This window comes from Excalfactoria chinensis, chromosome 2 (genome assembly GCF_039878825.1).
Source record: "Excalfactoria chinensis isolate bCotChi1 chromosome 2, bCotChi1.hap2, whole genome shotgun sequence".
Lineage (NCBI taxonomy): Eukaryota > Metazoa > Chordata > Aves > Galliformes > Phasianidae > Excalfactoria > Excalfactoria chinensis.
In genome coordinates, this window is record NC_092826.1 from 31,337,892 (window position 1) to 31,626,249 (window position 288,358).

At 39.6% G+C, this 288,358-nt stretch overlaps 2 protein-coding genes across 13 annotated transcripts; one reads left to right on the forward strand and one right to left on the reverse strand.

Annotated features, from left to right (window-relative positions):
* Nucleotides 1-29,427: 29,427 nt before the first annotated feature.
* On the forward strand, nucleotides 29,428-97,423 carry SLCO5A1 (solute carrier organic anion transporter family member 5A1). Of its 2 annotated transcripts, XM_072328661.1 has the most exons (10): nucleotides 29,428-29,540; nucleotides 29,863-31,152; nucleotides 57,736-57,868; nucleotides 62,085-62,311; nucleotides 70,930-71,094; nucleotides 75,374-75,572; nucleotides 86,690-86,849; nucleotides 90,511-90,752; nucleotides 91,669-91,733; nucleotides 93,006-97,423. In XM_072328661.1, exons 2-10 carry the CDS (start codon nucleotides 30,228-30,230, stop codon nucleotides 93,449-93,451), a joined length of 2,562 nt encoding a protein of 853 aa, XP_072184762.1. In that variant the 5' UTR covers nucleotides 29,428-29,540; nucleotides 29,863-30,227; the 3' UTR covers nucleotides 93,452-97,423. The 2 variants fall into 2 exon arrangements, with proteins under 2 accessions (XP_072184762.1, XP_072184761.1); XM_072328660.1 differs by lacking the exon at nucleotides 29,428-29,540 and having other exon boundaries at nucleotides 29,818-31,152.
* A 6,631-nt stretch (nucleotides 97,424-104,054) lies between these two features.
* On the reverse strand, nucleotides 104,055-230,381 carry SULF1 (sulfatase 1). 11 transcript variants are annotated; one of them, XM_072330090.1, is made up of 24 exons: nucleotides 230,284-230,381; nucleotides 227,976-228,103; nucleotides 208,586-208,653; nucleotides 206,409-206,506; nucleotides 170,723-170,782; nucleotides 170,153-170,400; nucleotides 164,300-164,539; nucleotides 152,683-152,834; nucleotides 150,487-150,656; nucleotides 139,582-139,732; nucleotides 138,074-138,249; nucleotides 136,758-136,886; nucleotides 136,445-136,501; nucleotides 135,367-135,496; nucleotides 121,175-121,391; nucleotides 118,404-118,650; nucleotides 116,569-116,665; nucleotides 116,389-116,483; nucleotides 115,616-115,681; nucleotides 114,967-115,139; nucleotides 111,771-111,913; nucleotides 111,515-111,638; nucleotides 110,620-110,653; nucleotides 104,055-106,692 (listed from the first exon to the last, which is right to left on the reverse strand). In XM_072330090.1, exons 6-24 carry the CDS (start codon nucleotides 170,322-170,324, stop codon nucleotides 106,662-106,664), a joined length of 2,604 nt encoding a protein of 867 aa, XP_072186191.1. In that variant the 5' UTR covers nucleotides 170,325-170,400; nucleotides 170,723-170,782; nucleotides 206,409-206,506; nucleotides 208,586-208,653; nucleotides 227,976-228,103; nucleotides 230,284-230,381; the 3' UTR covers nucleotides 104,055-106,661. The 11 variants fall into 11 exon arrangements, with proteins under 11 accessions (XP_072186191.1, XP_072186189.1, XP_072186188.1 ...); XM_072330088.1 differs by lacking the exon at nucleotides 230,284-230,381 and adding an exon at nucleotides 230,035-230,099; XM_072330087.1 differs by lacking the exon at nucleotides 230,284-230,381 and adding an exon at nucleotides 229,171-229,512.
* Between the last annotated feature and the right edge of the window lie 57,977 nt (nucleotides 230,382-288,358).

Genomic DNA, 288,358 nt, shown 5'->3' on the forward strand with positions numbered 1-288,358 from the left:
GGCTGCCCAGGGAGGTTGTGGATGCCCCATCCCTGGAGGTGTTCAAGGCCAGGTTGGACGGGGCCCTGGGCAACCTGGTCTAGTAAATGTGGAAGTTTGGTGGCCCTGCCAGGCAGGGGGGTTGGAGCTTCATGATCCTTGAGGTCCCTTCCAACCTGGGTCATTCTGTTATTCTGTGATACACTCAGATTTCTTCATCTGTGGCTGTTCTGTGCTACCGAGCAGTACTGGCTTGTTTCACACACTGACAGATTCTTTGGATGAGGTATTAAGATCTCAGAAACTTCTCCGATTAATGAATAAATAAATGAATGAAACGAGCTGATCTCTGAGTAACCACAACAAGTTGGAGTAGCCTTATTAGTGAGCTTTAATTGTATGAAAGTGCTTTTGAAACAGAAAATTCATCTGATGCCGTTTCTTGAAGCAGTCTGTCAATAAAATATTGCATTTGATTTTTCAGAAGCAAAGTGAACAATCCAATATGCTGCTTAGAAGAGGGAAATGAGCATCAGGAAAAACATTGTTAACAATAATTTTAAGAGGAAACTTGGCTCAAAAATGGCAGAAGTCCTACAGGAAGTCTTCTAAAGACAGCAGGAGGCCTCTGGTCACTCCTCTGTGGTGTAGTAGCTCCATGTAACTCTCCTGCTCCTCTGCAGTCTCACCTGGCAGAGGGAGCCTGGGGGACTGCCCTGAGCACAGAGCTGTGGGCCTTCTGAGGCACCTCCTGAAAAGAACTTCATTCTAAGGAAGCTGTTGTGAGCCATGCATATATTGTGTCCATGTCTGTATGGAAATAGATAGGGAGATTTGACCCTGAAGTTAGAAAAGTAAGGAGAAAAAGAGGAGATTTTGAAATTTTGTTGTTGTTTCTTATCTTGTAATTTTCTTCATCTTATTCTTTCACTCTTAAATAACTCTAGAACACTGCAGACATTTAATGTACAGTCAGGAGCTGGAGCCAGACATACACTGCATTTGTTCAGAGCTTGAGCCAAACATGCATTGTGACTATTCAGGAGCTCTGTCATACTGGGCAGAACATTCTTCCAAAGCCTCTGGAACTATGATCTACTTGTTCAAAGAAGCTCATTTTGTTAATTATAGTGGAGCTTTATTTATTCTCTAGCAGAAAATGCAGTGTTCTTGTCATTGGAGTTGAATATAGCATCCAAATGTGGAACTGGTAAATTACTCGGTGATTTAAATCTACTTCTGAGCCCTTGTGTCTACTCCTGTTACTGAGCTGGAAAAGACTTGATCATCTCTCCTCCCAAATCCTTATTTCTAGAGCCAGAACTCACCCTGTCAGTTGCCCTCAAATGGAGGAAGTTACACAGACATTGGTCACCTTTTTTTGCTTATACTTATTCATATGAAACCTGTCCTTCAAGTTGTCAGCATGTGGAATTCCCACTGATGTTCATAGGCTTTTGGGACCAATGAAGTCCCTCAGCAGTGAATATCAAAGGCCTCTGCCTGGAAAGATCTTTGCAGTGAGCCTTTTCACTGAGGCTTTGTGGGTTCATATGAACGCAGATGTTCTACCACATGCTTGAGTGTATAAGTTAAAGAGATGTCTGCTTATGACAAAGGTGATGTTCCCCACTGTAATCGGGTTATCTAGATTTATCCGTGATAGAGGCTGCTGCCCCTAGAAGGGGGGAAATGAACAAAAACAACGGCAGCAATCTAAGGAAAGAACTTATTTTACTAAATACGAGACACAATATGATACAATATAACTACAACTACTATATCAAACAAGGCAGAGAAAAAGAAAGAGAGAAAAAGAGTCCCGGAGAACCGGGGACCTACTGCAATCTCTAGGCGACAGGCTGGAACGTTGCTGATAGAGCGAGACAGCAGGGATGGAGCGCTCCAAAGCGATAGACAGGGTGAAAAGAGGGACGTTCCAGCCTGGGAGCGAGACTATATGTGTGTCCTCCTCCTCTGGTGATCCGTCTCTGGCCGCGTTGTCCCCCGGGATATGTAGTTTCCTCCAAGAGCTGAGTACTCGGGATGCTGCCATTCCACAGATCTGGAGCATGAACCTTCCACACTTCCGCATACCCTCTGTTACACTTCCACATACCCTCTATTACACTTCCACATACCCTTTGTTACACTTCCACATACCCTCTGTTACACTTCCACATACCCTCTGTTACACTTTCTTATACCACCAAAACAGTTCATACCGCACATGATGTCATGATGTAGAATATTGACAGCACAAAACCATGACACCCACCTTTATTCTGCACATGGGTAGGAATAACTCCACTTGCCAGCACATTCTGAGGGTTGGCCAGCTGGAAAACCACTTTGCAGAAAAGGACCTGGCAGTCTTTATTGACACCAAGTTGTAAATGAGTCAGCAGCTTGTCCTTTTTGCTAAGAAGGCTAATTGTATATGGGTGTGCATTATGCAACGTATTAGCTCAAGAGAAGTAATCCTTCCTCTCTACTTGGCATTGGTGAGGCCACACCTGGAGTGCTGGGACCATTTCAAGTCTTCCAAGCACTAGAGATATATGGGCACCCTGATCTAGGTGGACCTTCTCTGGTCAGAGCCATAAGAACTAGGATATGTAATACCCTATGTAATTCTTCAGAAACCATGATTCAGCCTGGTTACCACACCCAGGAATAACCATATTATTTTGCAGGTAGTTGTGAGTATGGCAGCACTGCTTATTTGAGAGATTGTTGTTAAGGGCCTACAGTCTCCAAGACAAAACTTAATAAATCACACTTCTATAGAGTATTCACCATATATATATATATATGTATAGTCTGTCAGTTATAAAGTAAAATGTTTTATTGTTTGCAGGACTTTTCCCATTAAGCTCTTGAAAACTTCTGAGTCTCAGAGTAAATGCTTCTGACTTCAGCATTCAATAATCATAGATGGTCTCCTTCTTACACAGGTGAAGCAGAGTCACTGAACATCCACATAAATCCATTTTTTTTTTTTTTTTTGCTGAAGATTAAGGGTCTATTTCTGTCTCTCCCCAGAACAAGCTGAAGACTTTTCACTTCCAGCTGATCAATGTGGTGTGACTTCAAGGACAACTTCGGTACATGCCTTAAGCTGAAACCTAAATTCATTGGCTGACTAGAATGGATACCAGATATAGCTAAGATAGAAAGTGTTTGTGTTCTTCAAGCATCAGATCAATAAGTAGCTACTACAGTTCTGAGTAACTACTGCAAAATCTTCCTTCATGAGATATTTCCAGTGTGTCTTCTAACCAAGAGATTTCTTCTTTGACTCTATTTATCTATTTATTCATTTATTTATTAATTTGTCTGTTTGCTTATTTATTTTTAATTCAGAGAGATTAACTTGCAAGTAGTTTCTCCAGGAATTCTTTCTATTTGTTATTGTTGTCCCTATGACACCCTGCCTGTAAATTCAGTCTTTTGAGATTGTTACTTACGGGTGACTTTTATGTGTCAAATCTACCTATTTCAGGTAACAGCAGCAACTTGCTGTCCAAGTGTGTGGCTGAGAGCTTTGTTAACGCTGCATCACAGGCTGTGAAGATGATGTTCTCACCTACATATTTCAGAACAGAGAAGATTTCTGGACCAGATTCTCAACTCTCTTAATTGAATAAATGGCAAAATAAAACAGCAAATAGAATTGCATCTGGTACATGTTCTGGAACGATGTTTGTATTAGTGAAAATGCCAGGGTTTACACATCTTTCAGGAGCAATCAGGGACTGCAAACAAATGGCCCCAGATGAAACCAGCTGCTGTTTGTGTCAACGTGTCTTTTCATGTCTTCTTAGTGTAGCACAGATGGTTCAAGTATTCGGTTGCAGCTGGGGTTGGAAGGGTTTATTTATTGTGACACAATCACTTTCCAATCTATTTAAAGATCATTATTTCTTACCAGTCAGTGGAAAAAGGGAAAGGACACCAACACTTTCTGAAATAGAGCAGAAAATTGAGGTCATTTTCTTCTTCCTGTCCTGTCCTCCTCAAAACTGCTCACTCAAGTGAGCAGAAGTGTTCACATTTCTGGAATCTGGTCAGGTAAGAGTTGGAGTAAATGAACTAATAACACAGTAATGTAATACATGGATGGAAAAGTAATTAAGTCTTGAATACAGATTGCAGTAATGAATGCTACCTGCAGTCTAAGTACAAAGAGAGGAAAGATTTATTAGGAGAAAACATTTTCATGGCTTTGAGAAATTTGCCTGTTCATATGTAATGTATGTGTAATGAAAGCACTGATGCAGGCACTACTTCCATGAACAGTGGATGACAGTTGTGATACAGATATATACACTTAGAACTAGGATCACATAGACTGTATTTGAGGTATATATATACAGACTGAAAATTCTATGATTCCAAAACTCTGTGTGCAAACAGTGTGAGGTGAAGAGATAAGACTCCTTGTGATATCTTCAGGATCTTTTTTCTGACTTGCTGTCTTTGCTCATGAATGTGATTCTGCTCTGCTGTAAACCTGGACATCGTGTCCTAGGAGAAATTCATTTCTGTATTTCTGCTGTGTAAGTTGGCATTTGACTTAGAACAGCCATAAAATAATTGTGTAGATGATTGGGTGGGACATGGCCTTCTTGTTTGGGATGGTTGGTTGTCTTGTGCAGGGACAGAGAAGTATTAGGAAAAATTTCTTCCAAGAAAGTGCAGTGATGCAGTAGCACAGGCTGCCCAGGGAGGTGGTGGAGTCACTGTCCCTGGAGGTGTTCAAGAACTGTGTAGATGTGGCACTGAGGGGCATGGTTAGTGGGCATGGTGGGGATGGGTTGACGTTTGGACTAGGTGGTCTTAGTGGTCTTTTCCAATCTTAATCGTTCTATGATTCTGTGATTCTATGATTCTAAGCATACAGTATTTATTCTGAAAAAGAAAGTAAGACAAAAGAACAGGATAGGAGCTTGAACTGGAAGAAGTCTTCTCAAATCCTTCTCTTTCTGTCCAAGAAATGCAAACTCAAAAGTGTCAGATTATTTTCATTTTTGAAAACAAAGGAAGGCAACCAGTAAGGCATTCAGCTGCCCAGTTCCCATTGTAGAATGCAGTATACTTCACTGTCAGAACAGGAGGCCAGAGACTAGCCAAGAAAAGGGAAACTACAGGAAAAAACCTATGTAGGCACCATGGTGACTCCATTTCTGGATTTAGCCTGGTGCTGACAGGAGCAATCAGAGCAAGACAGAAGGCACTGAAATATGACATGTCCAACTGGGCACAACTGCTGTCTTTTTGGGCCTGCGATTCCTTCAGTTTTGCAAGATTATCAAGTCAAGAGTCTTGCCTCACTTAATCTTCTCTTTCTCTAAAAGTCAGGCAGAGCATCTAGGCCCTACAATCAAAAGGAAGTGTCCCCATAGGGTATACTACCCTATCTTAACTTGGCTGCCTAAAGTAAGCTGTATTGCCTTCCCCAGGTGCCCATTTCTTTCCACTGACTGAAAAAGCATTTCACAAAACCAGCTCAGGTTGCATCCCTAACTCACAGGTGCACAAAATCAGATGAGTTAGATCCTACTGAGGTTGTCCAACAAAGCTAGAAAGAGACTGGGGTGCACAGAAGCGTAGTGCAGCAATTACAAAACCTGCAGAATGTACTGGCACACATTTGGTTAACTTCTGTGCCAGGAGAACCAGGTCTCTTATTACAGTCCAGCAGACAGTTAACTGCACTTTAAGTTCCTTCCTCGTTAATATTTCCAGAAGTAGGAGGTGTCACTACAATGTTATTTTTTAATGTTCATTTAACTGATTCATAGTATTTACTGAGACATTTTTGTTGTTGCTGTTACTGACTGGTGTTACATCTACTGCACTATCACGGCCCTTTAAAAGATCACAAAGGTTTTTATTGTTAATGAAAACAAGCTGTAAAAAGATTCTTGGAGAACATTTCACTTTCCTTGATGCAGCCAGCTGAAAATACCCAGACTTCTCAGATGTGCTCATTTCTGATTTCCCCATTCTCCCCTCCCTTGCTGGGTCAGGGTAAGACTTGAGGCGAGTGCGTGTGCTGTGCAGGGTGGTCAGGGCTGTCAGCCCCACTGTGTGACATGGTGAGAGGCCTTGCAGCAGTCAGATGTCAAGTGACAGCTGAGACATTTTGCTGGAAACCCTTTCCAAGAGGCTTTTGTGCATCTGATACACAATGAAACACAGGCTGCTGAGATTGAAATGCACGGTGTCGCCAGGTTTCCCCATTTTTCCTTTCTCAGGCAGAAGCACATAAAGAAGGACAGGCAAATACATGTACGTGTTTGTTCATGCTCTGTGCTTCCCAGGTAATGATCCAGTCCAGAGGCTATAATTAAGAGTGTGCACTACCTGCTTCCATCCTTAGAGACCATAAGAGAGGCTCATTATCTCTTTTTCCACCTGACAGATGAACACATCTCCTTTTTGCCTGTCAGTCATCAGGCAGACCAGGGCCTGCCTCACTGCAGCCTGCCTGTGATCAGGCTAGTGTGCACTCACTGAACCACATCAAAAATCATAGTTTCTCATATCGCTGCAAACACAGGATGAGACCCTTCAGGTGCTCCATGTCCATGTACCTCCAAGGGTTGCAGTAGGGATTTAGGAAAAGGTCCTTGATGACCTTGCAAGGGACAGATATTTTCTTTCCCTGTGCTGAACTTCACTTAACAGCTTGGAGGAGTCTCCCCAGCCCTCACTAGCATGACTTGGTACTCCTGTGAGGCAGATGGATTCCAGATGGTGGAGGTATCAGTCTCATATCTGCCAGTCAGAGCAGCCAGCGAACCTGTGTGTAGGCAGCAGCTGCACCAAGGCAGGTCAGTAGGGGGCTGCTTTCTGGAGGATGAGCTGGCACTTTGGACTTGCTTACAGGAACTGTATTGTCTGACCTTGAAAACACAGTTGGAAGTGGACATGAGATCTATCTGTATCCACAGGTAGAGCTGTTCAGATGCAGCATCACACAACCATGGCTGTTCTACTTCTGTTTGTGTAGGCTGCCCAGTGATAAACCAGCCCTTGTGTCTCTGCATCACTCCTGCATCTGGAGCCAGGAGCCTTCTGGATTAACCTGCCCTCGCTGATGTGGGACAGGCTGCGTGGTTCAGGATGTAGGGTGCTCTTGGCTCACACCTTCTCCAGGGTCTCTGTAGAAGGCCAGGAGCCAATCCCAGGTGGCTCCAGCTATGTTGGGTAGAATTTGCAGGATTGCACACCCTCTGAAAAAGATGTGAAGCCTGGTGACTATGTGGGACTGGCCTGTTCAGGATGAATGAAGGGAGCACATTTTGTTTTACCTTCTACCTGTACATTGGCTTGCTGAGAGAATTGACTAGGACTATAATTTTGTTTTGCTCACATTGTTTTGCCTTTTGACGTGGGAAGCAGGCACAAAATCCAGCTGAACTGGCACTGCAGGGTGTGTGTTTTATATTTAAAAGCACTTGTTCATCACAGGACTCGATGTCAGTAAGCATAATGAACCAAAACTTGTTCCAAAGAAGGGCACTTCAGAGCAGAATCCAACCCTGTTTGTTTTCTTTGCCTTTTGCCTTTCAGGTACATAGTACAATGTAGTTACAAGTATGACTGCAATGTTGTGATGACACATTGCTACCATTTGATTTATAATTAAGATGCTGTGACAGATTCCTTTCTTTTATAGTATTACTTGAAGAAAACTATGTCTATTTCTGTTGGTGTACTGCTCCTCAGCTTGATTCATTCCTTCTAGCCACAATTTCCAGAGCATCAGTTCTTGCTCTGACTGTCCCTCAGCAGAACTAGAAATCAGGACAGGCAGCTGTTACCAAATAATAGTCTTTTTAACACTGCAACTGCTGCTCTTGATTTAGTAAAGCATTGCAGGCCAATGTATTGCAGTCTAAACTACCTTTCTTTGGAATATGGAGTTTTTCTGTAGGCCATCTCAAGGTGGAGTTCACAGTCATTCTTGTGACATTCATTCCAAAGGTTTCTATTGTCAGTGAGTCAGCTTCAGAAAGAGATCAGAGACACTCAACTGCCTACAATAAGAACAAGTATTTGTGTATTTTTTGCTTTTGTATAATGTCTTGGACTATATCGATCTATGTGTGAAATCTTTAATTATAAAACCTTGATACTGGGGGTACAAAGACAAGAACAGTAAAAAATCAATGGCTTTTGTAACTAAAAATTGTGTAAATCTTTTGGATAAATACAGATTTCAATTCCTAAATCTTCCTTGCTATTTTTCTTGCATCAGGTAGGTTAGGACCAGAAACAATTAAGTACTCATTGTTATTCTCATCCGGAGCCTGAGAAATAATGAACTGGCTGGCATTTCTGAACAGAAAGGCATAGCATATCACAGAAGGCTTTAATAATCATTAAATAATTAACAATGATTTGGCTTGTTTGCCCATTGTTTTGAAGAGGTGCTATGAAACCGTGCTATTGTTGATGATAATTTTGAAGTGGGTTGTTATCCAGCAGTTCTCTTGTGGCAATACCTCCAAGGCGACACTGGAAATAGCTTGACTGGATTTGGACAAACTGACTGCTAAAATCACAGCAGTACCCTGAGCTGCCTGTTACAACCTGCCCTTGCTGTGCTGAGTTCCTTGCAGCCAATCTCTTTTCCAAGTGCTTTTCCCTTCTGTTTCACGGCCAGGCTTGCAGCCAGAAGTCCCCAGTGCTGTGCCTATACAAGCCCAGGAGGAGATGGTTGTCCTCAGGTGCCTGCCCTGGCCCTGCCCTATGCTGTCCCCAGGAGACCAGGTACATTGGCAGGGCAGCTCAGCCCTGAATAACCCATTAAGGCTGTTTATTGCAGCAGAGAGAGAGGCAGCCCAGTGCCTACCTAACCGCAACAGGAGTACCCAGCAAAGCCCCCTGCTGCACTGAGTTACTGGCTTATTGGAAACAGACTCCTGCAGTTCTGCAGTACAGTTTTTGTTTATATCCTCCCTCAGCTCCCCAGGAGCAGCCAGGTTTATGGATACCCAAACTGATAGATGTCTGATACACATTTTTAATAACTCTATCATAAAATATTCACTAACCCCTACAACCACAGCGCCTCATCTCTAGCTGTTACCCAGCATAATTCCCTGAGCAGCTGCCTCTCAGTGCCTGAGGGCTTCATTTAGAGTTCACTGAGGTGAGCGGGAACTTTCTCTTGGCTCTTGTGGGGCTGGATCTGGCCTGCAGGCCCAGATCCTTCAACATCATGTTCCTACACGTGATCATTAAGGACTCTATGCATTACACATACAGAGGCATTAATTCTTACCACTATAACCCATGGCCTTCCAAAATTTGAGAAAAAATATCTTCAGATTCTATTTCCTCATCTATTACCTCAGTGCGAATTTGGTTGTTATTTTTTTCTCTGAGGACTGGGATAGTTAATCAGAGATAGAATCCTTGCTGTGGGTATGGATAACATTTGATCTCAGATCCCAGTGTGGTATCATATCATACAGTGTAGACCTATGAACTCTTCAGAGGTGTAGCACATCTGTTGACACATCACATTTCAGACTGCTTTGTCTGTTACGGTCAGACAGCCCCGTGTTATGTAGTTGGTGAAACATGCCAGAGCACTTCAAAAGGCTGCTGCATAATATGGAATTGATACCAGGACTAACTCGGCTCAGAAGGCTGAGGAATGACTTTCATCGGTACGGAGGAAATTCCCAATTTGAAACTTGCTGGTTGAATCTGTCTGTGTTATTTTCAGCTGCAAATTCTCCTTCTGCTTGGCTGCTCAATGTCTTTAGAGCAGGTTCAGGGTAATGCAGTCACTGGCTTATTTGTGTCTTCCTTGATTATCACAGCCAAAATGAATGCCTTCTGGAAGGCGTTATTCTGGAGGATACCACCACTCATCTAATCAGTCTTGCAAGCTCTTGTAGTGTACCTGCAGCCAGGCACAGAAAGGATCTGCAGCTACTAAATGTTCTCTGCCCACTGCAGGAACAGTTCATCTCAAATGCTCTTCCTGGAAACCAGAGCAGCTCATAGCACCAGCCCAATTGCTCTTTGAGCAGCATCTCTGTGAAAGTGGCAAAATGCACTGTTATTCAAGAGTACCATTAACACCCTTATTGACTACATTACAGTGTATCACAGAGTTATTTTTCATTGGTTCTCCTGAGTAAAGGTGTATGACTTAACAGTGCATTGAGAGCCAAGGGCACAGGGTCAGAGCTGCATTGTGGAGCAGGTTAGAAAGGCTGCAGAGTGGAGACAACTGGCTGCAGCTGTGCTCAGCCAGGTCTTGCTCTGCATTCCTGAATGTTACCTCCCAGCATTAATATAGCTTCTGTGTTTACCCAATATTGGGGCTACTTACAGTCAAAGATTTACAACTGAATTTGTACAGATTCTATAAACTCAGTTAAATTTGTACCGCCTGACTGTCAAGCACTAAGAAGTATTTTTGAAGTATAACTTTGATCATTACCTGCAGTCGGTACAAAAGCTATTTTTAACCACCAGATCATGCATTGAGAGCAAACTGGTCACCCAACCTTGGTCATAGGAACTCAAAGGGCAGCACAGACTCAGCCCTTTTTCTTGCTTTCCTTGCCCAATCCTTGTACTACTATATGTGCAGGAGAGGAGCCATCCTAGGCTATCTTTCACTGTGGCTGTAGCCATGAGGAGTGTTCAGTGTCAAAGCCTGATACTCTCTGGAATTCCTGCCTGCAATATTCATCAAGCCATCTCCTCTGGGAGGTTAAACTGGTAGGAAAATGTTGCTGGTTGTTTTCCAAAATATCAGTACCATTCCTTGAATCAAATGGAATCCATGTCTGAACCCATCAGTCCTAATCCATTTCTTAATATCTTGTCTTAATTTTATACTTTTGGTTGCTATTTAAATGATTTCCTGTGTTGGAATGTTTTATTGCCAATGACACCAATCTTTAAATGCCTTTAATTTTTGTTTTGAATGGAAAGGAAATCTATGCAGATATGCCTTATACACACATTTTAAGATCTCTAAGAACTTGCATATGGAGCTTGTAATAGAAAGAGTTCGTCAGCCTTAGTTGTGAGTGTTGTTAATAACACAGTGAAGATGAGTGTGGAACACACACATCAATAAGAGAGAATTCAGTCACTGCACTGACTGTAGAGATGCTCAGATGCAGTAACCTGCCCAGAAAATGTGCATAGATCATGCTATGTTATATTAACAGGAGAGGTTAAGACATTACCTTCTCTACAGCGTAATTCCTCATATGGATTTCTTCATTGGAACAAAAAGATTCCAACTGTATAATACAGTACTTGACAAGCCATGTTTAATATTATTTTTGAGGAAATTGTTCATATATTATACCATATACACAGTTCCTTATCTGTCTCCAGACCTACTATTTTTCCTTTTTGTATAATTGCTTTCAGAATGAACATCATTCACACTGATCATTATGCTGAGATCTGAAATGGAGTGCGTTTGTGATGGGGAAGCACAGTAGGTGAAACTCATTTCAGATGTTCTCTAACACAGTAAAGATCTCTGATTAATGAAATAGTGTCAATCATCCTTCCCCTGCATTTTATTAGAGACTAAACGTTACTCAGATTGCCTGATTAGGAGGAAGACAACACTCCATTTGAATTCCAGTTAATACATACAACAAAATCCCTGAGCAGAAGAGCAGGGAAGGAAGATGACACACATGAAGTTAGACTGCAGTGCTCTCCTCAAAGGACCAGAAGGAGTTCAAAAATTATTTTCTTGCTTTGTTTATATTCACTGGCTTCCTGAGATAAGAGAAATACAAAATAAGGAATGAAAATTGCTGACCAGGGGTCTGTTTGCTATGGCTATGACTTTCCAATGGACAGAGATGAAGCCAATACACCAGCTAGAGATTTATAACCCATTTGCTTACTTGACCTCTTTCCAACTCAGCGTTCAGCTTTGCAGACCAGTGCTTAACCATTCACTTTGATTGATTTAATTTAGTCTGTTCCTTAAAAAAACATCTAGCAATAAGTCCATTCTCAAAGTAATATAATAATAATGATAAGAGCAGCCAGTTTACAGCCAAACTGTCCTATCCTGAACTTCCTACCATCTAGTCTAAGACAAAGACACCAGGGACTCTATAAAAATGATTTTTATCAGGCTGCTAGTGTGTGGTGGGGACTGGTCAAACCAGGGATCCCCTATACAGAGGGAAGCCTATATGGGCTCATGCGAGGAGACACTGAGGGAACAGGGGCTGTTTAGTCTGTAACAAAAGAGGAGACTTAGTCTGAATGGAATTTGCAGTGAGGAGGGTGTTGGTCATTTTCTCATGTGACAAGTGATAGTATGAAAGGAAACAGTCTCAAGTTGTATGGGGTGGTTTAGAGTGATGATTAGGAAGAATTCATTCAGGGAATGGGTAAGTGGGCATTGGAACAGGCTGCCCAGGGAGGCAAAGAAGTCCCCATCCCTGGGGATACTTAAAAGACATGTGGTGGGGATGTGGTGGACCTGTTACTGATAGGTTGATGGTTAGGTATGAAGATCTTAAGGTTCTCTTCAAACCTAAATGATTCTGATTCTTCAGTAAAGAGCAAGCACTTGGGAGGTCGATGATAGCACTGAAAATGTTCATTATTGTGACAACATTTTTTCGCTGTGACCTTTAAAATGTCCTGGGTGAAGACAACAGGGAGCAAAGCATATTGAATATGCAGTTATTAAATCCTGACAACTATATGGCCACAGACAAACCACAGTGGATGAGTTTCAGTTTTTGTCCCCACTGTTTTAGTTTTGCCATCAACTGTATGCTGAACACAGTGCACGGCTCTTGGGGCACAGTTGAGGAGTAGCCTCTTCCAGTGATACTAAAGAAAGTGATACTTCAGGCTGAGATTTTCTTCATTTGTTCCAATCTAGCCGTACATTTTCTAGATATAAAATGCTAATTTTAAACGTTAATCAACCCTGGTTTGGGGATTCCTAACCAGTGGTAGCAGTGGACAAACCAGAAAGCCATCAGTTATTTCTACCTTTTTTTTTAACCTGTTTGGATTTGCTTGAGGTATTAAGACCATCTGACTTGCTTGAGCCATCAGCACCACTACTAAGAAAATGAGTGAAAAGTGGAATCACAATTCTTCCCATGCTGAGTTTGCCAGAGGCATCCTGTGTCATTTTGAACATTCTGGGCACATGCAAAATGGATGACTAATGCTCACAGTACAGGTTTTATTCCATTAGATTATGTCATCTCTTGTTTCAGCAGTTTCCCTAGAGGACCTCTTCACTTCTTTATATTTAAAGGGCATTTTTGCCTAAATGAACATTGTTACTTTACAGGTCTAGTCATAACCAGGAAAGACAAAGCATTAACAAGAATGGCAAATGGGGGCATTTATTTCCTTTAAATAATGAATCCTTTTTGCTGATGTCTCTGGCAGCAACCTCCTAAAAGCAGCCTACTGAAAAGCTATTGTACTGAGTTCGGGCATGGCCATATGTTAGGCAGGGCTCCTGAGATCCCTTGCAGATTGTTTCCTGTGATTTTACGCACAGATCAGTTTCTTCTGGGCTGCTTTCAAGCACACAAGATGTACTGTGCTGAGCTGCATGCGGAAGGGAGACACAGCTGTCAGGGGCCAGGGGTTGCCTTTTAATTTAATCTTTCTTGCTCTAATTCACTGAAGTATGTTGTTTATGTTTGCATGGATGGGGGAATAACCTCATTTGTGTTCTGACTGTCACTGTGCAGCTTTTCTGCAGGGAGCGATTGCCTCTTGGTGGAGAGGCACCAGGGTCAGCAAATAGTAGTTCTTTTCTACATTTAAACTAACATATATGTAGACAAAGAAGAGTCAGACAACCTTAACTCAGCTTTTTGACAATACGATAACCACTGAATTGTTATGATTGCATGGCTGGATTTCTTGTATCAGTTCCTTGACTTTCAGTATCCCAGTTTATGTAGCCTGAGCTTTGGATAATTACAGTTGCCCCTTAATATATTTTACCTGTGAATTATTGACTAGTGCTTTCAACCTTAAATCCACTTAAGGGTAGAATAGATTTCTGAAGTGACCATTATACTATTTCTTGTGTCTCTTTTATTACCCTACAGACACCATATTACATTTGTATATTTACATTTAAGTACAAAGGAAGTGTTTGAAAAAAACACTGGCTCTGGCCCGGTGACTAAGCACCTTCATAAGATTGTTATCCTTTCTCCTCATCCATTTCTTCTTGCCTTTTCATTTTACCAAACCTAAGCCTAATTTGCTTTCTTTCCCTCCTTCTTTTTTGTTGATGTTCTTCTTAAGAAATAACTCTGTACATATTTAGTGCTGTGCACCAGACATGAGATAGTAGCAGGTACAAAAATAAACCTGACACTTTTTATTCTGAGACAGCTTTGGTAGCAACAGAGTTGTCACTTTTTTCTGGCTCACAGGGGCAAGGTAATTCCTCCTCCCACAGTATCAGGCTGGATTATTTGGTTGTTTTTTATAAAAGACTTGGTCACTCTCAGTATTTCCTAACCCCATATTAACTTGAATATAGTTCTGACGTGGGGGAAGGGGTGGGTGGTGGGTGGGGTAGAGATTCATGATCCTTGAGGTCCTTTCCAAACTGGGCCATTCTATGATTCTGTGCGATTCTGTGTTCTCTGTGGTTTGGCTTGACAGTTTAGCCTTGTCTCCATGTTGCTGTCCACAAGTGGTGCTTGCAAAGGAACATGGTCTCACTGCAACATAACACCTGGCCTAGTGGTTGGCTATCCTGCCCGTGGCAGGGGGTTGAAACTGGATGATATTTGTGGTCCTTTTCAACCCAGGGCATTCTGTGGTAAGCATATGAGCTTACCAATGCGTTAACCACTGTGCCAGCAGAGCTCTTTGCTGAGAATCCACCGACAGAAGCCTGAGGGCTACCATGCCTCATGTTTATGCTTCTCCATAAATTGTTTTCCACACTGTAAATGTGAGATTATGTAAACCTCTGCCACTGATGACTGACTGTGCCTACTTTGGGAATGCTTTTAAGGGTACCGGGGGGTTTCCAAAGCTACCTCAAAGGAATGAAATTCAGAAAGGAAAATAATATTTTCTTACATCATTTGCAACCACTACAAATGATTGCTTGGAGGTTTGTATCCAAATTCACTCTTCTCCCTCCCTCACAAAAGACCCCCAAATCATTTAAATTGCTGTGCTGGCAACTGAGCCATTTGGATGACAATTTGATCTGTTTCTTTCTTCCCCTCCCCTGGCATTGTTAGGATCTGGATTTAGGCCTATGTTCCTTAAATGGATAAAAATCTACACACTCAGCAACAGGCAAAAATGCATTTATAAATGGGTTAATCTCTTTGCCAGCTGAGTTTATTTTCAGGAAATCTCAGCTCTTTCCACTCTCCTGGATTTCAACATAGACAGCCCGTGTAAATCTAGCAATATAAATCAGGTCAGCTCTGAGATTAGAGGTGTGGAAGCGAGACAAAGAGAATGTAATCAGCTCCTGCACACTACTGCCATGCTAATGACACAGTTACAAGGAGTCACTTTAATCCCAAGTGTCCTTGGTGTTCTGCAAAAATGTGTTGAGTTGACCTGCCAGGATTTAAGATAAATCCACTGAAATGAAGTGAACCACGACCATTTGTTTCTTTATTTTTAAGTGGCAGATGTGAGAGCTTTTTTTTTTTTTTTTTTTTTTTTTTCTTTTTTAAAGCCCAAACTTATTTAAGTGCAGAGAGTTAAAATAGAAGCTAAAACTATTCCAACTTCTTGGCTAGATAGCAGAGTATCTGGCCACACAAAATAGTATAAAACTATGGCCAGAATATCTTTTTGAAACTAGATAAATTTTAATGATAGCAGTGAAGAATGGAAGATAAACTAAACCTATAATATTTCTGCAATGTGATCAGAGTCACATAAGTTCTGTTCTGTAATAATTACAAACACGCATAATTAATATCTGGAGGAGAGTGAGTATTCTTGGTTAAAAGGCTTATTATTAATTCTTTCCCGAGATCTTTTATTATGTAAGTACAGGAATCCCGGATTGTTACTTCTAATTAAATCAGAGGTTTCTTCTGAGGTGTGCCTGTTAAATAACAGGACCAGAAAGCAGAGTGACCAAGGGCAAATTGTTGAGCTTATTTTTAACCTCTTCATCACAGTTGGTCCATCTTTCTTCAAATAGATCAGCCACTAATAGCAACAGCAACAAATTCCAAGTAACTCCTACTGCTTTGGAGAGTTGCTAATGTTCTTGTAGGTTCACTTTGGGTCAGACTGTCTTTGAGTTTATAGGGAGGGCCCAGCTTCTTAACACTGATGGGGGATTTGTCCTGAAAATAATGAAGGCACAGAGACCAGGACCGGGATTTAAGCAAATACAACAGCACAGCACAAGTGACAACTTGTGACAACTCTCCATAGGTATTTGAACCATACTGGGTGCTATCAGTGCTGGTTCTATGTTTCATCAGGTGCATCTGTACTTCAATTGAAAATGTATTTCTGTGATTTATTAATAGTGTTCAACTGATTTAATGTAGCAATGTAATGTAACAGATCAGAGAAAGAGCACGATGTTTGGCTGAAACAGGTAAATTAAATACGTCATTTCTTAATGGAAAAAATAGGTGTGTGTGTGTGTGTGTGTGGGAGGATGGAAAAGGATGATGACCAAATAATGACCAAATGAAGGTAGATTACATGGCAAGAGAATATTTAAATAATTAACTCCCTTTAATTAATAGCTTCCTGCCTCAAGATCTGGTTCTCTACAGAATGGGCACAGAATGGCTTAAGGGAGCCATGGGGTCACTTTGCTACAAGGCAAGAGATATGCTTTGGGGTAAAGCCCTGCTGTGATCACTGTGGTCCCAGCAAGGGAGAAGGGCAAGAGGGAGTGCGGCTAGGACATGGGGCTGGGGAGATCAGGGCCTACAGGGGGAAGGTGAGCTGTGGTCAGATTCCTGTTGTGCAGAGGGAGAGAACTGGGTTGGGCAAGTGGTAGAAGGAGGGATGGTGGCTTTGAGAAGGGACTGAGAGGGACAAAAGGGCAGGGGAAGATATCAAAACTTGACCCCATAACCAGGAGGTCAGCAGAGGAGGGGGGAGCTGTTGTGTAGGTCAAACAAGCAAGGCGATGAAAATTCTCCTCAGGTTGCATGTGATTTTAGTATAGGTGTAAAAGTCAAGATATTCAAATAGGAAGACTGGCATCTTCTAATCATTGTACAGAGTAAAGACAAAGTCTAAGGAGTGGGAATACAGTTGCCTATATCATTCTGTAAAATAGTCAAGTGTGAAACACAGGCTTCTTATTGCAAATAAGGGCTGGAACTAGATATTCTTTAAGGCCCCTCCCAACCTAGGTCATTCTATGTAATAAAGACACACTGAACAATTCTAACTTTCATCTCTTCTCTTTTTACACTTGGTGAGGATGGAACACTGCTCCTGGGACTAATCCACAGTGGTTGTGTATGACTGAAGGAAAGGGACAGGGATGTGAAATCTCTTGCAGACATACACCACACATTTATTTTACAGAACTTTGTCTCTTACTAGACAGGAACAGGAGGCTCTGGGCGAAAATAATATGGGAAACACATCATCAACAATGTTCACAGATCAACATCCTCTATCTATTCCAGCAGAAAGACCAGCAAAACTTCTGGACATAGAATTCATTAATTGAAAGTGCATTTGAAAATAATGAGTATCACACACACACTGTTCAGCTGAATGTAAAAAACAATTATGGCTGGAGACGGGATAAGAAATTAAGCTGAACTTACATTTAATTTTAAAAGCAGCAGATATAGACACAGTTTTTGTTTGGGAAAGCTTACATTTTCACTAAGTTGTTTTGCTAAGGAACAGAAATCTTTTCTGTTTTCCGTGAAATCAAATGGCTCTATGTGTACTTGTCTTTCTTCCTTTTTCCTCCTACCACACACACACACGCACCCAAGTTCAAAGGTAATTGCATAGATTCTCAAGGAATTAATCAGACCTAGGACCTCAGGTCTACAGACTCTGTTCAAGATTACTACAGCATTACACCATAGTTTTGCTGCTCTTGAGAACTAAAGCATGAAGGAGATGTCCTTAACTTCTCTGATTGCTGCCTATTGTCACATCCCAATGGGCACCTGGATTAGGACAGTTTATTATTTTTTTAAAGATCAACCAAAAAGTATTTTGGAAATCTTTTTCTGCAGACTGGTTCTGGCTTGTCCTTTTACAATGTTCTTTCACCGTCCATGCAAGTACCACATATAATGACCACTCTTGTTTCTGGAGCTCAGAACTAACACAGGTATTTCTCAGCATAGCGCTCTTCACACAGTGCTGATTTGCTCTGAAAACCAGATTCAAGCCAGCTGGTTTGGCTGAACAAGATGGGGGGAGCACAGAGCTGTGTTGTTGTACCAAAGCTCGCAGGAACAGTTTGTTGGGCCATGGTCCACTCGCAGTTCAAAGACCACGTGCTGTGGGAGACAGATGTCCTTCTGCACACCTGCTAGGTGATTTCTGGTATCACCTACAGGACAATGGGACCAACCTCTTGGGAAGGCTGAGTGAGGAAAGGGACAGAGAAGGATAGCAGTGATTGAGAATGGTGGGTGAGCACTGGTGAGCAAGGCCAGCAGTAATCATTGCACTTTTTCAGTGTTTTCCTTTAAGATGTCTGACTAAATCAGAGTTGGAAAATATACCAAGTGTACAAGTTTCTACCTCTCACAACTAATAACCTTAATACTCTAAAATCTCTTATACGAGGGATGAATTGACGAGTACTAATACTGGAGGATGAGATGTAGATGTAACATCTAGATACTATGAAACAAGTGACCAATGTATACATTCTCATCCATTTCATTTATGCATAAAACCCCACCAGCAATGATCTGGTAATTAATAATTAAAGTGTAGCAATTCTTCCTTGCTCTATAGTGCCTGCCCCAGTCTTACCCAGTCAGTGGAGCTACATCTCTGTGACCTCATTTCTGGGGACAAAGCATGGTATTTATGGCAGTAATATTGCAAAGAACATTGGTATTGAAACTGGCAACTCAATGAAGTGCTAAAGGCCTTAATATGGAAATCTTCTGTCTTTTGGTACTCACACAGTTTTGTTCTGCATTTTGTGGTTTTAGGATTCATTAAGCTACTCCTTGCCTTATTCATCTGAGTCATTCTTCAGTCTCGTTCCAGCATTCTGGTTTTGGTTAATAGTTATTAAGCATTATTAAGTTAGAACAGCTCTAATGGGAAAAATGACTATTTTGCCCTGGAAAATTGGAGAAGTTCTAACAGCTGTGAGTTTTCCCATGTTGAGTGTGAGGATGGATGGTGCAATCTGAAACAACGTTACCACCTTTAAAATCTGTCTCTCAGGAACATTGTTTCTTTTTCATTTTCATTATGGTTGCAAGCTACTATGTTTCCTAGATAGTTCATTTTAATAAGATGATACTTCTTTATGTCCCGTGAACAATAAACCCGGTCTTTACGCTGTATCATCAGTCTGTGCTGGAGAAATAATTAAAGCTACAATGCCAGAAAGAAGGGTAAACGGGATAATCCAAACATCTGCTTTTGCTCACAAATGCAATGCAGAGATCCATAAACACATCCAGGGAGACTACAGGTTGCTTCATATTTAAATTCAAATTAACTACCTGCAGAAGAGGACGTCTAACTGTTTCTCATTGGAATGGTGGAGTTTCAAGGTTCTGAACAACCAGGCTCAGTACATGTTTCAGGTGAAACCATGGAAACAGCAGGAGCCTTTTTACTCAAAATAGAAACATCACAAATGACCTTTACATTTAAAAGCTGATACTGCACGTTGTCATTGAGATGTGAACGATGGCTATAATATCAAGTCCTCCCTTCTGAAACTGTTCCTGATCTTCCAAGGAGGAATATTTGAAACCTGAGGAATTTTTTAGTCTTCCTTTTTAATGATTGCAAGGTAAGGAAATCAGAAATATGTGGGAGGACCTGACAAACTGTAAATTACAGCACTGGAACTTGAGATGCACTCAGAGGGAGTAATTTGCACTTGAAGACAGAAGCTTGAATTTTGTGTGAAGATCCAGCGTAACCAAACTTCTCCCCTCAAGTAGCCACTTGTGAATGGCTTTTTGCTGTCCTTGTGCAGAAAGGCATCTGTTTTCTATCAATTTTGCTGTCTTTTTTAAAAGGTGCTTTCATTTATGACAGAAGAAAAGTAAAAAAGTAAATTCATTCTTTATTTTGTATCAGAACGCAGAAGAAAACTCTGGGGAGCCCAGCTATGTACTGCTCATGTTTGTAAGTTGACTTGCAGAGAAGCTTGCCTCCAGTAGAGACAAACAAGCCAACAGGGCTTGGGGTGCCATGATGAGCCCTCAGCCCCTGCTTCCTCCCTTCCACATGGGTAGGGGTTTGACAGACCAGACTGTATGTCTTCAGGTATTCAGATAGAGCTGAAGACACTCCCAAGGCGGTTTCGGGTGCATGTAGAGTCTTTGCTACTCAGAAGACGAAAATGGGTTGAAGGAAAAAACAAACTGGAAAACAACTGATAAAGGAAATGTTACTATTTGCTTCTGTTGGACTGGGATTTTACTTTTTGCTTTTGGACAGCATTTCATCTCCTGGGTGTAGCTAACACTTACAAAACCCTCTCTAAAGTCACTTATTTACATATAAATTCACAGAACACAACCCTGCATGTGTCAGTGGCATTTCTGCTTAGTGCTGAGCAGTGACTTCACTAGCTCTGGACACCATATAAGGCCAGAGCTGAAATGCCTCCTGAAGCTTGGTTTGCTTTCTCCAGTGGTTTTATACAGTTCCATTGAATTCACACTTTTTCAACCTTCTTTTTCATATCTTTCCCTTTATTTATATGAAGTTTGACTGTAGTCTCTATGTGTACATATATGCCTAAGAGCATGCTTGTGTGCACATTGGTAATAACAGTTTTTACCACACTTCTCTTTTGCTTTGTTGAGTAACACTTGTACTTCTAGTAGAAATCTTAATACTTACAGAAGCCTGCTGTTACTGCCCTTGAAGCTTTGCCTGCTTTGCCTTGCCCTTGTTCTGGGAGCAGCTCTTCCTTTAGGTGACAGATAGGAAGCCCATTTTTGACATTTCACATCCAGTGGTGTCATGGCACGAACAGCAAAACAATAGCTTCAGGGACAACAAGGACAGACTAATGAAGTCTAAGTCAAAATCTGTATTATGAGCACCATTCTAGGCAGAATTTTCATTTAAAAACTATTAAAGCTTTCTTTAATATAAGCTTTTATTTTTTCCCCTCTTTTTTTCTTTTCTTTCTTCTTTTTTTTTTCTTTTTCTTTTTTTCCCTAATGTAAACTCATTTAATTGCGTTCATCACAAGTCAATAATATATGTTAAAAGTAGATGCGTAGCAACATTTCTTGTACAAACACAACCTCTGTCCCTGTTGACCAGAGGGGTTTCTGAGTAGTAACAAAGACAATCAGAAGTTCAAGTTTTTCACCTGCTCACAAGGACAGCAGCAGTCCCAGCAATGTTGTGCCTTACTACAAGTGTATGAGGTCACATTTCAGTGTGCCCCTTAGCGTTGTGTGGCAGGAAAACCGTGACACAGTCACCATCATTGAAACGTGGTGGAACCACTCTCATGACTGCAGGGCTGCAATCAGGGACTCAGGGCCAGCCAGCATGTGTTCATGAAAGGCAGGTCCTTCCTGATCAACCTGATCTCCTTCTGTAAACATGTGACCCACCTGGATGAGGGAAAGGCTGTGGATGTAGTCTGCCTAGACTTTAAGTAAGGCCTCTGACTCCATCTCCCACTGTATTCTGCTGGAGAACCTGGCAGCCTGTAGCTTTGGCATCTGGCTGGGTGGCCAGACCCAGAGAGTGGTAGTTAAACCCATCTGGTGACCAGTTGTGAATGGTGTTCCCAGGGGTTGGTATTGGGGCCCGTCCTGTTTAATATCTTCATTGATGATCTGGATGAGAGAACTAAGTAAGCACCCTCAGTAAGTTTGCAGATGACACCAAGTGAGGAAGGCTCAACAGAGGGATCTGGGTAGTCTTCTCAATGGACTGAGGCCAAATGTACGAGAGTTAATAAGACCAAGTACCTAGCCCTGCATTTTGGTTACAAAAACAAACAAACAAACAAAAAACCCCACCACCATCAATTAAAAAAGTGTCACTATTGCCTTGGGATGGAGTCACTGGAAAGCTGTGTGGAGAAAAAGGATCTCGGGTTATTAGCTGACAGGCAGCTAATATGAGCCAGCATTGTGCCCAGATGGCCAAGAAGCCTAATGGAATCCTGGATTGCATCAGAAATGGTGTAGTAAGCAGGAGCAGGTAAGTAATTTTCCCTCTGTACTCAGCACTGGTTAGGCTGCATCTCAAGTGCTCTGTTCAGTTTTGGGCCTCACTACAAGACACTGAGGATGTTGAGCATGTCCAGAGAAGGGCAATGAAGCTGTGAGGGGTCTGGAACACAAACCTCAGGGGAACAGCTGAGGGAACTGGGATTGTTTAGTCTGAAGAATAGGAGGCTCAGGAAAGATGTTACTGCTTTCTACAATTACCTGAAAGGAGGCCGTGGCAAGGTGGGGGCTGATTTCTCATCTCCCAGATAGCAGTGATAGGGCAAGAGGTAATGGCTTCAAGTTCCACCAATTGGATTTTAGGAAAAAAATATTCTCAGAAAGAGTACTGAGGCATTGGAACAGGTTGCCCAGGGAGGTGGTGGAGTCACTGTCCCTGGAGGCGTTCAAGAAATGCGTAAATGTGTCACTGATAGATGTGGTTTAGAGGGCATGATGATGATGGTTTTGTGGTTGGACTAGATGATCTTACCGGTCTTTTCCAGCCTTAATGATTCTGTGATTCTATGATTACACAGCACCTTGGTCTTAATGATCCCTACTGACATCTAGGACTAAGTCAACAATTAATAGAAAGCATTAAAACAAATTAAAAGAAAAAAGAAAAAAAAAAAAGAGGAGGGGAGGGGAGCGAAGGGGGAAGGGGGTGGGAGAGAGGAGAGGAGAGGAGAGGAGAGGAGAGGAGAGGAGAGGAGAGGAGAGGAGAGGAGAGGAGAGGAGAGGAGAGGAGAGGAGAGGAGAGGAGAGGAGAGGAGAGGAGAGGAGAGGAGAGGAGAGAAGAGGAGAGGAGAGGGAAAAGATTATCATCTGGGTAAAGGAGGGGTTTTGGCTGAGATGAATTTTGTCCTGGGCCACCTTTGAGTCAACACCCTTCACACTGAGACCCTAAGATTTTTGCAGGTTGCATTACTGTTCAGAATGACATTATGACAGACATAACGAATCAAATTCACTCAGTAATCCAGCCAGGATCCAATTGTCAGTTGATGTGAGTAAAGGAAGGGAACAGCTGGAACTTCTCTCCACAACAGCACGGAAACTGCATTTGCAAATGACTGACTTGTGGTCCCCCAGCCACTCTTGCAACTCCCCTTCTGACAATGTCTGGTCTAGTCAGTATTTCTAATGAGCATCTCCCATCTCCCTGATAAGATTTTACCTGTTGACTAATGCTAACATGAGAACAGACCTTCCCCAGAATGTCATGACAGTATGTTTTTTATAAGTATCTGTGACCTTAGGCAGAAGAGTTGTACAGGGATTTTCTTCCTTATCTGATACAGAATGTTATCACTCCAGGAAGCACTGGCACAGTTACATTCCTCTTCTTGACAGCAGCAAGATCTCTGGATCACACTGGAGGCAGCAGGAGAGACTGCAGTAGGAGATGAGGGCAGAAGAAAAAGTGGGTCCGGATTTTTTCCCCTTTGGGAAGGTGTCCTCTCAGTCTGACCTCTCTCCATCTGGCTTTGCTGACACCAGCCCTGCTGAGGCAGGACCCACCAGATCAATGATCACTCTGCTCTGCTCTCTGTCACTTCAGCTCCAGTGCTGCAAGCTTCCCCAACTCTTAGTGCCAGACTAAAGTTAGTGTTTGCTACAAATGAAGCTGTGTGAAATTGAAAATGAACTCTGAACTGTGTCGCTTTCACCTTTGCCAGTGCATTGCAACATATATCTTGGCCACAAATGACCCGTCTCTTGCTTTTTTTTTCCCTTCTGGCTTGGTGTGAGGACAAGGGGATGATTCTGGCCCTTCTCTCACCCTAGAGGAGAACAGGTACCTCTACCTACTGAGTAACTCAGGGGTTCATTCCCTTGAAGTACTGGTAGAACGCAGAATCTCATGCAATCAGGCTTTTGTTAAGGCAGAGGAGCTGTATAGCTCACGCTGCTTGTGCATAGTTTGTGTTTTATCTCTTTAGAGAGCTATTGCACATCCCCAAATGCTTTATGTCCTCCTGCACAGATGAGTGCCCCACCCTGTGTGTGGTTTAGTCTCCTGTAGTAGAGTGGTCTTCAGCACAGTCTGGAAGGCTGCGGTAGTTTGAATTTCCCATTGGATTTCATGTTAAGCCCCCATGATTGCCTTGCCTGAATGCTTTCTTGGGTCACCAGCTGCAAGAGGCTACTGCTTTCTGAAATAAGCTTCCAGAGTGTCCACATGAAAAACATGTTTTCAAGGATTAGAAGGTGAATAATGTTTCAGCATATGGTTCCTCTTAGAGCATTTCCTTTGGCTCTTTTTTCAGACTTATAATAATAAATACATAACTTCGGGATAATTTTGCATGCATTCTTCTAAGAGGCCCGTGAGTTTTATTTGTATAGAGACCCTTAGGCTGTAAAATATGCCCTGCTGGGCAGAACATCCTTTCTATAAAAACAACAAAAACCTGCTCTTGTATCTGGCCTAAATCTGTTTTGAACATTGGTACATATTCACCAGACGATTTCCTGGCTTCTTTTTCTGTCTCAGCTTTTTATACTCTGTCACTGCAGACTCCATATTTGCCAATAGCCCATTGCTCTCTTTTCTGGTTTTCATATTCTGGGTAGAGAATTTGGTTTAAGCACAGGAGCTGTACAGTAGTCCCAGGGTTTTAAATGGGTTTTGCGATTCCAGATGTAGGGAGTAGAATTCTTATGGATTTGTTTAGGAGGAAGTTTTTCACACAGAGTGTGGTGACGCACTGGAACAGGTTGCCCAAGAAGGTTGTGGATGCCCCATCCCTGGAGGCATCCAAGGCCAGGCTGGATGTGGCTCTTGGCAACCTGGACTAGTGGCTGGTGACCCTGCACATAGCAGGGGGGTTGAAACTGGGTGATCATTGCGGTCCTTTTCAACCCAGGCCATTCTATGATTCTGCGATTCTGTGATTATCTCAGAATACGGATTTCCTTGTTTTAGTAGCTTTCTCCCTTTTCAGATCTGCTAAAAGAGGAGGAAGTTAACTTCTGTACTGGCAATTGAAGGACACTTTTAATATTCTCAGATGTACTAAGTCAGTGATATTAAATCCCAGTTTGGACAGCATTGTGTTTCTTGTGTGTATGCTCATCACTCCTTCTCCTAGTAAATCCTGCATTATGCCTATTTTTGCTACCTTTTACTATATCCATCTGCTTTCAGTTCCTTTATTGCTACTCAGAAATCAAACTAGTCCATGATTTTTAAAGGCATTGCTCTGCACAAATGCTCTTTGCCTTTGTGTCAAGGCATAATTCCAGGCAGCACATTCAGAGACCTGCATGGTCCATAAAGATGGACCTGAAGTGCCTGTGGACACACCGTGGATTAATTTAGATGTTGGCAATGGAATCGATTTCTTTCTTGCTCTCTGTTTAATGGTGCATTATAGATTTGGTTCTAAACTCCCCAATATTCTCACAGGATGAGTTCTGTTGCTGGTGATACCGGTGGTCAAGGAGTGCTGTGGTCACTCCAGACTGAGAAGGATCCTTCTGTGGTATCAAGGAGAAGGAGAGGTGATCCAGGAGCTCCCAGACATGTTTATGTTCCTGCATACTGACTCGGGGAGAGGATATTTTTACTTAGTGGCATTCTTCCATGTTTCTTCTATTGTGGTAGTGATGTTTTGTGATTTTGCCAGTGCAGTTCCCCTGAGAGAAGCTAATGATCATGCGGGAGACAAAAACAATGAGCAAATGTTCTATTTTAATATGGAATTATGAATTTGGATATGGGCAAACAATTCAAACAGATTCAAGCTTCAATTTTTCAGTTACCATCTAAAACCAGCACACATAAAGGCATGTAAGTGTGGATAGGAGAATGATGTTTAAGGATGGCTAAGGTCATAAAGCATACATTAACTGAATATAAATACATCAGGTTATACGTGAACATGGAATTATTGCCAAGAGGCTCTGGAAAGGTGACATTGAAATAAAGCAGCAGACGCTGAGAGGCAAGATCCCTGTGAATGAGTGAGGGGGAAATCGGCTCCAGTCTTTGCTTGTGGCTTTGATTCTGGGTTCAAAGAGTGCTTCCACAGTTTCAGATGTATGTTTGTACCACTTTAATAGCAGGATATAGTAAAGGAACGTTCAGAGAGAAAATGTGAACACAAAGAGTGAAACAGAGTAGAAAGCCTGCATACAGCTCTCTTCTTCCTCTCACATTTATATTGTGTATCCCATGCCTGATACTACTGCAGCAGTAGGACAAAAAGGCTTAAAACTAGGGGTTTTAGGAAACGTGTCTTTACATTCAAGGCATATATCACAGCATATCTTATTGGTGCTGGGCTACCACAGCAGTGTATATTTTTCTATCAAAGTATCCCAGTGTTTAATAACATGGGTCTGAGGGAAGGCCCTCTCCATGACTTAGTGCAGGCTTCAGACCAGGGGCTGCCCCCACAGCCCTTCCCTTACTCTGTGATCTCCCTGCACCCACCCCCAGCTTTTATCCACTGCACACTTCCCAGTACAGTCAGATATGTTGCAGCACTGGGAATTACAGCCTTTCTCTCCCTGTTTGTCACTTATCATTCATGAGGATGATCTCCAGAGATTCACAGCACGATGAAAAATAAAATGCACCTAATTACTCTACAAAACCACGACAACTTTCCCTTCTTGCTTTTTTGAACTATGATTGTTTCATTTTATTATTTAAGCTCCTTATATATAACAAACACCTGAGACTTTTTACATTCAAATTTGTTTTTCTTCTTTGTGTACTCATATAGGACACAGACACAAAGATTTGATACTTTTGGTCCCATTTTCACAATGATTAAGAAAGTCCAAGAAAGACAGTGAACTTCTAGAGAGAGTCCAGTGGAATGCCACAAGGATATTAGGGGTTTTGGAGCATCTCCCATATAGGGAAAGGATGAGAGAGCTGGCACTGCTCAGCCTGGAGAAGACTGAGGGGGAGTCTTATCAATGCTTATAAATATCAAAAGTGCAGGAGTCTAATGGGTAGGGCCAGGCTCTTTTCAGTGGTGTGCAGAGACAGAAGAAGGGGCAATGGGCACAAATTGGAATACAGGAAGCTCGATACAAACGTGAGGAATAACTTCTTACCCTGAGGATGACAGAGCACTGGAACAAGCTGCAGAAAGAGCTATTCAAAACCCATCTGGACACTTTCCTGTGCAATGCGAGTGTGGCTAAGCTCATTTCTCATACTAAACAAGCCCTTTAGTTTGGAGTCTGCTCCTACAAGTGTTCTGTCTGAAGTCTCAAACAAAAACACAGAGCTGCTCTCAGAGCTGTCCTCGGGGGCTTGTTAGGACACAGTCTTGCTGAGGTTCCCTGAGGAGCTGTCACTTGCCCTCTCACTTTATGCTCCCAATGCTTGCTCTCCAGGAGGACTCACAACCCATTAGCCTCCTAATGCACATCCTGTTTTGCTTATTGCTTTATTAATACTGGGCTGGGAATGAAGAGCAGATGTTGCCCAAAAACGGCAGCGGCTTTAGCGAAACAGGGAAGGAAGAAAAGCTGATTTATTGCATTTGTGGTATAATGGCTGGTGTAAAACCTGGTTGTGCACATGCAGTGCCAGAAGAGAAGCAGAGCCATTGGCCCCCAGCACCTTCAGCAGGGCTCTTTACTCACTTCATGGCCTGGGACAGATCAGGGTCCAGTACATCACCAGGCATCACAGTCACCACCATTAGCTGTGCATTTTTGCCTTGTGATGAATAAAAGCCTGCATGCTGTGCTCATAAAAACATGCACCCGTGGAGATGACCCAATGTCACTGTCATCACTGCTGAAATGCACCACCCACCACCTCATTGTGCTGTTTGGTCTCCAGAAATGTGTGTCAATTAAATCAATGGGTGCGATTTTTTTCCGCATGGGATAATTCAGTGACACACCTTTGCTTCACAAACACTTCCATGTCAGATGCCATTCTGTCAGACTGCCTCTCTGCAGCCATCTGGCACACAGCATCAACATGTAATGGCATACTGGCAGGAACGTTCAGCCTCTACTACCATACTACCAGCATCCACCACTGGTATTGTGGGCAACATGATAAAATAGGAGGCATCACTTTTGGAGCAGGCCCTGTATATATATGTCTCAGGGATAGGTCAGGGTCCTTGTGTAGAACAAAGCATTGAGACGTGTGGGATCTTTAAGAAATGCCAGAATAAAAGGGAACACCAACCCTATAGGTCCAACTGGACTCAAGGTTATTAACAGAAGGGGGTGAGAGCCTGGAAGGGAAAAGCACGGCTTGGGCTGTGCTGCATTTGAGGTGGCTGAGTGCTACATGGGCAGAAACAGCTACTGAGCACCAATCTAAAATAGACAATGGGATCTTATGATCCCACTGATTGAAGTTATGTGCAAGTAAATCAATCTAACCACTCAATCTTAAACACTGCTTTTGTTTAGAGGAGAAACAAACCAAACCGAGATCCTGCAGCACATCATCTCGGTTATCTTTTCAGAAACGCATAGGATATGATTTTCCTGCATTCTTTAGGATTATTTTATGGTAACGCTTAGGTCACGAAGAGGAATGCCTCAGTCTGCACCCTCTGTCAGAACACAACACACGTCACAGCGTGCAGGAGCCCTTAAACCAGAGGAGCTGGAGAGGAAACTGAGGACACGGCACACACCGGGAAGAGGGCACGAAGGGGAAGCTCCCTGAGGGGCGCACCCTGAACTGCGTTCCCCAAGCGCGTGTGAATCCCACTTCTGGGCTCACGCTGCCGACAGGACCCTGCACAGCGCGGGCCGTCAGGTTCTTCTCCCTTTTCCCCCTCGGAATCCCTTTGTTCTTTCACTTCGTAGCACAAGCTGTAGTTAAGCATATCGCCCTCCGCAGATTTCACCCCCCCTTACAAAGCACAGCGGAGCGCCTTCAGTGCCGCCCGGCGCTGCCGGAGGTGCCCGTTTGGCGGCGGGCCCGTCTCGCTCTCAGAATGGGACGCGAAGCGGCAGCGGGGCGGAGGTAGCCGGGCACCAGCCGGCTTCGCGGCTCCGGGTCGGGCTGCGCTCGCGCCTGCGCTGCCCGGAGGCGGAGGCGGCCGAGGGGCACCGGGCGTGAGGCGCCGGCGGGCCCGCGTTCCTCCCCGCCTTCCCCGAGCCGGAGACAAAGGGGACAAAGGAGCTCCCGCGCCCCGCGCTCGGGTAGGCAGCGCCAGGCGGGCTCCGGGGGAGCACGGCTCCCGCCCGGCTTTGTTCCCCTTACCCGTGCCTACCCTCTCCCCCCCCAACCCCCCCATCCCGCCGGGTGTTTATTTCTGCGCGGTTATTTTTAGGCTCGAAAATAAAAAGCGTGGCACGGCGACCTTTGGCGTAGGGTCGCGCTCCGCGGACACGCCTGTGCCTTATGTAAACCCGCGGGGGGCGGTGGGTGCTCCCGGTACCCGTGTGGGGGGTGGGGGGGAGGGCGTAGAGAGCGGGGCGGTGCGGTGCGCTGTTGACCGCCTCGTTGCTCTCCGTCCCGCAGCTCGGCGGCCCCCGGAGCTCCGTCACCGGCGGAGCGGAGAGAGAGCTCGAGAGCCAGAGAGAGCGAGGAGGATGCGGGTGGCAGAGCGACGGGCGGATGCGGAGCGCGGCCGCGCGAAGGAGGGAGTCGGGAGCCACCGGCAGCGGGGCCGTCCCGGAGGGCGGGCGGCCCCTTGAGCGCGACCGAGGAAGGATGAAGCCAGAAGCGGCTCGGGCTGACACGTGCGGCCGCGGTTAGGGCCACCCCTGTCCCCTCCCTCCCCTCCTCCCCTCCCCGCGATGCTGCACTCCCGCCGGCTCTTTCAGCGCGTTCGACGCGCGGCGGCGATGGAGCCGAGCGGGCGGCTGTGAGGCGCGGCGCGCAGCATGGCCTCGGCGGACGGCGCGGCGCGGCAGCCTTGCCCCGGGGCGGAGCGGGCGGCGGCGGCGCGGTGCCGCAGCCTGCCGGCAATCGGCGGGGCGGTGCCCCGGGGCCGCGGGGCCGCGCTCGGCTCCCCCCTGGCGGTCGGGGACTGTGGCGGCGCTACGCCGAACGCCGGAGCCCCAGCGGCTCCCGAAGACGGGCCGGGCTCCGCCGCCGCCGGGACTGCCCGCACCCCGCCCGCCGCCGCCGCCGCCATCGGGAGCTTCCCCCGGAGGACGGAGCCGGCGGCGGCCGGGAGAGGGGTGTCCCCCGGAGCACCCCCGCCGCCTCCGCCGCCGTTGCTGCTGGCGGGGCCGCCGGGTAGAGCGTGCCTCAGGACTGTGCTGGCGGACTCGCGCTTCTTCCTGGTGTGCATGTGTTTCCTGACCTTCATCCAGTCCCTCATGGTCTCCGGCTACCTGAGCAGCGTCATCACCACTATCGAGCGGAGATACAGCCTGAAGAGCTCGGAGTCGGGGCTGCTGGTCAGCTGCTTCGACATCGGGAGCCTGGTGGTGGTGGTGTTCATCAGTTACTTCGGGGGGCGCGGGCGCAGGCCGCTGTGGCTGGCCGTCGGGGGCTTCTTCATCGCTCTGGGGGCCGCTCTCTTCTCCCTACCTCACTTCATCTCCCCGCCGTACCAGATCCAGGAGCTGAACTCCTCCATCAGCAACGAGGGCTTGTGCGTGACTGGCAACGGCACCGCCAAGGAGCAGTGGGACTCTCCGGCCTGCATCAAGGACTCCGGTGGGAATGATCACTCCCTCTATGTAGCTTTATTCATTTGTGCCCAAATTCTCATCGGCATGGGCTCCACACCCATCTATACTTTGGGACCAACCTACCTGGATGACAATGTCAAGAAAGAGAACGCCTCGCTTTACCTAGGTAAGGCATGTCTGTCTGAGCTCTGGGTCTTTGAGGCACCATCTGAAGGCGCTTCAACTCTGTGCCTTCTGAACAACACCAGTTTGCCTTCCAAAGGAAACTTTCTGAATAAAATTGCCGTGCTTTCCTGTGATTAAATGCCCTCCCCCCTCCTTCCCTTTTCTCACGGGATGGTGACCAGCAGTGACAGGTGAAACTCAGGCAGTGTGTAACAGTGTGGAGCAGGACATCAGAGAAGGTCGCCTTCCCCAGCATAAGCAGGTGACTTCTGCAAGCAGTGCTGCAGTTAGCTCAGCCCCTTCAAGAGTGTTCTTTTTGTTAATGCAGAAACAATGTATTTCTTTCATTTGGAAGTATTTATAATGCTGATATTTTATCAATTCTTTGACAGATTTTTACGTGTTTTGTTTTACTTTCCCAGAAGTTATTTAGCAATGAATTTTGGCAGGTGTCAATAAGTCATGTGGAAACTCAGTTGGAAAGAACTTGGATGTAACAGTAAGTGACATCTTCAGGATGAGAGCTTAGTTGTGGGAGCTCAAGGAACACTCCAAAGTTACAGCCCTCTGCACCTGGTGTTGGGCAGATACAGGAGGTCTTCCTGTCATGTCAGAAAGGAGTTTCTTGGGTAACTAAATACTGAACTTCTTTGGAGTTTGGAGGTGATAGGGAACACTGTACACTTTTGATAGTGTGTGTAATGTGAAGGAGGATTGGTTATTCCCTGCACTCTGCTGGTATCTACTGTGATTCTGTGAGAAATGAATCTCGGCCCTTGAAATCATTCTCAGATTAAGGGAGGCGCTGATGGTGCTGGGATAGCTGCTAAATGGATGCTCAGCATTCCCTGTGCCAGTTAATTTGCTGCATCTTTGCAATAACCTTGGAGGTAATCATTCCTGTAAAGTAGACATTTATGACAGGAGCGCACATGGTGTGTGGGTAATTACTTTGTTAAGCGAAAGTAATGATCCGCATCAGTGTTGTTTAAATCCTGTGACCTATTCTTCAGCAAAACAACTGCTCCCTGAACCATTTTAAAGTCATTTCTGTGTGTGGTGTCTTGAGAAAGCCCTGGGTGTTTTTGGGCTTTGTGAGGAAGTGTAGGTATTATCTGTGTTTTCTCTGCTGTTCTCACAGCACTGCTGATCTGCCTGGTGAAACATTCAATACAGCATTTTCCCTCTCTCCCCAACCTCTGAGAAAAGTGTGCTGGGATGGAAATCCAGCTTAGCCTCGAAGAACAAAGTGTCTCAGTGCTGAGGTCCACAGCTGTAGTTTGGGGCAGCAGACATTGGGCTGAAGCTTTTGGTAGCAGATAATTTCATGCTACTGTTTGAAAACAAGGGAAAAAAGAGAGGGAATTGGCTGCAGGTGAGACACGAAGGGCAAAGGGGAGGAGTGGAGAGAGAGGAAGAGAGCCCTCATGAGAGGGAGGCAAAGTTATTGGAAATCCTCACTGTGGGAGAAACTGTTCTGCCATAAATTTCTGCTGGCACAGGAAGTCACGGCAAAATGACTCAGGCAGCTTTTAATTGCTGCAGAGATCAGCCTTGAAGTTAGCAAAGGTAAAAGACACCAGCAACTGCTGGAAGGCTGTGGGTGAGCCTGGAGCCAGGCGCCGAGTGCCGCTTTGATCTATACTGGGAATGCCCTCATAGATGGGATGTTTGCGTGTAGTGATTGAGAAAAGTGAAGGTGAGATACTCAGCTGAAGTGTGAATGTGGGTTTTGTGCCAGCCATCTGATCTGTCCACCGGGAAAAGAGTTAACGTGAACACAAAGCACTTTTAAAAGATTCACTGGGATGTATCATTGCTTCTTGTCAGTTTTTAAGCTACACAGTGATTAAGTGCAGGAGCAGAATCTGAGCTCTGTGGAAAGAAAAAAGAGGTCGTGTTGGCGTGAACAACCTGTGCTTGGTGCTTCTCCGAGGTTCAAAATGTATCAGTTCTTGAAGAGAGGCATGCATAGGCAGAGGGCAGCCTGGGTGGGCGTGAGGGTGGGACACAGACCAAGTGTGCCAGGGCTCCATCTAACCTAGACTTGAATGCTATGGATGTGTGTAGACAAAAGCTAGCCAAAAATCTTGGACTAGGCTGTTTAGAGGTTTGGAAAAGAAGAGAAAGCCTGGTGAAAGCATTCCTTTCACACAAGGATGCTTCTCAGTGAAGATGGCTAAGTTCAAATTAGAGGTATCTTCTAATGCAGAGTGTAAAGTCACCAGTGTGTTTAACTTGGGAGCACTTCAGCCCTTCCAGTTTGCCTGCTGACTGTTGGGTGGTGAAGCCCCCTCAGCATCACTAATCCTGATGCTGCAAAAGCTCACCTTATGTGGATGTGGAGGCTATTTTATTTATTTTTCAAGTTAATCCAGCTCAGGGCTCGAGTGGCAATAGCATATCCTCTTAAGTGTAGGCATGCAAGCTCAATGCAGACAGCTGTTTTAACATTCCTGGCTGGAAGTCCTGCTCTCAAAAACATATTTGGTGCTTATACATAGTCTCTTGGCTGCCTGCACTCCAGTCCATCTGTCGGGGTGGCCAGGTGCCAGCTCACAAGGTGGTATGTTGCTTTTAGTAGGACAAAGGTGCCAAGGGGACGCATGTTTGGGTGCCTGCACGGTGATGTGTGAGCTCACTCTTGCAGGATGTTTCTCCCTTGTGAAGCTTGGGGTCCTCGGCCCCTTGACCTGGCGGGGCTTTGATGCTACAGAGCTGACCTGGAGAAAATGCATGGCATCAGGCTTGGAAGTGAGCCGGAATTATAGCAGGTGCCTGGGAAATGCAAGAACTGACTCCCTTAAACACAGATAATCTGAAATGGAAGGTACACACCTTCTTTAGAAACTGCTCAATTGCTAAGTTATAGAATCATAGGATCACAGAATATCCCAAATTGGAAGGGGCTCATGGTGTTTCTGCTGTCAAATTCTGAAACATAAATACAGTCTTTTTGCCTTTTGGTAGGGATCTGATAGTTTGTCTTGACTGTGAGGTCACTCTGCATTTGTATAATGAACTATAGAAGCTGTTCCTGAAATTAGCTATGGCACTTGGAAGGTTTTGTTTTGGCATTATGGTGCCTGAATGATTTTTAAATGCTTTACTTCTTTTGCAAGTGCCTGTTGTAATAACAAAAGAATTTACTTCAAAAATGCTACATAAAACTTCTACATAAGAAGACAATATACAGAAATATTGCACTGATGAGAATATTTCAGCATTCAGAAATATCTGGCTTTCACTTGTAACTCCCCAAAAGGACTCGTAGATGGATTAGTTGTTGTGCTAAGGATGCTTGTATTGTCTTATTCAGGAATGCTGTTGGCTGGTGATGATGGGTTATTAGCAAATGGCCTACGCAGATTTAACAGAAGGTAGGCTTTCAGTAGTTTAGAGAACAAACAATAATTGCAGAATGCAAAGATAAAGCTTTTATGGGAAAATAGAAGAAAAAATGGATATGTGTGTGTGTGTAACTGAGGTTGGTGTAGATAATGGCATGAGAACTAGCAAAGTCAAATCCTTTCCTGCCCTGGAAGAAGAATAAATATTTAGACTTGTTTCTAAAATACTTGGAGTCTGTCTTTGTTTTCAGGAGGACCATTTGTGGATTGCTATTTCTAACGTTAGCAGAAGAGTATCAAAGCTGAAACTGGTAAAAAATGCTCACCAGCATTTTTTATTGCTCATTGGATTTCCTGTTTAAAAGAGCAGTGCGCTCAGGTTATTCTCAGCTGCGAGATCAGTTTATCTCAGTGAAAGCTACACCTTAGTTCATCTGTGGGCTGATGCTCAGAGCTGCCCATGAGCAGCTGTTTGCTTTCAGGGGGCAAGGCAGGCAGCAGCTGGGCACCGTGCTCCTAGTCCAATGCAGCCTCTCAGGGTACAGCTGAGGGGGCTGCATGTACGCATGGACTGGATCGAGCTCCGTTCCCACACGTGATTTATTGCTTGGAACATTAAGTATTGTGCTTCTCTGGCATTTTTGTAACCTCCTTTATGTCAAAATGCTGATCAGGCAGCAGACACGATTTCTAATAATTACTTAAAGTTGCAGTCCTTTAAAGAAATGTCTGTGTGTAGATAAAGCCTTATTCTACAGCTGAGGAGGGTCCCAGGAGCCTCAGTGGCTGTACTTGCTTAGACCTTCTGAGTCTGGGAGTGCCCCTTCTACCTGCTGGTGCTCAGGAATGCTGCTTGCTCAGAGCACAGCTCCTCTCCTCCCAGGAGAGCACTGCTGCCGACCTGATTCTGGCAGACAAGTGTCTGGGCTTGCAGAGTTCCCCAGAGAAGCCTGGAAACTTAGACATGAAAGCAGCCTTTGAGCACTGGCTTGTCTGTACCTTCTCCCAGGGACTGAAGGGTTGGGATCCAGTGTCTAGTTACCCTGTGGCTGGAAACTTTAGCTCTGTACACTGATTGTTTTGTAGAGTCCCTATAATCACTGTTGCTGCTGCAGCTGCGGGTGGCTTTGATTTGGAGTTGCTGGGGATACTTGGTGTGCTTCCCTTAACTCCCATGCAGTGGCCCATGTACCTTGCCAAGCTTTGTTTATGGCCATGTAAGCTGTATGAGTGCTTATGCAATCAAAAGAGAGGAGAATCTCATGTAGGTGGGCAGATGGGCTTGCTCCTTCCCATCACACAAAGTTAAATAGCTGTCTGATTTGGCTGCATAAGGAGTGCAGGTGGGGTTTTTAACCAGGCTTAAACTGCCAGCATCTCCAAGTTTTGATCGGGGAATTTTTAAAGCAGGTGAGTGAATTTCATCCACAGATTTTTAAGGGGCAGAAAAGTGACTCTGATATGTGAGAATCTTTCTTTGGTTTCACGTTTTGCTTTTAAACCTGTTTTAAGTCTTTCATCCTGATAACAGTTTGAAAACCTTTATTAAACACAGAAGGCACAAACTCCATTTTGATCTTCACTTTTAAATTATTTTTACATTTCTTTTGAAAGCAGTCGAGAAGTAACTATGCAGAACCATCTCCTGCTTCAGTCAGTACCTTTGGCATCTCTGCCTCCGCTGACTAGGGGTGCTCAAGGCAGGTTGGATGGGGCCCTGGACAGCCTGATCTGGCAGATGGCAGCCCTGCCCATGGCAGGGGGTTGGGACTATGTCATCTTTAAGGTCCCTTCCAATCCATCTGATTCTGTGAGTCTATGAATCTGCAGTAGTTGGGGTGAGCTTGGCCTGTGGCTGCTGATGGAAGAAGCCGTCAAGCCATTGGTGCTGTGTGTGCTGAGGGGAGGGCAGGGCAGGCCAATGGCCTTTCTCCCTGTGAATTACCCCTGGAGTTTGTTGGAGTTTCAGCTCCCAGCCCAAGGGTGCCTCTGCAAACCCATCTGCAACTCTCAGAGAGGCCAGAACTGGGTCCTGCAGCCCTTGATGCAGCATGAAGATTGTCAGCCAGCCATACCTATGCCCCATCTCCCCTGAGAGCCCAGGAATGAAAAGGACATAATGGGAAAGAATATGTCAGCATGCTGCAGCACAGAGAGGTATGTGTCTTCTTGCTTTGTTGCTGAGTTTGTGCATCTGTTGTGCTGTCACAGGTCCAGAAATCCATGCACATTGCACGGTACTAGTGAGAGTGCTTGTGGACATGGGTCTTTCCTCTTCCCTTTCCTTCAGCCTCTCCACAAGCTGAGAGGTGTGAGCACAGAGAACTTGGGTGCTCCTATATGCTGCTCCTGCACTTGGCAGTCTGATCCCAAGCACCAGTTCTCACCTCCTGATTGGCACTGAGATGCATAACATGGTGAAAAACATTGCACTCCAGTAGGAATTCCATTGTGACTTGTCTGCTGGGGAATCTGGAGGAGATGCCATCAGAAAAAAAAAAACCCAACCAAAAACAACAACAAAATCCCATGGATACTTTTACCTGTGATTTGAACAAGCTGATATGAAAGTTACTGAAGGAAGATAAACACTCCTGTGCTGTTCCACTATGTTTCTTTTCTGTGTTTTCCTGCTGCTTGCTTTGCTTTTGTCACTTTGCTGGGCCATTTTTTCCTCATGCCTATATTTATCGACTTTAAGGCTTCCTTCACCATACAACATGCACAGAAGGACCTTAGCTGTAGATAGCTCTGCACTTGGGGTCGGCACCCATTGGTGCTTACAGGTCTGGAGTGACAGCTTTTGGAATCTCAGCATTTTATTTTGACATCCAGTGCTGCTCTCCACTTGTTTGAATTTAGTCAGCTCTTGTAGACTAGTGACTACTTTCTGTATTTATGTGTCTGTTTTCAGTTAATTTATTCTGTTAGATAAAAAGTAGATCTTCTATGGATCCTCCTTGATACATCCTTTCCTTTCTGGATTTGTTAAACTGTATTCCCTGGAGTCAGAATATTTCAGATAATCCATATAATAGCTGAGCATATCCTCTGGTGGATATTTGACCTGGGCTTGGTGTTTGCTGTTATAGTTTACCACCATGTTTTTCCCAGATCTACTTGCTATTTTCCTATGGGTTTCATGCAGGCACTTGGAGGTGCCAGAGTGCTCCTGAAGCCAAGGAGCTTGGCGTGGAATAACACTTAGATTCCCATTTCTCCTTTTTCTTTTTATCAGTCCCAAGTTGAAGTTTGAATACTGGACCTCCTCAGTAGTCCTTTAAAGAAATGTCTGTGTGCAGATAAAGCATAGCAGATAGTGAAAGAGTTGTGAGCACTCTCTGGAGGCTACTTGACCTGTGATTACTCACACAGAATGTGCTAAGCAAGCCTCGTTTGTGTCCCAAGCATATTTGTAGAGGAAATACTCTGTAAGATGTTATCTGAGATTGCTATATAGTAAGCTTTCCTTGTCCTTAAAGAGAAATTGCTCTGATCAGCTGAGCTGTTGTCTGAGTAGGTTTTTGCTATATATTGGGCAACTCAGAATGCTGCCTCTTCCACCAAAAGTCCCAAAGGAATGAGCTCAAAGCCTCACAGGTTGAATACAAGTGAAATTCATGAGATTGCTCTTTAGGCTGAAGAGAAACCAGGAAATGTTAAGGAGAAAGGAGGGTTTCATGCTGGTAGCACAGGACTCACCACGCTACAGTGGGAAGAACTGGAGGTGATGCTGCCAGGGGGTCCCAGAACCTGGCTTACTCACCCCTGATATCTCAACATCAAAAGAATAATCAGGAAATAGTTTGCCATTTTCTGATTTTTAATCTAATTTTATGTTTCTGCTCCTTACTTTATTTCAGTGAGGGAAAAAGAAGTTTAGTAGCAATGGTGGTCTTCTTGCAGCTGACTTCAGCAATTCCCATTCTAAGAGGTAAAAAAAAAAATCACCTACTATAGAAGATGGCAGTGTAATTTTGCAGATTCTGAATTTTGTTAAACTGATGGGCAATTTGCATCAACTTGATTTAATGCAGCTGTTGAGTGACAGAAACAGTGAGGGTATCCCTAGGGAAATTGTGTAGTCATGGGGGAATAGAGATAGCACATAAGGTTTTGAGTTTGTGGTATGCTAGTGCTGATGTACATAAGCTGAGACATTTGTCTGGTACATTGTGTAATTGGCCTAAAATAGGAATTTCAGAAAATTAATAAGTTTCTTAACTCATGACTCAAGGCTGAAAGTGAGCTTTTGGAGTTGTCTACACAAATGGGTGTTACTTTGTTACCCACCTGCTTTCTAATGAGAGGAACCTTAGTTCTGTTCTATACAGAACTAGAGTTCCCAAGTAGCAGTTGCAGTATTTTGATACTTGAAAGCTCTGTGTATGTGTTGGTGTTGTGGTACCTCTACACCTGAGCCTGTGCAGAATTTCAAATAAAGACCTTTCTTTGTTAGCATTGTCTTCTTTCTATACTTGATATGTATTAGCAATTGATTTGTGGCACTGAGGGATGTGGTTTAGTAGGCATGGTAGTGATGTGTTGATGGTTGGGCTAGATGATCTTGGTGATCTTTTCCAACCCTACTGATTCTATGATTTGTTGCTTAGATTTGGGTGTTTTTTGTTACTGAGTTTATGGATAATTGCTCCAACTTTGGACATTCGTAAGCAAGCAGGACACAGCAAGCAGGGAGTCATTCCACCTTGAGTGGGGAGGAAAAAAGAAAAAGGCCAAAAAAGACTGGACAAAGGAGTTGCACCTATACTCTTGAGGTCGGCCTTGTGTGAGAAAAGAGGTGAAAGTAATTGACTGGTATTTGCCCAGCCAGCTAACATGAAAGGAGTTGAAAAAAAGCCTTTACACGTGTTGTGTGTGAAGGATTCTGTACATTTATGCCTTTTCAGCCTATGGTAAGGGTAGGAGATTCAGTGTACAAGAGAAAAACAGAAGAATATATGAAGAAAGGTATTTGAAAGAGATTCTCTCCTTATTTAGTTAGAGCAGGTATTATTCCTTTGGATAAATATTACTATTTTCAGTGGAAAATGGTCTATCTGAATAGGGTGAAAATGAACTGTTTATTATCTGTATTTAACTTCCCTTTATCTTTATTCCTCTTTTCATCCTTCTCTGCACCCTTTTCTCCAAACTTAAAACATGCAGAAGAAGAGCATTCTGTGGATTGAAGCAGTGCAGTGCTTTCAAGAAAACCCTGTGTTCTGTCTCTCAGAGTTATACTCTATTTTTATACATCTCTTGAGGAATAGATCAGGAAGAAATGTTGCATTTTCAGGTGACATTCTCTCAGTATGTGAGAAATAACATTTCACTGTTTGCGCAGGTCAGCACACTAAAATATTTTGGTATCTGTGGGGTCAGAGCTGACCGGTTCCCCACAGGAGGAGAAGACATAAGTGGCACAGCTAGTGGGCAGACTGATGGATGGTCGTGGTAGAAGTTTGATAGCCATGAGGTTTGTATTAGCAGATAGATATCCTACACTGTGAGCCAGCTGCTTTTTGTTTGAATTGTGCCTGACAGGAAAAAAAATGTTGTAGTATATTAGGAATGTAGTGAATTTCCCATGTCTACCTTAATAAGATGCTCAGATGGGTTTCTTTGTGGTCTGAATATAAAGGTTTCTCTGAAGTATGACTTTTGGGCTAAGCAACTCTTCTAGAGCTGGATTAATGCCTGCTGCGTTGCCTGTCCAGGGATATTAGAAGAATTAGTAGTGTGGCATTAGAAGAGATGGTAGCATGGCTCTTGCGACTGTCAGAGTCCCTGGCTGCTCTTGAGATTGCTTTCTGCTGCTTTGGTGCTGAATAGGATGTGGACCACGAGGGGCAGAGTAGTTATTTTTATATGCAGAGGACTGCAAAATAATACAACTCTGCTGTTAATTTAGATTATTTTGCATTCCCACTGAATTAAACCCCAAAGGCTTGTTGACATCTTCGCTTCCCCTTCCCCCCATTTCATTGGACCTTGGGGAGTGGACAGCTGGTTGCTTTGTGCTGAGGGAGCTGTGCCTTAGAGACCGTTAGTGTGGGAGTGATGATATAAGGCAGTCTCTTAGCACAACCCCTTGGTTATGTGCTGTATATTCTTGTTATACACAGTGCCAAAATAGACAGTAATCCTCTTACGTGGGATTGTGAAGCAAGTAATAATAGAGCACAAGTCAGTGTCATCAGTTCAGGGCTTGTTTTTTGACAAGCACATTTGTCATTTGTATCTCCCAGATTCCTCGGTACTTCTTTATCGTTATATTAACTAAAGTCCTCGCTCCAACTGAAAATATTCATATTTCACGGTAGTAATGTCAGTTGCAATCAAGACCACTCTATTCATGTTTCTAATTGATGCGCTTGCTTTAAAAAGGCCATGGAGATTTTCATTTTTGTAATTCAGCTCATTTCCTAATAGAAAAAATTCAGCTGAATTAAAACTAGAATATACCTAGGTTGCATAAAACACTTCAGCTGCCTTCTGAGGTGAGGCACCCTGAAAAACCCTGAATGCTTGGGGTTCCTGTCTCCGAGCTGCTCATCTGATTTAGAACACAGGAGGCTGGCTGCTCTGCAGCAGGGCCCAGGAGAAGCGTATACTGGGGGGAGAAGCAATTAGCTGTGCACCAAGGGGATTCAGAGCAGAAAGGAAGGGCTGGAGGCATTTAGTTAATATTAATGCTTTCATGTTTCTGAAGGCCAGAGCCATGGAGAGTTCCTGCTGTCTTGGCCTTGTGGTTCTGAAGATTGGCATCCAATGAACATTAGATTCAGAAAAGCTTTTGAGGAGGGTTAATAAATCACTGCTAACTGTGGACACGTGCATCTTCCTCTGAAGATAACGAGGCGCACCTGATACTGAGTGGGAGCAGGAGCAGATCTGTAAAGCTTTTTCATTCTTAGACAGTAGATCCTCTTGGAATTTTTGTGTAAAATCTAATTAATCTGAAATAATGAAAATGCATGTGGTTTATTAACAATTTCTCAACTCAACAAGCCAGCTAGGGGAAAATAAAATGGGTGTTTTTTTCCATTGTGAAAACAATTTGGGAATTGATGTCAATTTTCTTTGTCTGGATTTGATGGCAGAAATACTTTAGATGGAAAAATATTGAGCTGTCATCTTGAAATGCATTTTTACTTTTCAATTCTTGTTACTCATTTCAAATTTCTTTTGCTCTTGGGTGTAAAATAGTCACGTCCCTGTCTGAGGACCACTTCTTTTTTCCTGTTTTCATCCAGTACCTTGTTCATGACATTGAGACTCTAGTAGGCTAGAGAGAAATTTTCCATTTGCTCTCATTGGGAATGGTTCGTGACTTCAGGCTTCCCTATTTTGGCATTCTGTAATTACTTCCCCGATGGGTTTCAGAAGTGTGTGCTAATAAAGGACAGTCTGTGTTGAGTTGCTATCTGTGCAGTAGCACTGACGTAATCCATTCTCAGTTGTATTCAGTATCACAGAGAATTTGTATGACTATAAGAAGCCATCCACAGGCTTCTCAGGGCTTTTCTGAGAGATTACCTATGTTTAGGTAACCCTGTGTCACCTCTCCTACTGATAAGCACTTATCTGTATGAACAGCTTTCTTGTTCAGTTTTGGGAGCAAACTTTTATATAAAATTGCTGTACTTTGCTAATTGTCTTGCTAAATATGTTCTGATTTTGCATGTGTTGTGATCAAAGTGCTCCTACTGCACTTTACTGAATGGTCAAAGATTAACATGTCAAAACAGTTCATCTATACTTTCTCCAGGGAATAAATCAGAGTTCTGGATTAGAGTCACAATATTTAATGAGAATGTCACAAGAAAAAAAGCTGAACAAAAACATTTGGATTTTCCAATTATGAATGGATTTTTAAGTGCATAGCACTTCATTTCCTTTGTCCTCGGGGACTCTCCATCTGAATGTTGTTAATGCTGTGGTAATGGCTTGCAGGTCTGGCCAATGAACATACATGGTTGAATTCTGAATTATGGGCCCATCAGCTTTGTGCTAAATATGCCAAAGATAGGAGCCTGATGTGGTATCTCTGAACTGTTTCTCCTATGGAGAAGGAAAGGCAAGCTGTTGGAATTTTCTGCACAGTTGAGTGCGTGTGAAACTAAGAAGTAATATTTTTGTTTGGTTATTCAGCTGTATTTGCTGAAAACAAATGTCTGATTCTGCTGTCATCTCCCTGCTAGTTTTTCACTGCAGTGTTTTGATCTTTCAGTTGCTAAGCTTTTCCCAGCAGTTTTAGTGTTTTAAAACCACAGTACTGTGTTACTCTCAGTTTTCTGTTTTGAAAGAAACAGTTGCCTGAGTGGTTTGTTATATGAGTTAGCAGATGGTGATTTAACTACATTTGATCCAAAAGGAGTTTTGGTTCTGTACGTCTGTCTCAGGCTGAGCAAAATCTCAGCAGAGCACTTGCAAAGTGAGCAAAATAGTGCTAGCTGTAGTTGTGCTGCTCAGGGAGCATGAAAAGAGCAGCTGTGATGTGTTTAACAACAAATTCTGCAGATTAGGCGGTTAGAATTGAACCCTAGGTTTGGTGTTCCTCCGGTGTGCCATACATCAGTGCTGCCACGTCAGTGTGTCTGGTGTCAAGAGTTACTCCAGTGATGGAATGGGCCCACTGCATGGTGGAAAAGAGGAAACCCTCTCAAGAGGCATTTCAAAGTGCAGGTGTACACTTTGAACTTACTGTGCCATGTGTGACTGCTGCCTTCGGTGTGAGTGTTGCTGAGATATGCTATATGAAATAGCTGAAGAACTTCACCTGTGTCAGAGGCAGCAGTAGGCTGAAGGTCCTCCATTTCTCAGTTGTGCAGACACCATTTTTTTGGCTTGTGTTGTTTTGTTTGATCTATTAGTGCTCTTTCACTGTTCTGGCAGCAGTGATGGCAAAAGTAGATGTGTGATCCTTGAGTAATTTTTAAAATTTATTATATATATGCAAATTAGATTATAGAAAGGAATGTGTTAAATAGAATCATAATATCATGAATGCTGGAAAAGACCAATAAGATCATCAGTCCAGCCACCAGTTCATCCCCAACATGCCCAATAAACCACATCCCTCAATGCCACATCTCCACATTTCTTGGACACCTCCAGGGACAGTGACTCCACCACCTCTGTGGGCAGTCTGTGCCAATGCTTCAGCACTCTTTGTGAGAAGAAATATATCCTCATATGCAATGCATTCAATGCTATGAAAATGTGAACCTCAGCTTTTTCTATTAGTTTACGAATAATTTGTGTGATATTTTTACTTCACGGTAAAGTTTTAAACAGAGAGGTTTTTGTTCTTAAGGAAAATATTTCCTAGTATGTAGTGTTTTTATTTGTGGTGCTTATTAGAAGTAAATCTTAATTGACAAGTGAGTAAAAACCTAAGAGTGTTTAATTGTCATGCTTTGGTATTTGATTATTTTACTTTTATATTATACCTTTAGAAGCAAAATAAATATGTCTTAGTAAATACTGGTGAGCACAGCGTTGAGTTTATACTGAATCTATACTGTTATAAAATCTGATTACAATACAGTTTGTTAAAATTGGACGGTGGATTACAGTTACAGTTATTGTATAAACATAGAAATATAATACATCTTTTGTATTTGCTCTTTGAAGGAGTACTAGATGCTGATTTTTTTTCATTGTTATTTTTACTCTTTTTTCCCCCATCTGTAAACTGTGTGCTTTCATTTGTTTTGTGGTCAGATTTTCAGTCTGAATCTGAAAGTTTAGTTAGGGATCAACCAGTATGCAAAGTCATCTCTCTTCTGTCACTTGTAAAAGTCTGCCTTACATTGGAAGGATGCAAAGTGGATTGTCACTGTACTTGGTTGTGATCTGCCAGCAGCAGAGACCACCAGTAACATTGTCTTGGTTATTGCAGGTAACTCTCTGTGTCATTCTTTAATGACATCCCCGTCTATCTCTCTGTCTGTCAGAATAATTTAATAACTGAGCTTATTAAGGTGTTCCCAGGAGCCTGAGTATGTCAGGGACCCAACTTTCAATGAATTTCATGGGATTTAGGGCTCACATTTAATCTTCCGTGCAAACTTAAGCCTAACTTGCCTGTGGTAAGCTGATTAAAGGTTGTGATAGTTTGCAGATTGCATGTGCAAGGGTAATCGTCTTCCAGTGGAATCTGGAAGTAAATACCTCATGCAGCCTGAAGAGCCATAGCTGGTCTTGAGCCCACCCGTTGTAAGGCTTCTAATAAAGACTCAGCTGATGGGAAGGAGCACTAGGTGATGAGCATGGGGCCAGCTCTGCTCCTTCTCTTACCTGGGGAAGGGCTTTGGAGATTTCTAGGGGTGGTTCGGTGAGGTAGGTAAAGAAGTTTATTGGCTCTTGGAGTCGTTCTGTCCAAAGGATGATGACTGTGAAGTCCACTGTGATAGAGCTGAAAGGAGAATATATGGGGTAATTTCATGCTTTATTGGGCCAGAAAGGACTATAATGTTCAGTTGCTCTGACATCCGTTGAATTAGATTTCATTACAGTGCTGTCCCTATGCAAAGCTCTATATCCATAAAAGCATTTAACTTAAAGTGAACCTCTCACAGTTACAGACAGCCTAACACCTCCCTAGGAATATTGTTCCTGCAGTTATTTATCCTGCTGAAAAAGTTAGTCCTACATAAGTGTGTCTAAAGTTGGCTAAAATCATTTGTCCGTAGCCTCTGGCCGCTATGATTTTCATGTCTGTTTGCTACGTGTGAGAGTATCTTTTACTAATGGAAAATAACAATATGCTTAATAACCTACTAAGCTAAATAGCTAAGATACAAAACTGCCATAGCTTATCCTACTCACAGAAAGGAGAATTTAGCAGAATATTCAGATTTTATTGAAAAATAACAGCTAAAATAAAAGCACATTGGCCAGTTTGCCTCAAAACATGTCAGCTGAGTAGTTATCTGAACAGTGAAAGTGATTATTGCCGATTATGAATTTTTCAGTTTTCCATCTATGGGCTTTTGAAATATCTTGGAAGGATTCTTATAATATGTCTTTTTTTCTTGGAAATGCTAACATTGCAAGTTAGTAACACTTCTGTCTTTTATTAACATATTAACATATCTTGCTGTGACAGAGAATGAGCTCCAAATGGAGCCCTAAATCACAGTTACAGTTTATATCTTAAAAAGGAAGGCAGATGTAATTATAATAGTATCATTAAGGAGAACCTCTTGTAACAGTAATTACTTCTTCAGTGCTGCACTCAGTGTTTAAACGATGACATTTGGTTGAACCAATTAAAATATTCTGATTTTTTTTTTCCTTGCAGGTTATTACTCAGTTAAATCTGTTTTTTGTGTGTTTGTTTGTTTTTTGTTTTTGTTTGGTAATATATTGATTCAGTCATTTTTTGTCATCTAGATAAAATGATTTATATTTGATAAGGGTGAAATGTTTGACCTCTGTTGTATTAACTTTTGATCCATATGAGGGAATATAAACTAGCATTAAATATATATACTTATATATATATACATATTTATACACACACACACTCACATATATAATATTTATATATATATAAACATATATATACTTATATATATATATATATTATTTTCATTTGACAAACCAATTCAGAGCAAACCAAAATATGTAGAACACATTACCTAGTAATAAAAAAGCCAAATATTTTCATTTTTAAAAAGTTGACTGTTGACTTTACATGTTGCTATCTGCTTTTCCCCATGAGATGAATATTCATTTCTTTCAGGATCCCAACTGAGCTGTGAGCAGTCTCATTTATAGAATCAGTTAGTAACAAATTATGTTGCTGGTGGCCTTCTGTCTAAAGTGAAAAATATGAGTTAATTTTCTTTCAGCTTCTTGTGAAACTGTATTCGTCCTTTTTCTCTGTGGTTCGGTGAGACTCCCATCTCTTTTTCCCTTAATTTCTTTCAGATCTCTGGCTTTTCACGTTCTTTGATCTATCGAAGTTGAGCAGGACCTTGTCAATGGCAATGACTTGTTTCTTTGTCCAGTGTTATGGGACTGTCTCAAGCATGTGAGGGCACTTTAGGAATAACTCATTTCCCTGAGGAGCACCCATTAACTCACTATGGGGCAGTTATTGTAGGCATCTCTCTGTAGGCTGGGATGTCTGCACAAGGATGAAAATAACCCCTTTGTCAACTAAGGATTATTTCCTGAGGCTGTTCACCAAGGAGAGGAATGGCTTTTTCACTCTGGCCAAGGCTAAGGTTAAGGCTCCTGTATGGGTTTTCAGTGTAGATCTTCAGTGTTACCCGTTGAGTGAGACAGAACAGCACACATTTGTGTCACAAGTCCTGTTAAAGTGATTCTTCTTTTAATTAAGGTTATTAGGCCGTGATCTGGATCAACTCATTTCACTGAATCAGTATCAGGGCCTGAGAAACTCACAGCAGTTTCAGTAGTTGATGTTGCTGTGTGGGTTTATGGAAGATTCTTCTGTTTGTCTGTCATAAGGCTGTGTGGTCCACACTCAGGCTTGGCACAGACTGGGTTCCCTGCAAAACCTGTTACTTAGGTCATATTAGACCTGCAAGACCTGTTAGTTGGTTCTACGTTCTAGGCTCTGGATATCTATCTCTGGCGTCCTGGTGGTTGAAGATCTGGCTAAGCAGCATCTCTTTGTCGATGGTTTTAATTCTCTTGCCTGAATTCTATTAGAAATTGTGGTTAGAACCATAAGAAGATTTTACTGTTGCGTAGTAGCCAAAAGCTTTTTGTTATGGGTAGAGGTGGAGAAGACAACCTGACATTGTTGTCATCTATGTGCTGTTGGTGTGGAGATTGCTTAAATGGGGAAGAAATTGGTTTTGTTTCCTGCTTTTCCTAGTGCTGCTGTGAAAAACTCAGCTTAGCTCAAGCAGAACAGAGAGTTGAAAGAAGTCACACTTTTGCCTTGAGATCTGTCTGTGGAGTCACAGAGATGGAGAGGGACATGTATCTGGAAACCAAAACTCAGGTTTTGTTCCAGAAACAAATATTTCAGCATAATGGAAGTTTTGTGACAGTACTCAAACAACGCTTCTTAGGAGAACAAAGGGTAAATTTTGATTCTTTGTAGATTTTCATGAAATGGTGTTGTTGTCCATTAGCCAAAATAAATAGCTTCCAGTATTTATAACATACATATGCATGACAATTATTTTTTTTTTTTCAGAGTCTTCATCCTGCTATAATATTTTCAAGATGGTTTCAAATATGATTATAGGGCTCTGCATTTCACTTTCCCAATTGTTATTTAATACTATTTTGTTCAGGCTATTGCAGATTTCATCCTATTGTGAATGTAGAAAAATAACTTCTTTAGCAACACAATGAACATTAATAAAGCTAACAAGGTCATCTGCAAATTACTGGAATAATATGTTTTTGCTTACAGGCAGATTTTCAGTTAGATATGAGTAATGAACTGTAATTCCTGTTGTTTCAGTTGAAGGATGAAAATGTAAGTACAATTTGCAAGGAAAACAAGAAGAAATGTTATTTGGCTTGCCCTTCTTTGCTTGCTATTAGGTAGAGATAGCAGAGGGAAAAGCAATCACCAGCATTTTCAGTAATTAACCTGTGCCTCCTAGGCATAAACCAATTTTTGAAAGGAAATTAATTGTGATAAAAAATGATTATTTCAATCTCCTTCTTTGTTCCATTGTCTTATTGGTAGGACCAAGGTAAAATAAGTTTATACAGAAATTCTTTGACTATCAACAGATACTCAGATATTCTTTTCAGGGAATATTTAGTTTTTCTCTCTTTCTTTCGTAGTTAAATACCTAGGCACAAGGGTTCTGGTTTTTGCACCAATGTTAAAGAATTTGTGTCCAACTTTGCAAATCTGAAACTTGTGTGTGTCCTTATCTGATTTGTACACAAAAACCAGTAAGGCCCAGATTTGTTGACATTAAGTACTTAAGGTGCGTAGATTTTGCTAAGAAACTGGCAAATATTCCTTGTTCTTCATGGGTGCTTGGTGTAATCTCAAATCTGGTCCTATGCCTGAAAAAATCTCACCAGACTTTTCTTCTCTGTTCCCACTGGGAATGTATGTGATCTCCGTGCCCAAAGCAGGAAGACCAGAATGATATATTTGTGTCTGCTCACTCTTCCTGAACATGATGTAAAACTGTGACAGGTGCAAATATTCTGAAATACTCCTCTGGGGTTCTAATGGTGTGGTGGCTGTGCGCCCAAGTTTTCTCACTGCAATTTGAAGATCACGTAATTTGGAAATACATTTAATTATTGGTGATCTACATGGCAAGGTCTGCTTGCAGAGGCCCAATTTCAGCCCTCACATTTTGATATTTCACAGTTATGATAACCCAAAGAGGAGGTGTGATGCAAATGAACAAGCCAGCCTTTCTCCACTTCAGTTAGAAGTGTTGTTAAAGAAGGAAACTTTGAAGAGATTGGAATCAGCGGGAGTCCACAAGTGTGTGCTTGAAGTTACTCTTGGGGATAGTCCTCAATGAAAATTAAATGTACGCGCATGCGCATTCAGCTGCCAAACAATTAAAAAAAACAAAGCCAAGCAATTAAAAGGCAGGGATGAGATATTCCCATTTGACATGGCTTAACGGAAACAATGACTATTAGTCAAGGGGCAGCTCCAATATCTCTTTAAGGCAGCTGACAGCTTCAGCATCATTCCTGTTATTAGGAATGTAGCTGAGTAATATGGCAGAAGCGCCTGCCTGCCTCATGAGAGGAGCCCACTAGTTTACAGGATCCTGCTTGCGTGAATAATACATTCACTAGCTTTCAGTGTTTGAATGAATGGGAAATAAGGCAAATTATCTAACAAGTCATTGCTTGGACTTTGGAGATCAAAGTTTTAAAATGATTTACAGCAGTAGTTTGGCTAGAATTTAGGCTAGTAATTATATACAGTGGATCATTTACTGTATGGGTATGTATGTTGCTTTTATGACATTTCTTTGAAGGTAATTTTGGGATGCTGAGAGGTCAAGAATTTGGAAGGGACTTAGGAGGCACTCAGTAGGTATTTACAGAGTGGTTGATGTCTTTGCCTGGTTTCACTCGTTAGAGATATTCATAGTAGAAAGCATCTCAAGTAACACGCTTTTTTGAAACATTGGAGTCTGGGAGCTCACAGCGAGTGGCCATCTCAGGAGTTGTTCTCTTATGTTTATGACTCGGCATACTGACAGAGACTTAAAAAACTGGGAGGTGAGATGGGGAGGTTTCTAGTAACTGATTTCCATGAGAAAAACAGCTAGGAGCAAAGTTTTGCCTTTCAGTTCATTCTCATTGCATCCAGCACAAGTAGGGTGTGTATTTGTCTGAGAGCTTGATTTCTATAAGTGTGCATTTTCACATCAAAATTTCCTACACATGGGGAAAAAACTCTGAAGTTGAAGGACGGCAGTTTTGATTTTTCTCTTATTTATGTATTCGAGTAGTTGTTGACACTTCTGTTCTGTAAAAACATTTCTTTAGGGAACCTAAAGCGTCTAATACCTCTTAATCTGTGGAAAGAATGTCAGAGAATCTTTGTTTTCAATCTTAGTTCTGATCATGCAAGCAGAGACAAGCTCATCTTTGGTCACGCAAACCGTGTACATCTGTGGGGCTTTCCATATACTTAGAATCAGAGATAGCAGTGTGCGCATTTGTAGTGCTGTCAACTGAAAATTCTTCCCTTAAAATTTGTTTAAAATCTGATAATGCTTGCTATGGTTAATTATCTGATCCAAGATTTTTCTTGTGCATGATGTCTAAATTTGGTTAACCACATTGATTTTGAAACTGCACATGAAATTTCAGCTGTTTCCACTAAGCTCTTGCAGCAGATTTATCTTTCCCATGTTTACTTAATAACCACAAGTTGTGCTCGGTAATGTTCCAGCAAATGTTTATTTATAGATGAACATAAAGACAGAAAAGCCAGATTTTACAGAAACAGAAAAGGTGTAGTATTTGTGTTTCTAAATGAAGCAGAGTTATCACAAAGAACAGGGCAGTCTGCAGTTGGCTCTTGAATTTGAAAGGGGCAATCTTTTCTCAAGCCAGGCTTCTCTGCTGCTGAAACAACATGGCGCAAATACAAGCCTTTATTCTTCAGTATTTTCAGTGTTTTAAAATTTTGCTTTGGATGCACATAATCAGTAGTGTAATCTAATGAGTGCTGTGCTCTGCAGCACAGTGTGTGACATGGAGCAGCTCTGCAGGGGTGGCATATGTGAGAGGTACACACAGGGGTAGGCAGCTCATTTTTGCGTGTTAAGATTGGGCTTATTTCCCTATGTTTTGTGACGCTGGATTTGGATCCCGAGAAAATGACTGTACTCTTAGAATGCAATGCATAACACAGTTCAGAAATAAGAGCTTTATAAGATTCTTAATGATGTTTTGATACAAGTGATATCTTAGTAACAAATATGTTAGAGAAAACTAAAAGTTTAAAGCTTTTCATTTGACATTGGCAAGTCATTGGGCATATTAGTATTTCATTTAACTTTCAGATTTTTTTTAATGATGTTGTAAGCATCTGTTCATTTAATTTCGTGTGGTAGGTGTGTAAAATGGTGCTCTGGCTATGCTGCTCTAAAAATGGGTTTCTCGGATCTGTTGCATCTGCTTGCAAAAACGTTAGCAAACATATTCTATACAAAGACCAAGTCAAGCTAGTGGAACAGCTTTCTTGCTCTGTTTATTATTTTGTGGAACCCTGGATCTGATAGACTTAAAGTTGTGGTAACGCTAATACGTTTTGAAAGGAAGTGATTTAAAGATTTGAACTTTACTTTGTTAGCTGATACACAACAATGCTTTGAGCGCTGTTTTTTTCCTGAGCAAACAACCACATAAAAGAAAAAATCCTAAAGCATGTATAGGTAGGATTGGCTGTGTGTTCATGAAGAAGGAAGTGAGCTGCATGATTTCCTGACTTCAAGGCTTTTGTGAAGCATTCTTGGATTCTGCTTGTATGTACACTCAGTTTTCTTTCTTCAGGCTCAAAGGAGTGGTTAAAAGTTATGTTTTTGGGGTAGCTTCTCCATGGGTGAGTGTAGAACAGAGAAAATAAATGTGCCTTTTGACTGTGAGCTGTGTTTCCTTGGAAGCTTTCCACTTCTTCCTTGCTACTCCATTGCTGGTCAGGGGATATAAGAGAGATGGAGTAGAGCTGGGCTGAGGTTTGGATGTGTTACCCATCCTGGCCTCTGCCTGCCAGCATTGTGCTGAGGCTGAATTAGGATCTGCTCTATCCCATGAAGGAATGCCCTGCTGTTTATTTCTCCAGTGACAGCACAGCTCTTGTAGGAAACATGCTGTCAGTAGAAATGGAGAGGATGCTATCGTACCATGACAGTGCTTCTTTTGCTTATACAATCACAGAATCCTTAAGGTTGGAAAAGAACACTAAGATCATCTAGTTCAACTCAGCCCGTCCCCACTGTGCCCACTAACCATGATCCTCAGTGCCACATCTACACATTTCTTGGAACACCTCGATGACTTCACCAATGCCTTGGGCAGCTTGTTCCATTGCCTCACCACTTGTTTGGAGGAAATTTTCCTAATATCCTATCCGAACCTCACCTGGCACAACTTATGGCCATTGCCAAAATCCCAGACTGGAAAAGATATCCTCTTGTAGTTCCCAGATATAAAACTACACACACACACACACACACACACACACACACACACACACATATTCACTCCTCTTAATCTCCCAACATATAGAAAATTCAGTCATACAAAGTTTATCTTGTCATTTCTATTAAAGCTCATTCCTCTGCTTGTAAACAGGTAACCTATAAACACAGGCTTTTACTTAGGAATTTATGAGTGTTTTCTTTTTGAGTCATTTTTATTCTCCCCTTGCTGTTCTTTCAGGATGAATGCTGTTCAGCAGGCAGGACACAGTTATTGCTTTGGGGAAGTAAATTGTACTCCTGGCCTTTCCACTCTGCTACATAACTGTAGGTGATTTGTTTTATCCTTTGTATCTCTGTTTTCCAATCTACAGATTCATTTTATGGTGGTAGTTAATCTTTCAGAGTAAAAATTTGAAATCTACAGATAAGATTATATCTGTATCTCACTGAAAAAGTATCCTGCAAAATCTACCAAAATTGCATTACTGTCCTGACAGGGAAAAAAAAAAAGCAAGCTAAAAAGATCCCTCCAGAATGAGCACTGTATATTTTGCAGGATTTTGCAAATTCTAAACTTGAATTGAAAGTAGAATAAAGATCAAATTCTGCTTGTCTTACACATGTATGAAGTGAATGGTTGGTTGTACTGTGGTGATGTGTTGCCAAGACTGTAACAGTGGGGTCTTTCAGAAACGTTCCTCTCCATCCAGTGCTAAACTTTGTGTGGTGATGTGTGTACACAGAGAACAGGCAGGGGACTGAGCAATATATTGCTTTGTTTTTATTTCTTAAACCAAAGTAACTTGTCTAGAACCCAGGAGCCAGATGGCCTGGTGTAGACCACTAACGTGGACTTTTCTGTTCATTTAGGCAGAACAAAATGCTTGCTGCTTTTATTGGTGCTAGCATTACTAACATGGAAAGGCACAGTTGGAGGGGTATGCATTTTTATGGTGCTATAGGGATATGTACCCTCATACTCAAAATGCATAGAGGCTGGTTGTCATTTGGTGTGACTATAGGAGGAAAGGGACTTTCCAAGTATTTTTATGACCTCTGCTTACATATGTTTTTATTGTGTGAGTAGATTGAAAAAGTACCTTTGAAAACCATGTTGTTTTATGCACGTACTGTGAGCACAGGGATTTTTAGACCCACAGAGGATTCAGTCCACCTTACTGTAATCACAGAGGCTTTGATAAAATAGGGTCTATGTAGATTCTTCCTCTCTGGAAGAAGAAAGTCCTATGATCAGAAGCAGTAGACAATATTTTTGTTTTGTCAAAGTATTCATTGAAATATGTCTTGGGACAAACTTTTCAATGGATAAAAATGATATTGCTTAATTCTCTTTTACTTGGTGGTGAACTCCATCTGTAATTCAATTATGGTTGCTTTGACTCCCTTCTTCTCTCATTTAGAGTCTTAGCCATGATAGATGTTTGTGGCTAAGTGTGGCTAGCCATAGCCAGCTGTAAGTGGAAACTGCACACCTAAACTTGGTGGTAACGGTGTTGTACCTGACATAACATGCCATGCCAGTGGTATACTTAGTGAGGCAGAGGGCATTCCCAGGTTAAAAAGAAAAAAAATCAAAGGAATTGAAGTATCTGTGGCTGGGTATCATGGGAGCAAATAAGCATTTAACTAAGTGAATCGAGTTAGAACTACGTTCTGAAATACTAGGTTTGAGAGGGCTGGGAAAATCTGTCCCCAGTCAGACTGAAGAGAAGCCCAGAGAATGAGGTGTAATTGCTGATGTGATGTCCCCAGAAAGTTGAGTTTTTGAGAGAAAAAGGAGACTTAAAAAACAAAACAAAACATGCAAGATCTTTCTAAATACAATGTAATTTCAGTAGGCTAAACAGTGCTTTGGTTTGAAGACAGAAAATCCTACATCACAACAGCAGCAAGCTTAGGCAAGCTTCTGGGAAAAACCTTCTTCAATGTCTAGACTTAGCTGGTTGTGTTGAATGTCACATGTAGTTCTCAAATGGCTATATTTCAGCTAAGGGTGGGTGACCTGCCAGTGCACTGTCATCCACATTCTCTGAGAAGTGTGCTTAGAGACTTGCCAGCACTGAGTGTGGAGATGGCTAATACAGTAACTCTGAAAGGTACAATTCTTCACTTCGGTGAAAATCAACCAGTAGAATCTGGATGGCTGTTGTAGCCCAAATGTCTATATTAACAATAGTGTTCCCATTTTATTTTCTTAAGATTGCTTGCTCTTCAGGACAGAACTGTAGCATATAACATATACACAATTTCTGTTTAATCATGTGAAAATATTACTCCTACTTAATAGTATAGTTCTTTTCTGACTTCAAGAAATTTGAAGATAGCTTGCAAACATAAGAACATGTGATGGTTGTAACTCAGAGGTTAAGAGGCACATCCAGGGTTTTCCTATGTGCAACTAATTTTGTGCAGGCTGGCTCAGCAGCTCATTCTGTTGTTAAGAAGTGTTTTTTTTTTTTTTTTAGCTTCTGTTAAAGTGCTGAGCAGTGTGCTGCAAATAAGGTGTTCCTACATCACTGCGGTGTTTCAGATCCTTTTCATCCAAAGCCTTGAGACCTTCTAGTGGCGCAAATGGAAAAAAAAAATATGGAACAGTTGTCTGTAGAACTTTCTGTTTGTGAAAAGACTTCAGTTTTGATGCTGTGGCTAAATCTATTTCCAGTTCAGTTTCCTCTCTGTATCACCTGGTAATATTGGTGGCCTGCTTAGGAGTCAATATTCTTAGGCTTTGGGGTGGATTGTCATGGAATCTGTGATGAGAATTTCAGGGCCCCAGAGCAGTCTGACAGGCTGACTCCTGGAATCATAGAACCACTAAGGTTGGAAAAGACAACTAAGATCATCTAATCCAACCGCCAACCTTTCCATGCTACCAAACCACATTCCTCAGTGCCATGTCTATCTATTACTTGAATGCCTCCTGGAATTACTACTCCACAGCCTCCCTAGGCAGCCTGTTCCGATGTCTCACCACTCTTTCTGAGGAGAAATTTTTTCTAATATACAACCTGAACCACCCTTGGCTTAACTTAAGGCCGTACCTTGGAGATAGCGTCATTTTCACAGCAAGGTTTAGCAGTTTGGGGCAGATTTTGTCAAGTACCTCATTTTGAAATATCAAAATACTTTACTTGCCATACTCCGCTGGTGTATCAGGATCAACTTATTACACCTGGTATCTGGTCTTTGATTGTAACCATTACTGGGTACTGAAGAAGATGTTGCAGTATGCTGAAATAGAAGTTGTGAACTCAGGAGCTTATGGTTTCTTTTATGCCCTGAACCAGACTGGGATATCCCTGTTTTCTGAAATATTCAGAATGTTGCATGTTATCTGTAAGCTGTATTAAAAATAATAAAAAAAAAGTCTTGAAACCTGATCAGCAAGTAGTAATTAGAAAAGGCTTTTGAAATGGTCAGCAGCATCACCTCCTCTAATGGAATGCAGTGTACACTGTTATTTTTATCTTTAGTGCACAGAATTTCTGCTTATACGAACAGTCTCTGAAGTTATCAGGTGTACATAGCACAAGTGCTGAGTAGTGCAGCTGAGCCCAAGCAGCTGCTGCATTTTCCCTTTTTTAGTGGTGGGCTTGAAGCTGAATAATTGCAGTGTAAGTATTTTTTTTTTTTTCTGAATGCTGAAATGAATGGATTAGGTCACTCTTTTATTCCCTTTGTGTTTTCTCTTTGTAAACTTTTTAGAGACCTGAGTTGACTGTACTTCTTTGAATCAATTTTCTAAGAAAATGTTCATTGGACATAATTTATTACAATGGGTGTGTTTTTTTTTTTTTTTTTTTTCCTCTCCTTATAATATGAATTATACAAGTAACAGTTACTGTGCAGTTTATATAACCACTTACCATTAAGCAGTGGTGTTATAATGTGCGGCAGAACATTTTACACATGCAAAGAATTGTTTGCGATCAAGGCAGAAGGGAACATGGCTGGAATACATTTAAATAGTGAACACAGTTCTGGAAACCATTAGGCAAAAGGGACCTGAGAGAAATCTCATTATTTCAAATTACAGCTTCGTACAAATTGAAAATGTGTTTTAGAAGGAGTAACTTAAAAGTAATAAATTTGTAGTCTGAAAAATACTTTTTATGCAGACAGTTTACTTTTTGTGGTAGTTTTTGTGATTTTTTTTTTTCCTGCAATATAAGACTTTTAAAAACAACTCCTTTTTACTCTTAAGATTATTCTCATTTTCTCTTTTTTTAAAACATGAGATGAAAATGTATGAGGTATTTTCATCTAATCAGGCAGATTTCGTGGTTTCATTTATTTTGTTTGTGAGATATTATTTGTTCTAAGTGCTGCCACAGAAAGACAGGCTCCTACAGCTCCTTTATGCTCCCTCAGTGGCTGCAGCCTCAGGATTGTGCTTGTCTGATTGAAGGTGGGACCTAACAGGACAGGGTCTACCAGGGAGGCTCTCTGCTCCACCAAAATCATGCAGAGATGGAGATTTGAGAGTGAAGATGATGTTTTTTTTTAGATGATTAGATTACCAGGTCTCTTCTGATGTGCTGCATAGTGAGACTGTAGCCCCTGACAAGTGTTACTGTACTGCTGGACCTCAGGGTTTTTGTGGTACCAGACAGGCAAGTGTGCAGCAAAGATCATCCCTTACAACCTCTTCAGTCTTTCATGCTTTCATGCATGGGATGGAAACATCTTAAAATGGGTGGGTGCTGCAGCATGCATTAAGGAAGGATCATAGTATCATAGAATCACAGAATTTTCCAATTTTCTTTGTTATTTCAAGTGTTATTTCAAGACAAAGATTTTGCTGTCATCCAGCAGAGAGATGGTGAAGGTGCTGTAAAATAAGCGTCTGCGTTGTCGCATGTGAGATTTTCATTTAACTAGCTTTTTAAATTAGGAAGTTTCCTTAATAATAGCATTAGAATTTTAAATCTTCTGAACAAGGAAGGAGTCCCGTAGAAATATGTTATATGTGGTTTGTTGCTGTCCGTGTGTACGACAGGGCCAAGTCCGTGGCTGCATGGATAAAAAGGTCATTCTGTCAGTCTCCAAAAATTGGAATATTTGCTGTCTAAACTCTGGTTCTTTTAAATCCGGCATTAGTCTGACAGTAACTATATTGGAATGTTGTACTTTGTGCTTTGTTGCCTTATTTAAGTTTTATTCATTGCTTTTTTGTTTGCTTACTGTTGATTATATTTTATGTTTCAAGCTCTGTTTTTATTCAAAACAAATATAAAAAAAAATTGTATTCAAAGCAAATGTTAAAAACGTTGAAAAATATTGTCAAAATCATATATGCTTCCCATCCAAAACAGTGTACTTTTCCATCTGTAATTTGACTGAAAATGTGCAGAAAACAGTACTTTTCTTATTAATACTTTATTTTATGCAAAGCCTTTGAGGATTTCTTTTTGTTTGTTTCTTTGAAGCAAATTCTGGGTACAGAATTTTCTGCTTGATGAGACATCTTTTACTTTTGGATCCATAATTTACATGCAAATGAGTAACAAAGTATTCTTTTTACTGCTTTACAACTTGGATCTTTTATTTCCTCAGCCATCATGTATGTCATGGGAGCACTTGGTCCTGCAGCTGGCTACTTACTGGGAGGACTTCTCATTGGTTTCTATGTTGATCCTAGGACAACTGTTTATATTGACCAGAATGATCCCCGATTCATTGGAAACTGGTAAGGGTCAAGCGTTTTTCAGAGCTACTCTTACCAATAGGGAATTGAGGCAGGGTGGGCAACTGTATCCCTTGAGGGCTTATTTAGATCTACCGAATGAGATCAAGGAAGAAAAGATTTCAGTGAATTGTTGCATGCTAGCTCCTGACAGGGAGGAAATGCTTGCCACAGAAACATATGGGCACATTTAATGGAAAATCTGTTTTGACTGTGCCAGGAGCTGCTCTGACTGACACAATGGGTTCTGACTTACAGCACTCAGCACAGAAATGGCAGGACAGGATATTGCTATGCTTAGGAGACCATTGATATCGCTGCTGCCCAGGGCTGAGTCTTTCCCAAGAGAAGCTGGATACATCCCTTCTTTTGCTTTCCAGCATATCTTTGATAGAGTTTTTCTGATTCTTGACTCTGGTATGGTATAGAGTACAGTTTCATGTCTGGTGCACTGGATAAGTACTTGTCATGATGACATTTCAGTCAGACTGTACCTGCTTCTGTTTAACCTACAACGATCAGTCTTCACAGTTTGATGTGAAAAAGTCATTCCTTGGAGTGTTCCTAGACCTTTGAAGGTTTATTGCTGCTTTATTTGTCTTACCCAAGAGCACTGATGCATGGGACTGTTTGGATGAATTTTCAGTGAGAGACAAAGAAACCTGAGTGCTCAGTTAACCTGACCCTGGGTTTAGTGGCTCTGTGCTCTCATTTATATCTCACAGAAAAGATCTGCAGTGTGAATGTACTGCAGTGTTAAAGAAACACTCCGGCTAATTTTGAATAAAAGATTTTAAACCAGAGGGGGGAAAAAAAAAGTTTTTGTCTTTGTTTAAATCATATGCTTCACATGTTTGTAAGAATACCAGTTAGGCACTTATCAAGCCATATACACCAATCTCTGTTCTGCATCAGATGGACTGCCATTGTTGCTGCTTTACAGCTGGGTTTGGCGACGTTTGTTAGAGAGAATAGCCAGAAAAATGTCTGCCCTTCCTCATGGATTACAAGTTCAGCTTCCATTACTCAGAAGAGTGACTACAAGGGATGGGTCCTTGATATCCTGCTAGAGTGTCTGTAGCCACTGAGCAGAAGTGGTGAGAGGTCACCTCATACAACTTGGTCTGTGCTCATGCTTTGAGAATATCTACTGTGCCAGATCGTGCAAGAGAGAGTCCTTTTTGTGCATTTGGAAGATGTTCTGTTAAACCACTAAATGGATTTTATGCATCTCCAAGGACAGGTATACTGATGATTTCAGTTTGGCACAGGAGTGCCTGTAGAAATGATACAAATAGGACTGAAGGAAGAGCAGGAAATCAGCTGTCATAGTCGTCATGTTCTGTCCAGCACAGAAGAGTCAATCTACGTTTCCTTTTTTTCTCATGCTCATTATATCTCTAGGTTTGGCTATTAATGAAGTGTTCCAGTATTATTCTTTTGGTTTTGTCTCTATTTTTTCTCTCTTAACTTTCTTAAGAGTGTCACCTGTTATCACATCTCTTGTAATTAAGTTTCATGATCTGTGGTGGCTTCTAATGATAGTTCAGTGGTGTTCAGAGCATCTGTGCTTCATTTTTTTTTTTTTTTTATTCTTTTTTGGAAAACTTTATCTACTCATTAGAACTGTGATTCTAATGGTGTGCTTGCTGGTCCTTTGTCCCTTGCTACTTAGTGATTGCCTGGTTGCAGAGTGCTCTGGAAATGTTGACTTTCATTCCATTGAAATCTATTTTCTGGGACTGTGACATTTTCTCCTTGCAGGGAAGTGCTGTGTAGCCAAGTTTATTTTTATTTATGTAATCTAACAATTTGAAATGTAGGAGTAGTCTAGTGCTGACTTCAGAGAGCTGATGTGCTTTTCAAAAGTAGGGTGCAGTTGAGATAAGGTAATGGGCAGTCATATTTGAGATTTCTCAGCCTTGCCTTCTTTGAAGTGAATTAATGTCTTTGATTTTCATCTTTTCTTTATTATAGCTCTAAGGTTTCTCACTCTACTTATCAGAGGGACCAGTGGAAAAATTCCACTATTAAAGCAGGTTATCATTACAGACAAGATAGTAAGTAAAGCAGCTATGATATATGGCAACAAAAATTGCTCTGAGGTCTATTTTTTACTTAAGCTATCCCTTTCAAAGAAGTATTTTGCATGTATTCTGGATGGGCAACTTTATCTCATGTCTTATCTGATTAAGTAAGCGCTGCTTTTTTTGGGTTATTTCTGATCTGTTTCTTCCTTGTTTTGCACAGTTTGGGTTTGCACACCTGGGTTTTTATAGGTGCTCTGGATTGAATTACAGGCCAGCTGTCTTTGTCATCCCATCAAATCTTGAAAACTGCTTTTTATTCAAGTATGGTAACTGTGGACATCTGTTAGAAATCATCTGTCATGTTGTTGTCTTTAAAAACTGCTAATGTGCTGTATAGGGATCTCGTTAGTTGTGGAGTAGCCCTTGGCAGGCTGTCAAGTGCTTTGAATCAACTTTTCTTTTGCTGACACTTTTCTAAGTGTTTGCCTAGTACTGAATATGTTTAATACTTGGGACTTCCCATATTGTCTTTCATCATCATTCCATGCAAGAAGTTTAAAGGAATTCCTCCAGCATTGTCTTGTCTTCCCCGACTTCTAATTGCTTTTATCTGAGGTCATTGGACTTCTGCAGACGCCTTTGAGGTATTCCACTGCATATTTTCTTTGACTTTAAAACATGGGAAATCAAGGGGTTTTTAATTAATCTATAGATCCTATTCAAACCTCCCATTTTCTGCTATAGCTGTCTTTATTATTTTTGATATACTCTTTTGTCTATTTTCCAGTTCTTTGATACTTCTCCAGGAAGATGTAAAATGTAGACAGTGCATATAATTACATACAGTGCTGCATTTGTGACACGTACAGCACTTGGTATGCTTCCATACAGATCCCTTTGGATTTCATTTTTATCTCATGCTACATCACAAGGCCTTGTCTCCTTTGCTATTTCCCACTGAGTGGGTGGCTTCAGATTTCTGCATGCTATTGCCACAGATCGTTTCTTTGATCAGTGCTTTTCAGCTTCTGCCTTTGAGATCCTGAAAGGGATTTTAACTGCATTTTCACACAGTCTACCAATTTATTCCCCATCTGATAGTGCTGATTGATCCTCCTGAAAGTCTGGTTTCTAGCCTATGGATTCTATTAGCTAAAATGAGTCAGTAGAGGATTTTCTGTTTATGTGATATCAAAACTAGTGAAAACTTTCAGTAACTTAGATTTGCCTCAGAACTGCTCCCTGCACAATCTTTCTAACAAAAATGATGTTAAGCGTGAAAGTTTGTTTGGTGTTTGCCTTTGCATAACCATTATACATGCATATGAATTGACCTTTATTTAATGGTACAGCTTGCACTACAAAAGTGTTGCCAAACATTTTTGTTTATTGTACATGTAATCCTGTCTACCCTGGACTTCTAAATTTTTAAAATTTGCACAAATGTTTAATTATTAGCTTCTTTTTTTAAGAGTGTAAAGGATGTACAAAAACATAAGATTTGTCCTATGTGCTGTAATATGCAAAGAGCTTCAGGCTTTTCTTGTTGAGCTTGGATGTTGTAGTAAGGTGGCTGACTTCAATGAATGTTCTAGGCAGTAGTGCAGATTAGTTCAGTGTTTAATGAGAATCACACCTTCAGTCATTGGAAGAATGCTGGGGGTGACTTCTGAGGAGCTTTTTGTTGGGAAGAGAGAGAGCTGAACAGGCAGTGCATTGAAAAGTAGGCACTGGAAAGCAGAACAGATTTAACTCTGATATGTCAATTTGGACATTATATCATGGTTAACTCCAAAGATAAATTTTCGTGTTCTCTGGAGCAACACTGTATTGCTTTACTGCAAATTATCCAAGAAAGGCAAAGTAAAAGTGAACATCTTAGAATTTAGTACTGAATAATTATCAGAAGTAAAAGTATACAAGAATTCTAAGCTGACCCTATTCCATAAACCATCTGGTGGTTACTAGATAAATACCTTTATCAGTAGAAAAGCCAACAGCAAAGTCTTCTAATTAAGTGTTTTAACACAGTGGAAGATCCTCTTCACTCCATTAATTCACTCTAATTTCAGTGTTGTGTATTTTGCAAAGATGTCCTTCCAGCTAGTACAGTCTGTAATAATCACTTTGGTGTGTTTATTTCATGTAATGTATTGCCTTTCATTTCTGTTCCTATCTTCTGGCATTAGGTGGAGTGGATTTCTTCTTTGTGCCATTGCAATGCTCCTTGTGATATTTCCAATGTTTACCTTTCCAAAAAAGCTTCCTCCTCGACATAAAAAAAAGAAAAAGAAAAAGAAAATGAACTCTGATGATGTTTCAAGTGATGATGAAGTCATGAAAGAGAAAACAAATAGCAAAATACAAGCAGAGAGTGCAGTTCCTGCTTCTATGGGATTTGGAAAGAATGTTAAAGGTGAGGTTTTTAAGTTTTAAATGCTTTACATTTTGTGCACAGGTTCATTTTCTAGGGTTGTATGAAGTGTAATTGGAGGCAGAATTCTTGCCTATTGTATTTAATACCATGTTTTACTATTGATGGTCTTTTAAAAAGTTACAAAGTGCAGTTGTTAGGGAAGGACATCATTACACTTACCTTCTTGAAGTGTTTTATGCACACTAGAGACAAATAGGTAGTCTGTTTGCTATAGTTCTGTAACAAACAGCAAAGTCATATAACTTTGGCCTCCATTACCAGGCATATTTCTACAGTTTGCTATTTGCAATTGTCATACTTGCTTAAACTGTCCTTCATACAGTAGTGACTCTTACGAAAAAGAAGCGAAACAAGAAAAAAGAATCCTACGGAGTTAAATTACCTTCATATATTTAAGCAAGTTAACTGGAACAGGTTATTTTATTTCCTATGCATTTCCTAGCTACTGCTTATTGCAGGCTATTTATTTTCTGATGGCTAGGATGAATTAGATCAGTGCTAATTTTGAAATGATGTGAGTTGAAAAGGTTGACAAGCGATGTGATTTTTACTTTATTAATTGAGTAAAGCCCTAATGTGAAATTTAACAGCCAGTAATAATGATTGATAAAATGTCATATGAATAAATGCAGCGTCTTAAAAATGAATCAATACAAAGTAAATAAATTAGAAACTTAGTGTCATCACATTGAATAGTATGGGACAAGAATAAATAAACCTGAATGTCATGTATTAGCAATGTTGTTTTCCCCACCTTGACTTATATGAATTCTGTCTGTGTCATCTTTATGACATTCCGATGCAAATGGAACTAAGAGAAATTGTGAAATTAATGTATCATTTGACATACAAAATCATGCACATGTATCGTTGTTGCACCTGGGTTGGGGCAATCTCAGATATGTGTACACACTGGGAGAAGAACTCATGAAGAGCAGCCTTGTGGAAAAGGACTGGGGGGGTTCTGGTAGACAAAAAGCTTGATGTGAGCCAGCAGTGTGCACTTGTGTCCTGTAAGGACAACAGTATACTGGGCTGCATCAAAATATGGCCAGCCAGCCTCATGAGACCCCATCTGGCCTTGTACTGCATCTAAGCATGGGATCCCCAGCACAAGAAAGATATGGAGCTGATAGAACAGGTCCATAGGATGCACTGATCAGTGGACTGGAGCATCTTTCCCTTTAAGAAAGGTTGAGGGAACTGGACTTGCTCAGTCTGGAGAAGGAACTGAGGAGACCTCACTGTGGCCTTCCAGTACTTAAGGAAAACTTATAAACAGGAGAAAGACCAACTTTTTACACGGTCTGATAGTGATAGGACAAGGGGGAGAACAACTTTAAATTAAAAGAGGAAAGATTTAAGTTAGATGTTATGAGAAAATTCTTTTCTCAGAGAGTGGTGATGCACTGGAACAGACTAGCCAGAGAAGTTGTGGGTGCCCCACAGATGTGCCCCCAGCCCTGAAGGTGCTCAGGGCCAGGTTGGATGGGGCCCTGAGCAAACTCATCTACTGGCTGGCAACTGCATACAGCAGTGGAGTTGGAACTAGATGATGTTTAAGGTCCCTTCTAACCCAAATCATTTAGTGTTTCTATAACTGACAGATATTTTAATGATAGATAAATTATCACTCCTCATATTCTCCATTTGTTTCTCAGTGTAAGGTAATGGTTCCTGGTCCAATAATCTATGTAGAGTGGCTCTAAAAGTGATAGAAATGTGAGAAAAGCATGTTGTGTACTTTCTTCTTTGAAAATGGTATTCCCACGTTATGTACTATTGCTTGTATGTGATGTTTTCTCCTAAATCCATAAAACTAGTTGTGTGATTTTTTTTTTTTTTTCTTCCACTTCTTTTCTTTCTTTTTTTCCCAGTTCAAACTTAGAGGCTTTTGTCTATCAAAAGCAGTTGTGGCTTGCTGTTATCAAGAGTTTCTCACTAACCTAGGGAAGTGGGAAACACATCAGTCCCTGATAGGCTCCTTCCTAACAATTGCAGGCAATCATAAAGCAGAGGGTCTGCTTTAGCCCATAGATGTGTGTGGAAAAGATACAGGCCATCAGTCAAAACCAGTACCTGGATGAGTTTGCTGATCTTGGTTCTCTATGTCTGAATATAATTTTACCTGCCAGGTCATGCTGTATGTTCCTAAAGTGTGTGTCAGCCTAAATGTATGCCATATCTTCTACTAACAAAATCCTTGATTACTGTATTACTTCTGCCACCAAATTGGAACTCCTTTATACACAAAACATTCCATTTTCTCTAAAGAAACTTCAGTGTGTGGAACACTGAAAAACAGCATTGTATTGCATGTGTCAGAAAGACACCAAGCGAGTCAAGATTACACAGTGAAAAGTGTTTTCCTATAAGCTGATAATAGCTTTTCCATTAGGCATCATTTACCCTAGCAAAGAGAGCCTGTGGCAGGAGCGCACTATCATTTAATTATTTTTCAAGTTTAAGTGGGCTTTATGGAATGACATCATGCCTTGAGCTTGTCAGTTGATGTAGTTTCATTTATAATGGGAAGGAAAAATAGTCACGTGTCTAAGTCATTTAGCATTGCTCTTTCTGAGATGCAGTGTTCAGTTTATACTTCCCACTGAATTTCAGGTCTTTCTCTTTTTTATAGAATATTAGGCAAAAAACTCCACTTAGGCAGTAGCCGTAAGACCAGTGATTTAGTAGGTCACATCTTCCATTCTGTACTAATAAGCATCAGTGATGTCCTAGTCTGTCATGACAAAGGTCAGTGCCATTAACCTGTAAAATCCGTGCACTGTTGCTAGGAAGTCTCTCATAGAAGAAACTGTACTTTGATCTTCTGATCTGACATTGTCTCACCTGGAAAGCTTTGTCCTGCTGTAATTTGTCCTAATGTCATGTAAATTAATTTTTAACATGAATGAAAAGTAAATTAAAAAGTTGCGATAGGAGTGGGCTAGAATTCTTGTTCCCCAGGTGGCTGCCAGGGTAGACTGAAGATGTAGGACGAAATTGGCTTCTGCTGCAATTGTCTTCCAGCTTCAGTGACCTTGGCTTTATTTTGGCCCATAGACCTGGGATCATATGAAAATGCAGGTCCATATTTGTTTTTTCCCACGTTTCAAGATGCAAGAAGCTGGAATTCAGTCTTTCCTATTTATGTTACAAGTAAGCGATGTGAAGGGAAGTGCTTTTGGGGCAGGTATCAAAAGTGTTACAGAGGCCATAAGAGGAAGAAAATGGGATTTTATTTCCTGGGAGAAACTGATGAAGTATAAACAACATGAGATAGAGAATATGCATAATAAAGAAGCCATAATTCAATCCCATGCATGAAAATTAATTGTAAACTTAAGCAAACAGAAACACTTTTCATTTATTTCATTGATACCCTCAGGGTTTTGTACTGTGGCAACTCTCTGCAGTCCCCTTTACTTACCGCTATAAAGAAGCTTACTGTGCAATTGCATAAAGGAGCAGTTTAAAGAAAGAAAGTACATATATTACTCACCTAAAATGTTCTGTTCCAAACTAAGAGGTGTTACTTCCATACATTTCCTAATTTTTAAATTTTATTTTTATTTTTCCCCCCAGTATATGAGTAAGTAAACCTATGTTGTCCATGAGCCCAGCCCACGTGCAATTTTCCTGTCTATCTTTTTGTGTCTTCTAGCCGTCCTATGCCATTCCCAGTCAGTCTCTACTGGGACTTGAGACAGGATAATAATGCTTGCCAGGATATCATCAAAGGTAAAAGAAATTGCTGGGGGGATGTAAAGAACTGAAGTGCTCCCCTGAGGAAACCAGCTGAAGTTTTTGCAGTGCACCAAGAGCAGTCAGAGAGAATCAGCTCAAGAGGAGGGGGTGCTGGGCTGTGTGCCCAGGTGAGCTCTGTAAATGTCAGAAAGATCAGCAGACCAAGAGCTGGGTTTCCTGCCATGCCACTGACCTTAAGCCTGTCACTCCCCCTGCTGCTGGCTTGTGTCATCCTGGAGATCTCAAAATAGAAAATGTTGGTGTGGCCCTCTGCAGTGATAAGCAGTGTTACCTGGAGTTTGAGATGCTGCTTGAAAGCAAGTGAAGCGCGTGTGACTGAAAGTGCTAATTTCCATTCGGATACAAACAAAACCATGGATGCCTGTAGCACCAAGAGGAGGGTGCTATAGAGCTGGACATTTTATTCCCCTGGTTGTATGCACTGTACCACCTTTGGCTGGTAAAGGAATGAGGCTAAAACATAATAAATTATGAAGGAGATGAAATTAGAATTAATGCTTTTCTTTCATTAAAATCCTGTTTAGAGTCTTTCAGATTTTTGCTTAGAGTAACATTTACAAATACTTCCGTTGCTTGCAGTATTTTCATAGGCTTACCATCCATCAAGCAGTGATCCAGCCAGCACAACAATGAAAGAGAATGGAGACTCACTAGAGATAACATATTTTCAAAGAGCAGGAGGGAAAGAAAAGCGTCACTAGACTCTCAAATGAGTCCAGCAAGGCAGGTTCCAATTCATGTTTAGTTACTTACTGTATTATTTAAAAAAAAATAAAAAAAATAAAAAAAAAATTAAGATTTGAATTATTGCACAGTAGTATTGTGTAGTAAGAGTATCTTCAGACATACTAAATGATTGTTTCAATTTCAGGAATGTAATTGGTAGAGACTTATTTGTTCAAATGGCAGAATGAGGCTTGTTTCTGCTACACACTTGCAAAAATGAGAGATGGTTTTCGAAGGCCTCCTAAAAATCAGAACTTGACAGGTTTAATAATGACCTTGAAATGAAAGAGTAGGCCTATAGCTAAATCACGCAAAAATAATTTGACATTAAAATGGTTTAAATGCATGATTGATTGCACAGTACAAAGAACCTTTAAAGATTTTCTTTCTTGCTTCTTTTTGGAATTAATGTGGTTGGAAGATGTGAGACTATTGTGCACTGTTAGCACAAGCTTTTAAACTCAGGAGTGCAATACAGGTTCTGTTGCTTAGGATTTTACTGTAATCAGAGGAGAAAAACAGAAAACTGAATTCTGCAAAAGTATTTTTATTTGCCAGATTTTTCATGTATAGCAACTTTTCCTTATACATTCAGAAATCACGAAGAGCTTCAAGCCTCATTTGCTGCAGCTGGTCTGTGTTAGTGCTGTATACAATAATAATCTCTGTTTTATTTGCTGCCAGAAATTAAAATAATCAGAACTGTTCCCTGGAGAATCTTTCATGTGAGTTGAAGAGAACTTGTGCTTGTTCCAGGGCGCTCTGAGTTTTATCTATTTAGCAGTATAAACCCAGCTTAAATGTTCTAATTAGTTTTCAAATTAGTAATGACCTTTAGGATAGGTGCTTAGTACCCTGAAAATTATGAGTAGGAGTTAAGAGAAAGCACAGTTCTACATCAGAATGCCAGAGCAAAATGTTTGTTAGCTCTGCAATTGTTTACCTAATTAGTTCTTCAGTATCTTTAGACTGAAATTTCTAACCCATACATTTTTTGTGAAGTTCAGTTTTTCCAGGAAGAACTAAACTTCAGTAAGTATTATGATCCTTTAAAATTATGGGTTTAGAAAAAATCTTGGGCCTTAAGTTCTGGGCTAAAGACTTTCAGTTTCTGTAAAGATCACAAAGTTCATCATCGTAATGAAGTGACATTTCTCTCTGTAGTGTCCGATCTTCTGAAATTTGCTATCATCTTTTCTTTTGTGTTTATCCAGCACAAGTGAACAACTCTCTTCTATACGTAGCCTTTTATCAGGCTTACTCAAAGTCACTCTTCCACCAACACTTACATGAGGTCATTATTATGAGGCTGAAACATGAAAGACAATTTTCTTCTTGAATATTTTTGGATTGTTCATAACAATTTTATGTCTCTCTCTCTCTCTCTCTCTCTCTCTCTCTATATATATATATATATATATCTATCACACTCAATCCTAATAGCCACAAACGAAGTCCAGATATTGCAGTAGATGCCACAACTAATGTCATTCACGGTTACTGAATGGGTGCCTTCACTTTTGTAAGAAGTTTTCAATAGTGTATCTTTTTAAATATTTTCTTTGCTACAACTTTGGCAGAAAAGACAGAGCTGAAGAAGCAATGGAGATGTCCCATCTAATTGCTGCATCTTGAAAACAGAGAGAACCATATTCTTGCTCAGCCAGTATTGACACAAAAAAGCTGGTAGTGGCCAACATGGAGTCTTAGAGGATGTTTTTTTTTTTGTTTTTTCTTTTTTTTTTTTTTTTCTCCTAAACAGAATCTTTACTCTTTTTGTTCTTCGTTCCTCTTCCTGGGAGATAAATGAAGATGTGTTTGTTTACAGCTGGGATCCTGCATTTGTTAGCTCTGGCTCTTGGTGCTGTAATGAACTGTCTCAACTTGCTTGTGGTCTCTCTGCCACTGTTTCTGTCGTCTCCTCACATTGAGAGCTGAGTGCTGCTGCCTGTGTTTCAAAACACTCAGTCGCTCAGTTTCCAGCAAAATCAATCCTGGCACTCTCTTTTGTGCTTCCTTTCTCCGAGTGGCAGCAACACGATTATAACTACTTGCTGCCATTTCTTGGGAATGGCAGTCAGTCCCATGCCATGTCCCTAGGGAAATACTGCAGCAGTAGTCCTGTGTCAGACATTTTCTTAAACTCCATCATCTTGCCCCATGAGAGGCTTTGCAAAAGTGTCTTGGATCTTGTTTCTTTGGTTTCTTTTTGTGTCTGTGCCCTCACTAGATAACCCAACGCAATCCAAACCCCAAATAAAAAGCAAAATCTGTTGAGGTCTGATGACTGATGTTTTTTTTTACACTTTTGATGTTTTTTCTCTGTCGTTTCCTTTTGAATTAAGAAATCCATTTTGTTCATCCGTATTTTGTGTGTCATATCTGATAATAAATACTGATAACATTTCATTTTGTACTTGCTACTCTCATGCAGTTTCCGCTTATGGGCAGCTGTATCACAGCTTCCATATATTCACATCGATATTGTATTGCCACACACTTGTGTTTTCTCATTTTCCTTTTCCTGTTTTACCATTGTAATCAGTGCTACAATAATTAAAAAAAACAAAACAAAACAAAAAAACCAAACACAAAAAACAGTAAGTGGTTAAAAATGTTAAGATTCAAATATATGAGTGCTTCTTAGTATGATTTATTCATTACTTATTTCCACCAAATTTAGTATTTAACATTTAGTGCTTTTCTTCATAGAGGCAGCAAGAGAGCATTTGACTTCATTAAAATGATAAACTCTGCTTGCACAATGAAATCAGTATAATTTTTGACATCTGGCATAAGCTAATCCTAGATGCAATCAGACAACCGCAGTGCTAATTTGCAGTCTAACAAGTTTTGACATGACAGGAGCCTAAACTCCGCTTTCTTTTATGCTTATAACCTGCTGAAGTTGGAGTGAGACAGATTTTTGACTTGACAACTTCTAACATCAGTAACGTTCTCACACAGGAGTTCTGCTGTTCTACACTTATTCAGCTGTTTATTTCTAATGAATGCTTGTGTCAATGAATTCAATGGGCTCTGTTTTAGGCAGTGTTCAGTTCTCGTGAAATGCTGATGAAAAAACTCAAAGCTTATTGAGCTGAATATACCTGTCACATTTGGATACAGCATCTGATCTTGGTAGAAATCCCAAGAGAAAAAAAAAAAAAACAGCCACTGTTTAAAATTATGCCATATAATCTGAAAAAAAAAAAAAAAAAAAAAAAAAAAAGACTTAAATAGAGTTATTATCATTTTGTGATGGTAACTTGATATTGCTGTAAGGCTGAATTAAATGTATTTAAGTGCTTCTTTTAATGATGGTTCTGAATTTCATGGGGTTTTGATATTTGATTTGTGGGTAATTATAACAGCTATGAATGCTTTTTAAATTTAAGCTAATGATGTGTACTCATTTCTAATTGATCATTTTATCTCTTCTGGGAACATTAGAGTTGTGTGAGTTGTACATATGTAATGTATGTTGAGATTCATTGATATTGATATTTTCTCAGTATACTTTGTTTGCATGCACTGCAAATGCTTTTTAAGCATGTATAAATTTTTAAAATCTAAAATCTTTTGTTTTCCTTTCGAAATCATAGTAATATTATTCCAGCTTTCCAGTGGAGGTCCTTTAAGCAGAGAGCTACAGAGGTGTATGGGATCTTTTTTCCTCATGTGGAGTACAAAATTCAGTGCTGTTTCAGTAGCAGGTTACATGTGTTATATCCTAGAAAATTTCAAAAGAAGACACGAGAATACTTCTGAATTTTATACATTTTCTTGCTGTTTTTCTCTGCTCTTTACTGTTACTATGTAGATCCTGTTTCTTCAGACAGTGTTGTTAAAACAGACCTCAGTTCTGTTTGTGAAAAATGGGACTGCAGCCCCAGGCAATGCAGTGAGATAGTGTAAGAACAAACAGCAAAGAGTGCAATGCAAAATATGCACTCTCCCTTCCGCTCAGCAAATGGAGCCAGATGCTAGCAAGCCATTATTTACAGTCCATCTCAAAGGAAATCAATTTGTTTTGTTCCAATTTGCTTTTGTTTTTCACTCATTATTTATAACATTCATTTGTCATTTTTGTCATTTTATAGAGCTTCCACGAGCAGCTGTCAGGATCTTAAGCAACATGACATTCCTTTTTGTGAGTTTGTCATACACAGCTGAGAGTGCCATTGTTACAGCTTTTATTACCTTCATTCCCAAGTTCATCGAGTCACAGTTTGGCATCCCAGCTTCCAATGCCAGCATCTACACTGGTAAGGCATTGCCAATGAGTGTAACATTGCAAGGGTTGTTGTTCTTTGGCTGATGAAGTAAATCAATATAGGAATGAACTGAAAACATGGCTTTTAGAACAGGTGATTGGATCCATCTTTGTATGCTGGTTTGGGTTCATTGTCCATTGTTCATTGATGCTTGCTATATTTTTTTAGTAAAATGTGAACCAATTTAAATTGCTTGAAGGCTGTTTTGTGTGTGTGTGTGTGTGTGTGTGCCGACACTAACCTTTCACAATATGTTAATAGCCCGTAGGGGAAAAAAAAGCAAGAAAAGCAACCTAGAAAATCCAGGAGCATTAGTGTGATGTGTGTGGCTTAAAAGATCTTTTAAGTGTTGTTATTTGATGAGAATTTTATTTCCTTTTTGATCTTTAAAATATGCTAGCCTTTTCTTCCCCCTGGGGACTGTCTATCTGTACTGCCCTTCCCTTCCTCATCTCCCCTCCAGGTGCTGGTGGCCTCCTCCCCATGTCCCTGCCACCACGGAGCACCCAATGGCACAGCCTAGGCAGGATGGCTCCTCAGGCCCTGGTGTTGCTGAAGCCCTGCTCTTGCAGCTGTGCCACTTCTGCTGCTGCAGTGTGTAGCTAAATCCAACTTCTCCTGCAGCTTGGGAGTGTTGGTTCTGTAGCGGGGAGGGATGGCCTTCAGCTGCAGCTTCCCTAGAGGAAGGGGCCAAATTCTTGTTCAGAATCATGCCTACGGCAAGCAGATCATCACCCTTCTCTTCTGGCTACATCTGAGACACTTGTCTCCATCTCTTCTTGTCCTTTTCTAAGCATCTTTTTTGCCTTCTCCTTACTGATAGAATAGCTGTACATTGCTAATTCTCTGCTCCTCCGTGCTTCCGGATAATACATCTGACAAGGTGCAGTGGGGTGGAGAGTGAGTTGTTGGAGTGAAGATGAGGTGCAAGGAGAAGAAAAAAGGCAGCAAGAGAAAGGGGGACAAGTCACTAAGACACATGGGAATAATTTGTCACCTACAGTGTGTAGAAGGAATGCAAACAATCTCTCTGGAGTGTGGAGGAGAAGCATCAGAGAAGTACCATGAGTTGACTTCTGTTTATGAGCTTGCTGGAATGAGGGCATGAAATCCCTCTGTTCTGTACATAAGGAGGAGAGTTGATTGATAGAACCATGGTTCTACTTGAAGTTTAGGGTATCTACAAACCCACAGGAGTTTGCTGTTTTCTAGGAAAATATGGAAAAGGAAACTTGGAGATTGTGCATTAAATTCTATTAGTTAATTTAATAAATAACATAACCAGTTCCCAAATTTTTCTGGTTAGCAGAAGGAGGACATGCAAATTATTCATATATGTGCATCTATGCTTCATTATGTTGCTGAATTCCTTTGTGCTAAAAATTTTGTATTGGTTATTTTGCATCTCAATGCATAAGCAGCAGTTTCTTAATTAAGTTTCAATTTATTTACATTTTTAAACAAACACTGCATTGATCAGCAGAAAAAATTCTTCATGCCAAATTTCACAGCTTGAACTTCTGCAGCTTGTGCTGAAATCTTGTCTTGTTTGTAATTGGGTTTTATTTTGACTTTAGGTTGCAGATAGATATTAGGCAAATGCATTTTAAAATTTTACGTGCTTTGATAGAAGATTTACTTGTGAAAAAGAGTTACAGTTCAAATAACTTGTAGTTGGAAGAGCTGCTGTATTACAAAGCCCTGCTCTGGTAACTTCTGCTAAAGTGAATACAAATAGGTTGGATCTGCCTTTAGTTCTAGGAAAGATGTAGGGTGTATCTCAAACAGAATTTGAAAATCTCTATGCTGCTCCCTTTGGAAGTATAGCACTGTTAGCAGATATTGCAGTTTTCTGTTACCAGACTATTAGTAACTGTTAAGATCATCTTTTGCCACTGTGGAAAGCCTCAAGTGCTGCAGCATCCTGACAACAGCAAAAAGGACAAAGCCTGAAAACTGCTGACTGAAAGCTGATACTGCCTTGGAGCACTGTACCCGGAAGATTTTTTGGCACACGCACAATTCCTGTAAGCCAAACTGTCAATATGAAATGAAGGAGAGTGCACTGCAACGGCTTATATCAGATTTTAAGCTTTATTCCTCTAAATGGCTTTGAAAGTGAAGAATGCCTGTCCTGATTAGATGTACATGCTTGGCTTTGCCCTGCAAGCTCTTCTGGAAGTGCACTGTAGTAGCAGCGTTCCTTTGACAGTATATCACTTCTGATTTCATATCCCCTGTGGAGGAGGAGAGGAGAGCAGGGATGAAGAATTTGAGCTTGGGGCAAAAGAGCTTCTTAGGCTTCCTGACACACAGAGAGGAATGAGCGCTTCTGTCTGCTACTAAGTCTGCTCCTGCCCTTCAAGTTTATCCCAGGTTTTTCCATCTCCTGTGCCAGTTTGCATGGAGGAATTTGTCTTTCTGTGTCCTTTCCATAGGTTTTCCTTTTACTTTTTTGCCCTTCTGAATGAGAGGCAGCCCAGATGGGCTGTTTGTTCGTGCTCATCTCCTCTTTCTTATGTTCTGTTCTCTACGGTGTGGCAGAGGATGGCTGCGAGCAGAAGCACGGCATAACCCATGATGGAAGATGAAATACCTACATGCTCAGCTTTGACAAGGTGCTAGATGCATACGGTGTTGGTTTCAGTGAAAGGCTTTTCCCGTACATTCAGGAGGATAAGAAAGAAAATATAAATTCTGGTCCAAAAAATGTTAAAAGCTTAAAGCCATGTAAGGTGGAAGGAAAAGTAAAATAATTCTATTCAATAAGCCTATATCTGACCTTAGCTCGTGTAAGGTGTAGCCAATGACTTGGTGCATGGAATTTGATTCATCTGACACAGGTGTTTTAGAAGACATAGCAAGTGATCCCAGTCTATGTTTGGTGGGTACACGGTCTTCTCTGAAACATGCTTCTTACAGCAGGGCATGCATGGTGGGCTTCCATGGCTAAGTTCATTTTCATCTAAAGAGAAGATCTGCAGAGCAAACAAAAAGATTGGTGTTTCTTTCCCGTGTTCATATTCTGTCATTGAAACTCAAGAGAGGTTACAGCTTTAAACTTTGTGAAAATAATTTAATTTTCCTCGAAGGACTTAGAAATTTAAATTCTGCTCTTTTGAGAAAGACTGTTTTTGATTCTGTGAAGGGTTGTTATTAAGAATCTTCCTCATGAAATGACATTTTACTTTATAATGCCATTGGTGATGGTAGTATAATTAAGTTGGCAACTATTTTTACCTCTTACTTTACTTTCACAGTCTCAACACTTTGATAAATGTAACGTCTCCTTCACCTTTAGACAAATTAGCAGGGAATGACAATGCTTTGCAATATTATTAAAAAATATTTTGAAGTAATAGTTCTACAGGCTTCTTTAGAAACAAGACAAATTCTTTAAGAATTTGTATTTTAAATTTGGTTCTTTCTCCTTAGACAACACTGCTGAAAGTTATTTGAATTCTGTATTTATATGGAATATACCTTTATTAACAAAGGCCTTATTTCTCTCACATTACTGAGAGGAAAAACTGAGGAGGAGCTTGAAAGAAATCTGACTTAACTACGCCTCTGGCCTCTGGAAATAAGGACAGCCCTGTGACATACTGCCAGACCGCCACAATAAAGCAGCAGCAGCAATGTCAGAAATTTAATGGACATGTATTTTGTGACTTAAATTTACAGTGTTTGATTCTAGGATCTTAATTTCTTCATTCATATTTGATGGGTTGACACATCGAGTGGTTGTGCTGAAATGAATGGGGCTTCTGATATAGGAAGGCGCTGCTCCACTCGAGCCAAGCTACCACAGCGCAGAACTCTCAGCCAGCTGCATGTGTGTGCTGCCAGGTGGGCAGGCTTCAGAGGTTCTGTTTTAGGTAAACACCTATGTTTTGCTGGACTTAATCATGAGAGTAGGAGGAGGAAGATGGGAGTCCAAATTAGGATTTCTTCACATTTTTAGTAATTAGGAGCAATGTGTATCCTTTATCTGCATGCTGAAATAAATACAAAGCAATGTTTCTGCTTGTAGATACAATAGTTCTCTTATAGTGCTTTGGCTGCTGGTAATATCATAAGGAAGCTTTTATTAATTCTTGGACAGCACTCCAGAAAAGTCTGACTCAGTTTGCTAGCTAGCAGAGAATCAGACAATGGAGATCTTAGTGCAGCATTTGTAATCATCTAGTTAGGGAATGAAACCAATATTTATGTTACATTCTATTTCTGTAGGTCCTGTTTTAATGTCACTCAAATTTCTTCCTGCCAGGTGTGATAATTGTTCCAAGTGCTGGTGTTGGTATTGTCCTAGGCGGCTACATTATCAAAAAACTGAAACTTGGTGCAAGAGAGTCTGCAAAGCTGGCCATGATCTGCAGTGGTGTGTCTTTGCTGTGCTTTTCAACTCTCTTCATTGTTGGATGTGAAAGCATTAATCTAGGGGGAATAAATATACCTTATACGACTGGGTAAGTACCTTTGAATCACTGGGGTTTTCCAATAAACCTGGTGACAAAATGAAAAAAATGCTGATGACTGATGTTCTGAAGAAGCCATGTAATCAGATTGGAATATGGTATTATATATCATTTACAGTATGAACACATACTATGTGGCCCTTCTTTTTTACATGTGGTTTGTAATGAAACCTATGCAATAACTCACCTTTCTGATGGATGGGAAAATTTGTTTGAATGGACTTGAATTTTTTCAAAGGAAAACACTAGTAAACTGTATAGATGGCTCAGAATGCTTTCTGTTTCTGACAATTGTGAAAATACTAAAGAGATTGTAATATTTATTTCTGAGTAGGTCTGTTTAATATCACTGTAATAGTATCTTAGGTCTTCAGCCTTACTTGGGCATATGCTGTTGATGTTAGTGCTGATGTTTTCTCTGAAAGAGTGGTCAGGCAGTGGAATGGACTGCCCAGGGATGTGGTGGAGTCACTGACCCTGGGGGTGTTCAAGGAATGTTTGGACGTTGCGTTGAGGGACATGGTTTAGTGAGAGCTATTGGTTATCAGTGGATGGGTGGACTGGATGATCTTGTAGGTCTTTTCCAACCTTGGCGATTCTGTGATTCTGTGTACACTGCTTTTGAAACCCTTACATTGATTGTCAGGGACACTGACCAGATTATAACCTTTAGAAAAGGCTGCCAGGAAAAATAAGATACAGATGTGGGAAGACAGCAGGAGTGAGGGATTTAGGCTGCAACATCAAGAAAAGGAAAAGAAAAAAAAGGGATATTTGGAAGCAAGAAAGTACAGTAAAAGTTGCGAGATTATTTCCCTAGAAAGTAGTTCCTAGGAAGCCTGATCATGAACACTTTTTTTTCTTTCTTATTAAGCACATTAACTTGTTGCCAAAATTCCTTTCTTCATGTAGCTTAAAAACAGGAACAAACTAAGCATTTGAAAAATGCAAACCTATCCAAATCAATGTTTTTCACTTCGCCATCTACATCTGAGACAGTTTGCCAGTTAAATATGACCATTTGTTGGGTATCAAAGTCATTTGAATATTTTGCTTTCAAAGCTCACTCAGCTTTGCATGTAATCTTTAGAGGTTTGGAAGAGACTAGGAGAAATGTAGAGCAGGAAAAGTGATGATCAGATGGACAAAAAAGAACTAAATTGGGGCAGTGAGCAAACCAAATGAAAAACAAAGAAGAAGAATGGGAAGCAAGGGAAGGAGAAAATAGGACAGTTTACACAGAGAATATTTTGCATTGCCTGTTGCTGTGTGTTACTAAGTTGCTGTCAAATCATAATTGTAGGGCAAGGAGCAACAGAAAGCCATGTGCTGATGGAAAGCTTGTATGCTCATTTGTTTTCTTAATACCTGGAGTGTAAGCTTGATGCCAAAGGGCTTACTGTGCAGTGGAGTAGCGTGGGTGGTGAATCCTGCTCTGAGCATAGTGGACTGAAGGAGAAAATGGGAATAGAAGGTGGTTAGAATGCCTTGATTGTCCATTTTCTGGTGATGTTTATTGAAAGCCTATGGGAGTAGATGAAGAAAGGAAAACTATTAAGAAATAAAACGTAAATTTTATTGTCCCCCCTGCACTCCTGATGCCCCATTTGGAGTACTCTGTCCAGGTCTGGGGCACCAACACAACAAATATTTAGAGCTAATGGAACAGGTCCAGAGGCAGCAAAGATAAGAGGACTGGAGCACCTCTCCTACAAAAGAAGGCTGAGGAAGCTGGGCTTGTTCAGTCTGGGGAAGAGAATGCTCTAAGGAGACTTCATTGAGGCCTTCTAGTACTTAAAAGGAGCTTATAGACAGGAGAGGGACCAATTTGTTGCACAGGAAGATAGTGACAGAACAAGGGGTAATTATTTTAAACTAAAAGAGAGGAGATTTAGTTTAGATATTAGGAGGAATTTTTCACTCAGAGGGTGGTGAGGCACCGGAACAGTTTGTCCAGAGAAACTGTGGATGCCCCATTCCTGTAGGCATTCAAGGCCAGGTTGGATGGGGCCCTGGGCAGCTCGAGCTGGTAGATGGCAGTCTTGCCTGCAGGAAGGGGATGCTAACTGGATGGTGTTTAAGGTCCCTTTCAACCCAAACCATTCTGTGATTCTTTGAATTTTTTTTATAACTATTAACCTAACTGTGTCACGTGAGAATGTCCCTGTTTGACTGATGAAAAAGCCGCCTGTGAAAAGGTTATTTAATTTAAATCTATTGCTTAATTAAGCTTGGGTAAAACTATTGTTATGTGAACACTCAAGTTAGAATTGTAAGCATATCTAATTCATTTTTGTGATAAATTATATTTACAGTAAATACATGAATTGAAACAGAAGTCTATCCACAGATGTACTACAAGTACAAAGTAGTTCTTGGTCACCTTCATCTAATTCTTCTTACTGGTAGAATAGATGAGACACAGTAATTGCAGATTATTGTAAAGCACTGATGTGTACCAGGTCTTTGAAATCAGTATAAAAATCAGTGTACTTAGACTAATGTCATCAGAAATTGAGAACTGCCAGTATGTGGTAAAGTAGAATTCAGGAGTCAGAAACCTCAGCCCTGTATAAGTTTTTTAGTGCAGAAATAAATAGGGGTTAAAAATGATAATAAACAAACACTATTAATTATAAATATACCTTGTAAATGTGATGGGGTAAACATTCTCTTATTCCTCGTGGTCAATCATTTGATAGCTTCATATCATTTACTTAGTAAGGACGTCTTCTACTCAAACATCAAAGAATGTAATTGTTTATGTAACAAAAAACATGCTTTCATTTTGAAATTTAATAAAACACATACTTTATTCTCTAGTTCCAGTGCTGTTCAGTGTACAGACATCAAAGCCAGTTTAGCATGCCTACATGAGACATGGGAAACACTACAGCTGGCTCAGGATAAATTGTCTTGTATCATGCTCTGCCTTACCATAGCTGTGCCAAGTCTGATGTCTGGACTACCTGCTCTGGCATCAGCCTGAAGATCTCAGCTGCATTGGGCAGTATAGACATACCATGCAGTATAGACATATAATACAGTCTTCTTTGGATAAGTATGTTTAGACCTACTTTTCTCATGTCTTACATTAAAAAGCAGTTCATTTCCTTGGATGAACTGAGACAAGCCAGTATAGAAGAGTTAGACAAGCTGAGTTTTACTTAGCATGGAAATGTGCAGATCAGTGCTCAGAAATGTAGGCAGTGATACGTTGTAATTCAGGATGTTTCATAACTCAGTATTTTTCTGACTGTACCAGCTGAGGAACCCTGGAGGTGCATACAGATTAGAATACGTTTGCAAGAATTCTCTGCTGCTTTATGTTGGACACAAGCAGTTTTTCCACTGTTGGTGTGTCATCAGCAGTTCTCTTATCAGGAAGGTCAAGGACACCTCTACTTTATACATCTCAGCATTTCAGAATCTGTTGTTCAGTTCCTCAGCCTTGTCTCCGAAGGCATGTTTGATATTTGATATAATGAGCCTTGTGCCAAGCTCTGCTGTCTGGCATCCCTTCTCTTGCATAATAATAAGCATTTGAACAGGAAGTCCTAAATGAGTGAATGTGGACTTGCTCAGTACAGAAGTGCTTCCTGATGTTCAAATGGAACCTCCTTTGTTCCAGTTTGTGCCTATGGCCTCTTGTCCTAGCATTGGGCACCACTGAAAGGACTCAGGCTCCACCCTCTTTGCACCCTCCATTTGGATACTTTTATACACTGTTGTGATCCTCACGAAGTCTCTTCTTCTCTGGAGTGAACAGCCCCAGCTCTCTCAGCCTCTCCTCACTGGAGAGGAGCTCCAGTCCCTTCATCACCTTCATGACCATTCACTGGAATCTCTCCAGTACATCCAGGTCTCTGCTGTGCTGTGGAGCCCAAACCTAGACACAGCAATACAGGTGTGGTCTCACCAGTGCTGAATAAAAGGGAAATAGCAGAGGACAACTGCTTTGGTGGTTTGTAGACTTGTTCTTTCCGTGTTTTGTGATAACAAGTAACTGAAATAAGCTCCCAGGGAGCTTACTCATAATGACAGATTCCTGGATTATTTCAGTTTCATCTCTCAAATTTCTGGCAAGTAATGAATCAAAACAGGCCCCTTCTGATTGCTTTCTGTTGTTTTGGTATAATTAAAGTTTAATAAAACCATGTAATTGAGATACTGAGGCAACTCATGTAAGAAAAAAGACAAATTCTTCCTCTTGTACCCTCAGTTTGTGTTTCTATTACCCTTGTATCTCTTTCAGACCTATCAAATCTCTTAATTTAGAGTCAGTGACTAATTGGATCAGAACAATGACAACAAAGAAGGAATCCAGCTAATGCAGTGAGAGGGTCCCTTGTTTGACAGCTACACAAAATTTGTTTCATTGCTGCAATTCCAGCTGCTTGCCAACAAGGAGCTGCAGATCTCTGCCATCCAGAATGTCCTAGGCTGTAAAGCTTCAATACCAAACCAAAAACATTGCCACTGAGTTAACCCTTTTGATCATATAGCTCATTTTTAAGGTTAGATAAATTGTATGGTGAGGGATTTTCTCCTTTTCTTTGTATTTCCTTAGTGTATGGTAATGTTGGTTACTACAGTAGTTCAATTAATACTAATAAAATCACATCCAGAGTAGTTCTCTACTACTCTGATGTTATCAAGCGATACTCAGGCATTGTTTTTGTTTATCTTCATTTCACTTAGACTGTAGCTTCATGGATGAAGGTCCACCTTTTTTCAGTACCTGTGCATAGACTGCCAACATAGTGGGGTCTCAGTACAAATCTGGATGTCTGAAATAACAGGTCACAGCTCTAAAGATTCCAGACAGTATGTCTTGCCTTATTCTTTCCCTTTTTTTTTGCTTAGCTTAGTTAGGTAAAATACGTGCTTCTAGTAGTGGGAGATGCATGATGGAAATGTGGTTACATGCATATTTGTCTGTAGAGATTTCAAGTCCTCAGCATCAGTAGTCCTTCATTAGTTTCCCATCATTAAAAGAGGAATGAACAATGGGTGAAGACTGAAGGTAATAATGATGAAAAGAGGAACTCTTAAAAGTGACTAATGATGAGCTTTTGGATACAACTAATGGCTGTTGTTTTTTTTTTCTTCATTACAAATTCTTGAGAGAAAAAAACGATTCTCTTTTTGTACAAGGCATTTGTTGTAAACAACAACAAAAAATGCAAAAAAATACCCCAAATAAACCATACTGTAATTTATTTGTACAAGAGGTGATGAAAGCTGGGGAGACGCTTGTTATTAACTTGAACATATTTGCTTTGTGTATCTGTAAACTTAAGGCTTCTTTCTGACAAAGTAAATAAGTCCTTAAGATTAAATTTTCATGGAACTCTCAGTTCAGTTTCTGGGTTCATGCTTCTAATTTCTTGCATGCCTGATTTCATTCACCTTTATTTTAAAGCTGATTTCCTAACCGGTGTGTCATACTAATGTTCAGCAATACAGCTCAAGCGAGTAGACTATGTAAGCAGAGCCACTGGGAAGCAGCCCAAAACTCATTTACTGCTGAGACAGCTTTAATGAGGAGGGATAAGAGGTCAGAATAATGCATTTCGCAGGGTGGAAAAGGCTGGGGAGGGGAACCTGAGCTGTGCCTTTCCTGGCAGCATGAGATGCCCTTGGTCCTGTACATGTGCTAGAAGCCAGGGCACCATCTTGAGGGTTTCCTGCACAGATTGGGAAGACCTGCTTACCCCAAATATTTAGGCTTCTGGGACATCCAGCTCAGCAGGGCTGCCAAGGAGCTTGTCAAATTCCAAAAATGCTGCCTCTCCTGTTTCTGTGATAAAATGCTGTCACATCACTGCTGAAGTCTGTATGTTCATGAGAAATATTTTGGTGATTTGGATGTTTTCTACCAGACAAAAATTTCTGCTGGGAAATTACTGGAATAATCTGCCTGGTTGTGTATGGCATGTTGCTGCATATTGCTTTCTGAAATCCAACGTGATATAATGAGACAAGTTTCAGCTGATAGCTGAGAAGGCAACAGAGCCGATATCAGCCTTGGATATTTAATTTCCTGCTCAAGCTGCAATGTGTTTCTAAAACTGTACCTTGTTTGTTTATGGCACGAGGAAGAAAACACTCAGAAAGGCTTTGGTTGACATCCAACTAGACCACAAAGTGCAAAATAGCTCCAAGAGCTAAATCTGTGGACCTGATTTGTGTAATCAGTAGACAGACAATAAATATTTAAAAGCTACTTAGCAACATTAGATCAGCTGCAAAAGTGCACAGCTGGAAAGACAAGCATATTCAGCAAAAGCAAATAGTGTTTAAATACATTAGAAATGAGTTAGGTGGAAGTCACTAAGCAGCTGTCTAGCATTACTGTCTAGCATTACTGATGATGGAAGGTGAGGTGACAAATAACAAGGATAACAAGCATTATGTGTGGAGTTATTCCTGAGCCAAGCCTCCGATCTATTCGGGTATGGGAGATAGGAGCAGAAGAACATCCCTTATTGTCCATGGGGTTGCTGGGAAAAAGGTAGCTGTTTGCCTTTACAGCTGTTGTAACTGAGTATTACAGAACTGAGGTGAGCAAACAGCAGCCACAAAAACAGTTCAGATTCCTGTTCAACTCCTGCATGGCTGAGGAGGTGCTAACATCCTCTGGATACCTACTGATCTGTTTAGAGAAGACACTTGAGCTGGCTTGAAACAGCAGTGGCCTCTCTGTGGCATCACTGAGCAATACCAACAGCAGGGCAAACAGGGCAGCACAGTTAATCCAATATTGCGCTGCAGTGCCTGGTGTGGATGTTGTGCATACCAACATAATTCCCAGGGCAAGAGTTTTGCTTACAGCACATGTGCTAATACCCGTGCCCTAATGGAGCTCAGTACCTAGTTTGTGTTTAAAAGGGCCAAGCTGCCATTTTTGACAGAAGTTCAGGTCTTCTGGGTTGGACTGCACTCAGACCGCAGGAGAGGGTAAGGTGGTGCCTGCAGCTCCCTTTACCACTGATGTAAGAGGGTGAAGGTCACGTTCTTCTCCTGAAGTTGGACATTTTCATTAATATATTCTAATGTCTGGGAAAAACCTTCAGTTTTCACTCCTGCAGCCTCTCTATCATGTTCAACCTTACAGAGATTATCTCACTATTCATTGAAAACCGTCTTTTCATATCTTCTTAATAGACTGTTGAATAAATGCTGTAATGGAGGACTCTTTTATCTTCCATCTTGGGGGAGAGGAAAAAAAGGAAAAAAAAAGATAGGTTGACAACCAGGAAGAGGTGGGAGGGAAGCCTTGTTTTACACGGCTGTGGAGAGCCATCCTCCTGGGAGAGGATCCAGAAGCTATGGGTGAAGGCCAGAGAGACTGAATGCTGGTAGAATGTGGCACATGGAGTGTTCAGAGTAACCTTTCAAACTGACCTAATGACACACCTAAGAGCTCTGGTACAGTTCATTTCTGTAACAATAGCCGTGACAAAACAAAAAAGTTATCCAAAAGTACATTCTGCAAATACCACCTCTCTTCACTGTTCGGATACCATAATCTCTGACAACAAACCAAACCAGTGGCAGTCCTGGTACTCTCTTCTGAGTTAAACCACATCTCCTGCCATTGTGACTTGTAGAAGGCAAAGAAATATTTTCTTAGTGCAGTGACTGAAGGAGATGAGTTGCTTACCTTCTGCAGTTTATATCTGACCAGCAATTTAGTTAGACAATGCCTCACCCGGAATTTCTGATGTCCTCAAGTACACCATAATCATTACATTGGTTCAGTCTTCTGACACAGGGCTGGTCTCCATTCCTTTTGTAAAACTGAAGCTGTTTTGTAACAGTGGCCTTAGGATACAGGGGAAGAGAAAAGAAAAATGAGGAATGGATAGAAGTACAGAAAATGTAAGCTGGAAAAGAATGTAATTTTAAAACCTGCTGAAGGAGAGTTCCTTCAGTAGAAGTGGTTTTGAGTCCTGGCCTCTGCTCCAGGTTTTGCTTACAAATATAGCAGTAAAGAATCACAGATAAGGAGACATGAATAGGATTGGAATCAGGTTCAGTTTCAGCAGGTAGAATGGAAAGAGACTTGATTTTGGAGCTTGCTGATAAAAATGCCATTGAGGAGGTGTAAGTCTGAACCCCTTCAAGTTGAGGAAGACCTTGAACCTCAGTGTTGCCAGGTCAGGCAGTTCCATAGCCAGTAAAGAAAAGTACGCTTCCTCCTCCACTTCGGGAGAGATCTTCCTATGAAGTGTCAGGACCTGGGGCTCTTCTCCATGCTTCTAGGAGCTTGGTCATCCATGTTAAGGAGTTCATGGTCAGCTCTGTCACTGGGAAGAGTTGTTCTGCATAAAACTGGAGGTGAGGGGCTGCCCTGCCTCTCTTGAGGGTTTCTGATCAGGTCTTTCTGTCACTCCCAGTTCAACTTCCCTTGCAGAGCAGTCACGTTCCCTCACTTCTGTCTTTTGAATTGCTGGAGATCTTCAGAAGTTCCAGCTGTCTTTGTTCTATAGAGAAACTGCCCCTTTGGTTTCAGCACCTGGATGGACAAAAACTTTTAGCTTCAGATATTACAAACTACATCCTATAATGTAAGTGGTTTCAAACTGACTTTCTGTCTTTAGAAGTGTTTCAGTTTTGTAGACTTACAAGACTTACACTAATGCAGAGGAAAATGCTATTTAAGCATCACAAAACTATAGACTGCAGTTCTCAAAAACACAATAAAATTGTGGTTTTCCTCAGTAACTGGAGAAACTGTAGTTGAAAACATCAACATCAGCTGCTTTTTAGTTCTTGTTCATTTAGAATAACCTTGTTTGGTGAAGACAGTGTGGGTGCAGAATTCTAGAATCTTGATTTAATTAAGCAGAAAGGTATTTAGGAAATAGGAATTGGAGTTGCCAGGCTCAGCCAAGGTTGTCACTTGCAAATAGACTGGTATGACTAAGATCATTCAGGTAAATTTTCCACTGGCTTAATGCCTTCCTGTTGCTGGCGGTATTTTAAAGGCAGATGAAATTAAACCACACTGCAGACACTTGCTTTTCCACTTACTAAATTAATTTAGCAACCAGAAACAAGACAGAAAGCATGGTAAGTGTAGTAAAAATAGGTATAAATATAATACAGGCTATTTAAAAGTTAATGCCTGTTGTATTTTGAGTGCGTAATGACCTCAAAAAATGACTTACATTTCGAGATGTGTCTGTATTATATATCTTAGCTGATCGTTTCCTTTTTGATCTAGCATATTCAGTAATATAGCATGAATAAAAGGTAACTCTAGAAAATAACTCTGAAGTTTATATTTTCAGTTCACAAGCAAAATAGCAGATGTAGGGGCAAAGCTCAAAGAGTCAGACTCAAAACAAGCAGCAGCTCATGTAGCAGACAGTAGGCTGCAGAACAGTTCCTGCTGTTAGATGTTGTGGATGCAAAAGTTTAGTGTTAATGGGAGAAATTGTGTTTAAGAGCTTAAAGATTCCATCAGAAAAATGTATTTTGATCATCACCTAATAAACAAGGAGGTTCTAAGTAAGGCAAACTGGACACCTTGCATCCAGGATGCTGGAACTTATATATGAGCTCAGTTTACACTGAGTCTGGTTATTCCAGCTGTTTTAATTTATAAAGAAACACATAAGTATCCATTTTATCTCTTTAAAAAAACTCTATTTTTAAAAAAAACTTTATTTTTTTAAATTTTGTTAGTGTATGACCAGAATCTGTATATGAATTTATGTGTTTTATTATTCTCTTTCTGTGAGGTTGATATGTCTGCTAATGTTTTTCCTCACAGAATCACAGAATCCTTAGGATTGGAAGGAAACTTTAAAGGCCATCTAGTCCAAATCCCCTGCAATGAGCAGGGACACCTACATCTAGATCAGGTTGCTCAGAGCCTTGCCCACCCTGACCTTGAATTTCTCCAAGAATGGGGCATCCACCACATCTCTGGGCAACCTGTCTGAGTGCCTCACCATCCTCACTGTACAAGACTTTCTCCTCCTTTGCTTTGCACTCCAAGCCCTCACCATATCCAGAAGCAGAAGTCCCCTGCCACCGTGGTCATTGCTTCAGGGTGGGGAGCAGCTGGATCGTTCTCCCAGTAGTTGTTCACAGATCTGGCAATTTGAGTGTCACTCGGGAGTTGTTTTGGGCAGGGTGGGAATGGTGTGGTGGACCAGGCAGTAGGTAGACATGTTGGTCACCATCCCACTTCATGAACCAGAATCAAAACCTCTGGTGGTGCCATCTGACCATCAGTTGTAAGCAGAGCTGATTTGTTTCTACAAGTAGCAAAAAGCAGTATTTGACCAGTGTGCTTTTTAGCATCTTCTGATGATGATGAATGTATGATCTTACTGATATGGACTTTGCTATTACTGCCTTTGCCACTTCTGGGTTGAGCTGCTCTGGTAGTGCTGGCAAAGCAGGGCTACAATGGGATATATATATATATATATTTTTCACAAACTCTTCATTCTGGGTACAAATTGCACACTGGAACTCTGATTCTGAGCTTACAGCCAAACTCTTTGTGAGAGGACTTACTTATAAATTGGGCTTGGGAAATATCCTGGGGAAGAGTCCAGGAAGATGGCATAGTGGTTATTTTCAATATGTTTAGTAATAGCATGGTGATCTTCCAGATGTAGAATATCAGGGAGATAGTTGTATTTTTCTAGTGTGCATATCAGTAATACAAGCATTACTTTTCTGGAGCAGTCATTGGTATGTGGGAAGAGATGGCTATTAGTTCACATAATGCTCAGATCTCATTACTAGGCTCTTCACTACTAATCAACAGCAAATTGCTGCAGCTTACAGTGGTTGCATAAAATCTCTTAACTCTTAGAAGGAAACATAAGGGGAATACCCACACAAATAATGTATAATGTTTAAACTTTGGTATTACTTTTATATTGTTTTTTCAGTTGTTGGCAGAGATGCCTAGGGCTTTCATCTATGTAGTTCAAATCAAGCGTATGACCTTGGGTTAATGCAATCTTTCTGTAATCAAGTGTAAGTTCCAGTGTCAATGATTAGGATGTTTTCTCTTCTGAACAGCAGGTATATCTGTGCTTGCTCTACTAGTCTGTTCCTTTTCTTTTCTTCAGTCCCACTCTTGCCATGGCCCACAGGAATCTCACTGGGAGCTGTAATGTGAACTGTGGATGTAAAATTCACGAGTATGAGCCTGTCTGTGGATCAGATGGAATAACGTATTTTAATCCTTGCCTAGCTGGCTGCATCAATGGTGGAAACCATAGCACAGGGGTAAGTCCTTCACCCACCCACCTAACAAACATGAGTGGGCCCTCAGGACTGCAACAGATTGAAGACTGCTGTGTTTCAAGATTGAACATCTCTCCTTGAAGCATGCTGTCTTTTCACAAGTTCGTCAATGTTATTTTTAATAGTAGTTGGGGATTTTTTGTTGTTGTTGTTTTTTCCTCTTTGAATGGAAGGAAGAACTTCAGGTAACTGGAAAATGTTTTAAACTCCTTTGTAAGTTTTATGTTGAAAGCCACTGGTGCTTGTGCTGTGCTCCTTGTTTCACATAAGTGGCTGTATCACCTGCACCAGTGCATTGATAGGTGTTTTGTTTGTGTTGGTAAAGAAAGACTGCCCATTTATTCTGCTCTTGTAAAGCAGCTTCACCATCATCACGTCCCTCTCTAGACCTCTTCATGATATATGATTATCTTCAAACTCATGTAACCAGAAACTAAAGAATGTTAATAATCCACTTTCTCTCTTGGATATACATTACCCGTTATAGCCCAGTCTTCCAGTTATGCTGGGCTGGGGAGAAGCATCCTGCTGGTAAAGTTGAACCATGGGAATCTTGCAGTATCCTGGACTGAAAGGTACAATTTAACCCTCCAAGCAAAAAAGTGGTATTTATATACTCATTTAATATGAAAGGGAAACTCCTGAATTTTTCTATTACAGAACTGTTTTTTTTTTTTTTTTTAAATTTTATTTTTTTAAATTTTTTTTATTTTAATTATTATATAAAAAAAGAATATTTAAGAAAGACAGGAAGTACTGTAAACATTGATTTTCTGAGGACTTGATTGTACATTCCAGAAAGCTTATTTATAATGTATCAGTCAGCTGATTTGCAGTTCTGAGCCAGCCTGTTAACAGGAGGGTGGTGGTTCCAGCACTTTCCTATCTGAAGTTTGACTGGATAATGTTCCATAAATGCAGGTTCCTGTGTAGATTCCACTTAGAACAGACTTAGAACAGTGGGTTTTCTGGGGGTGAGGTTATTCTAATTTTAATTTTGTTTTGTTTTTATTTTTACTTTGAATGTCTTCCTAGTTTGTAGTAGAATGTTCCTTTGGCCCAGTTGTACGATCATTGATAATTCATTTAATAAGGAAGTGCGTTGGTAATTTGTACTCTTTAATACAGATTTTGAAACACACTATTTCCTACTATGGTTTAAGAAAAGATCCTTCATGGCCTGAGGGTAGATAATGGAGAATAGAATGAGTAGGAAAATACATGTATTGATAAAATAATGTTTTATGTAGGATACTTTTAGAAACAATGACTACAAGCTTATGCCACTCTATAGCACACAAAATGTTGCTAAGCTATAATACTGGGATTTAAGCTTATAAAATATAATGCTTTCAAAATTTGCCACTTAAAAATTGGAATTAGGCAAAAGGATGCCCATGTGGACTTCAGAACTGGTTTATGTAAACTCCAGAATTTCTCTTGCATAAGAGCTCTGTCTCGGTGCACAAATTTGGTTTCTCTGGTGATGACCCAAGATTGTGTACTAAAGAAGACTGTTTCTTGTAGGAGGCCTATTTGGAAGCAAAAAGGAGATTAAGATGAGGACTGTAGGAAGAAAACAAATACTTGTGATTTTAAACGGTGGAGAGCTGCCTTGAAACTAAGAACCTAAGAAACTGGATTCTGTTACTGCTTTCATTCCTAAGTGATACTGGGCAAGTCACTTAGACCAAAATTATCCCATTAATTTTTTATTCTTTGTATTCTGGATGATCAACATGAGCAATAACCAGAAGTGTCATCTACAGAAGCACTGAGTGCCTAAATCTTTATCTGAAGGCAGAAAAAGTTGTGTTTAGGAAATGCTAAGTAGTGTATAAGGAAAAATATTCTGAAAAAAAAAAAGGCAACTTGGTTGCCTTAAATTTGCCACTCACCTTTCTGAAGCTTTTTGTCTGTTTCAGTTACTTAACTACAAAATAGAGAATAGTGCCTCATCTCAGCTGTTTTGAAGATAAATTACACCGTTTTGAAAATGTTAAGCTATAACGATGAGTTTGATTTAAAAAATTAACAATGAAATATGAGGCACTCTGTAGTAGAGTACCGTCAGCGTGAGGAGAAAAATACTTGGGATCACATTTTGAAAATGTGGAGTAAAATACTGAATAAATTCTCATTAGGAAGTTCAGCTAAATCCCATGTAAAATAAATAAATAAATAAGGCAATGCCATAATACAACTGTGAATAGGAGTATAAATTAAAGTTGACAGGCAACCCTAATTTGGTTATTTCCCAATGTCTGAGTGCTTAAATTTGTAATATTAAGATGGTCTTGTAATGTAGATTTTGTGCATATGTAGTTCTACATTTATGAATGTGACCATAAAAATCAAAGCCTCTAACATTACATGTGCCCCGATCTGCTTTGCTAACACTGGAATATTCTCATTGACCATACAGCCTTTTGCCATTAGAAAACTCTTTGGGCCCCTTACTGCAAGAAAGACATTGAGGCCCTGGAACATGTTCAAAGCAGGGGTCTGGAGCATAAGCCATATGAGGAGAGGCTGAAGGAGCTGGGAATGTTCAGCTTGGAGAAGAGGAGGCTCAGGGGAGACTTTATTACTCTCTATAACTTCCTGAAGGGAGGTTGTAGTGAGCTGGGGGTTGTCCTCTTCTCTCGTGTCATTAGTGATAGGATTAGAGGGAATGGTTTCAAGCTACGGCAGGGGAGATTCAAGCTGGATATTAGGAAATATTACTTCTCAGAAAGGGTGGTGAGGCACTGGAATGGACTGTCCACTGAGGTGGTGGAGTCACCAACCCTGGGATGACTCGTTGTATTGAGGGACATGGTTTAGTGGGAACTATTGGTAATAGGTGAATGGTTGGACTGGATGATCTTTTAGGTCTTTTCCAACCTTGGTGATTCTATGAGTCTAATGGGAGGCTATTTTTGACCTAGCTTTTCCTTGTATGGCTCAGTTCACTGTATTCTTTGCCTCTGAAAAGCCAGTTTACTACACAGTCTCTTCATGCTAGTTTTTGTCCATCCAAGAATCTCTCATGTCTTCCAGTCTCACCGTTTAGTTCTCTGTTCATCTTATTCTCTGTTTTCATTCTTGTCCACATCCCATCCATATCCACACTTCACACTCAGCTGATTGTTTCTGGGTTCCGTGTGTGAAACACAGCTTCCTTCTCTTTAGCCAAGTTTGGATAGGTTACCACAGAGACAACAGAAGATACCTCCTGAAGATGACAACGAACAGCCTGCCAGATTCTATAATATGTTACTGTCAGTACTGCTTAATGGCTGTTTCCTCACAGTTTTGATAATATACTAGAATTAATCTTTTCCTCCAGCATCCTTGTCAGAAGTGATTGAATTGTTTCTGCAAAATTCTCAAAACCTCAAATTTTTATAAATGCTCGCCTAACTGGTGGAAGTCGTGGGCAATGGGAAAGCAGATTAATTATGGGATATTTGGGCCAGCTTTGAAACCACTTGGAATGGTTATCTTGACTGTATCCGGGCTCATGATGCTGGAGGCACAAGAATCCTGATTGGGAAGCAGTATTTGATGCCTGCTGAGAAGGTTACATAGGACACACCACGTCTTTCTCACACGAGTTTTCATGTGGAAATGTTCTGTTTCCTTTTTCCCCTCTCCCCAGGTAAGAAATTACACGGAATGTGCCTGTGTCCAAAGCCGCCAGGTTATCACCCCACCGACAGTGGGCCAGCGCAGTCAGCTCCGGCTGGTCATTGTCAAAACCTACCTGAATGAGAATGGCTATGCTGTTTCTGGGAAGTGTGATCGAACCTGCAACACACTTATCCCATTCCTGATATTTCTCTTCATAGTGACCCTTATAACAGCTTGTGCCCAGCCGTCAGCGATCATAGTGACACTCAGGTAGGAGCTATGATACAGGCTCATGTACGTATTTTTGTTGTGCTGTCACCAGTGTCTGTTTCAGAAGCATTTAGAATATTCACAGGATAGTGCACTTCGGGAAGCAAGAAATGTCCAACAATTTCTAGACCATATAGAGAGAGAACAAATGAAAACATACTACCTTGATATTCCACTATCATTTTGATACCTTGGACTGCATTCCTTCTCTGACTTTTCCACCTGCACAATGAGAACAATAATAAAACGTCACTATACCACAGTTATGGAAAGGTGAAATGCAACCAGTGAACATTAATACTGCAGAGAGCTTCATTCTTGTGAGATACATAAGGGAAATATTCAGCAGAATGTTGTAATGATCATCACAGATGATAATGCCTCCCTCCCCTTAGTCCATGGAACAGTGATGCCAACCATCCCAAACCACGTACTGTGCACAGCACGTTGGTCCAAGATTTGTGGCCCAACTCATTTCTCTGACTTTTCAGTTTCTGGCTGAGTGCTTGGCTTGAAAAGCTTGCCCATCTGACTGCAGTTTTTCTGCTTGTTCTTTATCTCATATTCCAGTGTCACAACAAGCTGCCTATCTGAATTTCAGATATCTTGGTTTAGATTTATGAAATAATTTTTAAAATCAGAACAAAATTTGTAATTTACTGAAGTTGTTTGTTGTGGCATTGTGAAATATCACTAGTCTGCATACAGTCTTTTGAAAGCTTGACTTTTTTTCTTTGAAACTATTGGAAGGAATCTCATATTACTTACGTTGAAATGGAAGAATGTTTAGATAGACTGGATGTTGGCAAAGATTTATTATCACTCAGAAAAAAAAGCCAGGAGGTAGAGTCAGAGCAGTCCACAATGACTATCTGCTGCTGACTATTTTTTAAAGGATTTTTCTTTTGTCTGCTAGGTCTGTGGAAGATGGGGAACGGCCCTTTGCACTAGGAATGCAGTTTGTTCTATTACGAACTCTTGGTAAGTTGTGTAGTTACTAAGCTTTCACAGAAATTATAGGATTTCCAAAAGGTTTGTGATGTTTGCCTTAAATCTAACATCAAAGTACTGAAATTCAATAAATATGCTACCAATGGCCTGACTAATTGCATCAAGAACTCAAAGTTAATAGCTTCTGAAAATGTTGTAACTGAGAATGTATTTAAAATATTTATATTTATTATTGACCTTCTGGAATGTTATTTTTGTCCCAGAAAGAGGTATTAGAACCAGTTTAAGTTTTATTTAAAAGCTGACCAGAAAAACGATTTGTCAAAATACCATCCCATCCTGACAAGATTCAGTTTTTGACAAACTAATATTTTCTTCTGACAACAATTGGTAATTTCCTGATCCAGTTAGATGACACAATAAGAACAACTTCGGTCTTCTAAATATTGTCCATAGCAGGATTGTGTCTGTGTCAGTCCTTCTCCTCTCCCACATATAATATTGCGTATTCAAGGACAGAAACAGGAGTTACTTGGAAAAGATGAAATGCCAGTGCTCATCCTCTTGAACTCCTAAAATACCATCTGGTCCTGGTGTTCAGCTACTACCAAATGTGAATAGAGCAAGCAATGACTATTCTAAGAGAGAACGAGAGGAAAAGCACAAGTGGCTGCATCTGGTCAGTAAGGCAACAGTTTTCTTTGAGGAAGGCTCTTTCTGACTCTTCTTAAAGGTGTCGTATTTCCAGGGAAAACAGAGCATTTAAGGGTCTGGCAGTTTTAGATGTTAAATTCTGTTTCTGAGGAAGATATCTTCAAAAGAGAGATTGAAACTCTAGTGGTCTTATCACTTCCATCCTTCTTTGGTAAGAGATACATTTTGTGATTTTTTGGTGGCTTTTTCTCCTTAATCTAAAGCAGCAATCTCTGCTATTTCCCAGCTTATGGGTAATGGATGTTCGACAAGTAACACTGTGGAGATAACGTATATATATATGTATATATATTTTTCCTGCTGATTTTATTTCCTGTAAGTTTCTCTGGGGGGCATATAGTTCATGAAGAGCTGGCTGAGCTCTACAGAGTGAAGCAGCAGCTACTGTAAGGTGTAGCTGCGCTGTCTTTAATGCTGTCACTTATGTGGTGTTCCTTAAGGGGTATAAGCAGTGGTGGTGGGAAGAATAGAGGAGTGGAAATCTCGGAACTTCTTGATCTACACCTGTTTGGCTTACATACATAGTTTCTTTGGAAGTCTTCCTCTATTTGCTAACACGTATTAATTCTGTTGCTATTTTTATTTCAGCTTACATTCCCACTCCAATTTATTTTGGGGCTGTTATTGATACCACGTGCATGCTTTGGCAACAGGATTGTGGTGTACAAGGATCTTGTTGGGAATACGACGTCACCTCATTTCGTTTTGTCTACTTTGGGTTGGCTGCTGCTCTCAAGTTTGTGGGATTCTTTTTTATTTTTCTGGCCTGGTACTCCATTAAGTGTAAAGAAGAGCAACTACAGAGACAGCGATGGAGGGCTTCGCCGGTGAACACTGTGAGTGAGATGGTTGGCCAAGCTGGACTTCAACAAAACTATGCACGGACTAGATCCTGCCCTACCTTCAGTTCTCGAGGAGACATTGGTATGGCACAGGGCATGAACTGCATAGCACAGACATACCCTGGCCCCTTTTCAGAAGCAATAAATTCCTCAAATGAAAATGCATTGGAAGAAGTCACTGCTGAAATATAGCCCCCTGGCTTGGTATTGTAATGTTTAGTTTTGTTGGTTGACTTAATTATGGCGCCTTGTAAAACACCTGTGCCTTCTATTTTTAATCTAAATGTAACACATGGTAAAACCAACAAAGCTTAATGCAAACAACCATAGTGTGTTCCTGAGGGCTGGATACCTCAAACCAACCCAAGTTCTTAATTCTCCCTTCCTGACAATGGAGTTTTAAAAATTGTGTTTGTAATTATTTCAGATGTGTCCATTAAATGTCCATGCTCTATCTAATATCAGTGTAAGGGTGAGGTACTATGAACAGCAGAAGTCAGTGGAAGAGTGACAAAAACTCACATTGTTACTGTCTAGATGTTACAAAAATGCTTAAATGTATCATCTTTCACATCTGCAAAGCATATTTTTAAGAGATGAGTAATTACTGTGAGTTCTGCTACAAAGCACAACTAAACTTGTTTAAACTATGCAACTTACTCGGATAATTGTATGTGCAACAAATTACGTTTAAAGTTTGCTTTTAAAGATGTTACTGCAACTCAGTTCCAAAGGGGCTATTTTCAGACATACAACGTTAAAATAAAAAAGAACGTAACACTTAAAGTACTGTTAATAACATGTTAAGCCATACGAAAGTTATGTATCAGGTGATGTTTGCAAATGTTGAGACAATATCTTTGTCCTGTCAAAATGTGCATTAACTTTCATTCGATAAGAAGCAGTCATTCTACACAAAGTTCACAGGCTAGGAGCTTATAACGCTTGGAGTAAAAAAAGCACTTAAGTATTAATCTGTGATAACATTAAGGTGTAGAAATCCTTTATGCATACCATGCCAGATGTATTTCTGTAATAATATAGGTCACCTGAGTAGCCCTTATTAGCACCAGATCCATTTATTTTATTTTTATTTTTTTTTTTCCTGAAAAAGAAAATAACCAGCTATGGCTCATAGGAAGTTCTTGGCTGTGCTTCAGAAGTGCGTGCCAGTGTAGTTCAGCTTTGGTGAGGAAACCTCAGGGGAGACCTGATGGCCTTGTTTTGCTTCTTACTGGCTGCTTGGAGCCAGGGTGGCACATCTCTCCACAAGACCTAGCAGAGAAACCTTCAAGTAGACTGTGAGCATGTGGGCTGTCCCCATGCTCAGCATGAGGCCTTCCTTTCAACTGCTGGCACCACTGTGGTGCTTCTCCCTGGTGCTTCTGCCCTGGTTCTGCCACTCCTGTTGCCTGCCTTGGAGCAGGCTGCTGGAACCACCCTGGAAGCTGTAGGTGTATGGTTTATCCCACACCTAAACAGCCTTCCTCAGCTTTGTTTAAAACTTTCTGTGAGAACAAAGGGTGAGTTGGCTCTTCTCAACACACTCAGGTAAGGGCTAAGAATATCAGTTGTCTGCAAGCAGGGACCCATGAGATGTGGTGTGGCCTTTACTTATTCCAAATTACTATGGTTTGTTTTCTCCCCTGCTCTTAGCATCTCATATATTGCTCTGGAGACTTTGTAGTGCCCTTCTTACATTGTACTACTGATGTCTCAAAAGGCAGGGAACAGTTTCAAGTGGACACCGGGAAATCAAAGCTGTATTTTGCCCTGCAGGGAAAGCCTTACTAGTTAAGGAAATAAGAAACATTAGAAGAACTCAGTGATGGGCAGACTTGGACTTTGCTATGTGCGTAGCCTGCATGAAATCAAATAGGAGAAAGCAGAACTTTGGGAATGTAAAAAGGATTTTCTTTCTAGTTTAATTTTTAATTTACAATTTGTAAGACGATTAAACATATATGGAACCAAATCTTCTTTCCCTTGAAATCAAAGGGAATACTCTCCTTGGCATCTGGATTTGCTTCTCCTTTGCCAATTGCCTTCCATCATTTCTTGTCTGTCTTTGATCAGCATGTGGCTTTACCCACTGGCTTGGTTCCTCTGCTAGAAATGTTGACTGCTTATTTCACAATGTCTCAGTCCATTTATGTGACTTGTTATTAATTCCATTTTCTGTGGCTGAAAAATACAGCATAGTGGAGTACTGTTACAATCACCTCCTGCTTTTCTGTATATACTAATAGCTTTTTGGATTCAAGCCTTAGATTTTTTTCTTTTTTTGTCTTATGCAGCTACTGGGCACGGTATATCTGCAGTCAGTTTGTGCCACCTGGGATTTTAGCTTCTATACTTCTCATCCCAAGGAATACATTTCCTTGTCTCAGAGGTACTGGGTACAATTTATTTTTTGACATAGGAGATCAGAATAGATGATAGAAATGCCGCCTCCTCCTACAATCTTGAGTGCTTCTTGCATCAAGAAATTCATGTCATGACAAAATTTGAGGCAGAGTAGTAGGACGAAGTATAATTGCAGCCCATCACCCATCCACTTTAATCACTCACCCATTTTAATCTGCATGGGATGAGGTGAAAAGAGACAATCTTCAAATACCTCAGAAACAGAGCATTTAGGGAATCATAAACGATATGATAAAGAGGTTGGAGATGAATCATCTGTCCTGATCTACTCTATTTCATGCCTTGTGTGCACATCTTTTCCATACAAATATCGAGTGAGAGCAGCTTAGGCTTGTAGGACTGTCAGGAGCTAACACAGATCATAAAGAATGAGGGTGATGTAAATGACACATCTGCAACTGCTGCAGCTTCTGAGCTGAATGCAAGGGAATTCAGAGCTTGTCAGAATTTCTGTTTTTTAGGAAATCCTGACACCTCAGCTTCTAAAACCATTTTTTAATGTCTGGGAAACTGGAACATTGAAGGAAAGACACACATTTCAGAAATACTGAAAAAGCTGTGTTTGCATAGCTTCTTGTAGCTTTTTAATTTTCATTTCAAAACTATATACTTCACTGAAACAAACCTAAATATTCAGTAGTAGTTTTTAATCTAAATGATTTTGTCAGTGTATTTCTACCAAATCATTTAATTAAATCAACATCCTCTGAGGGAAAGAAAACGCAGCCTCTGGCCAACTTATGATTTAGTCCTGAAGGAGGCTTTGTTATGAGCAAGCTGTAACAGTCTAAACTAAGCCAATAAAGGCACCCAGGGTAAAAACAGTAACTCACCAGAGAAGTCAATTTCAGCCTTGTCAACAGCAACAGAAATATGGACTGAAATCTGCTGAGCAAGAACTATTTTCTGAGGCTACCATTGCAGAAGGAAGCAGAGTTGCCAGAGAAGATGTATACAGAGATCTTAGTCACCATCAGTGTGTGGTGTGTGATTAAGAAAGGAAAAGCTTTACTTGTTATCCAGCAAGGGGGATCATGCTGTTTTCCTGTCATGAAACCATCTGACCATAAAATGTAAAATTCCAAAGTCATTTTGGGTTAAGTTGTTGTAAGTTCTACCGTCCTCCACTCTCCCTGCAAACACTTTAGTTTGGTTAACAGCAAACACAAGAACACGTAAAGCAGGAGTCCTGCCTTCCTGCACATTCACACAGTGCTATTGGTAGAATACTGAAGTCTTCTACCTACAGCTAATTAGCCAGGGCAAACAGGGAGCAATGACGCCTAGAGTTCAACTGCAAGTCCCCAGAGAGCCATGATATCATAAGGATAGCCTGGTGTTCTCTTGCTCAAGATATTCCTGGTTCAGAATAAGGGATGTGAGAGAAGTGGTCCCAGTGCAGAGACATGACTGAACAGATCATCATTTCTTATCTAAGGCCTCTCATTTCTCTCTCTTTCCTCAAAAATGAGGAAGATGTTAGAAAAGGAGTAATGATAGCCTCAGGTGTATATGAGTATGGCTTATGAACCACTCTGTTCATAGTGAGTGATTCATACAGATTCCAGCGGATGTAGGCATGGCTGCAATAACTGGAGAGTGATGTTCTGATTTCCAGTGCTAGGCAAAGCCATGCATTCTTTTAGTCCTCTTCTCATAAGCATACTGAATGTAATATGGTATAATTTGGAACCGGTAGCATTTTATATATTTTCAGTACAGTGTAAGCAGCTACAAAAAAAAAATAAGTTAAATATTCTGATGCAATTTAATTGGAAGCTTCTGATTCTCTGTCTGGTCACTGTATCTTAAAAATGCATCTAATAATTTGCTGTTCTTCAGAACATGCAGTTAGGTGAAATAAGGGTACAGATCTCCTCATGGGTGTTAGAAATGCAAGTTTGAAAGCCCTTAAATTAATCAGAAACACTTGACTGTAGTGTTTTCAAAAGTATGTTTGCTCTTTTAAAAAATATAGCTCATAAATTCATAGCATAGCCATTCATTATGGCTCTGCTCCAGCAAAGCACTTAAATACATGCCTAAATTTATATACTTAAGTGATGCACTTAAAAATAATGCATGTACACAGGCACTGGCCTGAATTCCACATGCATTCAGAAAGAAGTTCTCTTACCCAAGGAGTAATTTCCACGCTAAGTTGTTTTTTACCCATGGATTCAGTGATCATCACTGGAAGAGCGCAAAACGGCAGTCAAGTACTTCCCCATGGCATTGTGGATACTTCTATATCTGGCAATGGAGGATTGCCTTTTTTTCTTTCTTTTTTTTCTTTTTTTTCTTTTTTTCTTTTCTTTCTTTTTTTTTAATTTTTTTTTTTAATTTTATTTTTTTTTAAATAAAAGACATGTGTGCCTCCGGTGGCGCAGCGGTAGAATTCCCGTTTGCAACACCAGGGGGCCCGGGTTCGAATCCCCTCCTGTGGAGCAGGGGGTAGAAGTGCCGCTCTGCTACACAGAGGGCTCGAATCCTGGGAGTTGGACTCGATGATCTCTAAGGTCCCTTCCAACTTGCACAATACTATGATACTATGATACTATGATGTGGTTTCCATGTAGCTCCATGTAGCAATGCTTAGCATTACAAACTGTAAAATTTTTACTAGAATTCTTTCCAAGAATTCTTAATTCTGTGTGAAAGTGTGATTGCATAGTGAGGGACATTACTATTCTGCTTAGGGAAGCAGAAGGCACTTCAAGCACGTATGCAAGCAGACAGTAGTTGTCTAGTTCCAGCCGGAGTCATCTCATCACCATGGCTGATGGCATCCAACGTCACCTCATCCAGCCAGAGATAGCGGGTGCCTGATCATCTCAGTTGTTTCCACATTCAAAATATTTCGTGGACTTGCTCAAATATATATGCTATATTTAATTCATAAAGCACACCATTCACGTATTTCATGAATTTTTGGATGAAAATTTGGGTATTTTGTGTGGATACAGAATAAATAAGGGCATAGTTCTGACCTTAAAGCCCATGAAATCATTTGTAATGCTGTAGATTTGGACTGTGCCCTTCCACAGGATTTGAACCTAGAGGTCTGAATAACATTTGGACCTCACTGCTTTATGGAACTCCAGTGAGCATGACTGAGGAGAGAGGTCGGCACCTTCTGTACCATTCTTGCAGGTTCTTCCCAAATCGCCTGAATTTTTGCTGCCTTACTTCTCTTTCTGTGTGTATAATACCACTGCTCTTCATGTTATATTGACAAAAAACTGATGATAAATTGGTCCAAAGTGTCTTATTGCTATTTTGGAGCGAGATTCTTATCCTCAACAGCCTGATAATAAAGCCGAAGAACTGGGCCCGTCCCTTATGTTGGACATTAACAAGCTGATGCTTTAACAACTGTAGGTGAACTAAGTGACATAAAGTGCTTGTTTAGCTTTTATACTCTAGTCACTGGTTAGTACTACTGTTTTTGTAGATCAAAGACAAAATATTCCCTTAAGAAGTTTATCTTTGTCTTTTTTCTCAATAACTTCTCTTTTATAACAGCATAAGAAATGTCATGCTGTACTATCTGTGTTCCCACAGCTGAAGCCATCCAGCTGTGTCTGCTTTCCAGGGGTTTAAAACACCTAGAAACAGAATTGCACCAGTCTGAATTGGCAGAGCTTTGAACAGTGCTTGCTGGTTGTATATTTAACCCGTGGTAATGCATTTCAGATTCTTCACATGCTGGACTTGATTTCTGAGATATTTTCATCCTTTAGAGCATTTAGAAGATGGACAGTTGATGTCACGATGCTAGATTAATTATTTGGTATAGAATTAGGGTTTTTATTTATCTTTTTCTTATGTAACTTTTAAAAAATGTCTAATAATTGAAAAAAGGTTAAATGTAAGCATTTTCATTGAGTTAAAATAGAGAGCCTTCAGTGTGGGGACATGTTATGGCCAGAGTTCATGTGATTCTTCGTCCTTATTTTGTTACACTAATGTGTACACTACATGTTGTTAACACTAATACACGCTATTATGTGGCCAAAGCTTTGAAAGTATACCTAGTCCTCAGGAAGGAGTTTTTCCCTATCCTTTCCACAGAGTGTATAACATAAAGTAAGGATGACAACTAACAAGATCCAAATCCAATATCCATACCCACATGTAGTTAATGTCTGTAGTTTTTAGCACAAGTTCATGAGTGTCCTGTCCTTCAGATAAGCATCTTTAATTTAATCCAGCCATTCAAACACAGATCTAGCTCTGCAGGTACCAAGTACGTAGGCCACTCTAAAAGTCATGCCTCCTATTTGTTTGCATGGAAATTACAGCAGATATAAAATGTCACCACCATTAGCTATGCGATTTCATCAGTGATGAGCAAGAGCCTTCATGCCACGCTCATAATAATCTGCACCAGCAGAGACAACCACCACGGTGGTCAGCAAGGCTGCAGTGTACCACCCACAACTACACTGTGCTCTTATCCACTGATTGGTCTCCATAAATGTTCAGCAAGCATTGATCATTGTCAGTGGGTGCCATTTTTTCCACATGAAGGAATAAAATTTCACACTATTGCTCCATATCCACTTCCATGTCAGACGCCATTTTGTCAGACTGCCCCTCTGCTGCCATCTGTCACATGGCAACCACATGTAATGGAATATCGGTGGCAAGTTTCAGCTTCTGCTACTGTACCAGTCACCATCAGCCCCTGACACCAACATAATAAAATAGGAGGTATTACTTTTGAAGCAACCCTCATAGCTCCAAACTGTGCTTGGTTTTGACTTTTATAAGATAGAATAAATGTTTATTTGTTCATGTTCCATTTCACTCTTTTCCATTTCCATATGTTTTCTATTTCAAGTTAGCTGTCACAACGTTATCCTGTAAAGAATTTTATTCATGATATAGAATAGCTGAAAAGCTGTGGAATTCATGAAGGGCTACAAAAGGCATTCAAGGTATTGTTCAGCTCAAGGAAGAGCAACCTTGATAATCTTTGGACAAAAGGCTGAACAACATTATGGTGCTAACAGCTATGTATTCACTATGACTTCATTAACAGGTTCAAGGCATGCCAATGATACAACAGCATGTGTTTTTGTTATTTAAGTCTGGAGCTTCTCCAGCAAAGTCAGTGTTCATAGTTACTAGTGAGCCAATTCCTGTCTAGCTCTTCTGTCCTTTCAGGAGGGAGTATAGGATTTGGCCCAGCACTAGCAGCTAAAGTAGAACTTATATAGACCATACAAATCTGTAGGATTTATTCATCCTTCTGTAGAATGTTACTTTCTTTGGTGGCTTTGATTAAGCAGAGACTGAAAATAAACTCTATAGGAATGACAGGAAGTGATGGCACCCCTTAACCAAGCAACATTACTAAGAGTTAGAATTAAATCGAGGATTTAGATCTGAGATATTGATGTTCTTTCATGAAATATCAGAAAGAGGGGGGTCAAATAGGAACAAGTTCTAGCTCCAGCAATGGAAAAAGCCAAATCTGGCCAACTTTCAATAAAGCTAGGATGTACAACCCAGATTTTTGGTGTTTGACTTTTTAAGACAACATTTTGCCTTTCCATTGGAACTGAAAGTTAACTCTTTATGTTACCATACCTGGACTGCTCACTAAGAGGAGGCATGTGTATCCTACATGGCATGATGTGGTACTCCTCAGAAATTTTACCTCTTTAACAAAGGTACTTTTGAAAACAGGAAGGGAGATGTCAATGCAAAAAGTTGGACAAAATACTTCAAAACAGTTTCTGTACAAAGAACAACAAAAACAAACGTGGAGCCACTGTGATCCATGTGTCAGTGAAGGCGTTCCTCCTAACAGACCTGCTCTGTTCCCCACTTGAACAAATGGGAGTTTTGCCCTTGGCTGCAGTGCATACCTCTACCAAATGATTTAAGCAGCAAGAAAATAATCTGGGTAGCGTGGTAAGAGCATGGAGTGGGCACATTGCCTGTAACTGTTCTGTTTTTTAATTAAAACAAACCACCTCATTATTAAGCAAATGTGTAGAGTATTAAGGACATTTGTAGAGTATGTCTGACCGTATGAGTGTGTGGGTGCTGTGCTGTGGTAAAAAGAGACTAATTGGTTTATGCATTATTTTGCATACTTTAGGGATTTTTAATTGATATTTATTTCTCAGCAGAGCTTAGAAGAATTTCAAAGCTGTGTAACACATTGTTTCATGAAATCTATTGTCGGCATCTGTTGTAAACATGTGTTTACAAAACAAACTCTTGAATACTTGATATTGGAAAATAAAAAGTAGCATATCAAATGTGTTTTATTTCTGATGAGAAAAAAAAGAACAAAACCAAAAGGGAACCTGGATCGGTGTGCAGTCAGTCTGGATCAGGTGATGACATATTCAGTTTTTTAGTGCTCAGTCAGACCAAAACCAAACCTTCCCACTAAATTCTGTGAGCACCAAATCACAGCAAGGTATCGATTGTGAAGAAATAAACTGTAAAATTTCATCATCATCTCTAGTGGTAAATCTGATTTATACTGGTTACATGCTAAGAAAAACAAATTTGTTTGGAGTTAATATTGGCAGAGTTAGATAAATACATAGGATATAACTCTGTGTGCATCCACGCTGCTCAATAATGGGCTGGGGCATGAACCCAAGGACAGGGTTCTTGATGTCTGTGCTGTGCAGTGCTTATTTCACTCCATGGCTCTGATTTGGTCCACACCAAGCCATTTCCATGTGGTTTGTGATGTAGGGCTATGCCACAGGGAGATAAGTGCTGCACAACATGGATGCGGCCCACCCGGTCTAACAGTGTGCATGTAGCCAGTTCACTCCGTTGAGTCTTGGAGCTTTCTCTTACAGTCTGGGCTCACTTCTTTTATGTAAAAGCAAAGATATATACATATATATATATATACATATGTGTATATATATATATAATATATTCCACAGATGGAAACCCTGTGGTGTGCCCAGCCCCTTGCGAGTTGGAGCCCTCAGGAGGTTCAGTCAGTGCACTACCATTGGGGAGGAACTGCTTCATGAACGGGTTGGCGGACAAGCCAGGGAGCCTTGGCCCTGTCTGACTGCTGAACTCTCACTAAGAATTCTTCATTTTCATTTTCCAAAAGATAAAACCAGATTAAAAAGCATCTTGCAGAATGAACGTCTCCATTGCCCAACACCAGAGCTGTTAAATGAAGGAGTGGGCTGTGGATAAGGCTGCCGATAGTTTTCTGGCACGCAGAGGCTATTGCTGCTGGTTTGAAACCGAACAAATGAGCAACCTGTGAGGGAGGGGCTGCGGGCCCTGCAAGCGGAGCCGGGGCACAGGAAAGGCATGCTGTGCAGCTCTGCACTGACACCTGCTGCCTGAGTGGGGGGGAACCCACAGCAGCTCCACGTGGTTCAGGCTGAAATCAGATTAAGGCATTTGTTTTCTTCCCTAGCCTGCTATTCTCCAGCACCTGTAAGAGGTTCCTGACAGTCACACCATGTGTTGCTCAGTGCTTGACTGTCTCAGCTGTGGGATAAGAAGTACCGTACAGGAAGAAATGTAGACTTCACTGGGACAGCCACAGCCTGTCTAACAAGTTGATTAAGACATCCACTTAGGGATGTGTTACCTTTTGAAACTCTTTGGGCTGGTTTTATAGTTGATACTTGTTTCCAAAGAGCAAGGACCAGAGTGCAGTCCGCTCTATACCTCTAAGCTCCAGGGAGTCTCTTTTTTTTCCCAACACATTACTATAGGAGAGCTGCAAAGAGGCTCCCACATAAACTATCTGATAGTTTGGAAGGCAAGATGCTGTTTTGAAAGAAGGAAGGTCAATCACTTTCACACTGAAGAGGATTCAAAGTCACATATTTCATATCTCTAGAGCTGTCTATCCAGCACTGCCATGATAGATTTTTAAGCACTCAGGTTAACCACTGGTCCTCTCTCATAATTCCCAAATACAACCTCTGTAACTTCAAGTCTGAAGGAACAGAGGTGTCCAATCACTGTGTAAATGAAAGAAGAGGTCAAGAATTGCAGCCTTAGAGACAGATTTAAGCTTAAGCAGCTAATTGTATTCACATGCCACTGAGGACTCACAGGGCACGTGAAAGACAACCTTTACCTTGTAGCCTTCATTATTCTTTGTAGTCTCCTGTGTGAGGAGACGCTCATCCTCACAACAGATCTGTGGTCCATTCTCAGAGGTCCAGTCCCTGTGCTGTGCCCAGCCTGTCACACCTTGCTGCTGCAGGGAGAGCTCCGCAGGGAGGGATCAAGGGATGGCATGATGGGACATTGCTTTACTCCTGTGAACTGCAGTTTTTGCCTTGACTTCAGGGAAGAAAGGATCGGATGAATTGGGTTTTAATACAATGAATCACAGCAGGTCTTAAAGAAAAAAATATATATATTATTCACAATCTCCAGGAATAATTTATAACTAACAGAATATAATGTGTTATTTCATTACCCATTGCTTTCAGTGTGGATGGATTCATAAAGCCCAAAACATTAACATATTTTAAAGTAAATCTGGATTGCTTGGAAAGCTGGATCATCTGGACTTCTCTGAAGCAGGTAAAGTAAAACACTTTTTATTTCAAGAAATATTGCTTCTAGACTTTCCCGAAGCCAGAATTGTTCTATAAAAGTATCACAGAAGTATTATACAAGTTTTAAAAACACAGCTGGTATCCTAGTAACTTGAAACCTATGTACAAATGATAGCATCGTTCATGACCATAAATACGCTTCTTCTATCAATCAGCCCGTGACACATACATCAGACAAAGAGCTAGTTGATTTTAACATATGTACAGAGTCCATCAAAAAGACCGCTTCTTAAAATTATTCAAATCCTACTAAAACAATCTTGTTTTTAAAAAAAAGTTTCAACTGAAAGTACAATGCGATGAACGTAAGTTTAACTTGCAGTGCTTGCAATAGCCCCAAAACACTCACTACACTAAATAAGACGGAACAGATAGGAAACACTCCCAAGAATCGGATGCTGTGGAATTACTTCTGTTTGAGGTAATTCTCGTTTGGCGGTGTTGTGCTAATTACTTAGAATTTATTAAAAAACAAAAAAAGATAGTTTCTAGTAGTACAGATTTTCAAAGTTTTTTGTGTTTTTTTGTGTTTTTGTGTGTTTTTTTGTTATACTTTATAAAATTTAAAGTTTGCTAAAGTTCAAGAAAAAACTTCAGAGCAATACAACAACAAAAACTATCTAAGCTACTACTTTTTACCCCGTGTGCATCTAGAATAATGTAAATCTAACATGATTTTATCATTCCCTTTAATGACTGTTCAAAACAACAACACAAATTTGAGTCTCAAAATGAAAAGAATGCTTTCAAGGTATCATTCAGGCTAATAAAAATCAGATCTTGTGACAGAAGTATATATAAATCAACGTAAGCCTTTCTACCAGTATCAGATAAAAAGAAAAGTAAAAAAAAAAAACAAAACACCTCATGTAATTTTAATACTGACAATGTCATATATAGGGAAACAATCCAATTTAAACAAATCCTCCTCTAGTTAACAAGTATTAGCCATACCTTTCTGAGAGCAAATTTAATTAAATCGAAGTAACAAAAACATGCAATATTTTTGCTAAAATGATATTCAATCTGTTTCCACAATCCATGCTGGTTATCTCTTTCCTGTCAATCTATTTATTGGTTTCACAATTACATTAGTCAACGAACAAACTAAGAACAGGTAAGTTATTAGATTCATAAATGGTATGGCATACAGATTTTAAAAGTGCAATGTCGTTTTACTCGGAAGTGTGGCATTAGGAATTTCCAGTGGTTAAAATAATTTATCACAAACACATTCTGCAGACTGATTGGGTGGACAGAAACATTCATTCATGGTGGGATCATCTGGAAATAGAGAAAGTCACTTGAACATCCTTGTCAAAGAAATTTTAGCTTATAGAGAATGTGCTGCTGCATTAGAAAGTTAACACTTTTTCTTTCCATTAAAAGCTGGGAATCTTGCTTTCCAGTGTAGCGAATCACTGTGAAAGTATGTATGTGTGCGTGTGAATAAAATACACACAGACAAATACTGAACTGGTCTTAATTTAGCTGCAAATTGTATCTACAGTCAACATGGAATGTCAGTTGTCATGATTGCCTTTATTAGTCTGCTAATAAGGAAAAGGAGAATGTATTTAATGATCTGCAACTTGATCTAACCCACAGAGAGTGGAGATGAGGCACTGCCTTCTATGTTTAGGACTTGTGAAGTTTCCCCTCTAAGACTCTGTTCTGTTTTTTCCAAAAATGTCCTTGTTTTCTGGGTACTGATGGATGAATCTCTAATGGATACATTTACAGCCTGATGAACAACAGGTTGATCGGACCTCACAGGAAGATACATTTGATCTCCAAATATGTCTCTCATAGCATCAGTGTCCTGATGAGTGTCTTTTTGAGGAATGCTGATGGGCTGTAGCATGAAACCATGCCGGGATTCCAACTGTATCAAACCATTTCCACTGAAATCCATATCAAAACGTTCTGATTCTTTATCCTCCATCCATTTTTCAGCTTGATTATTTCTCCAGTGTGCATCATTCAAACTACTTTTTTCAGGAATATCATTGTTTAATTCAAGTTTCCTCTCCTGACTTAAATTCATGGTGCTCAAAGCTAGGGCTGCAAAGTCTGTTGGCACAATAAGCTCCAATTCTTCTCCAGTCAGGCCACTTGCCTCTTCTGCAGAAGACATTTCTGCTGAGGTTGATGTAGATGATTCGTCTCCATCCCTGTTGCTTTGAGCAGTGTTAGCCTTGTCTGTTTTATTTTGCTGGTAGTAACTGTTCAGCAGTGCAAACATTCTATCTACATCCTTCAAGTAATTAGTCCAGTCAGCCAGACTAAGTCTATAGTTGTATCTGTGTTCATATACACTTTCATTCACTCTGTACAAGTTCTCCAGTCCTTGCCAGTTGACATCACCAGTGAAACTGGGCAGGTTAGCCTTCCCATCCATCCCATAACTGTCCTCTGTTAAAAGAAAGAATAAAGCCTCATGGTGAACAACAGCTTAAAGGTGTGAGCAAAGCTGTTGTGTACGTTTCTCCTCCCATTTCCTTGAAAGCACCACTATGCATAGCATATGTATCTCAAACTGGAAGATGCTCCACATCTTTAGTCATCTTGCTAATGATTGTGGCCTCAGGTGATTCACAGCTCCCACAGAACACACAGAAGTGAAACCCCTGTATTCTGCTGCATCCTTCGACTAAGTAAAACAGGGCAGAATCTGCCCTAATGGGGTTTTGCGATGGCATTTAAAGATAGACCTTCCCTACAGTATTTCAAGGCAAGTCAGAAAAAAAATCATGATGGGGGTCTGATTCTGCTCCCATCAAAGTCAGACCATTTTCCTTATTTGGGAACACCTGAGCCTTTGCAAATATTATACAATGTAAAATGAAATATATTTTTTAAAGCCAGTACAAAAAATAGTCTTTCCAACAGAATTATGTTCCTGTTTTGTATCTTAGGCTGTCTTGGCAAATTGTTAGTAAATTCCCTACCACAGGAAACAACACAAGCTTTTTTTTGCATCTGGTAGAGCAGCTATGGAAGAGGGCCTCACTTGGCATGGCCATGAGCACCATATACATAAATTAGATTATGAATAATTTGTTTCCCAAAACAACAACAACAAAAAAATACTGCAGAGGTTTCAAGAAATTAATCTTACTGTTCTAGTGTTCAGAAGAATAAAAGGCTCTAGGAATGATCGTAGAAAATGATGTACTTTTGAGGAATTTAATTAACTACACCACAAATACTACAAATCTTCTGTTATTATTTGAATTGATGATAATTTCATACATCTCTCTATCTATCTATCTATCTATCTATCTATCTATCTATCTATCTATCTATCTATCTATCTATCTATCTAATTTGCCAAATATGAGCCTGTATAGGAAAACAAATTTCTACAAGAACAGTCAGTAATTAAAGTGGTTTTGATATATTATGGTAGAAACCGAAACTTAGAGCACTGCCATTTGATCATTAACAAGTTTGCATATGAACCAGGGCAGTGTGGAGAAAATCAGAGGCCAGGATGTTGGCTTTTGGCCTAGGAGAATCTCTGCTGCCAGTCCAAGGGTGGCTGTGTGAACAGGTGGGACATTTGGGGGCTGGTAAGGAGGAGCTGCTGTTCCCCATGAGCCTCAGTAGCAGAGTGTTGGAGCTGTGCTGCAGATAAGTTGGATTGGCAGAGAGCTTGTTGCATTTCTACAAAGTAGCTTAAAGACTGAGGCCATCACACTGATTCTAATCTCTTCCCCCCTAAACACCGCATTTTTTTCTGCAGTCTCAGTTTCACCACTGATGATTGAGGAGTCTCACAGCTGAGAAGGCACTGGAAATTGTTCCATAAACTTCATGTCCATAAGAAAAAAATAACTTGTTTAAACACATGGAAAAGAGGTAACTTGTATTCATAAATGTTAAACAAATAGGAAAGCTAAATCTTAAAGATCCTAGAGCTGACTGTACACTGGTTGACTGTGCAAGTCATCTCACAGTTTAATTCCACAACTTAGCAGTAAGCATGATGTTTCCCACTGAAATCAAAGTATATAGGAGGGAATGGAGAGGAGAGAAAAGGTTTTCTCCTGTAAGAAATCCCATTACAAAAAGGTCTGAAACAGAAAAGTGGAGATGAGTTGCATTTGAATAACAGCATGTCAGTGGTTTCCTACCAATATATGGGAATCACTCACTTATGTCACAGACCCTAATGATATAAAAAGTGTTGCTAACAGCTCATAATAAAATATCTTCAGTTTTTTTTTTGTTTTTTGTTTTTTTTAAATTAAGTGTTATCTAAACTCTAAACTTCACTGACCAATTATTATGCTTCAGAGTCTCACGATGCTATCATCTGTGGCTGTGTCATCTCCAAACCTGTTCAAGATGTGGCTGCATCTCCTCCTAAACTAAAGGCCAGTAGGTACAATCTGTGGTAGCTTTGAAAATCCACAGACAAGGAGAAAAGAGGAGATCGTAATTCCTACATCCTATAATTAACTACATATGCAGAGTCATGTTCTGTCTGTTCAAGGACACAAGTGACACATGTTCTTCCATGCAGAAGCTTTCTCCCTTTGTATTAAACAAATGGTGGTATACTGATTGTTTCCATACAGGTCTGTTGTCCCAGTATTGTACTTGCAAAACTTGTTGTGCTGTACTAACTCAGGGCATTTTAAACAGGAAACAGATCTAAGTGGAGAATGGGGAGACTGATAAACATTTTTTGTTCATTTTAAAAAGATATGTTTTAGAAAAAAAGGAAATAAAAGAATCCCACCAGTACAGAGTTGAACCCAGGCATCCTTGTGTGCTGAGAAGCTGGCTGTCTGGAATGAAGGAATGCTACACAGAACAATATCACTGATGTTTTACTATACTGTTTATCCCAGTAGCATAACCTTAATTGACTTGGTATCAGAAGTTGAAATATTTTCATTAACACACTGTGTAATGATGTATAGCTTAAAGATTAAGCCTGGGCGCTCTATCTCATGTGATCCTACAATTCAAAAATGACAATTCTGTTATATTTGTAGTTAAGATTAGGAATATTTACAAGAAGATCTTCTAATGAAAGACTTAAATCATAATTACAGGGATTACTCTCTACTGTTGCAGTAACCAGCTCCCATCAGGTTGTAATAAGCAATGTAAACCACTGAAATATAACCAAACAAAAGATTATCATTTTCCTACACAAGTCAGAAAATACAAAATTGACTGCATGGAAAAAATAGCTGATTAATTTGAAGGTCAACAAAATATTGAAGTCCATTATCTTAATTGTTCCCTGGCTGCTGGGAACAGTGACAAGGCTCTTCTCAGAAGGCTGAAGAAAAGTTTTCCATAGACTTCTATATTCCTTGGGCTTTATACTTACACCCCGGGCACGCTATGTATATTAGGAACAACTCCACCAAAGCAGAAGGAGATGAAAATGTATAAGACTGATATATAGGGAGGAGATATCAAGTCTAAATATGACAACCCTCTAATCTTTTTCCCCTTAACAAAAACATTGCTTGCTGAACAGTTAAGGTCAGTTAAAGCCTCATGAGTCTTTTGCTTTATGTCTGGTTCCTCACCCAGGAAGAGGAGATAGCTGGGCTCAGCATGATAAACATGTAGGTACTGTAAGAATACTTGTCTTGCATACCTCAGGTTCAAGCATTAGGAATAAGACATCTCCTCCATTGCCCTTCCTGAGTTCAAATATGGCAATCTTTTAAGAATATTTGGTCTCACGTGTCAGATCTGGCCTGAAAGCATTGTTCCCCCTGCCCAAAGGAGCCTCATCTTTATGCCTTGCTCACATTGATCTGGATGCTGCACATGTGTTGATCAAAATGAGCACTCTTTTGCTTAAAGCAACATCTGTTAAAATTTTCTAAAGCCAGTGAGAAGATTTCACTGTAGGTTTTTTTTTTTTTTTTTTTTTGGTAGGTTTGATTAAGCGCCTTGCACACATCATGTATTTCAGGAAGCTTTTTAAGCACAGTTGTTTTTCACTTAAAAAGCAGCTGTAAAGACTTCCTAAATAAAAACAGAAAGAAAAAAAAATGCAGCAACAGGAAAACAACCCAAAAGAGGTTATTCTTTTTGTGTCATTTTTCCTGCTTAAATATCTGAAGGAACACAAGCATGGAATACGAGCCGTATGAAGTCTTGCTGTGACAATGAGCTACGTTAAATGCAGAATGGTAGGTCTAAAAAACAATGGCCAAGTTCAGTGTAAAGTAGTTAAAAAATGCATGCATCAAAAGATATTTTGTGTGCAAGATGGCAGGATACAGACATTAGTTGAAATGGACTGGAATCATGCAATTATTTGGAAAGAAGCTGCTGAGGAGAATAAAAAAGTGTGGATACCTGTGTGGATCATAGCTTCCTCCATCTTTATTTCCTGATATAGGAAAATACAAGAGTAACTTTTGTTAGTGTTTAGAACTTGTAAAACCATTCACAATGTAGTTTTCCATGCACAGCATCTAATTCCTAAAAAGAAACGTTCTGTGTTAAATAAAGACAGAGCTGCAGTCCAACAAAGATTTCCTGGAAGTTTTATATAAAAGGAATGAAAAACCACTGTTTTTCAAAAATAATAAAACCCCCAAATGATTAAAAAAGAGAAACATTCATAGCTGAAGAAAGAGACACAAAGATGCACAACATAAAATACGTAGAAGGGAATACTCCTGTAATAAAAAATTTAAAAAATCACAGTTTTAAACAACCAAACTTAAGTGCAGTGAATTCCAGACTTATGAAGTATAAGCACCACCTATCCTCGTATTCAGAGTCACTTGCAGAGAAATGCTGCTTTGCTCATAAACAAAGGGGAATACGGATGATAAGAAATGTTTATTCTCAGTTGTGGTATAGTGCCTGAGGTTGTTCATACAGGTAGATGGCAATCAGAAATAATACAGGATTTAATACCTCATCTGCTACTGTAAGGTAAAACCTAACCAAGCAATCCCTGCAACAGAGAAAGGATCTATGGCTCTGAAATAAAAAAGATCTGCATATGCTTTTTACTGCTTAACGCAAATAACATGATGGACTTCCCGCAGAATTTCTGTCAACTGCTGTTTGTTGTCATTGTCTGTCCAGAATAACTTGTGCAAACTCGCTAAGAAGCATTTGGATCATTCCACCTTATTAAGAGCAACACTTAAGAAAATCACACCTTAAGGATACAATTAAGGAGATGACAATAGCCTAATAAAATGGAAATAAATACTCTTTTCCATTTTTCTTGTACCTGTTTCAAGTCCCTTAGGCCTCGGATTGCACTGCTTATAACCTTGACAACTTCGCAATTCCATTAACTGTACATGTAATTGATTTAAAATGCCTCTTTCCACTGTATGTACAGTATTCGTCAGCTGAGAAAAAGGGAAACAGAGAGAAAAAATACTTACTAACAGAAATAATAATAATAATAATAATAATACAACAGCAAAAGGCAACTAGAGGAGTTTAGCCTGCAATATTTTGAAGCAGGGGAAGGGATTTACCTGATAGGGGTCAGTGTTCATATCAAAGTATTCCAAGAAGCCAGTTGCAAATTCACAAAAGAGGAAATTGTGGGTGTCATTCACTGTTCGCAAACACCAGTAAGTGTTGTTATTTGAGCTTGTGCAAGCACAGAAAGATCCCACTGTAAGTAATGATAGAAGTTGTTAGTTTAGGTGAAAAATCATAGGCTTGTTTCTTATACTAGTGAAATTTCTGTAGATCTTCATGTTCTTATATTCTAGATCATTTAAAAGAAAAAAAACGTTTCATATTTGAACAACATTAGATTCTCATCTAGAACAGGTCAAATGCTGCTAACTGGCAAATTTATCACACAAATTTCTCAAATATATAGACAAATAGAGCAGAAGATAGTAAGTAACATAGTTACTAGGGCATATTCTGTTCTGACTGATATACAGCTTTTGGGATTGTGCAGAATTCAGACCTTATAAAACAACACCATAAACCCTGATCCTTAAGATCCATATGAAATGAGACTCATTGGAATTGTGTGCTGTTTATAGGGGGACTATTATTGCTATCAGTGGCTAAAACGGTACCATTAGTAGAGCCTTTGAGGTGCAAGTACAACAGATAATTACAAAGGAAGGTCAAATTGTTGGTATAATAAATGACATGCACAGAAATGACACAGCAGTCAAAGGGTGAGGCACTGTATGGGAAGGAGGCAAGTGGGAGATTTGGTAGTTTAGGATTTATGACTTGAAGGAATGGCATGAGGTTGCATCAGGGTGATGGTCCTTCTGAGTTCCTTCCAACTTGGGCTATTCTACTGTTCCATGATTGTTCTATGAAGAGATAGTTTAAAAAACAGGGGGCTTGTCTGGCATTTGAATGCAGGTGGATGGAAGAAGAAAGATGGAAAGGAAGACCTTATTTTAAGTAGTTCTCTCCTACTGGATTCAGTCACTCAAATGTAACTACTTAACCATTATGTATTTTGAACTACAATCCCTCATTTAATTTATTTGGTACATAAATGAGAGAGAAATTGAATCACTCAGTTAAACCTCTGCTCAAAAATAACCCCAGGTAATGTAACTGGATCACGTTATTATTTTTCAACCTGGGGAAGCCTAAAACAGATTTCCACTCCTAGATCCAAGTGACACATATGAGGTAGATGTCATTAGAGAAAGCTAAGAACTTGTCAGTACACTCAAAATGGGGCCTGGACAGCTCTTCCACTGACCAAACATAGACATGCATTTTAGGGTTATATTGCAGAAATACAATCATTCATTCTTCACATTGCATATTTTGTGCAATAGGCAGATTTAAAATATGGTAGCAGATGAACTTCTTTTCAATTAACTGAAGTTTAACCAAAAAACTAGCTGGAGTCAACAGGTAGTTTTAAATGTGACTACTAGAAGATTAGTTTTAGTAGACCATGTTTAACAAGATGACCAGACCTTTTCCCAAGACTTTTCTCAAAGTCTTAAAACAAACTGATAGTAAAGTTTTGTTTTTTTATTTAATTAGTCCTGTGACTTTCTGTAATAGTGTGCATGTGTTAAATACACTTCAGAAATCTAGTAATAGCATTAACCCTTTTTATCCACGTAATCAGAATCAATACTTTGAATTGCTTTTGGTTATGAACTGTGTTACAGGGACATTTTTATACCCCTGTTACTGGAGCATAGCCAGGATGTCCAGAAAGATAAGAACAATTTTCATAGCTGCTTGCTACTCAATAGTTAAAAAGTAAAACCTCATCCTAATAGTTGTTTAAAACAAAAATCATGCATATAACTGCTGTAGGAACATTTTAAAATGCATAAAACATATTAGCAGAAGTTCTAGTGCTATCAAAACAAATTACTAAGTAAGAGAGAGCATCTTTCTTGAAATGAGGATGTCAAATTTCCTGCTTGGAGTCAGTTATGAAGTCTATGCAAAAAGCAATGCCTCCTATGTATTATGTTGGCCCATGATGTCAGAGGTGGATGTTGGTGTTACAGCACTAGTGGCTGAACTTTCCGATCAGTATTCCATTACATGTTGTTGCTGTGTGACAGATGGCAGCAGAGGGGCAGTCCAACAAAATGGCATCTGACATGGAAGTGCGTATGAAGCGAAATTATGTGGTTGAATTCCCTCATGTGGTAAAAATGGCACCCGCTGATACACACTTATGGAGACCAAACAGTGGATGTGAGCACAGTGAGTCAGTGGGTGGTGCGTTTCAGCTGTGGCCACTGCAACAGTGGGTCACCACTGGTTCAAATTTTTACAAGCTTGGCATGGAGGCTCTTGTTCTTTGCTGGTGGAAAAGCACAGCTAATGGTGCTGATTATATTGAAAAACAGTATTTTGTAGCTATGTATTAGGTCTACCAATAGTGCTTTGCCCTTTGTAGCTGTTGTAGTTCCCATGGCAATAAATAAGAGACATTACTTTTGGAGCAGTCTAAGTATGTTGTAGCATAATCAACATTAAATCTTTAAATTTTTGAAAGCAAAGTTTTCCTTTTCATAGGAAATTTGGTTTGCAGAAACTTTAAAATGGTAGTGAAAGTCCCAGTGTTCAAGTAAACTTCTCATCAGTATCACTGACATGGCCTTTGAGCTCCAACGTCAGTGAAACTAGACCATTCACAGAATTAATTCTGAAGGAACTATCTAATACTAACACACTAATTCTATCTCCTGTTGTCACAGCTACTTAATTCTACTGATCTATATGTGGGTGAGAATGTACAGTTTCATTATATAGAGTTACACCAATTTACATGGATACAAATAGGGGAAGGGTTTGCTGTCCTTGTGCTTTTTACAACTTTGCATGACTGTGAATTCACTTTGAATTCCTATGAAGTATTTGGTCATCTGGACTGTCAAGATATGACAAGAAAGAACCTCAGTGTCTAGTTATGAATCTCTACTAGCTACGAATCTCTTCAAGAGAGATTTTATAACAAGTCAACTCTCCTTTTTGCTTCTGCAGTATTTTGCACAGAGCCTTTTGTAATAATTTCATATAAATATGTAACACAGAAATTACAAACATATGCAACGCTCCTCCTGAATACTTCAGAAAAAGTTCAGCAGCAGCAATGCTAAGTGCTGCTCTTCCATGTAATGACCTGATGGACTGCATGAGGTGAGAACTCTTGCACAACAGAGGAGAACCTAGCTCACATCTGAACACTGAAGTAAGACTTACAGTTCCAGAAAGGTGCAGTTTGCCAGTGGTTGTTGTCATGGGTAAAACATGTCAGTCCAGGAAGGCTACACTCATCCCCTTTCTTCTGGCGCTTTTTCCCCTTCCTTTCCTTCTTCCTTCTGCGATTCTCTTTGAACAGCTGCAGTTTGCTGTCTACCTCCTGTGCTGCTTCTCTGTTCAGAAAGAAAGTTGGTCATGGCTGATAGAACAGCTTCTGTTTTGTTAACAACAGCAGTTTTTACCTCTATCTGACTTTTCTAAGGACTAAATGATGAGCTTTCCCTTTGGGAAGCTGATCTTTCTAGCTCAGCTTCCACCTCAGCAATTACGACAAAGTGTTGTCTTCTATGAGAAATGACGCACTTTTGCATTTAGGTTTAACTGTGTCTCTTTAATGATTACCTAGTCAATCAACTTCTGAAATGATTAATTGCTTCTATTTCTAGTCTTTTTCAATATTATTCATAAACTTTCACATAAACAATCAGAAGTGTTGAAGGTTTCTTACTTGAACTTGCTTTACGTGCCCTTTTGTTTCCCTCATGTCTTCCTTTCCCTTTCCCCCAAGAACCCAACCCATTCCTAATATTCCTAATATTTCTCCATCACTAAAATGCTAGCTGAGAGAGTGAGGATGATAAAAACTTACTTGAAGGGATGAAGATGGCTCTTGATTTTCTCTTGGGCCTTTACGCCTTTCTCTTTGTTGTAGTAGCTATAGGGAAAAAGTAATAAAAATTACAGTCAGGAAACAATCCATTTTCAGCACAAAACCAAAACAGTAGCATAGCATCTTTGACATTTTCTTGTAGCTATACAGAATGGCTCATGGTTTTCACTTCATTTGAATAAGTGTGAATGATCTATAGTAAAACTATATCTATATTTAATATGTTAGTAGAATACAAACATGTTTAATCTTAAAATTTGTACATGCATCTTTTGAGAGTAGCTTCTACTCTTAAAAGTGATCTAAGTAAAATTGGTATCTGGTAGTCCTTCATATTCATCATTCCTGAACTAAGATACGTACCCTGACACTTGAATGTGTCTCCAGAAATAGGATAACTTTGATTTCTTTCCAGGTCAATAGAGAAATAAGTTCCATCCAGGAGAGATACAGAGCACAAACATTTACACTTCTATTATGAATCAGCTTCCTTCCTTCCCTGCTTTGGAGATGACATCTCAATAGGCTAACTCTAGTCACGAGTATTTACAGGCGTTATAAATACCAATAGCTTTTATATTCTTTGTTTTCCAACTCAGAAAAAAACAAAACAAAACAAAAAAAACTTACAAAAGAAACAAAAAACAAAAGCAAACAAACAAAAAAAAATCCCAAATAAAAACAGGAAAACTTGAAAAATATACAAACTATCAATCAGTGTAGCTGCAAAAGCTGAATGTCATCTCTCTTACCTCTGTTTAGTACAATCACATTCATCTGGTTTTCTTCTTTTTAGATGTCCTCTAACTTCCCTCAAATTCTTGATTTTGTCCTGGAGAGCTTCAATCTGCAGAGAACATTGTCCAGTCAGATTTGTTATTTGAATAGGTAGCAGTGCAAACAATTCACTCGGGTTTCAAAATAGCTCTTACCTCCTTATCGATGTAAGCCTTGTGGTCCTTCCAGGCTCTGGCAGATTGGTACAGCTCCCTCTCACAGTGAATAGTGTCATTTGGAAGAATAAAACACCTGTAGATACCAATTAAAGAAATGGGAAACAGAAGGTCATTGGTTTCCCAACTGCCTACTCTTTTATCCTCTTTCTTCCATCATTTCTAATAATTTCTTTCTAAATAACCTCTAGAATGTCTTCTCATGCTGACAATAGTATAACTGACTGCTTAAATCTGTTTTCACTTCAAAATCAAATAATAAGTTCCTCATCCATGACACATGGTCAGCGCTTGCTAAACAAAAAAGCTGTGGGATACTTAATCCAACCAGAAATGAGTCTGTAATGGAACTAAAAATCTATTCAGAATTAAAAGTCTTGTTAACAAAATATAATCATTCAACCACCAGCCCTGAGAAATAGATCCCTTTTGTCCCTTGAATGAGACCCATCATCTGAGCATGAAAAATAGTTAAAAATATAATACAAATACAATTAATGAGTATAGAAGATCAATATAATTAATAAAGATAAGGATAATAAGGAGCAAAGTTAGAGCAAAATGTTCAATGTTCAAAGATGTGGTTAAAAAAAAATAAAAAAAGAATGTTCACATAATAAAGCGGTGCAATGAAAAAATATTCATACCAGTGTTTGAAAAAATAGTGCTATCAAGAAACAAGATAACTGGAAGGCCAAGGATGCGAAATGAGAATCCAACAGGCAACAGGCTGGACTTCCAAAGTCTCTAAGCTGACAAACAGAACATCCATAAATATGGAAATATTGCTATCTATCTTATAGACACAACCTTCCTTGGGCCCCACTCCATCATAACCCTTCTTTAAATTTCTGAGAAGAAAAGCAGGAGGATTTAAATGCTTGTCTCTTTCCAGCCTCTCCCATTATGGTTTGTTTGTATGTTTTTTTTTTTTTTTTTTCACTCACAGAACTGGAATTCTGAAAGCAATATTTTGTAGAAGTTGAAACCCTCTATAGGGAAATGATAATTTTTCCAGAAAGCCACTTAAGGGTTTATTAATGTGACAGAAATGATAATATAAAGAAAGGATAATTTTTACTTGTTCAAAATTAACTCTTATGTTACCCTTGATTAAAAAAAAAAGAGAGAGAGAGAAATGCTATTTATATTTCAAACATGATAGGGAGGTTAAAATAAATAATGCCTGTTTGCCTGACTTCAGTTAAATCATATTAGCATCTTTTAAAAGAAAAAGATTCTGAAATTGTTGTCTTTTCATTTAAATTTAGTTAAGATTAAAAATGAAAAATGAATTAAAATTTCCAGGATGGAAAAATGATGGGTCTCTTCAGGGATGTACGAGTCTGAAGAAGCTTAGCTAATGCTAGTTTTTTTTACAGACAACTAAGTCATGAGAAAAATGGTGTAACTGATATAACAAGTTCTCACTTGGACTGGGATTTCAGACATCTAAAATTTAGGCTTCTATGCTAAACTGGGTGCCCAGCCTTTATAATGAACAGCAGGAGTGTCCGCTTCATGGGGTGATTAATCCTTTGTAAGATACATGTTGTGATACGGAGGATGAGTTCTCCCTCTAGAGTTTCCTGCTCCTTAGAGATAAAAACAAAGCTTGACGCTTCTCCCTTCAGTATGCATATTGCAACTGCATGATTCCACCTACAACAAGCTTGACTTGAGCATATCTAAAATTGTCAGCAACAACAAGTTCTTTAATACAGGAACTACAAAACAGTAAAACACAGGAAGACTGAAATTGGAAAATGAAAAAGACTTAATCTTAAGGAAATAAGTAGAAAAAGCAATTGTACTTGTGAGTCACTCTGACAGAACTGGGTTGACCTATAACATCAGTGCCATCAGCGACCATTGTGTCACCAGCAGCGCCATCAGTTTCCTCTGCTTTTTTATCATTTTCAGCACTGTGACGTTTGGTGATACTTCTAGTCTTTAACACCTGCAGTTCTTCCTCTTCCAGGTTTATGTCATATATTTCACCTTCAAATTCCACTGACAAGGACCGGGTTTGGCGAGTGTGAACAAAACGTGGTTTGTATTCTGCAGAAGAAAGAAACAACCACAGCTGCACACACACATGTACTCAACTCCTGCCCTAAACACCCAGCATATTCCAAAGAGCAAGAAGGCTGTTCAGTATGAAAAGCTTATTTTTCTTCTGTGGCTTTGAAGAAACAGATTTCATTATCCTTGGTTAGTTCAGGACCCACACTCTCATGAGTAGCATGAAATTCCGAATGCTCTGAGTTTTGCATTTCATGCCAGATTGATCTTTTGCCACAGTTGGCATCTATATTTACAAACAAAATCACTATTTCAGAAATCAGGTATCTAGAAAGAGATACTCAAAAAACCCAGAAACTAGAGGGTTAGAACTCCATTAATAAATGAAGCCATTCTGTGTTGTGAAACAATGTCATCACCTGTAAATTGGCATGTATCATAAATTTGACTTAAGCTTCCTAATTAAAATTTCTTTTTAAAAGGATCCTTTAAAAAGGCAAAAAATCTGTCATATACTAGTTTATACACTGCTATATATATATATGTATATGTATATAAACTCTGACACACACGCAGATCATTCATATCTATGAATACAAGTTTTAGCCCTCCAAAACCTCGCTGTGTTGTAAAGTTAAAGTGAGCTCTGTTTTCCATTTGTTGCATCCATGCTGAGCACACTTTTTGTCACCTAACTGCATTCCGTGCAGTAGAATAAAGTGAGAGCTCTGGGAGAGTACTGCCTCTGGCATTTAGGATAGATTCTACTGCAGCTTTTTTTCTAGGGCCTTTGAGGGATTCACACTGAGCCAGGAAAGGCAAGAATCTTTTGAAAGTGCAGATAGTGAACCTCATTCAACTTTTTACTCAAACAACCCTTATCCTCCTAAACTGTTTCAGTGGTTGCCTGCTGTCAGGTTAAAAAAAAATAAGGCTTCCCAGTCAGTGAAAAACCATCGTTCCAAAGTATCTTTCTGCTTTTTATAAATCATTAATGAAACAGTGAAGAAAGATTCGCAGGATCAGATGGGAGAAATTCTGGCACTGGAACAGTCTCTGATGATACTGCTTATTAATCAAGTGACAAAAGTGACTTTTGGAGTACAAAAGTATCTTATTCAATTGTCATCTAAAGGCTGAGGCCTGAACTAGTCGCTCCCTTAACAATATCTCATCACCACAATTCTCTGTTTGCCTTAGATGAATGTTAAGGGAATTTGGAGGAGGAGAAGTAGGAGAATTGAAGAGGACTGAAAATGTTGTAAAGGAGAAAAGCATAACAAATGGCTTTTTTTCTGATGTCCCCTTCATATGCTCTCAACAGTTGTTTGCCCCTTCCCCATCTCCCCACAGTCTCTCCCCAAAGCACTGCCCTTAGTTGCAGTCCCCATCCAAGCCTTGATGGTATCCTGGCAACCCTTCTGTATCCAAGGTAATGGTAGGAGTCTCCCCTTCAAATTATCACTTGGGGGAACATTGACCAGTTTGAGGATCACTCTGGTAGTTGGTGACGTGGAGACTTTTTAGAGGTCTGCCTGTGTACACTGTGAATTTCCTTAGATCATACAGAACAGACGGAATAAATTATATCAAAGCAGCATAGTCTGAACAATGAGAACTGAAGACAGACAACATTGTGGTTGAATGTACAAAGAATACCAGTGATTCTTGTTCACTTGCAGAGCAGGGCCAGCTTTAAATCAGGAAATATTTTGAATTACACTGCCTGTCTCTTATTTTATAGACATCTGTGCAGCATCTTCTAACTTTTGCATTTCTTATGACTCAACAACCTTCCTGTTTTAGAGGCTCATCTCTATTTCATTTTCCGCTCCAGTATTCTGAACAGAGGAGAGGAACATACAACTTGTTCTTGAGCAAAGCCCCTGAAATCTAGGTTTACTTTTATTGTTATGGCTACAGAACTTCATGTTCATCATTGGGCAGATAGATTAAAACACCTATTCCATTTAAAATAGAGTCCTCTTAAACAGGCCTTTGAGGTATAAATCCTTAGCAGAGACAAGTCCAAGCACTGCTGTCTTAAAGCCTGCTTGTGCATTCCCTTCAGACCACGCTCCACTAGAGGACACTGCAATCTAACCTGTTTCCTTGCAGCGCTCCTGGTACAGCCTGGAAGCTGCAGCTGTGCAAAAATTAATTCTGCCAGCAGTCATAGCCTTTCAGTGTCTTGTGTAGAAGAGGTCTTTGGGATATCATCTGACTGCATTTGAATTCGGTGTTAACAATGCAAGGAAACACTTGCTTTGGCTGTCTTAGCAAAATAAAGGCACTGGTTCAACTGCAGATGCCACCAGGTATGTGTCTGTCCAGTGCGATAGGTGGCACCAATGCATCACCACCACAGCCAACCTGAGCAGTATTCTTTACTGCTGTGCAGGGATAACTTCGGTTCTCATCGTTTTTGTTATTACAGAGGCATTTATGTAGAACCCGGCTGCCAATTACATTGTATTCATTGTATGCTGAGGATAAAACCAACACTGTGAGCCTTTACCCCTATTCTTTACGCCAGCACACAGGAGGTCAGAACACTTACTTTGCGCACTGGGGTTTCTCAGAAACTGCCTTTGATTTTTTCTTTGGGTCCTGCTGTTTCGGAAATCAGTGTCTCCACAGTTGCAGTCCTTATCTTTACCACTGTATCCCCTGGAGTGGATGCTGCGGGTCCTTTTCCTGATGGCCAGGATGTCACTAGATACCTTGCACTTGTGAATTCGAAGCTTGCCAGAAGCATCTTCTGTGCACTGCCACTTCTGCAAGAGAGAGAGAGAGAGAGATGTGAGGATGATTTCCCAGCAGCCTTCCAAACCCCTGCTGCTCTCAGATGGATTGCAAAAGATGACAAGCAAATTTCTTTCAAAACTAAGTGGTCTCTTAAAGAACAAACTGAGGTGGGAAACATTTCAAGGGACTAAATTCGCTCACATCCTTCTTGACATCTCTCTCAAGCTAGGAAAACATAAGCCTGAATGAAGTTGCTGTGAATCTGCATAAAGAAAATACAACTCAGCCAAAAATGATGTATAAATCAAGAGTATCTAGACTAAACACATCCATGAAAGAAGCAAGTAAAAAGTCTTAATTTACTGAGCCACGGCATACAGCTGTCAGGGCTGTTTTCACCAAGTCTCTTTTTCCCTTTGAAAAAACAAACTTTGCTTCTTTGTTCTGCAACTCAGAATTTCTAACATGATTCACAGGCAAATAAAAAATCTCCACAGATGAAGAACTGGTTCAGTTGTGTTCCTTGGGTTCCTTGGAAAAGAGAAGGACAAATCGTGGATGTGATTTACACAAAAAATACTACAACACTAAGAGCACATAATTTATTTCCATACCAGAGGCCAGAGTTAGGAACTACACCCTAACACATCCCTACAAACCATGCCACTCAGACCTGAAAACACTTCCTACTCTTCACATGAGAAGCCTGAAAGCATAACCTCCCCAGGCCTCCCGTACCCTCCAGCAGGTGAAATCAGTGAAATAAACACTCCCAGAAAAGAGCAAAGGGAGAAACCTCAGGGGCGGCAGATAAATAAATAAGTTTGGATAAACTCCTTTGGATCCATAAGTCTTGAGATTTGTATCAGGTTGGTGAGAAAACAGTTCAGTCTGGAAGGAATACCTGTACAACATCGTACATGTGCTGAATGTAAGAGCAAATGAGGGAGAATGAGAGGAAACAGAGATTTTTCCAGCTTGTCTGCACAATATCTGACTGACTTGATTATCAACATGACTGAATCCAGATGGAAGAACCCAGGTGGATTTTTCCAGTGGATCCCACTGTCTCTGCATTTCAAATAAGAAAGTAACCGAGACTTTAATTTCCTCTCCACAGTGAACTGTCTTAAAAAAGGCTGTTTTTTTTCTTCCACCCCCCCCTCACCCCCCACTTTTTTTTCTTTTTAATGGATTGGTGGTGACAGATTGGTGCTCGTTTGCCCATACCCAAAGCTTGCCATATGTGGCTGCAGGTTTATAGCTGGCATGTATAATACACTGCACGTGCTAGGAAGTCTGTGATTCCAAGTAAGTGTAGCCCAAATAACAGTAGGAGAACTATAAATAGCTTTATTTATTTATAATACAACTTCTACCCAGTGAGCTTTGTTCACATACAAGGCCACAATGACCAGACTGCATACAAAGTCATTAAGTTTGTCTGGATAGGGTTGCAACAGCAACAGGTTCTTGTTCTTTGCTATGGAACTGCATAGGCAGTGGTGGTGATTTTGTTGAAAAATAGTGTTTTATAGCTAAGAATTTGCTCTATCAAACAATGTTACTGTGCTTACCATATCTATTGTAGTTTTCATGGAAATAAATAGAAGATATTGCTTTTAGAGCAGCCTACATATATGAGGCCCAAGGCAATTCCTCTTCATTCAGTGTGGCCCATGCAAGCCAAAAGTTTTCACAACCATCTCTATACGGTGTCCTTTTTTGGTTCTCATGGATGAACAGCCTTAAGTTTTTCTTTCCTCATTAATAATTGCAAGACAGCTAGATGACTGTCTTAATGCAGCTCCCAGCTCAGTTTTTGACATGAACACTAATATCAGAGCAGACACATTTCAGTGAGTCTCTTCCATTAGCTAATGACTGCTCTGGACTGTTTTGGTGGTGCTGTCAAGCTGGCTGAAGAATGAAGAAAGAAAACTAAGCCTCAGGTAGATTTGCTGACCTGATAACCTGAGGAGTGAGTTTATGTGGTTGCACACAATAAAAAACAACTTCTGTCTTCTTAGACACGGCAGTCACTTTAAAGGGTAGAGGGGAGGAGAGGTAAAATACATTATCAAGCATGTACTTACACTACCTCCACTCCAATAACTTTTTTTGGCTTTCTGTGGTGTTTTTAATGGCAGAAGTATTTCTCAATTAAACACTGAAATATTGGCTCTGAACCACAGCCCCATGACAGCGCACTTCGGCCGAATGCAGTCTGAGCTAAAAGATGGATCCCAAACTGAGAGGGCTTGCTTGTGGTTTGGCATGCCTTTGATCGCAGAACACTAAACCATGTTTAAAAGAGCATGGGCCTGAACCCGTCTGACTGCTGTCTGAGGAATTATACTCAGGCCCAGACTTTCAGGATAAATCTACACTTCCAAGTGACAAGGGAACTTTCTACAGGCAAAGGTGTCTGAGAGCTGTAACACTTTTAAAAACTTTATTCTGCAACAGCAAGTGCACTATCCGATCTCAAGAAGATGAACTTGTTACAGGGTAAGAAGTGACTGCACTGCTATGATTCCTGTGTTCTTTGTGTATGCTACATTTACAAACATATGGCACTAGTTCTTAATGAGTCTCAAAAGCACCATTTGAAAGTAAAATAAGTATTTTCTTTGCCTAATATTAATTACAGCAAGAAGTTCCAAGAGTGGCTTCAATAGCCATTTAGATCATTTTTAAGAGTACTGTGACTAACACTGAAACAAGACACTCTGTGTCTAATATGAGCCAATAACAGGTCTCTGTTTTAAAACAGGGATTAAATGTGATTCAGCTCCCTTTTTTAAAAAAACCCAAACTTTTAAATGTGTCATTATAAAGATGCTTCAGAGTTCTGAGATGGAATTTTTAGACTAACTTTCCTGAATCCTAGCCCATGCCAGTGTAATCATGAACTGAGCGTGCATTATGCAGTAAGGCATAATGGTCCTTCTGCTGGTCTTTAGATCTATAAAATGCATTAATGCACATAAAAGAAGATTCTGAAAGATGTGCTGCCCCATTCCAGCCCACAATCCTTCTTATTGTGAGTACCAAACTATTCTTTGAAATCCAGGCGTATAAGGTTTGGTTTCTGAGTCTCTATTTTTCCTTTGTAAAAACTAAACAAAACAAAACAAAACTAAAACATTGCCACATATATAAGATAATTATGTCTCCATTAACTTTTAATTTATATATGCTCACTTATTTTCCCCAAATTTATTTTCCTGCTTGTGTTGGTGTTCCACAAAACACCCAAACTGATCTGGAAATTCACTGTTGCCACAGGAATAAGGGATGGTTGCTGCTTCAGGCTGCATGCTGACTTACTTAGGACTAACTCAGAACTGAGAAACAAAACAAAAAACCCCCACCCTACTGGGAGAGAGAAAGCAAGACCCTGCCATTTGACTGCAAAAAGTTGTCTTTTCAGTCACGTTATGAAACTAAATCTGTGTCAGCCCTTTTTCTTGTCACTGACTCATCTTTTCCTTCTTTCTTCTCATTTCGTCACCAGTCCCCCAGCAACGGTTTTGCTCTCACCTCATCTGTCCACCTCCAGCCTTTCTTCTGCCTCAGTTTAACTTCAGTGCGAATGTAAAGGTGGAGAAGCAAGTTGCAGCAGCATTTTGGAGGATATAAAAGTATAAAAGGACAGAGCATCACTTTGGGAGCTCAAGGTCCTTTTAAATCTGCCCAACCTGAAGTCTGAATGCCTAATTATGGATGTCTGCTGCTCGATGGGAAGGCTCACGTGGACTGCTGTAGGATAGCAGGAGGAGCTTTGCCTTGGGTGATGCCATTAGCACGACACATTTTCATCTGGGGCTAGAAGTTAGCCCATATAAAGTCATTTCAAAGGCAAAGAGGAGTAAATGGACTGATTAAAAGTGTGTTATTTGTACTGGGTCATTTTGTTCTGCACTGCAGCTGGCACAGTTCCACCTGCAACTTAGAGCTACATGAGAAAGTCAACAGCAAATGATTCAATAGCTACCTTGGGTTGCAACTTCCTGATATCAATTTGTGCCACAGCCTTAAAGTTAAGTAAATCTACTTCATTACAGAACATACTTCAGGCATAAAAATATAAATTCAGCATGAGTCATTGTGCTGTACTGTGCTGTGAATATCCACTTAAGCAAGGATTTCAAATCAACATTGTTTAGCTAATAGGCTGCCACAATTTTGAGAGAGTTGCTTCATATAAAGGGGAAATTAATTAGACAATTCATGAAAGGTGTCTTAACAGTAGTAAGCTAAGGATCTTGATAAAATGTAATTACCCCATATTTGCAGCATACTCTACAGTGTAAAATACCTTGTCATACTTATCACAAGGCTATGAAACTGATAAACGTGATCAGAAACGCAACACAGAGAAAATATTTGTACAGATGCTTTTTCATTTCAGTAATGTATGACTGACTTGAGTATTACTCATCCTAGGGAATGAAAAGGAAGTCTTCATGAACTTAAACATGCCACCAAGATCATTTTCTTTTCTTTTGTTTTTTGTCTTTTTTCCCCCCTGATTAGAAATATGATTTAAGTTGGAAAAGGCTTTAGACGAAAACACAGTTCTGGCTGTATGTATGTATCACTTTCCTCTGTTAGCAATAAGAAGACCTGCCTGAGTGTCAGGGAACTTGAATTGAGTGTGGGTTTTGGTGTGATGCTGCAACAAGAACTGAATCCTGTTATTGTTTTCTCTGAGACATACAAAAAGTCCCTCTCATGCAGCATGTTGAGAAGCGCGTTGTAGTTAGTTGGCTATGGTAACTAGTACTGATCAGCAGCAGTTTACATATGAACTGCACCTGAACACTGAGAAACGTTTATGTCGTAAGGTCATGTCCTCTGCACATACTGGCGGTGTAATCATAAACTTTGGTTCTGACCTAGGCTCTGAAGTGATCCTGGAAATATGACCGAGTTGTTGCATTTAGACAGTGTTTGAATATTGCAAGCAAGTGCAGCTGTTTTACCGGGATAGTGTGCCAGGTTCGTTCAGGGCATTTGGAATTGCTGCTTTTTTTGTGGAGTAAAAATCTCATTTTAGAAGTGGACTGATGCTGCCCAATTGGGCAGACCGAACTTTTTTCAGTCCTAATTGGACTGTTTTTTGTTGAATTCCCAGCTCCAGAATACATTCAAACATAATTTTTTATATATGGTCTTACCCTTTGAGAAAGTCTTCCAGAAAAGTGCAATGTTCAACAAAAAGAGAAGTAATTTGTCCTGTAAGAATAGATGTAATACAAGGGGGAGAGTGTAGGATAAACTTAGAAACACATTCAGTTAAACACGCAAGGACAGCACTGGAGGAGACAAGAAGAATGAAGAAATTAATCACTGTATAACAAAAATAATTATGTGAAATTTGCCACTTTCCATCTATTTTGCAGTGTTTAAGAAACAGTAAGAATCAGATAATATTTTAGGAGGTTTCCAGATTATACAACATTGCAATCAGGATGTACAGTTATGATTGATTTTAAACATCATGTCTCTAGCAGTTTTCAATGTTATAAATAATGCATGGAATGCAGTGTCAGTTCTAGAAGTGTGGGCATTTAGGTCAAGATATCAAACACGTCACCTCCACAGCATTCTCTGCGAAATCCATTATCTTGTCTGTGGCAGCAGTTCAACATCAACAGACTTCTGTCATTATTCAATAAATGCCTACTGCCAGGTGCAAGCGTGTCGATGACACTCAAAGATAAATCTAGCCACTCAACTATAAGTAGGAACATCAATAGCAGTGGGTTCTTCTTGGGTCATACACATTTAATTTGCAGAGGACTGAATTTATGCTGTATTTCACTGGGTCCTTCAGTATGGAAATTAAGGAGTACCATATAAAGTGTTAAAAAGGATTTCTGCATCATATGTTTTATTTTGTTTTGTGTTTGTATAAATGCTTTTGGTACATAAAATTGCTTCTTAGGGTGCCATTCTACCAAGAAGTCCTACTGTTAGGGAACACTGATAAGATGGCAGCAAAAACAATGAACACGGTTGTGCCGTGAAAGAGGTGAAGACCGTGAAAGGAAGATCTTCCCAGACTGGGATATCTCTAGATTTTATCTGGATAGGATTGGTGCTTCAGATTCCAAATAGCTTAGATTTGAAACACTGTCAAATCTGGAAAGAATGGTCCTCTGTTTACTAGGAAGCTTAAATATTTAGGCTGAAATATGCAATACCATACTTCGAAGGATTCTCTTTGGAGATAAAGGAACTTATCATCATTTTTGGTTCTAAGTCATAAACAGAATGATATTTTAACAAGGGATACCATAATTTATGCAATTCCTAAGAATTCTTGAGCAACAAAATAGCAGATATATTTCTGTCAACTATGAGAGAGAACTTTGCAGGGTCTAAACTGAGAAATAGTTGCAAGAGCTGTTTGTGAAAAAACTAAAGTATATATTTCAACAAACACTGGTACCAAACACATCTGCTTTCAGCTAAGCCTGCATGTAGATGCTCTTCTGAATGATGTCAAGATCAGTTGGTACCAATGTGCAAAGGGAAAAGAAGACCTGGCCTCGAACTGATGTTCTGGTAAAACAAGTTGATGTGATTAGCTGTTACTGCCTTAAATCCAAACGAACATTGCTTCTATGAGGAAAAAGCTATTTTCTTTCTTTTATTAATATATGCTGTTTTGGATCCTAATATCTTGCTTTAGCAATGCTGTAAGAAGTTCTGTTCGAATAGCTGCAATATGATAGAAAATGGAGAAACAAGCTGAGGCAGGAGGCAGCTTATGGAATAGCAATACGTTAATGCTCTCCTGCACACTCATGACCAGTCCCTTTCTATTCCTGTATTCGTCAGGAGGTTGCTCTGAAAACAGGAGGATCAGTTAGTGATGTTTATGTGCCATATCATAATTTTAGTTGGGTTTTAGTGGGTGCCTGGGGTCTGGCTGTCAGTTTCTGGCCAGTCATCTGACACTTCTGTCCAGCTCTTACCGGCTTATGTGTTTTTATTCATACTCTGCAGCTGGTCATAAAGCTGACCATTACAAATGTATGGTCTGTGATATTTATTTTATGAGAACATAGATACTTGAGCCAAACCAGACTACACCTAATAAGCCACATTCTAATTTCCTTTACAATATTATCTGTAAGCTGACTGATGTATTCCTTCAGTATTACAGATGTGCTCATACCAAACACTGATATGATAAGACGATAAATATAAATATGAATAATCAGATTCAGTACTTATGCTAGACTTTCAAATAGTGAAGGATATGTGAATAATAAGGTCTGTACAGACTACATAATGTTGTTTGGATCACAGCCAGAAGAATCTTGAACATTTACCACAGAGCTGATGCTTAGATTCAGCAGCATGTCTCCAGTGACTACCTGTAAAGCCTTAAATGACTGTAAAATACATTGAGACTTAATCTAACTAAAATTTCATTGTACAGTCTTCAGGCATACTCTCCAGGCAGAACATTATTTGTTTAGGGTAGCACAGGGCTACAGTTCCCTGGGAAGACATCCAATATTCTGCATTTCTAATACCGAGGTGAGTAAAAAGAAGGAAGGTCACAAGGAAGGTCAGTGACTGTGGGATGACATCTATAGCTGCTTTTGGGTTCATGAGCATGTACTTCATACAAACATGTGTAGCACATCACATTTTTCCATTCTGTCCACTGTCACTGCTCATCTGAGCTGTCAATAGATTACAGATCTTTACAAGTTTCAGACTTTTGCTGTTTACAAACTGAAAGGTACTGGAGAGCAGATGGTCGGAGATGTATGGCCATAAAACAAACAGTCCTGAGTCTGAGTTTGGTTGCTGAGTCATGCAATCTAAGCTGAAATTTTAAACACAAAGCTTCGCAATCTTCATTTTGGGAGGTTTATTTTTATTTTTTATTTTTTTACATATATTTTTTCCCTCTTGGGAAAATTTTACAATAAAGTTGTGGTTTGTGTAATTTTTACAAGTGGATAAAAATGTATGTTTGGCTATGGACTTGATACTGATTGTAAATAATGGATTGAGTAGTGCACTGGAGACTGCAGGCCTATCAGCACAAGATCTAAAAAGGTAACTGCTATCCAGGAAACAGTGTTAAGTCCCAAAAGTCAAAATCATACCTGAGGAAAATTCCTATGACTCAGACTGCTGGAGAAAAAGAATAAATACTGATGAATGAATTCTACTTTCTAATTACATGTTTATGTAAGGGAAGAGAGAAAGGAAAAGAACAAATGAAAACACCATTAACATGCTCTTATTTGATATTTGTTAAGTATCCATAAGAATTTGGATCTAAGAGGATGGAGCGAGTTCAACAAAAATAACCTGCCAGAGGATTTAAGAGCAGCTCGCCTCTAACCCTCCTAAACTAACACATTCTCATCTCAGCTTGTTTCAGTGGCAATTTGAGAAGAGATTTGTGTCACGATAAGGCTACATTAATCTAGAGAAACCTTTGTTATGTGTTATTATTTCTGGCCTCTGAAAAACTAATAAAATTTTAGCTAAAAACTTGCACTGATTAATTCCCATTTTAAAACAATAGTGTGGGTAACAATGATGCAGATGAATAGGTATTTCTGCAATGTGTACCTTATTAAAGTAAAACTGAGAAAGGAAATATGTATTAATATAGGAAAAAGAACTTGCATACCATTTAAGCAACAAAAACCATCAATATTCACTACTAAAACAACTGGGCTTAATCAGGTGACCTCAGTAAATTACATCACATAACCTGGTGACAAATCTGGCTTACAAACTAAGAAGGAAACCATGGTTCCCATTATAATTTCTTGAAGAGCTCTCTGGGATGTGAAGCAGAGACTGCAAAGGAAACTCTTACCCCAACCCATGCTCCAGAGCTGAGCAGAACCCATCCTGCTGCTGCTCCCTGTGCAGTGGGAGTGACTCTGGCCTGTGTGGAACAGGACCAGCGGTGATGTCACTGAGCACAGGTCAACAACTGGGTTGAGGCAGAAGCCAAAAGCCAGTTTGTTTCTGAATATGGCAGGTGACCCATATCTCATTGACAAGACAGACAAAATTTACAGCACTCCCCAGGTTATGAAACTGAAGAGGACAAGGATAGCACAAATCCCCAATCTTTCTAAGCAAGAAAAAAGATCTGGAACACGTTCAGTCACTGCACAGAACAGCTGGAGGTCATTTAGTCCAAGCTCCTTCTCAAAGCAGGAATGACATTATTAGGTTTTGAAAATATCGCTGGATGGACCTTCCACAGCCTTTTGGGCAACCTACTCCAGTGCTTAATCACTCATAGTAACATTTTTTTTTTCCCATACACCTACTTAGAATTTCCCTTGCTGCAACTTGACCATTGCTTCCAGGTTACTTATTTATTTATATAAGTAAAGGTTGCCCTTTTGCTATGCACCTCCAAGAAATGTCTGGGTCTGTCTTTTCTCTAACTAGCTATTAGCTAACTGAAAGGCAGCAATTAGATCCCCCTTTGCCTCTTGTTCTTTTGGCTAAACAAACCACCACCCCTCCTCAGTACCTCCTCACAATCTCCAGGGTCCTCTACTGGATGTAATCCAGATTAAAGGAGGTCCCAACCCAAAGGCACACTGAGTAGAGGCAAGTGATCATTTCCCATGACCCGTTAGCTCTATTCTTGCTAATGTAACTCTGTATGCATGGTTCTCCCTTCTGCAAGGAATCACTGTTGGCTCAAGTTAATGACCAGCTGAATATAACTCAAAAGTGAGCATATCTGTACAGTCATGTACATCATATTTCTGTTATGCTCTTGAGGATGCGACTGAACTTTTGGGAACCATCCTTCCATAAAGAGGATTATGAAAAATAGCAAGGTGAGGATGGTGTACAATGAAAATGAGTCAATGTATGAATGATGCTAAACATTCAAATCAGAAAGAAAATCATGGTAAGAACAGTTTAACTGTATTTTGCATGTGCATTTTACAACTATGTTCTCTCAATGAAATTAAAACAATTTCTTTTGTGATAGCAAAATCTTGCTGACTTGCAGCTAACTCTACTCCATAGTCTAAATTTCCTATTTCCTTCTTTTTTGGACATAAGTGTGAAACATTTACAGAAATTGCAAAGATGTTCAGTATTTTCTTTTTTTCCTTTTTCTTTTTCTTTTTCTTTTTTTTTCCTTCTTTTTTTTTTTTTTTTTTTTTTTTTTTTTTTTTTCCTGGTTTAGACACATTTGAAAAAAACATTGGAAATTGAAAAAAATAAATTGAAATGTTGAAATTTTCCATTTAAAAAGTGTTTTAACTATTCCAGGGTACTTATTTAATAGGAAACAAATTAAAACAATTATTTCCCTGAGTATCACATCCCTGAATACGTGATAGTTAGCAGGTCTCAGGATCACACCTCATTTTAAAACAAGAACAACAAATTATCTTCTTTTTCAATTCCCAATTGCATTCTCTATTTCAAATGAGCTGGATATTGACTAAAGTAACTTAACATGAAGAACACGCTCTCAATATACTTGACAGTGCATTAATTCACCAGCTAGTTCTTTTTAGTTCCAGACATTTAGCAGCAACTTCCCAGTGACTAATAAATCAATCACATATTCTGAAGGTGATTTTAATTTAAATGATCTTAAGTGGTGTAAATGTAGGGAGTATTAGCAACCATCATACATTAAAACGAAGTTATTTTTTTACGTATGCACCTACGTAATTAAACTTAAAGATACTAACCTCAAAAGACAAAATTAATTGAAATTAAGTTCCACAAACAAATATTATCTCTTTTTCTTTTCCAAGAGGTGCAAAACAAGCAGATGAAATCAGTATTAAACAATGGAAACCATCTGGGCTAAAGTAAAATCATTTGGCCCATTAACTTTTAATTTTCTTCAAGAATTTTTCTAAGTGGAAAAATCTTGCAGACACTTATTTCACACAGCAATACCTCACTGAAGGTTATGTTATTCCACTGCTGCTCTTTAGATTCACATCCAGTTTATTCTTCACTGACTGGCCCTTGAGTAATGTGCATAACCAGTCCCTGCAGGAGAAGCTGCCCTTGCTTCACAAGGTTGGAATGGGAGTGAATGGGGCGTGAGATTCATGGCTTGTGCACTATGGATTGAATGAGCCCAGAGGACACCAAGAGGATGCACTAATGCATCTCAGGATGCTCTGCATGTAGGTGCACTCAACATTGGTATCCCTGCAGGAAGCCTTCAGAATGTTAGGAGGATATCGGACAACTCTGCTGTCTTTGCTTAAAAACATAATTCACATGCACTAATGGCTAGGTCTGAAAGTTCCTCTTATGAAGATCAGTTTGACCTTGTCTTTTGCTTAGCTGTAAGGGCTGGCTGCTGGGCTCTCAGAAGTCAATGTACCTTCTGTATCTTGAAGTCCTGTAGGTGGGAAAGCTGGTATCAAGCAGCACTGCTCTTGTCAGCTCCTTCTCAGCTCGACACCTTTCCCTTCCTCTGCCTTTGGATCAGAGATGTGTCTCCAACACAGGACTGGGAGCTGGGCTAGGGGCAATTCTCCCCTCTGCTTCAGTTGTGATACCTGGTCAGGACACTTAACCTCATCTATTCGCATGTGGAAAAGTTATTACAAACCTGGATTTTGGCATAAGAGGTAGCAAATATAAGAAATAATTGCAAAGAAAATATTTTAGTATTTTAAAACTAAACATTTTAGCGTCTAAGAGTCTAAATGACTCCATTGATCTACTTTTTTATAAAAAATATTCAGTTTTTCAGATGTAATCTCTGTTTACAATGGCAGTGTTTGAACTTCTGAAAACTTTGCCCTTGGGTGAGATTGCGCTATTGTGCATACTCCTTTAAAAGCGGCTGAGTTTAAGGAACATGTGTGAGGTGGGAACTGTGGCAGAGGAATGGACCATGGATGTGCCAGCCAAAACATATCCCCATCCAATCTGGGATTAACAGAGATTTACCGTAACACTACGCTCTAATGAGTGACAAGAGTGTGGTGAGGAAGGAGCACGTCTGTAAGTGCACAAGCTCTCCAGAGTGCCTTTGGGTTTCTTTTACAGGGCTATACCTGCCCTGGGTGAAGCTCCGTGGGTGGCTGCAGATGCAAGCACAGCACAGTATGGCTTTATACTCCCTTGAAAACAGCAGGTCGGTATTTCAGTGCCAGGCCTACAGCTGTCTGAAATGGCCTGAGAAAACATCTGAGGGGAAAGCGTGAGTGCCTGCCTGAGAGAGACCGCCTTGCAATCCTCAGGAGAGGTGTACAGGGATGGGGACGGGAGGGGAACGGGGGAGGACGTGGCATGGGATGGTGCCCACCAGACCCTGCCTGCACTAGTCAGAGGTGGAGTCAGTGGGAAGGCATCCCATCTGGTTCTTCCCCAGAAAATTCAGCCTCATACATTGCCATGGATACAGTATTAATTGAGAGTTAGCTGAACAGAATTTGGGATGTGACTCACTTTTTCTTAATTTCATAGAACTATTTGGGTTGGAAAAGACCCTTAAGCAGATCATGACCATACACATAGCACCACCAATTCCACCACTAAAACATGTCCCTGAGCACCATGTCTACACATTCAGGTTGGAAATTAGGAAAAATTTCTTCTCAGAAAGAATGCTGAAGCATTGGAACAGGCTGCCCAGGGAAGTGGTGGAGTCACAGTCCTTGGAGGTGTTCAAGAAACACAGGTATGTCACACTGAGGGCCATGGGCACCCTGGTGATGGGCTGACAGTTGGACTAGATGGTCTTTTCCAACCTTACTGATTCTGTGATCTCTTAAAAAACATCAGGGTTGGGGACTCCATCATTTCCCTGGGCAGCCTGTCTTAATCTTTGTTCCAAGAGTTTCATCATTCTTTCCGTGAAGAAATTCTTCCTTATTATCTAGTCTAAACGTCCCCATGTGCAACCTGATGCCATTTCCTCACATCCTATCAATTATCACCTGAGAAAAAACACTGAGTCCCACCCTGCTACAATCTCCTTTCAGGTAGGTGATGCCTCCCTGTCAGCCTCTTCTGGATTAAACAACCTCAGTTCCTTCTGCTGCTCCTCATATTTCTTGTTTTCTAGTCCCTTCACCAGCTCTGTTGCTCTTTTGTGAACATGTTCCATCAACTTAACATCTTGAAGCGAGAGGCCCAAAACTGAGCACAGTACTCAAGATGCAGCCTCACCAGAGCCAAGTACAGGGGCACAACCACTTCCTACTTCTGCTGGCCACAGTCTCTGACACAAGCCAGGATGTCATTGGATTTCTTGGCCACCTGAGCACACTGCTGGCTCACATTCAGATGGCTGTCAACTAACACACTCAGGTTCTTTTCTGCTGGGCAGCTTTCCAGACACTCTTCTCCAATCCTATATCATTGCATTAGGTTGTTATGATTCAAGTGCAAAACTAGGCATTTAGCCTTGTTGAATGTCACACAGTGGTCATACAACCGGACTCAGCCCATAGATCCAACCTATCCAGGTCCCTCTGTAGGGCCTTTCTATTCTTATTCAAATCAGCACTCCTTCCCAACTTGTGTAATCTGCAAACTCACTGAGTTCCCTCAGAAAGATAGTTGACAAAAATATTAAATAAAACCTACTTCAAACAAAAAATATTCCCTCTCTGTCCCATTTAGTTCACTTCCCATATAAGAAGTACAGAGCTGCTGGTATTGGTGTCCTACTTAAGCAAGCAACAACGTTGTTTATTTTGTAAGTAGACATTTATACCTGTATATCAGCTTCAAGCATCATGCTGAAAATATTAAGGCTACAGGAAGAAAAAGTAACATTTGAGTATGGTTATCACCATCTGATTCTTTACAGTAATCTTAAATAGTAAATATTTCTAAGGAAGGGGGCCCTTCCCCTTAAGGATTTTAGATAAATTAGAAAGCATGATGATTGCTATGGATCCAAAAGACATATTCCTGCATTTGTTTTGATATGTGTCTCCTTGTGGCACACGGAGAACTGCAATTGCTGTGGCTTACCTGTCCTGGTTGTTCACAGGCTGTCTGGTATCTTGCTTGTTGGCATAATTCTTTAACCCTCTCATACTTTGGCAGTTGATTAGATTGCTGAGTGTTTTTGTTAGCTTCCTCTTTCTTGCGCAGAAATTTGCTTTAAAAAAAAAAAAAAAAGAAAAAAGAAAAAAAAAAGTTGAATATTCAGTATACTTCCAAACTCTGGAGATGATGAATTTAACTGGAAAAACAAAGCTAACTGAACACTAAATGTCTTCAAAGGAAGAAAATCCCCACATTTCTGCTAGTGACCTTTAATGACAAAAAAAGGCTCACGTGGACATTACCTGAAGAGAAATAAGGGCTGCTGAAATATGCTTAACTGATACAGTTCAGCATAATTCACATGTAAATGGTCTTTCACAAAATACAATACTGTGAAGAAGTATTTTGAAAAGCCCTGCTGAACAGACTACAGGGCTTCCACACTCATTCAGCACAGCATATCTTATACACACTGTTCTGTAGTACTCATGCAAGAATTTCATAATCTGCAGAACCATAAAATACCACAAGGAAATTGCCAAGACTTTTTACATAGAGAAAGTTTTCACAACAGGAATTGTCAAGGTGAGAGAGTAAAGAGTTATTAGAGAAAAGAGTAACTATACTCATAAATCTCATTTACACATAAGTCTTTTCTTAGCTAGAACACAACTGAAGAATGCTTCTAATCTGTGGTGGAAAGTAAAAAAACAGTTGATAAGAGGATATTGCACAGCTGGATATGAAACAGAGAATTGGAAAGAAATGAGTCAGATGATGACATAAGTGGTCACAAGAACAATGTTAGAGAAGGAGGAGGTATAGGCCAGGAGAGCTGCCAGAAAACATGCTTTCAAACTTAGGGGGCAGGGACCTCACAGCACAGCAATATGCACAGCCAGTGGTAGGAAATGAAGAAACAAGTCAGGTCTGTAAGTTTGCTTGCAAAATTTACAACTTCTCTGACCATAAAGGGAAAGAAGAGATGGAAAAAAAGGAAAACAAATGAGTGTTCGCACCAGGCAAGCTCTCCCAAAACTCTCTAACCCCTAAAAATTACCCTCTTTCCACCAAGAATGTGTCACGCCAGATTTTGGTCTTCTTGTTTGTTCGAAACCTGAAAGCAAAATAACAATATTTACTGCTGACACCTATGTACAGCACTGCTAGTGATAACCATTTATTTTTTAAAGCACACCTCTTTGCATATGGTATACCTTCAGTTTTACTATCTAAGAGAATCTTCAAATGAGAAAGATGTTGTTGCAAGCCTGACACAGCTTATTTTCATTGAATCTTTTTCTCCACTCAGTTATTGATTTACTTAGGTGTTTGCTCCTCAACTGGCAAATAAACTCAAGCCTGATACTCACCTATTTCCTGGTCTCTCCAAGTCTAGAAGCTTTAGGACAGATTTGCCATCCATATCTGGAGGTGTGTCAAGTCCTGCAATATCCAGAATTGTTGGTGCAAGATCAATATTCAGAACTATCTGAGGCACTCTGTGAATCAACAGAAAAGGTCATAGTTGTCATATGTTCAATAAGCAAGTCTTCACATTGTCTCAGAATTAGAAAGGTAATTAATGTTTATCAGGGCTTTGAAGATGTAAAGCTCTACACAAGAGCTATGTTTAGAAACCTCTCTTTGAAGGCTACAACTGTGAGAGTAAGAGGTCAATACTGCAGAATATCATTACAAATAAAATGCTAAGCACAATAAAAGGAAGAGGGCAACCGCCATGTGATACTTATCTGCTCAACAAGGAGGGCACACAGCCAGCAAGCTATTCTACTGCAGAAGGTGAACAGTAAAGACAAGCTTCTACTTTTTAAAGGAAAACACCAAACTGTGGAGAATATGCTCCATTAGGAGAGACTGAAGGAACTGGGGAAGAGGAGGCTGAGGGGAGACCTTATTGCTGTCTTCCAATATCTGAAAGGTGATTGCAGTGAGAGTGGGGTTGGTCTCTTCTCACTGGTGACAGGTGACAGGACAAGGAGAAATGGCCTCAAGTTGTGCCAGGGAAGGTTTAGGATGAATATCAGGAAAAACTTATTCACTGAAAGGGTAGTTAAGCACTGGAATAGGTTGAGTCACCATCCCTGGATGTGTTTAAAAATCATTTAGATGTGGTGCTCAGGGACATGATTTAGTGGAGGGTTTTTAGTTAGGGTAGTACGGTTGGGTCATGGTTGGACTTGATGAACTTTAAGGTCTTTTCCAACCTGAGTGATTCTATGATTCTATAAATGTTTATGGTAACCTTCAGGGCAAACCCCTACCTTCTTTATAGTAGGGGTGATGGAGCACTGGAAGAGGTTGCCCAGAGAGATTCTGGAATCTCCTTCTATGGACATCTTCAAGACCCATCTGGATGCTTACCTGTGAGACCTATTGTAGGGTACCTGCTTTAGCAGGGGGTTTGGACTCAAAGATCTCTTGAGGTCCCTTCCCCTGCAGTCTTGTGAAATCTAGCCTTATAGCAGTATAGGTCATACAGTTTTCTCTTCTACATTATAACTTATTAACAATATGCAAAGTGAAAGACATTGCTCTTTTTAGGAGTCATTATTCTGCAGTCATAGTACATCCTTTATGAAATGAAGCTAGACGGAGTGATAATTACAAGTACTTAGAAAAAAATTATATTAGGTAACAGCTGTACTAAAGACATAAGACAACGTACACAGATCCTGGCTCTACACTTGGACCACGAATAAAGAAAGGAACTCGAATATCAAAGTCATATGGCATTGACTTCCCCTTGACCAGTCCAAACTGCCCAATATGGTAACCATGGTCAGCTGTGTAAATAATGTAGGTATTCTCCAGCTCTCCCATTTCTGCAAGCATTTGGTATAACTGAAATAGAGTACAGGGAAAACTTATAATTAAACACAGTAAAATGTGATTTCTGCATAATCATGTAAAACAATTATTTTACTATTTTAGAATCAAAGAATTAAGCATGGCATCAATGAAATTACTGAAACTGACATTTTGGGGATGGGCATTTTTACATCTTGTCTCTACTGTGCTGATAAAATCATTCACCTTAGAAGTTCAACTTTACATTTCACAGAGGGGAGTTTGCTCTGAGGAAAGAGAGGAAACCCAGACAGTTGTAATACCAAAATATGGTACTATTAGTGTGTCCGAAGTGAATGTATACTGAGAAACAGCTTGGGAAAAAAGCTCTGCTACAACTTTAGGGTAAATGTTATTCAGATTTGATTTACTGTGTTAGTCTACAGCTTTCCCATTCCTTACAGTTGTGGGCTTGGGAAAAGGCTGTAAATTTTTATTAAAGTTTAAAGAAATCTCTCTAGGGGAAGAACTTTGGTCATGGTGCTTGAATTTTGAACAAAAAGTCATGCAGACTACGCCGTTCATGTATCATATTACCTATAATTAGCAGTACACTGCATTGCGTAACTTCAGCAAACACGAGCAGACTGACACCTGAGTTGCTGTGATTTGCCAATTCCCAAATTTCAGATGAAGGACTAACTGTGAAGGGAGTGTATGAAATGAAGTTATCATGTGCTAACCTGCATCTATCCATGACACAGGTGATGGATCTCTTGTTAACACCAGTCTTTATATTAGGCCCACTGATTTTTCCATTATATAAAAAAAGTAATTAAAAATAACCAGCTTACTCACTCATCAATTACAAGATGCAAGGAAGGAGTTTGGCACTACACTGAGGAGTATATAACCAAAATTAATTTGGTTTGGGGATATGATGAGTAGTTCTTTGCATCCCAGGGACTTTCCCCTGGCTGTGAATGGTGGAGGTAGGGAAAGAATTTACTTAATTTTGTTAGTGATTAATAAGAATGACTAAGCAGGGCCTAAAAAGAAAGCTGGAGAGGAACTTCTTTTTACAGGACATGTCATGTAGTGATAGGTATAATTTTTTTAAATTGAAAGAGAGTAGATTTAGATTAGATAGATAGAAATTCTTCACTATGAAGGCAGTGAGGGAATGGGACAGGTTGCCCAGGGAAGTTATGGATGCTCATCCCTAAAATCATTCAAGGTCAGGCTGGGTGGGACTTTGGGCAGTATGGTTTAGTAGATGGTCCTCCAGCTCATGGCAGGGGTGTTGAAGCTAGATGATCTTTAGGTTCTTTCTAACCCAAGCCATTCTATGATTTTGAAGTATTCACAGCAGTTTCTTGAACTCACTCTTTCCATAGAGTCATCAACTGACATCAGGGTCTGAAGTCTCTTGCGTTGCAAGACGTTTGTAAACTCCATGTGGATAGGCAGCATGGGCCCCGTGTACTGCATGATCCAGTGCTTATCCATGTTTGGTGCGTAGTTATAGCTGGGGGTTCTGGGAGAAAGAGAAAGGAACTGAGCACTTGTGCAGTATCATAGGCATCAGAGGAAAGTAGGAACTTGTCTAATAACAGCAACAGTCAACAAATGGTTAAATCACGTATTATCTGTGGTAGCTAGTATTCCTTATGGAAAATGTCAAACATCACTTCAGTGGCTTCCAATGTTTTACTTGTCTTCCCGGTTTGTTTTTTTTTTTTTTCCAGGATCTAAGAATGCTAGCAGATCCATGTTATTATCTGGGATATAGAAAGACATATTGGTCAAAAGAATGTGTAATCTTTAAAAATACTTATCTAAATGATGCATCCCATAAAGATGAGCAGAAAAATGAAGAAAGTCAGAGATCCAAGATGATGGCTTCTGCTTCATATGAACGTAAATTGTCTTGATGATGTCAGTGGGAAAACTACCTTCATATAAATTAAAATAAACTCACAAGAAATATAGTTTCCTGTGAGATGAAAAATTTCAGTAGCCAGTGTTAAGATAAGAACTGCAAAACCAGTGTTATCAGTTTTTAAGATGCTGTGAAACCATTTATTTTTTCCCCTCCCATCACCAAAGGCATATACAGGCATGGAAAGGACCCTGAGAATAACCTCACAGAACTGTCTGCCTGTGCACAAGGTCAGGTCTGACATGTGGTAGAGCTGCAGCTGGCCATCATGACTCCAGATCCACGTTCAGCCTCCATCACTCACCCTTGGTTCTCACCTGAGATACATCTCAGCGATGCCCCTTGATATGGCAGGTATGCAAATTCCACCCACAACAAAATGATGTACAAAACAGAGCGCATTGCTAGAGTAACATCAACTAACAAGACCGAACCAATACTGGTGCCAGTACTAGTGCAGAGAAGGAGTATGCCACAGTTTTACTCAATCAAATAATACTGCTTTAAAAGTTTGCACCAAAACTAGAGGGAAGGTCTAAGAGGAGTGTTCTAACCACAAACCTGTGAATTGTTAAAGAAGAGCAAATAAGAGTGAAGAGTATCTTCCTATAAATATCAAGTCTGAAGAAAAGGTACAGCAAAAAGCATGTGAAAAAAACTGCAATGCAGATGTGGATGGTACAGAAGCTTTCCATCAATCCTCTTCTCATATTTAGCATAAAAGACAACTAAAAGGTGAACAGAAACTAAACAGAGGCTATGTCCTGTAATTTTTTTACCTATATATGACTATTTTTCTTCTCTCCCACTTGCAGAATTTAGGCTTTGCTTTTTTTGATGAAGTATCTCAGTTTTCTAATAATACACTGCAGTATGTGATGCATATATTGTAGCATTACCTTTGCAAAATAAATGTACATTGCAAATGAAAAAATGCTGTTGTATTATTAGCTTAAATTGATTCCTATGGTTCTATTTTCATTTTATAGTAGAAATGCTGTTAATAAGTCTTGACATCGTGATAATTTTACAATGTATGTTACATAAATAGTGGATGCAATTATCTTTCAATATATAAAAGTAATAAAACTTTTTATTTATATATACATATATATAATTAAAACATTAAAAAATTAAAAAAGAGAGAGAGCAATAAAGCCATAAATCTAGGGAATTGGACACGAATGGTTTAGTGGGCATGGTAGTGTTGAGTTGACAGTTGGGCTTGATCTTAGAGGTCTTTTCCAACCTTAATGATTCTATGAATCTATGATCTAACTGTTTTTGCTATAGTATATATAACATGCAGCCAGGTATTCTAGGCATAAAAATTGATTGAATGGACAGCATAATGCACTGATAATCAAGTACAGTAAGAAATGGACTCCATGCTTTAAATGGAGACCATTTTGAGAATTTAGGTAGCATCTGAATAGTAAGTACGTCTCTAGCACAACCAGCTGATTTTGACTGACCTACTTAGCCACCATAATCAAGTGAAAATAGGAATGAGGCAATAGTATCATAAGGTTTGTGAAAACTTCCTTGAGACTAAGAAGTATGGAGAGGTTAGCTCCCTACTGAACAAACACAGATGTAAACTGAAATTCCTTTTCTGCTGGAAATTCTTATAATTCAAGGTTGAAAGTCAGAATCTTGGCATTTCTCACAGAAATCTCATTTTTAAAATGAATGTTTATACTACTGCAAAATTAATGAGCTTGAACCCAAGAGTGCAGCCCTCTAGGTTGCCAGCTAGCCCCTAACAGTAGCAGAGGGAGACTTAAACCTTGAAGAAACAAGTCTTAGGAGCTCTGGTCACCTATCTGGTATTAGGTAAGGATACAGAAGACAGAAAGTAAGAGTGTTTCCAGTGCAGTTTCCTCTGTTTCTTTAGAAATTTGTCAAATGAGATATTTTCCCATTAAAGTGCTCAGTCCTGATTAATCAGCATTTTCCAGAAAAATGAGGCTTTTTTTTTTTTTTTCTTCATTTCTTTCTCTCTTTTTTCCTCAGCAGACTCCTGTCCTGAGTGCTCCTGCTGAGGAGGGATGAGGTGGCTGTGAGCTGCGCTCAGTCTGCTGCTGTGCCAGGAAGGAGAGCCAGCTGCTGAAGCAGGCTCAGGTCTCATGTTCCCACCCCACTGTCAGAAGCCTCCTCCACTTAATGGATAGTCTATAAAAGCAGCACTCAGGGGTTTAGCAGGGCAGTTAAAACCTTTCACAGACACTTTCCAAATGCATTCTGAATTTTCTGGGTGAGAAATGCAGTAGGCAGAAGGCTAACTTAATTTTCCTCCCAGACAATTCTTGCAACAGGGCCTTCTGCAGATTATTTAATGATGGGAACCAATGGGGAAAGGTGAGATGAAGGTCCTAAATGGAGTGGAAAGAGTAATAGGGAAAATGTAGAAAGGAACCCAGAAGCCCCCTAACCAGTCTGTGTTCCTTACACATCCTTGGGTTTTGTACTATACAGAAGTGCATCTGAAAGGCACTGCTTGACAGGTGTTGGATCTGACATCACCTTCTGATTTGTCTATCTTTGTTTCTCTCTCTCTTTTTTTTTTTTTTTTTTTTTTTTTTTTTGTATTTCCTAAAACAAACAGAGGTGAATTCTGGGTAGAACACTGCTTGCTTCTGAGAACCTTTCCAAATAAGACAGACCTCTTTTGTGTCAGTGATAACTGTTTATCATAACATTTTTTTCCTGAAGCAGTTGGTGATATCAGCTAGAAGTTCGGCTCTTAGAAGCCTTTGAAAGTGATCATGGGAAAGTCTGTTACTGTTTCTACTCTTCCATTTTTGGGAAAGGCTTTGCTCTGTACTGATAAGTACTGCTGTAAAGTAGCACATACATCTGCATTTATTTGACTCTCTTTGGTACTGAGAATATCAGGTTGAAAGCATCTGCCATGTCTTCTACTGCCTTTTGTTGGTCATGGAGGCTATCTTATCATGAGCCCATTTGTTGATCCATGACCAGAAGACTGTGCTAGGCACCTTCATTATTTTCAGCTTCTCCATGGCCTCCAAGTCTGTAAAGGAGCTGCCTGTCAGTTTTTGGTGCCACACTGCTTTAGCGCAGTGTCTGATTTCAAGGTCACTCTTGCCAGTAGATCAGGAAATAGAACAGCACTTCTTTAACTTTTGAGTGTGTGCCCAAGAAATGAGTGAGAGTTCAATTTACATGTAACAAAAATATATAACATGCAGTGTACCCCTTCATGTAGATCAGTTCAAAATGACCTACAACATGCTACATGAATATTAAATCCAGAGAAAAGGTAAAGATTGAAAAAGCTGATTGCTGAATTAAAAAGGAACAGTATTTGCCCCCCCACACGGGCTATAGTAGCCAGAGCTAATCTAGACAGCTCACTTATGTTCACTCATACTGCATAATTTATTACACAGAGACTTTTTGGTTCTGTATTACAGATCTGTTCTGGCAGTGTACAGAACAGTGGAAGATGTCAGATTCATAAGATGCCAAACTTAAACTGCTAATTTAACCAACAAAACAATCCCCAAACCTTTACAGAAACAAATATGGAAACCAGTCAGGTCCTTTCTCTTAAGGACTTTCTCAAAATGAGAAAAACAATTCACCCTGAGACCTTGTGATCATTTACTCATGTGAATAAATTAACAGAGAAATCATCATACATGTGCAAAAATGCAAAACTGTAAACTAGTATTAGCCTTCTCTAACATTAGATTACCATCTCCTCAGAAAAGGGATGAATTCTGTCATATGAGTTCTGTAAGCACTTCATATATCTGCATCGATGTATATTGCTTTACTAACACCACATCATGTTAATTGCATTCAGTCTCTATCATCTACTATCTGTTAGACAGTGGTAGGATGCAAAGGGTGATAACAATGTGTTCTGCAGGTGATGGAAGGAGTGAATATTTATAAGCACTAGTGTACTTCTTTATTTGAAGAAAGATTCACTATGAAATTTACCATTTGTTTATCTATAAACATCAGTTCTAGTAGATATCTGAAGTTATGTTGAGAGAAAAATAACTGTGTTGACATTCAGCTTTGTGGTCTGAATCCCAGAAGCCTAAATAATGTTCAGTTTCATGAACAATCAGGATTTCCTTTCACGCCTCTTAATTACTCTTAGTGACAACCCACTTACTGTACTTGTATATTTAAATTTGAAGTTCAAAGTAGAAAAAGTGTCTTAGTCATTTCAAGGGTACCTCAATAACTTTAGGTTACTCAAGAAACAAAATAGTGGGTGCTTGCACATGAGGACATACTAAAATGGGGTCCTAACACAAGCAAATCATTCAGAAATGAATCACACTAATGTCTGCTAGTAAAAGAATGGCCTTTTGTGTGATTTTCAACAAAACAAATGCAAAAAAGGCCTTCTGAAAATTAGTAGTACAAAAAAGCTATTTTACATATTTGAAAAGAATGGAAGATTCAGCTTGGCTAATGCTGTTTACACAGTTGCGGTGTCTGTGTGGAAAAGAAACACAGTTCAGTACAACACGTTTTAGGACCTCCCAGAATTGAGTGCAACTACAAATTAAGACTTTTTTTTTTTTTTTTTTCTTAAAAGTTACATCCATCCATCCATTTCTATTACAGGTGGGTTATTATGGGAAGGAGCAGACATATCTGGAAATATTTGTTCAGTTGAACACACTAAAAATCTGTTTGCCTCTATTTACAACCTCCTAATTCCCTCTTGTTTTTATTCAACAAAAGAAAATCATGTCCACAAAACTTCTACCTAAAAATGCTGCTTGAGAATAGAGTTCTCAGGGGTCTGTATCCTGAAAGTGCCTGGCTAATTTTCTGTTTGGATTGGGAACCCTCCAGTCAGAGAAAATAACACAGTACTTATATGCCTTGGGACCATTTTCATTTAATAAAAATAAAAGTAAACATCATTTTAAAATAATACCTACGGTAAAACTGATTGTAAAAAATAAGTAGCTCCTGTACAAAACTAGCACCTATATTTCTCTTTAAAATGTGACTTACAAACATTGCCTAAATAGTCGTGCTCCTTCAGAAAAAAACAGTAAGCAATCGAAGGAAGCAAATGTTTTATTTGCAGTGAATGCAGACTTCCTGAATAAGCCTAAACCTGAAGAACAGGTTCAGACATATTGTGCTTGGAAAGCAGGAAGTCTAGGTTCTGTCAAAGTTAGTCCACAAACTACGAACAATGGCATGGTTGATATTAATATGGAGTTGAATTTCCCCACTCTGAGTACATTTTAAAAGGGGAATCTTTTAAAACTAAGTATGTTTCTATATCTGGGGATGTGAGTTGAGAAAGTTTCACTCCTAAAGTGTAACATGATGCTGTATTTCAGAATAAAGTAGAAAAAAATGTTACTCATTAAACATAACACCTTTTTATTTTAGGAAGCATCACTTAGAGCTACTGTTAATTGTGTATCTAGAATCTTTCTGCATCGCTAAATCACAGTGTTTCTTCTGATAGGAAAAGGTGGAATGGTTTTAAACTAAGACAGGGGACGTTTAGGTTAGATATTAGGAGGAAGTTTTTCACTCAGAGGGTGGTGACGCACTGGAACAGGTTGCCCAAGGAGCCTGTGGATGCTCCATCCCTGGAGGCATTCAAGGCCAGGCTGGATGTGGCTCTGTGCAGCCTGTTCTGGTGGTTGGAGACCCTGCACATAGCAGGGGGGTTGAAACTAGGTGATCATTGTGGTCCTTTTCATCCCAAGCCATTCTATGATTCTATGATGCTAGTCATGTTTAAAGTCACAGTGACGTCTGAGGTAATTCTTGTCACTTATCTCTAAGTCAGCAGTCCAGGCAGGCTTAAGGCTATCACTGACAATAGGAATTAACACATCAAGATTTTTTACTGCTGCAAATGTATAATCCCACTCTGGTGGGTGTCCATATCACAAGAAAAAAAGTCACAGCTGAGTTTGAGACTCAGCCCTGGCAGCAAGAGGGCATCATGAATCTGTGGCCATTTTATACTCCAGATTCACAATTAAGATTGTTTTGGGGATCAGGAAGTTCAACAGTGTTGCTGTTTATGCTTCATTGCTGCAAATGCACTGCTATGACCAGGCCTGTGAGTTCAGCACCTTTCATACTACACATATTCAAACAATGAAAGCTTTTCCATTTGCTTTTTCTCACATCATCCTGGGAAGCCTTCTAGTCTTATCCCAGATAGCATTTCTAGCTGTTTTTTCTAAGATCTCCTGCCTGCCAATAGGATTACTTCCAGGTAGTCATAAAATCTGCTTGTCAGTCCTCCTGCCAGCCTGCAAGCAGTGCTTCAGATTTCTACTTTTTACATTCTTCAGTAAATCTGCCTCCTGCAGACTTTTGCTTCTAATGTTTGTTTACTTCACAGCTTATAAATAGCTTAGGTTGGATTCACAGTTCCCCTAAGACTGGTTCACCCTGGAAGGTAAAGGGAAGTTAAAGTGCCAGAGGCCCTGAGCATAACAGAGAATTCAGGCTTTCATTAGAGCATCCTTTGAGCCAGAGCTTTCCTGCTTCGTTGTGTGATGGAACAAGACTGCCCTGTAATAGCAGTCAGGGACACCTGGAGAGCCATCTCCTGTGTCATAGCGTCACATCTAACAACAGTATTTCCAAGGTCTAGCAACCTCGCTACACAACAGATGATGTTCATTACCACAGAAAAAAATCTATACACTGCTTTAATCTCGCGCACCTTCTCCAGTAGCAGTTATTACCACCTAAATAATTTCTGTGCATAGTTAGAGTATATGTATTAATAGGGTTTGTTTTCAGAAAAAGTACTCATGACAGACAGAAGCCAGCAGCCAAACTTTTGGAAACATTTTTAACTGTCAGAAATAGGAATGTTCTAACGTGAGGACATTTGGGATGTCTGGAGTGAGAAGAGATGCTTAAAAGCAATAGAGAGTTCCTGTTACTTCCAGTATAATAAAGTTTATGTTTCATCTTAAAGTAGAGCTAATGAAAATTAACAGGGATCATTAAAAATTAATGTTTAAACAGTGCACACACCATTACTTTTTTTGTCCTTGTAAGACTTTGTATACTACTCTAGTGAGCAGCTTATACTGAGGAGATAGGACTATAAGGTAATGACGGTATGTAAGTCTTCCTTTCATTTTGGCTTTGATTTTTTTTTTTTTTTTTTCATAACTCTTATTTTTGTTCATGGCATTATTCTCCATTGCATGTATTTGATTTTCTTCTCTCAGTGCTGTTAGTGGGCAAAAGAGATCAACAGATGCCAGCATTAAGGGCAGAACTCTCCCTGAACTGGAATACTTCCTTTCATAGCCACTCCCCTCTGCATATCTGCAAATGGAAAACATTTTCTAACCAAACTTTTTTCTGTTGTTTGTTTGGTTTGGTTTTAATTTATAAAGGCAATAGTTCAATTAAATAATAGGCACTTCACGAGCAAAGAAATGTCAAATAATATAAGGGCCTGTTTCAGTTACTGTTCTTTTAAGAAAAACTTCCTCTCACATGTGGTTGTCAGGCTATCTTAATTCTTGGTTTGTAGGTATAACCTTCCATCTCAGTTTGTAAAGCCAGCAAGCAGCTTTTGACCTGGCTTCCCTTCTTTGTTGGAGGTAGGCGTTACAGTAACATGATATAGCAACTACATTTTTAAAAACAAAATCCAAGGTCAGATGGCTGTCACCCAAGGTCAGAAAAAAAAAAAAGAAAGCAGATGCAAATGGTACTTGACCACCAAGGAAGAAAACGTAAGGGTTAAACGTTCAAATTACACAAACCTTGGCAGGAAGGATTTTATTGTTCTCCTGTTGTTTTCCCAAGGAGTGCTGAGTACGTCTGTGTGAACTTCTTATATCTTTTAGTTAGAGCATATTGCTAATGTTTTTGGCAGAAAAAAATCAATTATTTGGTAGCTTCAGCCACCCAAATTTGCCTTTTATCTTTGAGTTGTCTCATCTCTTGGGCTGCAGACTCTAACACAGGCCGCCAGTCAGTGCGCTAAGAAATGAAAAGCAATCCAGCAAATCTCTCTTGAGGCTGCTAGAAAAGAAATTCTTTGCAAGAAGGCTGCTGAGAAACCAGCAGCAGCAGAAGATAACAAGAAGCACAGCTGATTCGCATATTTTGGGCTGTTTCACAAATAGCCCAGCAGAACAACGTATCTAGCCTCCAGGAGTCCATGCAAATAAAAAGCAATTTACACAGGTACTCAGATGAAACTAAGTCTGAGAAAACATAGCTAGCACCTTCACTTCATCTTTTGAGGTGACGTGTGACTTGTAATAAAGTGGAGATGTTGCTAAACTTTTGGAGACTGGCAGCAGAAACTATAAAAAAGCAGGCTGAAAACACCGAGCAACAGAAAGTTCCAAGAGCATGATAAACTGATGCAAGTTTATACAAGCACTCTTTTATCAGAAGACAGCTACCACAGAGTCTAAAATGAGCTGCATGACCTCAGGAGAGGTAGGGTGAGATACAATGATGTGCTTTTCTTCCAGCCCCAGTCCCCACTGTTAAGTGGAAACAGTTTGAATCCAACTCTTCTTTATGATGGATTGTCTCCCAGCAAAGAGGATGGCTTGCCTGAGGGCAGGCAATCTGTGCCATGAAATGGCCAACAATCTGTTGAACAGAACAAGAACAAATAGATTATAACCCACTTGCTATGAAAAGAGATGACTGAAAGGGGGAGACATGGGAGGCCTCTTTTAAATATGAGGTAGTGAATATTCATTATGCCTCATAGGATGTAGGGAACTCTCAGCAGCATGAACAAGCCCCAAGTTTGAAAGAGCTGAAAAGGCACTGCTTTATCCCTGCAGCATGGGGTGACACTGCGGAACTGGCCACCACATGATGGTGGAGCTGCCACCACAGATCAAAGAGAGATCAGACTGATGCAAAGAGGATGGGAAGCGGTGATCTGGCTGCTTCACCTCACGGATGGTTTTCAGAAGCTGCAAAAATAGGAAGAATCTTGTTTTTCTTTTTTTAACCTAGGCATTCTCTGCTGCCTACAGCTGGAGCACTTAATTCAAGATATTGAAAAAGATCTTTCATACAATGCAATATGACAGTTTTCTAGTTTTTAAGTCCTATTTTATCTTTAGAACATAACAGAGTGATAATAATTCTATGCGTTGATTACTAAAGAACCAGCTCTCTTCTCATGCAAATATTTACATACTAAAGTATACAGGTGTGAATTACCCTGATTACTAAAGTAACTCCAAAACATTACTGGCTGGTTTGCGCTACTTGCAGAATCTAGTCTTGGGAATGTGGTAATACTGAGAATATAGGATCAGGGAAGTAGAACTAAAAAAGGTCAGGGAAAGTGGCATCTCTAGACAGCAGCAGACAGTAAGAGGCCAAAAAATCCCCCAAACTAGCAAATACTTAACCATGTGCCACGAACAGCAAACATCTTTTTGGTCTCAAAAGTGACCAGTTTATGAATGCAGCTAATGCAGTAAATGTTACTCCTTGAAGTTTTAAACTGGCTAATGTAACAACAAATAACATCCCTGCATGTGAGCCGCTTCAGTATCCAAAATGCAATATATAAATCATGGGGCTTTGCCACCATGAGATGAAGCTGATTCCTCCTCATTTTCAGAGACTAAATCAATGCACGGTCTGGCTGAAATATTTATTTTCTTTGGTTTCTGTGTTGAAAAAGCACAAAGACTTTGTTTAATCATTAATAGGAAGATGCTCAAAGTAGACAGAAAAGCTTTTCCAGCATCTCACTGTGAGAAAAAAGACCCAGAATATTGAAGGTATAAAGCAAGACTCAGCTTTTTACCTGGAGTTGACCTTAGTTCTGGAAACAAAGCAAAGAGGGCTTTTTACTATTATTATTATAGTATAATCACCAGGGAAGATTAAACATGTTATTTAAAAATCCAGTCTGATAGGCTGTTTTGGGAACCTGCCAGTAGCTAGTCTATAAACAAATCTGGTGCACTTGAAAACTACAAAAGCATGTTTTTACTCTCAGTGCATTCAGTAAGTTCGAGCCCAGGAAGCTCATATCTTAGAGGAATGCTAAGGAAGTAATATCTTTCCAACAGATCCTGACCTGCGTCTACATATTTTCAGGGTATTGTAAGAAGCTGCCCTTACAAAGCCAAATACTGACCTTTTAATCTCTCACAACTTCCCAGGAGGAAAAGAGCTTCTCTGTTTTAACAATGGTCAGAGCTGTCAGTCTCCTCCCCAGAAGGAGCAGGCATGGCAAAAGCAGCAAGCAAACATCTGTTGCTTACTGCAGGTTTCCTATACTTTCATTTTCTGCTCATGCAATGTCTCCGAACACAAGCAGGCAGCCTGTGACTGTCACTTACATATGCTGTGAAGCATTGGGGTAGAGCTCTGAGAACTGCGGGGCCGAATCCTCAGGGCCATGAGGCGCAGCATGGCTGATGACCATCATTATGGGCCTATGTGGGTATATCCTCTTGGACATTCTGAAGTAATTAATGCTCTCATTAGTGATTAGGTCTGTGAAGTAGTCCTGTAACACACGATTAATATAAAGGAAAAGTTACAAAGTGAATGATTAATTAGATCACATACTGTCATGTTATTATGCTATTTTCAAGTCCTCATTAAAGGGCAGATCAGGAGGTAAAAACATCCCATCAAAGAGATGTGTGACTCTAAGAGCATAGGGGAGACTGAGCAGTAATTACTTTCTTAAGGAGGTAATACCACATAAAATGAGACTGTATTTTGCCAATCAGATACAACAGAATGCATTCAATACATCAGTAATATATATAATTGTAATATAATGCTATGCAACCTTTAAAATGACAGACTAAACAGACAAAGGAATGTTTCTTGACTTTCACAGAGAGAAGACTTCCATGAAGTAGTATCTCCCAGCTGCAAGAAATCATTCCCCCTTTTCATTGGTTTTCTATTTACATCCAAATTTCTCGCATGCTCCTTGTTCAGGGTACACTTTTGTGTATTTACAATCCGGGACAAGCTACAATAAGCAACATATTAGAAAAACCTTTATCAGAGAAAATGCAAACACAAACGCAGGGAGTAGTTGAATTCCTGCAGGCTCTGTTCTTTTAATTATCTAACTTTAAGCAGTGCAGCTGCTGAGATTAAGGTTGTGACTCGCTAATAAACTGGCTTAACCCACAGCCAAGGTGGCAAATGGAGGCATACGAGGGGAAGGGAGGAAATGGAAGTAAGAAAAAAAGATGAAAACTTAAATTAAACCACCTGCCACCTTGGAGCATTCACTGTTGGCCTGGAGGTCTAGTGTGAGCTTCATTGAGAAAGTGCTGAGACAATGTTTGTAATTTCAAGCACTTCCAGGCATGACTAATCATATGTTGTGGATTCAAGGCCTCAAACAGCTGCAAAAGCAGAGCCCGAGGGACAAGGTCTGTGTCGCATGTTGGTGCTCGGACAAGGCAGCCAGCTGTGACCTCCCTGCTCGCCTGCTCCCTGCCCCCTGCTCCTCTCCTGGGGCATGCTTGGAGCAAAGGCGCTGGCCCTGGCTGTTACAATCCCTGCAAGGGCATGGAAGTGGCAGCCAGAAACCCTTTGGTTTGCAAAATGGGTAATGATAGCAGGGCACCGGGGTTCTGATAATTTTGGGTTTTGTGGCCTGCTTGAATGAAATGTCTGTATGACTTCTCTCCCAAAGCATCCTCTCCCCTCCTATTTCCCTGTTTATTCTAGCTACATACTCAGGGTGTGTAAGGAATGCCTAACTAACCAATATTCTTTTTTCCTTTTTTTTTCTTTTAACTCTATATAAATATGTAATCAGTATCATGTAATTTCTACGGGTGGGGAAATCAGAAACAGACATCGCAAGCTTCCAATAAAATCTCATTACATGGGTCAGAAACCACAGCTGCAACATCTGTATCATCTTCCGTGAGCCTACAGTCTAAGGAAATTCCAGATTGCTTTCTGCAGGCTGGAAAGTCTGAGCCCCACGCTCCTCAGCCTTTTCGAGATGCTTCATGGCAGCAGACTGGTCACCTTGGCATACTTTCCAAACTTTGTCAAGAGAACAAGCTCCAAAGTTTTCCAATGGCTGTGCTATCACAATTATCTATTCTCCTAGTCATATCCGGAGTCAGACAGCACAGACATTCAACGTATTTTTTTTTACACCATATAATGGGAAACAGCATTAACTATGGTTTATGTTGTGGGCAATAACTGACAATGCACAGCTAACTTTAAAGTTGAGTAGTGCAAAACACATAGCTATTTTCAAAAAAGTACTTTCTCTACTATTTGCTTCTACCAGAGAATCAATGGATTCTTAGCAGAGAGAGAGGGAGGAAGGAATCAACTGCACTGAAAAGCCCTGGGAAATTTTCTTCCGTCCTGTAGTTAAAATCCTCACACAGAAGTTGATAGAAATGCCCTGGAGAGAAAAATGACTTCTCAATTTCTTGGTTGTAGATGATTAATTAATTAATTATCTGGTTAATTAATTACCTGAAAGTGATTTTTATATGGATTAATGATGTGACATTTATAGGTCTGGAAAATACCTTTGCATAATCAAATCCATGCTTCTCTTTGTTACCATTGCGAGAAATGGTGTAATTATAGAAGCGAGAGTTCTTCACTAATCCAACCCACTCTCTCCACCCAGGAGGGATGTAGCTGCCATTGTATTCGTTGAGGTATTTCCCAAAAAAAGCTGTGAAGGTAAAAAGAAAAGAAGAACACACACAAACACATGAGGCATTGCAATCCGAGTCTTTTAGTCAAAAGTATGCATGAATGAAGACAAAATGTGTTAGAATGAGTCTGAGTCACTCTATTAAAAAAATGTTGTTTTCCTACCTAAGAGGGCTCTGAAATTACAATAAATTATTTCCAGAATTTTTACAATTCTACCATTTATCTGCCACTCTTGGAATCTAGGACTGATGTGAGTTTTTTTCTTTTCTCTTTAGAATGTATATGGGTTCCACTTGAAAATGGAATAAAAATTCAGTCCCTGCAGGAAACATCTGAGAAACACATCTTCTGGTTTTAAGCAAATCCTGTGATGTTTTAACTTTTGAAAGTCTGGGTTTGGCAACCTGGCGGCTGCATGTTCTGGTTTGATGGAAGCTCTGGGAAGTCTGGATCTCCATCCTGCTGGGCTCTGCCTGGGTAGAGCAAGAGGGAATCCCTGCCCTGCTTTGCTGCCAAAACTACCCTAAGGCAAAAATAACAGGCAGAGTCTTAGAGAGGTCAGTTACATCTACTGGGTCTGCAAAGCTTAGGTGTATTTCCACTAGGTAAAGGTGACAAAGCACAACCCTCTCAGATTGAAGCTTTCAGAAACTGTCATCACACCCAGCAAGTGCTCCTGCAAACTCTTCCTGAATGAAGTAAAAAGAAAATCTATTTTCACAGTGCAGTAAACTTCCAACTATTGCTTACGCTAAAGATACACAGGCACCAAGAACTGGCTAACTGGCCTTGGAAGCACGGACTGACCCTGGGACCCTGGCAAAAGGAGTTCTATTGCTGCTTTTTAGTTGCGTATGTACTGTCCTTGCCCAAGATAAACAAGTTAGTTTGTAAGGTTCTTCTCTGTTTTACTTCTGCGTGTGCACTGCAGTGACAAATCATCTGACTGTACCTGCAAATTTGTTTATGGGGACTTTGTTGGCTCGATCTCAGCCACTGCAATGCTGGACACAGTGGGGTGTCTGACTCACCTCTCTGCATGCAACTTTAATTTTCTTAAGCTGTCCAAGCCCTAGGAAGGTCTTACCTGAAGAGGAATGAATGATGGAAACCAATCCCTTTGCAGGGACAGAGCTGTGTGTCAGACAACCATCTCACTGCAGACCCAGCCACCCCAGCCTGCCTGGCCCTGCTGCCAGGCTGCCCACAGACAGCTCCTGCCCAGCGTCACTTCCTTGGCTGGGATCCGAGACACACGTCAGACACCCTTACATGTTTCCTACTTAGGAAATGAAGTCACTTTGGAAAACCTCGTGTTCAACCTAGACGCATTCAATATAACCAAGAAAAGCACATTTGTGGAAGGGCTTCAGTAATTCAGACCTGATTGATGTGGGCATGGTGAACTCCTTCCTGGGAAAACTGGTGGAAAAATGAAAATATTCATAATTAAAAGTTTCTTGAGGCAACATAACTATGGGGCAATTGAATCTTTTAACTGCCAAATGTCACTAAACAGAGGTTATAGTCATATATAATGTTTCTTTCCTATACTATGTGGAATGTGACATATAAACAAGTTCCGCAGATACTAGCCCACTCTTTCAGTTCATCCTCCCACAGCCTCTAAGAAAGCAACCTAGCCTCTATTCTTTTTTTCCTCTGGGGCCAACCAGAAGTCAAGAAGCTTGAGGTGAAGAGGGTAACTGTGGGGAGGGAATATGTGCCCGGTCCATTGCCTCCCAGAACGGAAACCATTCCTTTCCTTTAAGGCAGCCAAACTGTATCAAACTCTTAGGGAGTTGGATGTTCAGGGAATGTGTAAGGGCAAAGGCTGACATACTGTGGGAAAAGAAGCCACAGAAAGAGTAGAAGGGGAAGAGAAGTTAAAGACAGACAACAGTGAAGAGAAGAAGAATAGAGTGAGCATACTGAGTCAAACAAAATCAAGGACAGTCTGTGGTTCAGGGGAGATTTTAGGCCAATCCTCCTGAATACCATTCCAGATCCGCCATCTCCATGATTGTGAGGAAGCTCCATGTGATGTGTACACCTGTAAAGATCTCTGCCAACCCTCCTCCCACAAAGATCAGAGCCTCTCAGGCTGTAAAATGGAAGCTGTGCCAATTTATCACTTAGAATGGTTTGAAAGCCCCACCTATAACTAACACTGAATAATACTGAGACCTGAACACTGTTATTTACAGGTTTGCCAAACTTCAATCATTCATGATGATAGTTTCCGTGCTATCTGAGTCAGACTGGATTTTGCTACATGGAACATTTTAGCCAAACAGTTCAGCAGTTTCCAAGTAAAAGGCTAGAGAAAGATAAATGAGTTTGCCCATTTAAAACTCTTTGGCAAGCATTTTTTCTGAGAAGCTCTAGTGTCTCTAGGTTTTGAGGTAGCGCCTTTGTAAATAACAGAGGTGGCTACGAACATCTGTTCCAAAATGGCCAGGCTCTAAAAAAGCTAAAGCACACAGATGTGATCAAGAAAGACATACACGTTCTCAGTTTAATGTCACTATGGGCTGTTCCTTTATGAACTCGCGAAAGTCCTCAGAGTTTGAATTTTGACCCTAAAACAAAGAACAGTCAGCTTCTTTCTTTCCTGCTCTCTTTTGATATTCAGGCATTACTTGAGAGAAAGCCACCAGCATAAAATGCAGAGATGAAAAGTCCCAGAGCATAGGGATGGGAAATGATAAATTGAATTTAGAAAGGGAAGGGAGGCTTGGAGCTGCTAGGGGGCAATTCATCCTGGAATTTCCTTACTTTAGATTACTTAATTTTGAAACTTTAACAGTGTTTTGTTAGCTCCCCCTTGGCCTCCTGAACCCCATATTTTCAGCATGTTATGAGACTTCAGACTGACAGACTGAACCATTCACCTCTGCGTTGGCAATGATTTAGCATTTAATCATAAAAAATAATCTGAGAAATGTCAAGTTTTAAGCATATCCTTGAGTGACAGTTTGCAGAAATAGATGTTTCACTCTGCTGTGGAATAAAGCATTTCCCATGTCAAACACATAGTAAAGCCCTGAATACTTGTAGAAGCAGCAGAAGCTGTGATAATGGATCACATTTGCCAAATTGCTTTAACCAAGGGAGGTTTGCTGGTCAAAAGCTCAGGAGGATATGAGTAATTGCACATATGATGGGAAAAGCCAGGTTTTTACTAAAACACAAGAATTCAGTTATTTCACCATGGGGTTTTCTAAGTACCACTGAGAACTGGATAGGGCAAGTGAGTCAGAGCTGGAGCTCAGTGCCAGTAGTCAGCGCTTGGGTCTTCACACTCTGAATGAAGACAAGTGCCTGAGTAAAAGGGAAAGCACAGTAACATCCATGAGGCCAAACAGTAATCAGCAAGCAATCACTATGGGTGTCCTACAGGGTTTTTTTTGTTTTGTTTTGTTAGGGTTGTAAACACTTAAAGGGATATAGAATGTGTCATGGGACTACTCAGGAACTGACACTGTGATAAGCAGATGTTCTTTCTGGATCCTGACATGCTTGGTTTATAAAGTCAACCCACAACCTTAAATAAGCTGTAGCCAGGCACTTGCTGAACTGCTGAAGTCTGAGTACAGACTGCAAATATTCTGCTTTAGAAGTCACTTGTTCTCAGCAGTTCTAGAGTTTAGGAAGCCATTCTTGTTTCCAATTAATAAAACAGAGATTATGACTCAATAGGTAAAAGTCTCATTAAAAAGCAACGCTATTTCCAGGGACATCTTTTCATTATTGTTTGTAATGGCCCCCACAGGGATAACAGGAAAGATAAATGCCAATTTTTGCATTTTAATAAGACTGATTTTGTCTGTATTCTGGCAGTTTTGCTAACTGTTCCCAGGACACATTGTTATTTTTTAATCACATGTAAAGTAACTTTGTATATCAAAATAATTGCATTCTGTGTGAGCATGTTCAATTAAGTTTATGCAAATGACACATGGCATGGGGAACAGTTGTACAGGCATCTATATGTCTCAAGAGTGGCTGCAGAATATGTATGTCTGGTTGCTAATTTGAATAGATTTCTTAATACAGTTTTTTGTTTTCCCTTTAGTAATTAGCTAATGAGTCCTGAACTGGACTGAGATCATCAGGGGGTTGCAATTGGCAACAAGAATTTGACCCAGGGGATCCCTAGAGTTTCAAGCCAGGATTTTTACAGCTTAATGTGATGCAAATTCTTACAATTCCCAGCAGTTAATTTCCCAGCACTTAATACAAGCATTTATGACTAATGTTTACAGCATTACACAACAGAAGTAGGCCCCAATCTCCTGTCAGTATTAGTGAATTAGCATACAGGTGAACTGAGCTGTGACTACAGGAGGCACATCCCTGCACTTCCATGGATCAAAGGACATATATTGTGCTCTTACACCCCTGTTATTTGTTTAAATTTATGGGAATGTTTCTGATTTAAAACAAAACCAAGCCTTTAGAAAGTCTTGTAAGGTTTAGTCACCATGACCCAGACAAGAGCTTCAAGCAGACAGCCCACTTCCTTTAACAAAGTCAGGAAACCATTTACAAGAATTACAAAGCACTGTTTACATGACATTTCAATGCTGACACACATTGACTATGTGCTTTTGGGGACAGAGCCCAACAAAACTGCAGCTTCCGGATTATTCCAGTAAATTTCTCCTTGCTTTCTTCCCGCTATGCAAATGATAGCTTCAAAACTGCGAAGTTTGATTTTTCCCATCTGCATGAAGGTATCACGTCATTAAACTGAGGAAAGTCAGTTCAGTATTCCAGCCCTCCTCAGGGAATGAAAAAAGCACACTCTCAACAATTACTTGAGGAAACTGAGGCACCAGGAGGTTAACCTTCAGCTAGGCCTAAGTCATGCAGGCAACCTGTGGCATTGCCAAGAATATTACTCAGATCTCTCAGTTCCCTGTCTTGTAAATTAGCCACAGCAGAAAACCTCAGGTTTTCTACTTGTTCTCGAGCTTTGTGGGTCTTTCCCAGTTGCTGTCAGGTTTACCCTTGTAACCAGAAAGAGCATTAAAGGTTTTATAACTCAACAGTTGCAAAAGGCATTAGGCTATAACTTGATATACCAATCGTTAGCCAGGGTGATGTATTTAACAAAGCTTGTATTATGGGCCAACCTGGTAGCACTTTCCAGTACTGATGTTGTCTGACACTTCTCATTATAAGACCCTGTTTTCAGTTGCTTATAAGTTTCCCCATACTTGGACTGAAATTTTCCACACTGGATGTCTGCCTCAGGCTGAATTTTTTGCAACTTCTTAGCCTGAACAGTAGCCACCTTTGAGAACCACAGTAATGGAATTACATCGAACATCTGAAAAAAATTATGTGGGCTTTCATTCAATAGCACTTCCACGCTCTGCAATGAGAGCATGAATTCTGTCAAAGACATGATGGACTTTCTGTCAAGGAGGCGTCTTTTATCGTCTTAGTTAACCCTGACCATATTTTTGCTCAGTTTGGAAAAGAACACTGCCTTTTGCATGGGCACCTTGGGGCATTCCCTGTCCACCTGTGTCTGGTGTCAGCGGGCGGGAGAAAGTTGATTGAAATGCAGAGGGCAGGAGGTGAGCAGATAAGGACAAGCAGTTTGGGGAAGGGCCCCAGGGGAGCTAGCAAAGGAACTAGAGAGGGGAAAAGGCAGGGGAGGCTCAGGGGCCCTGGACAGGGGATGTCAAGCAAGAAACCAGACAACGATTGGAGAAAGGGGAAAGAAGGTGACTGACAAGGCAAGGGGGTGGGAGAAACTGATTTGCTGAGTGGAATGGGAAAGGAGATTGCTAATGGCAAGCGGTGGGAACAGGACATGTCTGTCAGGATTGACTAGACGCCAGGCGGGGAAGGAGGGTGGAATGACTTGTTGACAGACAGGCAGGGGGACAAGGCTCAGAGCAGGGCTCAGAAGGCAATGAGTGAGCATGTGCATAGAGGGGAGGGAGAAGAACAGAGGAATTAAATGGAAGTACACAACAGTGCCTGGAAAGGTCTCCTGAGTCTCACTGGTGTCTTCAGTAGCACTGGAACCACCTCACCATGTGTGTGAATGAAGCAGAGTTTTGCAGAGAGGATCTGGGAACTCCATCTTTACCAGTGTGGATGTTAGCATCACACCTCCTGCTAGAGGTCTATCTTCTTTTTCAACAGAGGAAAATTAACCTTTCAAAAAGTGATATGTTATAATACACTTCTGTCATTTGGCCACATGAACAGGACAGATGGATTAGTTGCATGCACAATGTTCTACCCAGATTTTCTGAAAGGAGGAACTTGAATGCATACCCTTGCTGAAAATCTTTTATTGTGTATGGTTTTCTGCTCAAGACTTAGTAGCACAGAGTTCTGTTTTAAGCATGAGCAGGCAAATATGCTGTGGCTTTTGATGAGGTCCTGAAACCAAAGTTGTCTCACTTCAAATATATTCATAAATAGAATTTAAAAAAAATCTTGCTCATGATCCTCTTAATCCTTTTCTCTCATCCATATTTCACTTTTTGAGGACTATTTGAATATGTTTGGCATATTTCACTTTTACTTGAACATTTCTCAACTTGACTGAAAGAGTAACTATATTCTGAGATGCTTAAGCATATTTTAAATTATTTAAATTATTAACAATTTAAATGATGTTTGATGCTCCCCAGAGTCTTTTATACCAATTAAGGAAGAAGGTTAAAGCATGGGATTATCTCTCTCTTTCTTTATTTTCACTTTAGAAATAAAAATATCAACAGGACTCACACCCTCTATACTCATATTCTGACACCCTCTCCATTTTGCAGTGGTGTATGAGGCAGGATACAAATTAGGCCACTGAAACGATGTATATTAAAAATAGCGTATGCTGTCAATCAATTGTACTGTAAAGCCACAAACAGGAAACACACACGCTTTGTCTCCAGAGGAAATGTATCATCTATCTACACCTTCAAAAGGCATCATTTCTACACCTTTTTTCAAAGATTAACTTGTCCAGTGTGTCAAAGTGGAATGATGCACAGTTTAAATACTCCTTCCTCAATCTGCTTAGCCTTCAGTCTCATCACTTCAGCATTTTATTAGTTATTTGACCATTACACTAAGAAAGGTACCCATAATTGACAGGTGCCAACTGACATACAACAGATGCTGATGTGAACTGTTGAAAATATTAACTAGTTGTCAAGTAAAGGATCATTTCTGTTCATTATGACAGAGTATTCTGTGACCAGTGTCAAAAGATGTCAGCAACATCTTGTTGACCAGCCACTTCTTGAGTTTTGAGTTTTACAAACAGGGACGTTTAGAAATTATCATTCATGTTGCTTAACTTTGATATTTTGGCATTTCTGTCTTATAAGAGGCTGAGAATGCCATCAGGACATCTGCATGCATGAACCCAAAATCTTATGCTGATCAGTTGATCTTTTTGAGCAATGAATAAAATATTGGGAAATATGCTCTCATAAAGAAAATTAAACAAATTAGCAAGCCAATAATTGCCTAATTTGGTGATCTTTCGTCTTTCAAGTGGAATTGTGTAAGAGCAGAGCCTGATCCTGAGTTTGGCCTGTTGAGGCAGTCAGTGACTGCAGAAACAGAGCAGACTCCCGCTCTGCCCTGCACAACTACACTGGCTATGAAGGGCTAAGAGGAGAGAGGGTTTAATCATTTTCTAAAGTAATGCTTAGCAGAGAGGGTTCTGAATGTATATGTATGTTAAATCAGGGGGGAAAATTTTAAAGTACATTCCTTTTCAGATATTCAAAGAGATGAAACTTCAGCTGATAAAAATCAGCTGATAAAATCCCACAGCATACAAAAGATTGACACACTTCATAACAATAAAATGATGGTTACGTTTATGTCTCCTAGATATTGGCTGTGCTGCTATCATGACTTATTCTCCTAAAATACTAAGTACCTTGAGTTTCCCCTTTTTTTGTGTTAGTAAGTGTATGACAGTGTGATCTGACAGTGCTCAAGGGCACATCTGCAGGGCATCTGAGAATGTACTGAAAGGATGGGGAAAAAAGAGTAAAAGATGAAAAAAGATTAAAAAGATTTAAAATATAAAAGACTTCAACAGTAGGGAGCATAGGAAGGATTGCAAATAACCACCACTGAAAAGGCATAAGCAAAACTTCTAACTCCTGCATCTAATAATCTTTCAAATAAAATTTATGAATCTAAACAGCTGATAGGATGTTTTCTTACATTAAAACTACAAGATGAAAGAAAATGTGTCAAGCTTTTCTGACAATTTCCATGAAATTTGAAAGTAATTACAGTGACCCTCTTTCCTCCTCTACATGAGCAGCTTTAGTCTATCTAATAATAACAAATGCTTCATCTCTGAAGTTTGCCGGAGTTGCTTTGTTTTCTCTTTCTACCTATGTTTGTGTATCTTCCCCTTTTATTTTCTACTGTTAGTTGCCATTTCAGAAATTCTAGTTTATTTCACCAATTTTGTGGACTTCCAAAGTCAAGAAGCTGACTCATTTCTGCTTTAGCATAGAGCTTGTGACTAAGGAAAATGATAAACATTGCAACATCATTAATTGTTTTTGGATTTTTTTAATGATAATTAGAAGCAAAAGTAATTTTGGTTTGGTAGTGATGTTTCTGAATATTGTCTGCCCTGTTCCCACACAGCACAGTTCCTGCTTATGATTTAGCACTGATGTTTTAAACAAAGGATGTTCCCAGGAAATGTAACATCATCTCCATTAGGTCAGTTCAGAGTAGAACAGAAGTAGAACAGTAGAAGAGAAAAAGGAAAGAAAAAATATCTGTTTTTTGTCAGGTTTTCCCAGTGGGCTCTAATTATGACTGCAGTTTATTACAGTACATTTCAGGCATCTCTTTAAATGGACTGCTGTTCTTGCTTGGAGTCCTCGTGGCTTTAACAGGACTCTCCTCATAAGCAGCCTGCCCTTGTGTGATCAATTGCAGCATAGAGGGTTTAGTTAATGCTGAAGCAGGTTTAGACAGAGAATGCTTTATAGATGTTGGAAACTATCTGGTGTGAACAGAAGTAAGAACATTATATAAACAATCTGTCACCCCCTTATTTCCACTGGCTTATATAATTATTTGACCCTGTGTAAAAAGTGCGAACTAAATCCTCATCATTTCAAACAGAGAACAAGATTCAAGGTCATGCTGTCTCAACTGCTATATTGCACTGGGGTTCTCCAAACTTGTTCCTTTAAAGATGATTGGCCACCAAACAGCGAGTGGCATTTGGCCACTCACTTTCTCTTCCTCTGTCTCTATTGCCCTCTGGGGTGGATACTGATTTACTGATTTACCTGCAGCGTCTGCAGCATCAGCACAGAGTCACGATGAGCCCATGTGTCATGTAGTCACTCTTTCTCCCTAGCTGCCGCTTTCCTATCCCAATTATTTTTGACTCCCAGGTATTCCTGAATCGTTACAGTTTTATTATACCTTCTAGCTGTGAAATGTAAATTATTAGTTGGTTAGTGGAGTTTTGATGACTCTTTAATGAGGCAACACTGTCCTTGAAAAATGTATCATAAGTTCAGCTGTTAATTAAGCTGCCACTTCAAAAAATAGTTGTGAGGTAATTGGATGGTGGGCTCATCTTACAAGGAGTAAATTAATAAGTTCTTCAGGGCCACATTACTACAGGGTCAAACAACATACTTTGGTCAGAAACAGAGTTTCATTAATGTATTTTCATTTGCTCCCATGGTCTTTTTCTCTGTCCTGCCCTTTGTTAAAGCTCAACTTGCCCTGCTTGTTTCAGGACTTGTGTTCCCTCAGTCTGTCTTTGGAAATGCTTTTTTTTTTTGTCTTTAAAAAACAAACAAACACACACAACAAAACACTTTGCTTCTCTCCACTTAATAGAACCAATCTTGCATTTAGTGGACATCTCCACATGCCTTCATAATACACAGTGGTGCATATTTACCCAAGTAAGGCATTGAGCCCCAGAACGGCAGAGGGCTAGTGACATCAAAGTCTACTGTAGCTGTCCAGTTTATGCAGGAGGCATTCAGTTCTGCAAGGGTTAGACTGCAAGTCAATAAGATACTGAACTTTTAAAGAGCAAGAGAGGTAGATTCCATGTGAAGGGGACACTTGACTAAGCAGAAAGGTTTTAGATTCATTTCAGCACCTTTTCTAGCAATGACTGTCAGTTTGCTCTCTCTTCTCTTTTTCTCCTTAAAAGCCTTAGTGCTGACCCTTACTCAGGTTTAGCACTCTGTACTCTGACAGCAAGTCCACAGAAATCAGCTCTGTAGAGACTGGAGTATTATTCAGTGCATGTGTTGGGCTCAGAGAAGATAAATGTTTGTTTGTTTTAGCTTTTTAAACAGGATGCAGAAGCTCTCCAGAACTACAGAGAAAGAAAGAAAGAGTGAGTTGTCTGTGCAGTGAAGAAATGATGGCAAACAGGCAGATAAATGTGAGGTGCTGGATTTAGAAGCATTAAGAGAATTAGGACAAGCAGACAGTGTGGAGACATTAGCCTCCTATATGTTTTGAAAGCAATCTGTTCTTGTGCCTAAACCACTGATAGAGACAAATTTCTTCCCTACCAACTACATTGTAAGGAACACAGTTGGCACTGGGATATGTGTCTACGTGGTCCCATAAAGGAGAGTCTTTGTAGTCAAACGATGCTACTGGACAAATTGCACCCTGATGACCTCACAACCTTCCCGTACCTTGGGAAAGGGAAGTCAAGCTGGAGCCCGATGTGTCTGCAGATTGAAACTTAGGTGATAGGTGATGCATAAATGAATCAGGTTTTACATCAAGTTGAAGCACAGATGAAGGGAATAAGAAGAGTTCTTTGTAGACAGAACAGGGATCTTCTGACTACAGGAAACCACCAGGAATTTACAAGAAAACTATCAAGTCTTATTGGCGCACAGCAGAACAATCCTTCTTAAAAGCATGTTTCTATTCATTCTCAGAAAATGCAAATGAAGTATCACCCTGTGGCAAAGATTAAATTATAGCATTCAACTTGTTTCACTTCCATGAGAGGCACTTTGCTCCTGTGAGGTCTTTGGCACCAGTCCCTCATCTGGCCCTGACACCTTCCCCTAGAACTGTTAGCAGCTGTCCACAAGCTGGCCATAACATTGACCATAATCATGCCTGGAACTGCCAATTCAGACCCACAATGCCACGAAAATGCACCTCTTTCTCACTAGGTGCAACTGCCTAAAAGCATATTTCCCACCTGGGACATCTGAGCATGAAAATGTGCTGCTCTATTACAAAAAAGTTTCTTCACATGGCTGTTAGCTGCCAATCTATAGTATCAGGTAGTGCTACCCTCCCCTCTCCCTCACCCCCTCCACCCCCCCAATACTAAACCCCTCTCTATAAATCCAGTTCTGCACAGTAGTCACTTCCTTTTAGACAGTGATTCAAGACCCCTCATTCAACATCCACCACCATCACTTGAACACAGAGCTAGTGTATGCCTCTTACCTGTTCTATACCCAGTGTTATTCAGATACACGGCGAAAGTGCGTGGCTCATGAGTGGCCTGCCAGGAGGGAGAAGAGCAGTTTTCATTGTTGGTGTATATGTTGTGGTTGTGCACATACTTTCCAGTCAGCATGGAGGAACGCGATGGGCAGCACATCGGGGTTGTTACAAAGGCATTGATGAAGGATGCCCCTCCATTCTCCATAATCCGTCTGGTTTTGTTCATCACTTGTAAAGACCCTGCAATAAGTAAAACTGATTATCACTCTGCTACTAAAAGCAGTTGGAACATATTGGATGCTGTTCTGTCATTAAAAGCAAAGTATCAGCGATGACCTTTCTTTCAGACATCAGTCTCTGCTACTCCATAACTTAGGTAATTTTAGAAGAAAAGATAAAATCTTTATTTATATCAATGAAAAATGTTTTTTAGGGTTCCAGAAAGATTGAGTATGGCTTTTTTCCCCCTCAGGCTTCAAAATAAAGCTGAAGTGCAGACTAATCTAGAAATATAGCATTGGAACTTTAGAACTATATCAAATTTATAGGTCAACAGTTCATCAAACACTGCTCTAGGAAGACAATATTTTATACAGACTGCACCAGTGTGCCAGAAAAATATGTAAAATTCTGAGGCTGCTAATGAATCTATTGCAATTCCTTCTATTTTATCAGATAATCAGAGAGAGAAAAGAGTGCAGTAAGAGGAAGGGTTAGGTGGCTGGGAAGGGAAAGAGAGAATTTGGTAGTGATCTTCCTAAGGGGAAGTTTTTCTGGACCTGGATCAGCCTGGCTGTCTCCAAAACTAACACACTGTGCTCATAATCAGATTTTGGAAATGAATATGTATGCAAACAATATTAGCAAAATTCAGCACCTTTCTCAAGAAACTCTTGCATTCTCAATGCACTTCTACATTGATTCAATTTAAAGACTTTTGGGGTCATTCAAAACATCTTAAGAAAAAACAAGGTGAGACAGGCAGGGCTTGCACATTTTCTGACTGCAAAAATACTGAACAGTTCCTGATAGAGTCTGTCAGTACTTGCTGACAGCTGTCAAACTTTGCTCTTTTGGTTATCCAAAAGAGCAGAGATTGAAGGGTGAGTATGAACTGTGGGTATGTCAGTATGCAGCCAGGAAACGTCTGTGAATTTTAATACTTACACAATTTTGGCTGTAAAAAGACATTTCCGGAATTCTACTTTCTTTTTTTTTTCCTTTGGTTTTACAATTCATTTTTCATAATTGACAGCAGTCAGCTTAAATGTAAAATTAAAATTAAAAGCATTGATCCCACAGATAGAATAAGAGTTTTTCTTGATGGTTGTGGTTGGATCACTTGAAAAACAACAGAGTTTTAAAACCATAAAAGAAATATCTCTAAAAACACAGAACTGCCAAGGAAGTTCATCTTTAGACGTAAGCAGTAAAATCTTACGAAGATTAGCCTTTAGCTAACGTTCAGCATGCTCAGTTTTGCTTTTGGGCTAAAGAGTCAGTGTGGAGTGTGAAATCTTTTGCATAACAATTGTTTCATTAGGCAGTTAGTTCCTGAAATAGTTTATGTTTCTCAATGGATGTGGTTAGAGGGCATGGTGGTGATGGGTTTATGGTTGGACTGGATGATCTTAAGTGGTCTTTTCCAACCTTAATAGATTCTATGATTCTTGAGTATTTCCTGGTGTTATACCGATACCTGTGTCTTTAAGGATACATTCAGCACCCTGAGCACAGTACCCAAAGATTCATTTTGGATGCTTTGTCTTTCAGAGTCTTTCTTTTCTAAACAGAAAGTATTTGCATCTGTGCTATCCTGAACTCAGTACAGATAAAAACACTTATTTAGAAAACTAAGAGAGTGACTGAGAGTTCCCTGAGCACAAAAGGTTTTCCATTTGTATGAGCAGAAGTGTATCACTGAGTTGTTAAGTAAAAACCAAATAAGAGATGTTTCTCATTCTACATGTCATTACTTTGGACACAAGGTTGGCTTTTTCTTCCCTCCTTTTCTTTTTTTAAGAAAAAAGAAACCCCCCCTTTTCTTTTTTTAACATAGCTTGCTCATTTTTGAAATGTCAGTTTATGACAGAGCTCAGCTGCAAAGTGCTTGTAGGTGTTTGGATGGGAGTGCGCTGCTGTGCTACTATAGTGCGCTGTAACAGCAGGGCCGCTGTGCACTTTCATGCCTCTCTGCATTGGAGATGAATAGTTGTTAGAGTGCTTCCTCATTCCTCTGCTTGGTCAGCCCTCTTCTCTTGCAAACCTGCTGTTTATGAGTCAGTTTTTCCTCCAGGTATGCACTTACTGACACTGATAATAGATTTAGCCCCTCTGGAAATTCTGGAACAGACACTTCAAAGCAGGTGAGACTTCCTCATTTGGAAAACAAAACATAAGCAGGAGATAAAACTTGTTCATAGAAGTTACAATCCTTTGCTGTCTGTAGCTCTCCTCACAGCTTGTGCTCTCTACCATCTGGACCACAGTCTTCAGGGCACACACATTCAGGCGCTGTCTGACAGCAGGATGCTCACGCTCTACGTGACCAAGTGGGAAGCACCTGAAGGGAACCAGATAACTGGGAACAGCCATTTTGGACACAGAAATGAGCAAGTTTTGTCAAATACAAAATTCAGTGTCACCTCTCCAACTATTTTCCTCATATGTTGAGAAATGTGTGGTAACCAAGGTTTCATAAGTCGTAAAGCTGCTATGGATTTTCACCCACATGTATCACGGGTGGACATCTCTACAATGGGACACCCAAAACCAGCTTGTCTTAATTTATTTGAAAGCAAGGCAACTGGAATGTGATGGGCTCTTGAAAATCTCAGAACATATCTTCATTTTTTCAGCTTACCTTTTTTAGTGCTTTGAAATTTCTAGTGAAGATGGAAAGGAAATCAGGCAAATTATGCCTCATATGGTGTGGTCAGCTGTGATCCCTTCACCAACAGCTGAATGCAAAGGATGCATTTACATGTATGTAGATATAGATAGAAATAAATCAATTTATATTTATGTACATATAAGTTGAAATCAATATATTTGGATTTTGTTGGGTGGTGCAATAGGCTGTAAAGAAGTGGGAAAGATAGTTGTCTTATTTTAGCTCTTTGGGATTTTCCCCGTTTTTTTTTTTTTTTTTTTTTAAGCTTTTTCATCCTTCTCCAATATCTCAACGGGCTCTGGCTTAGGAATACTGGAATTACCGAAGTATTCATTAGTTTTTGATGTCACACAAGAAACTATTCAAAGTGAGGATTTTGTGAATTACTGTGGAGTCATGGCTTGAAGGACTGGTGTGTAGAAATACTTAGGAGAAAGAAGTGATGGAGAAGCTTGAAGACTGAAGGAGTGATTAAAGAGTGAGCATAAAGTTGGAAATACCTATCCTTGTTTCTGAAAGGAGTATAGACCTGACCTCAGCGGAAGCCGGAGCCACTGCCTTGAGGAGCAGCAATATGTTGTCTCCAGGGGTGCGGTGGCTCCTGGCTTCTGTGGAACCTGGCACTTTGTTTTGAGCCAAATATGAGTTTGTCTGAGTGTCAAGTAGTTCTGCCTCTACCTACAGAGTCTTGGTGGGGGCTAGAATGTGCACAAAGGTTCAGTTTGACCAATCAGTTCCCAGCCCTGGGACCAATGTTCTTGCTTGTTTTCTTCAAGAGCTGTGGACAGGCTGCTTCATGATCAGCCACCAAGCTGATCAGTAATACCCTTCCTCTGTACTACATCCCTTCCAGCATGTATAAGAACCGACTGGAGTTGTGGAGCAGTTTGGGGGTTTTATCTGATAAGTTGTATGAGACAGCAGCTCTGCTGAACTTCTTTGTATTCAGAATGCAGAACTCAGGGGGACAGTACAGATCGATATGACAGCCTGCTTTGAGCACTAACTAAATGCAAGCTCTCAGGTTCCTGCAAATTTTACTTTGGATAATTCCCCTGTATATCATTTGCACTCAGGCAGCTGAATATTTTGGTTCAATGCTTACACATGCTCTGGAGACAAATCTTTCCTTATTGAAGTCTGTAGTGCACCTTATATGCTTTTATGTTCAAGCATTCATTTAGAACAGCTTTTAGAAATGTTCATGCTGGGAATACAAGAGCAAATAATCCATATTGAGAGACTTTCAGTCTTGTGAGTTTTGGATAATCGTGCTCTAAGCTTCATTCTGTTTGTGGCATAAAGTGTTACTTCCCATTGACCTCTGGGAAACTTGGTATTTTTTCTCAGGAATCACAAAAGGGCAAGGGGATAATTCACACATGGAAAACAGTATGGCTTTGTTTTTCAAATAAGCAGAATGATTTATTAGTAGAAGTGCAAATAATGCAGTACAGTAAGTCTTGGGGCTGAATCCTGTTTCCTGTGAAATGATCTATGAAAAGGGGAAACCTGTGTCTTCATTCAATGCAGTGGGAATGTATGTATGTCCAGGCTATTGCTCAACTGCTTGTTAATAAGAGCCAGAGCCTCTGTGAGCATCCAGTGCAGCTTTCAAAGAGAAGAGCTCCACAAAATGAACAAAGTGGCTTGCCACATCCTTCCTGCTCTTTCACCACTAGCAAACCCTCTCGCAAGACTGAAGACAGCTCATCGGTAACACTGTTCAGAGATGTGTGTCTGCTGACCTACCTTCCCCAGCACCCTGGAAAACGCAGGCTCTTTCTGACCACAAAAAGGAAGACGTGACTTGACCCTTTTAGTGAAATTTTCAGAACAACTCTATCCAGAAGAAATGCATTCCTATTGTAATAGCTGTATTTTAGGCCAAAAATAGAGCCAGGAACAGCCATTCATTATGCAGCACGGCTAAACAGAGCAGACGTTTGAAAGAGCAAGAAATGAAATAGATAAGATGTACTCAGATCTCAGGGCCTGCTTGTGGAGCTGTGGGGGATAGCTGCTGCATGAAAGGATTAACCCTCAGTCACAAGATACAGTTTATTAACTGTATTCTCACAGTCTGAAAAGACCACATAAATTATTATTGCATGATGACAAATACAAAAATGCTAATAAGTCATGAGTTTCTGGGGATGCTTTTAGATATAGGCCAGCTTTTGACTATAGGTTTCTGGATGAATGTATGTAATCTTAGGTGAAATGAATTATTTTGTTACAAGTTTTACGAGAGAAGCATTTTGATTTTTCAGCCTATGTGGCACTTTGTTTAAAAACCCACCTTACTTTTATTGCAAGCATGCAAGATTTCATTTCAAATTTATTTGCCATTTTTTCCACCTTTTTTGATCCTGCCTTCCGCCCCAAAACTAAAATATTTGCCTGGGGGTAACCTAAAATGATCCTCTTTCTCTCCTTAATTTTTCACCTCAGGCAGTGAATGAAAAATCAGTTATATGCATAACCATCATAATGTCTTTCTAACTTACTTAATGGAAAACATGCAAAGGTCTCCTGGAACATCATCCAAGTGTTTTAACATTTTCCACCCTGAGAATAAATATGTGAAAAATCACTCCTGGCTGAAATATCCAGGTTGTGCTCACATATTTAGTAAACTGGTGAAAGCAAAACTATCTCACTGTTATATATGAACCACAGTTTTAAAGCAGATCAATTTTAAATATTGTCATAATTCACATAAAAATTAATCTTATGCCCTTTTACAGATGATTTTGTCAAGAATGCATTCCCTAAAGACTGCAATTAAAACTTATAGATAGTATTAAATAATATTTGTTAAGTCATTTTCCAAATCTGTCCCGTATTCTGCTATTGTTTCAGGACCACTGCATTCTCTGAGTTTAAAGTACTCGCCTGGCAGAAATTACTGAAAGACAAGTGAGGAAATGAAGTAACAAAGAAGAATTATTTCTCACCTAGCTCCACATCTTGGTCATCTGTGAGCACAAGGATGATATTTGGTCTGATATTTTTTCTCTCCTGCTGCACACGGCCTCTGAACCTCAGGGACTTGAGAGTGGAAGAATGACTTGTCAGCAGTTCAGTACTGAGCACTGCCAAGAAGAGTGTAAACCAAGAGGTCTTCATAGTAGTTCCAGTATTTCAATGAAAAAAAACAAACACAAACCCAATCCAGAAGTGCCTGAACTCTAGTTTTCAAGACCTGCAAGGAGGAAAAGAAATTCTGTTCAAGCAATAATTAAACTTCCAGTCACACAGTGAGAAGATGATACTCAGGGAAGTCAAACCTGACACATACTGCCTGACATGACTGTAAGCCATATTGCTGAATAGGAGCTTTAATCTATCATTTTCTAAGAATAAACTCAGTCCTTCTGCAACTACACTTTCTCAAATAATTTTTGCTTGAAGTCATGCCAGTGCCTGCATTTTGTACAGGCATGACTCCTGGTATATTCTTTACAGTGCTCCTTCTCCTACACCCCATGCTTCTTTTTATGCGGCATGTTCTGTACAATCAGTACCTGGGTGCAGTACAAAATTGCTGGGATGCAGACGTGTTCAGAACATCTGTAGGAGGAGCCCTGCAAGAAGGAGATAGCAGAAGGTCTGTCAGTCAAAGACCTCAGCGCTGTGCCTATGCTTCAGAGTCTCCAGGACTGTTCAGTACAGCTTCTTCCTCTGTCCTGAAATAGAAGACTAAAAAAAAATTTGCATTCCCCTCAGCTCACCTGCTTAATTTAATACCATACATAACCATGCAGCGATTAGATGGCACATTGGCTGCTAGAGATCAAGGACATATGCATCCTGTCATCAAACACAAGTGCTTTTGCAACATTTATAGGCAGCCTGAGATTCTGCAAATAAGAGTTAATTCCAGCTTCTGGCACCTGGCGAGCAATAAGGCTATCTTAGCTTAACTCACCTGCACAAGCGGCTAAACCCTTACAAAGCAAAGAGGAGAGCAAAGCTATCATTTGCAATCTGCATTGGATCACAACATGAAAAGTCATCTTCCCACTGACAAGAAAGCTCATATTAAGTGACAGTCCAGATGATCTTACCCAGCATTGTGAAGTAGCTTAAATGTCCCTCAATCAATCAGCGGTGGACCTGCATGCCTCATCCATAATGCACGGCACCCCTGGCACAGCCTTGTCCTTGATACTCCATTTCCAGACTCAGCTAGGTGCGTTATTGGAGCCCCCTCTCCATGCCTGTCAGTCACACAGCCTTGCTTTTGTAAGACCCAATGCCAGCACATGGGCTTGCCTTCACTGCAGCAGATTTAAACCTGCGGCTGAGAATGACTGATTGGCCTGGGGAGGAACGGGCAGTCACTCACACTTGAACATTTTTTGCATTACTGAGCTAGGCACTGCAAAACCATCCTGTTACACAATGAAGGGAGGGAATTTCTGGGGGCAAAATGGAAGGGGTGGGAAAGAAACAGTGGAGTCAAGCCTGCTCCCTCCAGGGTACTGACCTGCCACATATATAATTTTGGGGCCACAGGTGAAGCATGGTGACACCAGTCAGTAAAAAGCCCACACCACCACCACCAAAGTCCAAGAACATTCAAGAAGTCTGCTTATGGGGAAGGCTGCATGGGAGCTTGGGTGGACATGATATAATTAGATTGGAGCACCATTCAAAAGATCTGTACTCCCAAGCTGAGTTGTGTATTTAGACAAAAAATATTAACAACAAGGCCACAATTACGTGCAAAGAATCTAACAAAAGCAACACAGAAAAAAAAAAAAAAAAAAAAAAAAAAAGGAAATAAAAGAAGTCCTGTCACTCACCTAAAAATGCATTAATAGGAAGGTGCTCTAAATTTCAGGAAAGAAGCCATAGGAGAGAGTGGGGAGGGGATTTGGCACTGGGCTGCTAGGAAAAGGATTGTGTTCTTGTTTTCACATACACCTTTTATTTTAAGCTTCACAAGCTAAACAGTTTCATGCTTCTCGCTCTGGCAGGCTGCAATTACACAAGAAGAGTGTGAATGTCTTTAAAAGGAAAATCCAAGTGTCTGTTGCAGAGATCCTGTCTTTCATTGTCTCTGCCTCACCAAACATTGCAGCTTCTGACAAGCACTGTAGCACTGCAAAGCCAATAACGGGGCTGGGCATTGAAAATTAAATACCATTTTGATGATTACACAGCACTCAGGTAAGCAGGCTGGAAGTCTGTCATTAGTCCAGACTGACTATTAAAAATACTTCAGTTTTCCCGCATTTTGTTCTAAGCTGAGCATGGAGACCAGCAAAAGCACTGAAGAACAAGATTACTGAAGAAGTAAGCATTCTTCTGACAGACACCAGACACTAGATGCTCTTGCTGCAAAGGAGAAATACGACTTCTCTACGTCTGATCTTTAAATAGCAAAACTTTGACTCACCTCACAAAGAGCGAAAGGATATGTGAAGTAAGACTCAGTGTTTAGTTTCTTACACCAGTTGTACTGTACTGCAAACTTTTTCAGACAATGTTGACCCAGAAAGTGCAGTCATCCTGACTGCACTGAGCAAACATTGGCACCAACGTGTTTGAATAATCCCCCACAGTATGAAACTGCAAGTTCCTGACAATTACACCTTAGTGCTAATAAAAATTATACTAAGGCATATTAACATCGATAAGCATTATTCCTTTTACCTTCTTTGGGATGTGCTGTTTTTTAAAATAAATCATTTAGCTTTAGATTTTTTTTTCAAGCAAGCCTGGGCTACTTTAAACTATATTTTTATGGGAAAAAAAAAATGAAGGGTTTCTTCTCCAACTATCTTTTCCCACTTGATGGATAAAGGAAACGATAAAGACTGATCTGTATGTATGAAATTAGTTAACCAAGTTTCATTGAACTGTTCCTGCACAAGAGCACAGTAATGCCACCTTTTGTTGCTCATAGCAGTTTCATTTTGACATAAGACAAATCATTATTCGGAAATATTCTTTGAGAACCTGCCCTCTTACAGTCTGATTCCCAGTTCTAGAAGGAAATGAAGTAAAGAAAACTGTCAAAAAACAGCCATGGCAGGGAAGATAAGGCCGCAATATTTGTGTTGGATACTGTCTGGTAGTCTACAAGTATCCCTACAGACACTGTAATTTGTCTTGGGAAATGGACAAAAATACGAGAAATTATAAGAGACCTTTTCAAATTCACATGTGATGTAAATGTAACAAATAATGTGCAGGGTTCAGAAATCAAAACTGCAATAGGAAATGCTTTCCTCAAGCAGAATTTACAAATATTGACTGCAACTTCTATACATACACTATTTTATAAATTCAAGTTACATTTTTCCAAAAGATTGTACCTTTGACAACTGAAACATTGTCAGCAAATAAATGAAAACAGAGCAGCAGGAAATCCAGAGAGACTATTTTTCCTCATCTGGATGTAATTTTTATTTTACAGTCATTCTTTTTTCTTTCCCTCCCACAGAAGCACAAATTCATAGTTTATACTCACCTTTCATGGGATAAAATCTGAAAACTTGGTTCTTTAGTTGGTTCTGTTTTGCTAGTATTATAGCAAGCAGTTCAAGGACTCGTTGGCATGGAGAATTAATTACCCGTGAAACTTGAATTACGCTGGCATAGAAGGGCTACTTTTTGTCAGTGGAATAAAAACTAGGAGGACTTTATTTCTAGGTCTCTTCAGTGACCAAGAGGAAAAGTGAAAGATAGAATAATATCTTTTGAAACTATCTGTAGATTTTATATTAATTTTAGTCAATAAGTGTTTAAGGTTTTTTTTTTTTTTTTTTTTTTTTTTTTTTTTTTTTTTTAAATTTAATTTGGAACAAAACAAATGACAGTCTGTTTTGAAAAAAGATCATTTTCACTTTGAAAATCCACATTGTTTTGACATGCACATTTTTTACTGTGCTCACCTGAAATGCCATTTAGTGTTTGTCTGATAAAAATCTGTCCAAAATCATACATTTTGTTTATTAAACAAAGGTACTGAATATCCTTAAGTGTATCTCTCCATTATAAGCTGTAAAGATCTGTGGACTTCATTATGTTTCGTACATTTCAAATGTGGCCTCCACATATCCTTGTATTGAGAATCTGCCTTACATGGACAGATTTCTTTCTTGTTTATAAATCTGCAGGCAAATGTGGGGGCAATGAGTATGGCTTCAGGACATATATCTGTTTCCAAGACCACAAGATGCACAGTGCGCCAGACCAGTAATGCACAACCAAGTGGTAACAAAGGGCTGACAACCTTATCTTCTCTACAACACATTACTGGTGTTTTCTTACAACTGTGAAGAGGGCAACATGTGATCCAAAGTCATAGTTAAAGCCTTACAAACAACAATGGATCTACTCTGGACAAGGGAAGACATATTAATAATAAAATAGACTGTGGATTGTGGAGCTCAGCACCAGAATTCAAGTTTTAGTTCCCCCGATGTTAGCAATATATATGCCCAGAAAATTATGAATGTGAGGTATAACAGTGATTCCAGATGAATGAACTTGTACTGTGATGGCAATTTCATAGTTAAGCACTTTGTTCTTCATTACTATCCAGTATCTTCTTGATTATTATGCTGTACTCAAGTTTCCCTGATTCCATGAATTGTCTTTGTTGTATATAACTATAATTTCTTACAGTTTTTGCTTTTGTATAAATAAATGGATAACAGTCTTCAAACACACAAAACACCGAACATCAATCATGACAAGTTTATGATCATTCTTTCCTGATCCCAAGCAGAAGAGTACTATCATCATATGTATTTTTCGTATGATCAGTTGACTTGACAATTTTATCTTTAATGAAGATTATTGACAGGAATATGTTCCTAAAGTTCTCTGTTTCCTTAAAACCAGAGTTTCAACGATAAAAGTAGAAAAGCAAATCACAACAAAAAGAATCTTGAATATCCAGAAAAAACAGAGAAAGGAAGAATGTGTGTGATATATTGAAAGCTTGGTGCCACCATCCTGCTGCTGCTGGATGGGGGACCACAAAGTTGATGGAAGGGCTGGAGCACATCTATGAAGAAAGGCTGAGGGAGTTGGACTTTTTTAGCTTGGAGAAGAGAAGACTCAGTGAGACTTCACTGTGGCCTTCCACTACTTGAGGGGAACTTAAAAGCAGGAGAGGCATCAAATTCTTATACAGTCTGATTGTGACAGGACAAGGGGGAATGTCTTAAAAGAGGTGAAATTTAGGTTAGATGTTAGGAAAAAATTATTTACTCAGAGGGTGCTGAAGTGCTGGCACAGCTGCCCAGAGAAGCTATTGATGGCCCATCTTTGGAGGTGTTGAGGGCCAGATTGGATGCGGCCCTGGACAGCCTGATCCAGTGGTCAGCAGCCCTGCCCATGGCAGGGGGGCTGGAGCTTGATGAAGTTTATTTAAGGTTCCTTCCAACATGAGCCATTCTGTGATATAATATGATATTGACAGTGTATTATAATTTCCAATATGATTTTGGTCTTTAGTTACATTGTTGGACACCTGGTCCAGTGCATTTGAAAAATTGGTGAGACTGCCCATAGGGCCAGACATTTTCAACATATGGATCATGTTAAGTGGAGGTGGCTTCACCCACCAATATCCTCATAAAGGTCAGGATCAGTGGTTTATTCCTATCACTTTCAGTTCTTTGCTTTATAGTGAAACATGTCCATCCTGCTGCACCCAAGATTTTTTTGCCTTTTTGAAAACTTCAAGGTGAAAAGGAGTGAAGAGAGTTTTCTCAGCCCCCTATCTACAGCTTCTCAGAATCTTTGATGTTTATGTCAAAGGGCAGATAGTGTTCTCAAATTCTCACATAGTCTGAATCATAACAGGTGGGCAGTTAACAACAAAATCCAACAAAACCCAACAAAATCACAAAATTAGTAATTTCATGATGATTGTTCAGATAGATTGAAGTTACACAATAAAAGTTCAGGGAAGTGGACACATTCATCCACACCAAAGCAACCTAGCAGTTCAGAAATCTCTTTTAAAATTATATAGCCTGGATGACTGGAGGGTTGTAACGCTCCACAACAACAATAAGGCTAACAACTCTCAATTACACCAATACAGTGAAGTCCTTAAGTGGAAAAAGCTGTTGACAGATGACTGTTTTGAGTTTAGTAACGTTAATGCTTTTCTTACATCTTACACTTCTATCTTCTATTTAAAAGGAAAACACTGCAGTCTCAGGCTACCAGGCACAAAGGCGTAAATCTGCAGGCCAGTTTCCTGTGGGAATATCAAGCTTGCAGCCATGGGAAACACATTTATGTACAGCAGAAGTCAGGAAAAAAACAATATCTACCATCTCTTATTAAAGGTTAATCCTCTAATCTTAGTTGTAAAGTATAGGATTTACAGTGAACACAAAGAATGCAGTTCCTCTCTAGGTCTAATCTAATCATTATCTATTGGATTTCCAACACACTTTATTAATCAATCAGTTATCTGCTCAACATCCAAATGTAATCTGTTTGTTGTAATGATGTATCTTCGTTGCCTCTGGCTAAATTAATTTAAAGTAACTATAATTTAAAGTAATTGCAGACAGGGAGAATCATAACCTTATATTATTGTTAAGTTTTTGCGTTGTGATTTTACAAACGCAGGAAAGAGAAAAGCCTGCAGTGACTTGAAAGTCTAATGCACACTTTCTAACTTACTTTTATAACTTCATACAGGTTAAGGGAGATTCTTAGTAGGTAAAAGTTTCCAGCACTTCATATGTCAAACAGCAAACTCCAATAACATTTTAAAAATACATAACTGTAGATGAAATTAACTGTATTTGAGAAAAGGAAAATACAACTCTTATTTTAATGCTGTTAAAAAAAACATTAAAGCAAATAAAAATATTTTTATATTAACCTCAAATCTGTGAACGAATTTTAAAAGAAAATTCTCACATACTACTTGGCAAAAAAAGAATGTCTCCTGTTAATTTACAAGCTTCTAATAATATACAGTTTCTCAAATCTATTTCTCACCATCTGATTTACTTTGTTTTAGAATTTCATATTTCAACACAACCAAGAAGTGCACTTGTCATACAAAAGAGGCTGGTATAATTGAGCCAGATGACGTGCCCCACAAGTAAAATCAGCCATTCATGAAAGCTGGTCACCAGAGGCCATTTCAAACAATGCACATTTCAAAGTAATCTAAAGTAATCCCTTTTCTCTACTGATTTGGTTTCCAGGCAGTCCTAAGCACATGTGTGCAGCAAACAGGAGGCTTATTAAAACCTGATGTTATATTGGAAGTTATAATGCCATTGCCTTGTGATTGAATTCCGTGTCTGTGAGTCTTCAAAGAGATGGAAAAAAAAAAAAATCAATTAAATTTATATGCTTATTAAACATGAGTGTCATGATACGTGCAGTTTATTAGCACTTGCTAAATAATTAAGACCAAGAAAGGTAATTAGATGTGCACAAGGCTCCAAACAGGCTTCTGATATCAGGTTTTCCTAACCTTTAAAGAAAGTGGCTTTCCAGCTACCAGGTAGTATAATTGCTAAAGGACTCCAAGTATATTTCAACTATAAAGAGTAACCTTTGTGTATGAAGGAATTTAAGGTAATTTTAAAATTCCTTTTAAAAACCACATCTCTTTGCTACATCCCTGCTCAGCTCAACAGTGTGGGCCATTATGAAAACATGCTGTACAATAACATACTGACGATTCAGTGATCCAGTAAGTAGACTTGCTCTGGGAGATCATATCACAGAGGTGAACAACAGCAACACAGTTTGCACGTTTCTTTAAGTTCCCTTTCAAGTCCACAGGACTTAGGAACCCTGCAAGAGAACAGCTTTTTCTGCCTCATTTAGATAGACTACTCCTAAATTCAAAGAAGTTGCCAATACTCTTTGAAAAAGGGATTTTTTGCCTTTTTATTTGGTGAACAGTTTGTTTTCCTAAATAAATGGACATGATTAACCTGAATAAGTATAAGTTATATTTATCACAGACTACCTATGGATCCACTTATGTATGAGAAGACAGAGAACATGTCAATTTCCTTATCATAACGTACACAGTTCCACTACCATATGGGCAAGTTAAGGTAGGATGTGTTGTAACCACAATAAGGACTGAAGCGTGAAGAAATGGCAGTGCAAAGCTATATAAGCTATGTATTTAAACAGATAGTGGCACCTGCACTCCTAGGAAAGAATCTCAGGTGTACTTTTACTGATAACACAGATGCCTGGGCCTTTCACAGACACCATGGGGATTTAGGTAGCTGCCATCCACTGGATACTCAGGAAAATTGGGCTGTTCCCACAGATGCTTTTGAAAAACTCACTCTATTATACTACAGTACAGAAAGCAAACTTGTTTGTGGCATCAGTACTTTGTGTACTTATAGTCATTACAAGAGTGCTATATGCACATATATACACTGCATATGGTATCTGCTGAGTTTCACTTCAAGTTCTGGTGACAAATTCTCATAAATTCTAGTTTTTTGATTAGTCCCACTATATTCAAACTGAATGTAATTGAAATACTAAGACAGACTCAGTGGGTCAGGTTCTGAGTACTCTAAGGAAGATTTTCTTCATTAAGTTGCTTCTCTCCATCAAGTGGCTTTTCCAGTCCAGTCAAATGAAGTTGTACCTTTACCAATTTACACGTAAAAATACCTTAATATGCCAGTATATGTGTTTTTAAACAATTTAAACAAGTTCCTAATTCAGAAAACTATACAATTGAGAAACCAGCATAGCAATAGCAATAAACAATCGAACAAAACAATGCTACAGAAACAGATACTTCATATTCTCTTCTGTAAAGACTAGTCAGTGAGGAAGTTGCACTGACTTGAGGCCAAGAGGCACTCCATCCCTGCATCAAAATAATTTTTATTCACTTTTTTGATCAGAAACCCCAGTGTTCTCCAAGCTGTGCTCTTTTTGGCATGCAAAGCATAGCACCAGCCCAGGAATGTGGCATCTTTTGTCAGCTTATCCCAGTAGGCCTTCCAGTCTCTTTTGTGTTCTGTGTCACGTTGCTGTTCTACTGTCCCCACTCGAGCACACACCTGGGTGTTTTACAGGCATTCCCAGAGGGACTTGTGGCTGACCCACTACTAGGAAGACCAGAAGGTCATCTTCATGTAGTAGCTTCACTCCCATATTAGGAACATTTCAGTAGCTATGTTCTACCGAGTGAAAAAAAATTGTCATAGAAATGACAGCAATGATGAGCAAGGAATACAACTGATAGATTTCAGAGTCAAGATTTTCAAAGCAGCACCCAAGATTCCAATACACATGTTCTGCTGTGCTAAATAAATATGTGTACTGGGTTGAATGGGACTGCTCACCTTCTTAAACCAGCCTCTTGTGGAATCTTCAGTAAACCCCTGGCATGCGTATTCTTTAAGTTCTTTGCTGAATATTTCAAAATAAGCTAACCACTACTGGTATTTGAGAAAAGACCAAATGGAAGCATCTAGATACTAAATTCCATCTGAAAATTAGTATTTCTACTACTAAAAAAAAAAAAAAAAAAAAAAAAAAAAAAAAAAAAGCTGGAAATAAAAGCCACACTTTCCTGTTCAAGGACAGAATATGCTATATACAGCTTATCTGCCTGTGGAATACCAATTCACTCAGCCTGCATTCTGGATATCTGTTCTCAAAGAGTTGTTTGAAAATAATCTTCAGTCTGAGATCTAAGAGACTCAAAAATGACTTGCTGAAATTATTCTGTGAATAACTTTATCTCAGAAAATATTTTGAAAAGGTAGCACATATAAATGTGCTTTCATTTTCTAAGTGAAAATGCCTGCGGAAAGACTTTCTTCATCTTTCAAGTGCATACACAGGTACTTTTAGATTCACAGACTTGGATTCTGTAGATGAGAGCAGTTTTAAAGCATAGAAGCAGATGATAATACATTCAAGCACACATATTTTTATTTCCAGTGCTCTTCTTGTTAAGAAAACTTATTTTTTAGCAGGAAAGAGACATGATTTTATATAATCTTTATAGAAGATCTACATCTTTCTATATAGATAGTAAATTGCAAGCCTGCTCATGAGCCAAGATTCTACTAAGATGCCTGACACAGCACAGACAGAATTATTTTCTCCAGCAGTGATGGAGTGGGTAGACAATCTTATGTTCCAGCACCTGACTGTGCATCATGCAGGGTGAGGGAAGACCGGAATGGAATTTCATAATAGTTAGGTAGCAAGTTTCTGAATACTATGGAATGAATCAAGAATGAAAAGGTATGGGGTATATCAGAAATTACTCCCAGAGATGAAGAGGAGATAGAAAGGCAAAGACAGAATGACAGTGTTTTCCTTCATTTTGTTTAGGAAGGAATTTGTGAAGCATCCCAGTTTACAGTGATTGTTGGGAACTATCAATGCTTGCTTCATTGGACTTCTTTTTCTTTTTTTTCCTTTTTTTTTCTATTTTTCTTTTTTTTTTTTTCCTAAATGTAAATGAGATGTTCTTATATAAAAAAGCGTCTCATAAACTGCATTTCTCTCCTACATCAATGACCTGATTCAGGAACGCTTAGACCAGCATATAGATAATCCACTTCTTTGTCCTTAGTGGGCTCAGCTGTGAGGTCAGATGAGGCTGCTCGCAACTTTACCAACTCAAGTCACGAAAACCCCCAAGGATGGACACTACCCAAATGCTCTGGAGCCCTGTTCCACTGCTTGGATGTCCCAAGGGTGATTTTTATTCCCCCTTTTATCCAATCTGAACTTTTGTTTAACTTACGTCCATTGCCTCTTTTCCTCTTGCAATGCTTAACTATCAAGGACTGGTCTCTGTCTTCTCAATGAACACCAGGTAGTTGGGGGCTGCTGTGAGCTCCCCAGTGCTATCTCTGCTCCCTGATGAACAATCCTACTCCCATACCATCTTCATACAGGTCACGTATTCCAAACTCTAGCCATCTTCATGTCCCTCTGGTGAACACAGATCACCACTGACTTATTTCCTACACTGAAGGCCCAGGACTGGACACAGCGTAACAGATGCCATCTACAGAGTGCTGAGTCAAATACATATTCGTGTTTGTTTAAAGAAGTATTGCTGTTGGGGAAAAGCGAGCTGAACTAAGTGAAACAAAACTTTCACAGAACCTTTCCTTCTAATCTAAATGAACCACTGAGGATTTTCAAGTAATCTGATAGACTGAAATGATGATCTTTATAATTATTGTGGAACTTTTCAGGATCAGGAATGAAGATTGCCATAGAAAATGCTGCTTCCTACTGATTTCCCATTGCACTTATTTAATCACTGTACACTGATTTTTTAAAATCTCCAAGATTTTCTCATGCTTTAAAAAGTCTGAAACATTAGGGGTTAAATTTTTCTCCTCAGTTATGGGAATTAGGCAAAATTTCAGGCTTCATATGAACTGGGGAGAAGTCTTACAACATTATTATTTAAGTGGTCATCACTTCAACAGAACAATGAAAGCTGATTTTAGACATTTTTGCTTTGTTCTGTTAATAAAGCTGAGTGGTTAATGGAGCTAACATTTGAAAAAGAAGTCCAACTTTATATATCAGAAAAGAGAGAGTTGAAATCCCCTCTGCTCGAGGCCCCATGAAAATGCAAAGAGCACAGCTGGAATGAAACAAATGATCTGACTGGTTTCTGGGTGGTGTAAATGGTTCACACTAACCACACTGCACACTCATAATATAGGAGCTAATTCATCTGCCATGAATACATTCCTGTGTATGTTGTCCTTTAAAATAAACAAGCAAAAATGAGTAATTTATCAGGAGTTAAATGCATGTTTTTCCAGTGGGATGCCTTCTATTCCATATGGCTGATTTTAAAGTCTAACTTTGGTAGCCTAAATCATCTGTTAAACTAGATGAAACTCTTACTGCTTTAAAATATGGATTTTCAAATTTTATCACTGTCAACAAGTTCCAATTGTTCTTGAAAATATCACTCGAGTTGGTTAGTAGTTCCTTAGAAGACTATAAAATCCTATGTGCGGTGCTGCAGATGGTGTAAAATGACAGTTTTCTAAAGCCTCTATTTACAAAGGCATTGCATTTGCAAGAAGTCTTTATCTTTAAAATTAAGAATGTTTTAACCACAACAAAGCAGTTTTACAGGAAAAGTCTTCTGGAAAAAGACTAATCATAGCCAACCCTGTATGTAGCAATCTCTGCAAATGCCTTTTGTTTCTTAATACACTGAAATTTATCAAAAACCAGATTATTCTTGAAGACAACAGTATTATCTATTAACATCACATTAATGTATTTTTCAGAGTTTTTGTTTTTGTTTTTGTTTTTTTTAATAATAGCAATGAAGTTATTAATTTGCATTTGTTCCCACAGACTCTAAGTAAGGGTTACTTACGTAGGCATCTCTTATCATAAGCTCTTAATAACAGGTAAACTTTGCAGGTAAACTTTGAGATGCAGTTTTCATAGACTAACAGACACTCCATTGAACTCCCCTCCAAAGTTTGGGGTGTTTTTCATCGTTTACATTGAAGAACAAACAATATCTCTTGGGCAGAATATTCACAAAAACTCTACAGGGAACTTGTGGCATAATTCTCCCTGTTTTCTTTTATGGTAAAAGAATTCTACTCTAAAAATTATCATATAAAGAACTTCCACATTAAAATTGTTCTATTATTTGTATGTCCTGATACAGTATTTGGGAATTGTAACTTACTCCTAAAGAAAAGCACAAAAACAATTAGAAAAAAACAACACAACACAATAATTACTGTGGTGGTGTTAAACAGGCAGCAATGCATCAAACTTTGAAGCTATAGAAGAGAGAATAACCTGAAAATGCAACACCATCTTCCTATCTCTGTTCTGTATTTTACGCAATCTTGTAACGTGCTTTAATAAAATTCCCAACTCTCCTCAGCATTTCCTTTAAAACTCCAGTGCTTTCAAGCAGACAATATGCCATAAATCCACTCCCCAGACCAGCACAATAGGGATGACAGTACCCATAGAGTATGTAGCATAATCTACCTCTCTGCTGTCTGCTCATGTTACCCCACCTTCTTATTTTTCCACTTTACCGAAGGCTCTTAGAAACTTACCTCTTCCCTGGCTGGTAAAGTACCCTTACATTATAGACATGGTAAAATTTAGACAAAAATACACTAAACATTAGAGGGCATATTGAGAGGGAAAGGATGTGAAATGAAAAACGCATTATACTAACATATCATATGGCACCTGATTATGTTTCCATTATCTCCCACATTTAAAACTCTGCTGACCTCTGGTCAGAGGCATTTATCTTAACACTGTGACTATTTGTAAGACCCTTCCACATTTCTCTCTATGACTTTCCTGCAACTAGGTCTTTAACTATTATATTGAGTTACATAACTCATCTTTTCATGGGATAGAGCTGGGAAACACATACTGAGAAATGTTAGCACTGGCAATGGTTTTCTTCTGGTCTCTAATGTGATTTTTATATATCTGCAAATGGAATCCTCTTGTGTTTCAAGTAACACCCATAACCACATTTTCAGGGCATAGCGCAGGCCAATGGCTCCCTGTGGGCCATGGGTAGGGCCTGTGGTTGGGCCTGGCTCAGCGAGGCCCGTGGCAGGGCAGGGCTAGGCAGTTGGGAGTTGAGGACTGGATCTGCTGCAGCCTCACTGGGACAGGATCTGACAGCCTTGGGGGCTAAATGGGGTCCTGGGCTGTTGGTAGGATGGAGGATCTCCAGAGATAGGCAGAACTGGGGGATCCTTGTGGCTGTGACAACAACACCATCAGTTGTAAATGAGATGATGTTCAGTACCCATATGAAAAAGTATCTATTGGTCTGAATGAGAATGAAACTCATTATCTACAAATGCTGCCCTAAGAGCTGCAGTGGACAAGAACATTTCATCAGGAAATTGTTCCCAATAAATCAACAGAATTGGTTATTATATGGGGAAGGGAGTAAACTAAAAGAAACAGAAATTACAGTACAGTAGACTGGAGAATGTCACAAGTCATCACCTATAAAACTATGGTAAAAAGAGTAATCTTTACTATAAATTATGCTACCTTCTGTGATTTAATTTCAATTCAGTGGTCTATACAAAAAATATATCAGCTGTAACAATTGAATGATACAGGTTTTAGCTTACAGGTGAGGACACAGCAGGAAGGCAATCTTAGGAAGCAAATAACCATAACCAAATAGCAAAGAGCTTTTGCTAATACGTTTTCTTTTTAGTGTGAAATTGCTTAAAACCAAGGCAACTGACTGACTAGTGTGAATCATATGCATCTCCTAGACAGTGTGATAAATGTCACAAGTTAGCATCTAATACCTGCCTAAGGCTTATTGCTGAAAAGCTGCTCCTTCTGCCATCTGTTTGGAAAATATCCTGTTGAATAAGACTTTCAGACCAATTTTGAATGTGTTATTTGCAAACTGTTTGTTGGATATAATATTTTCAGTATCTCTGCATGTTCTACAGAACATCTTTCATCTAAGTTCCCCAATTCACTTTGCAAACAATTAGCTAATTGAATATCTAGTGCCAAGTAAATAAGACTGAAGCTGAAACAAAGAGAGATCATCTCAACTATTCTTTTTGCTCCTGCCTAGACATGAGGCTTAGATGGAAAAACTTAACTTTTCAATCAAAAAAAGAATTTCAGTAGAATTTTATGTTGTGGAAAGAAAACCAAAAATTCTACAAGGGTTTGTTTTCATTGCACTGTGAAATGAAAAAAAAAGAATCTGTGAAAGCTGAACTGTCATCCTCTAGCCAGCTCTACATTTAATGAAAGACACAGAGCAGATCATAGATCTCCACAATATTAAATGACAACAGTCGTAAGTACAAGGCCCCACTAAAAACCCTACTGTATTACAACAGTGGTTCTTATGCCAGAAGGACTTTCCAAAACTAACACCATTCTGCAGTTTATTATGGATGATGACATGTCAAGTTAGGCTGGACCACAAGCCTGGAACCTGGAACCTTGAACCAGGTAAGCCTCTTTTAAGATGTATTTCTGTCTTCATTCATCAACTTTGCATCAGAGCTATGGCTGCCATATACTTAATTAATCCCTTTACTTGCAGTTTGATCACACCCTGTTCAAAATTTATTAAGGTAAATGATAAGCCTACATTGCCATATTGGGTCAATGTTCAAAGTAAAGTTATAGTTTAATTTACTGGAATCTTTCTGTAGGTAGAATGTTCTCCAACCTCCATCATTACTCAAGTATCCTTCCAGTTCCTTAGAAGGAGAAAGGGAGCTTACAGTGGTTGTCAGCATAGAGTCAAGGTAACTTAGCAGGAAGGAAAGCATAATATAGAAGGATGGAACCTGGAATTACTAATCTAGTGCGAAAAGATCATTGTGTCATTTTCTCAAGACTTTTACTTGTAATATAAGGAAACTTCAATAAAAGGAAACTTTCATGATGATTAGTTAATATTTCCTGTCTTTTCCTTTCCTCCAAGAAAATCATGTAATGTAGACACATCAAAGCTGTTGGCTAAACAGAATTTGTAAGTGATCACCCTGTGGAGGGTCTCCCAGTTTATGGATACTTCTAATAAGGCAATAAGTAGGAATATCCTCAATGTGTAATTGCTTACTCCTCCTCTCAGCAGGTTTTTCTTTACTTAATCATCAGCAAATCATCAGCATCAGTTCCATGTAAATCACAAAATACTCTATTTGTTTGATCATTCAGTTTCTTTGTGTTAGCCCTTTTGATATTTAACCTCCCATTTCAGACAGCTTTACAAGGATTCTTTCCAAAGAAACAGTATGTCTCATTTGATGCTATATTAATCAGTTGAAGAAAACATGTATGTTGCTAGGTTTGCAGTAAGTGTATGCATATGAAAGCAGACACAATCTTAGTTCACAATGAATTCCTTTTGCAACAGACCAAGAGCCCTTCATCTTTATTGACCTAGGGAGCAGGTCAGATATGATGGCTGCTACAACAAAGACTCTTCTTGAATACAAAAATCCCTTTGCAGTCACAGCATCTAATCAGTCCGAAAATCTTAATTTTATTTGGCTTTAAAATACTTGGAGATAACAGCACAATAAGTTTGACATGCTAGAAAAAAGGCTAGTGCTTAATCTTTTCCAAGCCATGACAGACATGCAAATTAACATCTTGACTGGAAATGGTAAGCCTTTTGGCAAACTCTGAAGATCATTTGACCTGCTAAGTAAAGCAACAACTCACTTCAGAAGAAAGTAACTTCACTACCAGGTAAATGAACCACTCGTGTCTCTGTTAAAAAGGAAAAAAAAAGTCCTTTTCGTAAGCAATAGGCTGTGTTTTCCCTGTTTTGCATAGCATTGTTCGCAGTCCTGGACAGTGGTAGAAAGCTCTATGAACAATTCTCCTTTCACCCAGATTGTGAGCAAGCAAGGGAACTGCATGCTACACACACCTGCTATTTTCTGCCATCAAGTATGTGGTGAATTGTGTGCAAGGATTCCTTAATTACCTGGATTCATGGAAGGAGCAGAAACTTTCTTGTGGGTGACAACATAATAAGGATAACATTCTCATAGGTTTTGTTTGTTTGTTTGTTTGTTCTTGCCTGTGTTATCTTATCCAGCCTAACATGAAGAATAAAACTTCTAAGGATGCACTAACGGAAAATTAGTATTCTTACACATGCATGTGCTTTACATGGGAGATTAATAGCTAATAATGTTTAAAATAATGTTTTCAATAGAATTTTATGCCAGTTTCAAAAGAAGAAAAACCTAAGAAACTGAATATTCTTTTCAACAGCAGAATAAGCTCTCTTACCCACAGCTGCTAAGGAATTAAGGTGTATGTGGCAAAAATCAGGGAGATCTTAGTTACTACCCTGTTCCATGTGAAGAAAAAGAGCATTTACCTGCTTGGTTCCCACTGTTCTTGAATAAAAATCCAATGCTTTGTTAATATTTATCCCTTTTTCCCCTAACCCTACTATACATACTCTCTTTTAGAGTTGCAGGAAAACCAGCAATTATCACATCAAAGGTCATCAGTCCACCAGGGAAACTTCAATCCTTAACTGGTGGAGAATTGCTTCAGCTTTTGCAAACAGATCAGACCAGCAAGTGTTTTCCCTCCTCCCTTCCCTCCTGTGATTCTTGTTATTTTTATTTAATCAGCTTAGAAGACCTCCTAGTTTTCCTGTGATGCCATACACTATCCTAGACATCAAAAAGATTTTTATAGTGCTGTTATTTTTATACAGAGGGAATAAAAGAATAACAATGATTTAACTGTGCTGCACAATACATCCAATCTGAAATAGTCTGAAGGATTAAATTCCATAAATTTCCTGAAAGCTCAATTCTGAAGATATTGGCAAAATTCTTACTTCAATTGTATCAGAAGAATTCAAGAAAAAAGGTGAGCAGTGCAGAAGAAAATGAGAAATCTTAAAGTTACTGAACATTAGAAATACTGAAAACCACTGTAAAATGAAGAGCTCCTAGCAATAGCAGGAGAATTAAATGAAAAAGGTAAGAGTAGAGTCCCCAATACAAATCAAGAAATAAGTTTCAAAATAATAACATTCTTGAACAATAATAAATGCTCTGTTCATGTTACGTATCTTCTGGAGTCATAGCCTTTATGGTTGTACATCTTGGAAGCTTTCTTGGCAATCAGAAGTCCTAAAAAAAAATGTCTTTTTTTTCCAAATGAAAGATACATTTTCCTAGAATCTTAAAATGCCAAAATTGAGATGTCCGATAAAGTAGAGAGAGTTGGCAATACTAAAATTGTGTTTTCTTCAGAGTTGAAGAAGGAAGTGTTCTGATGACATAAAATGGGAAGGGCATCACATTCATCTATGTTTCTAGCCTCACTGGAGAATAGATGACCAAACATCATTAATTCTGAGAGTATTACTTATTTTGGCACTTGTACCTTCACACAATGAATTGATTTAGGTATGTAGGAATATTGATGCTAATCAAAACATGGCTTCAGTGTCATGTAGCCTGCCAGTGTGGGCAGGTTACCTCCACTAAAACAAAGTATCATTCAGCGCTTAAAAAATCATTAAAATAAATTAACAAATTTGGCAGAAATGTCAGGGAATACTGCTCCATTTTGTCTGAAGTATCATTTCTTCCTAACTGCTATTTCTGGCTCTGATTCTTTGCACAACTCTTGCAGCCAAGTACTATTAAAAAAGAGTCTTTCCTAATATACATATGATGCCTTCAAAGTATTGTAAAAACAAACCCCAATATTTTTATCCAGCTTAATGTTTTAATGCCATTAGTTGATTTTATTTAATCATTTAATCCGCATTCCCCCAGTGCCTCCTTTAAAAAGAGACTAGGAGTAGGGAACAAGCCTATGTACTGAGCCGAGACAGCTATAAGTTTCTGAAGCATGGTTTTCATTTTGGTAGCGCTACAAATTTCTAATTCTATGTTTCTCTTTAATACAACAGGCTGTTCTCAGGTTTAATACGGTGGAGTCACATCTGAAAAGCCAGACAACCACACAAAGCTGAAATTTTAGCCTTTCTCCCCAGTCCTCTTTACCAAGGGGTGAACAGATAAGACCTTCCTGAATGACATACTCTTACCATGCACTACACTGGGTAACCATTTTGGTGAGGATCCCTCTCTTATACTCATTTTGACAGGGCAGAACAGGAGAAGAGGGAGGAGAAGAACTGTTTCTTCTCCCAGGAAAAGAAAGATCTGCTGTTCTCCTGTGTGCAGGCAAGATTGAGAACACTGGTACTACTGCTACAGTTTGATATCAGTCAATGGCCTTACGTTACTTGCACACCCTGGTAATGCAGGGCCCCCTACATTATTAACTTTATGCAAATTTAGTAATGTTCTTTTTTGTACTTTCATTTTTCAGCACCTATTCCTTGTTGTTCAAGGTTCAGTGTGGTTGGCCTAGTAAGGCAAGCTCAAGAATCAACTAAGAACATTTTTGTTTAGAAGTGGACTTTGTTAAAAGGTGGCCTGAAATGTTAAACAGCTGGTTTGTTCAAATAGATAATGTGAGTGAACATTTGTGCTTGACTTCAGAACATGAATATTCCCAGAACAAAATACAGAGCACTGAGGAATTTTGCCTAAGGCTATGAAATGAATGAACTGAATCATCCTCTGAAAAAGTGACATTTATTCAACTTCAAACTAAGCATGTAAAATATAGGAATCAATCACTATAGCAGAGAAAATAAGTTGGCATCTGAGCTGTGAAATTTTATTATTTTTGTTTTAGGATTTGTATATTTTCATGCTCATGTTACACAGGTAACGTGATAATGTAATGCCTCCTATTTCTTTATGTGGAAACTACAACCTATCCTAAGCACACAATAACACTATTTGATAGAGCAAATTCTCAGTTACAAAATGCTATTTTTCAGTGGGCTGCCTAGGGAGGTGGTGGAATCACTGTCCCTGGAGGTGTTCAAGAAATGTTTAGATTTTGTGCTGAGGGACATGGTTTAGTTGGAAATATTGGTGGTAGTTGGACAGTTGGACTGTCTTAAAAGGTCTTTTTCAGTCTTGGTGATTCTATGATTTTGTAATCATCACCATTAGTTACACATTTTCACCAGCAATGAACAAGAGCCTGTATGCCACACTGCTATGGTTTTATGATTTTTGGTTATTAGTATTCCACACCATAACATCATGTAGTGCAGTGGGAGTTGAAGAGTTAATGGTCCATTTTGGGGTACCTGTCTGGAAGAGAAGAACATATCCAAGGGGGCTTTGTGTTCAGAGAGAGGACATATGCTTTTGTGGTTCACTTAACCTTCCCTTTTCCTTTTTTCGGCTCTCTCTCATCTCTGCTGCTTGACCCAACTGCATGTCCAGCTTCAGCATTATGGTGAGGACCTTTCCACCTTTCAGACACTCTCTCTCATTATATTTGATTTATTAGCTTCAGCTCTAATCATATTGTAACATAGTACATTATCTTGTATTCCAATACTATATTTAGTATATTAGTTTCTTTCTCCTCATATCGTTGTCACTGTTTTTAATTATTTTGGGGTCCCCTGTTTCCCCTTTCCAGAGGCACGGATTTGTGAATCCCTCCGCCCCTCTCATCATGGAGCTGGTCCGAACCAGCCCATGAACCACTGACACACTTGGAACAATCTGCACCAGAGGAGGTGACCCACTGTCACTGCCATCACCACTTCACACCCCGCCTCACTGTGCTCACATTCACTGTTTGGTATACATAGATGTACAGCAAGCAACAGTCAGCGCCAACAGGTGCCATTTTTTCCACATGAAGGAATTAAATTCCACACCATTGCTCCATGTGCACTTCAATATCAGACATCATTTTGTCAGACTGCTCTTCTGCTGCTGTCTGTCACACGGCAACAAAATATAATGGAATATTGCCAGGAAGGATCAACCTCTACTGCCACTTTACCAACATTCACCTCTGATATCGTAGATCAACATAGCAACATAGGAGGCATTACTTTCAGAGCAGCCCCAGTATTAGCAGCTTAATTCCCAATTACTGCTGTTTTCAATCCCATTAATTTTGGCACAGTTCTGTTAGATTTCATAAGCAGAGCAGAAATCAATGATAGAAGTAGCTGAAGGAGTTTCAGACTGGTCCATTCAAATTCCACTCAGGAATGCTTAAAGGAACTCCTTGGGTAGGGAAGTTTCAGAGTCAGACAAAGGTCACTTTGCAAAAGCCAAGTACAGTGAACTACCCCGAAGTTTAATACTTACAGGTGAAAATAACAGAGATTATTAAGGCAGCTTTTAAGGTTTCTGTTATAAACACTGCAACATCATTCTTCTAGGATAAAAAACAGGACTAAAGTCTTTGTCCATCAACACTCAGGTTCAGCAATACAGCATACATGGTTATTTGCTGTTAGAAACATGGATCTCCAAGATGCTACAGAACACTGCACTATAAAAGGTTACTGGAGAGCAGTGATGCTCAAACAAAAGTTACTCTGGTTAGCTGTATTTGGATGAAGTTACAAGCACTGGTTTTCATCTCTAGAGAAACGGTTCTGAGCATTGTACCCAACAGATCTTCTCTTTCCCTGAACTATTATACTGCAGAGGGGACACCTTGAATCCTGGCCCATTAGTTTGAAACTGAATGTTTCAACTGAGTTTACCTACAGGACACTCAAAATGTCTCTGAAATTTTAGGGAGAGATGAAAGCTTATTAAAGAGAAATGGCGGTATGTTTGTGGCACAGTGATTTTTGCAGCCTGGACTGCCTTCCTTCAATTGGCTGAGGAAATTCAGTCAAATAACACAGTATCTGAAAAGTTGAATTATGCTGAATGTTGTAAAGAATTTATTTTTTAAATTATTATTAATTTTAATGACTTTATAGTATGCCTAGAGGCTTGCACAATCAGAATATAAAAAGAAATACTCTCAGTGCTTCATTTGATGTACAATATTCTTACTTACTGCCTTCAGGCACAGCATATTGTAAGACTGCTCCTTGTCTAGATACAGGGTCATGATTAACTGATGATTAATTAGTTTAACTTAACTGTCATCAAATTTACTACTCTCATAAGTAATTTCTTAAATGAATTAGATTGCGTAGACAAACTTGGGCAATTATTGACATAGTTCAAATAATTCAACACTTCTAGCAGAAATGCTCAAAGAAATACAAGCAAACTGAAGTCTTACCAAATGTCCCAATTTTCCCCGGGGTCACAGGCAACAGATTTTTTTGGCTCCACAGAGCTTTCAGAATCTGTTCCACATGGCGTGTCTTTTGTCCTTGTTTTGATAAGAAAAGATTAAGGGACTTGCCCAGGCAAATAACAAGACATGATTGGAACTACCTGTATTTAAGGGAGTTCCCAATGTATTCAGCAGACAATATGAACAGTAGTTTCCTTCTCACTTTAATCAGTATCTTCATGTTGTCACTGTTGACATTAAGTGTTCAGTCAGAATCTTGTCTACAGTTACAGTCTATACTTTCTATATGCAATTGTTACCATTTGGGTCAACAAGACTGTATGCTGTCAAACATCAATCACAAATGGCTGCACTCCAGTGATAAACAGAACCATTCTAATATCACTCTTATCTACCTTTCAAATTGTGAAGCTTAATTAATTTATATTTTTAGAGAGTTCTTGATGATGAGTTGCTATAGAAATGAAAAATATTTGCAGTTCACTGGAGACTGTTTCTTCTGCACAAGTAAGATATTTTATTTGCTATGTTTTCTTTAATTATGTTCCAGTCTTGTCTGTTTATGTTAGTTTTCTATTGTCTGACAATATACTAGAGGCTTTTGGATTTAATTTAAACATAAGCTTATGTCACATTTTTGGAACATCTGTTTGTTCAAATAAGATTTTTGAAAGAAAATTATAATTAAAAAAAAGGAATATGCAGTCATAAAGAAATTGGTGGAATATCCCAAAAGTTTGTTGTCCAGAATTGTCTGCATTTTGTGAAGGCAAAATCATGGGCAGATAAAAATAACTTCATTTAGAAGTATCTCTATCAGGTATGGAAACAGAATGCTTCAACTGCTGCAGTTTTCACAGCCATTATAAACTCTGACATTTTAATAAATGTGAAGCTAAGTGTTCAAGGTTACTCCAGATTTGAAGTATCTCACTGCTATATGAAGAAAGTACATGAATGTTAATGTTAAAGGTTTAGAGAAAATGAAAGAATCAGTGCTAGAAGACTATTTAATGCTATAGGCATTCAAGAGCTGCCCATGTCAATAAGGACAGCATCTGCCTAGGGATCTTGGAAAATCTTGATGTGAAGAGATGGATACCCTTAAAGTATATCTCTTATTGAAATATATATATATATATATATATATATAAAATCCTGATAAACTTAAGTAAGCACACAGCCTCAGTCTATGCCTACCAAGAGGCATATCTGGAATGTGTTGGCTGCTCTGACTGAATATTGGTCTGTGCTGCTCCTCCTAGCACCTCAGAAAGACTCAGCAGTCAGAACAAGAAAACTGAGCAGGCTACCTGAAAACCTGCAGCACTGTGCCTCCTCTAATAAATCACAAACTCCTCACCAGACAAAGTGACCACAGTGCAGAAGAAAAGGCTTCACTCCATTTGTCACTTCCCAGCCTTAGAGTTGCCACCAAAGCCAGCTCCACTTTGGGCTTGGCAGAGCCAACACTGAGTTCAAATTAACAAATCCCAGCTGAATTCAGGATAACACCACTGAGATCCTCTGTGTTTTCCAGGGAACTGAATTACCATGGAGCTAGATATGATTCATATGGAATTATTAACTCCAACTCTGTATGATGCAAAAGAAGCTGTACTGATTATGGAGTTGAGGTGTTCCTAGAAGCAGTGTAGCCACATTCATGTGGCTGTGAGCATCAGCTAACATCTCTAGCATGAATAATCTGCAACACATGGAGAATCAAGTGCTGACTTATCCTGCTCCTACATGGGTGCACAACTAACATATCTAGTGAAGTAGTGCTGTGATGGAAGATTTTAAGAGTTCTAAATCCAAAAGAAATTCAAACTCTTCTTTATTTCTGAGCTGTCAGCAACCTGTTTTGCACAGAAAAACAAGTCAGGATTTTATTAAGAGAGTCAGATTCACCTACACACAGGAGAAAGCACAAAAATCAACACATCACTTTAGGTCTATTTTGACAATTTGTCAGTTATTCTTAGATCTTAGCCTGATCCTCTCTAATGGTATGAATGTGTCCCAGAGGACTCCATTCTGCTTAATGCTAAACATTAAGGTGATGAGTGCTCTTTCTTTTATGGTACTAATCACTATTGGAATTGTTTGGACTCCACAGGACTGGCTCTCTAACTTCTGGTTTTAATAGTTTTATTGGAAGAAGTAAGTGTAACTGACATGTAATGCTTAATGGACATTACTATACTAGACTGTTACTGAACACTCTGAATATTCTAATCATAAGAAAGATAGTTTAGATTTACTTGGCTCATGAGCACAGTCTTATATATCCCTTTTGCAATAGGTAAATGCAAATAAAAGTGAACTAGGAAATTGAAATGGATTTCAATTAAACCCAAGCATCACATAACCGAATACGTACAGCTTTTATTCACATTACAATTACAGCAGTACTAACTCAATCATAATCTGTACTGCATATGTACATCTACATGTGCTTGGATAATTATACTGTGTGGGATCTATCTTCTCCTAGACACTCAGATTTAATATTCAGAATGTCAGTGTCACCACACAAGGCAGGTGTCTAAGCTTCCATAACATTTTGTGCAGTCAGGGGAACCTGGGAATGTGTTTAGCACTCCACATGAAGCTTCTCAAAGGTCCATCTTGGCTGGACCATCTTGAATGCTATTGCCTATGCTGGGGGACCAGATATTCACATACTGGCATCTACAGAAATTCATAGAATCATCTAAGTTGGAAAAGACCTTCAAGATCCTCAAGTTCAATCATCCACCTGATCTACTGAGTCCTACTGCTATGTCCTTAGTGCCATGTCCATGTCTTTAAAATACCCCTAGTGGTGGAGACTCCCCTGCATAGCCCATTCCTATGCCCAATAATCCTCTCTGTGAAGAGTCTTTCTCTCCATTCTAATCCATTCCTGGTGCAACATTTGGCCATTTCCTTATGTTCTATCAATTATCACCTGAGGAATGAGACCAGTAGCCTCCTTGCTGATCAGGAAATTGGCATTTCTGAGCTTTTCTAGCACCTTTAACTGAAAAATGCAACAAAAAGATGAAATTCAGAAGAGTTTTAAGAAGTTCAATTGTGCATACATGGACTAAAATCTCCCTGGTGATGCTTGCTCCTAGATCCACCTAGAGGTATAACTATCATACACTTGCAAAAAAGAACAAAGAAAGAGGATGAATGAGTCACACTGTGGAGGGTTTCTTAAAATGTCATCATTTCCCAGATTCTGTCTGATGAGTCAGCAATCACAACAAAAAAAGGTTAGAGATTAAATCACTATCTTCATCTTTCTCTACAGACACACATGTACATACATTATTTTCCTTTCCTTTCCATTTATTTAAAATGTGGCACTCTTATTTCCTCGTAAGGATAGAAAATGCATATGAATGCCCTACAGTTGGGAAGAAAAACAACTGTGTTCAGAAGCATCAATTGCAATCTTTAATTTTAACAACATAATCCAACATAATACTGCTGCCTTTAGAAGAATGACATTGAAATAAGACACCACTTGCAACACTAGAGATATTCTCTTACTGCTTTTCCTCATGCTTTAGCAAAGTTGTGCCTGAGTATTTATTGCTACCATGAGGGAAAAACTGGCACAATTTTGACTTGTAATGCTATTTTAAAAAATATTTTTTATGTTTATTTTTTTATTTTTTTGCCCATAATGCATTTTTGCTTTCTCCTGAAGCTTAATATACCATCACACTCAACAGTGTCCTGTTCTCCTTCCTCTGTTCAGCTGTACAAGCAAGCTAGGGAAGCTGTCCAGATCCTAAATTTTGCAATGAAGAACCTGGAGGCAAACTATATTGGATTTTCAGATCATACTTCATCTCATCCCCCATCTGCCTTCTTCACATCTTTCACAGTTTTCTCTGAAGATGAAAAGGCAATGGGAAGAGAAATAAAAGGAAAAATGCTTGAGAAAGTGCTTAAAGTTAGGGAAACTTTGATAAAATATGTGAGGAAAGGGGAAACAAAAAGCACAGATGTGAGAAAGATGTAAGGAAAGCATGACCATGCATAAGTCTGTGCTGATCAATTCAATCAGGGTCAATTAAACCCCTGCATGGACACCTGTGGAAAATGTGATGTATGAACAAATGAACAAACTCTAGCAATAATCAGGTCACTAAAGCATGAACCAATGCACTTTTCAGCAAGCACACAACAAATCCCATCAGTGCCCTTTCAGAGAAATGTAGGAGCTTAACTTCAGAACAGCAATTAATATTATCCATATCTACCATGCTGCACAGTTTAAGATACCTGAAGTTCCTTAGAGACCTAATGCTTGGCTTCTGGCTCTGCTCAGTTGTCACCCTGTCTTTGTTGCACTAATTGCCTAAGATCCTGCCTTTAAGCTAAAGCTGTTTAGGAGATGCAAAACAGGCCTTAAGTCTCCAGAGGAGCCCAATTTGTGAGGCACACCTTGGCTATGGAAAATTCACAGGAAGTTGGGGATGTACCAGGAAACTGGAGATGTGAAATTCAAGCCTTCCTCACCCTGATGACATTCAGAGCTTCAACTCCAGCCCTAGGAGGGTTCCTCTGTCACTGGGCAACAGTGACAAAAGGTTCCATCTCTTGGGAAAGCTGCCCCGAACAAGATCCACGTCCTGGAGAGGAAGAGTAGGAGAAGGGCTTGGTTCTGCAGGTTAGACCACAGGATGGGGGGGTGGAGGGAAGAGTGCTGGCATTTTCGAGACCTTTCTGCTTTTTATCATGTGACAGTTTGGGGATAAATATATAAACATTCTGGGAGGAAACACTGAGTTATAGGACGTGGCTTCAGACTATTTCTGTTTCCCAGAGAAGCCTAACTGTAACCTTGACCTGGGTTTCTGCATCTGTGTGTGACACACACCTGGAGTATCCATCCCATTGTCACTCACTATAAGTTGTTTCCAGTTCCCATTCCTCATATCCCAGTCTAGGAGAAACAGTCTTCCACAAAGATTGCAAATGTCTGATAATACTTATCAAATTATATCCCCAGAGTGTCATAACAGTAATTATCTTTGTTTGGCTTTTGCCTAAGAGAACAAAAATTTCCCCTTCAACACTCATTACCACTAAAATATACAGGAGAAGCCATGTTTAGTCTGTGAATCTTTGGGAAATGTCAAGTTCTCATCTGAGCAGCTTAATGCATTTTTCTGACTGCCTGTTAATGATGACTTACAGCATTGTGTAAATCTTGGTATTGTTACATGACTTGGTTATGTCACTCAACAACCTGTGAAGGAGGCAGGAAAATGGCACTTCAGTCCTGCTCCTAAGTTTCATCTATTGGATCAGGATTCGTTTCTGAGCGCCCATGTTTGCAAAGTTTCACAGAGACTATTGTCTTTTTGTAACTGCAGTTGTAAGGCTAGTTTGACTCTCTATAAGTAAATATATTTAAGCAAAAAATGTGTGCAACACTCTATATATCCTTTCAATTTCTCTTTATGATCAAGAAGAAATCTCCTAGATAGGCAAAGTCAGCTTCAAAATTGTTTGCTATTTAGCTCAAGGCATAAAAATTCCTTTGGGAGGTCTGAACTAAATGAAGCTATAGATTTCAGAGCTGGAGGTTTAATAATTCCCTCTGCTGTATCCTCAAAGGCACAGAGCCCTCTTGGGCAGAGCCTACAGTTTGCCAAATCCACCGCATGAATGCTAAAAAGACCCTGATCTACTCAAACACAGAAACAACTTGTCATTACTTGCACTGTCAATACCTGAAAACGTGTGACCTTTGCTGCTGGCAAAGTAACATCTTACAGCCCAAAGGTACATTAAATGAGCTTAACGGAGAATCACTTTGACACTAACATTAATCTAGGGCATGTGGACTTAGGAGAATCACAAATCTTCTTTATGACTTGAAGCAGGTCAAACATCTCCCTTTATAGAAACTGCATTTGAGTTCATATAGCTTAAAAAAATATCCATTACTTAAAATAAACATATCTTAAGACATATACAAGATATTTTAATTAAGTAGCTACATTCTACTCTGCTTACTTTTTCTCTGGTATTTTAGCAGTACATATTATTCCACTCCTCACTAAAATCTGTTTATTTTGCTAGAACCCATAATACTCCATATCCCAGAAATGGCCGCATTTCAATGAGAAGTGAAATGATCCCTCTTATTTTTTCTATGTGGTGAATGTATCTTCACTACATGAAGACACATTTAAAATTGACATTTAAATAGAAGTCATGCACTTTTCAAGTGTGTAGATGAAAGATTTTGATGCTTTTCATTCATCAAGAATGCACATAAACTGTTGTCCTGTAAGTGAAGCGAAGTCAGTTTGCAATGTGACACCTTCCCATTCAACAAATCTTTGCTTAGTGAATATCAAAGTTCAAACTGACTCCAATAGTAAAAAACAGACAGACAGACAGACAAAGAAGAGGGAGAAAGAGGAGGGAGAGAGGGAGAGAGGGAGAAAGGGAGAAAGGGAGAGAATAGAAAAGTCATATATATATAAATATATATTTATTTATTTTCCTGTTATCTCTTTCTGTCAAATAATATCAACAATATTAACAAGATTTTAAACTATGCACATTAACTTAACTGTTAATTAAATTCCTCTCATATGCACTGGAGCAAGTCCTACAAAGGTAAATGGTTTGTTCAGGAGTTATACTGGTGATGTAAAAAGAAAAAATGCTAATACCATCTTTATTACTATTGATTTATAAGATACAAGTTGTGTTTGTGAAGTTGCTTGTCAGGCAGCATGAGATACATATCTAACTTTAATCATGTGACAATCATGAGTCATAAAAAATATGGGAGCTGTATGATATTGGTCTTGTGCTAGAGCAGCACTTTAATTAAAAAATCACCAGAATTCTTTCAGAAGTCTCAAGCCTCAGTGAGGACAGTTCTATCTTTGAAATGTTCCTCAGCAAGAATCTGTGAGCGTCCCTGCTTGAGCAGAAGGATTGGACCAGATGGCCTCCAGAGATTCCTTCCAACCTCAGCCATTCTGTGATTCTGTTCCTGCACTGGAACAGATCCACTCAGCTCTCTGTCATCACCTTCTCTCCCAGCAAACACCAAGTAATCACCACTCTGTTGCTTATTCTAATTAATACTCTTTAAGTCAATTTTTTAGATCTTTGTTGCTATTGTATTTTGATTATGCTTCATCTTCAGCTCTGCACCACATTTCTTTATTTTTCCCCAGTCTGTGTTGGTTGTGTGATACAATATTCAGACTGCTCTCAGCAGAGCAACAGCAAATTACAGTGCATCCTCAGTCCAAGAATCAGACTGGTACAACAGCACTTGGTAGTATCTAGAAGGGAATTCACAGGCAAACGATAAAAATAGCCATCATCTCCCCATTGCAAATACTTCCATAAAGTTAAAAATTCATCATGATACAGCTGGGTACCTTGAGGTGTCAATGCCATCTGTGTTCTGAGTACCACAATAGAATGCAGTCCTGCTAGAATATTAAATGTGATCTTAGCACAGGGCTCCACAAACACTATCTTCCACTCCTCTTGCATCTTGGCCACTTGTTGGGCTATTTATAAATTTATCTAAATCACAACCTCAATTCAAAGTCCATGTCTCCACAGGAAAAAAAAAAAAACAAAAAAAAAACCCAAACAAACAAACAAACAAAACAAAACAAAACAAACAAAAAAAAAAAACCAAAACAAAACTGTGCTTGCACATTATTTCTGGTATTCTAGACAATATCAGTAGTTACGCACAGTTTTAAGTACTCAGGAATATACAATAGAGACAATTCTTTACTTGGCCCTACTTACAGTATGAAAAGTTATGGGGAAGGCCTGCTGCCTGAAGGAAAAGTTAATGTGTGAAAGAATCTGAAAATTCTAGTAAAGAATGTTTTTGTTTCAGCTACAACTACTGTGCCATCATATCTTTATTTGCTTTTAATTAGTTGCATGGTTGAACATCGTTACTCAGTCATGTCTCTGGCTATTTATAAATTATAGAATTTATGGCTATAATGACTTGCTTTGTTAATCAGTGGTCATATTTTATTGCCTTAGTCATCTTAATTTACATCTAATGGGATTTCAGTATCCCATAGAAGCTCTGGATCTGATCATGTAAGGGTCTGAGAACACCTTCAGTGGGAAGCAGCATGACCTGTAACTTCCAGGACTGATTTCTAAAGATAAACATGCCCATAGTTTGACAGCTTCTGAGGCATGAAGCCTGGGATTTCTCTATGGCATTTCTGGGCATCCCATTACTGCATTATCCAAGTTCTCTTTAATCTTAAACGTGCATTTCCATAGCTCTCCTGTGACACATTGGAGCAACCTTTTCCCTGTGGCACTGACTTCAGCTCTGTCATACAGGAAATGTTATTGGGAGGGAGGAGTTGAGACTGAATTCCTCCAAATATTAGGTCAATAAACTAACTAGTGCATGAGCTTTCTTGCTGCAGCATAACACCAAAAGGGGCTGAGAATGGGGTGATAACTCTTATAGAATCTCTCACATACATCTCATCTCTCAATTGTACACGCTCAAATATATTAAAAGCTGTAAAACTTTATGGAAACTCATCAGTTTTTCTTCCACTTGAGAAGTAGTGGAGTAATCATCCCTGGAGGCATTCAAAAGACATGTATTTGTGGCACTGAGGGACATGGTTAGTGGGCAATATTGGCGGTAGGTGGACAGTCGGACTGAATAATCTTAGAGGTCTTTTCCAACTTGAAAATTCTATAATTCTATACATAATCTGATCACTTGTCAGGAGAAAAACTTACGAGACACAGAAAACAGGCTATTTTTAATTCCTCCAGGGAACACCTGAGGATGCAACAGGGAAAACGATTACAACTAACGGCAACAGTGAGCAAAGAAACATTGTAGTAGATCTGCAGGAGAGCACAAATGGGAAAGTTTTCCCATTAGTGTTTCTTGGCCTTGATTCAGTAAGCTACTTCATTGCTATGTCAATAGCACATATACAATGTATAAACACATGTCCAAGTGCTTTTCTCACTGAAAGTAGATTTAAGCTGTTATAGATATGCCATTTTTTTTTTTTTTCTAGATGACTAACAACAAAACAAAACAAAACAAAAAGTAAGGAAATGTTAATCTTAGCTGTATGTGTAACTCAGAAAACATGCAGTTTTAGAATTACTGTATCTCACCACTGATGTCACATAAAGCAGCTCAGTTTGTTTGCACAGTTTTGGTTCAGCTGTTTTTCTTTTGTCCTTTTGGTCTCACTACATAATGCCAGGAAAGAGTTTTCCTTGTAGTATTCTTTTTTTCCATTCAATGACTATATCATTACAATCTTAATGATGCTATTGGTCTATTTCCTAATAAAGACATTTTGCATTTTGCAAGAAAAACAGTAAGATACTTCTGGATCAAGTTACTGGCAGAAGAAACATGTGGCTGAAAACAAAAAAAAAAAATCTGCAGTCTTCTAAAACCTCCATCTGAATGGAAATATTTGGAAGAGGTAGAGGAAATAATGTCACATACAATTATTTTATAAACCCTACTTTAAAAACATTCTTTGTATGCAATACTAAAATTATTTTTATCAGACTATGTGCTGTATTCTGATGCCCTTGGATAGCCCCAGTTTTCCACTGAAGCATAATACAACTGATACTGGTTAGGAAGGAAGTGAGTTGGCTCTTACAGGGGAAAAACACCATCTAAATGTGGGAACACCACCTAAATGTCCATAAATACTTACAGAGACTGGCATTTCGAAAGCTTGACCTTAAACTCTTAATGGTACACTTACAAGAAAGTTCCTGCCTACAGTTTGGCACAGGCTAGGACTGAAGTTTTACACACACACATATATATATATATATGTATGTATATATATATATAAAATTATTATTATTATTTTTTCCTGTCTCACTTATACTGAGCATACTCTCAGTATACCATTCACCTAACTTCTGACTGCATACTTCTCATTAAGGCATGCAGTGCAGAGAAACATGCTGGTAAGAAATGCAGTGAAGCAACTTAATCAGCAGCTGAGAATCTCTTTCACTTTGTAGCAGGAGGAAATGAAGGAGAAAAACTTCGTGCTTCCTCTTTGGAGCTCTACTGGTGTGAACTAATTTAATAGGGATGAGCAGCCACAGGGGCAAACAAGTGCCTGTTGCTTCATATAAGTGACATGTGTTAGGCTATGGATATAAAAGTGAATCCCAGAATCTTCACCCTCTTGTCTTCTAAAGCAAAGAATCCAAGTCTATTGTATTGATATACTGCAGAAAACTCCTCCTGGATGTTAATCAATTGTGTATATATATAAAAAACATACAAATGGTTCATGTATGAGAAGGAAAGGCAAGCAAATGGGAAGAACATTCACTAAGCCAGGTCAGAAGTGTACTGTTAGCAAGAAAGTCACACACACACACACACAAAAGAAGAAACAAAGGGGCAAAATTGTGTCTCCTTGGTCTATCTCATTTTATCTATTACATCTATTAAAAAACATTTACCCTAATGCATTTAGAGGGAAAGCCCCTTATCTTTCAGTTAATAATCCCTTTCTACGTAATCCTCTTTTTCAAAAAGAAACTTGAAAAATGAATCGATTTTGTTTCTGAATTGGAATATACTAATGAGCTAGAACAGAGATCACTGATGGCAAAATTCACTTGGGAGATGCAGTGAGTAATAGTTTAGCACATGCTTCCTGGTAGAAAAATTTGCTGTGGATACATGTCCAAACTTGTATACATATGAACAGAGGCAAATGACACAGAGATGTACCTCTGAGGTGTTAGAGGAGTCTTCCCATGGGGTTTCCTAATTTCTGATGGGTATTTCTTCTGGTCTTTTAAGGGTAGAAATAAATGAATGAATGAATAAATAAATAAATAAATGCCTTTAAACAAGGGGGTGAAAACCATGACAAGATCCTGGCTAGGGAAAGTCTGCCTGATTACAGATTCAGCATGACATGGCTGTATCCTGTGCAGACAACAAATAAAACTGAAGTATCAGAACACAGAAGGAGGAACTCTAAAACAAAAAACAAACAAACAAACAACAACACAAACAAATCATAGTTCACTGTAAGCCTTTCAGGAGGATGCTCAGCAATGCCTCCTGCTGATAGACCATTGACAGTGGTTCAGTTTATATGCAGTAAAATGAAAAGTGACTTAGAAAATCCATCACTTGCACTTGCTGTATGTCTGTGTTTCCTATCAACCTACTGCCTGTGGGGATCCTCTGAGTTATTTTATGAGACTCATCTGACTGCTCAGTGTGCTCCTGCAAGATATTCTGCTTGGAGACACCAGTGGACAGTGCAGAACTCTGGAGAGCTCAGGTCACAAAGTCTACCTCTTCTCAACCCTCTAATTTGTAAAGAAATGCCATAACACAAACATCTCTGTTTTTTACTTCAAGATCAAACTCATTTAATATTAAATGAAATCAGTTTTTCAAGCTCTTACACTTGATAAACTGGAATCCAAAAGCCTGTTTGGAGATGGGGCTGGGATAAATATATGTGCACTAATGAAACCATATTTCTAAAGGACCTAACCCCAAGGGTTAAGTTATGTTCAACTTAATTAGCTGAAGTTGGCTTTTGGAATGTCAGCAGATAATGTGCCAGGAAAGTCTTTGCACTAAGAGTGTCATTAATAGATTATATACATAAGAGACATGATTTTTAAGCTTCGGGTCAAAAAGCCGTCTTTTTATTTTTCTTGGAACTTTCCAGCTATTTTATACATGGTACAAGTGATAACGCTTTATTTCATAATAAATACTCTGAAGGCATTCCTAATGCAGACTAATATAAATTACATTTATGCATACATCACAGTTATAGTTTCAATGTATGAGATTCCATGTCCTTAAATCTGTAGAAAAGGTATATTTATAAGATTTTCTTGAGAAATCACTCTACAAAAGAACGTGATATACTCAATGAAGAGTGAAAGTCTAAAGTTTCGGGTTAGATAAACACTACCCAAGCTTCTTCTAAAAAATATTAACCGTAGGATTCACAAAAAATTACTGGGAAGAATACCAGTAATAAGTCTTTCATAAAACTGATTGTGCCTCCTACCTTTGATAGACTGGTAACAACACCAAAATGATCACTATTCATTTCACTGAATAGAAGGCATTGCAAATAATAATCCAAATCATTCTCTCCAAGAAAAGGTCATTCTTTTGCTGGACGTGAGTCAGCAGTGTGCCCTTAAAGCCCAGAAAGACAAGAGTAACCTTGGCTGCATCAAAGGGGGGGTGGTCAGCAGGGCGAGGGAGGTGATTGCCCCCCTCTGCCCTGCCCCTTAGAGACCCCATCCAGAGTTTCAACTTGAGGCCTGATGCCTTCAACTCAGGAAAAACATGAAGCTGTTTATGCAAGTCCAGAGGGGAGCCATGAAGATCATCAGAGGGCTAGAGCAGCTGTCTTGTGAAGAAAGGCTGTGAGCTGAACTTGTTCAGTTTGGAGAAGAGAACAACCTGAGAACTCAGGGTGGCCTTGGCTTGAAGGGAACTCACCAGCAGGAGGGAGACTGACTTTCTACACAGTCTAATAGTGGGTAAAGGCTTTAAACTAAAAGAGATGAAATTTATATTAGATGTTAAGAAGACATTCTTTACTCAGACGGTGGTGAGGCACTGGCACAGCTGTACAGAGAAGCTGTTGGTGCCCCATCCCTGGAGGCACTCAAGGCCAGGCTGGATGGGACCCTGAGCAGCCTGAGCTGGTGGGTGGCAGCCCTGTCCATGGCAGGGGGTTGGAACCAGGGAATCTTTAAGGTCCTTTCCAACCCAAGACATTCTAAGGTTCTGTGATCTCAATCATTACATGTAACTTGCACTTCCACAGAAACCCAAAGCATGCGTTTTCTTGGCCCTACTCTGGTTAACCTCTTTACAAGCAACCTAGAAAAAGTATATTTCTAGATATATTTGGCCGATAATATTGAGCTAGATCTGGAGATAATGGCTAGATAAATGGTACAAGACAGCCAGGATTTTCTGATATGCAACTGTATGCAAGAAAAAAATACATGCATTATATGAGACCAATATGCAGCCATAGATTTGGAGGGAAAATAAAGCAGATAGACCATGGCCCCAGGTATACACCTTTTCTCTGGAAACTATGGCTCTGATAAATATTTGGCAAATACTTCATTGAAAAATTTGAAAATAAAATAGTTTTTGATTTGAAGGGTGTTTCCTACTTCAAGCAGGGGTCTCCTTCAGCATGCATTATGCAAGAAAGCTAACTAGATAACTAAATAAATTCTACCAACTATATAAAAGACTACTATTTAAATTTGCAAAATAAATAAAATAAATTTACACAGTATAATTTTGAAAGATATGACTCCTTTTCAAAGAACAGTTTGTTAGATTAGTAGGTAAACTAATTGATTGAATAATCTTCTATTCATTCTCATTGTTACAAAGATTATCTGAAGATCTAGCAGTTTAAGTATTATGTGATTCAAATACACTGTGAGCTTACATGTCAAACAATGACTATTTACAAACAAAAATTCAACATGAAAACTTGCACGAGAAATAAACTTGATGAATACCAGATGTCTTTCCTTACTAGTAATGTCTAAATTTGAAATCCAAATTTACCCTTGCCCTGTGTATACCTGCTATTAAATCATATACATTTGCAAATTGTTTAAACATAAATGTTTCATGCAAATGAGGTGATAGAAAATAATATGAGCGAGTGAAAAAATGAATTTCAGAGTATTTTATATTACTGCTCTGTGCTTTGTCATGTGGCTTTGTATTCTTCTTTGTTGAGATATATGGTTTGATACTCTTAGGCTAGTGCCATAATTCTTATAACACAAAGCCACCATAGAACCTGCAGTGGCCACCTAATTCCACCTAAAAGTCAGCCAGGCCTTGAAAGCACATCACTGTTCACATCTTTTAGAACTACTTTGTCAGAGTCACACCAGACAGCTTGCACAGTGCTTTTCTTTACCATGACCAGCTGCATGTAGTGAGATTAGCTTTGGATTTTATAATCATCAGGTTTACATAAACAAGGGAAAATTCCAAGCCATTACTTTTTGCTTAATGTGTATCTTTTCCTGCAGAAAAAGAGTGTTTTTATCATGACAGAGCTCAAGTCTATAAAATATTCCTTTTAGTAATGTCAAGAAAGGCACATATTTTGTTCACAGGATATTACTCAACAAACTTAAAACATACAATTTCTGGATGTCTTAAAAGTAGAAAGTTAATAGTAGCAAACTTCAGATTGAGAAGCTATCTGTACAATCATTTGCTTCCTCATGAAAATGTTGAGGGTCCTCGGGTTAGCCTCGAGTCTTTAAAGTTTGGCAGAATAGAATCTCCAGAAGATTTACTACAGCTTAATTATTGACCTGACATAATACTTAGGCCATGTAGCACATGCTGATGGCTTGTTTGGTTTAAATAATTACTGGGTGAGCATTTTATTTTCATACCTTTGAAGATTTCCTGAAGTTAATGTGCCTTGGTTAATTTTCATAGCACTGGACAGAAGTCTGTATTTCTTGCTCAGTGAATTTATTGTAGGCAACACCTGAAAAATGGGAAAACAAATTAATACTTCCAGCAGCTGCTAGGAATCACAAGTAATAGATGTAACACAAGCTCTCTTCATACTAGATTTAGATCTTTTTTTTTTTTTTTTTGCAAAACTGAACTTGTTTATTCTTATTTATTTTGCTGAATCACCATGCAGAACTAACTTTACCAATATCTAGCTTGATTACAGAACCACCTTGGTTAGAAAATGCCTTCACAGTCAATAAACCCAACCACCACCCTGACCTGCCAAATCCTATCACTAAGCCTTGCATTTTAGTGCCATGTCCGCATGTCTCTAAAATACTTCCATGGTATGGGCACACTACAAGTGAGAGAGACACCACATTTAAAATAACAGAAACATTAAAGAAAGAGCACACTTTAATGTATAAGGATAACAGCTACCTTGTATATTGCTTTCTACTAAATACTTATCAATACATACCTGCATTATATTTTATTCAGCTGTAAACACCAAAGTTCAAATAGCTATATGTTCATCTCCGCTGAATACTCTAATTTGTCAGGATATTTTCTGAGAATATCTGTAGTATTTTCACAGAATTTTCAGCTTTGGAGATTGTTTTTTTTTAGGCTTTTTAGTTTGTCTGTTCAATTCTTTGTTCTTTTCTAAATTGAATTACTATTAAAATCATCTATAAATTAGCACAATCTAATCTGTCTTGTCTTTTGACAGCTGAAGTGTGACTACCTGCATCCATGTCAACTTAAATTCTTTATTCATCTTCTTCATTTGACAAGAGCCATATGGTTCCTATCTCCTTCCTCATCTGACTTACGCAGCTATCAAAATGCAGGATGTCATAGTGGCTCTGCTCAGGAGAATGTTCCAGTGATGGAAAAAGATCTTTGTTTTATTTATGTCCATGAACATTGGAAATATTTTGCTCACATGAGCAATAGTTTCACATTCCCTTAGCTACAACTAATCACAAGCTTCTGAGGACTGTGGTTGAGGTGAGTCTGGTGAAGGATCAAGAATTAGCCCTGCCTGCCAAAATCATATAACTAAATGGCAAACAGGTTGGCCTTCAGGTGAGACAGTTCTGTCATTAGACTGTCCTCCCTGTCATACTTCAACCTGAGCTGCTACAGAAAAGGAGCAGAACTGGAGGCTTCTACCCTGGCAGTCAGCATGCTCATCACCAAACCCTCATCTCAGACGTGAAGACACTAAAACCACCAGACAGTGTTTTCCTGCCTATACCAGCCCATTGGCTGAAATGATCTCTCTTGTCCTTCATTGTTTCCACTGTTGTGAAGCCTGCTTCCCCATCAGTCTGCCTGCTCCCTTTCTCAGGAGCTCTCTCCATCCGGCACAGCACCATTCTGGGAAGGGCCACCCAGAGCCTGGCTGCCTAATGCTTGCGTACTCTTGGACAGCTCTGTGTTCTGATGCCGGTTTTGGAACAAGCATGCTTTACTGCTTCCTAGAGCCATTTCATAAGGGCAGTGACAAGTAAGTTTATCTGTTTCGAGGATGAAGAACACAGCTAGATTCTTCACTTGTGAACTTTTGAAAGGTCAAAAACAACATGATTAGGAAAAATCTGGTAACTCGTGAAGACACAGCATTATTTCATTCACAACTGGGTACCTGGGACCATAGAAAAAGAAAATAAGGAAGTCCCAGGGAAAACTGGGGCACTTATAGCTATAGGTTCTAAGGGACAGTGTGAAATAAACAAATAAATAAAGAAATGAAGAATCCTCCTTTCAACAAACCCAAAACATAGATAATGTAAACTGAGGAACCTGAAATGCTTGCATTTCTCACATGCTGCTACAAAATGAAATGTAACCTTTGCTGCTCTAGTGCAGAACAGGTTGGTAGAGTGGTACATACAGTACCTTGCGGTGGACTCGCTGTATCAGTGAATTGGAAAAAGGAATCAGAATTTTAAAGCACCAGCTCTTAGGCAGCCAAGACTGTGATGGTCTGGAGAAGTTTAAATAAAGCTGCCAGAATTTGGGAACTTAAAAAATTACCTCATAGTTATTATTACACTATAAATAAGTACTTGCAATATTACAGTCCTCTAAATCTTACCTTTGTCTTATGCAAGAAAGATATATTGTCATCGTTTTTCCACTCTTCCCCAGATCAGTCTTTCTTTTCTGGCGGTAATAAATAAAACAATAAAAAATTATGACAATTTCTAAGCAATAAATAACTCACATTTATCTGTATATTATTTCTAGGAATATATTCCAGCACACTACGAAAGATATTGCCCAGAGTATTGGATTTAGAGCTGTTCCATAAGTCTCACAGGGAACGTTGCCTCCAACTCCAGCAGGGCAGGGTTACAGCAAAGTACATTTCCAATGCAATTTTCTTAATTTATCAACAGCTCTCTTATACTGCTAGTGCACAGTGTATGGTATCCACAGAGGGCAGTAGCTCTAAATCTGCTTCTGCAGGTGCAAAGCAGAAATCCAGCAGGACTTATATAGATTCCAGCCAGCAAGTTCAGTTAAGCCTGCTTCCTAATAAATCAAAAAGCAAACCAGTGTGCTGTTAGGTTTTCAAGTCAGTAGTGGCTGTGAAAACCAATAGGCCTTCTGGGATCTCACCTTGAAAACTTAAACCCAGAATCTACACTGAACATTCTTAAATGTACAGCAAAAATATATAGGTATGAAATAATTGGAGAGATGAAAAATAATGTTATTGTCGTATCACCTAATATGGTTTCTTTGGCTCTGCTTCTTGCAGAGACAGGTCTCTCCAGTAATAAGTAATAAGGTTCTTTCTGATGATCAGGGCCAATGTTTTAGCAATGATGTAAGAGCTAGAATAAGCTAGCTAAAGGGTTTCTTTGTGATTCTCACTAGCTACCATTGAACCTTATGAACAACTAATGAAAATTTGCCTTTCTCTGTGGTATCCTCAGTTTGCTCTTCTTGGGCATGCATATTGCATGGGCCAAGAACCCAGGAATAAAACAAAACACTCTTACAGACAATCCCACTTGCACAACTTATCTGTCTCATTGGCCATATAAGCCCTCCTTTGACTGTACCTCAGGGGAATCAGCAATGCCCTGATGACATTTGGAGTTTTAGCAGTTGGGATGAGTGAGTGGTGTGGAACCCTTCCCAGGAGTAGCCAAATGCACATTAAAGTTTTGTTTGTTTGTTTGTTTGTTTGTTTTGTTTTTTTCTCTCCCTTGGCAAAATCTCCAATATCATGAAAGGACAAGAAGTCACAAGTTGAAAGGTTTTTCCACTTAATGTATTAGAGACTGAGTGTGAAGCATACGGTGCAATGAAAGATTTGCCATCAGTCTTCAGAGGATCTCAAGAAGGACTACGTATGTAAACACCAGAAGAAAATTAATCATCTTTTTCCCCTCAATTTTGAAAGGTAAATGAAATCTTATTATGTTTTGAGACAGTTACTGAGAGTAGTTACATAAAGGGGAGGGCTGTGATGCACAGGCCATATTTCTAGCTTTAGTAATGTAATTGCAAATCCCACTTTAGTGGGATGTGACTTCATGTTAGTACCAAAAGACAGATTTTGGTCCTTGATACAAAATAGAGTATTTTCTTTTCCATTTTTTTGTTGTAATTATGGAAAATAAATTGGATAAAGAACTTTTGGAATGAAAGTGCCTTGAAATGGCCAAGAATGTAGCAGCAAAGAAAACAAAGAAAACAAATGATCAAGATGAAAATGAGCTAATGAATAAAACAATGCTTAGAACAGTAAATTAAACAGAGAGAAGATGCTTAAAATATCCCTTTCCACAAACAATCAGCTAACTGTATGTGTGTACAACAAAAGCTCTAATTCCAATTCTGTTTAAAATATCTCCTTTCATTGCAAGAGATCCATTGATCTTCTGCCCTGTCTTTCTTGTTCACCCTTGCCAACACCAGCTTCGTGTGATAGCAGAGCAAAACCAAGAAACACTTAGTAGCACCAAACATAATGAATCAGTAGCATTAGGAACTTCTTTATCTACACATACAGAAGGGTAAAAATTATGGATAGTGAAGAGTGTGACAATGAAATAAGTCATTGGCAACATACAGAAGGATGAATCCAATAGCACTGCAATAAACAGGAATCTTTCCATTTACTTTAGTGGGCAATGAACTAGCCTGCTAAAGAGCAGAAAAAGACACATGGAGATGGCAGCTTTGTACCATCGTCAAAGTTTCCATATCTCTGTTTTTCACATTTATGAACATATGAAAATATGATACTTTCCAGAAGGTGCACAAAGGCGTTTGTTATGATTTAACGTCATAGAGGATAGTGTGCCATAATTTTATTCTACTGGAAACAGATCTATTATTTTCCTTAAATGCTGCTGTGTTTAAAGAAATTTCAGGAGTATTTTCATTTTTCATGAATTTTTGTATTCAAGTTTCTGCACACTGGTTACTGTTTAGACTGCACACAGCCTTACCCAGGAAACTTGCCACAGCACATTTCCAACCTGGGCTAAAGGTGGAGACTTAACAGCATCACAAAATAAGAAAGGCTTACAGCATGCTATAATGCAAGAGTAGTATTTATAGTTCTTCCTTTGAGTAGATACTGCTGCTCTATATATCATTTACAAATTTTGAGGGGTGTAGGTGTGTGTGTGACAGTGAGAGAAATCCTTCCTGTATAACACAGATAACACATATAAAAGGATTTACTGCATGTAGAATTCTTTTGCATACCTTGAACGCATTGGTGATAAACAGTTTTTCAAATTATTCCCAAAGTGTCAATATGTGACAACTGAGTAACACGGCCTGGGGCTTAAATGATCTTATTTAAGCTCATAAAAGAAGCACAGTCACAAAACCTTCAAGGAAGACCCAGGGGACTCTGGGGAATGTTGTATGTGATTCACATCTCTGAGTCACTCCTGAACTTACATACTTAGCTTGATGCCAGAAGTGAGATCTTTCTGACATAATGAAAATACTAGACCCACATATGTCAACAGATTCAGCCACTTGTGTGTTCCTTACTTCTTCAGACCAACACTCTCTAGAAATTGTCCTTATGCAGCAGATTCCCAGTTCACTGTGAAACAGCTTTATTCCAGTGAAGAGTGCAGTGATTTGTGTTTGTATAAAGTGCTTTTGCATTTCTGGTATTTAACTATTCTATACAAGAGTTACAAGTACAAGATGTTTGTTTGCAGTTTTAACTAACCTAAGGTAGAACAACATGGAAAATGTTATGGTGGTTGACTTTGCAGATGCCAATAAATGGAGACGAGAATCCAATTCTGATTATACTATTTATTTATTTATTTATTTATTTATTTATTTATTGCTGGATTTTCTGTAGGAGTGGGCACCGTATGGAGTAAGAAGTATTTCTGAATAAATAAATGGAACTACAGCACCATTATTAACACCTAAGAAAGCTCCAGAACATGCAAAGCTCTTTCAGTGTTTGGCATTGCTGTCACACTGTCCAGCTTTGCTCATCATAGATTCAGAAGACAGAGTAATGAATACATACAAAATGCCCACAACTTATGAACTTCAAGTGACTTCATCACTCATGCAGCAGTATTGCCATAAACAGTGGAAAAATCTATTGTTAAAAAACCCCAAAGGATCAGATTTGTAGGTCAGTACAACATTTATTTCTATTTGCAGAATGCAGATGGTTAAGTCTGAGCTCATGGGTTTGCAATGTGTGTGGGATTATCTCAGCAGACTAATTTCCAAAGGACTTATATCGCTTACTGCTAAAGAGTCATTACAAAATCCCCATCACCAACAAGGTGAATGTGCAAGCGGCAATTCAGCACCAGAATGATAAAATATATTCCTGCAATCATCATGATTTCAGCAGATATGACTAAAAATGTCCATAGGATTTGATCCACCCTTCAAGAAAATATGTTAGCCTTAGATATGAGGCTATTTTGCTATATTGTAGAAATCCACCATCCATAGATTCCAATTTGGCTTCAAGTGTTTAGCTAGTTTAAAAATGAATAAGGCTCTTACACTTGAAAAGAAAAAAGGATGAATTCCACTTCTAAGTAGAAAACCAAGCTAAAATTTGGTCATTAAACATAGAGAAGTAAAAGAGAAAAAAAGCCTAGGTAATATAAATGTTATAAAATCAGTCAAGCAATCAAACAATCCAGAAAAGTATCAATTTAGCTCTGATACAGCAAGCCATTTTCATTCAATTTTCAACTATTCTTATTTGGATTTCCCCAGAAGATTTGATTGTGACAGAAGAAGCACAGCAGCCTTCCAATACCTAAAGGGCACCTACAGGAAAGCTGAGGAGGGACTCTTTATCGAGTGCAGCGAGGAAGAGGGTTAATGGCTCTAGGCTAAAAGAGAGTAGATTTAGATTAGACATTAGGAAGAAATTCTTTACTCAGAGGGTGGTGAGGCACTGGCACAGTGGAGAGAAACTGTGGGTACCCCAACCCTCAAGCTCAAGGACAGGCTGGATAGGGCTCTGGGAAGCTTGAGCTGGTGGCAACCCTGCCCATGGCAGACAGTTGGGACTGAGTGGTCTTTGAGGTCCCTTCCAACCCATCTGTGAGACTATGATTATTTCCCCATGATAACTATTTCAACAGAATTAATCACAAAGGAAAATGGAAGAAAATATTGGGGATCTTTCTTAGAATGAGAAAAGCTGGCAGAATCTGCTTGAACTAGATCGAATCTGACAGGCACTTATTTCTCCAAACAATTTTTATTCAAACCACTATAGTCCCTCAAGTTGCAAGGTAAGCTAATGTATTTAATAGTGTGTCTATCTCAGTTTATGTATTTGGGAGATTCTGGCAGGCCCAAGTCAGATCTGAATTGCTAACCTGTACTGAAAATACAGGAAGGAGGAGGTCAAACAGGAAACTTCTTTACATGATTTGACGTGGGTTAATGAGCCCCAAATGATGTATGTGCTATCTTAGATGACAAACCAGCAGCATCTTCTTTTGCCTCACTGTTTCAGCATATTTGTTTTTTCATCAGGCCAATAAAACTTACTGTTAGCAAGAAACACAAACTATACACAAGGTTGCTCCAGACAGAAAAATAACTCAGAGGTTTCATAAAGCAGGCTTTTCCTATATTTCAGCACTTAACATAACAAAAGTTACTGGGACTTGAAACCTGACTACTTCTTATCATCTTCTGAACATAAATAACAACGTTACTACATTCAGTGAATCAAAAAGCAAGATGACCTTAACCTAAGTATTTAAGGAGCAATTTAGGGAAGTGAAAGAAGCAAAGGCAAGGAAGAAGGCAAGGAGTACATTTGCTGGATACTGCTTTTCTGATTTGGAAAAAAAGTAAGAAAGAAAATAATAGATAATTAATCTTTTGTGTTATCTTGTTGTGTGGTTTGTTGTTGTTGTTTGTTGGCTTCCTTGTTTGTTTTTTAATAAGAAACATGGAATGATTCCATACGCACAACTAAGCTCTGCCTTCTGTTAAGGGTTGCAGTACCACTGAAGTCTGGAGCAGAGCTGTTGTGCTTTCAGTTCCCCCTATCTTCTTTTTTCCTTCTAGTGGACTGAAATGTGACTGAAGAGCAGCATGACTGTAAACTAAAAAGATAATTTTCACATGACAACCTTCTCAGTGCTTTGGGGACAATACACACACATACAAACATATTTGCTTGCATCTGATTCAAGATGTGAAAAAAGAAATAAGGCAAATTTATGAGAATTTTATTCTGAAATTGAAAACACACTTAAAAACTCTCCTATGTATTTGTTTTGTTTAGACTAATTAAGACTTCTGCTTTGTGTTACCACAAAAGACACTGAACATTTGCAACACATTTACTGAGGTTAAAAGAATTGTGGGATGAATTTGGGTCTACTACACCATTATCTTTAAGCAACACTATTTTAGTAATCAGTGGGAATTGTTTTTGCAGTCAGAAAGGTGACCTGTCAGTCCACCCAGATTTTACATTCTCAACTCAGGACACTAAGGAATATTGTTTCTCAGTTAAAAAAAAAAAAATAAAAAAAAAAAATAAAAAAAATTGAAATATAACATTACTCTAATTGCATAGCTGGATTTAATAACAGTAGCAGGAAATGTACATACTGATGGATCAGCTGAATTTTACAGCTTGCAGTTTCTCTCATATCTGTGTAATATGTTAGGTTGTCCTTATCATAAACTGAAAAATGGGTGGTTATTGAAAGAAAATATGCTCAAAAGAGAAAAAGCTAAGCTTAATATTCTAACACAGGATACAGGGGTTTGCTTCTCTTGTCACAACCCCTCCACACCCCCTTCCAGACTTAGAGAGAACAAACATTCACTTCCCTTATTAAAAACATGATGGTGGAACTAGCTTTTACTAACACAATATTTTTCCATGTCCTGCTCACTAAGGCTAAATTACATTAGAGTCAAGCTTAAACTACATTAAGTCTTCTTTTCCGAGGAGAGGTTTTTCAATATACATCTAGTTTTTCTAGCAATCTGAGGGACTATGAAAGTTCATAGTTAGAAAAGATACTTTAGATCCTAAAAATAAATAAATAAATAAATAAATAAATAAATAAAATCCTTGGATTTAGTTTCTTTCATTCACATTTTGTATTGTACATTGTTAACTTTTGCTGAAGCATGAAGTCTGGAAAATGGGAATCGGCACTCTTCCCTTAATATTACATTATGGAGAACAGCACGATATAATGATACCAGTAGAGCTGAAGGCTCTGGTACACGATTTTTGGCAATTCATACTCCATTAATTAGAGAAGCTAGCTCTTCCAGCTGTTCCATAGTCCAATCTCTGGCCAAGGTTACAGACACTCTAGCAGAGAAAGCAGAGTGGGAGGTCTGTTCCAATAGCAGAGCTCCCCAGTGTTTCTTGTTTATAGCCTAACATATTAACTACCTTTAAATATGGCTACTTTGATTTACATCAACATACAGAGCTATGGATTGGTGTGGTTGAGGAGTTGCCATGGAGCACATTCAGCTTTATTTGCAATGGGACCTCTAATCTCCAGGAGCTTAATGGGGCTACAGCTGGGAAGGGTGTTTTTGAAACTTCCCCTAGGCACCAGCGGTGATGGATCAGTGCAAAATGAGGATCTGTGTCAATCCTCCAAGCTGCAAATGAGGAATCTAAGACTGAGTTTCAGAGCCATCTAGCCTAGTGAGCGAACAGTAAGCCTTAACCAGCTAGCAAGGAAACGTCTGTCTTCTCATACCTTGGGTGCCTAAATTATCTTGCTGAGGAACAGACAAATCATTCTCTTGATGAGGTCCTATGAGACGCCCAATTATTATCTGGTCAAAGTTCTTTGGTTGAAAAAGCATGGCTATAGAAACAAGACATCCTCCAGATGAGGGAGGTCATGCATGTTGGTTCTAGGGCAGTACCTTAATTACACAGCTACAAAGATGAGTACAGGATGATGAACGAGCGAACAAGAGTGAATCAAAACCGAATCAAACCATATTTTCTGGCAACTCAATTCAGTGAATTAGTCAGAAATAGCAAGAGTGCAACCAAGTTTTAAGAAGTAAGTGTTTAGAAGTTCAGATGACTTTGAATATCTATAATGCTCGACCTTATATGAGTATCAGAAACAAGTTTTCCCTTTTCCCCCAGACCTTCAAAAACCTGTGAAAGCTCCTTTCCCCTTCTTCCCTCACATTGTGAAACTCTGGCAAATGTAGCTCAGATCAGGAAATACGTATTCCACTCTAAACATTCAAGAACTAGCTGAAGGGTGCAGGTGGTCACCTCACATGCATAATGCATGAGTCAGCAGTTGATCTTAGAAGTCAAATAACCTTCTCACTAAAAAAGCAATTCAAATATTTTGCTCCAAAACTGTGACAGAAGAAATTAAAATTATATTTCCTAAAATACTACCACGGGTTGGTAGAAGTGACGTGTTGCTAGATGAATGCTTGGCACTGAGAAAAGTTAATGTTCAGCGCCATTCATGAAGTTCTTAAGGTCAGACAGCAGGGAACTTTCTAAGTACATATGGGCAAACTAGGGTAGAAATCCCAGACTGACTGGGTAATGAAATTACCTGGAATGATCACTGTACTATGGTTGCTTTGTGTTTTGTATGTTTCAAGTTCATAAATTACAGCTACTTAACACTTTATCTTGCAACAAACAGAATTTAAAAGTATCTGGGTAAGGACAATACATGCCTCAAAATGATAAGTACACTGAACTAAAATTGGATTTTATTTAATTAGCAGTTCTAAAGTTACAGAGGCACATAAGAACCACCACTACTGAGAATCAGCAACGAAGTTTTGGGAGTCACTTCAAGATGATGAGAAAGGAGCATTGCTGATGCTGTCAAAGAGCAGTAAAAATCTCAGAGGGAACAATACTACTGATGAGTAGAGATGCAAAATCCTAAAGGTTTATTTTCAGGGCTCCAGTCCATGGTCTGTAGTCATTTGAAACTGATTTATTTCGGGAATGACAAGGTTCAGTTAAAATTTTCTCAAACTTATGTGAAGGACAATAACAATCCAAATCTGAAAATAAAGCCTAAACTCAAAAATCCTTCATGGTTTTAGCTTACACCTATTAAAGAGCAGTATTCAGCACTGTGTTGGTTGGGCTACACAGAACCCCACTGAATTGGAAGTAGATTTTTTTGAAAGAGTTCTTCTTGTAGGTGTCTCCTGCAACAGACATAGACTGGCCAATAACAGGAAGAAGACCATCCCTTATGAATATATTTTGGAAAAATATTTGTCCTGCAGCTCCCTATTTAAACGTGAGTTAGGAACAACTTCATATAGAAGGGACAAATTACTAACTGGAACGTAGGGTTACTTTTACATATAGCTTTTTGTAAATATCCAGTCTACTCGGAGCCACTGAGAACACAACCTTAAAACAAAAGTCAAGAATAAAACTTAATTCAAAGCACAATAATGTAAAAGACAGCCTGAATGCACCAAGTGTTTAAGCAAAACAAGCAGGCATCTGTAAAGGAAAAGGAGGTATAAAAACTGTTATGGTATTTGAGGATGACACCAAACTAGGGGAAACAGTGGATCTCATTGAGAGGGCTATCATTTGGAACTAAGCAGGAGGGAGCAATGGGCCAGCAGAAACATGAAGGAAAGTTGAATTTGGTTGTTGGAGCATAGCTGAAAGTATCTTTTTGTCACAAGAATTATGGCTTTCCTTATTCTTGACAGAGTTAAGGAATGGACATGAGCATCTCTATTCAGATTATTTATGGGAGAACACAGGGCTAAAATCATGATTGCATTCTATGAAGGAAGATGTGGCATTATTAAACTGAGAACTAAACCAAAATAAATTTTGAGGTTAAAGAATGGCTTTCGCTCCCTGCACTACAGGTCAGCCCTTACCACTGTCTCTGCATGCTGTGGTGTCAAGCACAATTTGCTGTGGCAAAACAAATGGAGACATCCTAAACTAAAATAATTTGCAATGGGTACTACTGGCACTGAGGACAAGAGAGAGATTTAGACCTCACTCTATCCCTCTCAAGAGTCTGACAACTGAAGAACACGACAACCTTTCCATTAAAGGCAGCAGTGCCCTGAGGACATTGATCCTCTGAAACTCTTTAACAGGCAGACTGCCAAGGGATTTTGAAGCAAGCGGGACAGGCAAATAGCACCCTCAGTAGTTGAAAATAATCTGTCTCACCCCACGTATGTTACAGCAGGCACAAAAGATGCCCTGATACAGATGGAAAATGTGGCAACATTTCTAGGTTTTTGCAGAAGCAATGAAATCAATGTTCATACAGTGCAAATGTAAGAATTCTTTACATCTGTTCTTAATACCACCAGGGAAAATGCTTGCAAGGAACCCATTAACCAGACTGAGCTTTGCTGCTGAGAATTGTTCAGCAACAGAACTGGCAAAAGCATCACTAGCAAAATAGAGCTAGGGACATGAGTGATGAGGGCTTGATACTTCATCATCATTGCCACGAGCTATTCATTTCAGTTTAACAATTTTGATTCAGGAAAACCATAGTAGAGAATGTAAACCTGAACTATGGAAAGTCTTTCTGCTTAAGCTAGAAAGGCTGCAGCCAAAATATTTCCCACTTAACCTTCACCAAGGAAAAGGTCTAAAAAAAGCCAGTGTGTTTAAGCAGGGCACAGAACAGAGCATATTTTTCTATGTAAAATATTAAGCTCACGTTCTTTCAGCTTTAATTCATTAAAACTACTCCACATTTTCATTTAGAACAGTTTCCTGACAGCACTGAACATAAGGACTTGAAGTAGGAGAAACAAAAATAAAAGCATTAAATGGAAAACATTGTGTATACTGTATACAAAATGAATACAAATATGAAGGACACATGAGAAACGGCAGAAGTAATACCTCCAGCCTTTGCAAATCACATAACGTGTGTGCCCAAGGCAATCTTCCATCCCATCTACTGTAAATTGAACAGTTCCCAGGGTGTATATGGCTTTAGCCATAGTAGAAGACTTCTATTTTACATGAGGCTTCTAAGGAAGAAAAAACTTCTAGTGTTACAAAAAAGTAGAACTAAAATCAAGGTATTTGGCTGTAGCTTCAAATTACTGAGAAACAGACTAGTTACTCTTTAACACCATCAGCTCCCTGTGTCCATTACAGTAGCTAAAATGTAGGCATTGCACAGTAAAGTCTAGTATATCGTAAATGCCTTAGAAGTGTTTGATTATGCAACATTTGCACGCAGGATATCTTCTGAAAGAGTCAGGTATACCTCCAAGCAGGATGAAATGCAGATGAGTCAACTGATCCAGTGTGTAAGAAGCATTGGCAAACTATGAAGGGGAGAGAATGTGTTTTCCTTCCATCTTCTACTTGACAAATCTGGTTAATATTCCCTAGAGAGATCTACCAGCCATGAATCAAATTCCAATTTTGTCTACTTTAGAAGTTGCCTATCCATACAGATTTACTGGAGATGCTTGTATCTATAGGAACAGAATGGCAGTTTATTGCCCACTTGAAATTTCATCCTCCACTGCAGAATAACACGGTTCCTATAAAGTGTAGATGCCAATAACTCATGATATCTTCTTCAAACAATGAGTGGCACACACAGAGCTTTGAAGATAAGGGCAGAGACAGCGGCTCCTCATTTCATGCCAGATGTGACTCAGCAAGGTGTCTGGAAGACTTGAGGTGAGGCATTCTTGGAGATGTGTACTGCCTTGTGTTGTGCTTTCACCCAAACTAACTGTATCAGCTTTTTAAAAGATGAGTTGTTTGACAGCAAGGTATGACTTCAAAAATACCCGAACCCATAAATACCCAGACGCATTACTGAGATCAATTCCTTCCAAACTGAAAAGCCCAGCACATTCTTCTGTTGCAGGCTAGGGAAGTGGAAGTTCTGGCAGCTGTTGGTGGCTGAATACTAAAAAACCCCAGTGAATAGCTCACAGCTACTAGATTCGACACACTGGTGCTCCACATGTTTGTGTTTCTTTTCTGCTGTCGTGGTAGCACTGGTGTTCAGTTAAAGCTACAGTGTAGAGCTGTGTTAGTGCAATAAATGTAGAACATGTTGCTTGGTATCTGAACTGTCTCTGACTGAGGGGCAAATATTTCTGTCTCAAATTAAAGGTCTAGTCTGCACTGTACTTTGTACTGGAGCCCTTGAAGTGTGTGCATGCACTTCCACTAGCAATCAGCAGGAGAGGGGAGAAGTAGACAGTTCTCAGAAGAAGCATTACTCATCCTGGAGCTGCCGGAGCAGATTATGTAGAAAACAGCTATACCAGGACACAATGGAGAAGCAGAACAAAGTCAGTAGCATGGTGCACTCTCAAGTGTGATCACAGAATCAGTCAGCACACAGGGATGTGTACAGGCTTCTCAGCACATGATTACCTGCAACAACTCCATAGATTTCTGATACAAATTAAAGATTCTTTTCTGTCACACAAAAAGAGAAATACACAAAGCACGCATGGTCTTCTCATGCTGTTCATGCTATACAGCTGGTGGTGAATTCTCCAGGCTTAAATATGTGCCCTTAACATTGTCAAAATGTACAATCCCAGGATAGTCATGATAGTTGTACAACATCCAAGACAGCATGGACTTCTGTTCTAGCTAACCAGGCCTTTCTTTTACCTAGCTTTTTACTTTTTATATGAAAAGTACCCACAGTATCCAACATCAAAATGGGTCCCAGTAACGTGGACCTGTTTGTTGAGATATGGTTACACTGCATTCACAAATTGCTGAGGTGAAAGAAACCTTGAAATTGAGAAAAAGAAAAATTTGCAGAGCAAGTTAGTGCCGGGGAAAATAGGTTTTGAACTGCATAAGATGCAGAAGACTTAAAAAAGCAATGTTCCTGTTTCAGCACCTCTGTGATGGCACATCCTTCTATATTTGTTATTCTTCTAAGGAGCATGGCAATCCTTGACTATACATCCTTCATCCTCTCTTCATTTTACCATTCCTCACTTCAGAGGGTTCATGTTTTAGAGGAATTCTCCATACCAAGAAGATCAAGAAATGAACTCAGCAACCTTTTGCTCTTAGGAACTGAGTTTGCAGAGCAGCAGAGCATGGGAAGTCTTGCTCTGGGAGCCTATATGCCAGCAATAGATTGAAGTTTACAGTGAGATAAGAAATGCTGACCTTCTACAGATACAGAGATAAAAGAAACTACTGGAATGCCTGGCAGATAAACATGGGTTAGCTTCAGAACATTTTTATTGGTCTAACTATGGTAACGCTCTCCTTAAATCCTACACTACTTTGGCCAAAAAGATAATGTTACAGTCTCAGTTCATAAATTGGCTCTAGATAGAAAATAGATTACAACAATCCATGGTAAATTCATGTGTTTTTTTAGGTATACATCAATAAATTCAGATGTTACAGCTATTTTAGTCACTAGAATAGCGAGGAATGACAACAGGGGAAATTTTGCTAAAAATGACCAAGTAAATTGACTTAATGCATAGTTTCATATCACTAACAAGTTACCGAAACCCAAATACTATTTTGAAATCTGCTTTCATTAGAACTTCTGCAGTCCTTGAAAAAAGCAATAGTTAAAAGGTGTCCTGTGCTGATTATTTACAGCATGTTCTGTTTATTATTGTGCTGCTGTTTTTTAATTTTTGACTGGCATGCCTTAAAACAACCAAGTCAGTGGGTGATAACCCTCAAAAAAGTAAGCATAGCTGCATCCAGAAATATGGATATGGAGCCTTTTAAAATTTTCATTGTCTTTCTTCCATTTTTTGTCCAACATCGGGCAAAGATATAAGACCTATAAGACCATCTACCATTCCTTTAGTGCTTGCAGGCCCCAGAAACACCTCTGATCTCCCTAAACTTCTTCCACTCCACAGTCTTCAGTTATTCCTTCAAGTAACAACAGTGGGTGATTTTTTAAACATTTTTCTGCAACTCAAATGATTAACAAAGAAAAAGCTGTGCATTTTTCTTGTCAGTGTAGCTGATGACACCCTGGATGAGTTCTGAGTTCCATTTCTATGGCCACTAGAATCACAGAATCACTTGAGTTGGAAAGAGCCATCTAGTCCAACTCCCTTGATACAGGGATACTTAGTTACATTAGGTTGCTCGGTGCCCCATCCAGACCTTGAAGGTCTCCAGGGATGGGACATCCACCACATCTCCCAGCAAACTGTTCCAGTGCATCGCTCCTATTGTAAAAATCTTCTTCCTCATATCCAGTCTGAATCTTCCTTCTTTTAGTTCGATGCTACTTCTCCTTGTCCTAGCACAGCAAACTTTGCTAAGGAGTACTCAATATCATTTATCTAAATTGAGTGTCATGGACTCTTCAAGCAATTCACAGATCCTGCTGTTCAAATGAGAGACCTACTTCATGCTTTCTTTTGTGGAAAGTGTATGAAATGCCCTGCAAAGATGCTGTAGCAATTATTTCATGGCTGTTCAAACACAGACAATGTTTATCCATATTGTCACTCATCTGTGGATCAACCAAGTAACTCAAGGTGATATGAAGTCCCTCCAGCTTAAACTCCTAAGCAATCCTGGTAAAAATAAGTGGGCAAGCTCCATTCCCTACACATACAACAGAAAGAGGTAGGTGTCTTTGAAGGTTGCTTAAAGGAAATCCTGTCAGTCTAACTGAAATGCCTGAAGGCCTTCAGAGGGACTCTCCTCACTGATTAGAGAGAGTGCCTGCCTTTAGGTGGCTGCTTTAGAAGTATTTAACAATCAGAAGCATCTCAAATGCCCTAGCCAAGCAGACTGGATCCCATCCTCTGTATCTCATTAATCCTTATAAAGCAGTAGCTAGGCAAGTGTTTGCATTCATTTACCTTTTTTCCCCCCCATACTTCTTATTTGTTTCTCTCCAAAGATTATTTGTCTATTAAGTGTCAAAAAAAAAGCAAACGGGGTCTTTCTATCTTCTGAGTCACTCTGCAGCAATTTTCTCCATCAAAATGGATATGCTTTCATCAAAAGCATGCACACTGAGCCTTCTGCTCATCACCATGCTGGCACATGTCTGTTATCAGGCACTCTCCCACAGTCAGATGCAGTGTCCCAGTATGCAGAGTGAGAGTCACCAGGTATGGTCTCACACCCCTCATGTGGTGACCATGTTTCTGCCCTTCATCCTAAGTCACCAGCTTCTGCTTGGATGCTGAGCTGTCTGTCTGCTTGCTGAGCTGAATCAGCTCACCAAACCGGCAGCAAAAGCAGCTTCCCAATGATTCAGTGAGCTCATAGGGTGGTGAGTCAGGCGCCAGTGCTGGCACAGGGGAGAAGGGAACGCACACCTGCAGGCAGAGGGTAGGAGAACTGAGTATGGCTTTCTCCAGGGCAGCAAGCATAGTCAAGGAGCCTCACCGTCTGCTGCAATAAAACCTCTGTACCAAATGGGAATTATCAGACAGATGATCAGAAATACCATGGGGAATTTGATTACAGGAAACCTCAGGTAATTTTTTTAATCACCATGCGTAATATACACAAGCCCTCTTTGTTCACATAGCAAGATTTGGGATTCCCGTTAGTTTACTCCACTTTTCTGGAGCTGAGTGTATGTCAGCTTCCTCAGCAACTAACTACTAGGATTATATTTAAAAATCAGAAAGGAGAGATGTGAACTTCTCACGTAAGATCTTAACCCTAACACTTGACGCTTTACATAGGAGGCTAAATATCACGAGGCTACTGATAAAAGTCAGGGGACTTGGCAGTTCTGCAGACATTTATGGGCTTGGTAACACATTTTTCTCTTTGTAAGTGAAAACAGACAAAACAGCGCACACGCTAGAATAATGAATATCTTGGCGCATTGCAATTACAATACTGGAACAGACCACTGTTCTGTTTTTATGGATGCTTTTCAGAAAAACAATCCCTCTTTTCAGCTCCCTGTTACGTTTATTCTCCAGAACTCTTGTGCCAAAGGTTTTCCCATTTTCTCTGCGGGCTTTCCAAACAGACTTTACCTCCCGGGAAGCACCACAAAAATACAGCTGCTGTGGAACAGCATCTCTCCTTGCTAGGATGCAGCAGAGCCACATCATAGAGAGATGGCAACATGGAATGCCATAATTATTCTCAGACAATATCGGGAGAGATTACTTTTTTAAAAAACAAAACATGTAATGATTGATTTTCAGTGTTTTGCTTTCATTTAGAATCTCCGTGAATTATTCTGTGGAAAATCTAGCACTGCTCTACTAAACAGCATGGAACCACATCTAGTAATCTTCCAGAATAAGCAATGGTATTATCATACTGGTCTGTGATAAATGTGGTGGAAAAAAAGAGAACAGTTTGAAGTTTCACCTGCACTACCATCTCTGTAGGGAAAAATAACAATTACAAGATAACATTCTGAGTCAGGTCTTTGCTATAAAATAATTCAAAGCAAAACGTTAAGAAAGTAGTGAAGAACTCCTGGATAAAGAGGTCATCTATTGCTGAAATGTTTCACTACAACCAAACCACCAGTGATGGCTAAGACCAGGAAGGCTCAGAGCTCCAACACTGATCGAGCACTCACAGCAAGAAAGACTTCACCAAAGCTTTTAAGCAGGTTCAGGAAGGGGAAATTAAAGTTCTGGGAAATAACTGATACCAAAACAGCTGTGTGCTCTGCACAAACCAGAAGGTGAATCAAATACTACTTTCCTCAGAAAATAAAGGTTTTATGACACCAAAAATTCACCTTATCAGGGAAAGACCTTAGAGAGGCATTCAAAAGGATTACACTTACAAACCTAAACTACATTAAAATGATTCTGCTATAGGCTAAAAGCTGTCTGGTTTGTCAATTCATACATTACTGTGCTTCACTCTGAGGTAACAGTGGTGGAGGCATTAGGAGTTATTCCATTTTAGGGTGTCCTACAAGCATCCAACATCATCTTTTGTGCCCTGCTTGGCAAGACCAACCAGAGAGTGACTCTGATTATATGGAAACAGTGAAGGCAGGGAAAGTCTAGATAAGAATTTGTGTTGTTGCAAAAAAAAAAAGGGGTGGGGGGGAGGAGGGGGAAAAGGCAGTTGGGAAGCAAATAATAGGTTGCCATCCAGATGTGAAGGCAGAGAATGATCATTTAGGACTTGTTTAAGGAAGAAATAAGATGACTTGCTGCCACTGAAGGAGCACAACAAAAGGGGATGGTGTCATCTCCCATCTCCTGCTGCATTTCATACTCGCAGCTGCGGAGGTCCACAGGTAACCACAGTGCAGAGACAGTGCGACTCAATGGAATAGTCATCATGTACATCCACCCCTGACACCCAACTATGTAGCTCTGTGTTAGAGGCGCTGAGAAGATATAACACAGGAGAAGTGGCTCCGGGGTGATATGCACGTCACGTAGCTCTGTGTGAGCTGCTCCATTCAGTGCCTTTAATCTCACATCCTCAAAACCTCCTCAGATAGTAGTTAAATTTTAAACAGGCCTTCTGAAAACACACTTGTGATCCCATTATCGGTATTGTGGATGGGATTACAATGAGGGTGGCAACGGCGGAAAATTTTTAGGAGTGATCTCGTATCACCAGCAGGAGTGGCCACTAATTGGATTCTGTCTGTGTCACTGCAGAGCTGTCACGGGACCCCCTTCTCTGTTGAAGGCTGCGGCTCTCAGGGCACTCAGAAAGGCGCTTTCTCAATTGTTATCACATCAGTCTGCCTTCCCACTCAAACACAAATCCCTAAAGCCTAAGGAGGAAATCATGGAGGCCAGTGCACTCATCACACCCAGGCCAATGTCTGGCCTTCCTGGATGAGAGCGAGCCTACCGTTACACAGCACCCAAATTGCACGAACCAACACCTAACACCAAATGAGGCATGTAGGATAAAAAAAAGCCAGATAATCAACTGCAAAACAGCGAACAGGCTGCAACAAAGTGACCTTGGCAGAACAGAATTTGCAGATCCTTCAAAACAATTTTTTCTATCTCTACCCAACTTCCATCGAGTGGGGCTTTTCTAATGTCTTCCACATTTGGAAATGCTGTCCCTCACATCACAGCATTTCTAATAAACTATGAGCTCCAGTTACTATCATTTGCACACCAATCCTTACCATCTCTGGGACACTTCAGGTTCCCTACATGCATTTTTCCCTAATGACCACACATATAGCCTACTTTCTGAAGATGTATTTACACACCATTTGGAAACTTACCCATTTTTTTTTAAAGTTTATATTACCCTGATCATAATTATTTCTTTTTTTCTCTGAGACAAATTCAATGAAATCCAAAAAGCCATGCCAAGCAGGAGAAACTAAAGTTGTGCAATACAATGGAACAAGCTCACCCACCTTGATTATAACGTGCTGAGAAGAGGAAGCCCCTGACAAGCAATAAACTGACACATAATTAAGACAATTCAGGGCAGAACACACTCAGACTGGAAAACGTTTTCTTAGTCTCCGTCTCACTGCTCAGAGCAGTGGGGGAAAAAAAGAGGTGTCACTTTGGAAACATTCTATGAAGATGATGCACCAATCAGGTCACCAGTGCCCACAGTAGGGGGCTGGAGCTCCATGATCTTTTAGGTCCCCCCCAACCTCAGCCATTCTATGATGCTGTGATTCCACAGTGTGGGACCAGAGGAGAAATCTGGGGGAAAAACAAACCCACCACATTTTGTGCAGTACAGACTCCCCCACATCACAAACACAGTTGATAGTACAGACATGCCTGGTATGTTCAGCATTCCCAGTCAAACAGAGATGAATTAGCAGCAACGAGAACATCTTACAGCTTTCATACAGTGGCTTATGGATCTTTTTGTTCCTTTGGAATTTCTAACCTTGAGCATATCATGGATCTCTTAAAGTCGCACCGGTCTCAGATCTCTCCCTCAGATTACTTTTACCTCACCGTGAGGAACATCTCTGAGAGTTCTGAACACTTTTACAGCTGCTGGGATGCTAATGGGAACTTCATGTGTGTACCCAGCACAAGTGCTCTCAGGGAAGAAAAAAAAAAAGCCAATGTCAAAGGCAGGTATGTAGAAGTCACCATAAATATGTCTTTGAATGTTTACCATCTGGAACAGTAGATTACATTTTGACAAGAAGCTGGACTGCCCTGTGGGCATTGTCTTCTAAGCAGCCCCATCATTATAAAGGAAGGAAAAACATGATTTGCTGTTCCTAGTTCAGTAGGATTTTCTGGCAGTGCTAGAGAAACTTAGTTGTTGGGTTTTACTTTTTTTTTTTTTTTTCTCCATTGAAACAATTACATGATGGGCATGAGCAGTTAGAGATCCAGTTTCTGGAAAAAATATGTTTTCTTATAGATGATGTGATCTACAGCCTGACAGTGCCCACAGAGAGGGCTGTGACAGCACAGACTGAACATCTCACAGCACTTCAGTGCTGCACCTTATCCTGCTGGGATGGTTGAAGCTCTGCATGTTGCAGCTGGCTTATGGGCTTCTCACAGACAGGCTGGGAAGAGGGAAAAGGAGAAATTCAATGCACATGGCATAAAAGGCTTTAATGCAGAGTCGCAAAGAGGGGATCTTGGTTGGTTGGTTTTGCTTTCTTTCTTTCTTTTTTATTTTTGGAAACTTGTAAAGTTTCCATCACTTTTTCCAGTGATAAAGAGTAGACTGAGGAAAAAATCAAACTAGTTAGGTTTTTTTTTTTTTCTCACATAAGCACTGATGCAGCCTCATTAAGGACTAAACTTATTGTTTGGAACTGCTGTGGGTGCCTTCTGTGTCTACTCTTACTGAAGAGTGTATTTGAATATACAGGCCAAGACCAATCTGTAAAGAGGCCAAGGAGAAAAAGTTGATTTGAGACAAAACTCCATGTGCAACTTGAAACATGGTTTTATGGGCATCACTACACAGCTGAATGCCAAAATCCCAAAGCACCAGCTATAAATCCCCATGCTTAGCCTACTACACAGATCTCATTTCAGCACACATTATATACAGCATTATTTACAGAAAATCTCACCTGCAAGTGGTGAGGAGAGTGTGAGATTTCCTTCACAAGTAGGAGGTCAGTAACTCATGGACACACAGGTATGTGTGAGTCAGTGTGAAGATCTGTTACAGTGCGAAGAAACAAATCAGGTTGTTGCTCTGCACAGGAAGACACAGACACAGTAAATGATTTATCTTAAAAGGCCAATAGCCCATCCTCAGGGTAAAACAACAAGAGCATCCTAACACTCTAAAAGTTGACATAGTCCAGGGATAGCATTTCTGACTTCTCGCCTCGGTTGCTGGGCTTCCCCTGTACAGACATCAATGAATTTAGCAGTTAATTTCTGTGAAAATGATAGCACAGTGCTTCCACAACAAAATTCTCCTTGCATTTCTACCCCTCTCCCTTCTCAAACATCATTTTGTTCCTTACATTCAATTAACACTTCAGATCATTTGTTCAGAATCTATACAGCGAGACTTCAATGATCCAGTCTAGGGATGCTACTTAGTTTGCAATGACTTGTAAAACTTCCACAGACAGATCTGCAAATGAATTACATCCATCTGCCCTGCTGCAGCACTACCCTGTGCGCTGCCTTCTCCTTACTTTCCCGATTTTCTCCCGCCTTTAAGCCCATGTGTAAACCAAACCGACCAGCAGAAGACCCCGCCAGCCCTCTATAAAGGAGTCCTCAAACTTTACAGACATCTGAAACTCACTTTCCAAACACTGTTTGCCTTGCAGCTGAGCCGCAGACGGGCTGCTACCCTTCTCGAACATCTCCAACCCGAACAAACCCTCGCTTGCGATCCACCTCCTCACCCCCACCGCCCGACCACGCAGCACCGGGGGTCCGCACGTGTGTGCGGGAGAGGCAGAGCTCCGGGAGAGCTTTCCCAACGTGCACCTTCCGCAGCGGGACCCGGGCGTGAGCTCTGCGGACAGCGAGCATCGGGCTGCGCTCGCTGCTATCTGTCAGACGCACAACAGCAGCACTGAGAAGGCTGCACAACTGGCTTTGACAAGTGTGCCGTGCTAGCATTCCTCCGAGGGAAGGAGAAATGAAAAGAGAAAGGGGGGGAGGGATGGTAGGAGGGCGGGGGGGGGGGGGGGGGGGGGGGGAGGAGAAAAAAAAAGAAAAAAAAAGAAAAAAGAAAAAAAAAAGAAAAGAAAAGAAAAAAAGAAAAAAGAAAAATGCAGGAGGTGCGTTTTACTTTACCTGAATAAAGAGTGGGGGTTTTATTTTCCCCTCTGAGCTGCTGGAGAGGATTCCTCCCTCTTCTCCCCCAAAGCTAGGTGATTCTTCTTTTGCTCGCAGCTCCCACTTGGGGAAGACCACACAGCTCCAGCCGGGCTGCCTCTCTGCCCTAATCCCCACTCGAGTGTGATGACACACACTAACCCCAACCATCTGTTGAAACACGTCCTCAAGCACTCAGCACAGTGGTGTGTCAAGGCGGGCTGCCCAATCCGATCGCTGGGGCTGGGTGGCTCTTAAGGAGCTGGAGGCAGAGACAAGGGCTGAAACTATAGGGCTGAGAACTCTTTAGCGAAGTAACCTGAGATTTGGAGAAAGGGCTGCTATTGAAGAAAGGAGCAGAAGGGGGAGGTACTAGCGGGAAGGTGGAGGAGCGGATTAGCCCGGTGGCCGCTCGTGTTCCTGCTCGCGACTCCCGGTATTCCCAAGGGACCGCCGGGACCTCCTCGCAGTGGGATGTACAAGGGCAGCTCTGCAATCTCTCTCTCTCTTTTATTTTTCTCTTTTTCTTTTTACGGCGGGTCTATTGAGGGCAATCTCCTCCGAGCTAAAGGAGATAAAAGACGCTGTCCGAGATCCCGATCAACTGCTGCCGCGGGCGGCGTTCTCACTGCAATGTCACATCTGCATTTCCAAATCCCCGCTCCGTACCGCGTCGCGATCCCTCCAACCTTCCTGAGGGAAAGGCTGAAGGAAAACCGGGGGGCAAAGAGAACGGGGGAAGGGGAGGACGAGGAGGGGAGGGGGGGGGGGGGGGGGGAAGGAGTTGGGGGGATCCAAAGGGCAAATATTTATCCTCCTACACGGAGACCTGCAGATCCTTACCGCAAACCCACGCTTCCCCCAGTGCAAATAAAGGCGCTTCCAGGCGCGCCCAGCGGCACGCTCGGAGCTGCTGCTGTGACAGCTCCGGCCGCCGAGCCGCGCTCCGTTCCGCTGCGCCCGGAGCCCTCCCCGCAGTCGGCCCCGCGGAGCCTCCTGCTATCGCCCACCGCCCCTACCCTTTCCCCCCCCCCCCCCCCCCGCCCCCCCCCAAAGTGGAGCTGGGGGGCTCCTCGGCAGTTTGGGCCGTACCTCAGTTTCCCTCGGTTACAAAGCAAGTATTATCGCACCTTCCTCCTCTCAGGAGGACAGAGCCAGGAAAAATACACTAATTCACAGAAGATGTCCAGGAACGATAGATAAGCGACGCAGAAAAGCTGCTAAGTGCCAAAGAAACAGTTCTTTCCTTTCCCCTCCCTGTAACAGGATAGCACGGAAGAGAGACTTAAAATCTCAAGGGTTTTTACCTCATTACCAAGTGCCTGACTTGACACTTGCATTAAATCTACATTTCACGTTATGACAGATGTTGTGTTTTCTTTGAACTGAAAGGGAGGAACGTTGTTTTGGCATTGGAAGTTACTTCAAAAGTGTTAACATCCAACTCGAAGGTTTACAATCATGAAAAGACACACTCCATCCAGCTATATGAAAGCCACATGAGATCCCCGAAACGTTGATTTGGCTTACTTGGTTCTTAATATGTTACACAAGGCTATTTCTGAACTGCTGGTGATCACTTAATAAAAAGTGAGATTAAAGAGCTGTGGTTTGTGCCCAGTGAGCAGTTATCAGAGCTGAGATGCAGAAGAAAGAAGGAAAAGAAGAAACTACAGACACAATTCCATTTGCTCAGATTCTTCCCAAACATGATTATGCGGTGTCTGATTCAGCCTGTTAAACTAAAACTGCTTTCACAGATGTTGGATTTACACTCAAATGCTACTCCCCAATCTGCTAATTCCAAATATATAAACTACCAAACAATATTTACAACAGTAGTAGGTGGTGAGGGGTAGGGATGCAACTACTGTTTCTGGGGTATTATAGGATTCTTAATGTTGCCAATGATGTCTTCAGGACAAGGGTCTGGTTTGATTTCATTCTAGCAGATTGCGTTCTCTAAACAAGCTGGAGAGCCTCACACATTTGGAAAGCTCTAGAGACATTATTAAACTAGTTTGCATTCTCTTTAACTGTACTTCTTACCACTATTGTATCAGTAGCTCTGCATTAAAATGCATAGCAGTTAGATGCGGAATATCAAAAAGCCAAAACAAATTGTGCTGCATCATCCCGTGCACTGAATCACTGCCCAATGTGCTGCTCAGCTCCTGGCTTCTGTCTGATCTTGGCGAGATGGGAATCAAACTGAACAGGGTGAACTCTGCTTCTAACAGACATGAAAGACAGTTATGCGCAGTACAATTGCATTGTGCGCATACCTACACAGTTTTGTGTACCACATCTGTGTGGAAATATACATCAGTGAGATACTCAACACTCATATGATGTACAAGCCTTGTTCTGTTTTTTCTTTTCTTTTCTTTTTTTTTTTTTTAATGTCTGAATAAATCAGGCACACCTCTGCTGATGCCTGTCAAGTCACAGTAGTATAAAATTGACATGGTTAAAAGGAGCCCTAATTGTGTGTTTTGTACACAGAGACACATGCGTGCACACACTTATCTTCAAAGGCTCTTCAACAAGTCTAAATACAAACTTTCATCTCCCAAACCAAAGTTAGCAATAGTCCTCAAACATCGGGCACGATCATGTTCTCACATAAAAGCTACCGCTGATGTTGCGGGATCATTTAACTGCTTCTCTATGACTGCAGCCAGATTTAGTTTGCTGCGACAGCTTAAAGCAGACTTTTCTGCTACCTCTGTCTCCAGACTTCCATCTGCAAAGAGTTTAGAATCCAAAAGCTGAAAAGAAAGCTGCACTGGAAGGGCTGTACCTGGGTATGGTTAAAAGAGTGTGTGGCAGAAACACATTCTCAAGGTGACTCTTGGACCTGTGAACTCCTCCTGGGGTCAGGCTGACTGCTCACAGATAAGACTTGTAGCTAACTAAATAATGTGCTCTCTCATGTAGCTCTGGACCATCCCAAGATGCAAGACTAATTCTAGGTAATTGTGACACTGAGCAATCATCACTTATGCTTTGTTCCGATGGCTAATACATCCCTTACTTGCTGGCTCCAGAAAGATTCCTTGGGAGCCAGCAGACATTGTTAAGCCATGACACTGTGCTGCTCTCTCATACTGTATGGCTTAACCCTACCATCTTTCCTCTAGCACAGATGGCTTTGGCAGCTTGGTTTTGTGTCTGAGCAGATACATGCATGCATTCACACGTGCACTTCTGCCCCAAACCTAAGGTAACCCTTAGCTGACAATTCCAACTTTTGAAAGTAAAATCAAAGGGAATCTTTTAATGGTTCTTGCAGTACCCACAGTCCACTTCTGCTTCCAATATGAATAACGTCTGCTTTTTGATTTCCTTGAATCAGCATAAGCCCACCTGGGACTCAATTTCTGAAGTGTTTATATAGGAACAGGGAAGATCTATATAGGCATGGACAAGCCTGCAAGCAAATTCTAGATACACAGAGGCTCACACTGATGATATCAGTGAGATAACTGGATAATATATTGATGATTACCTCTCAAAAGATCCAGGCCAATGGCAGATTGAAAGAAACACAAGAAGATACACATCCTCACACAGAGCACAGTTAAATCTTGGAGCTTCTTGCTGCAGGATGCAGTGGAGGAAAGTGTTCCAGTATTCAAGTGATTGAGCAAGTTCATGAAAAAGAAGTCTACTCACAGCAATTAAGTATGAACACAGAACTTTTGGGACATAGAATCCCTGAATTGCTTAGAGAGGATTCTGGCCAAGTATCATTCTGTGCTTGTCCTGTTCTCCCAAGCATCTACTGCTTTCCACCAGTGGAAAGTGCCAAGCCTACCATGCCCATGATTTAGTGTGGTGTGTTCATGCTTTCATGTGTGTTCATGCTTTCTTGTAAGAATTTAGCCATTGGAAGTTTTGGGTCTCATCACAGGATAGTATAAGAGAGTTGAATTCCTTTGAAGAACTTCTGCCAAGATTTTTAAAGGTTGGCTCATAAATCCATATTCAGGAACTGAAGTAAAAATGGTCTGATCAGAATTATTGAGTATACAACAGCTGCTCCTAGAGTTAGCAGTTAATTTTACTTCTCTCCATATGCAGGCATTCTAAAACCAGATGGGGGTTCATGCAAAATCTGGGTGCTAAATCCAAAAGTTTATTCTTTACAAAAGGTCATTCAGCTGTTTCCTAACCTGAAGCCACCTAAATTCCACAGACACATGGCCTTTTAAATGCATTCCCCAAGAACCTCCATGCATTCCCCATGCTGAAAGCCACTGCCAAAGACCAAGATTCAAGTGTCTGGCATTCCATTGCTTACAGATCCTAATGAAGCAATTCACAAGGCTCACTCTGCACCAACCAAAATAAAAGCGTGGCTGCTAGTTCATGCATTTGAGATCAATTTCCATATTTTCTGGGTTTAAATAATTGAAATGTGGGTATACGCATGTATTCCCTCCATGAGTCTGTACATATACTAGGTACAAAAAGACTGCATGAGAAATGCCACTAGGGTGTAGTTCCAATTACTTGCCCATGGATAGCTGTTATGGGAAAGAAGAGTCTATCATGCTAAAGTTTTTGAAGGAAACTCTCCTCCAACTTTCCTGCAACGGAATGGAATGGCATGGAAGTTAGACCCAAACACAATTTACCTCAGGTCCACAGTGTTAATTACCCCTAAGGGGGACTGTTTTTAAAAGAGATAAAGAGCATGCAGGAGAGATGGACAAAAGTTTATTGCGGGGCTTTACAACTCATCATATTTTTGTCATCACTGTTGCATGCACACAGAGGATTATTGTGGCTGCAATGATTGTCAGTACAAAGTTTGTGCTACCTCATTTACAAACCCTCCCAAAATACCCATCTTCTTCAGTTACTGCTTATTCTAAGGTAACTCCATTATTAGTACTTACATAGAAGTAGTTTAGTAACAAGAAATACTGAAAAAATGACATCCTTCTTGACCTATCAAGAAAGCCAGTTAAACTTGTCTTAATTTTTTTAAAATATATATCTCAAAATAAAAACAAGAAGGAAAAATAAGCAACCGAAAACAAAAATGAAACAAACAAACAAAAACACACACAAAATTCCCCACACAACCCAAAAACAAATGAAAACCCCACATATTTGTAATGTCATACTTAGGGAAAAGAAAACAAAACCAGCAATATTTTTCCAAGCAAGAGCCTAATTTGACAATTTAATGCACTGAGAAACTGTTGTTCTTCTCTTCTCAGTTGCCAATTGGCCAAGAGTTACAACTCCAGCACAGTAAACAAGTGATCAGTGAGTCTGGGAAGGGCTCAGCACACCAGACACTTGGAAAATAGAGGCAAATAAAGCAGGAAAATCAACAGACATAAGCCAGTCACCACAAGGTAGGTGATCCCATGCTCAGTAGTAGTGAAAGTACTAATGGGAGTGTATATACAGAGTCCACAAGGCTTTATAGTGTGAGAACCCGGCAAGTAATGTACTCTCAGAACTTGTGCTGACTTCACATTTTTGGACAGAGTTCAATTTCGTTACAGAAACAAATGTGAGCTAAACCATCCAATACTTAATAAAAATTGAAAAATAGCCAACAATTTAGAAGCCAGAACCTCCCATAGCTTTTTGTCTAACTTATTAACAAACAGATGACCAACTGTCATCTTCAAGTCCTTCCCTCTTACTCTTTGCCCTTATTCTCCAAAGACTTCCAACTTGCTAAAACTGCAGTCATGAAGAATGAAGAACTTGGATGACTCCAAGGATAAACTCACCATACTCAGTAAAAATTTTCTAATGAAGAATCAATAATACTGTTTCCCCCTATGAATATGCTTCTAATATTGCACATAATTGAAGTACTATTTGCCTAGAAAAACAACTAAGTTCATGATGGTGTTCTGGATGGAGCGTGGGAATACATATTATTTAACATACAGATTCATTTTTTCCTAGCAACTCAAGGAAGCAACAGACCCTGTAGCCCTTTTGTTTTTATAACGACAAAGCATCAACCAAATTCCATAATGCTTTGGGAAAAAGTTTCATTTAATCCCTTTCTGTTCTCATCTCAAACATAACATTGATAACATTTAAGAGCTAAAAGACAAGACACAGCACAAGACAATTTATATCTCTGTTGAGCCATTTTTTAAAAGCAGCAGGGCCCACTTCTATCCTCACTGAAGAGAAAACAAACAGGTGTGCTTAGGTTTCTTATATATAATTATTGTCAGCGTTGTACCTGCTAATACAATTGACCTCAAGGAAATTGATATCTAAGTAGCTACAAGTGGATAGGCAAATGAATTCAGCTGTGATAGCTGGCAGACTTACTGAAGGTTCTCTTGTCCTTAAATCTTGAAGTAGTTAGTGCACCCTAGGTAAGCATGTACAAATATCATAACATAGCCCTTGAAATGGCATTTGTCATATGTGATAGAGCATTTAGTGGAGCTGAGTTTTTCTGGTGTTGTCAGGGATGCTACTGTTACCTTGTCTTATGTGTAAGAGCTTAAATGCCAACAATATCACAATTCTTATTGCTGAAACTTAATTAAGGATATTATAGATTGAAAATATGGAAAACAAAACACAGTATGTATAGAATCATGAACTTTAGGTAACAATTCAAATGCAGTTACTTAAGGAGGAAAAAAAAATGTTAATGTGTTTATGCCACCAACCTGAGCCACTAGTCATTTCCTTTCTCTGTGATAAAAGCCTACAATGCACTAATTCTAAAGCCTCTGTTTCACATCTTGTGTCAGTTAAAAAACTTCATCGTAGAGAAAACTGAAAAAGTGAAGACAGAGTGAAACTGAAATGTGATACTGAGAAAGGCCAAGAGGGAACTGTTAACGTAGGGTGCAGAGTTGCTGGAAGACATCATGATTATGTCACAGGTCAGAGCAATCCTTCTAGATCTGTAAAAAGTCCCAACAACAGGTGTGGGTATCAATGTTGACATGGGGCTTCAATGATAAAGCTAGTTTTAGGCAGGTATGAGTGACACCCTCTGAGGGGCTTACTGAGAAGCAGCTTGTTCAGCTGTCTATAACTGTGTTCACTGTCTACAAATGTGTTGTCCCAGGGTTGAAAAAAAGGTGGGCAAAATTCAGTATTATCAAAGTGGCAGAAAGATGTGGGATGTGGAAAAGGAAAGAAAAACAAACAAACAAACAAAAAGCATGGTACTTTAAACAAGAGAACATCAAGCAATTTCAGGAAAGCAAAAGAGACTGAGGACACCTGAGGTAAGCTGGGCAACTCTTGATGGAGAAGGGTTTATAAGGAGCTGGACATTCCTTTCAAGGCAAGGCAAGGTTCTATGGGAATAGTTGCAGGAAGGGGGTCCTATCAGAATCTGATGCATTTGGGAGAGGTTTTGATTAAAAAATAGAGTTTGAAAAAAAGGCATTATTTGTCACTATCTGCTGGCTGTAGCATTTCTGAGTCCCCTTCTGACAGCCTTCCCATTCTACACTTACTCTTCAACTCTTGCAGTGCAGGAAAATCTTGCTTCCTATCCTCATGGCATCCCCTGTTCTCCCTCTACCTATGGCTCTCCCCTACTGCCCTTTAACATAGCAGCCATACTCTCTGCCTCTACTTAAGCAGTTCCTTGGCACTTCCCAGACTGTTACCACTAACAGGAAAGGGACACAGGAGAGCTGAAAGGAGGTGGGACAGAAATGCATAAAATGAAAGCCTGGCTGGAAAAGAGTCTGTTGCTCCTGATGCCACCATGATCCTGAGTAATCTTTCAACCACTTATTTTCTCTTCATCTCTCTGTTAAAGCAAAACCTACTACAGTAGCAAGGGGAAATTCCCAACAGATAGTCCCATCTGCTGTCCTTAAGCTGACACTTACCAAAACCTCTTCTTATGGTAAATATAATTATTGTTTACTCTCAGTGGTAACTTAGGGCACTGAATCCTTTCCAAGCTTGTGTCAGTGAAGGAGAATTTTTAAAGGACTGGAGCAGGAAGTTGTAATATTTGCCTGACTGTTTTATTTTGTTTTTATTTAAATTCCACATTTGGTTGAAGGAAGGGAAAAATATTTTCCTCTGCCTTTATTCTGGTGCTGATCAGCGGTAAGATGGAACATGGTCAGTCAGACCAGTATAAAAGGCAGAGTCAGTCTTCTGCTCAGTTCTGGGGAATTTGGATATTTTATATGGTTTGCTCATTCTCCTTGTGTATGCAGTTCCAAAAAGAGGACAGAAATGCCATTTTGCAACCTGTTTCGAAATTTGTTTTCATTCCACATTTTATTAAATCCAATGCTTTTCTAATATATTCTTCAGGCTGAATAGCGTCAGAGTTTTACAATGAAAAATCAGAATTCACAAAAGATTTGAGGTAAAGGCAGTGGCCTGACATGTAGTCCAATAACTGGCTCCACAGAAGCAGCTTGTGGTTTCACCCCAACTGTAGATGCAGCCTCAGCGTACAGGTTTATGTTCAGCATAAACTGCACTGCCATTAGAAATGCCAATCCATTTTTTTCCTTTGCTACACTCCATTAGGTTCTTGTTCTTACTTACTGCTTTGCATAAGTACTAGCAGATCTTATTTTCTTCTTTTGACCACTTAAAGAAAATGAGGTCTTATCAGCTACAGAAATAGTTGGAAAGCTATGGAAAGCAGGTGTTGAGACAAGAAATGGCACAATAATGTACAGCCAAGGGAGAGAAGGAGGAAAATACTTCTTTCAGAGACAGCTTCCTCTTAAATGGGATTAAGTTGATCTTAAATTTTGGAACTTACACACACTTCAGGCAAGTTGGGCTGGGGAAGCTTAATGGCTACCATCTGCTGAAGGATGGTACTAGAGAGATAAAGTACTCCAGTAATGAGCAATTCTCCTACTAAAGATGAGACCAGTCACTGAGATGCTAAATTACCTCAAGAGGTGATCAACAAAACAGGCACTGTTACTGAACACTAGCCCAGGTGTCAGTCTCATCAACAATAAAGAAGTATTCAGTGAAGTTCTTTTTCTGTAGCAATAGACTGAGTTTAGTGTCTTTGCCATATTTCTTTGAGAGGCATGAGGGGCTGATCTTTCTTGTCGGGAATAGCCTGACCCAGGAACAACTCATAAGCCTTGGCTTATGCTGGAAATGTACTCTGCCAGCAAGTGCCCTCTGAAAACCTCTTTGCAGCACATGAAGGACAACACAGTATCATCCAGATACATTAATACAAAGGTTTTCAAACCTGCTCTACATGTTTTTAAGCCTGGCTACATTCACTACTTGATATAATGAGTTTGCTCTATATGTGGTCACAATGGTCTATATGACCTTTTTGAGAAGATAAAAGAATTATATGTTATTCACATCAAAATGTTTGTACACATACACACAGGAGTCTATCTTTTACTGCCTTCAGTGTTTTCCTTTTTAGTTGAGAGTCTCTGAGCAAACCAAGCATGTCTGACTTGCCATCATTTCAAAAGCAGGTGAATACTTTGACTAAACTTCGTGCTGTTCTTTTGGTTGGACCAAGCGGACTGACCACTTCACTGAGATGAACCAAACATATCCTTCTACAAAATACCATTTCACACAAACAAATCCACAGCTAGGTTCTAAGAGAGCCGTACCAGAAACATACTTTGTAGTACGATGACTGATTAATAGCTGTCACAGGTCGTAATAACATAGATATGCCAGCAAACCACACATTAAAGCTAACAGCCAGTCCTGATTCCTGCTTGTTTCATACTTTAAAGTAAAAACACCAGAAGTGAAAAAAAAAAATGGTTTTTGGAAACAATTTAAACTGAAGAACTGATCTGTTCTCCTGTGATCTTACTTTAGTTTAAGAAAATCCAGGGGTTTCATCGCTGAGTTACAGTAATCGCTGACGTATCATTGTTCATTTTAGCAATAAACTTTTCCACTTGTAGTTAGTCACTTATTAAAATAAAAATTGGTGATTTTTAATGGAGGCAGCATAGTTTCCAGCAGAGTTTTTCCCATTCGAGTTTTATTCCTGAAATTAGCACAACCGAAGGCAGCTTGTGTTAACTCTTTCTTATGCTAAACAGTCCTTGTTAGTTTAACAGAACAAAAGCTGTGATTGTAAGTGCAAATATGTGTGAGAATCTAGAGTCAAAGCACATTGGTGGCTTTTTTTCTGAATGACTTGCTTTGGTGCAAGTTTCCAAATAAAGATTTAATTGCGCCCACTTGCATCAATTACAATATCAAAGCACAGAAGTTATAAAAACAGAAGGTGCATACACAATGGCTATTTCACAGTCTGTTTTGAAAACAGATTAAACACAGTTATAATGATCATTTCTTCAAAAGAATTTAGAGATTATCAGAAACAGAGCAGACTGTGGATTTTAATTGAAAACTCAGTCTGAAATCATTCTGTCCTTCTACCCTGGCTTGATCTCCTTCATGGCATTCAACACAATAGCTAATGAGTGGTTTTAACAGAGGGAGATTTCTAACCAAGAGACGCATTCAGTTGCAATATCCAGCTCCTAATTTTGCAGTGCCTCTGGTAGCTGATCTCGTTTTCTGAACTCCTGCTTTGATGCAGCGGTGCTTAGCACCTGTACCTATAACTTAGCAATTCACTCTAAGTGCACAGGCACTGTTCACAGGCCATTCAGGTTTGAGAATAACTATCTATCTGTAAAATTCCAAAGAGAAGTCTGACACCCATTTATACGGAAGCCCTTTGTGTCTCTGACATTTCAATCTTTCTCTCAGGAGGACTGAATAAAAAAATAATAAAAAAAACAACAACGAGAACAAAGCACATTTTTATATTTTGAATATTAACAGTCACAAAGACCTTTGTTTAAGCCTCACAGATTCCCTGGGAAATTTGCTTATGCCTGCAGTACGATATAGTGCAGGTTGAAAAGAAATTATATCAGTGATACTTTTGAGAAATGGGGACCTAAATTTAAACCTCACAAATTAAATACATTTGATTAACACATCTCAAGAGTTACTAGATGTAGACGTGAATATATCTCAGTTCCATAATACACTGGTTTGTATAAGGTCAGGAATATACTGAAAAATGTGGAGAAAGTTGAAGTGATCAGAAAATGCCTGTAGGAATGTAAAATATCTAATAGTTAAGATTATTTCATCCTTTTTACACAAAGACTACATTTTCTGAAGGTCTTTATTTCTACAAAAGAGTGATTTAACAGGAAAGGGCCATCCATAAAAGGTTGTTTGGTTTTTTTTTGGATTTTTTTTGAAGACCATTTTATTGGAGTTTGATTCTGATCATTTTAGCGGCAACTCTGCCAACAGGAACGGATTGAAAGTGGATGATCCTTAGAGTCCCTTCCAACCCAAGCTGTTCTATGAGTCTTTCATGATTTTTCCAAAGCAGCTGTCACTGTTGAGTGTGCTTCCCATCCTCCTGTGTTCCTCATGTGTTGCCCACACCATGAGCACTGGACCACTTTGACTCCTCCTAAAAGCATACTGACCCCAGCACCAGTGTGGTGCACACCACTGCTTTGCTCAGTGGTGCCACGACTCCTATTTTCCTGCATTTGAGGTGAAACGCAGGAAAATGAACAGTCACTACTAGTAGTGATTGCATCATGCTGGGATGGAAAAGAAGGATACATTATCTCCCAGAACCATTTCAGCTGCTCAAAAAAACCTCCTAGCTTGCCTGGAGCCCCGCTCCTGGGGTGCCACAGCTTGAAGAATGTGAAAGCCATCCCTAGTATCCACATAGCATTGCACTGAGTTTTGTTCTGCAAAGAGTTTGTCCCAGCATTTTTGAAGAATAAAGACCTTTTGGAGGAATTGCTGCCTCTTAAATCTACTTGGCTCTTTTCTCTCCTAAATCTCTAACATGAATTCTAACAGTGGTTTAAATCATAGCAAATTTCTCTGAGGGGAGTAAGCATTTTAATCATGCTGACATGAAAAATATCCGGTGATATATCCATTGCATAATCAAGAATAAAAGTTAAAATCTTCTAAAAATATTAGCTAATTTGGAGTATCAAGGACACCAACTAAGGACACTGAGGGATTAGCATATGTTGCCAAAGATAGCAAGGTGGCCAATTCAAACACATTGCAAAGCCTTTCAAAAAAAAAGTAGAAAACCGCAGTGGTTTTGCATCAGATCGTATTTCCCTGTGGTTCTGTCAGTGTCTTTCTTTTTTTATTTTATTCTTGCAAGCAGCCTCGGAAACAAATTTAGAAATCACCTACATCTAACAGAAGTTCAAGTGCTTGTCTGACAGGACTGGTGATGGACGTCCACACCACAGTCCCTGTGGGGCTGCTCTGCATCCTCTGTTAGGCAGAGAGGGCAGCTGGTCCTTGTGGGGAGTGAGCTGCCTCTCTCAACATATCAGCCTGCTGGGAAGGCAGACATACAAGCTCTTGTGTGCATGGGGTTGGAGCTGCAGTGTTGTTTGTTCCTGATAGACTTATCTCTGGTGGCTCGCTTAGGTTGCCATCACCATGGAGTCCACAGCAGGGTCAGTTCCTGCACCAGTAGGAGTGCAGGCCTCGTTAACACGGAGATCATGAATCTCCACTCTTTTTTTCCACTTTCCTACCCACCCCAAAGCATCTTGCTATTTTTTTTTTCCTTCCTGGAGATGCATCTGCTTGAGTCTTGAAATAATAAACAGACTGTAGGAGAAGGATACACTGGTTTAGAGAGGAGATAATTGAGTAACTATGAAATCTTTGAACAGAAGAGCAGAATGTCACATGATGTCTATTTGTTTTAATTACCTGGTATGATGGGGCCAAGATGTTTGAAAGTCAAATGACTGTAATGCAACTTTAAAATCTACATTTGGATGGATAAATAAACAGCATATTTTTCAAGAGTGCCAAACACTGCTGTTGTCTCCACCTTCTGTGAGATGAGCGAAGAGCTTCCAAGAGAAGTTAGCTTGTCAGACAAGAATGAGTGGCTCTTGTGAGCTTGAAATGCAGTGTAAATGAAAAGTGGGGATAGAAACTAGCTTTGGGAAAGACTCTGTCATATAAGAGTCCCAAAATTTATGTCTGCATATTTCCGGCAAGTTCAGTGAGAGCTATGTTTTTTCTCCATAAGTAATGCTTGATTACTTCTTCAAGCATATCACTAACGAAATCTGAAGGAAAACTATCCAAATTAATGAAGGCTATTGGCAGAAGACTGGGAACATTTTTGGAGCTGCAGCAGAATAGTCATGAACACAGAGACATTTTGTGAACCAAGCAGTGAAGCTGATCTCAGAGCCAGAAGAGAGGTGCTACAGTCTAAAACAAATGGCAGAGCCTTTCTCATTTTACGCATTCAGGGATAAGCCCAGCAGGACTGTGCGGGCACACAGCTGGGAGCTTTGCTCTGAATTCACACCAGTGCCATGCAGCAGAATTAGAATTGCAGCCTCTGGGGAATGGTGCCCTTTTGGTCAAAGTATTTTACAGATAGTTGCCAGGAACTGAAATCCAGTGGAAACAGCAGTTCCCAAACTAGGACTTAGACTCTGGGAAAGAAGCGGGTGAGGAGGTGGGGGGAGGCACAAGAGATACTGTCAGTGCTGCAAGGAAAGATGAGAGGCTGTAATTCTGAATGTTGTATGGGAGGGTTTGGGAGGAGAGGGGGAGAGAAGGGTCATGAAAGGTAGAGTTCACATGGGAGAGGGGCACGGGAAAAACAGTTTGGGAAATGCTGCAGCAGAAGCCTCTTTTTTTCACGTCCCCTCTTTTCCATTGTTGCTTCTTGAACAAAAGCAGCCCATGCAAAGACAAAGACTTAAAACTAAAAGCCTTGCCACATATTTCCTCATGTTAGTATCAAATATCTCCTGCGATATTTGCAATTGTTACACCATAAATAGAAATGCTTGAAGACAGAGCTCATTTCCTAGTTTCTCAGAAAATGACATCCTCTTCCTCCTTGCCAGTTTCCCACATCTCTTCGTGCTTAGTGCTGGTGGCCTGTGCTTCCCCACCATTGTCACAGTTATTCTCTTTTCCAGCAGCCATGGCCTCACATTCTGTAACCTTTGCCCTTTCGTTCGTCCAGAGCCAAAATGCTACCTTTAGAAAACTAATGTACCAGAGAAAATGGAAGTATGAGGCTGGGCAACACAATCTGCTATTATCTTACCTTGTTTGTTTCCAAGGTTTATTTTCTAGAATTCACCTGTGAATTTTAATGCAGGAAAGGTTTTCTCAAGGAACCACAGCATCAGACTTGAGATCTCCTAGCCAGCACAGTGTCTTGCACATTCCCTTTAAAACGGAGCCTCTACCTACCAACCTGGAAAATATGAGGCAGAGCAAATATCTACTGAAAAAGAAAAGTGCTTTACCTGCAGGTTTCTTTGAAGTTTTCCTGTCATTTTTAGAAATTTCAGTGCATTATCTTCCCATCCCAAAAATCAGCTTTCTGCTGACACAAGAGAGCTTCACCTTCTTTTTGATCCTACAAGTGAAACCATGTGGAAATGATTGAGAGTGACGTCATGATTTCAGCATTATGATTTAAATCTGGGATCAAGCAGGAGGAGGGGAAAAAATTACACGCATCCATGATTACTGTGTTCAGGTCATTCAGATGCAGGCTTAAAAAAATAAAGTATTGTCTCAGTGAATATGAAAAGTACCATGGGATCTTTTAATAAGAACTATTATTTGCTTCATATACACAGACAACATTTTGGCATCTTGCTCAGTCTTTCATTGTTTATGCAACTTTTTGATTGCTGTTGTCAGTAATAGAGGTAACAGCATTACAGTGATGCTGTATGTAATAAATAAGTTTTGACCTTTCTGAAGGAGAAACACGTATTTCCACAAGCCCCAGGCTCTTCCAGCCTCTCAAGTTGAGCATCCAGAGCATGAAACACTCAAAACTACTGAGTTTGAAACACTCAAACTTATTATCAATCATGGTAAAATTCAGGTAAATATACGGAAGGTGACCTTTTTAGCAAGGACACTGACATACAGAGAAAACATACAGGTAAATCAAGGGTCAGAGAAATTGGCTTTCAGGGAAAAACTGAAAGAAATTAAGGAATATTTAGTTCACTAAAAAGGAAACTAAGAGGGGATGGGACAATTTTTCATCAGGAGGAAAGAGTTTCTTGGTTTACTACAATAATTAAGAGAAGTATGGGAGGTTGATGTCACAAACTGGCAAAGTGGAACATATGGATTTTCTGAGTTGATGTAATTTGCTGTTGGAAGTCACCACAAAGAAAATACTGAATCATCTTCTCATGTAATGAAGAACATGAGTGGTCCCTTTCAGAAGGCTTGATGTAAGCAGTCGTGGGTTCTACTTTACTCTGTGTAATTTGCTGCATTCGGTTCAGAGGAAGCTAGCAAGAATGTGATCCACAGGGTTAGTAGTTCACTTCAAATTGTATAAATCTAGAAAGGCCTTGCAATATTTTTATTTCTATTATTTTCATTTTTAGCAGAGCTCATTGGAATATGAAGATGAGTTTTTCTAAAACAGGCCTCTATAATTAGAGGACACAACAGAAAAGAAATATTAGAGTAATATTGCTCTCAGTGGTACAAAATGGCAAAGAGCCATTGCTTACCATAGCAATGAATACCTATCCTCATATAGCAAGCACAACTTCGATTTTATGCTGTTAAATATAATCTCCTGAGTGAAACACTCTTGAAACTTAGAGTTACTGTCTAAGCAGTGACCTGGAGGGGAATCTATCTAGGAGATACTGACCTGAAGGAAAGACAAAGCTATTTTTACCAACTGAAGGTTTGAAGGACAAGGGTAGAGAGGTGGCAGCCTTCAGGCAGGAGCATCAGCAGGTACAGCTCACAGTACATGATGCACACCTTCCACTTCCAGGTATCTTGGTGCCCTTAGATAGAGGGTTGACAACTGGCCATTTTTCAGAGCCAACAGCTGGCTGGAAACTGAGGTTCCTATTTGCTCTTTGCTAAACAAATGGAGAAACTTGCCTTACTGGACTTGCAGTAACCTGCAGTGATCCTTTCCATACAGCTTCTGCCCAAAACAGAATATACACCACGTGTAGTTACTTCTATATAATGTCAAGTTCTCTGGAAGTCTAAATCCAGATCTTTGTTTGCACTAATTTTAAGTAATTACAGTGGCCCTCAAGTTTCCTCCCTTCCTCCCAGATCTACCCTGGCTATCTTAAGCATCCCAGACATTATGGCTTTGATGGATCTACCCATTCTCTGGGCTGTAGCTCCCAGTACTTAATTGCTGTAGCAATTAAACTTGAGCCATACACTTTCCCAGACAGCAATTCCATACATATTTAAAGTGATCTAGTGAAAAGGATCTCTCTGAACTGAGACATTGACTTCAGTGAGGATTTGCTTGCATATGCACAACAGAACTGCACTATTAATTGCTGATAAAGGAATAGCTCTTTGAAATATGTTGTGTTCTTTGATGTTTTTTTTAAGAAGTAACTTAAAAGAAAGAAAAAGAACATTTAGGTTCAATGATCAAGTACTCAGAGCACTTAGAAATGCTCACATTAATGCGTTATTTAATAAAGTATGGATTACATACATGTTCAAGACTATAGCTGGGAATATAAAAGAGAATACTGAATTCAGGTTGCACAGATTCTCATTCTGGCTAGAGCCACTGACCTGAGATTTTATGTTGTTTCAGTTGTTTTATTTTTTGCCCATTTTTTGAAAGAAGGTGAATTGAAAAACCGGCAGTGTGTCAGAAACCTATAGCAGATAACTGTTTCCTATTTTTTGAGAGAAATACATAGGATATCATGGCCTACATAGACTAGCCACTAGGAGATGGAGAAGACGTTAACATATTATGATGGTTATTTATTTGCTTGTCAGTAGGGGAATGTTTACAGCACTTCCATTTTTAAAATCACTCTTCCATCCTCATGACCACCTATAAATCTCATTCATCTATACCTATTTTACGTGTTTACTCCTGCCTCTTTCAAAAACTGCAACTATCCATATTAATGAGGTTGCTTTTTCCTTCTTCCCCTGTTCTATAGTAAACAAAACGTTAAATACTTGCGCAACCTGTTTCAAGTCTAATACATATTAAATAATGTCACAGGAGACCTGCACATCTCTGGGAAGGTACGTGATCAACTGAGCTGACATACCAGAAATGCATGAAGATGGAGAACAATCAGCAAACTGGAATTTTTTTGCAACTCTGTAATTTTAGGATATATATATTTTAGCCAGTTGTAGATAGATAGGCAAAAGGATGTCAAGGACTACATTCTTGCACTTTATTGCCAAGTTTTTAGTTTCTTATTGGGAATATTGTATTTTGTATAAATAATTAAACATCCAAGCAAAAGGAAAACTGATTTTAAAGCCCCAGTGGTTATCACATTTCTCTGGTCTGCTGTTCAGAGCTCTGTTTCAAACTGGAAAACAAAGCAATTTTTAATCTGGATTGTAGGTAAATGATGTAACCAACAGGCTTGTCTCACATTTCCATGAAAACAGTCCCTTCTCACATTTCCATGAAAACAAATGTTTTGTTCATTCCAGTGTCAATCCAGCAAATAAATATTCACTGGAGAGAAAAAACATTTTTTTGGCCACGTGTAGCCTTGTGAAGTGTGGATTCTGTAAATATAAAGGATAAAGGCTAGAATTAATAGGAATACTTAGAAATAATTCTTGTCATCTTAATGGAAGAAGCAAACAACCTTTACTAGTTAGGTGGAAGAAGAGCTAAATTGTAATCCTCATTTCATAAACATTTCTGTGTCTGGGGCTTTAATCAGCTGATGTTAATCATGACTTCTCTTGTATTCCCTTTTCTGAGTTTTACTTACATTTTACTGCCATACACATCAAAATTAAAAATTTGTTATAGTAGATCAGTACTCTATAGTGTAAGATAACAAAGCCCTGTACTATGGCCGTCTGTGTTTTTTCTATGAACAAGAGAAGGTTTTTAACCAATCAACTTTTCTAATTCAAAGGAAACTGTCATCTTAAAACACTATTAATTTCCTGACACCCTCAGAGATATCATGACATAGAGAATAACAGTAACTACTCATCCTCCTTTCTCTTTTGGGCACACATAGATGGCATCTGGGATGTCTGGTTATCTATCCCATTTTCCCCTCCTTGTGTAGCCACCTATATGAAGGAAATCAAGAGTCACTTGAGAGTTGACTGTGCTGTGTGTGGTGTCACTGTCACTGTGCACCCTGGGGACAGGCCAGCTGAGCCCTTACCACACCTGGTTTTGTCACCTGTTGTCAAACACAGGGAGAAGCAGACCTTTGTAATGGAAATCCTCTAGTCCTGCTTGTCTTATTTGAAGTGAAACTCTCTAAATGTTGGGGGAGGAGAGAAAGGAGGTGAAGAGAGAGAGAGAAAATGAATGTTATAGTTCCCCTATCAGTTTTACCATTTGTTATATAAGAAATATGCTAAAGCACAAGTTGCTTGATTTTATAAATTTTGTACCACACATTATTTTGGGAAACTACCATGAGATCTAGAAGCTTTTGGGAATAACAGCATAAGCTGAAGAATGGTTGGTGTGTTTATGCCATGTCTTATAGCTGACCACTAATTCCATAAATTAGCTTCTAGTTAATTCTCTCTTTGTATGTGTTCAATGGGCTGCTGAGTCAAATATTTTACTGACTTCAATTTGTGATAAGTACGCTAGTCAAATACTGTGGTGATGTGCATTAAATGAGTTGCAATGATTGAGTTATACAGTCTTCCCAATGGACTGCTAATAAAAAAACTTTATACCTCACAAGCCATCATAACTCTGTATATGCCACATGAAATAAGGTATTAAAATGTTTTAGAGAGCTTTAAATTTTTTATTGGTACTTTTTTGGTATTGCTCCACCTATAAAGCTGGACTTTCTTAATTAGTAAAGGCCTGCACTCAGGGAAAAAAAAAAAAAAGAAAGAAAATGTCTGGGAAATATTGGATCTTTAAATTTTAAGTACTCCAACTCTAACAGTTTTTGTTTGTCATACAGTTAAACAAAGTATACTTAGACTAACTGATCATTCATCCTAGGTGGGACATCCAAAAAGATTAGCTAGTATGTTAATTTGCTATATATATATTTTGTTTATTTTTGATTTAGCTTCAAAGTGAAACTAAATGCTTTGTTTGGAGGGATTACTTTATGTTTTTTCCGGAGATCTTGCTGCTCATTAAAAGATCACTGCAGACAGAAAAGTCATGAGCTAGTCTACACATCATATTCTATATACATATGATATATTCTATACATTCAGTCAGAACATTCACAGCTGCAGGCGGATGGGTCAGCAACATTCTTGTCAGAAAACATTCCTCATGAAAAGAAGCAGTTGGACATTCCAACTAACTTAAAACTTGCAAAGGAGCATATGAGTCCTGTGTCCCAGAACAATCACACAGTCATATTTTTTGCAAATGCTATCTTTTCCTCCTCTGTTAGTTTGTGCTTGAACAAAGCACACAAGGTCTGCACACTTCCAGATGAAGTCTAGAGCCATAAATGTCTATGACAGAGTTATCTACAGTTTAACATTTTCTTGCAATTTAGTTTTTCTACCTTGGCAGACACGCAAACAGCAACAAATAGATTTCTTAATTAGGGCATGTACCATGCCCTAATGCGAATGATTCTGGGTACCTCTATGAAATGGCTTCTGTTGTACAGGTGGAGTGGAAGGAGAAGGGGTCTAAATAGAGGTGCTGGACTTCGCTGAGGTGGCATCTGACTGAGGCTGCCTGCCAATTAATGGGACATCTCACTAAAAGACCTTAACTTCACTAGTGTATTGTTGTAGTAGCACCTCTTGGTTCCAACCCCAAGGAACTCAGTCTCAGCTGTGCTTTTTCAGGTATTGATGATATAGCTTAGATTATAGTCACACAGTGGTGTCTCACCATTGTTATTTTGCCCATAGAGTCAGATACCTACCATAGTTCCACTGACAACTACTGATTTTCCTCTTTCCTTCTGTGCACAGATTATTTCATTCAGCTAAACTAGGCAGGCGAATTCAGGTGAATAGGAAAAGGTGCAGTGAACCCTTTCTACTTTCCTCTGTGGAGAGCAGCAGGAGACTCCTTCTGCACTTGCTTATTACTCATCTTCAGGGCTGAGATGTTCCAGAGACTCCAAAGTGCTGCCCAGGCTTCCCAACAGTGTACTGGTCAGGAGGCATCCACAAAACTGTTGAGGATGATTTCTCGCCTAGGGTCCACAGCAGTGCAAACTGCCATAGAAAAAGTTATGAGGACAGTGGGAGTTGGACTTTAAACAGGCCCATCTAAGGCTACATCTGCATTGCAGCTGGAGATCTGACTGCAGAATACCAAATAAGCTCAAAGTCACTGGTGAGAGGGGGATGGTGCTTGCTGCAGCAACAAGGCACCAGGACTTTGCCTATTCAGCTGCTGTCAGCAGTCCTTCACTGTTATCAAGACCTGACATTAACTCTAGTTCTAATACATGTCGTGTAGCTCTGATTGTAACAGTGGACAGTAATTAAATGGCAGGACCTGAAAGTGGTTTAGTGTTGGCCTACTGCTCTCTGAATAGCTTAGTAGGAAAAGGGAACCAGTAAGATTTCCATGGGGGTTATGACAGAAGCTAGCCATATTTTTCATTCATCACATGTATGGAGAAAAAGGATCATCAGCCTATTTGAATCCTACCAGATCCTTAAGATCCCATGGTGTTTTGTCTTTGCATGTAAATCTTAATACCCCAAAATCAGGGCCTGCAAAGAAACACCATACAATCACTCCTTGCGTAACTAATGTTACAAGAACAGAAGCAAAGCATTTTTAATAGAGACTGAAATACCACAATGTATTTTTAAGACTTGGTGACTAGGCCAAAGGGATGTCATTGTAATCCCTCTATCTAGGACACCACACTCTGGTCACTGCTTATGTGCTACACATTCACAGGACGTAAATATTATTTGAAACATCTGCATCACACTTGTGGATCGTAAGTTGGACTTTTACAACCCTCTGTATGCACACACATCATGCAGTTCAGATGTTTTCCCCTGCAGTCTCTTCCAGGGACCATCTTTAAGTCAGAATGTAAAAGGAGAATATGGTGGTTTGAAAAAAAGTTACAAATGGTTGTCTTAGCCCACAGCATAGCAAGAATAAGGATACGATACAGTTCTTTAGGAATAGAAATAACCTTCACATCCTGTCTACAGAATGAAAAATTTCACTTTTCTTTGTCACAGATCCAAATTACTCAGCTTTTTTGGTGTGTGGGTTTTATTTATTTATTTATTTTTCCGACAAAAAGGATGTTATTATTAAAGGATAAGTGTTCCCAACTCAGTGTCAGCTTTCTGAAAGGATCTTTTCGCAGTCAGTTAAGCTGAGTAGAGTGTAGAGTGCTGTGCAGATGAACTTCTCTGCCTCCAGCACATGTTCAGGCTGGGGTTCCACACACTGAGTTGACACCACCTCCTGCTTACTTCCCTTAGCCCCATACCTTCCACTGGCTGTCTTTCTTCTTTCCCTTCTTGTCTCTTTCATTCCTTTCCCACTCACCTTGTGGCGGGGCTCATTAGCTGAGCTGTTTTACTCACAAAATGCAGAAAAAAAAAAAGAAAAAAAATAGAATCATTAAGGTTGGAAACACCCCTAAGATCATCTACTCCAACAGCCAGCCCATCCCCATCATGCCTACAAATCCATGTTCCTCCAGTGCCAGATCTACATATTTCTTGAACACCTCCAGGGACGGTGATTCCACCACCTCCCTAGGCATCCTGTTCCAGTGTCTCACCTCTCTTTCTGACAATAATTTTTTCCTAATATTCAGTCTTAATTGCCCATGGTTACACTGCCTTTCCTGTTGGCTTGGGGAGGTGAGCAGGCTCATGGCAGGGGCTGCCAAAATGCAGTGCTAGGAGAATGTGGAAGATCTGTGGTACAGGAGCAGGACCTTCCCCCTGGATAGTGGTCTGTCTTCACCATGTACTTCTGCATTTTACATATGTTATGTTCCAATTCACTTACCAGCACAAAATCTCACTTCCAACAGGTAGCTAACTAAAGCTACCTCCTGAGTGCCCAGGAAGTGGCAACATTTCACAGTGTTCCCTATGGAGTCATCAGACAGTTCACAGTGGCTCCATGGAACAATAATAGTATCTAGCAAAACATCACAGGTTTCTAAGTGCACACCTGGGAGCAATTATATCAACCTTCCTTTCTCAGTTTCCTCAACATGCCAAGCTGCCTTTCTGTTAGCTGCCAGTATTGTGCATACAGCAGGTGATGAGCTCACCATTACTTCCCAGTTTTAACTGTGGAAATTCAAAATGACCACAGCCATTGTTGAATATCACTGAAGTGAGAAATCAAGTAGGAAAATCTAAACAAGTTCCTTCTAAATTCCTAATTATATATTTAGCTGCACATACGCAGGAGGCAGAAGTATAGATAGCAGATTTCAAGGCATATATTCATAAATTCCAAACCTGAACCCAGAACAGCTTTGCTGTATCCTGTCAACAGCCCTACTCTTGCAAAATGCAAAGCAAGAATGATTATTCTTTTTATTAAATTCTTTGCAAGTTTCTTTCACAAAGTGCACATGTGAAAAAAATATTTCAATCAATGGATACAGTGTGGAGTGTTTACTACTTGTAGAAATGTACTACGATAAAATCCAAAATGGAGAAAATTTAATTCAGAAATCTTTTGTTAGAGTATATTTTAGAGGAATGTAACAAAAATGCCACTTAGCAACTCACAGATTTATTAACATGACAGGTAAAATTTTGATAGCTCACTGCAAAGTGACTTCAGTGAATTTCAGGTAGCCCATGCTAGGATGCGCATATACTTTGGCACCCCAGAATCTGCAGGTGTTCTATGATTCTGTTCTGAAGACCCATTTCATGCAAGATTGCCTTTCCTACATTAGACAAACATATTGTCTTTCTGCAGCCTAAAGGCTGGGGTATTTGGAGATCCTGTTGACATTTTGGGCTTTGCCCATCACTGTGGTGTACTCCCATGGTGGAGCTGTCAAGATGGCTCTCACCTTCTGTCAAACTCCTTAGAGGAACCACCAGTTAAGTGGGCAGCACTGACAGATATGCACTCATGTGGATCTTGCTGGCAAACTTAAGAACTATTTTTGGCTTTTCATTTCTAATTCCCACAAACCAGAAAGAAGTGAACTGGAAACTAAATGGCCATCTTCATTAAGAGGTTATACTCCATAAAAAGTTATCCTTTTTGGAAATAGAAGTATACACAATTGGAGATCTTAGCTCGTATTACAACATACATTATCTCAAAGTTGAGAGCATCAGTAAAAATACTGAGCATTAAAATAATATAAATACTTCCTTCCTTTCTTTTGGCATCTGTTCTGCAGTGAAGCACCTCACCTCGAAACAATTTTACTCTTACTCACATGGACCAGCACATTTGCTGGGAGGACGGAGCCACTCAGCGGAAGAGAGAGCAGTACCAAGAACCACAGCCAGCTTAAACATATTTGTATATTTGCATATTTAGACAGAGAAAGGAATGGAAAGCATTCCCTCTGCCCCCATTTTGATGGCTGTCGTTTTGAGCATGGCTAGAGGTAGGACGAGGTTAAAAGTTCAGGAAGAACATAGAACAACACAATTTGCACTCACTTTAATGGGGACAAGTGGCGAAACCCCCTCCCCAGCCTTTCTCAACTCCCAAGTATTGCCATATGCAGCACTTACCGCAAGCAGTCGCCTGTATTGCAGGGGTGTGATTACAGTTCCTTTCTCAACCAGGAGAGTAGTAGGACAGTCCCGAGGCCAGGCAGGCAGCTCTGCTTGCTGCACACTTTGCTGGATGGCATTTCCAATTAGGGCACTCACACAAAGCATGGCTGGCTGTGACATTGCCATGCAGCCCAGCTCCTAGGGCAGCTAGCTCCAACAGTGCTGCTTGCCTGGCACGGCAACTCCAAGGTAAAGATTGTGCTTCCTGCTCTGTATTTCACTGCAATTACTACAGGAAAATCTATACTTGTGTTTTGGTATGCACTCTCCTCCTCATAGCGAAGTGAAGAGCAGGATTCCTGTACAGCAACATATACAGTGGGAGGGGGCTGCTGGTTTCTCCTGGGATGATGAGCTGCCATCAGAAAGCAGGCTCAGCATCCTCAAATAGCAGGGGCAAGTGATGCCTGTCCTCTGGCAGCCAGTAGGGAAGTGCCTGCCCGGAAAGACAGCAGCTATTTGAGGGATCCACTTCTGTTTAATCTGGGATAGGTTCATCCTTCATTCTGATAAGGACAGAGCAGATTTAATAATGCTCATCAAAAATGACAAATGATGTGCACTGCAAATTTTGTTTGTGGCTGAATGACATTGACACACAGGATCAGACAGATTATCCTGCCCCAGATTTGCCAGTCTTGAGTTTTCTGAGGTTAGAAACAAAACAATCAGCACACATCAGCAGCAAGGGAGGCAGAGTACAGGCTCTGTGTGCTCCTGAGCTTCACTATGCCCACTTCCAACAGCACAAAGAGCAACCCCAGAGTCTCTTGTCTTTTATTTCTGCTAATGTGTATGGGAAGGTATCATTTCTCATTCCAGGTAGTGTTGGGGATTTCTATGTTATGTTAATTCCATGACTGGATGTAATCTTATCACAAAACCTTCCAGAGTAATATTGCCACTACTGCCAGTCAAATCTTGCAGCTTTGAAGAAAACAGCTCTGGGCTCATAAATATTGCCAGCTTTGCAGATCACTATAAGGAGCCCCACAGTCTAGATAAAACTGCTAAAAATAATTTGATCACTTCCATCTCATAGATCCCCACCTGCAACACACCATATTTCAGTGGGCATTTTATCTGTTGCACAGCCCCCAGACTTCTTTACCACAGTGGGGAATCTGCCAGCATTTTTTCTTTTCAGTTGATATTATTGAGGGTTTTGTTCATTGATAAGAGATTTTTTGTACTGAAATAACAACAGAAAGCTTCTAACAGGTGCTGTGATAATTGTTCCTTCTAGCAAAGTTCTAATTCATATGATAATCTGTCATCATCTGGCACTGCACTCTAACTGATTTTTAATGCCATATTGATCTCAGCTTCTATAATTGGCCTCTTCTCTTCAGAGAAAGAGCAATTGCAGGTTTTGTTTCTTTTACCCTCTTTTACTAACTTGTATACACTGCCAGGGAATTTAACTCTGGAGAATGTTAAAAAAAAAAAAAGAAGAAGAATCTACACTTCTGGGGCCTAAGTAAAACACAGTCATCTTGCATTTGCTCTCAAAGTACAAAGCCAAGAATTCTTAATTGAGAAAGGGAATAATGAAATTCAATCATTGTCATTTGCCACTCTTAAAAAAGTAATGATTTAATTACTTCACACAAAAGGTGCCACTTCTCTTAATATCTCAGCTGGAAAAAAAAAAAAAAAACAAAAAAAAAAAAACAAAAAAAAAACAAACAAAAAACAAAACAAAACAAAAAAACAAAAAACAAAAAAAGCCCCCATAAAGATTAAGAATTTCTAAGAAGTAAAAAGGAAAAGAAAAGAAAAGAAAAGAAAAGAAAAGAAAAGAAAAGAAAAGAAAAGAAAAGAAAAGAAAGGAAAACAAAAGAAAAGGGGGAAAACAAAGAAAGGAAAAGAGAAAGGAAAAGTGAGAGAAGATGCCAGTAAGCTTTTGTGCTTATCTGTTTGAATTGTTTTATTCTAACCTATATAAACTAGCAACAAGAGGGGCAGTAGCTAAGCTAATAAGGATGTATTCTGCTCTGTGACCCTCGTCATCCTTGTGCCATCTGAGAAAAAAACTAGAAGTTACTGTGAATATGGGAAGTGGCAAGTCATCAACTTTTTCTCTCACCAGACTTATCAAAATCATAAGAGTAATTAAAAAGAGATGTAAAAGCATGTAACTAGATCTCTGCACAAAGATGAGGGAGAGGGGAGAATGTGAGGCCATTCCATAGCTAAACTGCAGGATGGATTCCTTCCAGAGCTAAGCTTGTGATAACATTAATCATGCACTCTGAAGCTAATGCTATACATTACGCTTGAGGGTTTCAGTAGAGGTTTAAAGCTATAAAGATGGGAAACAGTTCCTAATATTTAGCCCACCACTAATAGAATGAAAGAACAGGAAAACGATTACTGAAACAGCTAGATGGCTGAATTTTGAGGAAATATGAGCAATTAACAGTTTGTAACTGATGTGACTGTTACTCTCTTCCACAGGCTCTTTTTGAGCACATCTTTTGCACCTGGCACTTCAGCAAAACAGCAGCTGAAAGAGGACTGGGTAACTTGCCCATAATAGCCTGCTCCCTGCCTTCAGCAGCAAGTGGCCACTTCAGCAGCTGCAAATGTTAATGTATGAATGGACATCGCTAGGTACCATTCTTTAGTTGCAGTGCCAGGATCCTCATAGTCAACAGTTTGAGCTCTTCAATTCATGATACAGGATTTATGTTACAAGGTCTCAAGGAAACACAGATAGTTTCTGCTTCAGGTGCTCTCAGATGACCGTGTGAATGATGTGGTGGTTGAGAAGGTTACATGTGTGCCTCCGGTGGCGCCGTGGTATAAGTTGCTGCTTGCAACACCAGAGGCCCGGGGTTTGAATCCCCCCTGTGGCGTAAGTGGCAGAAGTGCTGCTCTGCTACACAGAGGGCTAGAATCCCGGGAGTTGGACTCGATGGTCTCTAAGGTCCCTTCCAACTTGCACGATACTGTGATACTGTGATACTGTGATACATGGATGTCCTGCATTTGCTTACAGTAAACGTCTTCAACACGTTTTGCTGATTCCATCTGCATAAATTAATATGCATGTCAGCTGTGTAGCTTGCTGAATGCTGAACAGAGAAAAAAAAAACAACTATGTTATAACTGGTTCTCATTAAACTGCTAAATGGAGTACTAAAAGGTAGCTCCAAATCAGGTGTATTTAATAAAGCCATATTTGAATTGGCACACACAGGGTTCCCATGTGTTTTTCAGTTTCCTAGTGTTGCAAGCTTATCATCTATATTACTTATGCTTAAATGTTACTTCACTCCAATAAAAACAGGCATCATTTACAATTTCTATCAAATGTTGCTCAGTAAGGCCATGGCTAGGTTCGTTAGCTGCTGTCTGAAGCCACATAGCACACTCCTTGAATTTACTGTACTCTGGAAAGTGATTTATGCCCTTAGATTAGATATGGGTTTGGAGGATTAAAACAAACAGAGGCACAAACAGGGGATTTTCTGTGCAAGATACATTTTTAGTTAGAACAGAAATAAACAGAGTACTAATTCATCAGTTTGCCTTACCTGTGTACCCTGCAGAAGCACCCCAAAATAAATTCCAGTGAGGAGGTTCATTAGTGAAAATCTGCACACTGAAGAAAGCAGCGTGATGCAAACCGTTGTGGAAAAGAGTGTTTTCCTGGTTCTACAGTGCAAATCTTTTATGGGAAGACAATAGGCAGTGCTCTCCAGCAAGTCTTTTTGGCCTCCTGTGGACTTCCTGCTGCAAGAGCCTGCTGTAGGAGGGGAGGGAGGCTATCAGCCTTCCAGTTCCAGCCACTCTTGGCTCCTCACATCCACTGTTATGACTCAGGCAAGGGCAAGTCCCAACTCCAGCACTGATCCCATAACAGTTTGGTATCCCAGCAAGACTGCATAGCGTGCATTCATACCTAGACTGCCAAAACTAACCTTGGCCATAGGAATTTGATGTCCTCGCAACTCTGGAGACATTGCATTCCTTAGATATGATAGATCTGTTGAAATACAAATAGAAGCTTTACAGGAGATTTGCTTCAAACTATCTTTCGTGTTCAGAGTTCTAGCAGCCACTCCTTAGATTTGGGCCTTCACAATACATCCATAGTGCTTTGTTTGGTTGTTTACATGGAAACATAACAGTAGGGAATGATTTTATGTAATTTAGTATGAGAAAAAGGGCAAAGGAGCCAGCACTGCGTGATCATCCAGCAGTCTGGACCACCATCAGCTCAGGATGCCATAATACATAGAACAGAATTTGTCTAACTCTGCTTTACAGCACCACCAAAGTGCAACAGGTTTCAATCTTTCCCTTTTCGGGTTATGAAAATGTAATAACTTATTGGAAGAAATAATCTTATTTTTAATCAATAATCATGCCTCTGGTAAGATAAATTTATGTTTGCAAAGGCTTCAACAGATGTTTTTCATTGTAATGGCTGAGATCCAGAATCTTTTTACATTCTTATTTTCTTTCCTCAAATTGAAATAACACCAGAGGTTACTCTTTTTTTTTTTTCTTTCTTTTTTTTTTTTTTTGTTTTTTTGTTTTTTTTTTGTTTTTTTTTGTTTTTTTTTGGAGTGAGAAGGAAGTGGACACGTAGAAAAAAAAGAGCCCGCTAAACAGGAAGAATAAATCAGAAATACCACAAGATGGGATAAACTCAAATTTTCTGAGTGATGCAGACATTTGGAAATAAAAGCCATCTGAAACAGTAATTTAAAAAACATCACAAGTTCTTTTGAAGTGAATTTCTCAATGAGGAAAGTAACTTTGGCTCAAGGAAGGTGCAGTGGCACCATGAAGCTCATGCAAGTTTCCCAAATACTTCAGAAACCCACATAAACTCATCCAAACCAAAAAGGAAAACATAAAACAAGATATTTGACTCACAAAGTAGCCACTAAAATGTCAGCTGGCTACAGAGAGTTCCACCTGCCAATGCTGAAATCTAGGACAAAGATCCCAGAGAGTTCAAAATCCTATAATCCTGACTCAGACCGAAGCCCTATTAACTCTAAAACTTCTTAAAAAATGAGAGAAAATACATATACTATACAGTAAGACCAGAGTTAAATGATTTTTTAATGAAAACAACATGCTTGAGGAAGATACTAGGCTTTCAATCCCACAAAACAGAACGCAGCTACAGCTGTGGCAAGAATAGGATTTGCTTATTCAACAACCTGCCTTGACCTGAGGCCAGGACGAGTTGAGTCTTCCTGTATGCTTAAACCCTTGGCTTTGATGCTTTGGTAGCCAGTAAGGGTGCTAATTAGAGTCAACTGCCATGTTGAGACGTGTACTGGGAGACCAGCTTCATTTTAACAAGAGCATTACACAGGAGTAAGTTTTGGTTGGTTTGGTTAAATTACTTGATTAGGGATCGGTGCTGTATCTGCTGCCAGTCCTCCAAAACATCCAGCTTTATATAACGGACCAGACTCAGTGGTGACAGAAATAAGGGTATTCATTTCACCCCAAGTGTAAATGAGTAACACAGAAGTCACAAAGTAGTATGCCTGTATACTGATTTGGCATTACAGGTGTGTGCTGAAACAATCTGGTGAGCTGTAGGGGCAACATGAGACTCACATCTACTGGACAGTAGGATTGAAATGTAGGACTCAGAAGAAGTTTAAACTCTGTAGAAATTACTGATGGGAGGGACATGAGAAGGGAATATGGATGGGAAATAGTGAAGAAGGGTAAAAGAGTAGAAAAGGAGCAGAGAGGAGGGTGAAAGGTGAACAAGATACTGTATGTTCTTTTGACTGTTCCTTTTTCATCAGTGGACAACTTGCACTTTTCTTTTTTTTTTTTTTTCTTTTTTTTTTTTTTTTTCTTGGCATCCAAACTGTGCAATAAAATGGGAAACAGCTTGGAAACACTTTCAGGCCTTTAATGATCAGTCACACCTGATGGGTAACAATCATTCAGGTCAGTTCTGAACCAAGTCGAGAGACCTCTATGGAATTTCCATCTGCTCACTGCAAACAGCTTCAGGGGAGTCTGGCTGCCAAATATACTCGAATCCATGGTATTACAGTTGAACTGAGTGCAATGTGTAAGTTTTCTAGAGCTTATTTCCTGCAGCAATCATTTCCCAAGTGATAAAATACAGTAAGGCAAACATTCAGTTGTATGCGATTAAAGATACTGCAAACCCAGGTCGAAACAGTGAACTGTTATGATGTAAGACCAGTAGCTAGAAGCAGGCATGGCTTTACCAGGTGGCCAAGGCAGTCCAGTTGCAACTCATTTTATCAGGCTCTCTTGCATTGCAAAAAGCCAAAGAGAGCTGCAAGGCTCTGCCACTCCCCTCTATAAACTGAGGCAATCCCTGCAGTGTTTATTATTGCACTGTGTGAGACTGGAGGGGACCAGCAAACAATGGTATATGGTACCACCTAACAGGTTCCAGATTATCCAATAGCTTGTAAGTGGGCATGAGGGACCAATGCAGAAGTCCTGCAAATTGTCACCATACTTTTCAGACGTTTATAAGCTCTCAGGTGTTGATCACAGTGGTTTATTTATATACTATGTGTGCACTGCTATGGCCCTTAGCACTAACAGGGAACAGAAGGCAGCATTTTTGTGTTATTTTGTTTGATTTTTCTCAGTCTTACTACCACTTTTAGAGTGCAGTTTTTGATATTTTAGTAAAAACGTCTGCTGAAGTCACTCTTGAACAAACCTCCCCATTTTGAAGGTCTACAGACTGCTTCAGCATAGGCATCATGACATATAAATGCACTTGGATTTTCAAAATGCTCTCTGATATATCTCCTGAGGCTTGCTGGAGCAGGAACTGGTAGCATTCTGTATAAGAAATGGAAATGGGAGATCTTCACAGTGAGCAAGCTGTACAATTTCAATACTTTTTTTTTTAATAATTATTTTTGGTGTGCATATCACCTTCACTTTGTTGCTGACACCAGTAGAATCTACTTAGCTCTGTATTCAAATCACATTTAAATTAAGTGGCACAGTTTCTGAAAACATTCCCTCACAACATACTGAAAAGATGCTTATAATTGATGTGGTAAGTGTAAATTTATTACAATTATTCACCTATTTGATCAACATCCACCCACATACCATCACTCTTTGCTGGAAGTTTCATCTATGCATACTTTGAGAAACACATTGAAAACCACAGAATAGTATCATGTTTCGCTCCAGTGCTAAAGCTCTTCATTTCTGTGCTGCTGTAGCAAATTCTGGAATTAAAGTGGCCAAGCACAGGCTTTCAAAGGCTGTTAGAAAATTAAACACACACTAAAGCCCATCACCATCACCCACAAAACCAGTGAGAGCTACAGAGACTTTCATGGCAACAGATAAAGATTAATTACAGAGAGAAAAATGAATACTTTCACATTGGTATACAGACACTTAAATTTTTTCAGATCCTTCTCTGAAAACAGAGAGGATAGAAGCTCCAGAGGAAGTGTGCCTGTCTAGTAGGGTACTCTTAATAGCACGGGGCTGAAGAGGTTACCTTTGATTAATCAGAAGACATTTCCAAGCCAGCCTCAAGCTTATACAATACTTAGATCCTGCTGGGCTCATCAGGGAGCAAAAGTTGGGTTAAAATATTTTCTAGCAACCTGCATGAGTTAGACAGATCCGGGTTAAAACATGCCTGATGCTAATCATAAGCTTTTAGTTTAGTAGTCTTGGAGAAGGCATATGCATTGGCACACAGAAAAGAGTGTTTGCTGTTAGGGCCAAGCTAGAAAACATTTAAGTGTTGTCTTATTTCCTACATTCCAGACCTTCCTGCCATCACACAGCCTAAACACTCACATAGATTCACAGAATCAGGTGTAAGCACAGATAGATCCTGCAGGACTCCTTATTAGCTTCTGCTCAGCACAAGTTCTCCTGAATGATAGTGGACGTGAGCTCCTTGCACTCCCACAGGTGGTATTAGCCACCCGTGATAGAAGAGAGGATAAGAAGAAACTCATTTGAATTTAACGTTGTTAACTGGAGAACCCACGTACTTCATTAAAGATTCAGCAGCTGTATAAATTAGATGTTAGAAAAGAATTTAGTGACTAACTTTGAATGTACTGTCCTTCAGCAAATAGAGATTTACTTATCAGAGACACGCTGCCATTTCTTGAAGAACGCTATAAAAAGATAAGAATTCAGCATTTCAAAGCCCGTGTGTGGCATCTTCATAAAAATACTGCCAATCATCCAGCAAATTCAGGCATCCTCTTCAGATCAGAGTTTACACAAAACTACCAGTTTTGTTTATCTTCCTTCAACAAACAAACTGATGCACAAAAGCTGTCTGGTAGCAACTTCCCGGGGCATCAGTTTAGTTACCTGTTCACAGATCACAAAATTCATGCATGTATACACTGTCCCTAAAATCAAATGTTTTCCCCCTTCTGCTCCCCACTTCCCATTTCACTGCAATTGGGAATCTGTTTCAGAAGCAAATTACTCAGGTTTGCACCAGACCTATTCATGTATAGACAGAAAGTGTAGAAACATACGTAACAGTTAGACTAGCCTTCAAGCACACAAACTTATGATGATGGCAACTGGGACCTATCAGGTAAAATAAGCCAACTGTTGTGCACAAAATAACTGAAAACACCGAAATCTGCTCTCTTGCTTCTCTCACACAGTATTCTCATGAAGATCGCTGTGCAGATGAGATGCAGAATCCAGTTTTACACTTCTACCGTGGGACAAGGTTTATTGAAATCTCACAGGAATCTATGAGTTGGTTTCCCAGGAGCAATCAGTAGCATGTTCCAGAGAAAATCTTTTTACCTCCTGGCTAGATAGTTTCAATTTGAGGAACAGATGGTATGATCCTTTAGGAAAACAGAGATAGATGGGCCGAGGCAAATTAAATCATTTGTAGCTATTTATCTGATGGGAACTGAAGCCCTGAGCTGGTGTTGCTTTTTCCTGAGGTGTCAGTGGTAGCAGCAGATGTGAAGATGAGGAGATGAGACACGAAGACCAGAAGGCTGAGAGGCACAGCTCCTTTATAGAAAGCTTGTATGGGGCTGATCAGGAGATATTAGCCTGTTCGTGAAACATAGATGTCAAGGAGAGAGCTAGGTATGAGTGGTGATGCTGACAGAAAAGTGAAAAGTCCTCTATAAGAGCACCTTTCCAGGAGTTATCCACTTCCAGAGTTCTGCTGATATTTTTTCTGGATTCATGCCCATAACTACAGCACCTGAGAAATCATCTCTTCCTCCTGTGACCAGGCAAAATGCAGTTCACTCATTTGTTAACAGAGGCCTGGCAATAGATTTTGTGATCTAATTATTTCAATTCCTACTGTTTAACAAATTGGTCTCTCTGAGAAACTTGCAGTGAACACTGTGGAGGTGTTGAGCTCTGTCTGCATGTCCAACGACCTCTGCAGAACTGGTCCTTAGAACCACTTAGCCAGGTGTTTGCTATACAAGAGAGTCTCCTTGAGCAGTTCCTACCCCTTTTTCCTGGAAAGACACAGTTTAAGTACAGATATGAGCTCAGATTTTGGGGGTGGTTGTTTTATGACTGCCATACTCCTTCAGAGCTAAGTACCTTTGAATGGAGTTGCACAAACACAGATATGCTCCCGCAGCAAACAAACACACACACCTGAGTTTGGAGCTGCTGGTTTGACAGAATCACTGTGGTTCTGTGTTCATGTGCCCATGGGAAGGGTGGTTTGGGGGACACACTAGATCAGGTCCTTTCTCCTTTACTCTGGGAGCTCTCTCTTTCTGTCTGCCCAACCCAGTAAAAGGGGAAGGAAAATATAAGGGGCAGAACCAGGTTTATCTTAATCATTCTCCTTCCTCTCCCCACTTGTATGGAGAACTAAAAAAAAAACCACAAAAAACAAAAAACAAAACAAAACAAAAAAAACAACTTAGAAAAAATATAAAAAGAGAGAAAAAAGAAGTGAAAGAGAAGAAGAAGAAAAGCAGTTGTCTGCTCTCCACAGCAGGAATCACAGTGTGAACAGCCACTGAGTGACAGAGTAAGAGGAGGCTGGGCTTAGCTTCCTTTATTCCTCTGTGCATGTGGCTAACAACAAAGGCCATATGCCCTGAACCTATACATCTTTGGTCTTTTAAGCAGTCTTCAGTGTGCAAGTAGCTCTATTAAGCATTATTAATTATTAAAGCATATGGCTGTAAAGATAAAAATAAGAAGTATCAATCCTTTAATTAAAACATCTATAAAGCCAAGTCCTTGGACAATTTTGGAGACAGGAAAACAGGATAGATTAATAGACTGTTTTGGTGGATGAGTTATTTGCAAGACACTGTTGATTTATGCACAAGCTTTCATTTTTCAGAGATCAACCAAAAAATAATAATAATTAAAAAAAAATAAATTAGGATAATACCTGTCAAACTGTGAGCTTATCTGTGAATTGTTCATTTTGACCATTCACTGTCAATGACAGAAGAGTTGTTCCATGATATATTTTCTTCTACCTCAGTGGATGATATGGTTTTATACAAGAAAAACAGATGATGAGGACTAGGACAGGTCTGTGAATGCCACCAAATGAACTGCTATTCAGCAAAAGACACGAGACAGAATCTGCTCCTATTACTCTTGTATTTCTAAGGGACTATTCAATGTAAGATTGATCAAGTTGTCAGTTACAAATGACATCAAACAAAAACCTGTGTGGCTTATTGATGAGTTTATTTGCAGTGCTGTATTTTCTGTTTTTTGTTCTTGCTGCAAAGCCCGGCATGCTGAAATTGCCTGACATAATGAAGACAATTCTTTATTTGCTGCTATGATAATCTGGTACTGAGCAATTTCATATACTTTTACAAATAAAGCTGCAAGGTATAGTTTGTTTCCCATTATTCCTTCTTGGAAACAGCAGAAGTCTGAATGCCTCTTATAACTCAGCCTTAGAACTGTGTGACAGAAATGTCTAATGTGATATTTTCAATTAAAAACAAAAACAAAACAAAACTCAGTGGCTCAAGAAACAAAATAAAGTAGAAAAGTATTGAATGTAGAAAAGTATTTTTATTCCATACATGCATTTGGACACCAACATCCCAGATGATTAGCAAAACCAGTTGTTTAAAGTACTAATCTTATTGGTAAAAAGGAAACAAAAGGCAGCGGTATTTCTTCTTATCCCTGCACTTGAAGAGAACTACTCTCTTTGATACAAGAAGACAGAGGCCTTAACATTTCCGTAGAAGCAAATGATGAAAATGTGAGCCCTGTTTTAAAACACGCCTCAAATTTTGGCAGAAAACACAGCTGGGCCCCCTTCAGTCTAGTCTGTTAACTAACCTCACAAGGTTGAAATCCAGCCGTTTCCTATAAGTACCAGGCTTTTGTAGTGTTTTCTCGACCCACAGCCAGCGCCCAGCTGACTGAGTGCTTGCATATGCATCAACGGAACAAGGCATCCTTCCCTGTCTGGCCCTGAAAGCCCCAAACACTAAAGTGAAGGGGAACCTTTTAAAGCAGGGTTTTAATTAGAGCTCATTGTTCCTAGGCTGGCAGGACAGGCAGAAAGACTCTCCCATTTGACAACTGCAGTCACAGTGGGAATCTAACTTTGCAATTGAATCAATCTGCAAAATCCACGGGGCTTGTACACTGAAAATAAAATAAAATAAAAAGCTCTTTCCTTTTTCCAGGGCATTAATTACAATGGTGCACATTGCTATGTTTAAGGGTCTGTGAGCATTTATCTCGTATATTTTTAAGAGGAAAATAGAATCATAAAAATCCACTACAGAAAGAGACCTGGTCATACAAGTCTGAACATAAAAGTGAAATTCAGCATTAAGTCTACCACTTGATCTTTAACTTGTAGCATCTGTACTACAGATGGCTATTTCTGAAGATGGCTAACTGGGAAAAGGGGATTTCAGGAAGAAGATATTCTTTGACTTTAGTAGGGTTGGCATATGTTAGGTAGGGGCTTAGGTTTTAACAGAGATTCCTCCACTTTCAGTTGAAAGGTGCACATGTGGTGATATATACATGGTAGCTCTGTTTCAGGAAAACCATGCTGAATACTCCAGGTAAGAACTGGAGTCCTAGAGGCTGTCTTTTCAAATGTGAACAGGTAAAACCTGACTTTTCTGTGGTTCTGCACTAGCCTAGGCAAAGCTCTCCTCCAGCCATTCTTCTGGTAGGCAGGGAATTCACCTCATATCAACTACAGAAATTTCTGTGGAGAACTTCCCCCTGTCTCTTCAGGAAGAAAAATGATGTATATATTTGACTTATGTTTTAAAAAAGATGGAAAATATCCATAGAAATAAATGCAAATTGTACTCAAGCTCATTTCACAGTATTGTCTATTTTATGGCTATACAGAGAAAGCAAACATTTCTGTTTAAATAGAAATAATGTAGGAAATAACATGAAGTAACATCTCACCTCACAATAGTTATGGTTTGGAAAGGTTAATTCTGTGTATTGTTTTTATTTCTTTGCTATATTTTAAGAGCCAGAGATGCTCTATTTCATATGAAAGGAAGTTGTGGATGTCCCCTCCCCGGAGGCATCCAGTGCCAGGCTGGATGGGGCTGTAAGCAACCTGGTCTAGAGTGAGCTGTCCCTGCCTATAGCAGTGGGTTGGAATGAGATGATCTTAAAGGTCCCTTCCAACCCAAACCATTCTATGACTCTACACACTGTACCACACTAGGAGAAAGAGATCCATGATGGTCACTGTAACTCATAGGCAAAAGGAGAGTTCAAGCAGAAACCTTTAGGCTAAACTTCTGAGTGAATAAAATAATTTGAAATACCAAAATAAAAGACAGTAAGGAATAAAAAAAATGTTCTTCAAAATCTCTATTTTATGTTAATTTAAGTAGTCAGTTCTATGAGGAATTATCTCTATTTTCACTGCCAAAAAATACAGCAAAGTTTTCTTATCAGCACAGGTTTTCTTACTGACAGCAGCTGAGATTCCCTGACATCAAGATGGGGGACCGGTGAAAAGGCCCTCTCAAAGGAACAGACATATTTATGGACTCTTTTCAGCTGCCTAGAATCTGAGCTGAATCAAAACATAGATGTAGCCAGGAGCAATTTGTGAGCTACATGCAAAGCAAACCTCCTGCTGATTTGAAGAACGCTTTTTTAATTGCATGTTAAATATATCTTAAAAGCCCATGAAAGCTGGCAAGGCAAGCTTACAGAAGTTGAGAAGTATCAAAAGTAAAAGGGTGTAAGTGAAAGCTAATATCCATAGCAAAATCAGCTTCCGTGAATATGCATACTATTTTTTTTTTCTCCATTCCTCTCTCATTCAATGCTAAGGACAGGCAGAGTTCAAATAATGAGCAGCTATGTAATATTTGTGCCTGCAGGCCTTATTTACTATACACAATTCATATCCTGCTCTGAAGACAGAGTTATTAAATTCCCTACAAACTTTTTCATGACTTTACTCACAGTATTGCATCTAAAGGGCTTTGCAATGAAAATGAATTTATTTTTCTGAGCATGTTTCTGAGGACAGGGACACACTGCAAGAGGCAAGTGTTACCCTCATTTCATAGGGAGGGAACCAGAGGTCAAAAGGTCAGAAGTATTTGGAACATTCAATTTAAACAACTAGGACCTGATGTTTTTAAAAATATTTCACATCAAGAAGTAACTTTGTTTACTTCAGCTCCAAAAGTGAGTTCATTTTTTTCTCTACACAACTGCCCACATCCCTCCAGAAAGGCATTCAAAAAATGAGTGACCATCTGAAAAAATTTGGCTTCACAGAATGGCCACAAATCACAGAGCAACCCAAAATTTAACCACAAGGTTCCTTTTCTCTTTCTTACTATCCTGCCAGATTTCCCCTTAGCAAACAAAGCCCCACAGACAACAGTGCCTTTGCTTATTTCTCAGAAAGTTCCAACTTTCTGTGCAGGAAGGGGGACAGCAGGAGTCAGCATCATCTGCAGCTAACCTAAATCTGGGAACCAAACTTCTGCACAGTCAACACAGAGAAGTGCCTCCAAAGAACAATTTTGGATGCTTCGGAGTGGTGGCCAGCAACAGATCATGTAACTGTCCCTGAACACTCCTATGAGCCCACTGAATCTGAGAAGTATGGGGAGATATGGGCATGGTGGCAGGAAACTGTGTGTGGGAGAAAGAAGCTGTGTAGGCAAACTACATGGCATATTTTGTCTTTCTTTTCTTAGCTTAGCAATATTATATTCTTCCAATCTGCTATCTAAAAGGGAAAACACCTTGGGAATTTATTCACAAAACTCTTTTGATTGAAAAGAGAAGACATTCCTGTTCTGATATCAAATCCTGTGCTGAACATCCCTGGAGCTGGAAAGCTTAGTGCTATTACAATCTTTTCTGTTATTTGTGAGTATGGAAATCTGCCTGTTGCTATGGGATTTGCACTAGCTGGCACATCAGCAACTGTGTGAGGGGGTATAAGAGGTCTTCTTGCCTGCAGGCAAGTGAGACTCAGGTTGACTGTGATCTTTTCTCTAGAGAAAGGTCTGCTGAGGCACAGATAGACCTTTGTCTATTCCCTTGCATCTCCTCTACCCTGAATCCCAGCGAGACCCAGTTACCTTAAATCCAAATCCCTTTCCTATAGTAATTCCTCTTAGAACCACAGTCTTTAAGGTTGGAAAAGATTAACATCAAGATCAACCCATCACTATCATGTCCAGTAACCACATTCCTCAGTGCCACATCCACTGTTTCTTGAACAGCTCAAAGACAGTGACTCCACTGCCTCCCTGGGCAGCCTGTTCCAATGCCTCAACATTCTTTCTAAGAAGAAATTTTTCCTAATATCAAATTTAAACCTCCTCTGGCACAACTTAAAGCCATTACTTCTCATCAGTAGTTACCTGTGAGAAGAGGCCAACACCCATCTCTCTATAAGCTCACTTCAGTTGGTTGTAGAAAGCAATAAGATCTCTTCTGAGTCTCCTTCTTTCAAGGTATTCTTTTCTAACTGATCCCTTTATTTCATTCCTGTAAACATTTCTTTGTACTTTTTCTGTTGCAACTCAGATGTGCAGATTTTGTTTCTCTTGCACTCAAATACAACACCTTCTTTTTCCACGTTGACAGGACCTGGCAGAAAATCCTTTCGGACATAGTTAAACCAGATTTGATAGCCTGAACAGCCCAAAACAGGCTATTTCAGCAACAGGACACATCCAACTCACACATAAAAATATTCTTTGGGAACAGAGCTGCCAAAAGCTTACAAAGTTTCAACTGTGAGTGTTCAAACTACAATTTAAAAGGGCTTAAAAATTGGCCCGATTTGTACAGCAGAATAAGAGAGTATTTTTCTGACACAGGGCTAGCATGAGTCACTCTTACCTTGTGTCAGAAGTTGTGCATTCTCTTGAATTATGCAGGATGGGCTTATTACACAGGGGTAACTGAGGGATACTTACTTCAAAATGCCCTTCATGTGAAGAATAATTATCACAGCAAGGTAGCCAAATTGCAGCTAAAGACTAACCCACCAGTAAAGTTTGATAGTTATGACATAGCCCTAGAAAATGATATATCTGTGTTAAAAACCTCTGGTAGATTAGAAAGGTGATTCTAGCTTTCCAGTTCTGGAAGAAAGACATGGAAGGCTCTCTGTTAAAATAACAACAAAAAGAAGAACATTACTACCCTTTGCCTTCCTTAACATTTTCCTTCATCAACATTAATTTTGTTGAAAGCCTTCCACATTTAAAAGCTTTAAAAAAATATTAATTTTTAAAAGCTGGCATTTTTGGGTTACCTTCAGACCAAAATCCAATTTTTTTTTTTTTTTTTTTTTTTTTTTCTTTCCTTTCACCCCAGTTCCCAGACAATTTGAATCTTGGAGATTCCTATGGTTGCTCACAGGAGGTGGCATCTGGTTGAAAACCTGGCTTGTATGGCACACAAGAGACTTGAACAGCAATTCCATCAAACCTGGTTTGGAAAATGGATTCAAGTTAATAGCTGAGAACCTTAACAAATAGAGGGGTGGAGAGAATTTTATAAAGAGCAAATACTTCAGCCACATAAAAAAAAAAGTTAAAAACCTATTTTTTTGTATGAAAACAGTATCCTTGGAAAGTGTTTGGAAAATGTTTGAGCAGACCCAATAACTACCCTTGTAAAATATGCTGTACATCACACTTTCATTCCTGAAACACAAATGTACCTCTTTTCTGTCTGTTTTATTTTTAATTAAATAGAACTTTCCTACCACATTATCCAAAGGGAAATCACTTAATACTCCTGCTTCTCCTCGGGGAGAAAAATGGTTAAGGAATTTGTCATCTTTAGCTCTCTTTTACTGTAGATGGCAACACACAGTTTTACAAGTCAAGGTCACATTTAGCTAGTTGTCATGGTGAAAGAAAACACAAGGGAAATAGGGCATATAGCATTTAGTTTGGCTTTCTGGGAGAAGTAACACACAAGAAACCTTGTCATGAAGAGGCTATGCTGAGCCAACCTTTGGTAACTTAAGAGTCACCTTTTTGGCACTCACATCCAGAGAAATGAAGCTTTTCCTTCTCTCAGCTATAAATCAATACCGCCAATGAATTCCTTAAGAAAATCGTTAACAAATTATATTAACACCTGACCAGTCAATAGTAGAATTTCCATTTCAATTATCCACAGAAAAATAGGAACTGTTTTTGAAAAGTATTCAGAACAAATCTGAGGCTGCACATTGCAACCATTTTCAAGATAAATATTTCAGCAGACGTAACTGTCTCAGTACTAAACATTTTATGGGAAAAATAATTACAGATATATCTATGTGCTTTTAGTGACTACTTTCTCCAAAGCAGGAATTGACAGAAACTGACAAACTTGTGGAAAATGCAATTTCATAGCAAACCTTTCTTCTTTCTAAGTATCTTCAAAGTGTACTTAGAAAAGATTCCTTAGTAAAGCAGCTGAGCTATGGTAGATGACGTTCCCCTAGAGAAACTCTTTGGGTAACTTCTTGCTACATGAACAAATTAAAAAGCTGGCCTGGAGACTGCAAGAGTAGCAGTATGAGGAAAGGGCAGAGATAAGGATCAGCTGAACAAACACCAATATATGGCCGATGTTTGATCTTTCTCTAGAGGCTAAAAACCATTTGAAGACATCTTAAATTAGAAAGCAAGACATTCTGAATTATCATGAACAAACTAGATGAAAAGAATAAATTGCTGAAAAAATCAGTGTGCTTCAGTTCACAATAAAATCCTTTCCACCTGGGATATTTTGGGTGGCAATGATGTAATCCCAGTTGCTAGTCAAAGCTCCTAATTCCTACCCTAAATCCAATTTAGAATCACACAAGGCATTTGATTGTATTCTGACCCAGACAAGAGTACAACCACTTCTTATGGAGGGTCTGTAAGAAAGAAGGGGACAGACTCTTTAGCAAAGTCTGTGGTGATAGGATTAAGGGAAAGGGTTTCAAACTAATAGAGGGGAGATTTAGTCTGGATATAGGAAGTCTTTTACAATAAGGGAGGTGAGGCACTGTACTAGGATGTCTAGAGAGGTGGTGGATGCCCTGTCCTTGGAGATATTCAAGGTCAGACTAGGTGGGGCAACCTGAGCTTTAGGTTTCCCTATTCATTGCAGAGGAGTTGGACTAGATGACCCCTAACGGCCCCTTCCAACTAAAATAATTCTATGATTCTGTGATTCTGTAACTGTCTGAAGTTCTATGATTCTCTTCCTCCTGTCCTAACTCACCCCTATAGTAACTGTTATGCAAGTTTCCTCAGTCTGAATTCAAAACTTTCCATCAACAATCTGGTTGTATGGATCGAAAAACACAGTAGCAATGTCACTGCTATGGCCTGCTCTCTTTGAAAGGGAAAGAGGTCCTAGGAAAGAAAGATGAGTGCATATTTGCTATTAGGCGATAAAAGAAAATCAGAACTATAAGAAAATCAATCAGTCAAACAAAAAACACCCATATAGCTAACAGCTGAATAGCTACTTCATCTTATGACCACTGGCAGATTTTCAATTTTACAAGTAAGTTAGGAAGGTTCCCCCTCACTTTCCAAGTCAGCTGCTGCGTTTGCAGACCACTATGTCCTGTTATTTTCTTCCTGGTCAGATAAACTTTGTGTCAAAACTGACCCAGCTGTCTCCAGTCTCTCCAGGAAATTATGCTCACAAGCCTAAATGGAAGACACAATCCAAGCATTAGACAGATTATTTGGCCATGTGCTTTCTTTCCAAGCCCTCCCATATTCCCTCCTTCCCCATGAAGGAGCACATTCCATCTCTATGAATAGGATCCATCCTCCACCGTTTAAGAAAAACAGAATTAAAGTATAACCTTACCTTATATCTACATAAGTGCATGGTAGGGATAAAAGACCTCAGATTACTGGATTACAGTGTGTGCTTCTTAAAAAAATAAGCCTTAGTATTATTCTATAGAGCAGAGCAGGGAATGAGGAGAGAAAGTGGACAGAAAAGCAAAAAAAAACAACAACAAAACAACAACAAACCAAAAACAACAAAACAACCCAAACAACACATTCCATTTTACAATAAGACTGATGCATAAAGTACTGCTTTCAAAGACAGGCTCAAAATTATGTATCCAGTTTAGTATTTCTATGCAGATGTGAAGAATCCCATTTTTGTCCCTGAGAGCAAGAAGTATCATGGCTGACCCATGACTAAAATTGCAGAGCATGCAGTGGGATGCTGCAAAGAATGAGCGCATTTAAATCATAGCATCTAGTGACTCCAGAGCTCCCTAATCAGAAAAAAAACAAAACAAAACAGAATGAGAACAAGGATTTCTAACAGTGGTGGCAAAGTTCTTATTAATATATGCAGACAACTTCATGGACAGTAACAAGTTAGGTGCACTGTTTTCTGATAGGGAAATGGTTTTAATTTGAAGGAGGGAAGATTTATGTTGGACTTCAGGGGGAGGTTCATTACTATGAGAGTGGTGAGGTGCTGCAATAGACTGTCCAGAGAGGTTGTGCATGTCCCTTCCCTGGAGGTGGTCAAGGCTAGGCTGAATGGAGCCCTGGGCAGCCTGGTCTAGTATTAAATTAGGAGGTTGGTGGCCCTGCCTGTGGCAGGGCTGGGGGGGGGGGGGGGGGGGGATGCTGTAGCTTCTTGATCCTTTAGCTCACTTCCAACCCAGGCCATTCTGTGATTCTGTGATTCTGTGACAGCTCATGCCAGGGCCATTTCTTAATGTAAAAAAGTAAAGTAGTCAGGGGAAGAGAGAAGGTAGCCAAGCAAACTACAGCAAGAATTTCTGCTACATTTGCAATGCCTTCTATTCTAAGCTGCTCAGAAGTCAGAAAGAAAGAATGTTTGTCACATTGTCCTGTATTATATGATTGCTCAGAGAGAAACTATTTCAGATGTATAAATACAAAGGACAGCCCAGTAACTGCTGCTGGAAACAACTAAATCAACCTTCTGCTTTGAGGATACTGTCTGCACCAAGAATCAGGATTGGGGTGTATCAGGATCCTTTATTTTGTGCCTAGTGTATGTAAATATGAATATCTACTTCCTTAATTCACTAGTGCAGAAAATGTAGGAAGAAGAGTTCAGGACACAGCTATAGACATAGCAATTCATTTCTACTATGCTATAGAAATCCCAGCCCTCTCCGTATTTTTCATTATGCTGAAATGATATCATATCAGCAACAGAAAAATCATTACAATCTGCCCACATGGTATTCAGGCAAAGGCATAGATTCTCCAAGGACGGTATATTTCAGGTGTTTAAGTGTGACAACACGACATATCCCCAGTATTAATTGTACCTCAGAAGGGACAATTTCTTCTAGCAGCTGAAAAAAGAGATAGTTAAACCTAGTTAGCAAATCCCATCTTTACTTTGTATGCTAATAAACGACACGGTATAGCTGTCAGACAGTAATTCTTTCTTCTTGGAATCAATACAGCATAAATTGCCCAATATTGGGACTCCACAGGGGAAAGTGTTTATAGGTGAAGTGTGAGATTAGTGTTCAGATAACTTCCATCTTTCATTCCAGCAATACTATTTCTATATTGTAATTTGAACTATAGGTCAGGGAAGGTATCTCAAAATACCATCAAGGGGAAAAAGTGAGAGAATCTGTGTTGAATTGCAGCTGAGATGGACTTTGTGGTAGAGAGGAGAGCACAAGGATAACATAAGCAATGAATCAGAGCACAGGGCAGGGAGCCATGTCAGGGAGGAACAAGGAACATCCAGGAAAAGGCTGCAGAAGCAGTAAGTGGATGTATTGGGATTAAATATACATGCAAAGAAATAAAAGCATGCAACTTGCTCCTAAAGCAGTCATCTCAAACACTTGGTGATAAATAATCTTCATCAAGTAGGGATGTGTATGATTACACTAGTATGAAGCTTAAATCCAATTACTACTTCAATTAATAATTTGAAAATAGAAGGTATTGTTGATAGCTTTCACATGTAACACCATTGTAGGCACATATAATTGAAGACAGAATGCATGTACAAAATGATCTCTCTTGTTTGATAAGACAAGCTTTTCAGACAAAATGGATATAAGTTTTGGCTGTTGCAGACCTAGAAACCAAGGGCATACAGCTGAACAGCATTTTGAAATGTATTTAAAACAACATCTTGAAAAGAAACCACTCTGAAATGATTTAGGGTCAAAGTGAGCAAGCAATAGAAAGTGTCTGCACTACGATGCTGTAGCAAAAGGGCTAATATAAACTGTGGATGTACAAATGTAAGAAAAATAGGTGAGAGCTTCATTTTCTCTGTAGCAAAGTTGAATGCATTAAAAAGATAGATATATTTGAAAAAATCAGTGCTCTTAAAAACAGAGTCACTCAATTGTTCAAGTCCTGTAGAAAATTCCTTATTATGAGGTCTTAAAGAGTTCAACAGGTTTAGGCCATTAAAAATAAAATTCAGAATCAGACTACAGTGCATAAGTGCATTTATGAGAAGAAAATTGAGGGTCATTTAACAGCCAAGGAAAGTATGATAAAGGCTGAAAGCTGAAGCCACATCAATTTACGCGAGAAATTAGGCACTTTTCATACAAAATGGGTGATCAATCTCTGAAACAAGACTAGGAACTTTTGTTGTTTGAAATCCTTGTCAGAGCTGTGGTTTTTAAAATAACAATTGTTTCTTTGTACTTTTAATTAATTAATTAATTTATTTATTTATTTTGAGGGGCCATGGTTCATAGTATCATAGTATCGTTTGAGTTGGAAGGGACCTTAGAGATCATTGAGTCCAACTCCTGGGATTCGAGCCCTTCTGAGTAGCAGAGCAGCATTTCTGCCACTTGCACCACAGGGGGGATTCGAACCCCGGGCCTCTGGTGTTGCAAGCAGAGCTGTCTGGTTTTGACAACTTGTGTTGTTACACATATAATGTCATGGACTAAGTCTAGAAGAAAAAAAACAGGTCATTCTCATGGATAAACTGAAATATGATACACGTAGCCAGAGACCAAAAATGAGAAAACGACACTTCAGTTTAAAACTGAAGGAAGGTGGGTTTGATCCAACTCTTTAAAGCTTCTGTGAACTTGAATAGCATCTTCTTTTCTGTGCACTGCTTTACCAACATGCTTTGCATAGTTCTATTCACCTCAGAGGTAATGCTGTGAAATTTCACAGCTTTGATCTACAGGTCTGATGAGACAATGAAATAATCACCTGTAATTTGAAGTCTGTAGATCTATCAATACAGTCTTATTAACAAGAGAACATTGTATTATCTTCACCTGCTGCAGTTTAATATATTCCTCTTTTTTTCTACATATGATCAACGAGTATATTCCATCAATTAAAAAACATGCTATTTTTATCTTCTTTAGCTGAACTGCTGAAAAACCAAATCCATTCATGCATTAACTACTCAAATGAATTTGAATATAAAGCATTATCTTTAAAATAGCATCCTACAGTCTTCTCCTGATGATTCCCTGTTTTTCCCAAAAGTGACATGAATTGAGATCCTGGTAGTGTGTATTAGTCTTTCAATGACACCGTAGCCTTTGAAGCAAAAACAGCCGACAAAAGCATCATCAGAGTTGTGGGTATCCTGGCAGCAAATGTTGATGATTCTCATGAGAAATGTACTTAGGAACCTGGAAAGCAACAGGAAGAATTTGGATGTTGGGGGAGGCAAGGCTGAACACTTGGCAAAGTCCTCTTTTTGTACTTAAATTCTGCTCTTCGAGATACCCCTCTGTGAGACAATGCAGGCGTCAGGCTTCACTGTCTATTATTGGAAAACTGTGCTGCCTAATCTGTATAGGCAAAGGACAGAGCAGAGTCATGGAGTTTCTATGGAGATGGGAATTGGTGAGGAAGTGCATTTTCTCCCAATTCATCCCGTCTTCCTGATCTTATAAGGGGCCATTGTAACCATTTATCTCCCTATGAAGAAGAGTAATTGCAAAAGCAAGTATATGCTGGGCCACAGATGAGAATATCTGATGTATTTTTACAAAATCCAGCATTTCCAAGGACAATTCACAACAGTTTTTTCTTCTTAAACCTGACAGTACATGCCTGACACAGATAAGTTTGCAGGCTGATTTTGATAGGAAATGCAGATTCAGTAAGAGGTAAAGGAAGGCAGTAAGCATGTCTCAAATAACAGCACATCTATTTGATACAAACCTGTAATTAAACAATTGCACATAGCTCAAAATTCATGGAGTAGGCATCTTGACCACCTTGGGCTGTCTGCAGGCCCAGGAAGTTGCTCAGATGGCCTTAGTTACTGCTTGGACACACAAGCAGGCAAATTAGAGCTGCTTTACACCATCTTTTGTGTACCTGAGAGGTGTTCTGCACATTTTAGATACATTTCTCTGCTTTCAGAGAGCACTGGTATATTCACCTCCATGTTCACTCTTCTTCCAGTGAAATTCTGAGGAGGAGAAATTTCTAACTGGAAAAGGAAATTGTTTGCAGGAAGACAGAGTTACAAAGCTGATTTTTTCTTTTTAAAGACAGTTGTTCAGCTCCTGTTATTCTGTGTTGGTTTGAAACTACTCCTTTATCTACACATGTATCTTTTGTGAGGCTAAAGGACAGGGGAGAGGAGTTTGCGATGGAGTCATCAATGAGAAATATATATGTGGTTTCAATTTAGCCCAGTTCAGGGATGTAACATATATGGTAGGTGATACCCGCTTACAAGTGCTTGTAAATAAATGTTTTCTAATATGTAATCTTACGTAAAAGAAGTTTTTCCTTCCAATCTTCAAGGACCAGATGTTTCTGCATGCTTCATAGTGGGAATGCTTTGCTGTCCTCCCAGTGGGAAGCTGGGTGTCACCTGTCCTCCTGCAAAGGAACCACCACTGCCAGGCACTGCGGGTGCTTTGTGCATTGAGAGCACATTCTGATATGCGTCTGAAGCTAAGCTTGATTTATTTCATAAAGGAGGTTTTCTCCAGGACAACACTCCAGGAGGTGCAGGGAGGCCAGGGGAGGAGGCCAGCAGAATTACTCTCACTGGAGCTTAGTGAAGGCAAAGGGCCATAGAATAAAACGAGTTCCTCAAAAAACAAAAGGAGATGGGGGTAGGAATTTCCCCAAAGCCATGTAAATCTTGATGAAATTACCATTTTTTTATATGTATGTGTCTCACAGTTACAAATAACCTGATCAGAGTAGTTTCTTCTGAGCTTATTCTTAACTTGCAGATGTCTTTGTTTCAACTTTTCAAAGTTTTTGTTTAATTTCTGACAGAAATTGGGTTGTAAAAGTGGTATTTAGAAAATACAAAATAAACAGCATATATTGCAAAGGGATATCGTTTCATAACTTAATTCAACACATAGGAAAAACAAAATTATGGAGTATTCAGCTCACAGTAGTTCCATCTAATACTTTGCTCCTATTTTCAGTAAAACAGATCTTTTTGTTAATAAAGACAAGCATTTACGTGCTGAGACAGTTTCAAAACAACAACAGCAAAAAAAATAACAAAAGAATATGATTAGAGATCTTATTATTAGTTTACAAGTTCAGAAGATATTATCTTCTGTACAGTACTCTGTGTGGTTACTTTACATACAAAGCAATTTGCCGTATACTTACTTATTAAAATATTTCTCTTTTTTTGATGTACTTACCTCAGATTTTTAGAATGACTCCAAAAGACTCTGAAGTTTTTCTGAGTTAGGTCTCTACCTTTTTTTTCTTATTGGTAAAGCAGAAATACTGCAATACAGTGATTTGTTTGCCAGATCCATTCTTCCTTCCTCCCTTTTCCCTACAACCCAATCCTTCAGTTTGCTTGCCAGGACAATTCATGAGCCACATTCTCCTTGTGCAATGTGTATCACCTCAGCATTTTGTGCTTATACACATTCTACAAACTTAAAAATGCCAAGTGAAAATACCATTGGAATTTGTGTGTGTGTGTGTGCGTGTGTGAAATACTGTCAGCAGACTTAAACTCATTAGAGGTTATGCAAACATCAGCAGGTTAACAGGAGAAAAAGAACACACAGGAAAACAGGTTTTCCAGGAGATGCAGACTGTATCTGAGTCTTTTTCAGCACTTCAGAAGAGATGCAGCTGTGGGGCAACCTGGTTCCCTATCATTGGCAGGAGGCAATGTAACAACCTAAAGGTAGAGAAGTCCAGAGCAGGACAGAAGATTAATACTGTGGTATGTGGAGCTGTATGATATCACTTATTAATGGTGACATTAAATGATACAATAACTATGCAGAACAACCTAACTCATTATGACAGATTTCAGTAAACACATGCCTCACTGCTTTCTAGTTCTCACATGAAATACTGAAAAAAAAATAATGCTGGATATTGACATAGCAGCCAAAACATATGTCGCTAATCCAAATTTTATAATCAGATTGAAGGAGCTGGAGAGCGTGATAATAACTGTTAGTGCCAATAATTTCTTCATGGTGTGACACTAGATAAGTCAAAGCAATAACAATTCTTCTAATATGCACGCAAGAATTATCAGTGGAAAAAAAAAAACAACAAACCAACACACAACGAAACCAGTCCAAACTCCAGTCTGACTGAAGATGTATGACATGTGAAAACATACAGTATATAAGCCAAACTCTGCTATGCGCGACCAAGCGCAATAAATTTGACACTTCTTAACTATACGTGTAAATCTGTGTAATGAGAGCTAAATGTCATCATGTTCTGCATTTCTGCTAAAGTGACAGAGTAGCTCATCCTTTTGTGATGAGCAAATTCTTCAGGCAGCTGCTTCCCTTTACACTCCTCCAACTACACAAGACTGGAGAAGGCTTTGTAAGAACAAGCAAAGACCAGCAAAAAGAGCAGATCCAAGGAAGGTCTGCAACTCTTAATGTGACTCACCCATCAAGCCTCTTCTCTGACAGCTTTCTTGTTTCTGAAGTTATCAAGAGCTTCAGGAGAAAGCCATTGGACCTTCTGAGACCATGTTACCATGAAGACCAACACCAGATCTACAAGCAACAAAGATCTGACCCACAAGAGTCAGACAACCACACTTTGGGAGCACAAGATGTGTTTTTTATGCTGACTCTGTGCCAGAGCTGAGACAACAGACTGCAGTTGTTTCAGTGCAAAGCTGGATGTCTGGTGGAAGATGATACTGAAGATGGCATAAAGCCAATCAATATAAAGCTAAATTACCAACATTTTAAAAAATATATAGCTGAATTTCCAGAATTATTTCTTACTGTGTCAGCATTTTGCCTCATGTGGCTTTGGTGCTTTTGATCCAGTAGTGGGAGCCCTGAAGCAGGATTTGCTGTGTTCTTGAACAACTGCCCAAAGTTGCAGAGCACCTAGCAAAATGAAGCTTACCTTAGTTTGCTCCTCAGGCAGTTTTGGAAAGTTCACTATTTTATTAAATTGTAATAATAGTAATAATACTAATAATTATTGTGTGCATTAAGCCAACAGCCATTCAGGTGGTGCCTAAGTTATGGAAAATAACAAGAGGAAACATAATCAACCTGAACCGCTCTTTGATTCCTGGAGGGGAAGGCTTCTACCTCCAGCACTCTGCTGGAGAAGCCTCTGTGGCTTTATGGGTGCCTGAGCAGCTGCTGCCTGCCATCACTCTTGCAAAGAGCGGGACCGCCCTCAGGTGGAAACAGCCCAGACCACGTATGGCCTGAAATCACCTTTACACAAAATAGTTCCTGGAAATCATCAAGAAAATGAAGGTGGAAGATTTCTCCCTGTCTGGAGCTGTTTCATCACCCAGACAAACTCTTGACGAAAACGTTGCTGTCATTCAATATGCACTAAAATCTTATAAAATGCTCCAAACATTGCACAACAGGAAGGAATTTGGTGTCCTTGGAAGATTGTCTGGACCAATGATGCCGTGCTCAGAAATGTGGTTTCTGAGTAGGTGACAGAGCATTGTGCCATTTCATGCTGTCAGGATTTCATATTTTTGGTCTGAATATACAGCCAGCCATGTGGCTTACTGCTATCAAAATGCCTGCTGTCCTCCAGACTGCTGTGCATCTGCCCGGGGTCTCCAGCAGAGCTGTGCCCACACTGCCCTGTAAGGGCTGCAACATACCTCTGACATGGTAGAGCTGCTGTCCTCATGACCTACAGCTGGGCCATGATAAGCAGCAGTGTCAGCAAAGAGACCTTGACAGAAAGCCAAGTCTCCTTTGGCCATTCAAACAATATTTCAACACTGGTGAAAAAAAAAAAAAAAAAAAAAAAAAAAAAAAAAAAAAAAAAAAAAAAAAAAAAAAAAGAAAGAAGAATGGACACACTGTAGCCCAAACTCTACAAGCTTAATCTGGTGCTGTGTCAAAGTTATCACAGAGTGTTGAAGGCAAATGGGCTTAACTGTTCTCGGCATATAAAAATAAGGCCTTTTCTATGACTCAGATGTGAGTTGCTTAACCACAGAACCCAGAATCCATGACAGCTCAAGCACAGTCAGTTTTTATACGTCTGAGTTCTTAGACGACAGAGACTTGGCTGCACCGCGCTGTGGGTAAAATTAATTGTAGTTCCTCATCATCTTAACCTCGCTCAGGGATAACCTCTTGGAGGAGGGCGAAGCAGAGGACTTGAGAGAATCAGCTGCGGCATAGCTCAGAGCCACAGTGAATTCTTACCAACCACAGAGCTTTTTCCAGCAGATACCTGTGTCTGGACAGTGGTGTGTAGTACAATGGGATTTAAAAAGTCCCATTAAAACTGGCAGACAGCCCTTCTCCTAGAGAGAGGCCATATATTTAAGAACTATGCAAAATATTATGCAGCTTGCATGTGACCAAATTCTTTATAGAGGAAAATCCCTAGGACTGTGTTAAATTAAATAGGATTATGGCTTTCACTAATCTGTAGCCAGTGTGACCATACAAGGGTATTAGTTTGATAATATTTAAGGACTTAGCTCTACAGCAGCAGCGATCAGCTGTCTAATCTCAGTGACTGAGTTGCCAGTGAAAATGTTAACTATTAAAGAGATTGCTATTTACAGCTCCTGAATTAAATACGTGACATTCACCAGCTGGCAAATTAAGTGCAAGAAAGTTATGCATAGGTCAAGGCTTTTTTTTTTTTTTTTTTTTTTTTTTTTCCCTTTCACATTATGTAGAAACAAGCAAATCATGGGATGTGACCTAAGTGGGCAGTTCTGCCAAACCCTGCTCCTCTGAAGCCACAGGTGATATTCTCATCATTATCAGTGGGAATGGAGGCAAATCAGTGTCATGACATCAGAAACCTCACCATTGCGTGAAAAGCTTTTTCACTCACTGGCACAAATAAATTGTTATCTGATAACTAAGCAATATAGGATGGCATCTAAGTCAAATTGTGAATCTGGCATTTGTTTACCAAGAACTACTCAGGTAGTGCTATTTAAATACTACAGCTGCCTCCAGTTGCTGAAATCAGACATAACTGAGATAACTCCATGGTATACACTGTCAAACATTGACACTTTAATGGTGCTCTCTGAAAAAGCAAACATAACTCTTTCAGAGTCCATTTCTGCACAGACACATGCACACATGTATATAAATAAATATACACTCAACTGGAAAACATTAGGAGCCTTCTTTCACTTACTGCAGTAATGTAATATGAAGAACATTCAAAGCAAAATAAGGATTCAAGCCCCAGCTCAGTACTGAAATTTTCCCACTGATTTCACTGAAACAAGTATTTTCTTTTCCTGTATTGGAAACATTATTTCAGTAAATAGATGGCAATCAGACTTGTATGCACAGAATTTTCTTCATAAAATAAAACTGATAATCAGCTTGCTTGATTCTGACTTTTATTCCAAGATCAGATTATAGGAAAATGGCACCTTTTCCATTATCACCCTATTCTTAGTATATTCAGATTATGTGTTTCTATGGGAAGGGAAAATACATTTTTAGCACTTCAACTGCATATTCCATAGTCAGCACTACTAAAACACAGCAATAGATTTATCATCTTTTCACAAAAATAGCTAAATTTTTACAGATATATATCAGAGAATCATAGAATCCTTAGAGTTGGAAGGGACCTTTAAAGGTCATCTAGTCAAGCTTCCTTGAAATGAACAGAGACATCCACAGCTGGATCAGATTGCTCCTATAGAAGATACCTGTTGTGCAAGCATGGCAGACATAACAATCTAAAAATTAAGTAAGATTGCAGACTGGGCTGAAGAATTATCACCTATAAGAATACACAGCAAAACATGTAGTAGGTAGATTCCTACTCCCAGACGTGCCTTGGAGGGTAGCCATGACAATATGTCCTTTATGTTTTTAGCCAGAGGGCAGTCAAGGACAGACACAGCCCCTTGTACCCTCCACATCCCTTAGACTGGGCCTGTTCTTTGCATAGTCCCATCAAGAGAGACGTTAACCATCCTGTTGCACTAAAATCCCCGTATATGTGAGGCTATGTAGTATGGACAGGAAACATGTGACATTCAAAGCAGCCTTACTTGGGCACCACAGGCAACTTTTTCAAGAAGATTCCCTGTTGTGGAGGATCATTATTTTTTTTAATTACCTCATTGGCACACACCATTAGAAGATCTTTTATGTGCAAATATGGTCCATCTGGTTACTCTCCACATGCTTCATAATCTTACATCAGACTCTGAATGATAAAAAGCCAATTTCTTCATTTTGTTATTTTACCCAGTGTTATTAGTGTCTTACCTCCTCAGCTGAGTTTGTTGTTTGCAGTATGATTGGGTAACCCAGATTAAATATATAAGTAATTTCTTAGGTTACCCCAGCTGATTCTTTTCTTGCCTAGTTAACCAGCCAGCATTTTAAACAAAAGGGGTTAAAGAACTTCAAACACCAGTTGGAGTCCTACCAAATTTCCTTAGACAGTTTCTCCCAGAATCATCAGGAACACTGTTTATCCTTCCTTAAGCTTTCAGTATGCTTTCCAGCTGGATGTTTTGGGATCCCAGCTTTGTAAGCAAAATCATCCAACTGAAGTGAATGTGTGTCTGGACAGGTTCTTCATCATACCCTCAAGCCACCTGAACTTACAGCAATTCCCAAGGATTCATATGGCAATGCCAACAATAGTGCTCTGCTCTAGAAGAAATACAAGGTGTGTCTGCTTTTGTCTTACTATATGAAAATTCAGGGAAATATCTGGCCTTTACTGTAGAACTTTAAGCTAGAAATACTTTATGATCACATCCACATATCAAATAGCTAAATGCTAACCAACATTTCATTTAAAAAAGGAATCAGATAACTTTTTGGAAACCCATTAAAGCTCAGAGCACCACAATTTAAACATGAAGACGTTTTCTAAAGGTCCGATCCTGACCTGTATAAGAGAAGCATCTATTACCCTAACTAAATTACCAAAGCACTGACAGTGACATTAGTGGGGGCTGTTTCCAGAGCTGTGTGCCAAAGATGTGGGAAAGAACTATGGACAGAAAGGTCACTCCTGGTGGGGAGGGTTTCCTTGTTACTATAAGAATCATGTTGTCCTTAAATCAATGCCATGATGCAGATGGTGACAGTAATTCCTAGGGAAAACAAATGCCACTGAGACATATTTTCTAATGTGTCAATATTTATTAAATTCATTGTATTTGGATGAGAGAACTTTTGATAACTCCAAATGCTGTTGAGCATTGATTGCTCTACAGCATCTGGTTTATCTGGGGAGAGCAAACTTCTATTTTATTAAGACTAATAGAAAACGGTCTGCCCACATTTCTAATAGTCTGAGCTGAAACACAACATACATTAAAAAAAAAACCACAAAAACACACACACACACACAAAAAACCCACTATCCTGTTGACTCATTTTCAGTTTTGTCACTTACCTCAACAGAGTAGGGAAGAGGTTATGACTGTATGCATCCTTGTAATTATTTGTACAGAGTGAGCATGTTGCCACACCTGTGTGCTTTGGCTTGAATTTGATCTAAAGGAGTGTTTTTGGAATACCGAGGGAACAAAAACCAAGAAAAAGTGCTTTAGATGTATCTGTCATCTCCCATTCAATGCATCAAAGCAAATCCTACAGTCACAGTGCAAGCTCATAATTCATTTTGAAAACAAAAAAGGTGGCACATGGTCACACACACAAGTGCACACTGCTAAATTCTAAGAACAGTGATTTCAGCCTGGGCTGGTTCGAATTCTCTCAGCAGAGTCTGGGAACTGGCACAGCTCATAGAAAGGCAGTTTGCAGGTGGTCGCTGTTTTGAAAATAATGCATCTGCGTAGATGTGGGATGCTTTATGCCATTCTCCTCAGTGCCAGACGGCATTCTCTGGTGCTTTTACATTTACTAGAATGACCATAAGCTGTGTGTTCCCTCTTCATCAAGAGAATAGGATGTAGAAAGTTAAAAACAAAGGCAACTCTACATACCAATATATCAAATTATGCTATTGTTCTGGATTTTAAGAGCCAAGGATGGAGAAAAAAAAAAAAAAAAAAAAAAAAGGTAATCTTATAGATGCAGTTTAAAGGCTAAATCTATCCTTGTTCTAAATTCACTGACCTTTATTTGTATGTTAGATCAATAATAATAAAATATTGGCAAGTAACATAAAATAAGTTTCTTGCAACCTTTGAACAACACTTTGTCATGAAAAAAGTTAGGTTAAAGTTGAAGTTGTTTGAGAAGAGTCTTCTTAAGATGGATAGGTATGTCATGCTGTAGCTCCTACTGTGCAATATGTTGTTTATTTCATTTATAAAAATGCTACCATAAACTTTCCCAGTTAAAATTAATCCCCAAGATGCTGAAAAAAATCAATTACCAAGCATAAGAGCTTGTTTTCTAATGATGTTACATACTGAAAATTCAATCTGGACCATGACATTAAGTTGAGGGCTTTTCCTAGATTCATGTTTGTACCATTTCAAGGTTTTGCAGGTGAAAACGTGCTCAGTGCCATTGAAAACAGTGGTACAAAATAGAATCTGCCTCTGTAAGCACCACTTGGGTGTGAAAAAGAAAATGGAACCTACTTAACTTTGCTATCATTACATTCATTCCTCCCTACTACATCTATCACTCATGTTAGCAGCAGTAACTTCACAGAACAGTAAAAACCTCTCTGTTAAGAAGCCATATATAAATCATCATTTTACCGACTACAACAGTGTTTTTCTCCATAAGATTCTTATTCCAGCAATGAATTCCCAAATATCTGAAGATTGTTTTACACTGAAGTAAAATGTCATGTGTTACTGAAAGAATTCATTAGATAGTCAAAGGACCAAAACTGACTAACAACACATCCACAGGCACAATATTTATCATGCAAAATTACACAAAGAAACCACAGAATAAAACATGTTATTGAAACCTCATTCTTTTGCAGTGTGACTTTGGCTTTTCAGAGGCGCGCATAGAATGCAATTCTTCATACAAATTCCATCAGAGCATAAACTGAAAGCATTTCAAAGGTTATGTCAATTGCAACTCATTTTTACTTACAAGTCACTTTTGCTTACACCATGAAGCACTGTTTCACTGAGTTATCTCCACTGGTAGGACTTTCCTAAACCACAGCACACTCTATTCTGCCAAATAAACTAAACAGAGTACTCCCTGTTCCAATGTGAACATGACTCAAGCAGTTGTCTGGACCTAAGGGCACACTATCAATTCAAAACAGCAGGAAAATGAGAGAAATTATCAGAAATCATTGTAAAACACCAGTATCTGTGAAACAAGAAATTCTTCTTGGACAGTATTTATAAACAATATGCTGTTGACCTCAGCATTTCAGCAGTGACGTAATATTTACAGAACAGAGTTATAAATTCTGACTCATCTCTATGCCAAGAAGTACAAATTTTACTTATTGATCTTACTGAGGCGAACCCCTTGGCTATAATCTACTCTCAGAAGACTGCAGATATAGAAGGATATAGGATTATAATAACGAGTGATTAAACTGAGACCTAAAAGCTGGACATTCTGGGCAAACAATTCAGGAATTCTGTAACAGGGAAAATTTAAAACAACCACGGAAAAAAAGATTGGCTAAGCAAAAAACAAAATCACTGTCTGCAATCCAGACAGCGTTTGTATTTAGAAATACAAAATGGTCTTATTATGCCCCTATACTTCAAAATTGTAGTAGACTAGAAGTTCTACTAAAGCAGAAGAAAGTCAACTTAAATTCACTATAGAGGAATCTTAGTCAAGTAAGAATAATGTACTACCATTATATTATCAAATTCTATTTGAATAGTTAATTGCTCACATTTACAATGATTTCATAATCTCCCATTATAGCAGCTGCAGGGAAGAGAGAGAGCAGAGCAACATGAGTTCTTGGCAATGAAATCACAGAATCTATGTTAAAGGCTTAATAAGACTATTCAAATCCTCTCCCTGCTGATTCTGGATTGTACCCCATTGTACACTTTCTAGTGTTTTGTGTAACCTAGTTTTAAATATCCCAAGTGAGGGGAATGTCTTCAGCTCCCTTAGGAGATTACTTCAAGGCTAATGTCAGAGAGAATTTCTTGATACTATGCTTACATTTGCCCTTCCTTTATTCTTTTTGATTAAGAATGTTTCTTGCCTTATCTCCCTGCTATTTCCCCTCCCTGGTATGAAAGACATGAGAAACACTCTGAACATTAGAAATTTCACCCCCTACCCCACTGTTACATCATTCTAGGCAGTTTTCAAGTGAGGGATCTAGAGGATTTCCATCCAGGTAAAGCCAGTAGCAAGCCTCCAGGAGCATCAGCCACGAATATAGTCATATTTCCTTCTCTGGCTGCAGTAGTGCCACCAGAAGTGGTTTCCATATTCATTTCTCGGCCAGCAACTTGTCACCACCCTCTTCCTAGAGGTTATACACACCCTCCCACTCTTGATTTTCTGGCTGGACTATTGCTAGGACTGATGCTTAAAATGAGCCAGCTTAGCTAAAGCCTGTTTTAACAGTGAGTTATTGCTGCCTACCCGTGCCTTTCTGGCTCACATGAGCTCAAAAACTCTCTTAGACACATCTCATCTAGAAGATGGGAGAGTGTAGCCTCCAGTAAGTCAACAGTAGTAACATCATAGCCTGTCTTTGCTGTAGAAGAAGAGATATAGTGAACACAGATATTCGCATCTGCCATCTTGCTGCAGATGTACTTTGGAAGCTGGGAATAACCGGTAATGCAAGAAACCTGGGGACTGCCGAACTTTTTCAGACTGAAGGTGTCTGACTAAACCAGGCCTACCTTAACTCCTTACAAATGTCACCATGGTTGTATTTTAAAAAAATACATTTATTTTGATAAAATTGTCTAGATCAAAAACACTTTCTTTGGGGAAAAAATTTCCATTTTTGAGTCACTGCAGTCACTTTGCCAGTCATAACTCCAGAAAGGAGGACTTGCACACAGTTAGGTTGTCTAGTACCAGTAATCATGGTTCTTCCACAGTACTTCTACCTGAGGATGGGAAAACCAGACTCTACAGAGCAGTTAAACCCTATTTGGTTGTTTAAAGCTTTTATAAATACTCTAGATGTTTCAGTACAATCAGCCAATGTACCAGGCATCTCAGTGATAGAAACAGCTAAGAGGAAGCAGTGTATTTTGAACAATATGATATGCTATTCATCTTGCTGTCAAGTATAACCGTTATCAGAGTGTTAAAGATTTAGGACTCTTTAAAGCTTTACAATTGCAGCGGATGAGGTGATAAATGCATTTTTCCTAAGCATACTAACCAACATCCCACATTTGGGTAATATATCTCATGAAAGACTGCTGCATTCATTGACATCCTCAGACTGCATGCCTGCTACTATAGCAGAATGGCTACTTTAATGCCTGTCTTGAAACAAGAAACCATGTGCTACTCAAATGTGTATTCTTGGAAACCAGACAGCTAAGTTATGACCTCTAGATTTGTTGGCACCCTTGCTGCAGTCATATAATTTAATGTTTTCTTGTTTCCCTGTTTGGCATCTACTTGACTCAAGACCTTTATTTTGGAAGTATAGCTCATCCAATCTCTTCCAACTTCATCAAAGATATTTTGGGATTTCTTTTGATCTAAGTTTAGCTGACATCCTTCTATAAAAAATAATAATAATAATAATAATAAATCTTAAAAGTCTTGTTTCTGTAATTGCTCTGTCCTTAGTTTGTCCTTCATGCCCTTTTATCCAAAATATCACATCATCAACTGCTTTCACATGACTTCAAATTCTCCTCATGCCTGAAATGTATATAGATTCTGACTTCAGCAGTTGTTTTCAGTATCAGCTGGTTCCTTCCTCTGCTGAGAGAGCCAAGTCTGGCAGTTCTTTCCGGTGTTGTGTGACTTCTGCTCTTGTGTCTGATATCTATTTATCACAGAGTCATATGCACATGCTAACATTTACAAAATATATGTTGTTATCTACAGTAAGAAAATCAAAGATATATATATATATATACATATATATATTGTAGATACAAGTTGTATTTGAATTGTCCAGAAAAGTGCAAACTAAAATTAAGTAAGGTTAGTGAGATACTTCTCATGCAATACAAGCAGTAGAAGTTGCTTGAAGAAGAAATGGAAAGGGAAGACTACCAAGTACTGCCATAGGAGTGATGTTTCACTCTAAGCTTGTTTGTGTCTTGCCTTCCACAACTGTGATAGAATGAGCAGCAATAATTCAAACTGAAGTTTGAAGTCTTTAGGATAACTGGAGAAACATTTATCATTGTTAGTAATATTTTTGAACCTGAAAGTCCAACACAAATCTGGAAACCACTTTAACAACAGGAAAACCAATGCCTACAATGGGAAGCAGAACCATCACCTGTCAAATTCTTGGCAATTGATTCCTCTTTAGGGAATACACCGATGATTTTGAGCCAGCAGCTTTTCTAGTCCTCACGCCTGAATATTTCTGGC

Bases quoted from the DNA above. Each gene is read 5' to 3' on its own strand.
- SULF1 (XM_072330098.1), bottom strand. From the start codon at position 170,324: ATGAAGACCTCTTGGTTTACACTCTTCTTGGCAGTGCTCAGTACTGAA. The intron at 116,484-116,568 runs GTAAGAGCTATT...TGTTCTCTGCAG, and splicing joins AGGCTTACATCGATAAGGAG to ATTGAAGCTCTCCAGGACAA. The intron at 111,639-111,770 runs GTAAATCCCTTC...CCTTTTTCTCAG, and splicing joins TGAACACTGACCCCTATCAG to CTGACGAATACTGTACATAC.
- SLCO5A1 (XM_072328661.1), top strand. From the start codon at position 30,228: ATGGCCTCGGCGGACGGCGCGGCGCGGCAGCCTTGCCCCGGGGCGGAG. The intron at 31,153-57,735 runs GTAAGGCATGTC...TTATTTCCTCAG, and splicing joins GAACGCCTCGCTTTACCTAG to CCATCATGTATGTCATGGGA. The intron at 75,573-86,689 runs GTAAGTACCTTT...TCTTTTCTTCAG, and splicing joins AATATACCTTATACGACTGG to TCCCACTCTTGCCATGGCCC.